At 42.4% G+C, this 288,358-nt stretch overlaps 12 protein-coding genes, 1 long non-coding RNA gene and 4 other non-coding genes across 27 annotated transcripts; 7 read left to right on the top strand and 10 right to left on the bottom strand.

Moving 5' to 3' along the window:
* Nucleotides 1-2,052: 2,052 nt before the first annotated feature.
* LOC117875623 (trace amine-associated receptor 9-like) lies at nucleotides 2,053-2,892 on the top strand. The gene has a single exon (XM_034766992.1). The coding sequence runs from the start codon at nucleotides 2,053-2,055 to the stop codon at nucleotides 2,890-2,892; it is 840 nt and encodes a 279-aa protein (XP_034622883.1).
* Nucleotides 2,893-8,282: 5,390 nt separating this feature from the next.
* TAAR5 (trace amine associated receptor 5) lies at nucleotides 8,283-9,314 on the bottom strand. Its single transcript, XM_034766990.1, has one exon. The coding sequence runs from the start codon at nucleotides 9,312-9,314 to the stop codon at nucleotides 8,283-8,285; it is 1,032 nt and encodes a 343-aa protein (XP_034622881.1).
* A 14,340-nt stretch (nucleotides 9,315-23,654) lies between these two features.
* LOC117875621 (trace amine-associated receptor 4-like) lies at nucleotides 23,655-24,701 on the bottom strand. The gene has a single exon (XM_034766989.1). It carries the CDS (start codon nucleotides 24,696-24,698, stop codon nucleotides 23,655-23,657), a length of 1,044 nt encoding a protein of 347 aa, XP_034622880.1. The 5' UTR covers nucleotides 24,699-24,701.
* Nucleotides 24,702-34,649: 9,948 nt separating this feature from the next.
* LOC117875620 (trace amine-associated receptor 4-like) lies at nucleotides 34,650-35,696 on the bottom strand. The gene has a single exon (XM_034766988.1). It carries the CDS (start codon nucleotides 35,691-35,693, stop codon nucleotides 34,650-34,652), a length of 1,044 nt encoding a protein of 347 aa, XP_034622879.1. The 5' UTR covers nucleotides 35,694-35,696.
* Nucleotides 35,697-42,346: 6,650 nt separating this feature from the next.
* On the bottom strand, nucleotides 42,347-43,626 carry LOC117875619 (trace amine-associated receptor 2-like). The gene is made up of 2 exons (XM_034766987.1): nucleotides 43,418-43,626; nucleotides 42,347-43,043 (listed from the first exon to the last, which is right to left on the bottom strand). Exons 1-2 carry the CDS (start codon nucleotides 43,624-43,626, stop codon nucleotides 42,347-42,349), a joined length of 906 nt encoding a protein of 301 aa, XP_034622878.1.
* An 11,550-nt stretch (nucleotides 43,627-55,176) lies between these two features.
* On the bottom strand, nucleotides 55,177-56,136 carry LOC117875618 (trace amine-associated receptor 2-like). Its single transcript, XM_034766986.1, has one exon. The coding sequence runs from the start codon at nucleotides 56,074-56,076 to the stop codon at nucleotides 55,177-55,179; it is 900 nt and encodes a 299-aa protein (XP_034622877.1). The 5' UTR covers nucleotides 56,077-56,136.
* A 13,515-nt stretch (nucleotides 56,137-69,651) lies between these two features.
* On the bottom strand, nucleotides 69,652-101,803 carry LOC117874926 (trace amine-associated receptor 1-like). Of its 2 annotated transcripts, XM_034765635.1 has the most exons (3): nucleotides 97,328-101,803; nucleotides 94,231-94,394; nucleotides 69,652-72,088 (listed from the first exon to the last, which is right to left on the bottom strand). In XM_034765635.1, the coding sequence occupies exon 3, from the start codon at nucleotides 71,981-71,983 to the stop codon at nucleotides 70,943-70,945; it is 1,041 nt and encodes a 346-aa protein (XP_034621526.1). In that variant the 5' UTR covers nucleotides 71,984-72,088; nucleotides 94,231-94,394; nucleotides 97,328-101,803; the 3' UTR covers nucleotides 69,652-70,942. The 2 variants fall into 2 exon arrangements, with proteins under 2 accessions (XP_034621526.1, XP_034621527.1); XM_034765636.1 differs by lacking the exon at nucleotides 94,231-94,394.
* Nucleotides 101,804-106,044: 4,241 nt separating this feature from the next.
* LOC117874922 (vascular non-inflammatory molecule 3-like) lies at nucleotides 106,045-150,684 on the bottom strand. Of its 9 annotated transcripts, none has more exons than XM_034765629.1 (9): nucleotides 150,540-150,683; nucleotides 149,610-149,765; nucleotides 149,403-149,533; nucleotides 144,523-144,715; nucleotides 141,994-142,285; nucleotides 140,248-140,621; nucleotides 139,149-139,319; nucleotides 138,806-138,879; nucleotides 106,045-106,580 (listed from the first exon to the last, which is right to left on the bottom strand). In XM_034765629.1, the coding sequence occupies exons 1-9, from the start codon at nucleotides 150,612-150,614 to the stop codon at nucleotides 106,559-106,561; spliced, it is 1,488 nt and encodes a 495-aa protein (XP_034621520.1). In that variant the 5' UTR covers nucleotides 150,615-150,683; the 3' UTR covers nucleotides 106,045-106,558. The 9 variants fall into 9 exon arrangements, 3 of the variants coding, with proteins under 3 accessions (XP_034621520.1, XP_034621521.1, XP_034621522.1); XM_034765630.1 differs by lacking the exon at nucleotides 106,045-106,580 and adding an exon at nucleotides 130,118-130,255; XR_004645113.1 differs by lacking the exon at nucleotides 106,045-106,580 and adding an exon at nucleotides 137,774-138,291 and having other exon boundaries at nucleotides 138,651-138,879; nucleotides 150,540-150,682.
* Nucleotides 119,760-130,153, bottom strand: LOC117874923 (pantetheinase-like). The gene is made up of 7 exons (XM_034765632.1): nucleotides 129,918-130,153; nucleotides 129,714-129,844; nucleotides 126,183-126,375; nucleotides 124,968-125,259; nucleotides 122,599-122,972; nucleotides 120,353-120,523; nucleotides 119,760-120,020 (listed from the first exon to the last, which is right to left on the bottom strand). Exons 1-7 carry the CDS (start codon nucleotides 130,128-130,130, stop codon nucleotides 119,922-119,924), a joined length of 1,473 nt encoding a protein of 490 aa, XP_034621523.1. The 5' UTR covers nucleotides 130,131-130,153; the 3' UTR covers nucleotides 119,760-119,921.
* Nucleotides 147,496-216,568, top strand: LOC117874927. Its single transcript, XR_004645119.1, has 3 exons — nucleotides 147,496-147,715; nucleotides 151,279-151,448; nucleotides 216,466-216,568. It is a non-coding gene; the product is annotated as an uncharacterized LOC117874927 (long non-coding RNA).
* LOC117874924 (MFS-type transporter SLC18B1-like) lies at nucleotides 154,326-191,474 on the bottom strand. 2 transcript variants are annotated; one of them, XM_034765633.1, is made up of 13 exons: nucleotides 191,308-191,474; nucleotides 189,680-189,825; nucleotides 188,257-188,352; nucleotides 185,488-185,561; nucleotides 166,721-166,868; nucleotides 164,316-164,472; nucleotides 162,482-162,618; nucleotides 160,845-160,946; nucleotides 159,316-159,407; nucleotides 157,883-157,978; nucleotides 156,917-156,991; nucleotides 155,226-155,477; nucleotides 154,326-154,938 (listed from the first exon to the last, which is right to left on the bottom strand). In XM_034765633.1, exons 1-12 carry the CDS (start codon nucleotides 191,357-191,359, stop codon nucleotides 155,330-155,332), a joined length of 1,323 nt encoding a protein of 440 aa, XP_034621524.1. In that variant the 5' UTR covers nucleotides 191,360-191,474; the 3' UTR covers nucleotides 154,326-154,938; nucleotides 155,226-155,329. The 2 variants fall into 2 exon arrangements, with proteins under 2 accessions (XP_034621524.1, XP_034621525.1); XM_034765634.1 differs by having other exon boundaries at nucleotides 191,314-191,474.
* Nucleotides 216,569-230,991: 14,423 nt separating the features above from the next.
* Nucleotides 230,992-264,725, bottom strand: LOC117874921 (MFS-type transporter SLC18B1-like). Its single transcript, XM_034765628.1, has 14 exons — nucleotides 264,600-264,725; nucleotides 262,996-263,141; nucleotides 261,453-261,548; nucleotides 258,217-258,290; nucleotides 254,555-254,702; nucleotides 251,910-252,066; nucleotides 250,024-250,160; nucleotides 243,486-243,587; nucleotides 241,924-242,015; nucleotides 240,460-240,555; nucleotides 239,447-239,521; nucleotides 232,326-232,419; nucleotides 232,171-232,220; nucleotides 230,992-231,913 (listed from the first exon to the last, which is right to left on the bottom strand). Exons 1-14 carry the CDS (start codon nucleotides 264,643-264,645, stop codon nucleotides 231,847-231,849), a joined length of 1,380 nt encoding a protein of 459 aa, XP_034621519.1. The 5' UTR covers nucleotides 264,646-264,725; the 3' UTR covers nucleotides 230,992-231,846.
* A 12,836-nt stretch (nucleotides 264,726-277,561) lies between these two features.
* Nucleotides 277,562-282,510, top strand: RPS12 (ribosomal protein S12). Its single transcript, XM_034765626.1, has 6 exons — nucleotides 277,562-277,673; nucleotides 277,800-277,845; nucleotides 278,262-278,378; nucleotides 280,649-280,751; nucleotides 280,964-281,065; nucleotides 282,421-282,510. The coding sequence occupies exons 2-6, from the start codon at nucleotides 277,832-277,834 to the stop codon at nucleotides 282,481-282,483; spliced, it is 399 nt and encodes a 132-aa protein (XP_034621517.1). The 5' UTR covers nucleotides 277,562-277,673; nucleotides 277,800-277,831; the 3' UTR covers nucleotides 282,484-282,510.
* LOC117875683 lies at nucleotides 279,162-279,236 on the top strand. Its single transcript, XR_004645322.1, has one exon. It is a non-coding gene; the product is annotated as a small nucleolar RNA SNORD101 (small nucleolar RNA).
* Nucleotides 280,810-280,898, top strand: LOC117875696. The gene has a single exon (XR_004645335.1). It is a non-coding gene; the product is annotated as a small nucleolar RNA SNORD100 (small nucleolar RNA).
* LOC117875695 lies at nucleotides 281,474-281,607 on the top strand. The gene has a single exon (XR_004645334.1). It is a non-coding gene; the product is annotated as a small nucleolar RNA SNORA33 (small nucleolar RNA).
* Nucleotides 282,511-282,720: 210 nt separating the features above from the next.
* LOC117875697 lies at nucleotides 282,721-282,805 on the top strand. The gene has a single exon (XR_004645336.1). It is a non-coding gene; the product is annotated as a small nucleolar RNA SNORD100 (small nucleolar RNA).
* The last annotated feature ends 5,553 nt before the right edge of the window (nucleotides 282,806-288,358 follow it).

Here is a 288,358-nt window from a genome sequence, read left to right as displayed (position 1 = left end):
GGGGAAACAATTAACCATCTATACTCCCTGTGGAGTTGATACTCTGTGTTCTGTTCCCATTTACTGAATCATCAGGTCCCTGGATCTACAGTAGTTTTCTCTGTCAATCTCACTCTGATTCTCAGACTCCCCGTCAGTAAGCAGTTTCTCATTCAGGAACAGCTTCGTCTTCTCCAGCTGTAGCTTCCTTCATTCCAGGTCCTACTAATTTGGGAAACATGGTCTGGATGGGACAGAATTACTCCCCCAGTTGTTACATACACTCCAAACATCTTCCTCCAGGTCATTGTCCTCAGGCTTTCCCCATCCTGCTAGTTCATTCTGGCCTCTGTTTTTCCTCAAACTCTCCTGGCAGACAGTGTCCTTCCCACAAGTTCACCCAGTTCTGAACCATGATTCCTTTTCCTGTACAAAAAGGTGGTCTAGTGGGACTCAAAGAAGATTTCAGTTCAAGTTCCTCACCGGCCACACAGACTTTCCAGGTAACCACTTAATCTGTGTATTTCAGTTCCTTGTCGGTAACAGGGGGATCATAATACTTCCCTACATCACTGGGATGTGGTAATAAATATGCTGAAACAAATGAAATCACCTGAGCATCATCTGATAATGAGTGTAGTGCTTTTCTTTCCGAATGAAAATGCATTCCTTAAAAATATGTAGACTGGAGAAGTTAAAGGAACATGGGAAAGTAAAAAAGAAAAAAAAAAAGCCTTGGCCTATGTGACCTGGGTCACTCTTGGGCTCAGGACAAACCACTACCAACACCTTGGTCAGGTGTAACAACACAAAGAGGGTTTATTTGGCTGTCACAGCCTTACCCCACAGTAACAAGCACAGCACTGACAGCCAAGAGTAATCTTCGTGGAGGCTCTGGCAGGTAGCAGTCTCTAAAGAAATTCCTGGCCCCTATCCAGGCCCCTCTCACAAGGTCAGCCACAACTGGTCTACATTCCCCAATTTCAAACCCTCCTTCCAAGCCTGACACTTACTGCAGGTGCAGCAGAGCAGGACTGACTGAGCCCACAGCTGCCTGTTAACCCTTTCCTCACCAGGGTGGATTTGCAAACCTCATCACAGGCTGTTAATGTATTTTGTAGAAGTACATGTGCAAAGACTCATAAGAATCAGTATCTGCAGAGTCAAAAGAGACAGGATCTGGCTAAAAAGTTCCATACCTTGCTTTTGATGTTACTTATGAAGATCTCAGGCCCTGATCCTCACTCCCTCATAACAATTTGACACCGTGAAATTACATGGCATAAAGCTGACATAAAAGAAAGGAGACGGTGGCCCTACATTTTATTACTGAAAAAAGCTGTATGATTTTCAGGTCTGACATGATGATACATCATATTTTGCAGCACAACTTAAAATGATTTTTACAGCTTATTGTCATCTCAGTTTTCCCACCCGTCACCACACAGACTTTATTTAGGAAAATCAGTGAATATGCCTCAATTTTTTTTTTCCTTCGGGAGAGGAGAGAACAGGCTTTGTCATTAACCTGAACATCAGAACTCAGGGGAGGCCACATTACTATAAATTGAAGTCTGATCCAACATTCTCTTCACATCTCAGTTCACATTGATTTGTGAAAGGGAATTTCTCAGATGGGTTAGGCATTGGAAGATTCAAAGGAAGTAAGAATGAATCCTTAACTCCAGATACAATACATTAAAATAATTTCTTTTTCCAGTTATTTCACTTCTTATTTTAAACCAGGGAAAAGTGGCTGCTACAGAAATCTTCCATTGTTGTAATTTTTTAAAGTTGTGAATTAATATTAATGTCTGTATTCAAGATCATATTGTGGAGTTATTATATTAACACCCATGTTTACTTTTCTTTCAGGAGAAGTTGGAAATAGGCGCATGTATTTCCTTTACTAGATCTTAACCATCAGTTCAGGAATTAAATTTTGAGGGAAATAACAAACTCAACCTTTTTTGATAAGGAAAATTTGCAGTACTGCTTTGAGAACATGAATGAATCTTGCTATAAAACACGATATTCTTCTGACTCCAAGTAACTTTGTAAATTGTGCTTGGTATGCTGACGATTTTTACAGAAGGTGGAAATCTAATGGTTTCCATTGCTTATTTTAAACAGCATCACTCACCTACAAATTTTTTGATTGCCTCCTTGGCATGTGCTGATTTTGCCTTGGATATGACTGTGCTACCCTTTAGCACTGTAAGATCTGTTGAAACTTGTTGGTATTTTGGGGAAATATTCTGTAGATTTCACTGTTGTTTAGATGTATCTTTCAGCCTAGCATCAGTATTTCACTTGTGTTTCATCTCAGTTGATCGATATGTTGCTGTCAATTATCCTTTAATTTATGCAGTTATCTTCACAGTGCCTGTTTCAGGCATATTCATAGCTGTTGCCTGGACATTTTCTTTAATGTACAGTTTTTCTGTAGTGTACACTGGGGCTCATGACGAAGGGCTACAGGAATTAGTGAGCACTCTGTCCTGTGAGGGGAGTTGTCAGATTTTTTTCAATAAAACATGGGTGGTTGTATCCTCTCTTCTTTATTTCATAACTTTCTCTGCAATGATAGCGCTTTACAGCAAGATCTTTGCTGTGGCTAAACGACAAGCTAGAATGATAGAGATTATGAGCAACAACACCCAATCATCTAATAATTACAGTGACAGAGTTGGCAAAAGAGAGAGGAAAGCTGCTAAAACCCTGGGTATACCTGTGATCGCTTTTTTGGAATTCTGGTCACCTTATTTGATAACTGTAATAATTGATATTTTCCTCAACTTTATAACTCCACACCTTGGCTTTGACATTGTAGCTTGGTTTGCTTATTCCTTTGATTTACTCTCTCCTTTATCCTTGGTTTCGAAAAGCAATGTAAGTGATTGTGAGCTGTAAAATCCTCTGTCTTGATTGCTCAACAATTAGTTTGTTTTCTGAATGAAAATGTATCTTGTAGTACTAAGTTCTGATTCCAGGTCACCGTCTTCCTCTGTCTGTTTTGTTGTTTTTCCTTTCAAATAATCTCCCAGGCTTTTATAGCTTTATACTTTGAATCCTAATGAAAATCATGTTGAGTTATTTTTAGTAAATCCATTTATTTTTTTTAAATGTTCTGATTCAAAGTGTAAGTGCGTATCTTTTTTTTAATGAGTCTGAATAAAAAAGAAAAATTTTGCTTAATTGACTCTTTTGTGTGTTATATAGCATTATTTTTGTTAAATATAACATTATTATATAGTATTTCTGACAAAATTACAATACATTGCACTATAAACACCAGGTATATTTAGCACTGATTGGATAATTTTATTTTGTATTTTTCTATAACAGACGAAACACAGAAAGGAAGAACCTTGTCTGGATGTGTTGGTGGGCTGAGAACACATCTGTACAGAGCCATGGGACAGACAGACAAGTTCTCCCACATACACTGCATACCAAGACCTGGAGCAGCCCCAGTTGGCAAGGTGCTAAGAACCCTAGGATGCATTGCACCCACACAGATCCCAATGTCAGACACATGTCTGTGCAGTGCCAGCGTGAATGTGGCTATATGGGCATGAGGTGTGCATCCCACTGCAGTGTAGATGTTAGCAAACATGCTTGGCAAGCACTGGTTCGCTGGTGCAGGTGCCTGGACATGGATACAAAATGCAGTGGAGACATACCCCAGGTGTTTACTGAAGGGAGGCTTAACTTGAGACATTCTTTTTCCTTCCTGCTTATTTTTCCAAACAGCTGCTTTCTTTCCTGCTTGTTTTACCCTGTATTAAACTAAACCAATACATTAATACACTAAACATTCCAATAGCCAAAAGTAATATAAATTATTCATAAATTATTACAGAATAGTTCTATATCTAGCCTAGTTGTTTCTATGGAAATTTACAAACACTGGAATTTTTCTTTTTTCAGAGTCTCCTTTGAAACTCTGGGTTATTTAGAACAGCGGGTGTTTTTATGGGTATTAGATGATTCAGGAGATTGGTAATAGGATCATGTCTATTTTGGATTTTTCTAATGTGCTGGCCATCATGGTATCTAGATTCCAAATGCACAAGCTATGTATTATTTCAAATTATGCAAAGTCTCCTCAATTCTAAAATGAGATAGTACAAAAAGACAATCCAGTAGTTAAGACACTCTAGTGGGACTCAAGAAGATTGGATTCAAGTTCTTCCTCTGTACACAGACTTCATTTCTACTGATTTCATTTCCCTGTCAGTAAATATGGGGATAACATTACTTCCAGGGCCGGTTCCAGGCATCAGCCTGGCAAGCAGGTGCTTGGGGCAGCCACTTCGGAGAGGGGGCGGCACGTCCAGGTATTCGGCGGCAATTTGGCAGACGGTCCCTCACTCCCGCTCGGAGCTAAGGACCTCCCACCGAATTGTTGCCGCAGATCGCGATCGCGGCTTTTTTTTTTTTTTTGCTGCTTGGGGTGGCCAAAACCCTGGAACCGGCCTTGATTACTTCCCTGTCTCTTTGGAACAAGGTAATAAATGTGCGTGTCCCAGGGGTCGCCAGAGTTGTGAGGCATCTCACTTCTATCAGTCTTTAACATGAGGTAGTCTTGTCTGTATCTGCTGTGGGCCCACTCCCTGACTCCAGCAGCCTCTGGCAATACAAGCACTACCTTGAATCCAGGCCTTTGCAGGCCTCACTCTCTCTACACAGGTTAGCAATAAACACACACCAACCCTATCCTTTGAGCATCTCTCTGGGGTGTCCAGTAGGGTTACCATACGTCTGGATTTTCCCGGACATGTCCGGCTTTATGGTCATCAAATCCCCGTCCGGGGGGAAATTCCAAAAAGCCGGACATGTCCGGGAAAATAGGGAGGGGTCATGGGGCTTGGATCCACGCTGGGGCCAGAGCCAGAGCCGCTGGGGCCAGTGGTGCTTGGCCGCCGGCCGGCCGGCACCGCTCGGCCGGTGCTGGGGCCGGGGCCGGACGGGCTGGTGACCTGGGGCCTGAGCCGAGCTGGAGTCACCGGGGCCGGAGATGCTCAGCTGGTGCCCTGGGCCGGAGCCGCTCGGCTGGGGCCGGTGCCCGTGCCCCGGGGCCCGAGTTGAGCTGGAGCCGCCAGGGCTGGGGCGGGCCGGAGCTGCTCGGCCGGAACCAGGGCCGGTGCCCCGGGGCCTGAGCCAAGCCGGGCTGGAGCCACCAGGGCCGGAGCCACTCGGCCGGGGCCGGTGCCTGTTTCCCGGGGCCCGAGCCAACCTGGAGCCACCGGGGCCGGGGCGGGCCAGGGCCGGTGCGCTCCGCCGGGGCTCTTTTGCAGCACATACAACTTAACAATGATTTTTACACCTTGTTGTCATCTTAGTGTCCCCATCCTTCACCACAGGGATTTTTTTTACTTAGGAACATCAGTGAGCCTGCTTCAGACCTTGGGCTTGTCTACACTAGAAACTTGAATAGGCGAAACTATACCAATGATAAAAACAGATTTTTTGTTCATAATGTTTCCCAGATGTACTTAAATTTGATTCAGTTCTATGCTTCATTTTGGCCCACTGTACACCGCTCCGGTCACTCGGACTTCGTGTCCAATGCGTTCTTTTGCTTATTTGATTGCTAAGTTTGATGCTCACACTATAGGCAATCTCCAGGTGTGTGATGGGGGTAATGTTTTTATTTTCTACTGATGGATGGAGTGGACAGGAGGATGAGGATAGAGTTTTTGATTTCTGTCCAAGGCAAGAGAAAGACTCAATCTAGCTTGGCAGCTTGCCTAATGTACTTGGGTTTGATATACTATCAGTACTTCTTCCGATGGAGAATTCAAAGAAGTTGATGTCACCTCCCAGATGACCCCATCATGTGATTTTTTTTCTCTCCCCTGTTGCTGTGGTAAAAGTGTAAGATTTATTCAATCCCCTCTCAAACCAGTTAACTGTGATTCTTGCTGGTTGGAGGCAGGACCGGCACCAGGGTTTTTGCCGCCCCAAGCGGTGGGAAAAAAAAAAGCCGCAATGACAATTGCGATCGGCGGCACTCCGGGCGGCAGCTCCACCGCGCTGCTTTCTTCTTCGGCAGGAATTCGGCAGCAGGTGCTTCCCTCCAAGAAGGACCCGCCGCTGAATTGCCGCCGAACAGCCCGACATGCCACCCCTTCCCCTTGGTCACCCCAAGCACCTGCTTGCTGGGCTGGTGCCTGGAGCCGGCCCTGGTTGGAGGAAATAATTCCTGCACTGTTAGTTTTTCTTTTTTTCCTGGAATTAGAGTGGCTTGTTACTTCAGCAGTTTCCAAAATAAAACTGAAGGAACAACAGATGGTGAATAAATGAAGTGAAGTTGAATGTCAGTGTCGATAGATGTAGTGAGTATCATAGATGCACTGATTGAGAAAAACACTTACACACATTCTTAAGTGCATCTCTATTCAGGACAGCCCATAAACATATGCTTTAGGGCTGTCTTGAATATGATTGTTTTCCTGAATTGGGGACAGATATTGTGGACTTCTTAGATTAATAAAAGTGGCATACATTGTGAAATATTCAGATGCTGGGAATGTACTTAGTGCTGTAGCCCAGTCACCTACCCCAGTTGTACCTTGGTTGGAAAGTTCATTAGGCAAACTGTATTCTTGTCATGGAAAAAGTTTACTAATATGAAACTCTGTTGGGGGCAAAATATTATGTTATTTGGCTTTGTTTTGTTAAAATGCTGATTATAGTATTCAAGCAACTAAGTAATTCAGTTCCTACTTTATACTGTTCTGATTTCATATGTAACGCTTACTAGTGTGAACCCCTTTTGTTGTATTTCTACATATAAGCCCTCATTTGTTAAGTCAATTAAAAGCTTCCTATTGACTTCAGTGTGTTTCGCATCTGGCTCACACTGATTATCTTACTGTTAGCTATATGCAGTCTGTTCTTTAACTGTAACTGTACAATCATACACCACACTTTGTACTTTACTTTGTTTGTGATGCAAAAACATATGTACAATCTGACTGACGTGCAGTGATTTTAAAAAAAACAACTATGCTACAGACCAGTTTTCATATCTAACAATACGTTTATATACAAATAAATAACCAGTAGAAAACACGTAGAAAAAATACTTAAGTAATTATTTAGTTACTCTTTTATTTTATAAAGAGATTTTACTATGTTTTTTTAAAAAGGACATTTTCTGGTAAGCACATTCATAGGAGCCTAGAGATGTGACAAGATAATTCCCATAGGTCTGGTTAGAAAGCTGTAATGCAGAACTTGCAGCAGACCAGATGTCTCAACTTTTTCTGACCCTTTTATTAACATTTACACTGTAAAAGCATATAATCATAGCCAGAAAAAAACTGAAAGTATAGACCGAAGCCACATTCAGCAAGATACTTAAGCATACACCTAACTTTAAGCAGGTAAACAGTCTCATTGACTTCTTTGGGACTAATCATGTGCTTAAAATTGGGAATGTGCTCAAGTACCTTGCTAAATCAGGGCCTAAAATTTTGCTTAAGAACATGACAATTATGTGTGATTACAAGGTAACCTATACACTATCATGGTTTTTTTTTTAAATATATTGCTGATTTTATATCACATGCCACACAGAAAAATGATGATTAACTTGGTGATGAGAGAAGAGGAAACAATTTACCTTTGCTTTTAATCAAACAGCATTTTTCTCATTCAGGAACATGGGGGAAGGAGGGATGCAAAAAACATTCTATTTCAGAACCAGATTGGTATCCTCACAGTAGGGTGGTTAGGTTATTCTGCACAAACTGACAATATTAGTGCTTTAAAAGTTTAATAACACCATAACAAAAACAAAAGGCATTGACAATTTATATGCAGATACGATCGTTCTGGAAGCTAAGTGACAAGTATGTCTAATATGTGAAACCCAAGTCAGAGTCTGCACGATCTAGCTGCTTTGAGAAAGATGGACACTGAGTTGAATAATGCCAGCTCATGGAATGTTCCAAAAACCATTATGAGAGCTGCTTTGATGATTTGTAGTTCACTATTTTTCTGTTGTTGTCTTTCAGGATTTCGGTTCAGATTTTCAAAGCTGCCTAAATAAAATTGACAGGAATTGGGCCTCCCAACTCTGTTGGTTGCTTTGAAAAGCTCATCTTTCCATTGGGCAGAAATAATCTGTCGGTATCCTATCCCAGAGTTTTTATTTCTTATCATGTTCTCAGTATTGTTTTTCATTACTTACCACTTTAATACATAACTAAAAGGAAAGGGTCTCCTCCTTGAGGCCATATTTATGGTTGTGAGCTATTTTCACATACAGCGTTATCTAAAAGTTCTGGTCATTCCTGGTACAAGTCTACGGTAGATGTCCCAGAACCAAACATGTTGCGAGTTAAAATTAGTTTCACTGCCTTCCTGAACCAACGGTAGGAAAACACATAAATCAAGGGATTGCAGGCTGAATTAAAGTAAGCAAACCAGATTAGGATATCAAAGAGAACCGGTGGGGTAATGAAATTTAGAAGACAGTCTACCAGAGTGTCTATAGTAAAGGGCAGCCAGCACAGGAGGTAGATTCCTACAGCTATACCGAGTGTTTTAGCTGCCTTTCTTTCCCTCTTTGATGCTCCTAAGTGTAGCCCAGATCCAGCACTCTTGTTCATGTTGCTTATCTGTCTAGCTTGTCTGTTTGCCACAATAAATATTTTCACATACAAAGTTATCATTATGAGGCAAGGGAAGAAAAAGAGAGGGAAGTTCAACCAGCCCCAAAGTTTGTTGAACAGCAGCTGACATCTACCAACACAGGGCATGTCTTGTAAGAAATGGCCCAACCCTTCTTCAATTGCATCGGTATAGAGCAAGACAAAAGTATAAATCACGGGTACCCCCCACCCTATCACTATATATATGCATGCCACTCTTATAGTAAACTTAGTGGGGTAGAGCAAAGGATCACAGATAGCATAGTGACGATCAATGGAAATAAAACACAGATGAAATATAGAGGTCAAACAAAAGACAGTGTCCAGAAAGGTATGCAGCCTACAAAAGTCATCTCCAAAATACCAGCAGCTCTCCACAGATCGGATAGTGCTGAAGGGCAGCACTGTTATCCCCAGGAGGAGATCTGCAAGGGCCAGGGAGAGTAGTAAGAAGTTGGTGGGGGTATGTAGGGTATTGAAGTGGGAGACTGCAATCACCACCATCAGGTTCCCCAGTACTGTGAGCAGCATGCCCATGGCACAGGCCATGTAGATGGCCAGCTGGACGCCAAAGGAATGAAGCGTTCTGGAGCAGGAACCATTCACTTCATAGCACAGTGGAGTGGACACCACTTCATTAGCACCGGGCTTCTGGACAGAGTTCATTTCTTCCTTACCAGCTGTCTACACCTTCTCCAGCTCTTCCACACTTCCAATAAATGACTCAGCTTTTAATGGGGATCCAGACACTTTATCTTCTATGTGAAAAAGAATAAAAAATAAGGTAGAAGGTAAAGAAAACCAGATGTTCATGAATACATTGGAGAGTTTCTATCTTTCAAATGAAAAAGGCCAGTTCTTTGATGAATTTTCCTATAACTTTTTAAGGCATAGTTTTTCATATATATTTTCCATTTACTTTCTCAGTCAAAAACATTTATTTATGCAACTGCTTGGAATAAATGAAGGAAATATAGCAAATTAAACCAAAAGGGAGATTGAGTAAACATTCTGTCATGGAAGTATATTGAGTACAATTCTCTGGAAGCTGGGGTGTGTGAAAAGGTCTTTATAGCTGACCCTATATAATAATGAATTAGTTCTTGTGAATTTCCACCAGCAGTGATGTTTTCCTTCAATTAATTTTTTGAGAAGTTTGCAATCAGTAATGAAAATAATTATTTTTATTGTGAGACTGACTAGAAACTGTGTTTGTTTCTTATGGACAAATTATCTTTTCTTACAAAAAGCCATGCCATATTGCAGATGGAAAATACAAAAGGGCAAATTGCTCATTTTTGTATACTTCCAGTTACAGAGATGAATCTAGAAAACCAGTATAAGACTGAAAATTCCACATTCAACTAACCAATTGTAATGACTAACAGACTTCCTAAAACACTATCGCTTCTTTTCTCCCATGTCGTTGCTATGTAACTCCTTATTCAACAGGAAAATTAACCATAATAAATATAGACGTACACATAAGAATTTTCAATGAGTATTTTTAACGAATCAAATAATTAACCAATATGATTTTAAACACATATTAATTATGTTCCTTGAAAGTTACATTTAGACAGATGTACTTAAGTATATATTTTCCTTTATTTTATTTCATTTTTTAATAATCACTAAGTTTGCAGCCAGAATTAGTGAAGGAAGTTAATTTCTGAACAAACACATACACAATGATGCTGGATCTCTCTTAACTGAAATAAAATATAATTATAAAACTATGCTTATAAATCAGTGGTACTTACAGTAAAATAGAATCACCTATTGTTGTCTCATGTGATCTATATTACAGTGAGTGGATCCCTCTTCTAATGATGTATCCATTGGCATACCTGGGAGAGGTGAGATTAATCAACTCTTTATATAATCCAGATGGAGAGATGGGTCCCTCAGATGAATAGCATGCCTGAGGGAATGCACAAAGCATTATTTGTACAACAGAACGTCACTTGTTTTAAAGAACAATGAGTCTTAAACACACTCATGCTCACTTGCCCATAGAATCTATCAACCCCTTTCAGAGGATGCCCATTAACCTCATTGCCTATGGCTTTCACTTGGAAGGGTTCTAGTAGCTCACGACCATGTCTTCTTGTAACATCTCTCCATCCCCACTCATTCCTGCAGATTCCAGCCCTCCTTTGACTTTTCCTCCACCACATGGTAATAGGCTCCCAATGTCCATCCCTTTTACCTCAAAAACCAAGCAAGAAATCACAACGCCCCATGATCTTCCATATTTCATTGTGAGAGCCTGTCCTGCCCCCAATCCCACAAGAAGTTCCTGACTAACTAAGATTTTCTCATCACCCAGAAAAGGTGATTATTACAACCTTCCCTCCCAATAGACTTGCTGTGAATTTTAAAACAGGCTCCTGGCTCCCAGATTAAACCCTTCATAGCCACAATTCCTTCCCTCCTTTTTTGATCTCCAATTCATGACCCTCTGACTACCCACAAATCTTTTACAGACTCCCTGAAAATATTCTTTCTCACCTGGACTCTCCTCACAATATCTGCTGCCTTGACCTGCAGCTCTAGGTTCTTTATGTGCTCCCTAAACAAGATCTTTGCCCTTTGCCACACTTCCTCCCTACTTCTGGTCCCCTCACTAACATGCCTTCAGTTGCCCATGGCCTTTCCTCCCCAGAATCCATTGTGACCAGCATCCCAGGGGAGCCAACTGAGGTCACTCAATTAGTCTGAAGTGCAAATAATGGGGCAGACAATCCCCAAAGCTGGTGGATATTCCAATACTTAGATTTACCAAGCCAGCACAAAACAGCCTCTATAATACCTCACTGATTACCCAGAAGCCAACAACACAGTTCCCTTAAAGCAACCCAGCCTCAGGCCTCCACCCAGACACCCAAGTCAAATATGATGAGGATCACTGAAAATCTTCATAAAAAAGTTCTATCAATCCCAAAGGATCGGACACATTACCTCCCAGGTTAAATGAATATTCCAGATTTTGCCCAAATACACGCTTACAGCCAATTCTTATGAACTAAACTAAAATTTATTAAAAAAGAAAAGAGCGTATTGGTTAAAAGATCAGTATATATACAGACATGAGTACAATTCTTGAGATTCAGATTCATAGCAGAGATGGTGAGCTTTGTAGATTCAGAGTTCTTTCAGAATTAGTTCATAGGTTATAGTCCAATGTTTATATTCAGGGTGGTCCAGTCAGGACTGGGATCTCAGACTTGTGGCTTAAGCTTCCCTTTCATGAAGCACCAAGCAGTCCTGAGATAAAAAGGATTGGGACCCAAACATCTTTATACAGTTTCAGGCCTTCTTGTGACAGTTCAGAGTTCTTCGTTGAACAATAGGCAATAATGGGGACTTTTGAAGTAGATTCATTTCCTAAGCGTTGCCAGTAATTAATTACATGGATTTACATAAGGCAATTTATCCATTAGGCAGTCTATCACAAACTTTAACTGGCATATAGACAATAACATTATTTCACCCAAGACTCATGTAAATGTTAATATTCCCTGTTGATCTCTGAATCAATAGCTATAGTGACAGACAGGAAGTGTCTGTTTATGACTAGCATTTAAGATATAAGTAAACACTCACAATTAGTATCACCTCTAATTCTCTAACAATACAGGTTTGCACTTCAAAGTTCTAGCCTATCTACCATGGAATGGCCCTAATTACCATTTCTAACATGTCTCTACAGGTTGATCCTGGGTCAGTTAGCCTGCAGGATGCTTAACCCTTTCTGGCCATGTGTCACACTTTGTATAAGATTCATTGCAATTATATAACAGTGGTAGCAATAATAATTTGCATGGTTATATTTTAATTAGACAACATCACACTCCCATTTCCCACTCCCTTGATGTTCCCTTGCCTCTCATTCCCTTGGCTTCTGCCAAGTGTTTTCCAAATGCAGCGTGTAGCAGAGCAAACAAAAATGTGAAAGAAAGTGTGGAGGTCCCACAGAGAGATTGCCATGGTAAAAGTGGGAGGCACACCTTTTATATGGATCTTTAAGAGGGGATTATGCTGAAGTTGGAGCCAGTTCTTATCTTTCTAAACTGGTACACACCCCATGGCAGATCTCAAGAATTGATACTAAGTCCTCTACCTTGAGTGGAAAAAAACTTCCCAAAATCTTTCTTCATACAGACTATAAGGGCAAGGCCTTGGACAATTTTTCCAATGGCATTTGAAGTTTTCCATTTGTGTTTTTGCAACATGAAAATTTCTGCCCTATATAAAAAAATTCATAATGAAAAAATGGTGATTTTTTTCATAGCTTACCAACTGCCAGAGAAAAAGGTTGCTGCCATGTCAATTCCAAACACTGGACATATATACAGAGAGAGAGAGAGAGAGAGAGAGAGAGAGAGAGATTATGTTTAGAATATCAAAGGTTTTTATGGGCATTGAATAGCTCATCAGATTACTAATATAGTATCTATCTGTCTTTGTTGTTTCATCATCTTCACATTCTTCTACGTTTTAATATAAAATGAATTCAAGGTCTCTTTCCAATTCCAAGTATTAATGTATCTACATCAGAATAATAATCCTCTCTATCTAAGTATATATCTATCTGTAGGGACAACGGCATGGGCAGTTATGTCTAATGGTTAGTCAGGCATCTGGCAACTTGATCGGAGTCAGATGCGAACCCAAAGGTCAGATCCAGAGATGGGTCAGGAGTCAAACCAAAGGTCAGAACTGGAGTCAGAGTGAGGAGTCAAGCCAGGGATTGAAGTCAGAGTCAGTGTCAGGGTAAGATGTAGAAGCAGGAATGGTGAGCAAGGCAGGAAAGAAAGAACCAGGAACAGATGGGGGAATGGGTTAAGAAGGGCAAGAACCATAGCCAGGGTGGACGGCAGGGCTTAGGAATCAGGCAAGTATACAGAGTCCATTGTAGCAGCCATCCAGGGATTCACCTAGTTTCTCAGACAACTTCCTGAGCCTATTTATGGTTTACATAGTGCGAGCCAGTCAATCAGTGGGGCTGGATGACTCCCCCAATAATGAGTTTTGTGGATAAGGCCTTTGTGAGCTAGAGCTTGGCCGGACTTCTTCTCCACTGGTTCAGATAAGCTGCAGGATGGCGGCCATGGTCTGAGCACCGGGGTTTGAGGCTTGCAAACTCTTACATCACCCCCCTCCTCTTCAAATATGTGGGTAGTGGTCTGGGCTTTCCAAAGTGTTTTTTGTGGAAAGCATTTATCAGGTGAGGAGCCTGGACATTCTTGCCTGTTCCCAGAAGCACTCTTCAGGACTGTAGCCTTCCCAATCTACCAGGCTGGTGGTTGGAAGTTGTGAGGGAATGTGGGGCTTCAGAAACAGGCAGGAAGGCAGGGCTTAGGAGTCAGGCAAGTAGGCAGTGTGCATAATATGAGCCAGCCAGGGAATCATCTAGTTGCTTAGACAGCTTCCTGTGCCTTTTTCTGCTTTAAGTATTGCTTCCCAGCCAATCAGAGGGGCTAGATGATTCCCCCAGTTTAGAAGCATTGTGGGTGGGGATTTTGTGAGCTAGAGCTTGGCTGGCCCTCTTCTCAACTGCTTTGGTAAGCTGGTAGGTGGTGACCATAATTTGCATACTGGCTGGGGGCCCATGGGCCTGGTTTTGTGGCTCTGCAATCCCTCACATTATCTATCTATGATATTTCTAAAGTTTTCATCACCATTGTATTTAGGTAGCAAATATCAAAACTATAGACAGGTCTTAACTGTCCAAAGCAACTTCAATTGTCCACTTCACCATTATACATTTGGGTTTTTCTCCCCCCCCCTTTTATTTCTTTCTCTTTCTGCTTCCCAGCCATGTGACAAGAAACCATCTAATCAATGAGAGACAGTGTCAGGGTTCCCTCCCCACTCTGAACTCTGGGCTACAGATTTGGGGACCCGCATGAAAGACCCCCTATGCCTGTTTCTACCAGCTTAGGTTAATACTTCCCCAAGGCACAATCCTTTCCTTGTTTTTGGACAATATTGCTGCCACCACCAAGTGATTTCAACAAAAATCCAGGAAAAGGGGCCACTTGGAGTCCCCATTTCCCCAAAATATTCTCCCAAGCTCCTTGACCCCCTTTCCTGGGGAGGCCTGAGAATAATATACTAACCAGTAGGTTACAAAGTGAGCACAGACAAAACCCCTTGGTTTTTAGGACACTGGAAATCAATCAGGTTCTTAAAAGAAGAATTTTATTAAAAAAAAAGTAAAAGAATCACACCTGCAAAATCAGAATGGAAGGTAACTTTAGAGGGTAAATAAAAAGATTTAAAACACAGAGGATTCCCCTCTAGGCTTAGCTTCAAAGTTACAAAAATAAACAAAACAAAACAGGAACAAAACTCCCTCTTAGCATAGAGAAAATTCATAAGCTAAACCAAAAGATAATCTAATGCATTTCCTTGCCTTTACTTACAATTTCTATAATTTTAGATATATCATTTCAGGTATCTTTTCAAGAGATGGTCTATCTGCTTGGTCTCTCTCTCTAGTCAGAGAAGGAACAAACAAAGAGAGCACAAACAAAACCTCTGCCCCCCCCCCCCCAGATTTGAAAGTATCTTTTTTCCTTATTGGCCCTTTTGGTCAGGTACCAACCAGGTTATTTGAGCTTCTTAACCCCTTACAGGTAAAGTGATTCTGTAACTCTGGCTAAGAGGGATTTTATGTTACTGCATTACATAAAGGTTGTTTCCCTTCCCTTTATATTTATGACAGAAGGTTTTCACAAAAAAAGCGGAGTTGCGCATTATGTTCTGGAAAAGGCGAGACGTGGTCTACACATTTCTTATATATATATCTTTTATTTGTTTGAGCAAACAGAGGCATCTGATTTCCAGTGCAGTCAATATGGCACATTTTGTGTCAGTTTTTCAAAGAGTGTCTCAGCTGCTGAGCCCACAAAAATCTGCACACATGCAAAATACCTAACCGAACATTACGCAGTTTTTGCAATATCATGCCCACGGATCTGCCGTCACCTGATGTATGCAAATACCCACTTAATTGAGCAAATGATGTTGGAGGGAGAGGTTGTGAGTGCGTTGCATCCACAGGCATTTTTGCTAGCACTTTCAATACATCCTATGCTGATGATTTAGTCGTGTATGTTTAAAGAGTGCTATTTTAAAAAACAATCTCCAAGCTGGGAGTGGAGGAGCTAGTAGTGCACTGGCTTTGCCTGTTAGGTGTGGATGCAACCAGCTCGACGAACACTGCAGAAATCTGACCAGCAGAGGAAATACAAAAGATACGGGAGAGAGATTGTCATGCAGTGTTCTCTTTCTTTTGCAGGCAATTCCTGGGACTCAAGACCTTACTGTATAATAAGAAAGTACACATTCTGTCCATTATCTGGGAGCCAAAATTTATCAAAGAGTTCTATGTGAAACAGTTTTAGTCAAAAAATTCTTAAGAAGAGTCACACTAACTATGAGTGTTTAAGATCATGTAAACTCTGCAAAAAAACTGTTTGCTAATGAGACACCCGTTATATCCTCTCCCCAGAGCTCACTCATTCCCTTTGCTGTTTTGCCGCATTTTGCGGCTGACTGAACATGAATCTCACATGGGAATCCTCAGACAAAAACAGCTTCTCTAGGTCTATTCCCTGAGCTCTGTCTGATGTCCTGCTCAGTGTTCAAGTTTATAAAAAACATTCTTTAAGCACCTGTGAAATCGCATTCCATAGCAAAACTAAATACTGAAATTATTTTAAAAAGTCACTTTTAAACTGGGAAAAAGAAGCCACTAACATGCTGAGAGGCATGGCACATTAAAATGGTAGACTTTCTGAATAACAAGGACTGAAAGATCAGATTCTCCAGTCTGCTTTGACTTCCATTAAGTGTAAGCAGCACAAAGTGGCCTTAAAGCCTCTGGAGGTGGCCAGCCTAGAGTTCCCTTTAAACAAGGAAATTTTGCATTGGCATAAATTTGGCAGGAGTAGCACAGCTGCCTCCTGCATCAACTGCTCCCACCCCAAAGTGCCCAGCATAAGGAGAGGGAAGGTCCAATGTGGGCTGGGATAATGATATTTTATGTCCAGTTCTCCACTGGCTTAATATCACTGTGCAGAAATAACTTGCACAGTAGCTAGGCAACTTCAGATCAGGGAGCTACAGCCAGTTCTCTGTGGCTCCAATCTCTAATCAAGCCCTTTATGTCTAAGTATTACTCCTGGGGGAATTCTGCACCACTGCGCACATGCAGAATTCGTGTCCCCCACAGATTTCTTTGCTTCCCTGCAGAAAAATTACTTTCTGATGGGGAAGCAAATGGAAGCCACAAGAGCGGTCATGTGCCCCTCCCCTAAGCATGGACACATGGTTTGGGGCACCTGGAGCAGCTGGTGGTGCAGCAAATCACTGTGGTGGAGAGTGGGCCAGGGGCTAGGTCAGACCCCCCCCGTCCACCAATCCCCCATGCATCCAGACCCCTACTGGTGTCTCCCCCACACACACCAGAATCCCCCCCACCAAGCCCTCTGCTGAGCCCCACACCTCCCACACCTGGCCTTTCCCAGCCACAGCCAGTGGCTCCTACTCTGCACTGGGCTCAGCTCCTATTCCCAGCTAGGCTGGGGGAGGGGGAGGAGTGCACTTCTCCTACACAGAACAGCCAGACCCAAGTCAAATCCAACTCCAGAAAACTGACCTGTCTCCAAACCCCTCTACCCTGCTTCCTGCCTCATCGCTCCTCAGCCACCAGGAGAGGGGTCACTGTACTGGGAGCTGCTCCCCCATCTGCCCAACCTGTCCCATTGCCCCTGCACTCAGACTCCCCACCATGAGCCCCTGTGCATCCAGATCCCCCCACATCTGGACTCCCCCACTGAGCTACCCACACCCAGATTACCCCACACCTTGATCCCCCCCACACTAAGCCCCTCCACACTTGAATCCTGCCTGTCTGCCTACACCTGGTATACCTAGCAGATAGGGACAGGGCCCTGGGGTGTTACAGTGGCAGGTCCAGCCAGTGCACTATTTCAGGGTCAGGTACAGCCTCACCATCAGGTCCATGTCCTGGGTGGAGGGCGGGGCTGAAGGGTGATCTCCCACTTCCATGTAGCCAGTGTCATGTGCTCCCCACTGCCATGCTGGAGTCTCCACATTATTTATTGACAAATAAAATTTGCAGAATTTTGCAGAATTTTAAAATATTGTGCGCAGAATTTTTAATTTTTTGGTGCAGAATTCCCTGGGGAGTAAAGTATACAAGGCCAGTATAACCAGGCTCACTTCACTCCTTCTCGGCTGCCTAGGATCAGGGGGCATGTTAGGAGGCAGCAGGGAAAAGAAAGGGATCTTCTGGAGAGAGGCTCTTCCAGGAGCCCTGCGGTGCAGGGAGCTGAAAGTGGAAGACCCAGCCAGCAGCCGCCGGGGACTGACAGGGAGAGCCCCAACTGTCAGCAGCCCAGGACTCCTGGAGTTTGACCAAATTGTAGGGGAAGCCTAATATTGCGGGATCTGCAATGTCTGCACTATTGCAAATTAAGTAGAGCATTATATACAAGACATTTTATTAGTTTTTTATTTATTCCCAGAGTCTAAACTTCATCTTATCATTGTTGTCTCTGGATGAACATAGTTTCATAAGCAGTACAAAATTAGTATGGTAAATATGAACTAGCGCTAGCCCTTCACCACAAAAGGTCTTCTTTGTCTTCTTTGCCCTGCTGACAGAAGCCAGCATAAAGAGGTGGAGTTTGGATTGGACCGTAAAAGAGAACAAATTTAGGCACCACCATCTGCCCTCTTTCAAAAATGCAGCCATACTGTGTCAGACCAATGATCCATCTAGTTCTGTATCTGGTCTTCCAAGAGTGGCCAATTTCAGGTGCTTCAGAGGGTATGAACAGAACAGATAATCATCAAGTGAGCCATCCCCTGTTGTCCACTCCCATCTTGTGGCAAACAGAGGCTAGGGACCCTCAGAGCAGAGTGTTGCATCCCTGCCCATCCTGGCTAATAGCCATTGATGGACCCAGACCCCTAAGAACATATCTAGTTCTTTTTATGAACCCAATTATACTTTTGGCCTTTCACAACATCCCCTGGTATCCTCTGAGCTCCAATATATTCATTGGGACTGCTAAGGTTCTCAGCTGATCTCAGTTACTTTGGTAATGCATAGAGACAGAGGTGATTTCTCAAGTGCAGCAGCTACAACCCAAACCGAACACTGAATCAACAAACATTCAGAACACTTTCCCGCTAGAGACTTAATTACTCATTGATTGGTGTGTATGAGACTGGCTTGTGTAGCTTGCATGTAGATAAAGATCAGTTATTCAGTCAGAGAAAACATTTTGGGCTTAGTTCTGTTACCCTTATACATGCTGAGAATTAGGGTATGTCTACACTACGAAATTACTCTGATTTTACAGAAGTCGATTTTTGGGAACAGATTGTATATAGAGTGCATGCATCCACACTAAGCACATTAATTCGGCGGTGTGTGTCCATAGTATCGTGGCAAGCGTCGACATTCCGAGCGGTGCACTGGGGTAGCTATCCCACAATTCCCGCAGTCCCCGCTGCCCATTGGAATTCTGGGTTGGGCTCCCAATGCTCCCAAAAATTTGTCCTGGGTGGTTATGGATAAATGTCATCAGTCAACCCTCCCTCCATGAAAGCAACGGCAGACAATCATTTCAGGCCCTTTTCCCTTGGTTGCTCGAGCAGACGCCATAGCATGGCAAGCATGGAGCCTGTTCAGCTCACCGCAGCAGTTATGAGCATTGTAAACACCTCATGCATTATCGTGCAGTTTATGCAGAACCAGAAGCTGAAAAACCAGGCCAGGAGGCGACGGCAGCACAGTGACGAGAATGATGAGGACATGGACACAGACTTCTCTCAAAGTGCGGGCAATGTGGACATCATGGTGTTAATGGGGCAGGTTCATGCCATGGAACGCTGATTCTGGGCCCAGGAAACAAACACAGACTGGTGGGATCGCATAGTGTTGCAGGTCTGGGATGATTCCCAGTGGCTCCGAAACTTTCGCATGGGTAAGGGCACTTTCATGGAACTTTGTGACTTGCTTTCCCCTGCCCTGAACCACAAGAATACCAAGATGAGAGCAGCTCTCACAGTTCACAAGCGAGTGGCGATAGCCCTCTGGAAGCTTGTAATGCCAGACAGCTACCGGTCAGTCGGGAATCAATTTGAAGTGGGCAAATCTACTGTGGGGGTTGCTATCATGTAAGTAGCCAACGCAATCACTGAGCTACTGCTATCAAAGGTAGTGACTCTGGGAAATGTGGAAGTCATAGTAGATGGCTTTGCTGCAATGGGATTCCCTAAATGTGGTGGGGCGATAGAAGGAACCCATATCCCTATCTTGGGACCGGACCACCAAGGCAGCCAGTAAACCGTAAGGGGTACTTTTCAATGGTGCTGCAAGCACTGGTGGATCACAAGGGACATTTCACCAAAATCAACTTGGGATGGCCAGGAAAGGTTCATGATGCTCGCGTCTTCAGGAACTCTGGTCTGTTTAAATGGCTGCAGGAAGGGATTTACTTCCCAGACCAGAAAATAACTGTTGGGGATGTTGAAATGCCAATAGTTATCCTTGGGGACCCAGCCTACCCCTTAATGCCCTGGCTCATGAAGCCATACACAGGCACTCTGGACAGTAGTAAGGAGCTGTTCAACTATAGGCTGAGCAAATGCAGAATGGTGGTAGAATGTGCATTTGGACGTTTGAAGGGTCGCTGGAGCAGTTTACTGACTCGCTCAGACCTCAGCGAAACCAATATCCCCATTGTTATTGCTGCTTGCTGTGTGCGCCACAATCTCTGTGAGAGTAAGGGGGATACGTTTATGGCAGGGTGGGAGGTTGAGGCAAATTGCCTGGCCGCTGATTACACACAGCCAGACACCAGGGCGATTAGAAGAGCACATCAGGAAGCACTGCGCATCAGAAAAGCTTTGAAAACCAGTTTCATGACTGGCCAGGATACCGTGTAACAGTTCTATTTGTTTCTCCTTGATGAAAATCTGCTTCCTTGGTTGAGTCTAATTCTCTGTAAGCCAACCTCCCTCCCCACTTTGATCACAGCTTGGAAATAAAGTCACTATCATTTAAAAACCATGTATTCTTTATTAATTGATTATAAAAATAGGGAGATAACTCACAAGGTAGCCTGGGTGGGGTGTGGGAGGAGGGGAGGAGGGAACGAAAAGGCCACTTCCATACTTGTTGAATGACAGCCTTCTGTCCTCTGGGGTGGAGTGTTGGGTGCCCGGAGCCTCCCCCGTCCCACGTTCTTGGGTGTCTGGGTGAGGAGGGGCTATGGAACTTGGGGAGGAGGGAGGGCGGTTAAACAGGGGCTGCAGTGGCAGTCTCTCCAGCTGACATTCCTGAACCTCAACCAGATGCCGGATCATGTCCATTTGTTCCAACAGTAGCCCCAGCATTGCATGCTGCCTCCTCTGATCTTCCTGCCACCACCTCTCCTCACGTTCACTGGCCGCTTTCTTGTCCTGTGCTATTCTGTCCCTCCACACTTTCTGCTGAGCTCTTTCAGTGTGGGACGCCTGTATGAGCTCAGAGAACATTTCATCGTGCATGCATTTTTTTGGCCACCTTATCTGAGATAGCCTTTGGGACGGAGGAGGGAGGCTTGAAACATTTCTAGCTGTGTGAGGAAAAAAAGGTAGAGAAGTATTTAAAAAGATACATTTTACAGAACAATGGGTATACTCTTTCACGGTGAACAACACTATTCACATTACATAGTACATGTGATTTCGGTACAAGGTCATTTTTTGCATCTTATATTGAGTGCCTGCGGCTTTGGTGTTAGAGATCAAACACGCCAGGCAACAGAATTCGGCTTGCAGACGGCCATGGTAAACCATAGTCTTTTGGCTTCTGCAACCTTCATAACAGCAGCACTCTCCTTTCCCATACCAAGCAAAGCCCGTTGAGTTGTCCATTTAGGGCTGCGGTTTTCGTGTTAACATGCAGCAGCAGAAACCAAACTAATACCCCCCGCCCGCATCTTTTCTCTGCGATGATCGCTTTAACCCTTTCCCAACCACATGGCTGGTATCAGGGAAGATCCCTGCTAGCCAAACGCGAACAGCTCAGCGCCAATGGCCCCCTCCCCCACCGCTTTGTTAACTGCGGGAAGGATTTCTTTTCACCCACAGGCAAACAGCCCAGTAGAAACAGCCACCTATGAAGGTCCCCTTAATTAAATTCCCGTATTTCAACCAAGTTACAATGAACGATATCACTCTCCTAAGGATAACACAGAGAGATAAAGAACGGATGTTGCTTGAATGCCAGCAAACACTGGGATCATATGCTGCCAGGCATGCAATGATACCAGATTACTTGCTACTAGCATGGCATGGTAAAGTGTCCTACTATGGAGGATGGAATAAGGCTGCTCTTCCCAGAAACCTTCTGCAAAGGCTTTTAGAGTACCTCCAGGAGAGCTTCATGAAGATATCCCTGGAGGATTTCCGCTCCATCCCCAGACACGTTAACAGACTTTTCCAGTAGCTGTACTGGCCACAAATGCATCCCAAGTCCTCAGGGCAAATTAATCATTAAAAAACACTTGCTTTTAAACCATGTTTTAGATTTACAAAGGTACACTCACCAGAGGTCCCTTCTACGGCTTCATGGTCTGGGATACCGCCTTGGGAGGGTATTTCAGTCAGGGTGAGAAAAAGATCCTGGCTGTCAGGGAGAACGGTGTGCTGTGTGCTATCCTCAACCTTGTCCTCCTCCTCCTCATCTTCCCCGGCCACAAAATCCTCAGGCATGGCGACTGAGAATACCCCTTCATTGGAGTCCATGGACAGGGGTGGGGTAGTGGTGGCGGCTTCCCCCTAGAATTGCCTGCAGCTCAGTGTAGAAGCAGCTTGTCTGCAGCTCTGTCCCGGAGCGTCCGTTTGATTCTTTGGCTTTCTGGTATGCTTGTCTCAGTTCCTTAAGTTTCACGCGGCACTATGTTGAGTCCCTGTTGTGGCCTCTGTCCATCATGGCCTTGGAGATTTTTTCAAATGTTTTGGCATTCCGTCTTTTGGAATGGAGTTTTGATAACACGGATTCATCACCCCATCCAGCAATCAGGTCCAGTACATCCCGTATGGTCCATGCTGGAGCTCTTTTTTGATTCTGGGATTACATGGTTACCTGTGCTGATGAGCTCTGCATGGTCACCTGTGCTGATCAGCTGTCCACACTAGACAAACAGGAAATGAAATTCACAAGTTCGCAGGGCTTTTCCTGTCTGCCTGGCCAATGCATCTGAGTTCAGATTGCTGTCCAGAGTGGTCACAATGGTGCACTGTGGGATAGCTCCCGGAGGCCAATACCGTCGAATTACATCCACACTAACCCTAATTCAAACCAGCAATGTCGATTTCAGCGCTACTCCCCTCATCGGGGAGGAGTACAGATATTGATTTTAAGAGCCCTTTATGTCAACAAAAATGGCTTCATTGTGTGGATGGGTGCAGGCTTAATTCGATTTAACGCTGCTAAATTGGACCTAAACTCGTAGTGTAGACCAGGCCTTAGAGAAAGATACTCTCAATTGGAGTAAGGGTGGAGTTAGTGGGCCCACAATGTTGGGGAGTCCATTTTTTAAAAGGGGCAACTAGATAACAAATTAGTGCTTAGATACAGGACTTGGAAAGAAATGACATTGTAGAGTAGTTGTCAAAATGATCACTGTGTATATAGGAACATAGCTGGACAGAATGTACTGTATAATTTCCCAGACTGTTCTCTCACTTCCTACTATCTAGACAGACAGGTCACTAAGATAGCATGCTAATCTTTAAACAATACCTATAGAGACACGCTACAAATGAGTTACCCCAAAAGCATGTGCAGATTCTTGTAAATGTTGTCAATATGTAGGGCACTATGTGAACTGTTCTAAAAGATCTCCAGAAACAGCATAGGCATCTATTCATACTAATCCATTCAGAAGAGCCCTACGTGGTTAATTAAGTATTTGTGGGAAACAAAGTAAGAGTAGAGGAATCTGATCTGAAGATTGTACCAGCCACAATCATTTTAAATGCTTTGCGAAACCAAGAATAAAATAAACCATAAATGATTGGATTACAAGTAGAATTGAAGTATCCCAGCCAGAGGAAGGCATTGTACAAGTCTTCAGGTGTTGAGAAGTTAATAAAAGGATCAGCTATCGTAAGAATAAAGAAAGGCAGCCAACAAAAAACAAACACCCCCATGACTATACTTAAAGTTTTAGTTGCTTTGTTCTCTTTTTTTGTGGACATTTTGTTTTTCAATTCAGAGACACATTTTATTGCACTGGGGATTTTAGCAATTTGTCTTGCATGTTTTCTTGCCACAGTAAATATGTGGACATAGATCCCCACCATCACTGTGCCTGGGAAAAAGAAGGCTATAAGAGAAACCATCACTCCCCAGAGCTTGTTAAATATGAGTGCACAGAAACCACTGCAGTCAATAGAAGTCACATATTCTTCAATGCCCTCAATATTCAACTCTAAGAAAACTAAGCCAAAGGCAAATAAGAATGGGACAGACCAGCTAATTAATAAAAATAATACTATCACAGGGATAGTTATTTTGGTGACATAATGTAGTGGGTCACATACTGCGTAGTAACGGTCAACAGAAATAAAACATAGATGGAAAATAGAGGTGGTACAGAGCATTATATCACAGCAAGTATGGAGTTTGCAGAAGAGGTCTCCAAAATACCAGCATGACTCAATAGACCTGATCATACTGTAGGGCATAACCATGAAACTAAGCAAAAAGTCAGTAGTTGCCATGGAGCAGATCAGGAAGTTGGTTGGAGAGTGAAGCTGTTTGAAATGAGCAATGGAAATGATCACAAGCATATTCCCACCCATTGTGAGCACTATTGCTCCCACCATGAAGATGTACATTGCCCAAAGACTGATTGTAGACCTTACATTTCTAGGACATGAATTGTTAACAAAGTCAAAGCAATACTCCACATTCTGTGGACTCCAGAGATTGGATGAATTCATGATTTGGGATTAACGACAGTAACTTTTTCAAAAGTTACAGCCAGTCCTGTGGAAAAATAAAATAAACAAAGTGATATGAACAGTAGCAGCATCTGCAGACCTGTGTTTCAGATTAGTTGATTAACACCTAAACTTAAAAATAATGGGCCTAATTCTACTCTCAGTTGCAATAACATCAATTCAGAATAATTCTCATTTACTTCAGAGAAGTTACTCCAGACTTACACCAGTATAAGCGATAGCGGAATTTGGCCCAATGCTAACAAAAAAAAAATGGGCTGAATCATTTCCTAAATTCTTTTGAATCTTAAGGTGCTCAAAAACTCTTAGTAATATTGGATATTTTTGCTATGGAGTTTGCATTCAACACTATAAGCACCTTCATAAGAGTTTTGTAAAATGAAAGCCTCAAATACATGACACTCACCTGATTTCCACAGTTCTACCCATCACATCATAGATCTCTGTTCCTGGAGGTACTGACCATACGTTCAGGAGAGACATTACAGCATCAGAAAACCTAAATTGGTTGATGCTATAAAGATTTTAACATGCAACACTTTGTGAAGCTGGCCAGACCTCAAGGTAAAAGTGACAAAACCTCAACGACAGCCTCCTCATTTTAGCATGCTTGCCAGTAGGCCACTGAGTGTATACTTGCAGACAAGTTTCTCTTTGTAATATTAGTCCATTTAGGAGCTTACCCTCAACACATACTTGGCTAGGATTAAGAGAAATATAATAGCATCGTGCTGAGGAGTCATTTGGGTGTGCTGAACAATCTGTGCCTCAAAGCATTGAAAGATTTGAAAAACAGGTTAAACAACACCAGTTTAATGAACTGTATTAATCCTTTATTATGGATAATTGTTATTTTAGACTCTGTTTTTATTTAACCAGTATTTACTATTACAGATATATATGTGTAAGAAGAAAAAAACCATATATGTCACCTTACAGTCTGCACACCCTTTTTTTTAATCTTTCTTTTTAGTAGGTTACATGTAACATAGTACTCTACTGTACAATATTTCCTTTTTTTGGGTCTCTGCTGCCTGATTATGTACTTCTAGTTCCAAACGAGGTGTGTGAGTTACTGGGCAGTTTGTAACTCTGATGTTCGTAACTCTGAGGTTCTACTGTAATAGAGTTAAAGTGATGGAGTTTGAAAGTGGCGACTATGTGTGACAGGGCCGCCCAGAGGATTCAGGGGGCCTGGGGCAAAACAACTTTGGGGGCCCCTTCCATAAAAAAAAACGTTGCAATACTATAGAATACTATATTCTCGTGGGGGCCCCTGTGGGGCCCAGGACTTGGGGCAAATTGCCCCACTTGCCCCCCCCCTCTGGGCGGCCCTGATGTGTGATAGTGTGTGCACACACATATATACATAAATGTACACGTTATCTATATGTTCTTAGAGTTCTGGAGTTTAATCAATATTGTTTCACAGTGGTAAAATAAGGAATTGTATTCTGCCAGTGTGACGAAGTGGGAATGTTCTTAATGTGTTCTTTGAATGCTGAGTGGGGAGTGTTGGCCTGGGAAGGTTGCAGGGGAGCTTTGCTGGGACTGTCTGCATGGGGGGATGGGAGACTTTCCTTGGGGGAAGATACCTGAACACGTAACATGAGAACCCAGGAAGGGGGTTGGAGGCCAGGTGACACCTCTGTCCAGGAAACTGGACAAAGGCTGGGGGAGGAGATGGGGGGAGGCTAAGTGAGATGGCTGGAGGGAGTTTCAGTTTGGAGCTGGCTGGGAAAATGGAGGGGAGCCTAGATGGGGCTCTGGCCTCCTTGCCCCCCCCCCTCCGAGGGACCTAACTGAGGGGGTCCTGTTGTCTGTACCTGCAAGACCTGTCTTGGACTGTGTTCCTGTTGTCTAAATAAACCTTCTGTGTTACTGGCTGGCTGAGAGTCATGGTGAATCGCAGGAAGCCGGGGGTGCAGGGCCTTGTCTCCCTCAGACTCCATGACAGCCAATAACGCCAACAAGAGTTCCTGGTGACATCATAAACCACAAGACTCAAGTTGTTGGGAGTTTCTCATGCTAGAAGGTCTCCAAATTTAGTTAGATGCTTAGATTATGTACACATCAGGGACTCATTCTTCAATAGAATACAGATTTTAATCAAACAAACTGCCCCATCTGCAAGTCCCATTTCTTCCTCCTTTCAATTCTATAGGTCCATATCCCTTCTCCTGTTTTATCTATCCCTTTATTTGTCCCTCACATATTCCTGCTTTTCTTTTATTTCTCCCAGCTTGTCAGGTTCATTAAGCTATTTCTGAACCAAAGAGTACATGAAAGCTTTTTGGCAAACTTTTCTAAAATCCATTGGAAACTCCATTGCATGATAAGAATATGAACATTTTCCATTATAAACATATTGCAGGTTTACATCAGGTATACCAGGCTGATACCAAAATGTAGCTTCATTATAATCTGTATTTTATATAAATAACCCTATAGTATGAATTCCCCCAAAAGACAATTATGCTGTGTGTATGCTTAACATTTTGTGATCTTTCTACTTTTTACACCAAAGATATAGAAAGTATAGTGTCTATTGAAGGCCAAATCCTTACCCCATTAAAGTCATTGAGAGTTTTAAAAATGACTTTGATGGAATTAATATTAGCCCTTATGTCTAATGAAGTTTATTCCTACAAGCATTTAAGCATGTGTATAACTTTACTCCAATGAACAGTACTACTGAAATCAATAGGTCTAGCCACATGTGAATAAGAGTGTTTACAGAAAAGGAGCTTAGTATATTATCTTCCTTTAGTACGTTGAAATGATATATGACATTAACATGCATAAGAAATATCACAATGTTTGCTCAGTAACAGATTTTGTAAAAGTAAACTCTCAGAGACTGCAAACACATGAAAAACAAACTTTCTAGCCCAGCCCTGCAGTCCTCACATTGGTAATTATCAGCTCACTAATACCATTTACAGATGTTTTAATCTGTCACTGGAATAGCATAATTATTGAAGATGATCCAGCTGTTCATCTCTAGACAGTTTCTCAATGATCTTGCCAAACATTTTCAGATTCAATTGATTTCTTTATTCTACATAGTGGTTCAAATTATTTTATGATACAGAGACAATCATGTCCTCTGAAAGAATCATTAGAAAACTCTTTGTCATACAGTCATTCCACTATTGTGACTGGAAAATCAAATAAATTGCAGTTCTTCTAGTACTTTACAAAATGCAGCTGGTTACATCATTACATGGGAGTAAAATATGGTTACCTGATCTCTCTCTATAATTCATCTTTTCATAGAAAACATTTTTGGCTGGGATTTTTGCTTTTGTTTCCAGTGTTTGATTTCAGTTAGAAAATCCTCTGATCCAAGTCAATGAACAGTTTTAGAGCTTATCTGTAAAATGTGCATAATTTTTTTCTTATTACCTTACAATGCTTGTTTGGTTGCTTTTTTCTCCATAAGACTCCTTTGTGGCAATTCTCAATGAAAATGCATTTGAAATTTTCCCTCTGTTCCGATCCGATTAACTGGGATGCTGCTAGTATATATACAACAAAGAAGACCTGTAGCTGTCTCTGGTGAGTTTACAAGTCTCCTATCGTGTCTTTACTTTGGCAGATTCACTCTATAATTCTTCATTCTGCTGCTGCAACTGAAAAAAATTATGCATAAACAACCTGGTGAGGAGATTATTTGATTTGGTTCACAGCCACATTGGAAATGGGAGGATGAATTTTACAACTACTTAAATATGTTGAATATAAAGCCATGGAAGGTCTTTTAAATGATAACTTATAAGATTTATGGAACGGGGCTGTCATTTACTCTGCTGAGTAGGGCTGATAGAAAATAATCTGTCAAAACTGCTTTTTGTTGGAAAACTGGGTTTTTGGCTAAAGACATATTTTTTGCAATAAGTGCCTGTTTTCAGTGGAAATTTTCAATTTCTCATCCAAAAATTTAATGGCCACAAGTGAAAATATTTCATCCCAAGTCCAAAATATTTCAGTTCTGAAGTGCTGCCACAGTGCCTCATGGGAATTGTAATTCCAGTACCTAACACTCCAATTCTCCTCTCTCCACACTCCATTCCAATTTCCACAGCCAGACTTCATCTCCCATAATGCACCGTGACCATGGCACTCTCATGCTATATAACCTCCACTCAGCCAGAGCGGAGACTGTGGTACACACATCACAGAAGATGTAGTCCAACAAGGGAGCGCAACCTATAGAGGAGAATGGGGCCTGAGGCACTTGAACTAGAGTGTCCAGGAGGCATTAGAGTAGCAAAGAACCCAAACATTTTCCAACCAAAATGAATGATTTTTCATTTTCATTGATATTTTCCATGAGGGAAAACCCTTATTTTCTAGTGTTGATGGGACCCTAATCTTTCTGAGAGGTTTCTATGTTCTATTGCAATGTAGATGTTAAATTATAATAATTAAGTCTCAATTGAAATAAATGAAAAAAGGAACTACTTTAATGACTTCTAAAACAGGGGAATGCCTCATAAGAGAAAGGGAATCTAAAGATGGTGATTTACATTTATGGATGGGCAAAATATGCTAGAAATTATAAGTGTCTCGTTCTCCTTTTTCCATTTTCACAGCTCAACCTTTGACCATTTCAACCCCCTAAACATTATGAAGGGTCTTGAATGATCGTGCTCACCATTGTAGGGATATAAAAGAAGGACTAACAGTGATTCCCCCAAGTGACAGTGACCCCCTCATAATTTGTCCCCCACACTTTAAAATCCAACAGTTTCACCAAGTACAAAAATCTCTTGGGTCTTCTGTTAAAACTTGTAAGCTACTGTCTGTAGAAACCATTGATTATATCTATCCTGTGAAAGATACTGTATTACTATGTAAAACTTACAAACAAGTTAATTGACTTTGTTCTTGAAGTAATTGATACAATGTAAACAAACACTATAAGCTGTTAAGTGACTTTCACTTCATTCAACGGCTCCTAGGACAGATCCCCACCCTCTGTGATTAAAGGGCCGGGAGTCTCAAATGAATTAGCACACACACTGAAAGTGGTGGAGACAGTAAATTAAAATATGGTTAAGATATGAAATGTATGTTGATGAATGCTTGATGCACATAAATGGTTAGGGAGGTGCCAGCCTAGAAAGGGAGTATCCATCGGCTGAAGAATGTGTCAAGTAGGACCACCAGACAACCCCCTGAGGGTAAACTGGGATCCACCCCATCACCTAGAAGGATGAGAAACACAAACTTTGGACAGTGTGGAGCCACCAGGAATGTGCCACTCTGAGTCAGCAACAGCAGGATGAAACAGTTCCCATAGACTAACATAGGAATTAATTCCGATAAGAATGGACTCTAAAGACTGATGACTTTGAGTCTCTGGTTCTGCTGCCAGCCTCCAGGAGCATCAGGTGCACCTGACACAGACTCGGCTCCATCCTCATGACCAAGATACCTGGCCAGTAACTTGGCATGAGCAACTTCTAGCCTGGTAACTATAACACCTAGACAGAACTTGAATGAATGATTGTGTGAATGAACCTCTCTCTCTCTATGTATATATATATATGTGTGTGTGTGTCTATAAGAAATAAGTAGTCAAACAATGTTGTTTACTTTTATCTTTTGCTTTATCAGTATATTTACAATAAATGTGGCATCTTTGCCTTATCCCTCTTAATAAGATCCTGCTGGTTTTTATTCTATTGGTATAAAACCATGTGTCTCTGCACGTCTAAATTCAAGCCACAACTAGACATACAAGTAGTGAAATACCACAAGGCAAACTGTTCTCACTGTATCCCTATCTCTATCCAAGGCCTCACTTCAGGAGACCATCCCTACTGAGCAAAGCACTAAAGCATGTTCTTCACTTTGAACACAAGGTTCGGTTCTACTGAGTTAAACAAACACTTAAGTTGTTCTGCTGAATTAGAACTCAAAACAGTAAGTAACACATAGGTGAAAAGAAAACTTGTTCTTGTGATATTTTCAGCCAGGGATTCATACCCCAGGTATTTAGATTGCTTGGGTGTTCTTTAATTTTCTTCTAGCCTGCATAGGTAGCAGTTGTGTATGTTTAAAGAGTACAGTTTTAAAAAACAATCTGCAAGCACGGAGTGGAGGAGGTAGCGGTCCACTCACAGGCTCCAACTCCATGTCCATGGAAAAAAATTAGCAGGTGCTTAGCATCCACTGGCAGCCAGCGCCCCTGGCTCCCTCCAGCACTTTTTGCTCGCTGGCGAGCCCGCTGATCAACTCCTCTGCTTCCCTCCCAGTGCTTCCCGCCCATCGCAATCAGCTGTTCCCCGGCAGGCAGGAGGCATTGGGAGGGTGTGGGATGAGTGTGGATGGGGCGTGCTTGGGGGAGGGGCGGAAAGAGGCGGGGAAGAGTCAGGGCGGGGGTGGAGCAGGGGTGGGAAGAGGCAGGGTGGGGACTTGGGGGAAAGGGGGAGTGAGGGAGGGCTTCGGGTGGTGGGAGGTAGAGAGGAAGTTGCTGCCTATGAGTGCACTGGCATTGCCTGTTAGCTTCCACATCAGCTATGGATGCAAGCAGCTAGACGAATACTACAGAAATCTGACCAGCAGAGGAAATACAAAAGATACGGGAGAGAGATTGTCATGCAGCATTCTCTTTCTTTTGCAGGCAATTCTTGGGACTCAAGGTCTTATTGTATAATAATAAAGTACTCATTCTGCCAGTTATTTGGGAGCCAGAATTTAACAGAGTTCTATGTGAAACAGCTTTAGTCAAAAAGTTCTTAAGAAAAGTCAGATTAATTATGGGTGTTTAAGATCATGAAAACTCTGCAAAAAGACTGTTTGTTAATGAGACACCCATTATATCCTCTCCCCAGAGCTCACTCATTCCCTTTGCTGTTTTGCTGCATTTTCCTGCTGAGGGAACATGAATCTCACATGTGAATCCTCAAAGAAAAACAGCTTCTATAGGTCTATTCCCTGAGCTCTGTCTGATGTCTTGAGCAGTGTTCAAGGTTTTTTAAAACATTGTTATACATCTGACAAATCACACTCCCTGTATAAACTAAACACTGAAATTATTTTAAAAAGTCACTTTGAATCTGGGAAAAAAGAAGATGCTAACATGCTTAGTGGCATGGCACATTAAGGGCAAAATGGTAGACTTCCTGAATAACAAGGACTAAAAGACCAGCTTCTCCAGTCTGCTTTGTCCTCCATAAGTGTAAGCAGCACAAAGTGGCCTTAAAGTCTCTGGAAATGGCCAGCCTAGAGTTCCCTTTAAACAAGGAAATTTTGCATTGGCACAAAGCTGGCAAGGGTAGCACAGCTGCCTCCTGCATCGACTGCCCCCTCCCCACAATGCCTGGCATAAGGAGAGGGAGGGTGCAGTGGGGGTGGGGGCAGAGCCCCATTATGTCCAATCCTCCAGTGGCTTAATATCTCTGTACAGAAATAACTTGCACTGGAGATGGGCAGCTCCAGATCGGGGAGCTACAACTAACTCTCTGCAGCTCCTATCTCTAATCAAGCCTTACATGTCTAAGTATACAAAGGCCAGTATAACCAGCCTCGCTGCATTCCTTCCTGGCTCCCCAGGGTCAGGAGCCATGTCAGGGGCAGCAGGGAAAAAAAGGGGATGTTCTGGAGAGGGGTTATACAGAAGCATTGCCATGCGCGGAGCTGACGACGGGAACCCTGGTCACCAGCCTCTGGGGGCTGACAGTGGGGCTATCAGCAGCCAGAGGCTCCCACTGTCAGCCCCCAGTGGCTGATAAAATTGCAGGGGAAGCCTAATATTGCAGGAGCTGCAATTTCTGCAATATCACAAATAAAGTAGGGCCTTAAATACAAGACATTTTATCCGTTTTTTAATTTTTTCCCAGTTTTTAAACTTTATCTTATCATTGTTGTCTCTGGATGAAGATACATAGTTTCATAATCAGTACAAAATTAGTATGACAGATATGAACTAGCACTACCCCTTCTCCACAAGACGTCTTCTTTGTCCTCTGGCAGGGGCTAGGTGGATTTTGGATTGGACGGTAAAAGAGAACAAACCTAGGCACCACCATCTGCCCTCCTTCAAAAATGCCCCACTTCAAAAAACAGCCATACTTGGTCAGACAAAAGGTCCATTTAGTCCAGTATCTGATCTTTCAACAGTAGCTAATTCCAGGTGCTTCAGAGAGAATGAACAGAACAGATAATCATCAAGTGATCCATCCCCTGTCGTCCATTCCTATCTTCTGGCAAACAGAGGCTAGGGACACTCAGAGCATTGGGTTGCATCCCTGCTCATCCTGGCTAATAGCCATTGATTGACCTATCCCCCCAGGAACATATCTAGTTCTTTTTTTGAACCCAGTGATAATTTTGGCCTTTCACAGCATCCCATGGCATCCACCGAGCCCCCACATGTTTTTTGGGACTCATAAGGTTCTCAGCTGATCTCAGCTACTTTGGTAATGCATGGAGAAGGAGGTGATTTCTCAGCAGCTACAACCCAAACAGAACACTGAATCAATGAATATTCAGAACACTTTCCCGCTAGAGACTTAGTTACTCTTTCACTGGTTGTATGGGACTAGCTTAGGTAGCTTCTATGTAGATAAAGATCAGTTTTTCAACCAGAGAAAATACTTTGGGCTTAGTCCTGTTACCCTTATTCATGCTGAGAACTAGAGAAAGATACTCTCAATTGGAGTAAGGGTGGCGTCCATTTTCAAACATGGGCAACTAGATAAATTAATGCTTAAATACTTTACTTGGAGGTTCAAACTGGTACTTGGACAGAAATTATATTGTGGTGTAGTTGTCAAAACGATCACTGTGTATACAGGAACATAGCTAGACAGAATGTACTGTATAGTTTGCCAGACGGTTCTCTCACTTCCTACTATCTAGACAGACAGCTCATTAAGATAGCATGCTAATCCTTAAACAATACCGATAGAGCAGTGGTGGACAACCTGCGGCCTGCAGGCCACATGCGGCCCAACAGGGTAAGCTGATTGTGGACCATGAGACATTTTGCGAGACATTTTGAGGATGTTGACCATCCGCAGGCACAGCCCCCGGCAGCTCCCCATGGCAGTGGTTCACCGTTCCCGGCCAATGGGAGCTGCGGGAAGCTGCAGCCAGCACGTAACTGTTTCTCCAAAAAGCATGAGAAGAGACTAGAGGAGCTTGGGTTGTTTAGTCTGACAAAGCGAAGGCTGAGGGGGGATATGATTGCTATCTTCAAATATATCAGAGGGATAAATACAAGGGAGGGAGAGGAATTATTCCAGCTTAGTACTAATGTGGACACGAGAACTGGCTGTGGGGAAGTTCAGGCTTGAAATTAGATGAAGGTTTCTGACCGTCAGAGGGGTGAAATATTGGAATGGCCTTCCGAGGGAAATGGTGGGGGCGACGGACATGTCTGGTTTTAAGATTAAGTTAGATAAGTTTATGGAGGGAATGGTTTAATGGTAAAACATAGTAGCCAAGGAAAACCAAGCAACGGTACGTAAATAGTATAATGGCCAACAGGGGTCAGGCTAGAGACTCTTGCCTACATGCTCGGGGTCTTACTGATCGCCATATTTGGGGTCAGGAAGGAATTTTCCTCCAGGGTAGATTGGCTGAGCCTCTGGAGGTCTTTTGCCTTCCTCCGCAGCATGGGGCAGGGATCACTAGCAGGAGGGTCTCTGCCGATTGAGGCCACTAAAACACAGGATTGGGGACTTCAACGGCAGAGTCCAGGGAAGGGTTTTGTGGCCTGCAGCATGCAGGGGGTCAGACCAGATGATCATAATGGTCCCTTCAGACCTTAAAGTCTATGAGTCTATGAGTCTATGTGCAGATTCTTGTAAATGTTGTCAATATATAGGGCCCTATGTGACCTATTCTAAAAGATCTCCAGAAATAGCATATGCTATTAATGCTAATCCATTCATAAAAGCCCTACCTGGCTAACTAAGTATTTGTGGGAAATAAAGTACGAGTAGAGGATTCCGGTCTGAAGATTGTACCAGTCACAATCATTTTAAATGCTTTGCGAAACCAAGAATAAAATAAAGCGTAAATGATTGGATTACAAGTAGAATTGAAGTATCCCAGCCAGAGGAAGGCATTGTACAAGTCTTCAGGTGTTGAGACGTTAATAAAAGGATCAACTATCGTAAGAATAAAGAAAGGCAGCCAACAAAAAACAAATACCCCCATGACTATACTTAAAGTCTTAGTTGCTTTGTTCTCTTTTTTTGTGGAGATTTTGTTTTTCATTTCAGAGACACATTTTATTGCCCTGGGGATTTTAGCAATTTGTCTAGCATGTTTTCTTGCCACAGTAAATATGTGGACATAGATCCCCACCATCACTGTGCCTGGGAAAAAGAAGGCTATAAGAGAAGCCATCACTCCCCAGAGCTTGTTAAGTATGAAGACACAGAAACCACTGCAGTCAATGGAAGCCACATATTCTTCAATGCCCTCAATATTCAGCTCTGAGAAAACTAGGCCAAAAGCCAATAAGAATGGGACAGTCCAGCTAATTAATAAAAATAATACTATCACAGGGATAGTTATTTTGGTGACATAATGCAGAGGGTCACAAACTGCATAGTAACGGTCAACAGAGATAAAACATAGATGGAAAATAGAGGTGGTACAGAGCATTATATCACAGCACGTATGGAGTTTGCAGAAGAGGTCTCCAAAATACCAGCATGACTCAATAGACCTGATCATACTGTAGGGCATAACCATGAAACTAAGCAAAAAGTCAGTAGCTGCCATGGAGCAGATCAGGAAGTTGGTTGGAGAGTGAAGCTGTTTGAAATGAGCAATGGAAATGATCACAAGCATATTCCCACCCATTGTGAGCACTATTGCTCCCACCATGAAGATGTACATTGCCCAAAGACTGATTGTAGACCTTACATTTCTAGGACATGAATTGTTAACAAAGTCAAAGCAATACTGCACGTTCTGTGGACTCCAGAGGTTGGATGAATTCATGATTTGGGATCATCGACAGTAACTTTTTCAAAAGTATTACAATGCAGCCAGTCCTGGGGGAAAAGAAAATTTAAACAAAGTGACATGAACATCTGCAGACCTGTGTTTCAGATTAGTTGATTAACACCTAACATTAAAAATAATGGGTCTAATTCTACTCTCAGTTGCAATAACATAAATTCAGAACAATCCCCATTTACTTCGGAGGAGTTAATCCAGATGTACACCAGTATAAGAGATAGCAGAATTTGGCCCAATGATAAAAAAAGAAAAAAGGGCCGAATCTTTTCCTAAATACTTTTGAATCTTAAGATTCTCAAAAATTCTAAGTAATATTGGATATTTGTGCTATGGAGTTTACATTCAACAGTTTAAGCACCTTGATAAGAGGTTTGCACAATGAAAACCTCAAACATATGACACTCCCCTGTATTGCAAACACAGGCGGATTCTGGTTTTGTGGGGCCCTGGGCTACAGTAAGTGGGGGCCCCTCTCCATGCCTTCCGCCTGCAGTCCCGCCCTTCGCACCTCCCCCACACTTCTGGGGTTTGGGGCGTGGGGAGGCTTGCCCTGTTCTGCCTGCCTGGTTCTCCTGCCGGGGAGCAGGGTCGAGGTGCAGAGGCTTCCCCTGCTCCCCAGCAGGAGCACTGGGCAGGCACTCAGAGCAGGGCAAGCCTCCACCCCACCATCCCCGCTTCCTGGCAGAAGCACCAGGGAGGCAGAGCGGGTCGGGGTGCGAGGGCACTCATTTTTCCAGAGCCTCCACAATTGGCCGGAGCCCCAGGGCATGGGCCTCATTGGCCCAGTGGCTAATCCACCACTGATTGCACAGTTCTACGCATCATCTCGGAGATCTTTGTTCCTTTAGGTACTGCCCATACTTCCAGGAGAGACATTACAGCATCAGGAAACCCAAACTGGTTGATGCTATAAAGATTTTAACATGCAACACTTTGTGAAGCTGGCCAGACCTCAAGGTAAAAGAGTGACACAAACTCATTGACACCATCCTCGTTTTAGCATGCTTGCCAGTAGGCCACTGAGTGTATACCTGCAGACATGTTTCTGATTGTAATATTAATCCACTGAGGTGCATACCCTCTACACATACTTGGCTAGGATTAAGAGAAATATAATAGCATCGTGCTGAGGAGTCCTGAGGTTTGCTGAACAATCTGTGCCTCAAAGCATTGAAAGATTTGAAAAACAGGTAAAACAACACCAGTTTAGTGAACTGTATTAATCCTTTATTATGGATAATTGTTATTTAATACTTCTGGGTTTTTTTTATTTAAACCAGTATTTATTATCATAAATATACATGTGTAAGAAAAAAAAAGATGTCACATTACAGTCTGCACACTCTCCTCTACATGCTATTCCTTATGCCAGCAAACTGGTGCACAGTTCTTGGTGTACAATAGAATGAAAGTGATGGAGTTTGGCCTGAGAAGGTACATCCCATATGCTAGTGTGTGCATGCATACGCACATATACATGAATGTAAACACATGCTATATATATGTTATTAGAGTTTGGGAGTTTAATTAACATTATTTCACGGTAGTAAACTAAGGAATTCTGTTCCCCAGTAATGCCAAGAAGAGTTTCTAGCAACATCATAAACCACAATACTCAAGTTTTGGGCATTTCTCATGCTACAAGGTCACCAAATTTAATTAGATACTTAGATTCTGTGCATGTCAGACACTCGTTCTTCAATAGAATACAGATTTTGATCAAATCAACTACCCCCTCTGCAAGCCCCATTTCTTCCTCCTTTCAATTCTATGGGTCCATATGCCTTCTCCTGTGTTATCTATCCCCTTTATTTGTCCCTCACCTATTCCTGCTTTTCTTTTCTTTCTCCCAGCATGTCAGGTTCATATAAGGCTATTTCTGTACCACAGAGTACATGAAAGCTTTCTGGCATACTTTTCTAAAATCCATTTGAAACTCCATTGTATGATAAGAATATGAACATTTGCAATTATAAACATATTGCAGGTTTACAACAGGTATGCCAGGCTGATATCAAAATATAGAGCCATTATAGTAGGGTTCTTTATTTTATATAAATAATCCTCTAATATGAATGCACCCAAAAGCCAATTATGCTGTGTGTATGCTTAACATTTTGTGATCGTTCACCTCTCTACCTCTTACATCAAAGATATAGAAAGTATCAGGTCTATTGTAATGCAAGTCCTTACCCCATTAAAGTCATCGAGAGTTTTAACACTGACTTTGATGGAATCAATATTAGATTTTATGTCTAATAAGGCTTATTCCTACAAGCATTTAAGCATGTGTATAACTTTACTCCTATGAGTAGCACCAGTGTTTACTGAGTTTACCCACAAGTGAATAAGAGTGCTTTCAGGAAAGGATTTTTGTATATTATCTTGCCTTAGTGCTTTAAAAGGACATATGACATTAACATGCATAAGAAATAGCACAGTGTGTATGCTCAGTAATAGATTGCAATCTCATGAAAAACAAAATTTCTAGCCCAGCCCTGCAGTCCTCACATTGGTAATTATCAGCTCATTAATACAATTTACAGATGTTCCATCTGTCACTGGCATAGCATAAGTTGTTGAAGATGATCCAGCTGTTCTTCTCTAGTCAGTTTCAAAATGATCTTGCCAAACATTTTCAGATTCAATGGCCTTCTTTATTTTACATAGTGGTTTAAATTATTTTTATGATATAGAGACAAACATATCCTCTGAAAGAATCATTAGAAAATTCTTTGTCATACAGTCATTCCACTATTGAGACTGGAAAATCAAATAAATTGCGGTTCTTCTAGTACTTTACAAAATGCAGTTGGTTACATCAGTACATTGGAGTAAAAATGTTTTACCTGATCTCTCTCCATACTTCATCTCTTCATTGAAAACATTTTTGGCTGGGATTTTTGCTTTTGTTTCTAATCTTTGATTTGACTTTGAAAATTTTCTGACTCAAATCAATGAACAGTTTTAGAACTTACCAGCAAAGTGTGTATAAATCTTCTTTTTCGTAATAACTCGCAAAGCTTGTTTGATTGCTTTTTTTCTCCATATGACTCCTTCTGGAAATGCTCAATGAAAATGCAGTTGAATTTTTTCCTCTTTTCTTATTAGATTAACTGGGTTGCTGCTAGTATATATACAGCAGAGAAGACCTGTAGTTGTCTCTGGTGAGTTCACTAGTCTCCTATCATCTCTTTCCTTTGGCAGATTTACTCTGTAACTCTTCATTCTGCTACCACAACTGAAAAAAATTATGCACAAACATCCCAGTGAGGAGATTATTTGATTTGATTCACAGTCATACTGGAAAATGGGAGGAAGAACTTTGCCTCTACTTAAATATGTTAAATAGAAAGCCATGAAAGGTCTTTTACATTATAAGATTTATGGGATGGGGCTGTCATTTACTCTGCTGAGTAGGGCCGGTTGAAAATGTTCTGTCAAAACTGTTTTTAGTTGGAAAACTGGGTTTTTGGCTACGCCTCCCCCCCCCCCCGTTTTTTCTTTTTTTTGCAATAAGTGTCTGTTTTCAATGGAAATTTACAATTTCTCATCAAAAAACTAAATGGCTATGCTTGTTTGGATGTTCTTTAATTTTCTTCTAGCATGGATATGTAGCAGAAAAGCTAAGATATGTTCTGCCCATTTTTGCTTGCGTTATCTGTTATATTCTCCAGAAGGTAACAAAACACCAGTCCATAACAGCTCCTACTGTGACACAAAGGATCATACAAACAGTACACAGGTATTTACAGATAAAGATTCTATATCCTTGCCAGAAGAAGGCATTGTATAAATCTACAGGGATTTGTGAGTTGCAACATCTCTTAGCTATAATATATCAGAATAAGGAAGGCTAACGAATAGAATACTTGTGTGAACAAAAATCACTGGATCTGCAGACAGCACCAGTCACTGCTTAGACAGGCAGAGCAGGAGTTAGACACTAACAAAAGTCCAGATAGACTCACTGAAGGTGGAAAAGAATGAGGGAAATGTCTTAATATCACCTTTGGTCCATTAAGATCAACAAGGTCTATGTCTTGATGTATAGGCTGACATGTAATTGAAAAGCCATTTTCCATATCACTGAATACCATGGAAAATGGGGCAGATCTGCAGTGTTTATATGCAGGAGAGAATAACACATTTGATTTAATTAAAAGTGCGTATTTTTCCCCCAACAGCAAAGATACTTCCATGCTACCATTCCACAAAAGCTATGTTCATCAGAAGCAGTGCATTGTTAAGATCTCCTGTGTCTCATATAGGACAAAGGCTGGTTGAGAAGAAACACTTCTACAGCCAAAAAAGAGTATGTTGCAATTTCTCCAATGTCAAAGTACTACCCTATCGAGAAAGTTCATAGCTAGAATTGAGGATTTGCAATCCAGAAGCAATGTTGTTATTGGAGTACATGCTATGTACTGACCGGGCCAACTAATGAGGAATTGTGCGGTATGTTGATGGCACACTCTGATCAATATTTAAAATAACTTAGGTACCTAAAGTTAGCTCCTGAATCCATATTTAGGCACCTAAAAAGGTACTATGAGTTTATGCAGGGTTTAAATATGGATTTTGGAACTGAACTTTAGGCCTCAGTGTGGCTACTGAATTAGTAAGAGGAAGCTATAAAACCATTTTGAAATAGAGTGGGGTGTGTGTGTGTGTGTGTGTGTGTGTGTGTGTGTGTGTGTGTGTGTGTGTGTGTGTGTGTGTGTGAATTCCCGAATCTGTTAAATCATTATATTAAACCAGAGTAATTCTGGCAGCGACTATAGTGAAGCCATTTAACATACAAACATCAGAAACATTTGTAGTTTGTTGCCTCCAAATCCTGATATTTTATCTAATGTATTGTTGCCCTTTGACTGAGAGTGGTGAATTTTCAGGCCTTGCAGCAGGTCATTTTCCATTGGTGGAGAGAACTTAACATCACAGAGTCAGATATCTTAAGTGCAATTTCTTTATTTACATGATGCATATACCCTTATCTATACTATTTACATACATGCCCTTTCAGTCTTAAATCACCACCTGCACCCACAACCATTCCCAGCTCTGCCATGCTTAGACCTCGCCAGGAACAGCTGCCTTTGTCACTTTGCTACAGATTTCCAGCCATCTCAGCTGCCAGGGAACCTTCCCTCTCCTGGCTGCTCTATCTGGTCAGGAGCCAGAAAAGCAGTAGCAGATTCACCCAGAGCTGTTTCATTACAGTGCCCTCTGCTGACTCCTTACTGCTCAGGAGATTTTCCATACTATTTATCCATGTAATTTTAGCACATGGGATCTGAGTGCCCCCCTTAAAGGGTTTCAGAGGCCATTGTTCATGACTGAAAATGTAGATGATGGCTTTTTTTCCTGCCATTTGTCCTCTCCAGATGCCAAATCTCTCTTTCCCTGAGCTCCATTCCCTGCTTTGGTATCTGGTCCGATGCCCACTGAATTCACTGCACATCTTTCTATTGATTTAAAGGGCACTGGATCAGGCCCTTGGTTTCCATACCTGCTCATGGGAGGTGGGACTTGTTCACACTCCAATCTCTAACTTTCATCAGTGGGTTGCAAGCAGCCAGCCTGTCAAATATCTCCTTCCTATTTCAGTCCCATCTGCTTTTGAGGAAGCAATTGACACTTTGGGTTTTAAGCCCACCCCTTCTGAGATCCAAATGGATATTATTCATGCCACCTGTGTTAAAAATTCAGCTAAGACATGTATTGGTACTGAAGCAATAAGAGAGCACTAAAAATATAACAAAACAGTAAATAAATAAGTAAGTACGCTTTAGTTTAGCAGTCAGAATGCAATGCATTTACAGTATATTAAATCGTTAATGTCAAATTTAAATCTAGATCTACAATACATGTTACCATGAATATAATGGGGGCTTCTATTAACTAAATATTAATATTGCATAACAACATATCTGAGTGGGTCATCTGTGAGGACTGAATACATGCCTCCTGGACCAGAAAGCATCAGCTTCAATTGTCTGAGCTAAAAGAACTGGGTTCAAATCCTGCCTCCAAAGAAGTCAACTGCAAAATTCCCATTGATATTAGTGGGGCCAGAGTTTCACACCAGATCTATTTGCTTGGCGGCAATAGCAGACTCAAACATCTACACATGGTCCAGCCACTAGAGGAGGACAGAGAGTTACACTGTTAGTATCAGTTATGTTTGCTCTAAGAAGCCACTTATAGTGTGCCTCGGAAAACAGATTAGCTGTACACATACAGGAATGTGGATTAAATATTTTACCTAATATTCAAATGATTTCTGGAACCATACGTTTAAAAAGACGTATTCAATATTCAATATTAAGAATTTAAATACTACCCTAGAAAAGGGGTATATGAAAAAAAGAATAAATTAAAATCATGATAAAACATAAGGTCTTTTTTTAACTAAAGTGTTTGGTGAAAGTGTTCGGTGAAAGTGTATATTGCATCTTTCAGACCATGTATACTGAACAATGAGTATCTAGTAATTCATAGGGAATTTTTTTTTTTTTTTGCTATTGGATTTTGTTTTCAAGTTCAGATATTCTATTGTGGTTGATTTTTAGCAAAAAGATTAGTTGTATGAGACTGTGGATTGAATATTTTACCTCTTAAGATATATTTCAATGCTTTCTGAAATCATGAATAAAAAAGTCATATATTAATGGATTGCAGGTAGAGTTGAAGTAACCAAACCAGTTTAAAGCATCAAACAGAACTAAAGTGGTAGTGAAATTTAAAAATGGGTCAATTAAGAATGTAAAGAAACATGGAAACCAGCATATTAGGAACATCCCCATAAATATACTCAAAGTCATAGCAGCCTCTCTGTCCTTTTTCTTGGAAAGTTGACTTCTAACATCATTGTTTGCATCATCAGGCATGTTGTTCACAACACGCGCATGCTTTTTGGATATTACAAAAAAAATTGCATATATCCCTATCATGACACAGCCGGGCGCAAACAAACCTACTGTAAACAAAACTGTACCCCATAATTTGTTGAACACAATAGGACACAAACTAGAGCATGCTACTAAAATCTTATAGCCTTGTATTCCAGAAGCATATGCTTCTGAAAAAACAATCCCGAAAGCAAAAGCAGCTGGCACTGTCCAACAAATTGCTAGCAATTGCCTTATCACAGGAAAAGTTATTTTGCTAGAATAATGCAGTGGGTAACAGATAGCATAAAGGTGATCAACAGCAATGGAACAAAGATGGAAGATGGAAACTAAACAGAGCATCAGATTAAAACTATAGTGGACTTTGCAGAAGGTGACCCCAAAATACCAGCAGTTCTCCACAGATATGATCATGCTGCAAGGCAGAGGTGGGCAAACTACGGCCCATGGGCCACATCTGGCCCACAGGACTGTCCTGCCCAGCCCTTGAGCTCCTAACCGAGGAGGCTAGCCCCCTGGCCCTCCCCTGCTGTCCTCCCTCCCCCTCAGCCATGCTGCGGGGGGTGGGGGTGGATAAGGGGAAGAAGGTCCCAGGGGGGCAGTCAGGGGACAGGAAGCAGGGGGGGTTGGATAGGGGGGTGGGATCCCGGGGGGACGATTTGGGTCAGGGGGTACTGGGTGGCGGCAGTCAGGGGATGAGAAGTGGGTGGGGGCGGGGCCCAGGCTGTTTGGGGAGGCACAGCCTTCCTACCCAGCCCTCCGATGTGGCCCTCGGGCCAAAAAGTTTGCCCATCCCTGCTGTAGGGCATAATGGTGAATCCCAAAAGAAAGTCTATAATAGCCATGGACAGAATCAAGAAGTTGGTTGGAGAGTGAAGCTGTTTGAAATAGGAGATTGAAGATTTCCAAGATAAGACAAGATTTCCAAGGACAGTGATGAAGATGACTCCAGTCATGAACAAATACATTGCACCTCGAACACCTGATGACCTGGACATTTCAGGACAAGATCCATTTTCAAATTCGGAGCAATCAATAAAGTTCTTGGTTGTATTAGAAGAAACCATAATCTTTTAGCTAATATGGTCAGACAATAATATTTGTATGTGACTTGTAATATTCGTAGCAATATAGCTCATATATTAGAATAAAACATACAGTTAGTTGACAGTAACTATTTAATGAGCTCAGCTGATGTAAAACAATATGATAAAATTAAACAAATTAAATAGTAAGCATTCAGGGAGGGAACGGAAGAGCAGTGAATTCAATATCATGTATTTTTCATCCCAATTTTATATTATTAGCTTTAATAAACTGATTAGTTATTTATTATTTGTATTACAGTAATGCCCTGAATCCCAAACAAGACCAGCTCCCTATGTGCCGTGTGAAGTGCTAACATAAAGGTCACCAGATTTTCACTGACAATATTAGATTAAAATATATCTTGTAATTTATCAGCCATTGGAAACATTCATGTTTCCACTACTAATACAGCTTGTGGTTTTTATTCTCATTACATATTTTAAACTGTGAACTATGAAGCAAAATTATTTTAAAAGTTGCTTGTGGTCTTTGCTGGTCCATCCTGATGTTTCAAGACAACTTCATGAACTATTTTTGTAAACCCGGGTTAGAGGGCAGCCAAGAGGTTGGGAGAACTTCAATCTATTTATTTTTACATTTATATTTATTGTGATACACCCAGACCAGTTGGGAACAGCAGAGTAGCAGAAGGGAGATATACTGGCCACTGGATAAGTAGTTTTCTGTTCCCTGAGTGACCAGAGCAGGGGCTGCTCCAGGCTAATAGGCCACCTGACTCCAATTAACCTGCTAAGAGTCAGGTGAGGCAGTTAAGCACCTGACTCTAATTAAGGCCCCTCTGATGCTATAAAAGGGCTCACTCCAGGGGAGAGGGGGTGGGTGGGTGTGTGTGTAAAAAACTGGGAGCAAGAGGAGTGCAAGAAGCTGAGAGTGAGTAGGCGTACTGCTGGAGGTCTGAGAAGTACAAGCGTTATCAGACATCAGGAGGAAGGTCCGGTGGTGAGGATGAAGAAGGTGTTGGGAGGAGGCCATGGGGAAGTAGCCCAGGGAGTTGTAGGTGTCGTGCAACTGTACTAGGAGGCACTCTAAACAGCTGCAGTCCACAGGGCCCTGGGCTGGAACCCGGAGTAGAGGGCGGGCTCGGGTTCCCCCCCATATCTCCCAACTCTTGATCAAACACAGGAGGAATTGACCTGGACTATAGCTTCTACCAGAGGGGAAGGTCTCTGGACTGTTTCGTGACCCACAGGGTGAATCTGTGAAGTGAGCAAATCTGCCAATAAGCGCAGGACCCACCAAGGTAGAGGAGGAACTTTGTCACATTATATAATCAGTTATTCTCCTCCCTGGGGGAACTTGACATCTGGGAAAGAACTGACTTTAATCTCATTTCCAACTGAATGAGGAAAGGATACTCAGTTTTAGCGTAGGCAGTGCAGAGAAGAGGCATCATAAATAAGCAGTAAAGAATAGCAAGGATTTCTTTTGGGTTCACAATTCACCTGGAATGCCCTCTGTTTGTAACCCTTGGTATGGCAGCATGCACAGTGTAAGTAGGATATGCCATCTGCCCACATAGTTCATATTTTACCTTAATCTTTTGTCAATGCATGTTATTTCTGAATTGCAGACACTCAGGTCTGGGGAGAGCACACAAGGGGTAGATTCTGTTTTCTCCCATGTAACAATGTCTCTAGGAGAAACTACTGACATCATTCTGCATTCCCTATTTGAAACTAGTGTTCTACATTAAAATAAGACCTAAAAGGAGAAGCTGATTTCACTTTCATGCCTAATTCAACTTTTCATATAAAGTAGCATTTAGAGCCTGATCCTGCACCACTGAGCTCAATGGGATCTCTGCCATTACAGGGCTGCCCGGGTGGGGGTCGGGGGGCGACAAGTGGGGCAATTTGCCCCAGGCCCCCTGAATCCTCTGGGCAGCCCTGTGCCATTAACTTCAATGAGAAAAGAAAAACTCTTAGGCTGTGGTCCTGGAAGTGGCTCCATGTGGGTAGACCCAGAGCCCCAGTAGAGCCGCATAGAAATCAGTGGAGCTCAGCAGGGGTTGGAGGTCTGCCAGTGTAGACGATTATGATTTCACTGAGTAGCTCACAGTCCTCTAATCTCTATTGCAGTAGCTCTTCTTAAAAGTAAAATACAAATATAGAAAATACAAGAGTCCAGTCATGCATTTCACACACACCTCATTTTCCCTCCCCTTATCTGCCCATGTCCAGGGAAAGGCTTGATAGATCACAAGCTGGTTTTAAAACAACTTGCTTATTGTTCCCCTTGTGCAAAAGGTCATATTGAATTTTAAGGGCAGATTTGCTCAGAGTGACTGCCTGGAATTACTAATGGATACAACACGCTGTGCTTTTATGGCTTTACAAACAGATCTCAGGAGATTTGGAACCAAATGGGGAAAAAACCCTAGAACTATTTGGCCTTTAGTAAGTAAATGAAGGAAAATCTCTTGGGGGTACTAATGTGATCTCCCCAGATCTCAACATTGGTTTTTGCTTCTTTGCCTCCTCCATATTTTTCTTTTACCTTCAGCAATTAAATGGCTCCAATCTTTTGATTAGAGGTGACTCTTAAGACAATACCATCATTTTGAAGCCATGATTTCTGTTAACGTAATTACAGAGCCCTGCTCTGGCTTTAAAATTATGGTGATTTTTCTATGAAATGTAATTACTGTCTTCTGGTCACAGTGCACAACAGACCTGCGGCAAAGGCAACTACTAAACAAGATTTGCTCCTAAACAAAAATACACAATGTTTGAATTTTGGTGCATTTGTGGTTAGTCAATTTAAATACCTTTCTAATCATTTTGAATGGCAGGAGATATTTATCATCTTTTCCTTTGTTTCCTACAGTATTGATAGTATGTTATGTCCTGCTTCTCACTATCCGACAGAATATTTCCAGAAACATTACCACTATGGAAATTTGACTCAGTAACAATTGTCCTTCATTCTTGTCCTATGCTCCAGTGTGTTGTATAAAAGTTAATAGCATGTTTCCGGTATTAGAACAGAAGACAGGTTGACAGGATTGCCTGAGTACTAATTCATACTCTTAACACTGACTTTTTCTGTACTTTGGATAAATCACTTACCCTCTTTGCCTTAGGGCTTGTCTACACTTAAAACGTTGCAGCAACACAGCTGTAGCCCTTCAGTGAGGACACAACCTATGCCAACAGATGGGGTTCTCTCATTCAGGGGCGGCTCTATGTATTTCGCTGCCCCAAGCATGGCAGTCAGGTGGCTTTCGGTGGCACGCCTGCGGGAGGTCCAGTGGTAGCATGGGTTCGGCGGCATGCCTGTGGGAGGTCCACCGGTCCCGCGCCTTCGGCGTCCCCGCCACCGAATTTCCACCAAAGCCTCAGGACTGGCGGACCTCCTGCAGGCATGCTGCTGAAGGCTGCCTGACTGCCACCGTCACAGGGACTGGCAGGCTGCCCCCCGCGACTTGCACCCCAGGCACATGCTTGGTGTGCTGGTGCCTGGAGCCGCCCCCTGCTCCCATTGGCATAGGTAATCCATCTCCCTGAAAGGTGATAGCTAGGTTGACAGGAGAATTCTCCCACCAACCTAATGCTGTCTACACTGGGGGTTACGTCGGTTTAACTGCGTCACTCTGGGGTGTGGATTTTTCACATCCCTGAGCCATGTAATTATACTGATCTAATTTCCTAGTGTAGACCAGCCCTTAGTTTCCCCCTCTGTAAAACAGGCATGTAAAACACTTACCTACATCACAAAAGGGTGTGAAGGTTGAGGTACGATAGTGAACTGCTCTGCAGCTAAAACACGCTCTTTGCACTAAGTGCTAGGTACAAAGACAAGCCTCTCTTTTTCTTTTAAAAATATTAAAGTGAATGTAATGCTAAAGATAATGAGGGTCAGATAAGAGCTCCTTAGAGTATAGGATCATGTATATCTGCATAATGTAGGACAAATCCTGTATTATTTAACCAAACAGGCTCAGATTCCCGAACGTATTTAGGCTTCCAACTTCTACTGAAATCAACTGACGTTAGGAACCAAAAATACCTCTGAGGATCTAGATATCAGTTAATGGTGAATGCTATAGGAGCACCCACAGGGAAAAATTAGTGGGTGGTAGCCAAGCTCCCCTCACCCCCCACCTCTGTCTCCTCCTCCTCCTCTCCCTCCCCTCAGTGCACCCCGTCCCCACTCCTCCGCCTACCTCCCAGTGCTTCCCGCCCAGCCACTGCCAAACAACTGTTTGGCAGTATTAGCATGCTCTGGGAGGGGGAAGGAGTGGGAACGTGGTGTGCTCAGAGGAGGAGGCAGGGGCGAGGATTTGGGAAAGGAGTTGGAATAGGGGAAGGGAGGAGGGCGGAGCTGGGGTGGGGACTTTGGGAAAGCGGTTGGGATGGGGGCAAGGCAGGGGTGGGAAGAGGCAGGGTAGGGGCGGGGCCTCATGGAAGGGGTGGAGTGGAACGGGGCTGGGGGCAGAGTGGGGACCACCCATGGGAAAGTCAGTGCCTATGGTGAATGAATTGGAGACACAATTTATCCCTACAGTATATTTCCCTACACTGTTCTTGCCAATCAACTTCAATCCTGACTTGTTACATTCTTTGATGTCCTCATCCCAGGCTTAAGTCTTTGTGATGAATAGTGCCAAGCCACGGGTTTTTTGCAGTCTTCCCAAAGGTGGGTGTGATGGGTTGGACCCCCCTATCCAGGTGCCACCAGATGTGCTGGGGTCCCACTGAGCCTGTCAGTCCTACCAGCCTGGGTTTCCCTTGCACTGGGTTGCTGTGCCAGCCCCTGTCAAGCCCCTTTCCAGCACACACCCAGGCAAGGCCACAACCAGCTGCAGACACAGACTGAAATCAACTCTGTGTAGGAGGATTCAGCTAATGGAATGGCTAGCACTCCAGTGCACACACCATCTGGAGTGTAAACCCCCAAATAATATTGTAGTGTGCTGTATAGAGAGATCTGTACAATGCAAGCTCATAAAAATCGCCTCCTCCCTCAATGTGGAGGGAGAGATGCACAGCTTTTTGCCCCCTTAGATATGAATTGCACAAACTGGGTTTTGAAATAAACAAGAAATAAGTTTATTAACTACAAAAGTTAAATTTTAAGTGATTATAAGGGTTAGCAAACAGAACAGAGCAGATTATTGAGCAAATAAAACAAAACACACAACCTAATCTTAATTCACTAAAGAAACGGGTAACAAAATGTAATTTCTCACCCAAAATGGTGTTTTAGGCAGGTTGCAGAGTTTCTGCAGCTTAGAGTTCCAGTTATTTCTCTTTACAGACTAGACCCCTGTCTCAGACTGGACTCAGCCCTTGCCTTTCCCCAGCTTAGTTCCTCTGTCTCTTCAGGTACTTTAAGCAGTCTTTTTTCTTGGGCAGGGAGGCAATGGAGAAAAGCCCTGATTGACTTACTTCCTAGCCTTAAGTAGGATTTACATAAGGTGGCAATCCTTTGTTTCCAGTGGAAAAATGCCAGCAGTGTCCAAGGTGGTACTTCGTACCAGGTGATATCAAAGCAACATCCCAGGCAGCTCCTCAAGAAGGTGGGAGATTAGTATCTTCAAAGTTCTATTGTCCTTCTTAAATGGCTCATTCAGGCTGATTGCCTACTGTCTGGTGAGCATTCCCCCAAGTACACACGCAGTTGTAATTGTTATATAGTCAATATTCCTAACTTCAGATACAGAAATGATACATGCATACAAATTGGATAAACATATTTTGTAGATCTTAACATTTTCAATGATACCTCACATGACCGATCTTACATAAAACATATCTTAGATATGCCATATTTATATCATAACAATATTTCTATGAAGAATGTGGGGTGTAATGTCACAGTGGGTAATCAAGGTCATTTTTAAATTAGGGTATCAATATACTTCCCTTTTAAAAGGTTGGATAGATCATGTCTTTATCAGCTTTCCAGAGATTTAAAAAAAAATAGAAAAGATTATAAATATTATCATACAATTATAAGTTATAGAATATATAAAGTATAGATTATATAAATATAATAGATTATGTAAATGTATATTATATTATATGATTATTTATAAATTATGAATTATAGATTATAAATACGATTATAAATATTGTAGCAAATCCTAGGATTTGCTACAATATACTTCTCTTTTAAAAAGTTGGATAGAGCATGAATTTCTCAGTTTTCCAGAGATACAGAAGTTTACAAAAAACATAGAAAAGATTATAAATACCAGGCTAAGGGACAGATTTAGGAGCCTAAAGATGCAGGTGGCCACATGCATGACCTTGGATAAATCGTTTAATCTAATCCATGCTTCAATTTCCCCATTTGTAAATAGCGTTTACTAACCTCACTGGTGTTTTGAGGATAAATCCACTAATGACTGGAAAGAGACAAAATAGTGTAATGATGAAAACCACACAAGTAGATAGACTCCAAAGCCTCATTAGCCTGGTGCATAGGTAATCAAAGCTCTTATCTTTTTCCACTTCTAGAATCAGGTTTTAAAACTCTCAATCAGCAGCTTAAAGCACAATGAAATATATAATATTAATACCATTGTACTGGTATCTTCACAATGGCTACATTATCCTCGTATTTAATTTTTCACTGGGGTGTGCTTTGTCACATTACACCTTTGTTAGGATGAGTCAAGCATTATATAGTAATGCTATGTGAAATATTTGCCTACAGCATTGAACCTACGGCAGATCAGGGTGGGTGTAGAGTCTAAGGTACTACATATAAACCAACTTTTGGCAGACTTTGCTAATAGTACTTACATGGATGTATTCTTTCTTTGTCCATTTCCCTGGGTATCCTTTCCATGTTTCCTGCCCAAGATCGCTCCTCCTTACTGTTTTAAATTATATTGTGAGATAGCACTTTTAATTGGCAGATTGCAATACTCTTTACAAAGGAGGTCAGTATCATTATCCCCATTTTACAGATGGGGAAACTGGTGCAGAGAGGCGATGGCCTGAATCCAAAAAGGAATTTAGGCATTTCAATGCCTAACTTCTAGGTGTCTTGAAAATCAGTGGAACAACAATGGGAGCCACAAAGTCAGAATTAGGTGCCTAGGCTGCCTATACAGTACCTGGGGAAAGACAGGGGCCAAAGAATGGGATCTACAAAATCCAAAACTAGATAGTGGAAGATGCCAATGAGAGGCATGTGTCCTAAGCCACACCCCTCACACAATATTTGGCACCTAAATCCAGCCTGCAGGAAGGTACCTATTGCTGCTTGTGACCCACAGCGAGGAATCCCTTTCCCAGAGCAGTTTAGACACCCAAGGCACTTGCTGTAAGAAGTACCAAGGAAATAGGGGGGGGGGGGGGGGCGGGAAAGGGGGTGGAGGAAGAGAAGAAGGCCCGGTGGTGACAGCATGAGCATCTAGATTATGGTATGTTCTGATGTGGGTCTTGCTCAGTCTCTCTTGTTGAAGCCATTCCTCTTTTATTAAATGTTAGTTGGGCTAGAGACAGAGTGATAATCACTCTGCAATCCAGTGCTTAGGGCACCCACCTCTTCAAATCCCTTCTCCTCATTAGACAGAAGGGAGAATTGTACCAGGATCTCCCACATACTGGTGAATACCCTAATCACTGGGCTAAAGGCTATAAGAGAGTTTACCACCTCTTCCCCTCACAGCCAATTTCTGTGGCGGTAGATGTGCTCTGAGCATGCCTAATGAATTGGGCCCCATGGAGAAAATAGACATTGCACCATCTCTCCATCTGCTTTGAGGATCACACTGGGGCTTAGTCATAAGACAGGCATCTGGATGCCTGCCTGTGGCAGCAGTACTCATGCTCAGAGGTACATGCCTAGGGGACCTTTTATAGCAAAAACGTTGGTGCTGAGTGAGTTTAGGCAGCTAGCAGGATAGGTGGCAGCCAAGCAGGGTTATGTGGATCACAATGATACTTAAAACTGGAAATGAGGTGACTAAATCCCTTTGTGGATCTGTCTGGGCCAAAGTGACTTGCCCAAGGTCACGCAGTAGGATAGCTGCAAATAGAACTCAAGTATCCTGAGTCCCCAGCTAATGCTTTATCTGTTAGACCTTGCTGCCTGCCCTGAAGATCATTGTTATTACTACTGCATGGTATTTTACAGAAATGTACCAAAGAGACCCCTGCCCAAGCCAGCCTCCAGTTTAAACAAGCAAAATACAGAAAACCAGAGCGGGAAAGCAGCAATATACAAGGAAGGAGAATTAATAGTTGTGTTTAGTGTGCTTCTTATGAGGTCCTAAGACTATTCTGTTCTGTGGGATTGAACTTCTCTCTCAAACATTTTTTTTTTAAGAAAAAAGAGAATCTTGTGCTGTGAGCTGTATTAAAGTATTGAAATGAGGCTTATTAGAGATAATCAAAAATGTTCAGTTAAAGTTTTTATGATGAAAAATGGCTTTTTTGACTACATGAACATTTTCATGAAAATGTTTATATTATTTGAAATTTTATTGGAACTAAAATTTTCATTTTGATTGAAAAACATTATTGTGTTGGGGTGGTGGTGGGTTTTTTGTTTTGTTTTGTTTTGTTTTCCCTTCTTTCTGTCCTTCCCTCTACCCTCTCCAGTCAAATAAAGGGGAAGTGAGAGAAAAAGGAAAAAAACAAACATGAAAACCATTTTAAAATGAAATTGAAACAAACCAAATTTTTAAATTGAATCAAAATGAAAGAAAAGTATTGCAATGCAATAAAAATGGTTTAATTTCTTTCAAAATGATGCGAGACAAGAGGGAAAGAATGTAGGTTGGTTAGGAGATTAAAGGGGGTGGAGTCAAGGGGACTAGCTGAGAGGTTCAGGATAGTGGGACCATGGGAGACCTCCACACCAGACAAGAGAGAAGGAAGCCACAGAGGTGGGAAGGGACTGGGAGGTGAGGAAGATGGACATATCACACACTTGCAAAATCCTGAGCAGAGAGGGAGAAGGTGCAGTCACTGCCTCCCACTGTGCGTTATTGTGTGACCCAGACACTCTGCCTATGCTTTAAAATGAAGATTATGAAATTCATTGCTTTTTTCCTTCTACCATCATCTTAATTTCAGAACTTAAAAAAAATAGTGAAATGCATGTACTGATTACACTGCATGTTGCAGGAGACTACATGGGTGAAACCCTTTTGAAGTCAATGGAAAAATTCCCCATATTTCCCCAGAATTTCACCCCGTATTTCCTACTATAGCTCCCAGCTGTACACTTGTATGGCATGTTAGACTAGAATGTAGATAGCTCACTTACTGAAGAAACAAAAGGAAAGAACAGAAATTAAGGAGATGAAGTCTGAGACAAGTAATATAAAGAGAAAATTGAATTACAATGCTGAACTAGAATTACAATAATAAAAGCGAGACAAGGTGGATGAGGTTACATCTTTTATTGGCTCAACTTCCGGTGGTGGAAAAGACAAGTTTTTAAACTCCACAGAGTTCTTTGACTCTGTGAGGCTTGAAAGCTTCTCCCTTCCACCAACAGAAGTTGGTCCAATAAAAGATATTACCTCACCCACCTTGTCTCTCTCATTTGCTGGGACTAATATGGCTACTACACACTGCAAACAATAATAAAAGACAAATACAGTTTGTAGTGGTTAAAATATTTATTTATATTTTGTCCACATCTACTCAATTGCTTGTTTGGGCCTGGATCCTGTGTGCTGACTTGTGGAGGTGGAGTCCTGTGCCTGTATGGAGCTCTATTGACTTCAGTAGTGTGACGGGGTAGACTCACCACTGCAGCGCCTCCTGCTGGCTGTTCTGGGGATTAGCTCTGTTCACCAGTGCGCCCTCTTCTGGTGATGTCTTGCCGCGATCAATTCTGCTCCTGGACCCAGGTCACTCCCAGGACTGCGGTGTCCTCTTCATGACACAGCCCTCCGACTGTGCTGCACTCTGTGCTTCCCCTTTTCCAGGGGACAGTATCACATTTTGCTGTCCAGCCACTTCTCTCAGTGGCTACTGCAGCCAATTGTCTGCTACTTCCTCAGTGGCGGGGAGAGACACAGGCCTGCCCACTACCCCAGGTCCTGGCCCAGGGACCCTGGAGATGGCCACTACTTGCTACGTCTCCTCCCACTCCTCAATAGATTTCTCTGGGCCACTTCCCTGTGGCCCTAGCACCCAAGGCCATCCTTACCCAAACACAAAGTATGCAGCCACAAAGTTGGGTCACCAAATTTCCTGATGCCCTGTACAGCTGCATGCTGCTCCAGCCCCTGCCCCGCCTCTTCCCCATGGCCCCCATCCCAGCCCCACCTTTTCTCCACCCAAGCCCCACCTCTTCCTGCCCCTGCCCTGCCCCAGCCCCGCCCCCACTCCCCTGAGGACTGAAGCAGAGCCAGGCTTGCACTCACCGGTGACAGGAAGTGCAGCAACCCGGCCCCAGCCGCACCGCTTGTGAACTGTTTCCCTCTTACCCCCAAGCCAACCCCCCCCCCACAGGGGGTCTGCGTAGGGCCTCAGAATAGCTAGGGATGGCCCTGCTAGCACCCTCTTTGTGCTGGCCTCAGCCTGCAGATCCTTCCAGCCTGCCAGGAGCTGCCTTTAAGCTCCCTGGGTCTCTGCCTGCAGCACTGCTCTGCCCAGGGTGCTTGCTGCCTTCAGCCTGCAAGACAGCCAGTTCTCCTCAAGCTCCAGGGAGTGACTGAAGCTGCTCTGCAGCCCTTCCTATATGGGCCAGCCTGGCCCTGATTGGCTGCTCCACACAGCCTCTCTCTAATTGGCTGCCTGCTGCGCAGCCTCCCTAGGGCTCTATTAATCATAAGTAGGGCTTTTGTTTTGGTAAGTCAGGTGATAGCTCTTTGTTACCAAGTCCACATCTATAAATCTGTTTCATGTAGAACTTAACATGAAATTTTCACCTTGTGCCAGCTTTGCTTAATCCATTCTTTTGTTGAAGGTGTTGCTCTGCTTCATCATTTTCTGGTTGCAAATGTTCATTTAGATTGATAATCCTTTGCAAATATATATATATACACACACCTCTACCCCGATACAACGCGACCTGATATAACACAAATTCTGATATAACGCGGTAAAGCAGTGCTCCAGGGTGGGGCTGTGCACTCCGGTGGATCAAAGCAAGTTTGATATAACGCGGTTTCACCTATAACGCGGTAAGATTTTTTGGCTCCCTAGGACAGCGTTATATCGAGGTAGAGGTGTATATATTACTGAATTATGAGAGACAGGTACTGACATTTTCTGCTAAGAGCTTACTTAAACATAATCATGCACTCTGTATTGCCACTCATACTGTTGGGAGATAATCAGTGAAAACTATTAGATGATAGCATGCTGTAATAATAATTATGAAAGATGAATAAGACATCTTTAATTTTACACTATAATATTCAACAAAACAATGCCCACTTTTTAACTGAAAATCACCACTGGATTCAATTGTTATAACCAGACACATTATTGATTTTCAGGAAACAGACTAGCTGTCTAGAAGTGTGTCTGGAATATTTTACCTAATATGTATCTCAGTGCTTTTCGAAACCATGGGTAGAAAAAACCATATATTAATGGATTACAGGTAGAATTAAAATAGCCACACCATGTTAAGGCATCAAACAACAGTGCAGGAGAAGAGAAATTTAAAAATGGCTCAATTAAAACTGTGAAGAAACATGGAAACCAGCATATTAGGAACACCCCCATGACTATACTCAGTGTCTTAGCAGCCTTCCTGTCTTTATTCTTGGAAAGTTGATTTGGCTTTTTGTGATTTGCATTTTCAGGCATGCTGCTTATAAGACGTGCATGCTTTTTGGATACTAAAAAAATTTTGACATAAATTCCTAGCATAATACAGCAAGGAGTAAAGAAGCCAACTGTGAACAAAACTGTTCCCCATAATTTATTAACTATAACTAGACAGGAACTAGAGCATGCATCTAAAATCTGATAGCCCTCTATTCCAGAAGCATATGCTTCCGGGAAAGACACCCCTAAAACAAAAGCAGCTGGTACTGACCAACAAACGGCTAGCATTCGCTTTATCACAGAGATGGTTACTTTGCTAGAATAATGCAGTGGGTAACAGATAGCATAAAAGCGATCAACAGCAATGGAACAAAGATGGAAGATAGAAGTTACACAGAGCATCACATCAAAACTATAGTGGACTTTGCAAAACGTGAGCCCAAAATACCAGCAGTTCTCCACAGATCTGACCATGCTGTAGGGCATAACGGTGAGTCCCAGAAGAAAGTCTGTGACAGCCATGGAGAGGATCAGGAAGTTGGTTGGAGAGCGAAGCTGTTTGAAATAGGAGATTGAAATGATTATGGCTAGATTCCCAAAGATGGTGATGAAGATCGCTCCAGTCATGAACAAATACATTGCACCTCGAATACCTGATGATCTGAACGTTCCAGGACAAGATCCATTTCCAAATTCAAAGCAATTAATCCAGTGCTTGGAGATATTAGGAAAAGCCATAATCTGTTATCAGATATTTTCCTGTTAAGATAGACAATGTTAATAATAAATAAAATAATAGGATATCTCCATTAATTTATTATCTCCTAGAACTGGAAGGGACCTTGAAAGATCATTGAGTCCAGCCCCCTGCCTTCACTAGCAGGACCAAGTACTGCTTTTGCCCCGATCCCTAAGTGGCCCCCTCAAGGATTGGGTTTAGCAGGCCAATGCTCAAACCACTGAGCTATCCCTCCCCCCTAATGTTTTTATGTGCAGTTTTAATGTTCAGGCGTTTTCAATGGACTACAACTCCTAACATAGAATACAATGTAAAGTTAATTGGAAGTAACCATTAAACATTGTTTAAAGTTATCAGGTGAAATCCTGGTCCCATGGAAGTGAAAGACAAAACTCTTATTGATTTCAGTAGGGCCAGGCTTTCATCCATCATTTCTGTGATAGATGCTGAAGTAATTTACATGGGTTGACACTGGAAATGATGATGAATATCATTTACAAAAATGTTTTTAAATAAAAATGTTAAAAGTACATACTTTTTTCACATCATTAATTTGACTATTAGTATCACATTTCTTTTCTGCAATCTATTACTTAAGTTCCACATTTTAAAAAGCTATTTATTTTCTACAGATGTCAAAATCAGCTCTTTTAACTAATGCCAAACATTCAAAAGGGAGGCGGGGAAGCAAAGAATTACAGTTATTATTGTGAGGTGGTGAGAAGGTTTGCACTTGGTCTGGAATTTTGACTTCTACTTAGCTGGGTCTCCAATTTTTTCATTCTATGGGCTACTTTGTAAAATGAATTCTCCCACATGGACTATTTCTTCTCCTTACCTCCTACTGCGTGGAACTGATCACTGCTTTTCCACAAACCACAGTTTGAGAGCTGCTATTTTTAACAAATTGACTACTTCAGAGCAAGCCTGTTCAGTAAGGGGAGTTTTGTGTCCAGCTCACACTTCCCTGGAGTCCTTTGAGAAGTCAGGTAATGAGTTACACTCCACAAACACTGATCTTACAAGTGTCACAAATTCAAAACTCTGCTCTCTGCCTTTTAGCCACTCCTGCTGGTGCTAAGCTCACATGCTATGGATGATAAAGTACCCACCAGGAACATTTGTAACTAAAATTGGTTGTAAAAACAAGAAATAAGAAACAAAAAAAGACAACAAATATCCCTACCTTTATTTTCTCCTCAAATACACCAGTTTTGCACTATTGTAACACTACTGATTGAAATGGAGTTACCCTTCATTTACACCAGTATAAGTGAGAGGCGAATCAAACCCTGTGTATTAGCCATTTCAGAACATTACTTTGAACAAAATGTATATAACAAGTTAACAATAAAGTCTGTATTCTCTCTTATCTGTACTATTTGTAAGCTTTCAGTTTTAGCCCTGAAGAAATCTGAAGGCTGTCAACCAAGTGAATGCTGAGGAGGATGTAAATACAATATCTTTCCACCATCTGCAAAGGGTTATTATCTTTGAGCTCTGGTCAAGTGAAAAATTCTCTAAGTCATATCAATCCTTTTTTCTAAAAACATGGCATGTTATTTTCTGCACTGCAGATTCTTGCTTATGCAGCAAGAGACGGCAAATTCTATTTTCTTCCCTGTTAGGGTCTGATCCCATTCCAATGGAAGTGAATGAAAAACTCCCATTGATTTCAACAAGAGGTGGATCAAGCCCTTAGTTTCTTTGTGAAAACACAGCCTCACCACTTTCTCCCCTTCTGCATACTCTGCTAGAGATCATCCTATATTATATAAAAAATAAAAGCAGAGAGAGATACCATATCTATGCCAAGTCAGCCTATATGTAAAGAAACATGTGATATGGGGAACAGCTCAGCCCCATTGTTTCTGTCCCAACAGATATTGTCTTAAAAGTAAGAAAAGATAAACACACAAGCAACACAAGATTTAAAATAAATACTATAGATTCATGCTTCTTTATCCTGCCCCTACCTGCATCAGGCTAGATAACACCATCAATATATTCTTGAAGGTTTATTTTTTTATTCTTGTCCAGCTTATGTGAAATATTAATGTTGAATTTGAAGGGTAGAGCCCGTTGGTGTCTTTGCCCAGAATAACCAGGAAATGCATGTTACTGCACTTTTATGACATTACAGTCAGGTCTCAAGAGAATTTAAGCCAAAAGAATCATTAGGGGGTTGCTGCTACAAGAGATAAATGAAGCCAGGTCCCCTGAAGGGATTGTTCTGTCCTCCATAACAGGATCCATATCTGTGCCTGCTTCATCTGCACTGACACACTCACCTGTGAGAGTTGTTCTGGTGATTTGGAATGGATGAAAGCCAGCATGGAAGGGGCTTCCTTCTTTCCTTCTAGAAAGGAGATGGAGTAAGGGTGGCAATACCATACCATGCAACCTTTACTTCTGCACTGCTGCTGGCGGCAGCTCTGCCTTCAGAGCTGGGCTCCCGGCCAGCAGCCGCTGCTCTTCAGCTGTCCAGCTCTGAAGGCAGGGCTGCCACCAGCAGCAGCACAGAAGTAAGGGTATAAGTACTGCAACACACCCTACAATAACCTTGCAACCCACCCACAACTCCTTTTGGGTCAGGACCCCTACAATTACAACACCATGAATTTCAGATTTAAATAGCTGAAATCATGACATTTAGTATTTTTTAAATCCGATGACTGTGAAATTGACCAAAATGGACTGTGTTTGAGTCTGGGGGGCATATAGATTCATAGACTCATAGATTCTAGGGCTGGAAGGGACCTCGAGAGGTCATCGAGTCCAGTCCCCTGCCCTCATGGCAGGACCAAATACTGTCTAGACCATCCCTGATAGACATTTATCTAACCTACTCTTAGATATCTCCAGAAATGGAGATTCTACAACTTCCCTAGGCAGTTTATTCCAGGGTTTAACCACCGTGACAGTTAGGAACTTTTTCCTAATGTCCTACCTAAACCTCCCTTGCTGCAGTTTAAGCCTATTGCTTCTTGTCCTATCCTTAGAGGCTAAGATGAACAAGTTTTCTCCCTCCTCCTTATGACACCCTTTTAGATACCTGAATACTGCTATCATGTTCCCTCTCAGTCTTCTCTTTTCCAAACTAAACAAACCCAATTTTTTCAGCCTTCCTTCATAGGTCATGTTCTCTAGACCTTTAATCATTCTTGTTGCTCTTCTCTGTATCCTCTCCAATTTCTCCACATTTTTCTTGAAATGCGGTGCCCAGAACTGGACACAATACTCCAGTTGAGACCCAACCAGCGCAGAGTAGAGCAGAAGAATGACTTCTCATGTCTTGCTCACAACACACCTGTTAATGCATCCCAGAATCACGTTTGGTTTTTTTGCAACAGCATCACACTGTTGACTAGTATTTAGCTTGTGGTCCACTATAACCCCTAGATCCCTTTCTGCCGTACTCCTTCCTAGACAGTCTCTTCCCATTCTGTATGTGTGAAACTGATTGTTCCTTCCTAAGTGGAGCACTTTGCATTTGTCTTTATTAAACTTCATCCTGTTTACCTCAGACCATTTCTCCAATTTGTCCAGATCAATTTGAATTATGACCCTATCCTCCAAAGCAGTTGCAATCCCTCCCAGTTTGGTATCATCTGCAAACTTATAAGCATACTTTCTATGCCAATATCTAAGTCATTGATAAAGATATTTAACAGAGCCGGTCCCAAAACAGACCCCTGCGGAACCCCACTTGTTATACCTTTCCAGCAGGATTGGGAACCATTAATAACTACTCTCTGAGTACGGTTATCCAGCCAGTTATGCACCCACCTTATAGTAGCCCCATCTAAGTTGTATTTGCCTAGTTTATTGATAAGAATATCATGCGAGACCATATCAAATGCCTTACTAAAGTCTGGATATACCATATCCACCGCTTCTCCCTTATCCACAAGACTCGTTATCCTATCAAAGAAAGCTATCAGATTGGTTTGACATGATTTGTTATTTATAAATCCATGCTGGCAATTCGCTATCACCTTACCACCTTCCAAGTGTTTGCAGATGATTTCCTTAATTACTTGCTCCATTATCTTCCCTGGCACAGAAGTTAAACTAACTGGTCTGTAGTTTCCTGGGTTGTTTTTATTTCCCTTTTTATAGATGGGCACTATATTTGCCCTTTTCCAGTCTTCTGGAATCTCTCCTGTCTTCCATGATTTTCCAAAGATAATAGCTAGAGGCTCAGATACCTCCTCTATTAGCTCCTTGAGTATTCTAGGATGCATTTCATCAGGTCCTGTTGACTTGCAGGCATCTAACTTTTCTAAGTGATTTTTAACTTCTTTTTTTATTTTATTTTCCAAACCTACCTCCTTCCCATTAGCATTCACTATGTTAGGCATTCCTTCAGACTTCTCGGTGAAGACCGAAATAAAGAAGTCATTGAGCATCTCTGCCATTTCCAAGTTTCCTGTTACTGTTTCTCCCTCCTCACTGAGCAGTGGGCCTACCCTATCCTTGGTCTTCCTCTTGCTTCTAATGGATTGATAAAAAGTCTTTTTGTTTCCCTTTATTCCTGTAGCTAGTTTGAGCTCATTTTGTGCCTTTGCCTTTCTAAACTTGCCCCTGCATTCCTGTGTTGTTTGCCTATATTCATCCTTTGTAATTTGTCCTAGTTTCCATTTTTTATATGACTCCTTTTTATTTTTTAGACCATGCAAGATCTCGTGGTTAAGCCAAACTGGTCTTTTGCCACATTTTCTATCTTTCCTTCCCCTGGTTCTTTGTGCTGAGAGGCTCTGGGGGGAAAGAACTTGTCTGTCCTTTCGAGGGAGGGGGGAGGATTGTGGGAAGGCATTTGAAGGACTATCAGCATTAGGCTCTAACCCACACACCCAAACCGAGTAAGCTACCACAGGCTTAGAGCACATCTAAGGTCAGAGGTTTTCTGGGTGCATGGTAGGGGTGGGCTAAAGCTGAAACCCAGGTAAGACCATGGGCTAACTGTTCAGTGTAGGCATACTAGGCTCACAGCTTATTCAGTTCTTGATATCTCTGCTGAATCTGCTAACAAGTGTGCCCATTGGAGGGGGGAGGGTGATTTTGTGATGTGGACAATTTCCTGCTAGGAATTGGACTGAGACCTCACATTCATTTTATGAAGACCACTGAACAGTTATGACCTACAAGTATTTTAGTAAATACTGACTTTGGCTAGATTTAAACTGGCAGGCTGGAGGTAAAAAACTCCAGTAAAAATCCCACTCAACCAAGGAAGTGTAAGCAAATCTACTTAATGCATTACTGAGAGTAGGATTTCAAGTATGTTAATTTCAGGATGTAGGTCTAGATCCGTAGAAGTATTTGGGCACCTAATTCCTCTGGAAATCAGTGCAAGTTAGGTGCCTAAATACCTTTGAGAACCTGGGCCTTAGGCTCTGATCCAGGGAAACAACCCTATTCAGGAAAGGAATTAAGCACATGCTTAAGTGCTTTCCTGAATCAGGGCCTTAGGCACCATAGTTATGAGCACTATAAAAAGCCTTAAAATAGACAGATAATTGCAAAAGCAAGGTTTGCTCCCAAGAAAGTAAACATAGCCATGTTTGCGTGCATTTCATGTTTTCTACTCCTGTTTTCCTTGTTATCAATCTGCTATTATTTGCTATTTATGTAAAGGATAAAATACGGTGTGATTTGTGGGTACCCTTACCTTTTGAAGTGTCCTAATTTCACAGCGATCAGTCCTGCATCTGGTTCTGTTCAATATCTTCATCAAGGATCTAGATAATGGCACAGAGTACACTTTTAAAGTTTGCAGACAATACTAAGCTGGGAGGGGTTGCAAGTGCTTTGGAGTATAGGATTAAAATTCAAAATGATCTGGACAAACTGGAGAAATGGTCTGAAGTAAACAGGATGAAACTCAATAAGAACAAATGCAAAGTATTCGACTTAGGAAGGAACAATCATTGCACACATACAAAATGGGAAATGACTGCCTAGAAAGGAATACTGCAGAAAGGGATCTGGGGGTCATAGTGGATTATAAGCTAAATAGGAGTCAACAGTGTAATACCCTGTTGCAAAAAAAGCAAACATCATTCTGGGATGTATTAGCAGAAGTGTTGTAAGCAAGACACAAGAAGTAATAATTCTGCTCTACTCCACACTGATTAGGCCTCAACCAGAGTATTGTGTCCAACTCTGGGCGCCACATTTTAGGAAAGATGTGGACAAACTGGAGAAAGTCCAGAGAAGGGCAACAAAAATGTTTAAAGGTCTAGAAAACATGACCTATGAGGAAAGATTGGAAAAATTGGATTTGTTTAGTCTGGAGAAGAGAAGACTGAGAGGGGACATGATAACAGTTTTCAAGTACATAAAAAGTTGTTACAAGGAGGAGGGGAAAAAATTGTTCTCCTTAACCTCTGAGGATAGGACAAGAAGCAATGGGCTTAAATTGCAGCAAGGGTGGTTTAGGTTGGACATTAGGAAAACCTTCCTAACTGTCACAGTGGTTAAGCACTGAAATAAATTGCCTAGGGAGGTTGTGAAATCTCCACCATTGGAGATTTTTGAGTGCAGGTTAGACAAACACCTGTCAGTCAGGACTAGGTAATACTTAGTCCTGCCATGAGTGCAGGGGACTGGACTAGATGACCTCTTGAGGTCCCTTTCAGTCCTATGACTCTATGATTCCATTTCCTCTTGCTATAGAGGCAGGGGATGTGTCTGGAAGCTACATGAGGTAATCCAGGTATATAGCAGGCCCTGGCCTAACAGGGAAGGCGCTTGGTTCCATGGAAAAGCAATCACTTGAGGCTCATGAAATCACTCATGTTTTTATAATAAGATTTCCCCCAGTTTCACTATTAATCAGAGATGGGCCCAAACCCATCCTTCCTAGGTCCCCACCTGGGAGCTGTATTTGGATCCAAGTTCATAGCTGCCGACTGCTGTGTATTAGACTAAGTCAATCCATAGACAAGTTCACCAGCTTGGAGAAGGCTGGGCTTGGATCTGGATTTCTAGTGCTTGCGTTCAGTGTGTCAAGGTCCAGGATTTGGGTTCACCCTATGACAGGGAGAAGCATCTCCATTTAGATCTCATGTTCTGATCGGGGAGGCCTGGTCCAGACTCAGGGAGAATTGGCTCAGTTTCTGCCATGGAGCCAGTTCCCACCGATACACCTAACATCGCTGTGTGTTCCAGCCATGCCTCTTGGGCAGGAACAGGACTCACCCGCTTTTCTTCTAGCCTCCTCTACTTGGTCTTGATATACTGCTAAACAGCTCAATATGTCAGTCATAATGTTGCACTGGTGCTGTTGTGTGCTTGTTTTTTAACGAAACTGTTTTAAATACTCCTGTGTTGGGATGTAAATCTGTCTCAGGGTTCTGGAAATGCATAAAGCACAAAATCAAAATTATAGACTTTGGGTCAATGGGACCTTTGCCTTTGACATTATTAGCAGCAAAATGAAGCTGGGGTGCTGGAACAATTTGTATAGTGGGGGTGCTGAGAACCATTGAACCAAACTGTAAACCCTGGATATGATGGAAACCACTTCAAGCCAGGGGGTACAGCAGCACCTATGAAATGGAAGCAATTGTACACAAAATGAACATACACATGTTTAACAAGAGAAAATGCTTTCTCAAGCCCAGAATAATTGCTAAAAGAAGTTTTCATAAAAGTTAAAACATGATCTCAGCCATTAGAGACACATTTGTTTTGAAAAAGGTAGTCATCTGGGAAGTGTTTAATAGGGTCAGTAACTAGATGTGTGGATAACAAATTTAACAATGCCCTTAGCACTTCATTTACAGGATGACACTTTGAAGGTGCACTTGCTTATATTCTGCTTGGTTGACCATAATTTATAATCCAATCTGACAAAAGCACAAAGCATTTTTCTCACTTCCAATTTACCAAATTGTTGGGTTCAAATAGAGACCATGGGGCCTCATTAACACACCTCTTTTGTTTGCTTTCGTCATCACGAGTAATAACTGGCAGTGATTAGGACTAATGAAAGTAAATAGTTCAGGACTTCATTAAAGTAGCTGTGCCTCCAGGGACCACAGCGTCTGTAAACAGAAGGCAACAAGGTGCTTTGGGAAACTATAAACTTTAGCTAATCAGACACAAGAGAAAGAAGTTATTTCTGAAACTTTTTCTCAATTGTGCCATGCGCAAAAACAGTTTGTGTTATAGCCATAAATTACTAAGAGCAAGAAAATCTGCCTTCTGAGTGTGGTGAGGCCCATATTCCAATTTGCTAGTAGTTTTTGTGTGAAGGCCTCTACTAGTGATTTCTGCAGAGAATTGACATACACAAACTGCTGTAGCTGTTACCAGAGCCAGCTGCTACTGTTGCAGCTACTGCTCTGTGGCTGGCCTAGTTGGTATGAAGGGTATTGCTCTGTCACAGGCACGGCTGGACGTTAATGCTGTTACTATCACTATCACATTAACATTGTCTGAGATGTTAGAGTCACAGCTTGTGATGATTTGGTACAACAAACTAGCAGGGTGGTTCTTTTGTTTTGGTTCATTTGCTACCCCACTGAGATGCTCCAGGACTGGCCTCAGTGCTTTGAGGAAGCCAGAATCCTGCACCACTACTCTCACCACCCTTCCACTCCCCACAAAAAAGCAAGTGGGGATATTCAGCTAAAACTCCAATACTGGGTTATACTTTCACCTCCTTGAATAATTGCCCAAACCTCAAACTTCAATGTGAGGGTCCTGTGTGTCAGTAGCTAATCCCTAGAGCACATCCTTAGTGCTAGCCCCAGACAATTGGTCTTAAAAGCCAACTGGCCTCTCACCATTGCTTCAACCTTCCCTCAGTTTATGTGAAACTTACAGATGCTCCTCACTCCCTAACTTAATGCTAGTGCTGCCTACTGCAAGTACTTCCTGGAGAAGGAAGTGTAAAGGGGAAAAAATTCTCTGCTGGAAAGAGGCCCAAAACAGCAGTGACATGGGCAAGTGGAAGCCTGGTAGAGAAGCGCTATTAGGACTGTAGTAATGGGTTTGGATGGCAGAAGAAAGACTAAGGATAAGAATGGAGGAGACAGAGTGGTGGTGAAGTGAATAGGTGTGGCAGATATAGGGGAGAGGAAAGATTAATGAATAAGAGGTTGTTGCAGTATGAGATATTGGAGGAGAGGGGGCAGAGGTTTTAAAGGAGTGGACAAACATGGGGAGAGGGAAATGTGTTTTAAGGAAACAGCTAGTATGTTCTAAAGGAAAAAACACAAAGAGATAATCAGATCTAGTGTCTGAAATTGCTCCCACTGAAGTCAGTGGCAAAACTCGTTGACTTTAGTGGGTTCAAAATCAGGCCCTTCAGAAAGGAAACACTTAATAGTGAATGAAATTAATGAACCCTTTTAACCTCATTTACTTTTATTGCAATCCAGTATTGTATGGGCTTCAATGAACATTTGTGTTGGTTTCAGGTCAGGTGGTTTGAAAGCCTTTGAGTGAGGCTTATTAGAACCCTTAAACTCAAATGAAACCAGACAGCTACATTCAGCTTTGTTCATTGCAATGGTTTTGAAAAGTTTAATAAGGCTTCTTGAGGGTTCAGAACCTAGCATATGAGCAAATGTCCCAAAACCAAACCAAACCTACACAACCCAATCCTGAAAAGTATGTATAGCGGTCAGGTGTGCAGGGAAGGAAGGAGTAGGGACACAGCACTGGCACCAGCTGAGAACATTACTCAGCTACCTGGATAGTGGCTCCCAGCAATTTAGACTGGCAAGTGGGCCATTTGGGAATTAATCTTATGAACTTGTGAAGTTCTGGATTTGTATATGCCATTACCAACCCAACTTACCTCCTGATATAGTATGTTATGCCACCCAGTAACCATAACCCCAAATGTGGTTAACCTTATTCAACATTTCAAGGAGGGGCATAGTTACCTTTTCCCCAGTGTAACCTAAATAATAATATTACATATTCCTTAGATAGTTCAATTAGATGTGCATGATGCCTCCTAAAATCAGATAAATACAGAGTTGCTGCCATGAAGAACTTCTAATACACATCAAATGGTTATAAAAGTATGGATGCATACAGCTGTCAGATCCTTATTGTTACTTTTATCTGTACTACGGTAGCACCCAATGCACTACATTAGTCAGGCTCAGGGACTCATTATTCTAGGTGCTGGTCAAAACATTGAGTAAAAGACATGATGAAACAGTGGATGTAATAATAATAAGAAGAAGGGATGAGGGCAGGAGAATCAGGGAAACAATAAGAGCATGGATTTACATAGGCCAGCTATGAGCTCAGCAAGATGATTTGTAGTCAGCTATTAATATTTAAACCAAATTCTTCCTTCATCAAATGGGATCCACTCTATGAATCCTCTCCCTTGAAAGTGGTTCCGTCCCATATCCTCCATCACACCACACGCTAACATGTCTTCCTTTATGACATTCCACCACTCCTTTTTGGGCCAGCCTCTGTCTTTTCCATTCAGTTCCTTATCTTCTGGACTCTCTTACCCAGATAGTTACCAGGACTGTGCTTTAGGTGACTGACGGGTTGGACCCCCCCTTCTGGGATGTTACCTGATGTACTGGGATTTCACTGAGCCCACCTGCTCCACTAGCCTGGGCTCTGTCTCCCTGTTTTGCTGAATCAGGCTCTCTGGCCTCTGGCAGCACACACACAGGTAAGGAGCACCAGCTGTAGAATCACACAGAGTCTGCAAACAGCTCTCTCTGAGATGGTTCAGCTAGGAAATTGCAGCTTCCCTCTGGAAAATACACCCAAGATAATATTCTCTTGCACTGTATAGAAAGATATGCATAGCACAAGCTCATAAAAATTTGCCTTCTCCTTCAATGTGAAGAGAGATATGCACAACTTCTTGCCCCCCTCCCCCAGTTATAAATTGCACAACCTGGGTTATGTTATAAACAAGAAATAAGTTTATTAACTATAAAAGATAAATATTAAGTGATTATAAGGACTACCAAACAGAACAAAGCAGATTCCATCCCTGATGGAAGGGATAGCTCAGTGGTTTGAGTATTGGCCTGCTAAACCCACGGTTGTGAGTTCAATCCTTGAGGGGGCCACTTGGGGATCTGGAGCAAAATCAGTACTTGGTCCTGCTAATGAAGGCAGGGGGCTGGACTCAATGACCTTTCAAGGTCTGTTCTAGGGGATGGGATATCTCCATTGGGGGGAGGGATAGCTCAGTGGTTTGAGTGTTGGCCTGCTAAACCCAGGGTTGTGAGTTCAATCCTTGAGGGGGCCATTTGGAGATTTAGTTGGGGATTGATCCTGCTTTGAGCAGGGGGTTGGACTAGATGATCTCCTGAGGTCCCTTCCAACCCTAATAATCTATGATTCTATGATTACTAAGAAAATAAAACAAAATACACATACTAAACTCAAGATCTTAAAAAGAGTTGTTTCAAGAAGTAATTTTCACCCTAAATGTTATTTTAGGCAAGTTGCAGAGTTTCTGTAGCTTAGAGTTCCAGTTATTTCTTCTTACAGACCCCTGTAGGAGTCTAGCTAAAAGTTGCTGAACTGAATTCACTTTGGGCCAATGGTGCACCAGCACTGGGGCTCCCCTACTACAAGCTGAAATCACTAAAAGAGCTAAAATTGCTGAGCTGAGATCAGTGAGTGCTGTGTTAACCTGTGGGGGAGCCTGAAGATATATTGCTAAGCAGCTGGCAGAGCCGAGTCATTTGTGGGACGGTTGGAGCGGCCCATGGAACAGCAAGCGGAGCGGCACGGAGCGGAGCTGAGCCATTTGTGGGGGCAGCTGGAGCGGTTCATGGGACAGCTGGTGGAGTGCAGAGGCTGGCAGAGCTGAGCAGTTTGTGGGACGGTTGGAGCGGCCCATGGAACGGGGAGCAGAGCGGAGCAGTTTGCGGGGATGGCTGGAGGAGCGGAGCGGAGTGACGGGTAGAGCGGAGCCATTTGTGGTAAAGGCTGCAGCAGAACTCCATGGAGAGGTGGGGCAGTCGGCCTCTGACCACGTAAGGTGCCCCTTAACATCCCATTTCTGCCCAGGCTGGGGGGTAAAACCCTGCAGATAAACTTTTGAACTCTGGGGCGGCACTGACCAGGGACAGAGACTTTGGGGTTGTTGGACTTTGGGGTGATTGAACTTAAGTCCCTGAGGGGAAAAGGACACTGCCAAACTTACTTGGAGGTGGGTCTTTTGCTCATGGTTTGTGTTATGAATCCTGTTTGTGGTGTTTCCACAATGTAAATACCTCATTGTTTCCCTCCTTTATTAAAAGGCTTTGCTACACTCAGACTCCGTGCTTGCGAGAGGGGAAGTATTGCCTCCTAGAGGCACCCGGGGGGGTGGTATGTAATTGTCCCAGGTCACTGGGTGAGGGCTCGAGCCGGTTTTGCATTGTGTTATTGAAACGGAACCCCTAGATACTGAACCCGGCCCTTGTTGCTGCCAACTCAGAGGGGCAGAAGGGTTACAGTTACATAGTCAATATTCCTAACATCAGATACAGAAATGATACATGCATATAAATTGGATAATCACATTCAGTAAATTATAACCTTTCCACTAATATCTTACAAGACCCATCTTGTATAAAAATATATCTTAGGCCATATTCAAATAACACTATTTCTATGAAGAATCTGGAGTGTCACGCCACAGTGACCAAACCGTCTGAGCCTGCAATCCCTCATTTGTTCATGTATGGGTGTTACTTAGACTTCATGGCTCTAACATACACACACATTCCTCGCATGGTCTTTCTTGCTTACACCACTCATCAATCTCAATATTCACATTTCTGTGTAATAGATCATTTCCTAAAGCAATTATAAGATACTTAACATATAAACCAAATAAATATCAGAAGCCTCTCCTGGCTACATCCCTAGCCTTTGTCAGTTGACTTTTCTGTGGGCTTCATCGTAGAAGTTGGTCTTGAGGAAGGATTTGAAGGATGCTAAGGTAGTGGTGACTTTATGTTCTAGTTCAGAGCAGATGACTTCATTGCTTGGTGATTGGCTGTAGATGATGTTTTTCAGGGAACTGTTACCAGAAGACCACCCTCAATCCTCTATATTTTGTAAAAGATTCCATTGAAGAACAATACTTCATAGTTTTTCCATTTTTTTCCCCAAGGCCAGATCATGACCCTTGCTGTGCACTTATGCAGGGAAGTATCATGACATAATGAGACCCCTTTCTTCCCTGCATTGGCTACCTATGTCTCAGGGCCAAGGGGGACATTCACTGCAGGATCCCTAAAATCCCTACTGTGCAGGTGAGAAAGAAACGAGTGGACAGGAGTAAGGAGGACCCACCCTGCCAGCCAGCTCTTTACTCTTTAATTATCAGTTAATTTATCTGTTATTAGTTACTCTTTAATTATCAGTTAATTTATCTGTTATTAGTTACTTTCTTAATAATTTATAAATGCATATAAAGCAATGAAATAATCATACTATCATTGGAGTTAAAAACACATTTGGCCAGCTGCAGTATAATCCAGTGATTGTTTATTTTAGTTAGTTTTGGGGGATACAGATTTACAAGATGTCAGCGTAACAATAATAGAATAAAAGAGACAACAGGGAGTATTCATAGTTTGGTCCGGTGAAAGGGAGCATTATTTTAATTTCCCAGTGAAACATTAATAGGCAACTTGCATTCTCCTTATGCTAGGTGTTGTACAAAACACAGATTAAGAGACAAGATGCAACAAATGGCACACACTTTTCCTATCCATATCAGCACAGGATTTGATACTGTAATAATTTATTACTGCGTATAGCTCTTACTATAGAGTCTCGCTCCACTGACTGCTCAGTAATGACTGTGCCCAGTAGTAAGTATTACTCCTTGCAGTGTTTGCAAGATCAGGCCTGAGATATTATTTCTGTTTCAGTTTGGGAGCATGATATTCATTTTAGCATAGCAATGTTATATTTTAAAAGTCAACAAAAAGTGTCAATCAACAATTTTTTGTTGTCATTTGTTAAAATAACAATACATCTTAGCTAAAACCTTTAGTCGCTACACATTTTACATTGTTCGTTTTACATAACAGAACAGTATCATCTACTTGCAACCAGTAGAGGACACTGGCCAATACAATTTGCAATGATTTTCAGATTCTAGCCCCTAGATGTTCAATGTTGCTTCTGAGTTCTGTTTGCTAAAGTTCACTTACCTTTGGTACTGTTTTGATACCATTTAACATTGGGATCTTAAAATTATCACTTAAGAAATATTAATATATACTGAAAGGAGAATAGCTTTATGATAAAAGCTATGTTCTTTCATCTTCGGGTCATCAGTGGAAATCCAAAAGGAAAGCCCTTTGTTGTTCTGCTTAGAGGGCTGCAGATTCATACAAACCTCAGTTCAGCAACGAAATCTGTTGAGTGCTTGCTTTATAAAAGTGTGAGACAGGCCTTCCAAAAGAAAACAGTGCTTAGTGTATCAGAATTACATGATTTCTCTGCACAAAGTGATTTAATGTTCTTTTAAACTGCAAGCTCCCTTTTGTATATTGTAGAGAGCTCAGCACATTGTAAGTGCTAAATAAATCATTAATCATAATAACCAAAGCACTAAGCCTAATTTGAGGCAAGTTCTAGTCTGTACTGAGACAAGGTTTAAGGTACCACAGTTTGCAACCTGAACCAGACTTCACAAATGGGTAAACAAACAGCTGTTGATTTTCGTCTCTTTTAGCTGTTATCTGTGTAAGTACAATCTCCAACCAATTGCTAAATGTAGTGAGTCCAAAAACTATAAGTATATTATTCTAAAAATAACTGAGTCCTGGAAGAGTCCGGTCTGAAAACTTTACCAAACAGAATCAGCTTTAGTGCTCTGCGAAACCACATGTAAAAAAATGCATACACTAATGGGTTAAATGTAGAATTCAGATAACCAAACCACACCAACGCATCAATAAGAATAGGTGGTGTTGAGTAATTTATAAAGGGGTCAGTGACAGTACAGAAGAAAAATGGAGACCAACATATGAGAAAAACACCCATCACTATGCCTAATGTCTTTGCAGCTTTCCTTTCTCTACTTGGTGAAATGTGGTGCTTCATTTCAAATCTGATCTGCGTTTGGATAGCTGCATCTCTAATGGATCTTGCCTGCCTCTTGGCTATCGCGTATATTTTCCCATAGATGCACAACATAACAAATCCAGGGATGTAGAAGGAAATCATTGAGGCCACCACACCTGAAGTTTCACTAAAGAAGACAAAGCAGCCTCCAACACAGTGGATATGATTATAGAAAATCTCTTCTGCTCCTTTTAAGTTTAGCTCCAGAAAGATCAACCCAAAGGCAAAAATGGCAGGGATGGTCCAACTTATGATGATCATCACCACTATGATGCAAGTATTTATCTTAGATTTGTATCTCAGTGGATCACACACGGCATAGTAGCGATCAACAGAAATGAAGGAAAGATGGAAAATGGAGGCTGTGCTTAGCATAATGTCTGTGCTAGTGTGGATTTTGCAGAAGAGTTCTCCAAAGTACCAGCAGTTCTCCACAGACCTCACCATGCTGTAAGGCATGATGAAGCACCCCAACAAAAAGTCAACAGTGGCCATGGAAAGGATCAAGAAATTTGTAGGCGTATGGAGCTGCTTGAAGTGTGTTATTGAGATGATAACTGTCAGATTTCCAGCCAACGTGGCCAGGATGACGCACACCATGAAGCTATACATGGGGATACGGATATTGCTTGACCAGCTGCTCTTTATGCAGGAGCCATTTACAGATTCACAGCAAAACTGCATCCTTCCTGAGATCTCAAACCCACTTAAGTACATTGTAGTCTCAGCCTCCTGGATGTTGCACAGGCAACTTTTGTCCTAATGCTGAAATACATTTAGAGTTATTTATTGTTTTCCTGGGTATTCATCCGGCCAAGGTAACTGCAGAGAGAAAAAAGAAAATAATAAACATATTAATCTACCAGAACTTTTAGGAAATTAATTTTCTTTAATTCATTAAGGTCTTGGAGGGTATTAAACTGGTTTTGAAACAGAATTACACTTTTATCATTAGATTTTTCTGAACTGAGACTCTCCTTGGGCTGAATCATGGCCCGGATAATGCAGCAGGACACCTGTTGGCCCCACTTATCCACCAGCTACTGTTTGTTTTACATTCTGCAGCCCACTTGGCTGCAGCTTCCTGGAGACATAAATCAAAGACATAGACGTCAAAGTGGACAGGCCAGACACACAGATGGTAACATCTGGAAAGAACAGAAGGTTTCCACTAAGTCAAGGAAGAGTCCATTCTGGCAACAAATACTCTGAGATCTGCAACTAGTAAATATCACTTACCTACAGTCACATCTTCCCTCTGTCCATCAATCCTGTTCTCCCTCCCAGACTGCCTGTCTCTGGATGCTTTGATTGGTTGTTATGCTGACAGTAGGTCCCAGGACTCTTCTCTTTCCTTCTGGCTATGATCAGTGTAGCCTAAAGGGCTAGCCTGCTTGCTTGCCTATATATCTTTTCTTATGGGTTTTCTATGTATAAGCGGACTGTTGCCCCCTTACTAACACTCAGTGGGGGTGTTTTGGTTGGCTAGCTCCCAGCACTAAAAGGGGAAGGGTCGGTGGCAAATCAGGAGCCTGAGACTGACAGTCCCCAGGAACAATGGGGAGAGGCCAATGCTCCAGATCAGCCTGATTGACAGGGGGGGCAGGCTAACCAGGGAGTCAGGAGGCCAGGGGGGATCCCGTCCTCCATGTGAACTGGAATGGCCTGAGTCAGACAGAGTGGGGCCGAGCTAAGGAGAGAGCAGGGGCCCAAGCTAAGTTGCTGGAAGCAGAGCTGCAGCCCCAAAGCCAAAGCACAGCCCAGAGAGAGCCAGAGGGGCCAGACAAGCCGCCAGGGAGCAGGTCAGAGCTGGGAGCAGAGTCACAGAAGCAGCTTGCCGAGCAGACCTGTCCTGGGGGCAGAGCTGCAGCAACCAGAGCCAGAGAAGCAGCCCAGGGAGCTGAAGGCAGAGCAGCAGCAGCAGCAGCCATGCTGAGGCCGAGTGGAGCTGGAGCTGGAGCTGGGGCCGGGGCTGGAGCAGTCCGGAGCTGGGTGCGGTGAGCAGCTGGGGAGAGTGAGGGGGACCCTGGGCAGTGGGCCCAGCGCAGGGAGATGCCTCAGCCAAGAGGCCTTGCAGGCCAGACTTGGAGCGGGACCGTAACCCCGACGGAGCAGGGGTGACACTGGGAAGAAGGGTCCTGCCACTTAGAGCCTGAGAGCGTGTGACCACTGCCAGAGCAAGTGTCCAACCTACAGCGTCTCTGCAGCACAGCCAGGACCTGAGAAGGAGCCTGGGACCTACAAGGAACAGCCTGTGAACTGCCCTGACGTTCCAGAGACACTGTTTGTGATGTTCCCTGCCACAGAGTGGGGTGATGTGTTTTCCTTTAACTTTTCCCATTTTTCCTTATTCTTTTTTTAAATTAACTGTTAATTAAACAACTTGTATTTGCTTTAAGTTGTATGAAATGATCAGTGGGTCAGGGAGGTGCCCAGTGCAGAGAGAGTACCCCGGAGTGGGGACACCCTAGCCCCTGTCCTGGGTGACCACAGCAGGGTTGGGGGTCGAGACCCCCAGGAATCCTGGGCCCAGCCTTGTCGGGGGTTACGAGGACTCTGCTAGACAGGAGAGTGGAAGGGGAGTCCTCAAGGGCAGGGAGGCCTCTGGGTAAAGGAAGTGGGAGCGAGGACTCAGATCCTTTCGCTAGCCCACTTCACCGGGGTAGTGGAGAAGCCAGGAAAGTTCCCCACAATAACAGGACCACTCCCCCGCTTACATATGGGTTTGATTATTTGTTTTATTATAATAGGTCTATAGATTTATATTAGAGTATTTTTGGCTATAACACAAGGGACCTACAGACCACACCCTGTATGTTGAATTTAGGCAAAGTTAGTGGATATATGTTCAGGATCTTTCACCTAGATATGTGGTGATGAACTAAAGCATAAGGTCCATATATGGTTGTGACCTTTAAATTTAACAGATACACCACAAAGAACATGAAAATAACAGGTTAGGCCAAAAATAACAGATTTAAAAATGAGCTAATGGTCATTAATATGTATGCATATGTCATCCGTACACACAAACATGCCATCCTGTAAAGTAAGTGTACTCTGATATTTTGTGGGTGAAAAATTAAGTTTAAACATAAAAGGAGGACGCAAGTGTCAAGCTCTATAAGTGTAACCCACCATGCCTCGGTAGCTTCTTTGTTCTTAGTTCTGGGTTCATCATTCTTTTATTAGTCTATTAATTGATAGTTCTTAATTCTTAAGTTTTAAGTCAGTTAGTTAAGTAAAACTCTCATGTCAGCTTTTCTAGTCTTTCTGTAGCTTTTAGCTCTCTAGTGTCTCATAAGCTCTGCACCTCCCACTCAAGAATTGAGGAACCTGGACCTCAACTCTCTTGGCCTGCCAGAGGTGAGGTTGGTCCTTTGTGTCTTACCACCAGGTTATCAAGAAAGTATATTAATCAAAAGCTTTATAGTATATAATACCACATGTGTCTCTAGAACAATATTATTGCCTTATAATTCTGATTCTTTTATCATTTAATTACTATTTGATTACTATTCAATTTATCTCAATAGAAGTCTTTAAGGCTATATTTGTCTGAATGTGAGTGTCCATGTCATACATCTCTGGGGTCCTTGCAAACTCTGTGTAGCCTAATTCTGGGACAAAAACCTTATTATCTTCTGATCAAATTAATTGGCAAGCCTATAACCCATATTATCTAAAATAATAATATTAGCCTCCTAAAATCAGGGAGCAGGGATGATAAATCATGGCTTATTTGATCTTGAAAGCAATGTGGACAGCTTTGGAGTCTATGGGTCTCTGCCCCAGCTCCCATTTCTTCTCAGAGTCTTTGGCCTCTCTGGAACAAGCCACTCAACACCATTGCCTTGCTTGTGGATGCACAGCTATACAACAGAGACTATCCATTTCTTAATTAGGGCTCTTTGCCTGCTTCAGCATCATTATAACTTAGGTGAGAGATCCTGGTACCGTCTTCTGTTTTTTTGAAATATTGCATTAGGCTGCATAAGTATTATGAAAAGCCCTTTGTCTGTATGTTTTTTTTATAGATTGCTAACTCCTAAGGGCTATCTTTCTTAAAGTGTCGGAATACAGCACCTGCTCAGTGAATAAATAAGAGTGTCTGTCTGTGTTTGTGGGGGATGATATAGTGTGGAAATGCTAATGTGGCCTAGTGAATAGAACACTTCCCAGCACTCCCACTGGACTGCTGAGGAACCCAGGATAAATCACGTCTCTCTGTGCCTCAGTTTTCCTAACTGTAAAATGGGGATGATCCTGACCTCCTTTGTAAAGTGCTTTGAGATCTATGGATGAAAAGCCATACATAAGAGCTAGGGCCTGTTATTAATGTATTCAGTGAAACTCCATGGAGGAGCAGGGATGTACCTATATGAAGCAGTGTGCAAACTCAGGGCCTACGTGAGGAAACAGAAGCTGTTTGTGGAGAGAATATTGTATGGGGCATGTAGGGCCTTATTCTGCTCTCAATTACACCAATGGAGATGCTTTGGATTTGACATGGGATAACTGAGAGCAGAATCAGGACCAAAGTATGCACATTTGTCCATTTTAAAAATTATTTTTTATTTGCAGCAGCACAGTGTGTTTTTTTTTATCTGGTTGACACCACAGATCAATACCATGGTACAGTTTAAGTACAGCAGTGATCAGTAAGTGCGAAGACTTAATTCAAAGACTTTAGAAGAAAAGGGATGCCACTGTCTACATTATTATCATTATTAATCCTAGATGTTAGAAGTATGCTTTTTTGAATATATTTGTAACAATATAGACATCTCTTTAATATAATACTATTAAAACACCCCTTGCTTTGACAATTTCAGTTCTTAGCAATTTTATAAACTAAACTAAATGCTTTCCTTTTTAATTTTGTTCTTTCCTTCTTATTTGGGCACAGGCGCAGTATCTATAAAAGTAGTGGAAACTGGTATGAATGAGTTTCTGTTGGGTTGCACTCAGTTACTGTACAGTGAAAACAAACACTAAATCATACACAGACAGCATGTTACTAGGAAAAAGATTCCCAGCATGTTTCACTGATATTTCAGTAAAGATAGCTTTCAGTTTTACCCAACATAACTTTGTTTTGTAAAGATTGTTTGTTTATAGTGAACATAGTGCTCGTGCACTCACACAGGTGCCGCATACACAAGTTGTTACCACTCAGAGCAACTGCTACGAGATGTAGCTTGCCATATCCTTCACTTTCATTGGTAGCCCAGGGTCCATATGGCAAAAGTTTGGCCACCTGTGTAAAAGGCTGAGCAAATAATTCAACAAACAATTTTGTATAATACTCAAAAAACACAGTGATAGAACATTGCTATAAGGACAGTCACTAGTGCTTTTAAAAATTTTAGACATAGCTATAATTGACAGACATTTTTCCTTCAATCCCAACAAACACAAATTCTAATTTTTCCTAAAGAAATCTCCATATATACTGTATCTATATCTGTAAAGTTCCCATTTATAATTGATCATTTTAATATTTGTTTATTATCTTGCATTTCCTCTTTCTAGTTCTCTTTTCTGATGGGTTTCTGAAATTCGAAGTATGTTCTTTATCTCTCCAAAACCAATAAACATTGGTAAATGGGTCTCTCTCTTGACAGATGATTAATCAAATCTGTTCTAAATGACAAGCCTCACTAGATTTTCATCACATTTACTTTTTAATAGTTAGTAGCAGTTCTCTGCACATCCTCCATTGTCCTTTCTGTGTAATACTGAGCAGCAGAGAAATGTGCTGGTTTCCTGTACTTAAACAAGAAATTTAGAATCCATATGACTGCAGGCAGTAAATACATGCCATGTCAATGGCTGCAAATCAAAATATCTAGGATAGAAATTCAATTGACAAAAATAAAATAATTAAGAGGCATTGATTTACTTCATGTATTTGATGAATAACTGAACTATTTGTGGAATCATTGACCAAGTGAAATGGACTGAAAATATTGATACTGCTTTTATTGTGCTTTTATTATTTGTATACTTACTGTAACCTCGTACCTCACACCTCTTCAGTTCTGCTGTATTCCATAAATTTGGACACATACCACACTCTTTTATACTGCTTGTGTAAGAAAATGAATTGAACTGTTAACAGTTCTGTTTATCTTCAATAAAATTAGTAATATCCAGGCATACTCAGAGGCTGGTTAAATCAGTTCTGCTCTCTGATCAGTTCCCCTGCCTTAGATTATAAAATTCCCACATGCTAGGATTCATTATTTTATTGATATGCAAACACATTTGGTTGCTGCCATATCATCATGACTGTGCTATTTTTGTAATAGGCTTATTATAATGTATCACTTTCTCTTTATAAAATCAAACTGATTTAAGACCACTGCAATATAAAGGGTATTATTAATAAGCATTTTTGTTTTTTAATAAAATGAACTTTGTAATTGCTACGTGCAAAATATTAGCCTTCAGTAACAGTAACAGTCACAGCAATACATTGTCTTTTCATAGAAAAAAAGATAAGGTCAGGGCCTCACCGTTGGTGTAAATCAGCTTAGCTCAATTGACTTCAACCAAGCTGTGACACAAAAGATGAACATTAAAGGAAGCTCTCCGACTAAGCAGTTCTAAAACTCTCTGGTGTTGCAACTGAGAATCTGGCCCACACACACACTGAATAGATTTAGGATAACATCTTAGGACCAAACTCTGGCTGGCCCAGTACAAGTGAACTTAAAGTAGGAAAAGACTCAAAGAGCCTTTTCCTGACTCTAGTGAACTTAATACAGGGATTAGACACCATTTGGCTGGCTTCATTAAGCATGGTAAAGGATGGGTGCAGGCTGGTATCATTGGAATCACTTACCAACCCAAAGAATATATGCTTGAATTGGGTACGGTCATGACTATGGCACTCCAGTCCCACCCTTTGCATTGGTAAGTACCAATAGTGGAGCACTGCAGCAAACACAAGTCGCACCTTTTTCAATGAGTAGAAAGAGCTGCATTGCACTAGGGTTTCCCCAGTGCCCTTGGAGACTCCACCAGTGCCAGAGTTCTAACACTGCTGCTCCTTACCAGAGTACTACAGAGGCTCACAGAACAATAGTAGGAAGCCAGGCATGGGTTAGTTTTGCCCACCCGGGACCCTGGGCACTTATGGTGCTGCTGTGAGTTCACTGCTATTGTTACTTGAGCTAGCTTTGACATACATACGCTGCTCGTGATCTACATGTCCTCATGTACTGCAGTCACACTTCCCAGTTGCAGCATAGACATACCTTTAGGGCTTGTCTACACTTTAAATGCTGTAGCAGTGCAGCAACACCAAATTAGCGCTTCAGTGAAGATGTTGACAGGAGGACTTCTCCCATATGCGTTGGTAGGCCACCTCCTTGAGAGGCAGTAGCTAGGTTGACGGGAAAATTCTCCCATTGACCTAGTGTTGTCTACACCAGGGGTTAGGTCAGTTTAACTGTGTCACTCAAGGGTGTGGATTTGTTATAGCCCTGAGCAACGGAGATATACCAACCTACTTTCCTAGTGTAAACCAGGCCTGAATGTCTTCTAAAAAAATGTTAAGTGTAGACAATCATCCCTCAGAATTCCTTCAGAAGTGATATTTATATAGCATCCCACTGCCTCTTCCATTACTTAAGAAAATAGGTGGTCCATAAAAGATTGGTTTCTACAGATCCATCTTGTACAGGTAATAAATGATAAACTGAAGAGTTTTAGAACTGCTTTACTCGCAGAGCTTCCTTTAATGTTAGTCTTTTGTGTCTGATTTTATTGTAGCTTTAGAGAATAGAATCACAGTTTAGCTCCCAATTACAGCTATGCCCGAGGAAGAAAGTAGCTTATTACCAGGTATTAAAATAAAGGGCATTCTTTTTTCTTAACAACAAAGCAAGGACCTACCCTAGTTCTAATGAGCATCTTGCCAAATGGTTATGTATAATCAGACTGAACTTCAGCCGTAAGTGTACTTAGAATTTTAGCAGCCTTTCTTCATTTTAGCAGGCATGTCTTGGACAAGTCCGGGACAGAGGCCTTATAAGGGTATTAGACAAAAACGTGTGTGTGTGTGTGTGTGTCTACAACAACATTGTAGACACCCATGCCAAGTTCTGGGCACCTGGCTATAATTTAATTTCACAATAGGTTCCCAACGACCTCCCCAGCTATAAAATAACTCCCACAATGGACAACAAATGTTCTTTGGTCTTCAACAGTCCCCATTCCAAATGCCTGGGAGGAAAGATGCAGTGTGCCCTAAAGATTAGCAGATCCAGACTCTGATCAGACCTTTCATTGAAACTGCCCTGCCAGCAGCCCTTCCTGTTCATGACAAGTGGCATGTAGCTTGTGTACATGCTCCAATATTAATTCTGACATTATATCATGGGGAGAGAGGTAACAAGTTCCTTAGGTAACTATTCATGGCTTTATAAGCTAAACCAACACATTGAATTCCAGCTGGAGAATCTGACTGCTCGCCTGTGCAGATTCAGATCACTGTGGAAAATGTATTTCTGATATGACACTCCGCTTAATAAATGGGCTGTCACATTCTGTGCTGATTTCAGTTTCCAAAGTGGTCTCAGTGTAAAGTCTAACCTTGAGGTGGCAAAAGCATGAGTATGTGTAGCAAGAGCTACATTAGATGGATGAGATCACACTCTTCTGATTAGGCACAGATGAAAAAAGTGCTCATGATCACAACCACTACCTGAACATCCAGATTAGCCCAGCATCCGGTATCACTTCTAAGCTGCAAACCCTATGTTACAAATGGCAGTCCCACACTGTCAATCAAGCATGCCAAGTTCCATCAGTTCTTCTGCTGCTTTCCTCAGCTCACCAAAATTATCTCCATTGTGCATGGCTTGAGACACAGCGCACCAATTCTTATCCAAGCCACAAGCTCATCTAGACACCAAGGTATTTATTCCACTACGCCAGTCATATCACAGAATCATATCATAGAAGTGTAAGACTGGAATGGACCTCAAAAGGTCATGTAGTCCAGTCCTCTGCACTCAAGGTAGGAATACATAGTAACTAGGTCATTTCTGACAAGTGTTTGTCTAAACTGTTCTTAAAAACCTCTAATGATGGAGATTCCACAACTTACTTAGGCAGTTTGTTCCAGTGCTTAACTATCCTGACAATTACAACATTTTTCTTAATGTCCAACCTAAACCACCCTTGCTGCAATTTAAGCCCATTGCTTCTTGTCCTAGCCTCAAAGGTTAAAGAAAACAGTTCTTCTCCCTCCTCCTTGTGACAACCTTTTATGTACTTGAAAACTGTTATCATGTCCTCCCTCTCAGTCTTCTCTTCTCCAAACTAAACAAACCCAATTTTTTCAGTCTTCCCTCATAGGTCATGTTTGCTAGACCTTTAATCATTTTTGTTGCTGTTCTCTGTACTTTCTCCAATTTGTCCACATCTTTCCTGAAATGTGTTGCCCAGAACTGGACACAATACTCGAGTTGAGGCCTAAATAGCATGGAGTAGAGCAGAAGAATTACTTCTCACGTCTTGTTCACAACACTCCTGTTAATACATCCCAGAATATTTGCTTTTTTTCACAACAGTGTTACATTTTGTTGACTTAAATTTAGCTCGTGATCCACTACGACTCCCAGATCTCTTTCTGCAATACTCCTTCCTTTGCAGTTATTTCCCATTTTGTATGTGTTCAACTGATTGTTCCTTCCTAAGTGGAGTATTTTGCATTTGTCCTTATTGAATTCCATCATGTTTACTTCAGAGCATTTCTCCAGTTTGTCCAGATCATTTTTAATTTTAATCCTATCCTCCCAGATTGGTATTGTCTGAGAACTTTGTAAGTGTACTTGCTATGGTATTATCTAAATCAGTTATGAAGATATTGAACAGAATAGGTCGCAGGACCAATCCCTTGTGGGACCCCACTTGATATGCCCTTCCAGCTAGACTGTCAACCACTGATAACAGCTCTCTGAGACCAGTTTTCCAACCAGTTATCCACCTGCCGTATAGTAGCTTAATCTAGGCTGTATTGCCCTAGTTTGTTTATGAGAAGGTCATGCAAGACAGCATCAAAAGCCTTACTAAATTCAAGATATACTACTCCTTCCTATCCCAAGGCGTGTTACCCCGCCAGAGAAAACTATTAGGTTGCTTTGACGCTATTTGTTCTTAACAAATCTATGATGACTGTTACTTATCACCTTATTACCTTCTAGACGTTTGCAAACTGATTGATGATTAATAGCTCCATTATCTTTCCGGGTACTGAAGTTAAGCTGACTGGTCTGTAATTCCCTGGGTTGTCCTTATTCCCCTTTTTATAGATTGGCACTATATTTGCCCTTTTCCAGGCATCTGGAATCAATCCTGTCTTCCATGAGTTTTCAAAGATAATCACTGATTGCTCAGATATCTCCTCAGTCAGCTCCTTGAGTATTCTAGGAGGCATTGCATCAGGTCCTGGCAACTTGAAGACATCTAACTTGTCTAAGTAATTTTTAGCTTCTTCTTTCCCTATTTTAGCTTCGGGTCCGACCTCATTTTCACTGGCGTTCACTATGTTAGATATCCAATCGCCACTAACCTTGTCAGACATGATATAGACATAAAGGTGGATGTTTCCAGAATACTGAATACATTGTAGCCCATATCCTCTCATTAGCCCTACCAATGATATACTCATTCAAAAGAATCTCCTGGGTACCCTGCATGACAGAAGCCTAGGACAGAGGTACAATTGCCCACCACTACTCAGAAATACAGCAGAAGAGCCATTAAAAGCAATTTCAGCCACTCCTGCTAGGGTCTGCAGATGCCTCAACAAAAAACTTGTGGTCAATGGTAACACAGGTGGCTGTTGGACCTACTAGAATCAGAACAGTCATACTTGGAAATATAAAGGACTTTTAAAGTGGATGTAGAGAGGCCCTAGTGTAGCAATATCATCTGTAGCTATGGGACTTATGACTTATGCAACCAGTGCAGATTCCACTCCCGAGCAAGCCCTATAATTCAACTGTCCAGGATAAAATAAAAATAAAAATAAATCAGCAGATATAAAAATACTGTCGGAGCTGACCTCGCAGGACTTTTCTAAATTACTTTTCCTTGCCTCTCCCCAGAAAATAAAAAAGGATGGATATTGGTAAATAGTTCCCAAGAAAGTCAGTGTCGAGAGTTTGTTTCTTGAAAGGAAACCTCACAATTGCTTCTTTAAGGATAGCTGGTGCCTTGACCCCACAGGGAAACATTGACAATCTTCCCCCAACTAAAACTAGTCAGACAACCTCATGGGTCTTTCACACTTGCAGCACCCGATCCCTAGTAGTTCTTTCACTCCCACAGATATGATACTAGGAAAGACCTAACATTAAAAATTAAGCTCTGTGAACTCTCACTGCCAAAATATAATGGAACAGCATTTTTTCTTAAGTATTAACTATAGTTTAAACAGCTGCCTTTTCTCACAATTTTTTCTTAATCTCAATGCCAGTGGCTCCTTTTTGTTATACAAAATTACTGTGTAAATACTGTATTCAACTAACGCGTACTCTAGCTTCCTTTATACTAACATTAACAAAGCACCCAAGCCCCAGAACATTACATTTAGAAGATGTTTATATTACCAATGAACCTTCCACAGTACATCTGATATTTGCTTTTGCTCATCATGCTGTTAAACCATTTAAATATTTTATTTCAGATGTTTAAAAAGAAGACACTTGCTTCAGGGTTTAATAGAAGTCTCTAACTTTAAAAACTGTAAATTAAAAAAAAGTCATTTTGAAGGCTCTAAAACATGAATTACAAGCAGTACTTATTCATGTATAGTTTATGCTTAATTTTTCCCCATCATCACTAGTAGGAGTTAAACCACACCTGCAATATTTAATAAAGTCCATCCATGGTACAGGAAGCAGCACACCAGTTTGAAGCTAGGTTTTGTGCTTTAGAGAAGATAAATCTGGGCTTTGATGACCGTAAAAATTGGCTTCCATCAAACAAATGAGGAAAGAGAGAAGAAATCTCTTTTATGTCCTCTGTTTTTTCAGAGGACAAACACAGTAGTTTATTAGCAAAAGCTATTTACATTTTCTTATCTTCTATATGATTGGAATAATAATTAAGGCAAGGATGGAGAATTCCTGTCCATAAATGACTAACAGGCAATGATTTTATGGCTTGAAATGTAACCTCAACCCACCCAGTAGTTCCAGTCAGTACTACCCATGAAATACCCTGTGTCAAAGTCATTGTAATTGTTTGCTGCACAGTTGTGTTCTTCTGGGATTTATACTTTTTAATGTTCCACTTTTGTGCATCTGACACCATTGCTGCCAATTTGCACCTGTTATTTATCCAATAGGGGAAATTAGAGGGTGCCTTGTTATTATGGTAAAGAAGACTGGATTGCTCAAGTCATTAAGATTAAGCAATTGGGTTTATTTTTGGTTGGTTGGTTAGTTTATCGGACAAACACTTCGGGCAAGATCCTGCTCCCATTGAAGTCAATGGGACTATTCATGGAAGTAAAACAAGCTGCTATAGTTATGGTTAAGACCAAATTCTGTTTAAAGCTTGATTATTCTCAGTGCTCTAAAATCCATACCATTGCTTGAGTTTTGGCATGACTCATGACGATGTGGAGTTCTGTTAGTGATCCAAATTTGGGACAATTTGATCACAGGGTTCCTGAGGAACAGCACCCAGAAAAAAAAAGTTTTTTTAAAGTTGACAGATTCTGGCAAATTATTTCTGTTCACAGATAGACATTAAACCAGGGCTCAGATCATCATTAAGGTTAAGATTCTGTCATGGGTATTTTTAGTGAAACTCAGGGACGGTTTGCGGGCACTAAACAAAAATTCATGGAAGCCAGTAACCTGTCCCTGACTTTTACTAAAAATACTCTGGGAGGGGGACAAAGAGTTCTGCTGGGGACTTGCAGCTGCTTCAGCCCTGCCACTGCTCCTGCGACAGGGCCTGACCACTGCTGCTCCAGCCCTGGGGCTGCTGCTCTAGTGGTCCTGGGCTGACAGGTGTTCCAGCTTTGCCCCAGAGGAAGCCCTGGGGTTCCTGGAAAGTCACAGAATCCTTGACCTCCATGACTGAATCCTATCCTTAATCATTATGCACCAGGGTCTCCAGTGCTGGAGGGATGCCCGAAAAGAGTGCCTGGCACCCACCAACTCTTGCAGGAAAATCAAATTAAAACGTTCCAAAAAGAGTTTGCTTCTCCAGCTAGGTGCTTGAGAAGGTCTGCATGCCTATTTGTGCACCTAATGGATTATACTGAGCATGTGCAGAGAGAGAGGCTAACTATCTGGAAAACTACCTCTACATTATAGGACCTTGGTGTATCTGACTATGTATAATAGTATTTGACTTTGAGCCCCACCGCAGCCACTGAGAGTTCAACTCCATTATAGGGCAGAAATCTGAATTTAAAAAAGCAGGCATATTGCTCCAATCTGCCTTTATCAAAGGGGAATCTTTATTTTGTGGAAATGTAATCTGAGTACAGGGGAATATTCAGAAAGCACTGAAATTAGTTTTTGAAAATAAAATAAAAAAATACACTAGCAAATGTTCACTGGGAGGGGAGAGCGATTAAACGTGGAAGAGTAGGCAAAAATAGAGAGGGATGGGCTGGCAGTCAGGTGATGGGGAGGGGATGGGAGCAGTGGGACACTGCGAAGAGGAATATAAGGGTGAGTGAAAAGGAGACTGGGGAGAATAGAGGCAGGTGTGCCCATCAGCCCCACATTTCCATCCTGCATGTCTGGGTGCCCACAACGCATCTACAGGGGTGACACACACCTCCTTTCCTGTCCTCCCTTATGTCAGCCAAGCTCTGGAGTGGATTTGCCTATTGGGGCAGGGTATCTGAGCCCTGCTCCCTGCCCTCCCCCGCCCGTGTGCCAGGATCTGGGGAGAGGCTGCCCATTTATGAGAATGTGATCGGTTGTAATAATTGGGCCCACAACTTTAACCGTAAGGACACCAATAAAAAGTGAGTTCAAATTTATAAAGTGTCACAATAAGCTAAACCAATACATGTTGATGGGAAACGGCACAAAAGGGAGATAAACAGACTAAATTAGTACAAACAAAAAGGCCTACTGATATAATTCAAGGACTATGTTAAGATCACACCTGATTAAAAAAAAAAAGAGAGACGTGTGAGACAGAAAATCAATGAACCAAAATTAGGTGTGTCAGAAATTAGGCCTAATTGGTGGACTTTGGATGGAGGCAAAGTGAAATGCAACAATGTCTGACTAAAAGAGGGGGAAGGAATGAGATGTACCATCATGGCTGCCTCCTGAGACCACCTGGGATGTGAATCTTTGTTGTGTTCCCCCCACACACACTTCCACCACCCCTGTGTTCTTTTCCTTCCCTACTTTATTTCTTCTATTTCTCATCTTTTTCCGTTTTCCTTCTCTCCAATAACAATCTGGCTTAGCTGGCCAAGATTGCATATTTTACAATACAGCTGTAAGCCTATGACCATAAAGGCAACTAAATGCAATACTCTAAACAGCCTGACTGCCTTGCTGGTGCAAGTTTGCCAGCTCTTGGAGTGGCTAATAAGACCCTGGGCAGAAATCTGAGAATGACTTGAAAACATTTGGGAAAAATCTGCCTCTTTCAAGGATCATTTTTCTTGATATAGATACATTTGGAGAAATGTAATCTGAGGAGAGGGAAGAGAGGATGGGGGGGTTAATGTAAGCAGGAGAGGGTGGAGAATAACAGGGATAGTAGAGGAAGTAGGTGGGTTTTCAGCCCCGAATTCTCCCTTTCTGTGTTTCTACTGGAAACTGGGGTGGGTGGTGGGGGGCACCTCTCTGCAGGGGTCTGAGCTGTGTGTTCTGGGCAAGCCTGTGACTCTTGAGGTATCTGAGACTGTCTTTCCTGTCCCTCCAATTACTTCACCTCTTGGTGCCTCCGTTTCCCATCTGTAAAATGGGGATAAGAGCCTCTGTTGAAAAGCACTACATAAAAGGTAGGTCTTTAGATTATTACCTAGCTGTAGTAGCATGTCGTCAACTGTAAACGTAAGTCCGAACTACAACTAAATGTACTACCTGCCAATGAACATTTCTCTTTCTGTTTAAAAAATTAGGAAATTAAATGGTAAATTGCTAATGCAGAGTTAAGGTTGCCTGGTGATAGTGCCTGCCCTTCGAGAACACAAAGCTCAAACTTCTGAAAGCAGGAAATACAGAGTTAAAGCAAATGCCCATGCAATCTTAACTCTGCCCTCTTTGAGCAATGCTCCAACACATCCATAACACACATACCCCCACTCTGCTTTTCACTGTAATGAACAGGTACTTCCTGCTCCTGCGCTACACTCAAACATGGAATCTGCTTCCTGACAGAATACCACACTTGTAAAACTTAACAACTTCATCCCTTTTTCATCCCCTTCACACTTACACATAGGACACCACCTAAACCTCTACTTTCCATTACCCAGCATTAAATCCACAGACTGCTCTCATATCCCACCTCGCTATTGACCATACCCATAGCAAGAAGTTCTCAGTGCCCTGCTACCTACACAATTCTGTATTGAAATGATGCAGACTGGAACCGCAAGGTACATATGCGTCTCTTTCCTTTTCTGACACACATGGGGGGACTCGGACCTTTTTCAGATGTTTGAGTTTTGCTGAACTTGACATTCTGGAGGACATAAGTTGTCACTGCACAACCTTACTCTGTGTTAATGAACTTTTTTGCATTCTACTGTATTTCAACTCTAACATTCAATGCATTTGTGATCCTTGCCACCTTTAATTTGCTATTAGAAAGCACTACTTACAGTTTTTGTCTTCTATATAATTAGAATAGTAATTTTGGAGAGGAAGGGGATTTCCTGCAGATAAATGATCATCATGTGATGATTTTATGCCCTGAAATACAACTTCAATTTTTTTTTAAGTATAGGCTCATTTTCCAAGGGTCAGAACCTCATTGCATATAAACTGGGGGTAAGACTATAGTCTGATTAAAATTTTCATTGGAATTGAACCCAGAAAAGATTCCACTCAGGATAAGACACATTTGACAGGAGCTAAAGAGGAAAATTTTCATGTAGCTGTGAAACCCAAATCCACAAAGTTCAAGGCAGTTCAGATCTGGGATTCTGATTCAGGCCCATCTTCAGATTTGACCTTTACTGATTACTAGAACTGGGTAAATAATTCAGAACAAGTAATTTACTAGACAAAAAATTACCTCATTTTCTGATCAAAAAGTGTCAGTGAAAGTATAGTGATTTTCTTGGATTTATTCATCATTTGCCATTATTCACTGAACCATTTCTGTGAATATTTTTTAGTCTGTACCTTGTTTGCAAACATTTAGTTGAAAACATTCAATACTTGAAATTCAAGCTATCTTGATTGGAGATAGGGGTCACATGTATTACCTCTATTTCCCGATTAGCTGAGTAACTCTTTTAAATCTGTTTTCTGATGTGGTTATACAAGATTACTAATTCAGAAGTCACTTTCTATTACTATTCTAAAACATTCACTTACCATTCACTGTTTCTGTGAATGTTAGGAAATTTATTTCCTAAAATATTTTCACAAGGCAAACGCAAAAGAGGAGCAAACAATGAAAAATAAACCAGACAAATATTCTCAAACATTTCCCAGTACTCATTCAGCTCCAGTGCTTTCCTGAGGACACAAATTTCATTCCTGGATTGCTGCTTCATATTTAAAAGTAACACTTGATTTCATTTGTGCCTGTTTTATAAGGGCATTTAATACATAACAACCCTTGAAAACTAGTTTTCATTTTTGTAAGGTATAGATATTTTTAATGTTCAGAAAAATATTACTGTAAAAAAATGAAAGTCACCTGTACATTTGTATTTAGATTTGGGGATTCTTTGGTAAATATAATTCCATTTGTTTTCTTCCTTATATAAAATATTATTAACCTTGATATTGCCTTTGAAAATGAAACTGGTTAGTCTAAACATCTGACCTACCATGAAAATGGTGCCATCTTGAAAAATCTTAGTGGGTCCTTCTTTTTAAAAATAGCAAAATCCATTCAAAATAGTAAAATGTAACAAATATCAGGCATGTGACTTTCTGCCAGAGCAACAACAAACAACCAAAGCACACAAGGGAGGGACCATAACAACTAAACAAGAGCTGCATATGGAAGATTTCAGCATGGAGAGCTGGAGCACATTTCTTATGTGATCACAGAAAGACATTTGGGCTCATGCAGCCTAAATTCTATGAGACTGAAAATATGGAATATATATTTTAAAGGCCTGGCTTCCTACCTTTCCCCCCACCTTCCAGGACTTGTGCTCTTGATCCTCATTTGCTGTCTGCTTGTTCTATCAACATTCTTTACTTTTAAAGACTGCCTCAAGAGACAGCCCAGCCTCCTCCTTGCTGTCATGACAGCTGTGGGGACCATAATTCTCAGGGAGTAGACCCTTGGCTACACAGCCAAAGAAGTACACAGAGGCCTTCGGGCTACTACTTGAGGACCCTATTTGTTAATGAATACAGCCCTCAGCCATTTCTAGGAAACCGTTGCTAACAGTAAAAGTGTTTCAAGCAAACCATTTATTTCATCAGCCCACTTAAGAATAGAAGTATGATTGTGACACATATTTGTTTAAAGGGTAATGTTTATAGATAAACTGAGTTCCTTTAAAGGAGGTTTACTTGTTTAATTAAACGTTATGGACATATTATGAGGAGCACAAGATTATCTAGGAGTGGAACAAAACCATGTATATAGTCACCCTTACCTAAGCTTCTAGAAAGGTAACAAAAAATATTTCCTTTAAAAGGCTCATTGTGTACAAAGACTGACACGATGTACATTTATCAGCCTAGCTCTGCTTACTCTACTGAACAAACAGATTGAATCCAGCAGCCTAATCAGCTACTATCTACTTGCTAAAAGCAGCTACTAGAAATGTGTTTAATGTAAATACCTAACCACCTACTACTGGAGGCATAACATCTACTGTTGAGAAGCAACAATTTCCTGCTTCCCAATAGAAATGTCACAGTATTCCTTTAAAATTGTGATGTTGCTGAACACCAGTGATATAGTATTAGGTTGAACATCACTGATATAACATATGGTGGCCATAAGCTGATTTTGTCAAATGCAAAGTGAAGTGTTTGTTCTTTCCAGGACAAACACAATTAGCTGCTCCTTCATTATTCTACTATTAGAGAAAGTATTGTTTGTAGCAAAATATCCCCCATGTTTATAGGTCACCTGACACATTACTTTGTATGCACAGGGGTCTAAACTAATGCCCAATAGCTCAGTCTCTTTTTAATAATCTTGGGGTGGGATTCACAAAGATACGTAGGTGGCTAACTCCCACTGAAATCTACGGGAGTTAGGTGCCTATGTAATTTTGTGAAAACCACCCTCGGTAACTTACCATATTGATTTATATATATTATATAAAGCTAGATTGTACAGATAATAGGGCAAATTCTGTGTTGACTTATGCCCGTTCAAACATATTGGTTACAAGGTAGTCTGAGAGTCAGTTCAGCATGCTGACTTAGTTACATGTCAGAGTTGTGCTCTCTCTCTCTCACACACACACACACACACACACACACACCTACTTTAATTTGTGTCAGGACTTGCCCAGGGCTGAGCCCTGGCACCTCTAGGCTTGGCAATTCATAGCCCCGGCATCTCTGAGCTTGCCGCGTCAGTTATGAAAGTAAAAAAATTTCTTGGGCCCCAGAACATAATTGCTTGAGCCTGGGCACCTCTTTTATTACAAATTAAGCAATGCAACACACACACACACACACACACACAAACTGCCTAGCTGCAGTGGCCTCTCCCATCTCCCTCTGGTCACCTGGCATGAGCTGAAGGGCCAAGGTTTCTTTATTGGCATATTTACTCTTCCATCCATGACCAAGACACTCCAACTTCCAGGTACTTATTTTTGTAGGCCTGGTTTTACATGAGTAAATGGACATTGGGAAGGCCTCATTTCTTGGGAGATATGATTAGAGAGGTAAATGGGTTGGTAAACTAAGAGACAGAATGTCTATACTAGCTTAGGTAAGAGGGGGAATACCCAGGGAACTATTTATGAAGAACAAGATAACAATGGCCAAAATAAGATGGGAACATAAAGGTGGGGTAAAGAATAGGTGGTACATAGATATAGCATGCTATACAAGAATTGATTCTTGCAAAGTAACCAAGCCAATCCCAAAATGTGTAATGCAATGTATGGTAAATACAACATAATGTGTAAATGTATATAAAAGAAGAGGTTTGCTGTGTAACTTTGGATATGTAGTATGCCCTGTACCCACCCTCTACATTTGAGCCTGATAGTTTGATTGTATGCCAATGAAGAAACCTCAGTGACAAGTTGGAGTTGAGCTGAGTTCTTGGGAATCAAGTAAATAAGGTCTCAGAGGCTACCCCAGCAATGTATAATGGACAAATCAACATAAGCACATGTACCCAATTCTAAACAGTTTACACTCCAAATGCACTCCACTTTTATGGTCAAAGTGCATAGCCAAAGGCACAATCTGTCATTGCTAATTATTGAGTATCCAATAAATTAGCAAAGAAATCCTGTGGGAAACAGGAAGATTGAGGACCAAATTCAGAAGTGATATAATTGAGTGGTGTAATCTAGATTTCTTTACAGTAACTTTATTCAGACTCACTCTGCTGATGTGTAATAAGTTTAACGCACATGCGAAGGCTTTCTCGGAAGGTGCAAGTTAAAGCAGGGCTGAGAAGGGTGTTTAACAGTGTATTTTGTGAAATGATTGTAAATTAACTCAACATCAAGTAAGGTGTGAATTAATGTTAAGCAGCACGTGGACACTTTAGCATCAAATTTTCAAGTTGCTTGGCCACCTTTGGGTCACCCCTATGATGCTAAATTGTCCTTAAACCAGTGTAACCAGCCAGTGTAGGATTCCCCTTACACAAGGAATCAGTGAGGGGCACAGAGCTTGTATAGTGGCAGTTGCATTATCTCCTTCCTGGCCACGAGTACAGTGGGTGTGACCAGGACATCATTATACGCCAGTAAACCCCAGATGGAATTGCCCCCTGGGGTAGTTGGCTGCTGTTGCAAATTAGAGCAGCCCTGAGGCTGCTCCAACTTGCATCAGGGACTGGACCAGCACCAGGAGCAGTAGGGCATAAAATGTTCCTTAAAGTCAGGTTTGAACACTCCCTTCCTGGAGCTGTGCCAAGCTCTTCCTTGCTGCAGAACAGCATCTGGGAAAAAGAATGCACTTTAGTGGTGATTTTTTTCCTACTGTGTCAAACAAAGAGGACTTCATCCTCTTAAGACTTTTTGTAAATGGTTCAATTTTTATTAACCTTTACAGTTTGTTTGACCGTATTTGTCATTCCTGAAGGGGTGATACCATTTCTTTGCCAGCTTAAGAATGTAAACAGCTTTGGTTTGAGAAAGGACCAAAAAATATATATCTGACTTTCCCACTGAGCTACCGGGCAACACAGGAGAATGTTCTCTACTGCTCCCTCTGGGTTCCCTGAGAGTCAGCTCAGTTCAATAATATTAGAGTGGCACTGGAAACACAGAGTGAGATTTAATTTCTACTAGTGGAAATAAAAAAGAAGAGTAAATTTTCATGCTGCTTTTGCAAGTTTAGATTCAAACTGATATGCTCACCATTAATATTTATAGTACTCATGAGAAGAATACTTAGCTTCTTTTATCAGAGGATCTCAAAGCACTCACATAGAGTAACTGTTCAACAGCTCTTTGAGGTAGGTCTCCTAAATCACAATCACACAACAGAACACTATTGTGTTTTTTTAAAAACTCAGAATAAAAGTGTATCTGAAGAGGTATTGCTGTTTCTTTCCTCTCTGTGAGACTTATACTTGTAATGCCGTGACTATTCAGTCTTCAGGTTTTTGGAAAGGAAATTAATTAGTAGAAAAAGACATAAATGCCTAGAGTATCTCAGGTCACATGAAACAATTAGGTTTTGCAAAAATAGACTTTTGAAAAATAAGGGATGATTTTAATGGAAAACAGCACAATTAGGAATGGGCAACCCTGTTTTGCCTAATTTCAAACTCACTGCAACATCGTGTTCAAAAATTCAGCTTGAAACCAAATTTGGGCTTCTGTCCTTCTTAGGAAAGACTGTGAAAAAGGATCAGGGAGGGGAGTGAGAAAAAGTCAAAAAGAAAAATAGAAGACAGGGCCAAACTGATCCCTGATGTAATACCATTGGCCGATAGGTCTACCATATACAGGGTATCACTTAAGTTAAGCTGCCTGTCTTAGGGTCAGGGATCTTTTATCCTTCATACAAAGCACTGGTTTCCCTTTACCTAGAATACATTCTTAAAATTGACTCCCCTCTGGAGAAAAAACTTATACCCTTTGCAAATTAATTTCGTAAATCTTGAGACACCTCCAAATAGGTTTACAAAACCTTAAACTTCATTAGGTTTACCCACCCATATCTACAACCCTCAGAAGAAAATGGAAGTGGACAAAAAACAAATGTACTCAGATTTTGACCTTGATTAATATGATTTAATGTAATTAATCATGTTAATTTTAATGTGTTGGGGCTTTGTAGGAGAATGAGCTAGATTTGTCATTTAAACACTGTTGCCCAAAGTAACAGTTTAATCACAAGGATAAAATGAGAAGAGGTTGTGCCAAATACTGCTCTAAAGTATATTGATGTAAATCTGGAGTAACTTCATTGAAGTTAATTTGGAGCGACTCCAGATTTACACCAGGGCAATTTAGAGCAGTAAGTGATTGACCTTTATATTTTTTTCCCACAGTATATTCTGTTACTCTAGTATAAATAGATATTTTTTCTCTCAAGCGTAAGACTTGGGAATAGCTATTTACAGGCAAAACTGGTATTTTGTATCGTTCTTTCTAGTTGTGCTGAGGGAAGTGATGATGTATCTTCCCCCCAAAATGAAAATTTAAGCCTCTTTAAATACACGATAAAATGAATTAATTTCAAATATAAAAAGAAAAAAAAGAGGTTTTATAGCAAAGCAAAACTCAGCTGTCCAAATCCACTAGCATAACGACACCATGAGCATAATGTCAAAACAGAGATTTCATTCTCAATATCACTGCCATGATAATTAATATCCATCATCTGTCACAGAATAGCACATTTTGTTACTCATCAGCAAGGAGCCACTCCTGATCCCACTAAAATCAATGCCAAGATTCCCAATGATTCTATGGGAGCAGGAGTAAGCTCCGTGGTGCTTTATAAACTCCACAGAATTATCAGAATCATAGCATTTGTCCTATTTGCATTGTGTGAAAGACTTGCTTTTACTCCCAACCACATCTGAAAGCAGAGCTCAATCATCCTCCATTTCTTGAGCCCTCAAACCTCTTACCGAGGTCAGTGGGAGCTTTGAGTGCTCAGGGACTGCAGGTCTGCATCCTGAGTTGACAAATATTCATTGCTGTCTCATACTTATTACAGCGGAACATCTCCCAAATCCGAAGAAAAACTGAAGGGAAAAAATCATAAGGAACAGCAATATATGATCCAAACCAAAGTACTGTAAAACCTTCGGCTAAATTCTGCTCTCGGTTACACCTTCTGCCTCTGGAGTAATTCTGCAGAAGGCAATGGATTTCTGTATCTGGAAGCAGAATTTTAACTATTAGCTGTGCTATCCTTTCAGCTGTTGTGACTGGCTTTTCTTACTGATCTTTTCCACTACTACAGAGGTCCTATTTCTATCAATGTGTCATTGTGTCAAACCCAATATTCATTGTAGAATAACTGATGTTATTAAGTCTTTAGCACAGAATACACAGCTTTGAAACAAAATTCTTCTCTCAGCTACCAGACTAGAAACTAATTCTGTTCAAAATTGAAGATACAGAAGCTTAAAGTACCTACCCAGTAGTTAGTTCCTCATCAAAAGTCACAGCAACCTGCAGTTCCAGTGCATTAGTGACCCATTCCACATTAATCCCACTAGTTCAGCTGTTGGACATTTGAGTCTGATTCTACTTTACAGGCTGTTGAAAAAATCTTCAGTAGCAGGATGACGTAAACATTAACTATTCAGAAACGATAAGCAAATAATAAATCTCTCCTCAGACAATCTACCAATACAGAGGAAGATAAATGCTTTTTTGTTAACGCCACACCAGGGTCATGGAAATAAGTATACTAAATAAAGACCAGTGTTTATTGTGATCTAATTACAGTATGGCTGGTAGCACTACTTATTATTAAGGTTGTCTGACATTTCCCATTATAAGTTCCTGTTTTCAGTTGCCCTTTGCCAAACTTTAGCCATTTGGCCTGAAATTATCCATGCTGAGTATGCCTCAGGCTGAACATTTTTGGAAATTTTTAGCTCAAACGGTTCAGCCATTTCTGGGAACAAGGCTAGGGAAAGTATGTTATTTTGCCCAGGTTAAAAAATTCTGTCAATCTTTTTCTTTGAAATGCTCTAGTGCCTCCAGGCTTTCTACTGGGGAGTTGAAATTGGGCAGGGATGGGCGGTCTTTGTGGCCAGGATGTGCCTTTTTCCAGGTCTATGAAAGTGTGCCCAAATTTGGCCAAGTTATAAGTCTTTGAAAAACTGCAGTTTCACATGCAGAGTAGAGACTTGCTAGAACATAACAGCTAAAATTTCTGAAGTTTTCATACTCTCTGAGCATTCTCCATCTCTTCACCCCTCCTACAGTGACCAGACTGCACAGGCACCATTTCCACAGAGTGGCTGAACATGCTCCAGCCCAGAGCTACAGGGACTCAGAAGGCCTATCCCTGTAATAGCTGCTCCAGGCTAGGCTGGGGACAGGCCCTGGAACTCTGTCTCTCCTATCATTTCAGTGATCATCCTGTGGCACTCAGGCAGCATGGAAGAGGAAACTGTCTGATTCAAATGTAGAGGAGGTAAAAGCTGGACCAAAGGGTGGGAAATGAGTAGACTAGAACAGGAAGTCCAGTGACACTGGGATTGCAGGGGATTACAAGAGAAAGAAACTGACTGGGAGGAGGGGGGAGGTAGACTGGACCTAGGGGAGACTGGAACTGGCTGGACAAGGAGACTGGGACTAGAAACCTATGTTGAGGAAACAAAGGAAAGAGAGACAGAGCTGACCAGGAGCTGGGTTGTGGAGAAATAACTCAGACTGGCTGGGCAAAAAGACTGGGACAAGGAGCTAGGGAGAGGGTGGGGGGAACTGAGATTGGATGAGGAGCCAGGGAAGAGACCACAGGGCTGGAAGTGCCTGGGCCTGCTCTGGGGACAAATCAGAGTTATGTAGTGAAGGAGGCTATTGTTTGTAGAACTCCTGCTTCATTTGTTGCAGAAGTTGGACGGGGTGTAGTGAACGAGACAGGGGGTTGCAGGAAGGGAATGGAGGGCCTCATTGTTAAGACAGTTGAATGCTGCCTGGAAAACTGAATTCCCATCCCTGTGTCTGCCACAGAGTTCCCTGTGTGATGCTGGCAAGTCACTTAAACCAAACTTGTCAGAGGTGTCACTAATTTTCCTCATTTTCTGAATACCTGACTTGAGACCCTGGGGAAGTGCAGAAGTGCTGAGCATTTACAACTGCCCCTGAAGTATAAGAAGTGCTATATAACAGTAAGTACTCTGAAAAAACAGGTTCTAGTCATCTCACATTGGAAATTCAAAGTTAGTTTGAATACTTTTGACTTTAATCTTTCTATGCCTCAACTCCCCATTGGCACAGTGGGAATAGCACCACCCCATATCTCACAGGGGTATTAGGATGATAAATTAGTTAACGTTTGAGACAAGGTGGGTGAGGTAATATCTTTTATTGGACCAACTTCTGTTGGTGACAGAAACAAGCTTTGGAGTGTGCACAGGGCTCTTCTGGGAAAGGTACTCAGTGTCACACAGATTTTACAATGATGAGCACCATAGCAAAGTCCATGAAGAAATTAATAATTCTGTCTTTGGAGCAGAGTTTGAATAGTGCGCAGTAAATAAGGTTGGGCTACACATTAAGTAATGAGAACAAAATAAAATATTGAATATTGAATAGCTACTCATGCAGTGAGCACCGTCCATCCTCCTGGAGAGCCTGAAGGAAGGGCCAATAAGAGCCTGTTGCGCTCCCAGGGTACATCTACAGTACAATTAAAAACCCGCAGCTGGCCTGTGTCAGCTGACGTGGGCTTGTGCTAAGGGGCTGTATAACTGCGGTGCAGATGTTTGGGCTCGAGCTGGAACCTGGGCTTTGGGACCCCACATCTTGATTGCAATTATACAGCCCTTTAGCCTGAGCCCAAGTCAACTGACTCAGGTGTTTAATTGCAGTGTAGACATACCCTAAGATGGGTCAGTGTCTGTCTCCAATATGAGGGGCAGTCCTCTTCTTCCTGACTGTTCCATGGGGTTGGGAGGGCAGCTCCATGAGATGGGAGGTCCCCTTCCTGACTGCTCTATGGGAGGGGGGAGGAACTCCATGGGGTGGGGACTCAGAAGGGGTTCCTCTTCCGGACTGCTCCATGGAGTGGAGGTGGGAGGGGGGGCTTCTCTTCAGAAAAAATGGCATGTTCATAAATATTCTGATAATAATAATGCCCCACTATCCCCTCCACTTCCCTCTGCTCCCCTCAGCCATGCTCCCATCAGCCCCTGCACCCTCTTATCAGTTCCCTTGCCCCATCAGCCCTCTGCTCCCCCTGACAGGAAGGGGCAGGGAGTCACAGAGGAAGGGCCCCACCTGTGCATTGATGCATGCATCAAATGACACCGTAGCAAGCGCCTCCGAATCTGGGAGCAGCAAGAGCCAACAGGCTGGAGTGAGGAGCTGGACCTAGCCCCATGGGACAGGTGCTACTGCTGTGGGCTGAGCTGAGGGCGGGCTTAGCCCCCTCAAAGAATATTTTCAGCAGCCACCTAGTGCTAAATAGGGAGTGGGGAGGAAAATGGAGTGAGACAAGTCTAAGATATGGAAGGCTGGACTGAGTCCACGGTGTTTTTAAAATGCAAGGAAGGTACCTGGAAGATCAGTTGTAACCCAGAAATTCATTTCAAAACTTTAGAGTGCAGGTCCTCAAATTGTGATCTATGGAACACTGGCTGGTGGTCTGCCGAGAACTAGTTGATCACATGGTGCTGTCTCCTCCACTTTATTTCCAGCTGCTAAATTAAATCAGAAGACAATTAAAAATACACCAACAAGAGCCTTTCCTAATATTTTTCTATAGAAGGAAATGATTCTAATAGTCACAGCGATGTTTTGTGTGATTGATGTGGACCACACCACTGGAAGTAGAAGAGGAGGTAGTCCACAAGAAAAGTTCGGAATGAAAAATATAAGCCCCATTGTATAAAATGACCCACATAAAGAGGTCTGACTGAGAACTCTTATTCCAGAAGTTCCATGCCTACTTCTTCCATAAAGCTAATGCAGAACTCAAAACATTCCTTGCAAATTAAGTTTTTCTTTTCAAAGAGTCTGGTAAAAATCTAACGTATTAGCATGGAATAATACAGTGTCTACTCTATTCATTTAAGCAGAGTTTCATAAAGTCTTAAGAAAATGACTGTTTGAGCGTTCTGCTATATCACAAAAAGAGAGAGACTAATTTTAGGCTTTTTCTTTACAATTCTTACCATTATACACAGTCACGTGATGCCCTGGCTCTTGAAACATCTCTGAATGACATCTGTTAGGTAATGCACTACTGCAAGTGTTTTTACTCACACCTGCCAGTACTTGATATTTTCCAGTCTAGCTACCAGAAAGGCTGGCCAATTTCCTCTACTGACCATGTTAAAAAACTAGCTCTTCCCTTCTTGTATTGAATGTATTTGATTTCTGCTTGGGCAAACAATTCCCTCTCCCTGCCCCCCAAACAATAGGTTTCTATGGATGAATTACTGGGTCGTTACTATGTGTTTTCATAGTTGTTTGCATTATGTATTACAAGGCAGTTCAGCATAAAAGCTATAGTAACAAAAGGAAGGAGGGAGATACTAAGCAGCGGGGGAGGAAACGAGCAATAAAATCTTGTATATTTTCAATCAGATTTCTGTGCAGCTTTGATTCTTTGGTCACCTACAAACCCAAATCCTATGTTGTACATATACATGTGTGTGTAAGTCAATGTACGTATACACACGCACATGCACACACACAGTGTCAGATTTTCACGTGATGAGAGAAAAAATCTCTTGAGAAACTAAATGTATGCAATCCACAGCCTATCTGGGACTGGGAGCTCTGCAGGGGCATCATGCTCAACTTCTGCCAAAGACTGGACACCTGTGGACCAGGAAGCACTATACCTATAGTATAGTACCTTTTTTCAGCTGATGCTCTGAGCAGTGTTACTGGCCTCCAGAATCAGCTAAATCCCATTTTCTTATGCCAAGCCAATGTGATTTGAGGTCTTTGATGGACTGAATATAGGGAAGAAATCCAGAGACCCTACGAATACATGACTAAATAGGGAACATCTCTGTCTATACAGCTGTGGGGTCATCTGGTGTAAATTGATGTAGCACCATTTACTTCAGTGGAGCTACACGAGTTTACATCAAATGCAAATCTGCCCCCCTTTGTTTTTATCAAAACCCATTTCAATGATCATTACGTTGGTGTCATAGGGCATGCCTACCCTGGAACACCCCCTGCTGAGTTAGCGTGGTGCTGCATGTACTCCTTGCCTCAGTTTCCCTTCTCAGAAAGCCAGTAACTCCACTTCAAGCAATCTTGATGTTTGATTCAATAGTACTCTCTTTGGGGCTCATTCATTATAGAACTTCATGCAAGAGGATCCATAACAAAAAGTCCCAAATAAACACAAGGTGTTTCTGGCTTAGAGGGTTCTGGTGACACTTGCCCTCTAAGCTCTTTTCCTAGTGTCCACTCAGTGCTGTCTCTGTGTCCTCTCCTTATGGCAGAAGCCCCAGACTTCCTCCTGGAGCTGGGTAATTCAAGTAATTATTATCCCTCTCCTTACCAGGAGTCCCCAGCTTTCCTCCTGGAGCTGGGTTGCAATTCAGCCCATTGTAGAGTCTTATCCAGCTTCTCTCTCAGCTGGCCCCACTTAGCCCCCAAGCTCTGAGGGTTTGGCAGCCTCCTCCTACTGGTGTCTGCCCTGCTATGAGGGAGGAGGAGTATTCAATCTAGTCCCCTTTTATCTCTTCATTCCCAATTGATTGGGTGAGAGGGGAGCCTCCTAGCTCCGCTCCCTTAAAGAAACAGTAACGAGATTTCCTCCCGAATACTTCTTACTCCCAGGCCGCTTCCTTTCTCCCAGATCCTTGTATCTATAATTGGACCCTTCAACTTTTTAAGAGCCCTGGCAGGGTTGATTGACAAGGTCAGTACTGCCTAATGAAGGGGCAGATACCTTGTCACAGTTGGGGTTCCTGATAACCTAGTGGAGAGGAAAGGGAGAAAGTAGAAGGAAATCTTCAGCTATTAGATAACAGAATTTAGATACCATAATAATAAATGCTAAACAAAAACACTTAGGTTAGAAAGGCCTCTGCTTATCTAGTTCCATGGAGTTTCAAATTCAGAATAAAATTTGGCCGAGCAAGTCCAAGCTGCCAAGAACTTCATAAGACAATTTGTGACCATAAAAGATAAAGCAAGATTCATCCATGGAAGGGACCAGTATTTCAGAGTTTCCTAGATTTATAAAGAAAATCTATTTTTGCTTTTGACTTTTCTACAAGACACTATAGGATGTATTACTTCCTTCCTCACGTGTGAGGACACTATAATCTTATGATAAGGTCTGATGAAAGAAGTACAGTATACCTGTCGAAATTGTCTCCTCCCTACAGTACTTTCCAACTCCTTGTTTTCTTTATATACACATAAAGAAAATATTTTTGTTACTAACAAAAATTTCATTTCAATTTCAAAATTTGAACAGTTCCAACCAATTTTATCAGAAACATTCTTTGAGAGTTATTTTCCTACATTTTTAACTGTTTAAAAGATATTAATTAAAATCCAAGGAAGAAAAGTATCTGCAGAGCTTTGATTTATTTTGTTTTTGTTACTTGTAAAATATATTTGTATGTGAAAAAAATCAAAGTTTTGCTTAACATTTTGTATAATGATTTTCAGAGCTCAATATAAGTAACATTGTGACAATATTTTTCAAGCCAAATTAAAATGCCTTTTTGAAAAAATAATGATGGGCATCCAGTTTGCATAAATTAAACTTATTGAGTCAAATCCTTGTACTATTAATGTTAGTGGCAAAACTTCCACAGACTTCAATGGGCTCAAATTTTGACCTGCAATTTAATAGCAGTCACCACAGGCTAATAAAATTTTTTATCACAAAACTTTTGTAGTCCACCTTCTGTTTCACATGACTATCAGTTTCTATTTTACTATGTATATTCCATATGAAGTCACCTTGGATAAAAATACATAAGAGGACATAGCAATAGAGTTTTGTTCTCTTTAAAACAAGCAAACAAACAAAAGAAACCTTAGCTATTATGATGCTTTACTAGTCTATTTTTGTTCAAGAGACTACAATAGCAAGCAGTTCTTGGATCTTGTATGATGCAGGCAATAAAAAGGCACTTGAAAGACATTATATTTTAGTCAGAGAGAAAAAATGTCACTACATTTACGACCAATCATAGCTAAGTCAACAATGTGTGGCATCCTATTTTTCAACACTATCATTTTTACAATTTCATTTGAACGTTTAGCTGTGGATCGATACCTTCTGTTAAGGACCTTTTCAAAAGTACTGCCTTCTTTCTGAGTGATCAGATATGCCATGGACAGGTGGATCTTGTTTGCCTTGGCAAGCATTCAGGATGTCAGGAAGGAATATTGACAAGTGAAGAGCAAACTATTCCAGCTCAGAAAAGACTATCATAAAATTTCCTCACCTTTGTGGTTCATTAGAATACCATCTGGAGCTGCTTTTAGAAACTAGACAAAGTAACCTGGATGTAGTTGAGTTTATTAAATTGTATATATTTTCATTTGATTCTTCAACCCCAGTACATCTGTTCAAGATAAGTAAATCCCAGTTCTTTCAGAAAATCTGTCTTCCTTTCTTCCCAGAGAAGGGGGTTTGGTTTGGGAATTGGTTTGTTTGTTATTTATTTTGTTTGGGTTTGGGGGTTTTTGGCCACAGAGTGAACTAAATGTTGCTTCTTCTCTGTTTTCTTTCTAGGATGTGAATGAACAGATGAATGACTTCCTTAAAGTTCAACAGCGACTGTTCTAAATAATAATCTGTGTTAGCCAGTCACATTTCCCTGATTCTCTCTCCCTGTCCTGGTCTCAGCACAAGTTAGAACATCCTGAAGGCTTCCCTAGCTTGCACCAATTGGCAATGTTCCCCTAGACACCATACACAAACTGACTGGAAATTGTCAGCGTGCATTGCACACCAGCCATCACTCATCTCAGTTACTACAGAAGTCTTATTTTTGTCAGTGCTTCTTACATAAAACCCAATATTCATTGCAGAATAACTGATCTATCCTAAGTCTTTAGCACAGAATACACAGCTTTGAAACAAAACTCCCTTCTCAGGTATCAGATTAGAAACAAATCTTTGTTCAAAATGTAAGATACGGAAGCTTACAGTACCTTCTCAATAGTTAGTTCCTCATACAAAGTCAGAGCACCCTGCAATTCCAGTACATTCCACATGAATTTCACTAGTTCAGCCATTGCACAATATGAGTCTGACTACTTTACAGTCTGTTGGAAAAATCTTAGCCAACAGGATGATGTAAACATTAACCATTCTGAAAAGATAAGCTGATAATAAAAATCTTTATTCAGACAGACTAACAATGCAGAGGAAAATAATTGACTTTTTGCTAAAATTCACTTCCAATTCAAAATTCTCTGGTTTACTGAAAAATACAATTACCAACTCTAGTGGAATCCCTGACTCCAGGAAGCTCTGCTAGATAGGATGCCCTCAGAGCCAGGGAACCTGGTGGGCTGCCCCGGAGCTGGAGACCCTAGGATTACTGACCCTGCAGCAGCTTGTATATGAATAGCTGCCCTGTAGCAAAGGAAGTCATAGAATTATAGAATATCAGGGATGGAAGAGACCTCAGGAGGTCATCTAGTCCAACCCCCTGCTCAAAGCAGGACCAATTCCCAACTAAATCATCCCAGTCAGGGCTTTGTCAAGCCTGACCTTAAAAACCTCTATGGAAGGAGATTCCACCATCTCCCTAGGTAACCCATTCCAACGTTTCACCACCCTCCTAGTGAAATAGTGTTTCCTAATATCCAACCTAAACCTCCCCCACTGCAACTTGAGACCATTACTCCTTGTTCTGTCATCTGCTACCACTGAGAACAGTCTAGATCCATCTTCTTTGGAACCCCCTTTCAGGTAGTTGAAAGCAGCTATCAAATCCCCCCTCATTCTTCTCTTCTGCAGACTAAACAATCCCAGTTCCCTCAGCCTCTCCTCATAAGGCATGTGCTCCAGCCCCCTAATCATTTTTGTTGCCCTCTGCTGGACTCTTTCCAAATCTTTTTTGTAGTGTGGGGCCCAAAACTGGACACAGTACTCCAGATGAGGCCTCACCAATGTTGAATAGAGGGGAATGATCACATCCCTTGACCTCCTGGCAATGCCCAAAATACCATTAGCTTTCTTGGCAACAAGGGTACACTGTTGACTCATAGCCAGCTTCTCATCCACTGTAACCCCTAGGTCCTTTTCTGCAGAACTACTGCCTAGCCATTCAGTCCCTAGTCTGTAGCAGTGCATGGGATTCTTCCGTCCTAAGTGCAGGACTCTGCACTTGTCCTTGTTGAACCTCATCAGGTTTCTTTTGGCCCAATCCTCTAATTTGTCTAGGTCCCTCTGTATCCTATCCCTACCCTGCAGCATATCTACCACTCCTCCCAGTTTAGTGTCATCTGCAAACTTGCTGAGAGTGCAGTCCATGCCATCCTCCCAATCATTAATGAAGATATTGAACAAAACCGGCCCCAGGACCAACCCTTGGGATACTTCGCTTGATACCGGCTGCCAACTAGACATGGAACTATTGATCAATTCCCGTTGAGCCCGTCAATCAAGCCAGCTTTCTATCCACCTTATAGTCCATTCATCCAGCCCATACTTCTTTAACTCAACAGCAAGAATATTGTGGGAGACCGTATCAAAAGCTTTGCTAAAGTCAAGGAATAACACATCCACTGCTTTCCCCTCATCCACAGAGCCAGTTATCTCCAATTAAGTTAGTCAGGCATGACTTGCTCTTGGTGAATCCATGCTGACTGTTCCTGATCACTTTCCTCTCCTCTAAGTGCTTCAGAATTGATTCCTTGAGGACCTGCTCCATGATTTTTCCAGGGACTGAGTCTGAGCAGCCAAGGAGTCACAAGCTTGGAAACTGGGGTTCCCAGGGCTTCCAGATTCTCCACTCCCTGTCAGGTGGAAGCCTGAAAAACTGTGCTGACAGGAAACCAGTCAGGTTTCAAAACTTGCCTGGCAGACAGAAACCTACCCTAGTCAGTCCTGGGAAAGAGTTACAAAGGGATCTCACAAAACTGGGTGACTGAGCAACAAAATGGCAGATGAAATTCAATGCTGATACATGCAAAGCCATGCACATTGGACAGCATAATCCCAACTATAAATACAAAATGATGGGATCTAAATTAGCTGCTACCATTCGAGAAAGAGATCATTGTGGATCGTTCTCTGGAAACGTCCACTCAATGTGCAGCAGCAGTCAAAAGCTAACAGAATGTTGGGAATCATTAGGAAAGGGATAGATAAGACAGAAAATGTCATAATGCCACTATGTAAATCCATGGTACGTCCACATCTGGAATACAGCAAGCAGTTCTAGTTACCCCATCTCAAAAAGATATATTAGAATTGGAAAAGGTACAGAGAAGGGCAACAAAACAGTTTCCATATGAGGAGAGATTGAAAAGACTTCTCAGCTCGGGAAAGAGAAGACCTAAGGGGTATATGACAGAGGTCTATAAAATCATAAATGGTGTGGAGAAAGTGAATAAAGAAATGGTATTTACTCCTTCATCTAACACAAGAACCAGGGGTCACCCAATGAAATTAATAGGCAGCAGGTTTAAAACAAAAAGAAGTACTTCTTTGCACAACGCAAACGTCAATCTGTGGAACTCATTCCCTGGGCATGTTGTGAAGGCCAAAACTATAATAGGGTTCAAAAAAGAATTCGTTCAGTTTCTGGAGGATAGGTCCATCAATGGCTATAAGCCAAGATGGTCAGGGATGAAACCCCATGCTTTGGGAGTCCATAAACCTCTGACTGCCAGAAGGTGGGAGTGGACGCGAGAGGATAAATCACTCAACAATTGCCTGCTCTGTTCATTCCCTCAGATGTACCTGGCATTGGCCACTGTTGGAAGACAGGATACTGGGCTAGATGGACCTTTGGTCAGACCCAGTATGGCCATTTTTATGTTCTTATGAATATATAGATTTTGACTAATCAGCAAATTCCAATGAAAAAATATTTCCTTTAAATTTTTTTGATCAGTTGCACCTATTGCTTCTGTTTGAGCTATAGCATATAGCTATATATTTGGATGTTTTTCTAAAAGGTCTGTTCTAGGAATTATTTTAGGGAAGTTTTATGGACTGTGTTATACAGGAAGTCAGACTAGATGATCACAACAGTACCTTCTGGCCTTGGAAGCTATATCTGTTAGAAAGTCATCCAGTCTTGGTTTAAAGACTTCAAATGGTGGAGAATCTACCACATCAGTAGGTAAAACTAAATGATGGATTTACCATCAGAACAAAATGTACACCTTGTTTCAAGCCTGAATCTGTCTAGCCTCAGCTTGCAAGCATTGGATCCATTTTTGGCTAACAGCCATCCACGATCAGAAATTTCTCCCCCATGAACGTACTTGTAGACAGTGATCAAGTCAATTTCTCTTACATAAACTAAATAGATTGAGCTTCTTAGTCTGTAACTCTAAGGCACGTTTTCCGCACCTTTAGTCATTCTCAAAGCTCTTTTCTGAACCCATCCCAAATTTTCAATATCCTCTTTGAAGTGTGGACACAGTATTCCAGTAGTGGTGTCACTAATGCCATATACAGTGGTACTACCACCTTCTTACTCCTACTTGATATTCCTCTCCTTGTACATCCAAGGATTGTTTGTTATCATAGCTACAGCATTACACTGGGATCTCACGTTCAATTAGTTATCTACCACAACCCCTTAGGGTATATCTACACTGCAATGAAACATTCACAACTGACCTGTGTGACCTAACTCAGGCTCATGGGGCTTGGGCTACAAACTGGAAAACTGCAGTGTAGAAGTTTGGGCTTGAACTGGAGTCCGTGCTCTGGGAGTCTCCCCCCTCATGGGGTCCCAGAGATTGGGCTCCAGCTCTGGGATCCTGTGAGGGGGGAGGGTCACAAGACTAGGATCCAACCAGAGCCCAAACAGCTACACTGCAATTTTACAGCTGCGCAAGCCCAAGCCCTGTGAGCCAGAGTCACCTAACACAGGCCAGCTGCAGGTGTTTAACTGCAGTAAAGATATACCCAAAGTCCTTTTCAGTGTCAATGCATTCCAGGATACAGTTCCCCCCTTTTTCAAGTGTGATGTACAGTCTTTGTGCCCCGATATCTAGCCTGCATTTGCCTACATTAAAACACATGCATCTCATGTGAACGCTCCACCATTTTCTGTATCATTTGCAAATTTTACAAAGCAATGAGTTTTTTACATTTTATTTTCTTCAGGGTCATTGATGAAGATATTGACTAGGGCTAAGAACAGATCCCTGAGGGACCTCACACTCACCATAAAAAGATCAAGTCAACAGGAAAGTGAGGCCCAAATTTATGTGTTACAGGAAAATTAGAAGAATTAATTAGCCAAGTGTAACTGCTATTTAAAAGTGATTAAGGAAGAAGTAGGCAGGTAGACACAAAATACCAGGACAGTCGACTTATTTCTCAGTAAGTGAAAGCAATTAAACTAAATTGATCTATATTTACTAAAGCAAAGCACGATTATAAGTTTGCATAACATGAAAGACAAACAGTAATTGCCATATTTCCAAGGAGATGATGCATTACAGGAAATTCTTATCTTGAAGTGATGGCAAATGTGTAAATTATCTACAGTAACATCATGGGGAGATATGGTGTGGGTGTGGTAGGTCCTTTTCCTACCACCTCTGGAGAAGTGTCACTGTTAAGACCAGTTTAGATGTACCACTCTTGCTTTTCAAAAGTCTTTCACTTTATACCTAGTTAAAGAAAGAATGAAAAATAAACCATTAATAAAGCAGTAATATTGTCGGACATATAAAAGGACATGAGTTTATAACTTAAATGTTAAATACTTTGATGCAGCAGTCTAACTAAAGGTAGTTTTAGGAACATGACACACATGACCTAAATCTCTCTGTCAAGTCAAAAACTGACTAGTCAGGATACATCTGTGGTTAAATCACTGGACTGGAGCTCAGATGATCTTGGCAGAGCTGTGAGAATAATGGATTTTCTAGTTTGTTGGAAATTTCAAAATGTTAAAAAAAAAGGTTCAAATCAAATGAAATGTTTCATTTTGACAAAATCAGAACATTTCATTTTAATTTTGACTATTTTTAATGTTAGGACTTTTAAAAAGTAAAAATAAAGGATATTTTTAATCAAAAACACATTTCAAACCCAACATTTGAAACATTTCATTTCAAAAGTGTCAATGCAAAATATTTCAATTTTTTTGATTTTTTTTTAAAAGAAAATAATCCCGTGAAACTAATAGAGATTTGTGAAGCATTTCAGTGTCACCAAATCTGCATTTCTCAATGAAAAAACATTTTGGCTGAAAATTTTCATCCAGCTCTCCCACAGACTTCCTGTATGTCCTTGGAGCAGGCCTTCAGCCTTTCTTTCTGACTTCCCACATCTGAAATAAGGATAATACCATCCATCTCATAGGTAGCAAGTTTACACGATAAATTCACCTCATATTTATGAGCTACTCCCATGGTGTAGTGATGCAGGCCGATAAATACCTAGATAGACTGTTACATTTACAAGTCTCCTAGGAGCTTCTGTTCAAAGTTATAAACACATTAAGAAAAAGGGAGTGGGAAAAAAATAGAATAAAAATCACAGTCATCATTTTAAAAACATTCCAGTGTGCTAATGAAGCCTCATTTTGATGTTGAAGCCTCTGAAGCTAATTCATCATGATGGAGACATACTACATTTGTGCAAACTGTTATGGCTAATAGCTACATCTCATGAGCCTCATTAAGTGAACAGTCACACATTTGTGATTGTTACGTCAATCCTGAAAGCACTTAGAGGCTCTTTCTAGACCTTGACAAAGTATGTTATTTAAGAGTCAACTGTGCTCAGGAATTGTACAAGACAGAACATACAGTCAGCCCTTGCCCAGACCAAGATTTTTCAGTAGCAACTAATTATTTTGTATGCCTCAAAATTTTCAGGTACTCATCTTGAGGACTTCCTCCTAAATTCAGGCCCCTTTTTAAAATGTCTCAATTTGGGCACCTAAAAACTGAGGCAAACAAAATCACTAATCACTTTTGAACAGTTAGGCTTTACTGTCCAGAACTGGACAGCAAGCAATAGTCCCATTCAAGACAACTGTACAAAATGAACAAGAGCATTTCTGTAAGGTAAACTTTCACCACAAACTCATTCCAGTTTATTTACTATGATTTCTCCTCAGAGCTAATTAACATTTCATTCAATCTCTTATGTAGAACTGGTCAAAAGTTTCTGAATAAAAACATTTTGTGGTAAAAATTTGTTGTTGTTTTTTTTTAAATGAAAATAAAAAATTCTGTTAAAATCATGAACATAAGAACAGCCATACTGGGTCAGACCAAAGGTCCATCTAGCCCCATACCCTGTCTTCCGACAGTGGCCAATGCCAGGTGCCCCAGAGAGAATGAACAGAACAGATAATCATCAAGTGAGCCATTCCTTGTCATCCATTCCCAGCTTCTGGCAAACAGAGGCTAGGAACATCATCCCTGCCCATCCTGGCTAATAGCCATTGAGAGACCTACCCTCCGTGAATTTATCTAGTTCTTTTTTGAACCCTGTTATAGTCTTGGCCTTCACAACATCCTTTGGCAAGGAGTTCCACAGGTTGACTGTGCATTGTGTGGAAAAAACAATTGAAATGAACCATTATAAAACAAAAAGTCAACATTTTTTAATTTTTTTATGCGTTCCACTAATGCATGATACTCATGGTACTTTTACTTTTCTATATGTACAACTACTTATCAGGTTAGATATGTCTCAGATTACTTGTTTTCCCTACCCCCTAAAGTATTAGCCCTGTACAGAAACATTAAAATAAAAATAAATTCCCTGAAAGCTTTTGTTTATGGACTCAGGCCCTGATTCAGGAATTCATCCTTGTTAAAGACAATACTTAAGCACACACTTAACTTTAACGCTTAAGGTCTATCCTGAATACAGTTGGCATTGAGTTTGTTTCAATTTAGCTGCCATATCTATTTCCTTTGCACCCCCAAGATCCATTCAAAATAGCTCAAGGGCATCCTCCTACTTGAAATTCTCCAGGGACCTGCTGAACCCATTGATCAAGACTGCCGGAAAGATATAACTAGTGCCAAACGTGCCATTGAAGGATAATGAGTCAAACCTGGCCTGAGCAGTAGCCAGTAGTTGCCCACAAGTTTTCAAGTCTGTGCTTTTACACTTCAATAATGTGCAGATCAAGGTGAGACGACAAGGACAGCATATTTACAAAACATTGTAGTGAACAAGAGCCAGGCATATATTAGAAGGAAAACTGTCTTTGTTCTTCTCAAAACAAGACCAAAATTATTTATCAATTTGATTCTTTAATCTCCAAATTGCCATAAGGAAAAGCTGTATTTTCATACACACCAAAAGAGACAAATCACCTGTCAATAATATTTGATGGTAGAACCAAGAAGCCCATCCAAAGCCCCCAGTACATACACCTCATCGTGTCACTTCTCTGCCATCCTATAGATCACATGGCAACAGATGCCTTTTTGGCAACGTGTATAATTTCCTTCTTTATCAATGAGTTCAGTGAAGGTGAATTTATCATGGCAAATGGCTCCCAAGAAAGTAGAGTCATCTGGTGAGAACAGGTTAACGCCTGTGATGGATGTGCTCCAGTTGACAGCAACAGGATAGGTGGGTGAAAGACAAGGGCATGATCTCAGTTCTGCAACCAGGAGGTGGCTGTTCCTCTGGTTGCACATCATGATGAAATGCTCTGGGCTCATTGGGTACATGGATACCACTCCCAGTGAGTGAGAGACAGGATGGTTTTCAACAGAGTGGGGTGGTTGTCAAGCTGTCTTGCAGTAACTCAAGAGTGTGAGTACCAGCCTCAGGACTGGCAGACTATTAAGAACCAGGACACAAGCTCCAAATTGGCTGTGAATGCTACACTTAGATGTCACCAACCAATTATCAAGTGTAAACTCCTCAAGCACTATAAAAGCCTAAACATGGAGTCAGAGACCGTCCCCTTGGTTACGCCGATCTATATGGTCACCTAGGCAAGCCTACCTTTGTGATTGATGGTCCCTTACACCACAAATCACAGCAATATTCAGGTTACTTCCAGTCCCAAAGGACCAGTTATTTACCCCAGGTCAATTGCACCTTAGATCTCACACCAAAGCCACCACTTGCAGCCAATTCTAAAATAAACTATATACAGATTTATTAATAGGAAAAGGAAATAAGAGTTATTTACAAGGTTAAAGCAGGTAAACATACATACACAAATGAGTTACAAACTTAAGTTTCAACAGATAATAGAAGGTTCAATAATAAGCAAGGTCTATGGGTATGTCTGCACTGCAACGTAAGCCCAGGGTTAGTGGGACTCAGGTCAGCTGATCGGAGCTAGAGAACCTGGGACTTAAGCATCTGCACTGATTTTTAACCCTACATTAAGAATTTTCTAACCCAGGCTGGTACCTGGGGCTCTGGCGTTCACACTGCAGCACACAGTTGATGCCCTCTACACAGACTGGTGCTTTTGGGTGCAAGGCCACAAGCAGAGACTAGTGGGAGCACATCATCATATGGACCTGGGGTGACCAGCAGTGGTCCAGAACCTCATGAAGAAAGCTACATTTCTGAAGCTTTGTGAGCAGCTTGCCTCCACCCTCCAGTATAAAGACACATGCATGAGGCTATCCTTGCCTGTCCAGAGGCGGGTTGGTATAGCTGTGTGGAAGCTGGCTACTCCAGACTGCTACAGATCTGTTGCCAACCAGTTTGGTGATGGAAAGTCAATTGGGGGTAAAGTGGTGGCAGAGGTTTCTGAGGCACTTAGGCATTTGGTTTACCCCCAAGTGGCAGACATAAAAGATATTCCTGAGGTAAGTGCTGGATATGAGAATGGAGTTTCCAAACCGAGCTGGAGCCATTGATGGTACTCATGTGCCCATAGTTTTCCCTCCTCAAGGAGCATGTGACTATATAAATTGCAAAAGATCCTATACTCCATTGTTATGCAGGCCCTCATGGACCACAGAGGTTGATCTATGAATGTCAGCGTGGGCTGCACTGGGAAAGTTCAGGATGCCAATTTTTTTCGTCAATCAGGAGTCTACATTCATGGATAGGCTGGGACACTATTCCCACCAAATGACATTGTCATAAACAGAATTACTATCCCTACCATTAATTTGGGGGACCCTAGCTACCCCCTTTTGCCTGGGTTTATGAAACCATACCCTGATTTCAGAGGCCCTGTGAAAAGACGGTTTACTTACACTATCAGCAAGTGCAGAATGATTGTTGAATGTGCTTTTGGAGAGGTCTACAGACCTATTTGGACACCAGTGTCATCAATACTGCCTCCTTTACTGTGGCTTGCTGTGCTCTTCACAATCTTTGCGAAGCCAGTGAGCCATTTCCCACCAAATGAACCCATGGCAGCAAGGGGATGCTGAACTGGTCCCCTCAGCCAGAAAGTGCAGCTACCACAGCTGGTGCTGGATGCACCCAGGTTACCAAAGTCAGGGATGCTTTGTGCTCCCACACCCTGGCCTTGCATTGCCCAGTGGAAGAGGGGGAATAGGACCTCTATGAATGTGCTTGGGAGGAGGGCTAATTGATTGCAGGGTGTGGGGGATTGATTGCTATGCAATGAAGTTATGAATGACATGACTTATGAAATGGGGGTGGAGGATGATTCACAGTGTGGATTCATATAACGGAAGTGATTGAAGTGTGGATTGTTGTACCTGATTGTACAGAGGAATAGTGTTTGCTTACTAATTCCTAATTGTTCCTGATCATGTATTTAGCTTTATCATTTCACATCATGATTGTATGATGAGATGCAGTGAGAGCAATAAGCTTTCTTGATTACATAAAAGGCTTTATGTATAAAAACGTACTGTTCTAACAACAGTCACCCATTGCTAGGCAGGCCAGCTGCCATTACAACACCCAAACACCAGTTACAAAAACACATTTCAGGAGGGGGAAAAAAAGTGCATGAACAAGTGCAAACATGGCCAAAAAAACCTACGACTGCATATCCCCAGGTTCCCTGTTCTCTTTTCCCTTCTTGCCCAATTTTCTTCACACTTGGCATTGGGGTGGAAGTGGAGGTATCCACAGGAAAAGGGGTCAAGACAGAGGACTGCATAAGGTTTTAGCTGCCCTGCCTAGCCGCTTATGGAGCCCAATTGCATGGGCCTCCCAGACATGAAGTTTTCCAAACTGTTTCTGAGAATATGTTGCAGGAGAATCAGGCCATGGTGTGGGAGAGGCAGCAGGAGTCAGTAATCTTGCAGCCATGACTGATATGATCCACTCAAAGAGCTCTCTCTCTGCTGAGCTCGGTCCTCTTCCCTTAGCTGCCATTGCTGGTCCAGAAACTGCGTAGCAAGTGCCTGCTCCTGCACTGAGACCCTGTCCTAAAGCTGTGCAGTCAGTCTCAGCCTTTCCTCCTGCCTTTCAGTATGCCATGTCTCCAGTCTTAAGTCCCTCTGATTCTGGTAATAAGATACATTTCCTCCTTGTTTGGGGTTTTTATTCCCTTCCTCCCTTCTGTCTTGAGCTGCAAACTCAGCTGATGGGAGGTATTAACTTGGGAGACTCATCTTCATTGGGGAAGGGGGCAAAAGAGTATAAACAAAGACTGTTGTTCTCTTTAATGTTCTACTCTAGTCCATCTGGTGTTGATGGGCCTTCCTTGTTGTGCAGGATGTAACACCTTCTTTTGGAGACCAGCATTTCACACTAGTTAATGTCTCTCTCCTGTTCGGTGATTTATACTGTTACAAAGGTTCACAATGCAACTGTTCCAATATTACCTTACAATATGGGATACAGATATAAGTGAGATTAGTGCATGCAGAGCTCACAAGCATTCACTAACGTCTAAAAACTAAACATATTCTTATAATTCTAGTACCTATTTTAACAATACTAACAGACAGGTGAGCCAGGCCAATTTCAGCTATGCATTTGTCAGTATTGCGTTGAGGCATGGGGACCTTGGCATGAATGGGCACCTGGCCTGCCAGTATCAGTGTCAACACACTGTATCTGAGAGAACAGAAGGCCAGTTCACAGCTATATAAACATTTTCATTTTTAAAGTAAAAATACTGAAAATTGGCAATTTAAAAATGTCTCTATTTATTTTAGATGGATTTAAAATTGGAGCCATTTAGAACACAAACAGCATAAACAATGCTGTAAATTAGGGTTACCATTCCCCCGGATTTCCCCGGACATGTCCGGCGTTTTGAGCTAAAAATAGTGTCCGGGGGGAATTTGTAAATATCCGGACTCCCCCCCCGCCCCCATGCAGAGCGCGCGGCTAACAGGACAGCCGGCCGGATGGTGCCACTTACATGAGGCTCCGACAGCCAGAAAACAAAGGTCTGAGCTGCATAAAAAAACAGCTGAACAGTGCAGTTGGGGTCTGGTTCCTGATCTAAAAGCTGACATGGACTGGCAACAATGGGGGAAAACCCAGTTGTGTGGTCTGAAAGACTAACACCTATCCGAGCCCTATGTTGGATCTGGGGATAAGCTCTGGTAAATTTTTACCATGTGTGGTAAGTTCTTTTATATGTTTTTCCTCTATAAAGCTTTTGCCTTAAGAGTAAATGCAGTTTGCTTTGTGAAGGCTGCTTGGGAACTGGGGCACACAGTTGTAGCCCCTGGAGAAAGAGTTCACCACAGGTGCTGCACCCCGGTCAGACCTGACTGGAGACATCACAGTGAGGTGCAGAGGGACTGCAAGCCTAAGCCCCCAGTCTGGAGGGAGAGAGATGCAAGTCTCCTCCCCAAGAAAAGTTATGGCTGGGAAGCCTAAAACCTTACATATGCATTCAGACGAGGAGGGGTCGGGGGTCAAAGGTGCACTTAACTTTTAAACCGTGACAAGGCTAACTGCAAAATTTAGCACATAAAATAAAAAGAAATGCAAATATGACCTCTCCTCACCAACTCAGGCAAAATGCTGAGGAAATAAATGGGTTTTCAATGAGGGACAGCTCAAGACATCCAAGTGAACCAAATTCTAGAGGTGAGAGCCCTTCACTAGTCTGTGGCTAAGCCTTCAACACTGCCAACCTATTACTAGCTTTAAGTTAATTCTAAAAAATATTTGAAAAGATGCCAGAATGGTGAAAAGGAATTGATTGCTTAACCAAATAAAAGCCATTTCTTACCTTGTGGTATTGTTCCATCAATCTTTGTTCTGAATCAAAATCAACATTTGTATCGCACTGATAGCGACCATCACTGAGGTTCTTAGGCTCACTGGAATTACATGGCTTCTTGTCCCCAGTGATTAAAACCACATAGATAGAACTGGTCCTTGCCAAAGAGCTGAGTCTTTCATGCATTGATGCAGGAGCAAATCTGTTATGTTCACAGCATACACACAGACAAGTTACATTAAACCATAACATACTCTTGCTCGAAGGTGCACCATGACTCTACTTTCCTTTTTGGAATTCAGAATAATAATACAAAAGAAACCAAAATCAGAAAGAGAGAAAGCAGGCTGCTCCCTAAAACAGAAACACAACTCACCCTACATTACTATAAGCAGGCTTCTGCAGACTGACACTGATAGCGTGCTTCCGTATAGAACCTCCTGTTTGTAATCAGGACCTAGAACCCCCCTGAGAATTTGAAGTAATAGATCACAATTTTAACACATCACCAAAATCTAGTTCATTTTTGGTTCATTTTGAACGAACAGGATCAAAGCAAAGTAAGATTCTGAATGAGGGATGAACAGGGCCGGTGTAACCACTAGGTGAACTGGCGGCCGCCTAGGGCACCAAGATTTGGGAGTGCCAAAAAGCGGTGCCCGGCGTCGTGGGAGTCAGCTGAGTGGGGCAGGGCGGGGAGCGAGGCCTCCATAACAAACCTGCCCCTGCAGTGAGGGACACTATGCAGGATGGTCAGTGGGTGCTTGCAGCAGAGCAAGGAGGAGACAGCCGGCTGGGCGCAGCGACCAGAGCGGCAGAGGGTTGGAACCGTTGGGGGAGGCAGAACACGGTCCTGAGCTCAGGTGAGCTTCACCCTCCAACGCACTGCACCTGGGGCCAGGTGCAGCCGCCTCCTGGGGCGAGGGAAAGTGAAACTAAACCCCGCAGTGTGACGGAGGGGAAAGGCCTGGCGCAGGTGCCGCTTCCAAACACCAACCCCCTCCTCTAGTGGCACTGTGCCAATGCAGGGAGCCAGCCCTAATCCCCAGGGAGATCCTCACCTGCTCCCTAGAAGAGCCTGGCTCTGCCCTCCTTGCCCCTGGGTCCCGCCCCTCCCCCCCCGGAGGGCAAAGTACTCAAAGCCTGGGAACGTTTAGAGACCCTGCAAGCTGGGGGCATTCTCAGCCTCCTCCTTGCTCATAGATTCCCCCGGGCCAGAAGGGACCATTGTGATCATCTCCTCCGACCCCCTTGTATTAATTCTAATGAACAATGCCACATTATGCAGTATTCATTTTTGAAAGTTTATAATAAGCAATGCTCCGGGTGGGAGGAGGGGAAAAGGGGAAGCGCAAGGTGGAAGTTTTGCCTCGGACACAAAATATCCTTGCACCGGGATGAAACAGACTCGGGGCTTGTCTTCACATACAGCACTAGAGCGGTGCAGTTGCATCGATGCAGCTGAGCTGAAGTGCTTTAGTAAAGATGCTATTATGCTGATGGGCGAGTTTCTTCCATCAGCATAGTGGAAGAATCCACCTCCTTGAGAGGTGATAGCTGTGTAGGTGGGAGAAACACTCCCATTGACATAGCGCTGTCTACACAGCTGGTAAAACTACGTTGCTCAGGGGAGTGGATTTTTCACATCTCTGAGTGACAGTTATACCGATATAGCTCTGTAATGTAAACCTGGCCTTAGAGTTAATATTTCAATCACTGAATTCCCTTTGGGTGGTGCGAATGGCATGAATCCACAGACTCTTTCATTTCCCCAAAACTTCTCTTTCTAGTTTAAACCTCATTATTGCTCTGCTCTTACCATAATTTAAAACCCTTGGTCTGTTTAAATAAAAAGGCAACCAAAAAACCTAGCTTCTAATTTCTTAACTTTTTTCTTTTCACAATACAGTATCTTTCCCCAGCTCCTTGCAACATGAATTAAGGTAGTTTTCTAGATTTGAATGGGAATATTGTACGTACTCTGAAGTGACAGACAGTCACAGAAGACAAGGTGTAGAATAAAACACACACACACACACACACACACACACACACACGAAACATGGTTACATGGAGAGGATTTCTTGTCCCTCTTAACAGCTCCTTACTCTTGTCCATATCAAACTGATTTCCCCATGGATAGGTGGTTCACTTGATGGACTGTGCTGCTGGCCCACTGGCAAACCCGAGCCCAAATCTATGTTCTTGTGCTGATGGTCAGCATCATCTGTGGCCATGTTTACTTGTCTTGCAGTTCCACATGCCCACAGCCAGCAAAGCTGATGAGATCATCAGAACCTTTTGGAAAGCAGAGTTGGAATCAAAGTTGGATTTTCTACTGCTAAATTAACTGAATCCGCATTGAGTTGTGCAATGGGTTGGAGGGGGAAAAACAGACAAATGTCACTGTGGCCAAATCTAATCAAAAACATAACTGTGTAAAATTATCATCAGGGTTAAAATAATTATCAGGTAGATCCCATCCTGGGGCCCTCTGAAAAGTTAAATTCCAGCCTTTTTAAGTATCTTCACTCCTTTAAGGCTGTGCACCTCCTGCTGTTCAAAGCCATCACATCACTCTAACAGAGTAAGCTTACAAGTGCAACAACACTTAGAAAAAAGTAGCCATAGCAAATTACACACCTGCTGAATCCTTGCTACATATAGCACTGAAATGACAGAGGAACACAAAACTTCCAAAGAACATGTAGTTCTGGTGCCACCTACTGACAAACCATTCAAAATGTCTCACGATAACTCATGGAAACATGTCAGTTAATTTGAGTTCTAAAAGGTATTTTAGGTTATATTTTGTGTCATTTGATTTGGAAATCTCCCATCCATATACTGTTAGGCCTGAAATCAGATGAGATAACCAAATGTAATATTGTTACAACCATCTTCATTGAACATTGTTGAGCCATAATAGTTTAAAGAATAAAACCCACTCATGACAAAAGGAAAAGGGAGAGAAAAAAAAAAAAACATGGCAAATCCTGCCTGAAGCCGCCCCACTTCGTTCCCTTTCTAACATTTAAGTGTTGAAATAATAGATTCACAGGGCTTGAAGGGACATCAACAGGTCAATTTGTAGGGTGACCAGATGTCCCGATTTTATAAAGACAGTCCCAATATTTGGGGCTTTGTCTTATATAGGCACTTATTACCACCACCATCACCGCCGCCCCTCCACACACACACACACACATCCTGTCCCAATTTTTCACACTTGCTATCTGGTCACCGTATCAATTCCTCCTTGCACTGAGGTAGGACCAATAAAACCTAGACCATCCCTGACAGGTGTTTGTCCATCCTGTTCTTGAAAACCTTCAGTGCTGGGGATTCCACAACCTCCCTTGGAAACCTATTCCAGAACTTAACTATCCTAATAGTTAGAAAGTTTCTCCTAATATCTAACCTAAATCTAGCTTGCTGCAGATTAAACCAATTACTTCTTATCCTATTTTCAGTAGATGTGGAAAACAATTGATTGACATCCTTTTTATAACAGCCTTCATCATATTTGAAGACTGTTCACAGGTCTCCCCTCAGCCTTCTTTTCTCAAGACTAAATGGGTTGAGGTTTTTTTAACCTTTGCATAGGTCAGGTTTTCTAAACCTTTTATCATTTTGGTTGCTCTCCTCTGGACTGTCTCCAATTTATCCTAAAGTCTGACACTCAAAATTGGACACTATACTCCATCTGAGCCCTCCCCAGTGCAGCGCAGAGTGGGACAATTACCTCCCATACCTTATATACCGACTCATTTTAATACTCATCAGAATAATACTCCTTTTTTGCAACTGCATCACATTTTTAACTGATATTCAGTTTGTGATCCGCTATAACCCCCAGCTCCTTTAAAGCAGTATTACCACCTAGCTCGTTATTCCTCATTTTTTTAGTTGTGCCTTTGATTTTTTCTCTCCTAAGTGTAGCACTTTACACCTGTCTTTAATGAATTTCATTTTGTTGATTTCAGACAAATTCTCCAATTTGTCAAGGTCATTTTTAAATTTTAATCCTATCCTTCAAAGTGCTTGCAACCCTTCTCAGCTTGGTGTCACGTGCACATTTTATAAACACGTTCTCCACTTCATTATCCAAGTAATTAATGAAAATAGTGTTAGACCCCAATGGATACGTCCCCATAGTTTGATAGCAAACCCTTAATAACTACTCTGAGTACAGTCTTTCAACCAGTTGTGCACTCACTTTATAGTAATTTAATTTAGACCACATTTCTCTAGTTTGTTTATGAGAATGTCATGTGGGACTGCATCAAAATCAAGATACAATGTGTCTACTGCTTCCCTCCTCCCCACCCCTCCCCAACCCCTCACTAGGCCAGTATCCCATCAAAGAAGGAAATTAGGTTGGTTTGGCATGATTTGTTGTCCAGCTGTACCGAAAGGACAGGCAACACTTGATATGGATTTAATCAGGCGGCAGCTTTATTATTAGATGTCTGGGATTACCTGGCAGATAAAAGTGTACAGTGTAGGCAGTGTCATGTTCATTTAAATAACTACCCAGGGCTTCCACCAGTCCCCCCCCCCACACTTTTATTTTTTTTCCATCCAGCTCCCCCAGCCAACCTGTGGCTTGGACCTTACCATCCACCCACCTCGTAGGAGGATTAAGGTGGGCTACAAGAAAGGTGGCATTGGTTGGCTCCCTGCCATACCAGTCACAGGAGCCCTGAACCTCTCCTTCCCCCCCCCCACCATTCCTTTAAGGAGCACCTCCTTTTTAAGTCCTTTACCAGGCCATTTTTCCAGTCACTGGCTGCCTTCCCTATGGAGTAGCTGCACTGGACATCTGCCCCACACTTACAAAATGAGTTGCGACGTATGGCCTAACTCCCATTCCTCCTCACCATCATAGGTCCTCCCTGAAACCCCCACTTCACCTAAGCCAATATGGTGGTGAGGGAAAAATTCCCTTCCAGCCCCACTAAAAAGGAGCGACTAGCGCAATGCCCACAGCAGGGGCTAACTAAACCTGATATTCGCCACCTCAAGGGAAGGGAGCGTGAGTGCTGTCTTCCTTGTTGTCTGGAGAAAGGTCTTCTAACACCCAGACTTACAACTTTTAAAACCTTCTGCCCTTATATTCCCAGGGGATGAGTCAGAGTCACCAAGCTGACTCCCACCCATCTCTCTTTCTGGAGAAGGTAGCTGAGTCCAGGGAGTTCTGGCACTTCCAAAATCTGCATTAAAATTGGTAAAAAAAAATGGCTTTTTTTTAAAACCCAGGGATTTTTCCATAAAAACTAGTTAAAACTGAAAACAAAGGGCCTTAAATATAGTGCAACAGTCCAGTGTGCCAAAGAGCATGAGGGTATGGCACACAGAAGGTCATGGAGAAACTGCAAAAGGAAGGGGCTGTGGTAAGCATGGCGAGTGTTGGACTCATAATAGGAAACACAGGAAGTGAACAGGCCACATATCCTTGGGCAGCATGCTGAGTAGGTTCTATTCCTTGCATTTGTGTGCCTTTCTATCTGGCATTTATTATGCAGGATCAGGCCTGTAGTTATTTTATTTATTAATCCCATAGTTATCTAAAATTATAAAATATGTAATAGTATTTTGATATGCAGTTAACGTCAGGTTCATAATGCTCAGTTTTTTGCATGCTAGAAAAAACAAATTCCAGAAGTCAGTGAGACAAAGGCAACTGCTATTCAACAGTGATAAAAGATAAGTAGTCATAAAATAGTAGTCACAGTTGATTTATTTCTCAATATGCGATAATAATGAAATAGGCTGCTGTATATTTACTAAACAAAGCACAATTATAACAGGAAACAACACATCGGTTATTGTTTAGGTGGATGATGTTTCAGATGTTATTCTGAAATAACAATATCTAGTGTGGTTATGGTGGGTCCTTCTCATACCACCTCCCAAAAAGCGTCACTGTTAAAACTGGTTTAGATGTACCATTCTGACTGATCAAACGTCCATCACTTAATACCTAGTTGAAGAAGAGGATAATAAAATGACACCATTAACAAAGCAGCAATATTCCATGGTGCACAAGTGACATGCATTTATAAGGTAAATGTTAAATAGTTTGAAGAAACAGTTTAATTAAGTAAAGTCTTGGAACCATAACATACAAAGCTAAATTGCTTTCTGAGGTCAATTGCTAAACCGAAAGGGCACCCAATACATGTCCCCTCTTCCCCCCCCCACTATTGAAAAGTTTGTCTTAGCTTTGTTTTGACTTTGTTGCAATATTTTGTTACTTTCCCCTATGAGCCCCCTGAGAAGCTACTTTGAAGCAGCTCAAAGACATTCTCCTACCTGAAATTCGCCAGGCGCCAGCTGAACCTCACTGAGCAAGACTTCTGGGAAGACGTAACTAGTGCCAAATGTGCCACTGAGAGAGAATGCTTCAAACCTGGTGTGAGCAGTGGCCACTGGCTCCCCACAGGTTTTCAAGTCTGTGCTTTTACACTTCAGTAGTGTGCATATCTATGGGAAAGAAAAAAGGAACACATTTAGGAGAATCATTTTACTAATGATAAAATTTGACTTTATTTTCCTCAAGACCAGATGGTACCAATTCAGCTCAATTCTTATGCCAACGATGCACTAAGTTAGTACATCAGAAACAACTGTTTGGATCAAAGAGTTTCCAACTCTCCAGCTCCTCTCCCCAGTATGGCTCTCCATACTGCTCTCCGCTCCCTCAAGTACTGCATACAAAGGCAGCAGTTTCTCTCTACCAGCTGGGTTTGGCCTTGTAGCCTTTCCAGATCCACCCACCCACTGGAAACCTCTGCTCCTACTTGAAACTTTGTCCCCCTTCCTTGTCCTATTCCACCCTAGACTGTTCCAGTTTTCTAGACCTTAGGCACTGACTCTATGGATGCTCCGGGGCTGGAGCACCCACGGAAAAAAATAGTGGGTGCTTTGTACCCACCAGCCACAGCTGTTTGGTGGCTGGGAGATGGGCTTGGGGAGGGTGGAGAGCAGTGGGCAGGGAAGGGTCCGGGGAGGGGGCAGAGCAGAGGTGGGAATAGGCAGAGTAAGGGCAGGAAGAGGCAAAGTGAGGGCCAGACCTCGGGGAAAGGGGTGGAGTGGGGGCCGGACCTTGGGGAAGAGGGAGGGTGGAGCACCCCAGGGAAAACTAAAAGTCAGCACCTTTGGCCTGGACCCTTTTTTATGTTCTCCCTAAGAGCCACCTCTAGAGTTTCCACTTGTTCTTCCCACTCCTCCATCGAAAAGTTGACTTTTTACCAATAAAACTAAGACAAGTTCTTTGATGGAAAGCTCAGGCAATCTTATACACATTATTAGCAACAAAATCACTTAGTGGCCTGACTGGTGGTCTATCAGAAGTTAATTTAGATGTCTCCATCCAATCCTTGGTGCATAGGTGTCTACATAATAAAGCCAGCACCTCAGAAGAGATGCCAAGGTTGGAATAGGTACAGAGACTGACTTAGCCTTTTATTCCCAGAGACAATCCCTCCAGGTTGGGGTTGATGTGTATCAGAGGGTAACGTGAGGCAGCATAAACTGCTGTAGCTTGTTTTATGGAGAAATAAAAGACTTGGTCCACAGCACTGGACATTCGGCAAGAACTAAAATAATTTTATCAGTGGACCAAACATCAAAGTGATTTTTTGAAAATGTATCAAAGGCTAAAACATCGAGACACATAATGGGATTATCATCTGTGACAACTGGTAAGGAAAGTGGTTGGTGATAGGTAGACTAAAGTAAATCTAAAAAGGACCTGTCAGTAATTAGCCAATGCAATAGATTTGCTCAAAAAACAAAGGACGGCCCGTATTATGTAATGTGACTAAACAAATTAATATTTCCAGCAAGATAGCATTTAATGGTCAATCACAGTCTTTCCCAAATGTTTGGTTAACAGAGCAAAACCTTGGACATTTCCAATAAAACTTTATGCTTTACATATACTTCATTGACATGACATGGCAAATAAGAAAAAACTCAATCTTTGTGAATTCAACTGAGTAAAATGTCTTGTACAGTTGAATGCAATCAACTGATATTTTAAAAATAATCATCAGATAAAGATCAACTCTGATGAAAGAGACAGAAAAAGATTGTTGCGTTCTAATTTTCAAAGTCTCTAACAGCATCTCAAAGACATCTTTCTGCTACTTACCATCCTGAAGTCTGTCTCTAAGACAACATAGTGAACAATGCAAATGGTGAAGTGAATGGGGGGTGGGGGAGGGAAGAGAGAGAAAGGGGTGGAGAATATAAAGATCCATTATATTGTGGAATAATTTATTACCATACAAGATCAATTCCCTCTTGTCACATGAACTCTGAGTTTGTACCCAGGGCCATTCCAAGACTTGCTACTTTTGGCATGAAGGGCAAGCAGACTCATTAGAAATTACAGGATCAACTCATCACTAGCAACCAAAGGGCTATGCAGGGGGAACATGAGAAAACACCATTGTCCCTTTTTTCCTCCCAGGAACCAAAAGCATCTCCCATGCAAAGATGTCTCATAAACATATATATGAAGTATTCCACATGTCCCCAAAAATAAGCTTTACCTGTAAATAGTATTCTCCTTCAACAACATGAAGGCCATCAAAAGCACCTAGCACATAAACTTCATCTTCTTGCTTCTCCACCATCCTGTAGCTCAAATGACAGCAAAGATCTTTCTGGCAAACTGTATGATTTCCTTCAGGCTTAGTGAGTTCAGTGAAGGTGAAGTTATCAAAGAAAATTACTCCACTGAAATTACGGTCATCTGGTGAGAATCGTTTGACACTTGTGGCATACGCGCTCCAGTTAACAGTAGAAGGGTAGGTGGGAGAAAGACGAGGTTGTGAATGCAGTTCCGCAACCAAGAGGTGACCGTTCTCTGTTTCCATATTGTAATGATATGCCCTGGGTCCTTCAGGTGCATAGATACCACTCCCTGTGAGTGACAGACAGAATTTTCAGTCCAAAAGGATTAGCTATTTGAATGATATTGTCCTTTTCATTTTTCCCAATGCTGTTTTGTTCTATTATGATGTTTAGAACATTACCAAAAATTAACCTCCCAAATTAAACCTTTAAGAACTCAAGTCTTTTCTTACAATTCCTAGAGAAGGGACAGGGTGCATTAGGGTGACCAGATAGCAAGTGTGAAAAATTGGGACAGGGTTAATAGGTGCCTATACAAGACAAAGCCCCAATATCGGGATTGTCCCTATAAAATTGGGACATCTGGTCATCCTAGGGTGCATGGTTTTCTTATTGAGGGAGGGGGCCAGATTCTCCACTGTGGCTGAGATCTCCTCAGCACAACAGAAGTGGGATGGGCATGGCAGCATGGAATGCTGTCTGGCTCTCTGATTCTATGCTCAGCTTGACCCCACTGCAGAACAAAGCAGCTTGAGGGCTGCTCTGACCTATGCTAGCTGACAACAGACCCCAAAGGGCCAACCACCAGCCTAGAACAGCCAGAGCCCAAAGCACTCACCCTGCAGCCCTACCCCAGGGCTGGTGGGGGGATGGCATAGGAGCTAGCTATGCTGGCTTTACCCCAGTTGAGAACTCCACATTAGGGGAATCTGGCTGACCAGATAAAGCCAAATCCAGGAGAGAAACTGGACCATTTCTTAGAGTATTGGATTCCATGCCACACCTATATACTTTCCTGAAGCTCTTCACCTCTGCCAATCAGAATGGATCATGAGGGACAAAATATCAGATGTTCTCAGCATGACACTCCAGTCAGCACTATGTAAGAGTTTCTATGCAAGGGATGAATCCTATGACAGGCATCCCATATTCATTCATTCATAGAATTTAAGACCAGAAGGCACTATTATTATCACCATCTAGTCTGAGGTCCTTCAAAGCATAGGCCTTAGGACTTCCATTCTTTAATTCCTGCTTCAAGTCCATCAGCTGGGGATGAAGAAGAGCATATCTTCTTGAAATCATCCAATCTTGATTTAAAGATTTCCAGTGATGGAGAATCCATCAGAATCCTTGGTAAATTGTTCCAATGGTTAATCACCCTCATGGTTAAAAAATTGTCCTCGTTCCTAGCCTGAATTTGTCAAGCTTCAACTTCCACCCATTGGATCTGGTTACCTTTATCTGCTAGATTGATAAGCCCTCATATCACAGATGAGGGCGAGACTGGGAGACATCCCTTCTATTTCAGACAATGTGAATATGATCAGTGACCCAACCCTGAAATCGTGCAAGCAGGAGATCTAATAGGTTTCAAAATGTAAACGTGGCCCTTGGCTAAAAGATCATATTCCATCTGCTTAGTTCTCAGTAAACACAAAGTCACATTGTTTTAAAAGAAGTGGGTGAAGAACAGTGCTCCTGTGACAGCCCTGACAACTTGGTTTGAAGGGTCTGAACATTACTGAATGGTGCTACAAACCTAGTCTTGCATTTGGTTAGTATAAATGGAATCTTGCATGCTGGTTTTCATTTATTACCCAGTGTTACGACTGTATTTTATAGTAATCCAGAATGAGTCTTGTTCTTTAGCTGTTGAAAACTTTGTATGAACTAGCTGAACTAGAGAGCATTTGAGGGTGATGTATTGAGAAAGGAGATTGAAGAGGACTGTTTATCAGCAAAAAGCAAGATTTAATAGTTCAGGGAAGCCAAGCAAAGAAGCTGCAAGATTTTGTTCATGCATAGCAAGTCAGTAAAAAGAACTAAGGAAGTTCCTGAGAAGCTAGGAAGGAGAGAAGAAAAAAAAAAAAAAAAAACACAGTGAGTTTTGCTGTGCCCTCATTTGGCATCAGGAATATTGAGGCTAGGAATAAGGCTACCACAGGGGTTTTTGGCTTCAGAAGAAATACATTGTGCAGCATAAAACAATCTCAAAGAAGAGATAGAGACTAAAGATCCAGTATTACAAAGATAATTTACCTTACCCCAAACAGCAAATTACCTGTCATAGCCAGGCTGGTGTTGTGTGTATCAGCCGCAAGGAAATTGACACCCATCCCCATAGCCCAGGCAGAGTGGAATTCAATAGCAGTCAAATGTGGTAGGACATTCATCCAAGCAGTGGGAAACAGCACAGTATCCACATGTAATTTGCTCACCAGAGTCACAGCTGGGTCATGAAAAAGTATGTCAAAGCAAGTGAAAATGCCAAACTTTCCAAAGGATGTGTTGAAAGTGACAATCTCTGGCTCCTTCGGGGAATCAAACTGAGTTTCTGACATAAAGAGATTATACTGACAAAACAAACCATAGGGAAAAAACTGTTAAAAGGCACCTAATGCAATAGCCTGGAAACATTTTATAAAACTGCTAAAGGCAACCTGCATTATTTAAAAAAAAAAAAAATCTAAAAGCCTTCATATTGAACATGTAAAAGTACATCTACACTGCAACAAAAAACCCATGGCACCAAGTCTCAGAGGCTGGGTCAGCTGGCTTGGGGTCACGGAGTTTGGGCTGTGGGACAAAAATGGCAGCATAGACGTTTGGGCCTGAAACCCCACAAGGGGGTGGATCTCTGAGCCTGATCTGAATGTCTGCAATATTTGGCCTCACAGCCCGAGTCCGAGTCAGCTGGTTTGGTCCAGCCCTGCGGCCGTGATGCAGGACAAGTTTCCAAGTCCATTCCAATAACTGGTTGAGTGAAGCCTGATCTAACATTCTACTCAATGGTATTTCTCTGTTATGCGATAACTTTTGAACACCACACTAGATCCACTCCAAAATTTCAGGGGATGTTCTAAGCATCAGTGGTCAGAACCCTATTGATTTTGCTAAAAATCAGGAAAATCAAAAGGGGGGTAAAGGGAGATATAGGGTTAGTAAAGCTAGCAGCTTTAACCACGTTTGCAATTGTTTGTAAATCAAAGAACTGGTTGATGACAGCCATTAACACCTTCCAGACTAGCAGCACTCTCCTGCCCCCATCCCATTTCAACTAATCCTCCCAATGCAGTTTAAAAATGAAGTAAAGTTTTTTTACCCACGAAAGTTTATGCCCAAATAAATCTGTTAGTTTTTAAGGTGCCACCGGACTCCTTGTTGTTTTTGTGGATATAGACTAACATGGCTACCCCCTGATATTTAAAAATGTTGACACCTTGCGAGATTTCCCTCCCAGACTGACAGAAAAGAACAGTGTCATGTTATTTCTTACCTTATGGTAGCGTGCCACCAATTTCCCTTCTGAGTCAAAGACAACATTAGTATTGTATTGGTAGTGTCCATTGCTGGGGCACTTGGGATCACTGGAATTACATGGCTTCTTGTCTCCAATATTGGCAACCACATAGATAGAGTTGTTTCTTGCCATGCAGCTGAGCCTTTCCTGCACTGCCGCCGGAGCAAATCTAGTTCATTTTTGGCAAAAGGAAAATACACAAAACAAAAAATAGACCAGGATCAAAACTAAATTCAAAGCTGAAAAAAATGAGAAAATAGACTTCAAAGTTATTTTAATGGAACACTGGCGTTTAGAGCAGCAGCTGTTACGGAGCAGCTGAGTACTAGGAGGCCTTTCGACAGATATTGCTTATTTTTTAATTCTGCAATTGAAGCTGTGCAGGTTTGCTATCAGAATTCAGGACAGCTCCTTGACCTCAGTGGACTTCTGCAGGGGTGGAAGGGTCTGCCCTCAACAATCCTATAACAGGATTGAGGCCTTAGAATGTCAGCTGCGTGGAACATGGTGTGCATCTCCCTAGGTATTTGTACAGATGGGGGCTATTACTGTACAGCTGAATGTAGCATGGATTTTTCAGGTCAATTTGAAACAAAATAAATTTTTTCCTAAATTTGTCATCAAATTGAAAAAACAAACCAGTTTTCAAATATTTTATGTTTTTGATTCATTTTGAGTGGACTCAAAATTTTTAGTTTTATATTTTGATTCAGACATGTTGGGGTGTTTTCATCGTGTATGCATGTATGTGTGTGTGTGCGCTTTAAATTGGCCAAATTTTAATTTATTTTGAAATGAAAAGTAGGAATGAAGCATTTTGCCTTTATCAAAAAAAAATTTGTTTTTCTTAGCTGTAACTATTTGTCAAGTTTGTGAATAGTTTCAGAGTACCAAAAAATGCATTTTTCAATGAAAAATCTACTTGTTGAAAAAATTTCTCTCAACTTTGTATTACAGTATAAATATTTAACACTAAGAAATGCATTTTGAATCCCTCTCCTTGACGTGCTTTTTGTTTAATGGGAAGGAATGGAGGAACAGGGCCGGCTTTATTTATTCTTCATGGCTCCCCCAGATAGTGCGTCTCTCTTCACATGTATGATCATAGGCTGGTTTTTACAATGATCTTCAAAACATCAGCAGCAAACTTTACCTGTCACTATAAATATAATGCATTATAAAAAAAACAATTAAAACTATAGCCAAGATGATGGCTCATGGGGCAGAGTTCAAGTGTGTCCAAAATATACTTCATCTCAAACTACTAAAATTGGTTCATCTGTCCCTTTAAATGAAAAAGAATGGAGAGAGACTTCTGTGGTGCTACTTACTAGCAAATTGTTAAACACACACAACATTTTCCCTTTAGAAATTCATGGAAATGTTCAATTACACATTCAAAATTCTAGATACAGATTCATGTGCTACTCTGTGTCAGCAGGGCCAGTAGGAGAGAGCTGTAGTAGTAGCATGAAGAGGCTGATCCTCAGCACAGATGCCCTAGAACTGTGCAAATGCTCTGAGAATTCCTCATGAATCTTGGGACACATGCAGGATTGAAATATCATACCCTTGCCCCTTCAGCAGGCTGACAACAGACTTGAGAGTTCAATATCTGGGAACACGATGATCTATTACTTGGTGTCACTCCAGAGCCTAGGGGATGGCAGAATCCCATATAACCCTCATCTTTAAAAGTCTCGTCTTTCACGCAATGAGGACAGAAATGCATGTAAAATTATACACAAGGGCTATACGGTGCTATAAGGAGCCTATATTTTACAAATTGGATTTAAGTGAGAGCCTATGTAAACTAATACAAACGTTAATCCTTTCACAAATATTCTAATCCATTTAGAGGCATGGCTTACATACCAAAAGGCATACTGTCTGCTCCTACAAACAAAAAAATTAGTTAAAAACCAATTAAAGATAGTTAAGCCCAATACCAGCCATGCAAAACCTTGGAAGCAATGAAAGCTCCAGCTAAGGTGTATTTAATATACTATACCCCCCCACCACACAGACAGGACATTCACTGGTAATGTCAATCAGCTGCCAGGGGTACAATCATACCCGACCCCGGCAACGTACGTGGATGGCTAGTATGAGCCACTGCCCATGCCACTGCGGCTACTCTGCTACTTTTAGATCATGAGCTCAAGCCGAGCTTTTGTACATACCTCTAAAGCTCTTCATAGCTTCCCTCCTCCCCAAGCTCCCTATCTGCACTTGTATCTTATGTTATTCCTTTGCCTCTTCTGTTCCACCAACAATGCCAATTTTGATAACCCAGGTTATCTACTTCTCCTACAAGCATTTTTCCATGCTGCCTCTAATGCCTAGTACCTTGGCTGAACTAGTTTGTAACGCCACTACCCTGTCTTCTTTGAAATCCCTCTTCAAGACCCTCTTCTACCAGAGTAAAGTGCCAAGAATACCTTTATAAACAAACAAACCCTGAAAATTGTACCTGCAGTTTGCCTATGCAGCCCTGTGTTCCCATCACAATTACAGTTATCCTTCCCCTCCTCCAATCCCTCAGCCTGTTACACACTTGTGCCTTGTCTTAACTTAGGGTGAAAAACCTGTTTGGGGCAGGGACAAGCTCTTACTAGGGGCCCTAATCTGATTGGTGCCTCTAGGTGCTATAAGTAATAATAAAGCTATCAACTCAACTTCCTGCAGCACTCTGATGTTCTTTAGACATCTCCCATCCAGCTACTCCCCACACCGCATCTCCATCATGTGGCAATCTCAGATAAACTCACATATAAATTGTGTTTGGAAAAATATACAAAAAGGAGATTAGAATGGGAATTGGCAAATTCTAGCAGCAGAATCTTCTCCAAACATAATAATGTTGTTATCTCATAACCTTTCACCCAGAGTTGTGCATTGCTGCTCAACTAAGGAGTTCATCTTGATAACTACCTGCATAGGTGCTGACTCTGTGGGTGTTCCATAGAAAAAAAATGGTGGGTGAAGCCCTCCATGATCAGCTCCTCCCTCAGCACCTCTTGCCAGCTGGCAGGCCCCACCAATCAGCTGCTTCCCACTCCCCGCCAGCGATCAGCTGTTCAGCGGCATGGAGGAAACACTGGGGGAGGGAGAGGACGAGGGCAGGGTGCACTCAGGGGAGGGGCAGAATAGGGCAGGAATTGGTGGGGTGATGGTGGAGCGGGGAAGGAAGAGGCGGAGTGGGGGGCTAGGGAAAGGGGTGGAGTGGGGGTGGGGCCTGGGGCGGAGTGGGGGTCGAGCACCTCGGGCAACTCAGAAAGATGGTGCCTCTGACTGCCTGGTTGATAAAGTGCTTATCATTAGCTGAATTGCCTGTTCAGTTAGTCAGGACATTTTAGACATTAGGTTATTTAACTGTTGTGTACAATAATGTTGGAGTCAAATTTAAAAGACCTCAAGTCTTTTGCATTTCTCATTAATCCACTCCTCTTCAGACCATTAACACAATATTTTAAAGCTATTTGGAAGACACTGCATAAGGCATACCTTTCAGGGTCAGTGCATGGAATCCAGTTCACCTGTGGATCTGGGATGTCTTCAAGATAGGGGAAAATGGTGTCTCTTTTGAAGACCCAGCCGTAAATGCCATCTTCAGGAGTCACAATGATGTGTGCACCCTGAAACAACAGCTAAATTAAGCACTTGCCACCAGGAACAAAACAAATAACTAAGAAAATCAAGAGTCAATACCTGTTGGGACGCTGCTTTGATGGCCCCTTCCAAAACATCCATATTTTTGTTCATTAGTGTCAAAGCATCCTCAGATGAAACAGGACTCCCAGTGACTTCTGGCAATATAACAGCGTGCTCATACACAGCTGCAATGTAGCTGTCCAAGGCAAAGGTCTGAAGGATTGAGAGTATAAAAACCGTAGCATATATGTAAGGCTGGAACATGATCATTGCTGAAGCTCAGTGGTAAATGGAAAACAGAGCAAGTTTCTGAAGGATAAAGGAGAAAAGAAGACAGGTGGCAAAGTCCAGCTTTCTTCTTAGTTTACTTTGGCAACAATTCTCTGTGAAATTATCTGGGAAAACACAGCATTGTGCAATAAGATTACCACAGCTAAAGAAACATATTGCAACAACAAACCATCTACACAGTTAAACAGGGAAGTGATATTCACTGAATCACTGACATGAGAATAACTGTGCCAAAGGAACACACTAAATGACATCTGTCTAGAAATAGTGGGCCAAATTTTGCTTTGCTATAACTTGCAATTCCATTGACTTCAGTAGACTTGTGCAGAGTAGAATTTGTACCAGGTTTGTACTTTGTGTCCAGTCCAACTCTCACTAAGGCTGATACTAGACAAACTTGTGCAATTCACACAGGTAGTAGTTTGAATTGTATATTGTCTTGTTTTTTGTAGCAGCTGCCCTCAGAATAATCATTAACACACAATTTTGTAAAGTGACAAGGAAGGCCACAGAATGTATCTCAGAACTGATCCAAGAACACAGAGCTGTCAGGAGCCCAAATTAACCAACATTTGAACAATAATTTATGCTGCTCTTTTAAACATAGCTGGGGAACTTAAATACATCTTGAACCAAATCCAGCTCACCTCGCTCACATTCTCAGTGAGCAAAATGAAGACAGTTTGTCCTCTTTAGTTTTGTTTACACTAGGGCAGCTAAACCTACAGAGAATGACTGCAGAGACCAAAGTTCAGCCTCTACTTTGGCTAGAGCGGGTCAACACATTTTCTGACAAATAGTTTTCCTTTGGAAAATGCTATTTCAACAAAATCCCACTGGAATGTGTTGATTCCACTGAAACTAGCAACAAAATCACTCAGGCAAACTGACTGACTAGCTTGCCCTGCCTGGTTCCTTGATAGCCTGCCTGCCAGCTGGCCAGGCGTCTAGCAGGCTGCTCAATTCCCAGCATCCCCCTTTAATGGGTTGTCTGGGTGGCGAACTCCCTGGCTGGTTTTCTCCCTTCCCAGAATTAAAAAAAAAAAAAAAAAAAAAAGCTGTTCTGTGCAGAAATTTTTATTTCCAACTTCTTGTTCCAATTCAAAATAATTTTTTTTTAGCAATGTGACCTTTCCCATGGAATTAAATAGCCAGTTCCTGCTCATATCCAATATTGGAAGGAAGGGTTCTGGACTGCAGAGAACAGAACAGACTGACTGGCTGAAGCTTACAGCAGACTCTCATTGCTGTGTCATGCCATGTTTAATTTATAATCATTTTTGTTGTTAAATATAAGCTCTCCGTACCTTATTCAGAACACTACAAAACCAGCATCGAACATGGTTTTAAAGCAGTGTCGAGCACAGTTTGTCTTTGGCTGTGCTTACAGTTAAAATGTTCAGCACTAATTTAGATACACTATTGTTAACAAGAGGTCTAGAGAAGGATGTCAGCTGTTCAGTTTTTGGCAGCAGATCTGATCCTTTAAAAAGGAAGCAAAAAGGAAGCAACTAATATTTCATGACGTTTTTGGTAACTTGGAAGCCTCCCTGAAACGAGTTCATTTTTTTCCATTGGCATGGAAAACTAAGAACCCCAGCTGTAGCTCCTCACACTTGGTCAGGTGACAGGGTGGCCCAGCCTTATGGCCACAGTAGGTGCGGGAAACCAAGCATCGGAACTAGGGACTAAGGGTGGAACCAGAGTCAGCAGTCAGAAACTAGAGCTGAAGGTCAAAGTGGAGGTGAGGAACTGAAACAAACAGTAACACAGGAGCAGTCACAGTGTTGGGCATGAGCACGGAGCAGGCAGCGAGGAGCTGCTGCTGCTGCTGGATTAAGAGCCAGCCTACTGGCCTCTCCAGCCAATCAGGCAGTCTGCTGCAGGCTGGCTGCACTGATGAGGCTGCCTGGAGACTAGCTGTGTTGTAGTGCCTGATTCCGGACACACATTCATATGTGGCCAAATATGAGTGTTTTAGTTGAACAAAAATAGACAGAATAAAAGGGTAAATTGCCAAATATTTATAGAAATGATCATACTTTTCAAACTACTTGGTTACGCATACTGTCATGTTCTGGGGTGCCGTTCAGAGCAGTCAGAAGTTGTGTCACTGCCTGCCCTGCAGCTTTGGGTGCCTCACAATGCTTTGCTGTTGTTGTTCCCAACCAGCCTATGAGCATGCAGGTCACACCCTGAGTTTCTGTCTGTGTGCTAGACAGCTCTGGTTCAGTGGCTCTGAACCAATCATCCTGTCTTCAGTCCCACTGCCCCACTCTGGCTTCTACCAGCCTTGGTTACTACTTGCAGGGTGACCCCAATACACTCCCAATCCTGGACTTCCCCAAAATTGCATGTTCTGCAATGTCCAGTCCTCTCCTGGACAGTTCAGAGAAATACAATAGTTCGTTTGTATTTCTAAAAACACAAGTATCAGAGGGGTAGCCGTGTTAGTCTGTATCCACAAAAACAACAAGGAATCCAGTTGCACCTTAAAGACTAACAGATATATTTGGGCATAAGCTTTCATGGGTAAAACACTCCTCACTTCTTCAGATGCAGGGAGCCATAACCCTCCCACTTTTTGAAAGTGGATGGGCCTGGCCCAGTCCACTTTTCACCAGGGCAGACCCTGCCCCCTTCCCCTCCTCTTCCGCCAAAGGCCCCACCCCCGGGCAGGTAGAGCGCTCGCTGCGGCTCCCCACAGCTTCCTGCCTGGCTCTTATCATGGCCGGGCTGCGGCTCTGAGGCCCCCTGGATGGAGCTGGGTTGGGGAGAGCTGCGTGGGCAGCTGTGGGGAGCCTGGGTCCTTCCACCTGCCCCAGGCAGGGGGCTGCCTTCACCTCCACCTTGGGTGGGGGCCCCTGGCCCTCCCCACTTTTGGGAGGGCTCCAGCATCTTGCCCTTGTCCAGCATCTTGCCCCTGCGCTGGGGCTAATGCGGGCCGGCCTACAGCCAGGGACTCCGGACAGCTGGGGGCCATGCTGCCTGCCCACCTAGCATGCTGGGGGCTGTGATCAGCTAGAGACTTCAACACACTTGCCTGCCCACCCATCTGCTGCTCCGGGCCACGCTGCCTGCCCATCTGGCACTCCAGGGCTGGGGGAGGGGTCTCTGGGCTCCGGCGGGGGGGAGGGGTGGAGCCTCAGGCAGAAGGGGCAGGCTGGTGGGAGCTAGCCTCCCCAAGCCCGTGGTTCACCCACTGCCCATGCCAGTAAGCCTTCAAAATGAATTATTCTGAAAATTAAAACCCAGACCACGCTTCTCTCTTCTGCTGGGTATACATGCCATGCTGTCTTCTCCCCCACTTGTTAATGTGAGGTTTACCTCCACCCCTTGTTAGCTTGATGAGTTTGTTTAATGCTTATATGTAAATTGAGGTAAACATTACTTTGTTTAGGATAGACCTGTTTAACAAGTCCCCCTGCCATACCTGGTTTACACACTCTTCAGGCATAATTCCAGCATATATTCATAACTCTTAATGCCCATCACATACATACATCACATGAATTAATGATCAGTGAGTTATTAGTTTTCAAATGATACTTCACAAGGCATATTTTGTACAAAGACCACCACAATAATGTCTAGGGTGTGAATACAGAAGTGCCTAGCATCACCCATACTTCAGAAGCAATACACAGCACATACTGCACTGAGAAGAGAAGGACTGTCTTGTCGTTAAGGGATTGGAGTGGGGCTCAAGGATTTTGGTTCAATTCCTTGCTCTCCCATAGATACCCTGCGTGATCTTGGGCAAGTCATTTAATATCTCTGCCCTCGGATGTGGAGATTATGACAGGTATCAGACAGTGCTTTTCCCAATTAAGAATGGTGCCTTAAAAGGTTGAGCAGCACATACAGTGCTGAGCTGAGCCCCTTCAAATCCTAGTAAGACAAAAGGGGCTCAGCACCCTGTATAAACTGGGCTTATGGAGTGATACGTTTGAAGATTTCTTCGGCATTGGCCTAAGAGCTTGACACTAATTTAGTTTGATTTAAAGTGAAGCAGGAAAACCTGATTAGTGTGGCATGCTAAGACCTGACTTGTCCTGGGGAAACAGAGGCTGTTGATAGTCTGGTGTCACAGAAAGAAACTGGGTTCAACTAGGCAAATTTCTCAGAGACAGAAGGAATCTTAGAATCCAGAATCACATGTCTTATTCAAGCCTTTCCTTACAGAGGAGGTTTCTTTGTCATGGTATGGGAAATCTCACCCTATCCTAAACTTGATGTTTTCCCCCCTCCCACTGATCCATATATCCTCCATTCTCCCTTTCTTCCTGTGATTTTTTCAAATCACTTATACTCCCATAGTGTGCAGTAACTGAGTTAAAAAGAGTTTTTCCCATTCTCTTTATTATAGCTGCCTTTGGGATTATGTAGGATGGTTGTATTTTAGTGACAACATACAGACTAAAATGTGATTCTATCTTATGATGTTTAACCTGGGTCACATGTGCAATAGTTGAATACCTGATTAAGTACATCTACAAAATAAAAACAGAAGTAAAAATTGCTGAAGACTACAATTTGAATGCAGGGTTTTTTAATCTTAAACAATTGTAGTTAATTATAATAAAAAAAATGGATACTGATATCTTAAATCACTTTGAAAAGTAACCAAATCAAAAACCAAACACCCCGTTTAAATCACTCCATAAAGAGGAAGTTCACATGTCCTACTTGCAGTAAAGTATAGGCCCCACTCATGTGAACACTTACACATATGAAGTTACACACATGAGTATACCGACTACAACAGAACAACTAAAACAAGTTAAGTATATGTAGGACCCTAAAAAACACAGAACATTCAGCAGAACACACCCAAATCCTTTTTATATTGCTATTTTGATAGTGATGGGTGCATTAGAAATACTGAGGGTACATAGACTTGCATGTACATTATTGCACATTTCCTGGCATTTTCAGGACTTTTTGCATGGGTACAGATCGCTGTTTGAAAACTATAGCACAACTACAGTATTGCCATTTTTAAAATAAGCATATTTACCACATACTTAAAATATGCTCAATGTACAATGCTCAGGGAAAATGCATTGTATATGGAAAACAGAATCATTTGAAACTATAATTTGGTGTGATGGGATAGTCTATTAAAAGGAATGTTTATTTGAAAATGTAACGACATTATCTAATTGAAGGATTTCAATTTTTTCTCTTTTTCAAAATAATTACACTGGTCTACAATTTTTGAGAAGTCATCTGCTTCAGAAATAAAATGTGCTATTTATTATGTATTTTGATGTGCTGAATTCAAATATGACAATTAAAAAACTGATTGGCTACTGTTTCTAAGATATTTAAGTTTTTACATTTTATGTCTATGTATATGGTGTAGATAGTAGAGTTTTAATCATAAATTGTAAACCTAGGTCTTTTCATGTGTTTATGGTTGCTTTACATTATAATATTTCACCTGTCCTGTTTATGTAACACTTTAAATATCAGCAAAAGGGTTATATAAATAAAATTTATTATGAAACAAAAGGCAAAAAACTATTATGTACATAGTTTAGTCCTATTCAGTGTCTACACGGCGCTTCTTGGCTTGTCTCTTGTATTCATTAAATGGAGCATCTCTTGTCACTGTCCAGCAATAGTCTGCAAGCATTGATGGGTTCCATTTGCCCTGATTGCAACAATGGAGAAATGCTATGTCCTGGTGAAATCGCTCGCCGTGCTTGTCACTCACTGCTCCGCAGTTCAGTGGAAAAAAATCTAGATGAGAGTGCAAAAAATGTATCTTTAGTGACATGTTGCAACCAAGGCTTTTGTATGCCTTGAGGAGGTTTTCCACCAACAACCTGTAGTTGTCTGCCTTCTTGTTTCCGAGAAAATTTATTGCCACTAACTGGAAGGCTTTCCATGCCATCTTTTCCTTGCAGTGCATGGTCAAATGCATCATCTCGAAGAAGTTCACGAATCTGAGGACCAACAAAGACACCTTCCTTTATCTTAGCTTCACTTAACCTTGGAAATTTTCCACGGAGGTACTTGAAAGCTGTTTGTGTTTTGTCAATGGCCTTGACAAAGTTCTTCATCAGACCCAGCTTGATGTGTAAGTGTGGTAACAAAATCTTCCTTGATTCAACAAGTGGTGGATGCTGAACACTTTTCCTCCCAGGCTCCAATGACTGTCGGAGTGGCCAATCTTTCTTGATGTAGTGGGAATCTCTTGCACGACTATCCCATTCGCAGAGAAAACAGTAGTACTTTGTGTATCCAGTCTGCAGACCAAGCAAGAGAGCAACAACCTTCAAATCTCCACAAAGCTGCCACTGATGTTGGTCATAGTTTATGCACCTCAAACGTTGTTTCATGTTGTCATAGGTTTCCTTCATATGGACTGCATGACCAACTGGAATTGATGGCAAAACATTGCCATTATGCAGTAAAACAGCTTTAAGACTCTTCTTCGATGAATCAATGAACAGTCTCCACTCATCTGGATCGTGAACGATGTTGAGGGCTGCCATCACACTATCGATGTTGTTGCAGGCTACAAGATCACCTTCCATGAAGAAGAATGGGACAAGATCCTTTTGACGGTCACGGAATATGGAAACCCTAACATCACCTGCCAGGTGATTCCACTGCTGTAGTCTGGAGCCCAACAGCTCTGCCTTACTCTTGGGTAGTTCCAAATCCCTGACAAGGTCATTCAGTTCACCTTGTGTTAGGAGGTGTGGTTCAGAGGAGGAGGATGGGAGAAAATGTGGGTCCTGTGACACTGATGGTTCAGGACCAGAAGTTTCATTCTCTTCCTCGTCTGACTCAAGTGAGAATGATTCTGGTGCATCAGGAACTGGCAGTCCTTCTCCGTGGGGTACTGGGAGTATAGCTGATGGAATGTTTGGATAATGCACAGTCCACTTTTTCTTCTTTGACACACCTTTCCCAACTGGAGTCACCATGCAGAAGTAAGAATTGCTGGTATGATCTGTTGGCTCTCTCCAAATCATTGGCACTGCAAAAGGCATAGATTTCCTTTTCCTGTTCAACCACTGGCGAAGATTTGTTGCACAAGTGTTGCAGCATATGTGTAGGGCCCACCTCTTGTCCTGAGCTCCAATTTTGCAGCCAAAATAAAGGTGATAGGCTTTCTTAACCATAGTGGTTATACTGCGCTTTTGTGATGCAAAAGTCACTTCACCACAAACATAGCAGAAGTTATCTGCACTGTTCACACAAGTACGAGGCATCTCTGCTCACTTTGGCTAAACAGAAATGTGTCCCCTTGCAAAATCAAACACTGGCAAATAAGAGAGCATGACACTGTATGATTTCTAGAGTTGATATAGGGCAATTTGTTCAGCAGAGTGATGTAAGCTTCGTTATGATTGCATCATCCATGACTTCTAGGAATAACATGATGCAATTCATATCATGTATGATGCAATACCAGCTTCAGATTGCATCATTCATTGTTTTGCCTAAAAAGCAAGTACTGTCCAAACCCAGTCATAGATTTATTCATAGATCCAGTCAAAGATGTATTTTAGTCATTTCTGGTTTAAATTGAGATCCCTTCCCTTTATAACTCACTTATCCTCCGCCATTCCCAAGTCAAGGGTCGTGTATACTGACCCAATAGCATATCTTGAAAACTAGAGCCAATCAACAATTTTAAGCATCATTTTCATTCTCAGTGACCCAGAATTAGTAAAGTTTGACTACATTTATTTCAGAAGCATTTTGGCTGTAGAGCAGTGTTACAGTACTCATGGAAGGTATTGGATTGACAACTCAGAAGAATGGATCTAATGAATAGTTTACATGAATCTCTGATTTATCAACAGTTTTGTTTAGATGTGGGCCTGAACAAAATCCCAGAGGTGACCTTTACCCCAACTCCTAAAGTAGAAGTTTTAAGGGGATAAAAATCCAGGTTCTAAAGTGAGTTTTGTTGCTCAGGCCAATATCTGCTGATAAAGAGCTGGATCCCGCCATATTAAAGTTAGTGGAAGTTTTTCTATGAGTTTGAATGGCAGCAAAATCAAGCCGGTAGCAAGCAGAGGCTAACAGTTAATAAAGATGCAGAGCTGCTGTCCAATTAATTGGTTTTGTAATGGAATCATGTCAATAATGTAACGTGCACTAACTAGACAGACTATATTTAAAAAGAAGAACAGGAGTACTTGTGGCACCTTAGAGACTAACAAATTTATTAGAGCATAAGCTTTCGTGGACTACAGCCCACTTCTTCGGATGCATATAGAATGGAACATATAATGAGGAGATATATATACACACATACAGAGAGCATAAACAGGTGGGAGTTGTCTTACCAACTCTGAGAGGCCAATTAACTCTCATTATATGTTCCATTCTATATGCATCCGAAGAAGTGGGCTGTAGTCCATGAAAGCTTATGCTCTAATAAATTTGTTAGTCTCTAAGGTGCCACAAGTACTCCTGTTCTTCTTTTTGCGGATACAGACTAACACGGCTGTTACTCTGAAACTAGACTATATTTAGATTGCAGAATATGAAAAATAAGATACTAGATAATGACTGTAGTTAACACAGATTAACATCACAGGACGTTCCTATTCTGAGAAAAGCATCAATAGCCACATCATGGGAAAGCCTGTTGTGGGTGTGGGGGGTCCTTTTCATACCACCTTCCAAAGAGTGTCACTGACAGGACTGCTTTAGAAGTGCCATTCTGGTTTATCAGACGTCCATCACTTAATACCTAGTTTGAGAGAAGAAAGATAAATAGTACTATTAACAGAGCAGTGTGTGGGCAACATTAATATGTTCAAGTATTTCAGTTTAGCTTGGAAAAGGCATGCAATGTACAACCCAATCTCTGATTCAAGCCAATTACCAAGAGCAGAAGGCCTCTGAACATACCCAAGTTGTCACAGTTGGACAATTTTTATGTTTAGCACTGGCCTTTGTCATCTTAGAATAGGATCCTTCGAAATGCAAGTCTGAAACAGCTCAAGGGCATCCTCTTACCTGAAATTCACCAGGCGCCAGTTGAACCCCAGTGAGCAAGACTTCTGGAAAGATGTAGCTAGTGCCAAATGTGCCACTGAGAGAGAATGTGTCAAAGCTGGTGTGAGCAGTGGCCACTGGCTGCCCACAAGTTTTCAAGTTTGTGCTTTTACACTTCAGTAGTGTGCATATCTATGGGGAAGAAACAGAGGGGATATATTTGGAGAGCTTACAGTAAACAAGAGCCAGGCTTAGACAGCAGGAAAAACCTCTGATTGTCAAGGCATTATAAAAATATTTACTCATATAATTAAGTCAGACCCATGGATGCTCTGATGCCTTGTAGTTCAACAGAATGCTTCACCTGTGCCACGTGTGTGTGTGTGTGTGTGTGTGTGTCCACTCAATTATAGCTCTGCAATTGACACGATTTGTGGCCTGAACAAATCATTAAGCTCTCTCAGTTTCGCAGTCAGTGAAATGGGGATATTTGCCTGTCCTACACAGAAGGATCCGTTTAGGCTTACACAATGCTGTAGAAATGATACTACACTGGAAATAAGAACAAACTCAAAAGCTGTGGGAAAAGAGTGGATTATATCCCTGTTTCTTAGATACATTAGCTTGCAATCCCAGTAATACATTAAAGAGTCCTATCAGCATGAGCATAGCTTCAACCTGATGCTAAATGTTCAAAGTTGAAACAAGCTGTTCCACAGGATAAAGCATCTCTGCTGAGTCAGCAAGTGCTGCAACAGGCTGTCTCCTAAAGTTAGTATTTCTAGGGAGGGCTGTGTGCCTTCCCTTCCAGGTACAGACACCAACTTCTCTGAACCCTTATAATCAAAGATAAACCCAGACCTTTGGCTGGGAAAAGACATCACAGACCTCTTATCATTTACATCACAGACAGAACAGGAAGCATCAAGATCCTAAACTGGGTAAAGAAGACCCGTGGGGTTAATAGCATCCTATTTCTCAAACATTTGTTTTAAGAAAGCACTTTGTGATGAAGTATCTAACTATCCCTTGGGGCAGATGTGAAGGGCTCCAAATGGAAAAGGGATGTTCCAGCCCTCCGCCACCCTACCCCATCAGAAATAAAGAGAAAAAGCTTTACCTGCAAATAGTATTCTCCTTCAACAACATGAAGGCCATCAAAAGCACCTAGCACATATACTTCATCTTCTTGCTTCTCCACCATCCTGTAGCTCAAATGACAGCAAAGGTCTTTCTGGCAAACTGTTCGATTTCCTTCAGGCTTAGTGAGTTCAGTGAAGGTGAACTTATCAAAGTAAATGACTCCGCTAAAATTACGGTCATCTGGTGAGAATCGTTTGATGCTTGTGGCATACGAGCTCCAGTTGACAGCAATAGGGTAAGTGGGAGAAAGACGAGGGTGTGAACTCAGCTCTGCAACCAGGAGGTGACCATTCTCTGTTTCTGTATTGTAATGAAATGCCCTGGGTCCATTTGGTGCATAGATGCCACTCCCTGTGAGTGACAGACAAGAGGGAGCTTTTAATCAGAAAGGAATTACCCATTTCATATTATGCACTTTATCATCACACGTTAAACATATGCAGAGTTTTATTCCATTATTGTCAGAACTATTTTAAAATCAAAATTAAAGCTTTTACACACTATAAGCCTGGTCTAATGCTCATTGATGTCAATGGGAACTAGGGCAAACGCAAAGGTTTCACAGCATGTAAGTGACATGTAATGGGAGATAAATCACATGTTAGTAAGTGTGACAAAATTGGTGTAAATTACAGTGATTGGGAAGGAAGGTAGAAATTACACTCTTTTATATTCCTTGTTGGATTTGGTCTTGTCTCTCTTATTCAGTTTTTATTTGGCAGAGTGGCTGGTAACACTGTAAAGCAAATAAAACGTTTTAGGGAAAACATGTGCCAAGAAATCCCTTACCTTTGCACCTCCATGTAGGTCTTAAATGTGTGGCTATCATTTTTATTTTACAATACCAAAAAACAACCCACCTCCCACAAAAAACAATCTCTGAGGAAAGAATAGGGCCATCTAACTTTAGCATAGCAATGACTCAAAATCAGTGGAGATGGCTGTGAAGATGCCTAAATAAAGGGGCCCAAGAAGCAAAAAGTTTAGTGCTAGCTATCAACTGGAATTGCTCCCCCACAGTAATACTAAGCTATAAATTGGACAAGTCTCATATATGAAAAAGGAATGACAAGTCTGTTCATTTGAAATTAATAGTTATGCAAGTGTTATACAATCTCATATATCTGTTAAGGATGGGCCTACTATGCTATTGCTCTGTCACAATGAACACATACACAACTATAATGTATGAATCCTAACAAGTCTGAAAAAAAAAATTCAAGGAACACAAGTCTATAAAGGAAGTTTGATATTATTTTATAAAGCAAACAGATATTGCATGAAAATCAGCCATCACAACTCAATTAAGTTGAGTTTCCTCAGTACTAAGTCTCTACCTAGTGGAGATACAAGTTTGTTGCATCCGATTAACAAACGATAGTTACATGGCATTGCTGAAAACCAAGGTCTGTGGTGAGACTACATTGAACCATAAAATCAAACTTCAGCAACTATTACTTAACAAGAAATTTAAGTTCTACAAGTTAACCTAAAAAAATAACTTGGTTCTGAATTTAACATTTTATTTCTACTCTATCTGTAAACATTCATTACTAAGACCCTGATCCTGCAAATACTTACACACACACATAAATTTAAGTATATGAGTAGCTCTACTGAAGTCAGCTGGACTATTCACATGCTGAACTTGAAGCATGTGCATAAGAGTTTGCAGGATCAGGGCCTAAGATACCAAATCAGTTAACCCAAGATTGTAAATGACCTGTCATATCTAAACTGGAGTTGCGTGTATTCGCTGAAAGAAAATTGATGCCCATTCCCATAGCCCATGCAGAGTGGAACTGACTAGCAGACAAAAGTGGTAGAGTATTCACCCAAGCTGTTGGGAACAGCACAGTATCCACTTGTAACTTGCTCACCAGGACCACAGCAGGATCATGGAAAAGTATGTCCGCACAAGTGAAAATGCCAAACTTTCCAAAGGATGTATTGAAAGTGACAAACTCTGGCTCCTTAGGGTAATCAAACTGAGTTTCTGTCACAAAGAGGTTGTACTGTTTATAGGAAAGAGAGAAAGGAAATATATTAGGCCATATAAATCGGAACTCAGTGCAGTTAGATTGTTTACATAAATACAGGGAATACAGAGTCTATGTTTCTGTTAAATTCTATTTTTTTTCACATCGAAAGAGGCTGGATTACAAAGACAAAAAGAGAAGTCAGACAAAGTATACAGGCTTCCCTTTTCTTTTCCATGAATGGTATTTGAATTTATTCATTGGTAGGAAGTTTATGAAATATTGGATTTTTCATACCCCCAGAGAATGTCCCTTCATATTTATAAATGGTACCAAATGGCCTTTTGGGAGCTTAAATTAAATTTCAACAATAGCAGAAAAAGTGATACCGCAAGTTAGGGCCTAGCATTTCTAGTGTCCTTGCTTTTAAACCATGATTTCAGTTACACATAAATTTAAGTTTGGGGAACTTACTGTAGTTTCACAGTTTGTTCTCATAATTCCTTACTAGAGGGTGACATAATTTGTTGCATCTGTAGGCTGAGCATTGCACACTGAGCCAAGAGGCTCTTTGCACTCCTCCTTGCACTCCTCCCCACCCAGCTCCTTCAGTACCATCTCCCTCCATTTCAGAGACACCCTAATGTCAGGGTTCTGTGTGTCCCCCATTCTCTCCTTTCCCCCCATACCAGGGGCTTTTGTGCACCCTCATGGCTCCTTATTTCCTCCTACCACCCTTCTTATTTTCATATTTTTCTTTCTTTTTCAGGGGATTAACACTTTAAACAACTGGGAGGATGGAGAGAGCTGAGATGGGGAAGCTGTTATGCTGGAAGGTGTTAATGGCTGCCATCAATTGGTTCTTTGTTCTACAGCCAATTACAAAAGTGGTTGCAGCTGCTGGCTCTGCCAATCAGATGCCTGGGGCTGCATGTGTCCCTCTTTATACCCTTCAGGTTTTCCCAGTTTTCACCAAAATCCATAGGGTTCTGTCCACTAGGGTTACCATATTTCAACACTAAAAAAAAGAGGACACTCCACGGGGGCCCCGGCCCCCCCAACTCCGCCCCTTCCTTTCCCTGCCCCCGGCCCAACTCCGCCCCTTCCCTGCCCCAATTCCGCCCCCTCCCCTGACCACTCCACGTTCCCCCTCCTACCTCCCACCCCCGGGCTCCAGCTGCTGCTGCACTGGGGAAGTTGCTTCGCCCCCGCCGTGGTGGAGAGCAGCGGGAGCTGGGAAAGTTGGAGCCCGGGGAGGAGGCGGCTGCGTGCTCGGATGCTGCCTGCTACCTCTGTGCCCCAGCAGATCGCGGGAGCTGTAAGTTTTGCTGCAGCCACTCGCACTCGGGGTCCCCTTACCATGCCTCCCTATTTTCCCAGACATGTTCGGCTTTTTGGAAATTCCTCCCAGACAGGGATTTGAGGACCAAAAAGCCAGACATGTCCGGGAAAATCCAGATGTACGGTAACCCTATGTCCACTGATGCCTAGAACATTCCCTGTAACTTTGAAATTGATTGGATGTGGCATTCAGAAGCTATCGCATTACACCCAAACAAAGAAATGCCATCAAATTGAATGTAAGGCCTCACAAGCTCAGCTGACTACTTAAGTCACTAGCTACCTAAGTGCTAGTCTACACTGGCAACACTAAAGTGCTGCTGCGGCAGCGCTTTAACATGATTTGTGTAGTCACGGCAGAGCGCTCTCTCCCAGCGCTGTAAAAAAAAACACTCCACAAGGGGCGTGGCTCCCAGTGCTGGTGCACTGTCTACACTGGCGCTTTACAGTGCTGAAACTTGCTGCGCTCAAGGGGGTGTTTTTTCACACCCCTAAGCGAAAAAGTTGCAGCGCTGTACAGTGCCAGTGTAGACAAGCCCTAAGAGAGACCAAGTAGGCATTGCCTGGAGTTCACCAGTGGCATTAATTTTCTGCCCTTCATAAGGTTTGTGAAAGAGCAGTCAATTGTGGCTGCCCATTGAAGCAAGAACTAGATTGGACTGGAACATTTAAGGTTAATGTTTTGACAAATTGGGGCTAAAGCTTCCTCAGCTAGGATTCTGCAGCTGTGGCTGGGAAAGCAAATTCCTCTAACTACAGACACTGAAAATGTGACCTCTCCTGCTTTAACATGGCATCACACTCCGATCCTCTGCATGGCACTAAACATATTCCACAATAATTTTAGTTATAGAATTTTGGAAAAAAAGGATAGATATGATTAAAATGAGTGAATTACTGCACTGAACTGTGCAAAGTTGTTTATTTCTTACCTTATGGTAGCGTGCCACCAATTTCCCTTCTGAATCAAAGACAACATCAGTATTATACTGATAGTGACCATCGCTGGGGCACTTGGGATCACTGGAATTACATGGCTTCTTGTCCCCAATATTGGCAACCACATAGATCACATTGCTCCTTGCCATGCAGCTGAGTCTTTCCTGCACTGGTGCAGGAGCAAATCTAATTGTCAGTGAGAAATTAAAAAAAAAATAAAAAATTCTAAGCTTAAGGCTTTGGAGCAGAAGAATGATGGATTTAAGTTAGAAGACTGCTATTGTAGGGTAACCAAATGAAAGTACAGAATAGACCATTGGTGAGTCTATAAAAGTGTTCAGAATAAAATCCAAAAGTCTCCCTTTGTGCCAGTATGGGTTATCCAAACTGGACAGAACAGTGTGATATTGGGCTTCCAGTCTCTCCCCACCCACTACACCTCATTTTCCTCCTAGACTAGATTCCTCTCACCTACCCAAACCCAATTCCTTGTTCCACTGAAAAAAACCCCACACACTTGTGCGTGTGTATTTATGTATATTCACACACACACACACACACACACACACACACACCAAGAAAAGAACACTATTATGGTTGCAAAGTCAAGCCCTCAAAAATTAGGAAATGCCAGAACTAAGTGCCAGAAATGAGATTTGGGAAAGAGGAAAAGTGAAACAACAACATTACAACAAACCCACAAATATCGGCGGTTTGGATGTATGGGTTTTGTTTGTTTGTTTATGCTTGAAATCCAAATGTTTAACTAGTTACTAAAACATAATATAAGGACAATGTCACAACTCACTCTTCAATTTGAGTTCAGGAACCATTGCACACATTGTGTGCTGTCTTATCTTTGAGCAGGTACCCCCTATCTTAATGCTGAACATTTCTTAGGCTCTGATCCTACAATAAGGTCCACACAAGCAGACCCTGGAACCTGCTTGGAGCTCATTGCAGAAGCAAGTTCTTATTCTGTACATGCACATCCCTTCATTCCTTTGCCCTGCCTCTATACCATGAGTGGGGAAAATGGGGTAAAACAACAACAACTTGTCCTTAAAAATCAATTTAATTTAATCTATGACCACAAACACTACAATGCCTTAGTCATAACTGTATGATTATTGAATGGCACCATTACAGGTCAAGAATTAATATTGTTTGAGTGCTTAAATTGTACATTTTCACACCTTAACAGGTTTGAATTGCTTTGAAACTCTTGAGTTTCCCTGAGTTTATAATTAGACATGGGCAAAATCAGCAGACTATAGGAGTTGTCCTCTGGCCCAATGAGTATTCAAGTATTTTATACAAAGTTGAACATCTTCAACAGGAAAGGCTGATAGAGACCCACCTTAAGTAACCAATACCATATCTGGTGAATAACCTAACCCTTGAACTACAGGTTATTGGGGGGAGGAATGTATACCAACATCACCAGCTTTCCTTCTCCCAAGCCCCAATTTTGTGAATCTAGCCCTTAAAATGCCCAGAAAAAAACCCTTCACGTCATGAAACATTTTGGTGAACTTGAAACAGACATTTTCCAGTAGTCAAAATTCCAAAAAAATTTGGAGTTTTACCTGAACTGAAGGGTTGGAGCTTTTTTGTTTTTGTTTTTTTAATTATTGCAAACTGCCAGCAAACCAACCAACCAAATAAACAAAAAATCAGTTATTTTCCCAGCTCTGTTTATAATGATAGGTTTGGGGATAATTGAAACACCCCTGTAATGTTTTTTACACTTAAGTTTTCACGTGGTTTCTATCTTAACTGAGTTTTTTGTCTAGGCACTGCACACACACACACACACACACACACACATCCTGCTACCTCATATGGGGTAAGTGAGTTTTTAACTTATTTTAAAATTTGGGGCTGTTCCATAATAGTTTGCAGAGATTAGTGTACATGGAGCTTTTTTTAAATTTAAATTATTGAAAGATGCTCCAAGATGTATTAAACATGTTCTCTAGGAACCCATAGCTGTGTTTAAGCCTTTAAACAAGGTCCACTTCAACCTAAATCTCCAGCTCGAAAATATCTGAGGTTTTTTTGTTTGTTTGTTTGTTTGTTTCTGCTCTGGATAGCAAATTCTTTGATGCAGGGAACTATGGGTGCAGGCGATGCTGCAGCACCCCCCGACTTGAAGTGGTTTCCATTATATACAGGATTTACAGTTTGGTTTAATGGCTCCCAGCACCCCCACTATATAAAATCTTGGCCCTCAGTGGAAATTTTTGCCATTGACTTCAATTGAGCCAGGACTGACTCCAAATCTCTACTTTCGTACAATATTGATTACCATGTCATTGCTGAAACAAGCACAACAATATTTTAAAGGTAAACACAGCGGAAATGCAAAGCCAGTATTTGCAGCATTTATAAATATTAGAATGGCTAAACTCTGGCTTTACTTAGCATCAAGTGATGGTGGAACCTTTGCATTCCAACAAGCTGGGGAAAAATCACCCTTGCATAGATGAAAAAACGAAGTGACATTCTTCTAGAGCCACCTAGTGGCAAAACATTAACAAATATTTCTATGACTATATATTATTAATCATTAATTGTAGCCGAGCACAACTGCTTATCATGTATTGACATTACTGTGACAGAATGTACTCATGTCCACACTCTGCGCGCTACTGTAATAGTCTTTGCACAAAGTATGCCTTGGGAGGTATCATTTAAAAATTCATTTGCTGATCAATAATACCATGGCAAAATTCACATAGCAGCGTTATGTGTGAAGTTATAAACATAAGCTGAGATCATAATTAAAAGTATGTTTTCCAGAAAAGTCTGGGGAGTGGTCAAACCAGTTCCTCAGAGTGCCTCAGCTAGGTGTAAACAAGGTCAGTAGGTTATTACCCGCTAAGTGGCCATTCTTTGGCAGGAAAGGGAGAAGGGGGGGGGGGGAATTTAAATCTTAGCAAAAAAAAAGTATGGGGTCCCCTCCATACAGACTGCCTGTCGCCATACTCCCAGCTGGGACTGCTCATCGAAGAGGGGACAGGATTATAAAAAGAAGGGGCAGACACCCCAGGGCATCCCACCTCCTTCCTCTTATTGTGTCCATTAATTCACTACATGAAAAGGGAAAAGGAAGCACCAATAACACAGAAGAAGGGGTCCTGGCCTAAGAAGTTTGGCCAGTAAGACTGCTGAGAACATGTGGTGAGAACAACTTTGCTTTGAATTTAACAGTTAAATTTAACAAGCACCAGTTGTATTTTATGTTTATTTTTCTTGTAACCATGTCTGATTTTTATGCCTCAATACTTGTAGTCACTTAAAATCTCTAATTTTTTAGTTTATAAACTTGTTTTATTGTTTTAATCTAATCCAGTGTGTTTAAATTGAAGAATCTGGGAAACTCCATTTGGGGTAACAAAGTGTGTGCATATTATTTCTATTCAAGAAATAGACTTTTTATGACTTTGTTTTGTCCAGGAGAGGGCTGGGCAGCACAGGACATACGTTTCTGGGTGGAAATATAGGAGAGGGTGTGTGTTCCAGGAGTCACCCTGGAATACCAATCAAGGTGTGGTTGGCAGGCTGCAGCACACACCCAGACATAGCTGGGAGTGACTTGATGTTGCTGTTTGTGAGCAGTCCAGATTATCTGGAGGCTACATCAACAAAGCAGTGTAAAAGGCACCTCAAGTTAGAGGGCGGGGGTGACACAGGTACTCATTAGTCTGGATTGTACCCTGATATGTCACAATTACATCACTGCCTTTTATTAGACAAACACCTCTCAGGAGTGGTCTAGATAATACTTAGTCCTGCCATGAGTGCAGGGGACTGGACTAGCAGATCTCTAGAGGTCCTTCCCATCCTATGATTAGCTATTGATTGAGGAGATTCCTGTAATCCTGCCATATTAAAATACTAAAGACAATGTGATGTGTCTTAAGCGCATTGAAAAATAAATAATTTTAAAAACTGCAATGTTATGACCTCAACTAATGTTACAGTTTACAAAAGGGGAAAAAAAAAAAGGTTGACAGCTTCCATTATTTTATAATCATTTCCCAATTCTGCTTAACTGGATACTCAGATACAGAGATAGCAATTGCTTAAAAACAAAGATTTTAAATTATTAGGGTCTGAAAGTCCTTCTTTGAAGTAATTCAAGTTGAATTTTTATTTTTGTTTGTTCAGTAGTGTTTTTCTTTACACTATTAACATGTTAGTACGAAAATGCATAAAGTTATTGGGATTATTTTCCTTTAAATGCACCCTAAAACCTACTAAAATAATGTTATTCCTTCATCTTAGAAATATTTCTATTTCATATTTGCTCTTCATAAATTATTGCACTGTGACATCATGGAATAGCTCTTAGGACCTGATAGCAAGGGTTACCAGTGAACATTGACTGGATTTTGACTTTTACTTAAATCACCAAAAATATGTTCAAGCACTAAAGAAAGATCACTATGTCATGTCTCATTGCTCAATTGGGGTTCAGATAAAAACACAGGATTATAGGATTTATTTTTTAAACCTTGGAGCAGGCTTCCCCCATTTCAGTAGTGAACATTACTTAGGCCCTGATCATGTCCCAGCACCAACATAGAGCTCATTGAAAAAGCAGAACCCTTATAAATTGCATTTCGTGTTTTTCTTTCAAAGAAGCATTGAACCCAACAAGTACATTAAATGAAACTGAGAAACTGTAATTAGATTATACTTTATGGGGAAAAAACAATCAATCAATCATGAAAAACTTGTCAGATAGTACGTTCTTGTGATTAGGCTACACAAGCCCCTATGAAGTCACTCATCGCCACCTCTGAATGGAGATTTTTGCCTCTCCCCTACCACCCACTGCCCCTTTTAGTAGCAAAGACAATACCTGTCAGGGTCAGTACATGGAATCCAGTTCACCTGTGGATCTGGGATGTCCTCAAGATAGGGGTAAATGGTTTCTCTTGTGAAAACCCAGCCATAAATACCATCTTCAGGAGTCACAATAATACGTGCACCCTGGCAAAACAGACTAAATTAAATAAGTCTCCACCTAAATAAATACATCTCAGTACAGAATAGCCAATGACAGTACCTGCAGGGCTGCTGCTTTGATGGCCCCTTCCAAAACATCCATATTTTTGTTCATCAGCATCAAAGCATCTTCAGGAGAAACAGGTATTTTGGTGTCCTCTGACAATATAACTGAGTGCTCATACACTGCTGCAATGTAGCTGTCCAAAGCACAGGCCTTAAGGACAGACAAAGCAAAAATTGTAGCGTAAACATGAGGCTGGGAATAGACCATGTTTGAAGCTTGTTAGTTGCTCAAATGACTGCAAGTCCAGGCAAGTCTAGAGGATTAAATCAGAAAACTGATTGCCTCACTTTGGAAACCTCCATCACCTATTTAATCAAGAGAATCTGTTACAGGAAGTCCACATTGTGCAACACAGTTACCACACCTAGAAAGTCTTATACCATAAAGGACATCTGAAGAAGTGGGTTTTTTACCCACGAAAGCTTATGCCCAAATAAATCTGTTAGTCTTTAAGGTGCCACCGGACTCCTTGTTGTTTTTGCCATAAAGGACAAAAGACCTGCAAAAGTAATGCTGTGCCATTTTAGTTACCGTTTAGTTGCCATAGAAGTCACTGTGAAAAAGCTGCAGAAAGACAGCACTGCTGATTTAGAAACACTGCATGTCTATGGCAGAGACGATGGTGTGAATTCAAGGCTAGCCAGCTCAGTAGAAAAACCAAGTAGGGTGAAATCACAGCAGGATCCAGTTACTTACACATGCTGGGCTAAACCCTTCTGCCTTAAATCACACAAATAATTTATTTAACTGCGTAGAACTGTTTGCACGAGTAAACCAAACAGGATTTCATGGGGGGGGTAAACGCTGAACAGCCCATTATGGCATTTTAATAAATAAAACTGATTTTAAAATTAACAGATCCAGTCAGACAACCTTGAGAATATTTTAGTAATGAGAACCAGTTAATAGCACACTGTCATTAACCTGTTCTGGTCCAGAGTCATTTTTAAAATGCCCAAGAACAGTCAGTTCCAAAGTTGGACAGCCAGCCAGAATCATACAAATAAGTGAGAATAACGTAGTACAAATGAACAACCCAGCCAAACTGAGCTTTAACTTGCCATTACAGGCAATAAATAGCTTTATTACTAAAACTGCCCAGATGCTCTGTTCTAAAGTGGCACAAAGGATGATACATGTAATATAACAGAGAGAACATACTATGAAAAAACAGTCCAAACTGACCTTTAGCTGCCTGTTCCAGGCAATAAAAAAGAGTTAATTATTAATATAACAGAATATTCAGTTCCAAAGTAGCACAGAGAACAAAAATATTGCATATAATACAACTAAGTGAGAATAACATAATACTGCTGGAAAAAACCCAACCGAACCAGTCTTTAACTACTCATTCTGGTTCATTATGGATTAAAAATATCCAGAACTGCATATTCCTGAAGTGAAGGGAGAATAAAAATAATGCTTAGGCCTATATAATGGTCATTACCAACTTTTAATACTATACAAACTTCTGTGCAATAAAACATTATGTTATTACTATTAGCCTATTTGTGTTGTTATTCTTGTTGTCAGTAGCAGATAGAGAGGAGTAGTGGTAGCCTCTTTTACTGCTGGAACCATTTTTGTAGGGAACAGGTTATGTGCTACAATCTAAATTGTTTTGTGGATTTTTTGTTTTTAATCAAAATAAATTTTCTAACAGGGCAGAGAATTGAACCTGGATCTCCAGAGTGCCAACCTAGCACCTTCGCACCTTAACCATTGGACCACCCTTCCTCTTTAATGCAGCTGTGTAGTCTAGATGAAATTAGTGGGACTACCTGGGTGCACAAAGTTAACATGATTAAGCTTCTGTTCTGAAGATTTTACAAGGTAAGGCCCTCATCCTGCAGAATGCTTGGATGGTCTATAACACCGCTCTAAGTCTGACTAGTAGATGTACCTATAAACATGAACTCCTGTTCCACACAAAATTCTGACGTTTCAGAAAAATTTTCTTTCTAAAATGGAACAAGTAAAATTCCAGTTTCCTGTTCTAAAAGAAACCTCAAGATGACATTTGTGGGAGAAAGACCTCAATATTGATACAAAATATGATATTAATAAAATTACTATAACTGTGATAGGGTGTCCATCCCACACAGGACTGGAAGGGGTTAAGGTTGACAGGCAGGCCTATTAACTCCATAAGCTGCATCTAGAAGAAGAGCCAGGGAGCAGGGAATTGATTGCAAGCAGGTTCCACTGTGTAGGAACAGTGGGCCTCTAAAGCCAGGAAGCTGGTAACAGATGAGCTGCTGCTGGGAAACGGCAGTCACTCCCTGGGAAGAGGGTCTGGAACTGGTACATTCAGGGCAAGGAGAAAAACCAGGAGTTGTAGGAAGCAGTCTAGGAAAGAAGCAGTAAGAGCTGTGAGAAGAAAGCCCAGAAATGCTTGGGTTGAGGGTCCCTGGACTGGAACTCAGAGTAGAGGGTGGCCCCAGGTTCCTGTACCCACCACTGGGGAAGTGGCACCATCAGGGCAGTGCTGGAGAAGACTGCCTGGGCCTTTTTGTGCAGAAGGACTTTGGGTAAAACCCTGGATGGCAGGGGGAACACTGAGTGATTTGGCTGGAGAGCTGAGTCATGAAGAGGCTGCAGCACCTCCTGGGGCAAGAGAGGGGCTGCAGACAAAGAGAGAGGTGGAGGGACAGCGAGCAACCGCAGGAAGGGGTGTTGAGCCAGTGAGGTATTCCCCAGAACCTCCAGGAGGAGTAACCCTATCTGCAGTGAGTAGAGCAAAGCCATCACAGTAACTTATTTTTAAAGTTATTTCAAACCTATTTGCACCTTTACTGAGTATTAAGATATAGCTACAAAAGTGTTATAGGAAGGATGCTCAGAAATATAATATACATATTTAGCTAATTATATTAAACAATGTTTAAAGCTAATCAAAGAAATTCCAGGTTTCTGCATCTATCAAGGAGATAAACCATGTTAAAGCTTGTAGGAATAAGCCTAACTGTGAAAGGAATGCAGGGTTGTGTTAGCAGAGCAATAAATCTAAAGCTAAAATGGGCCTATACATAGCACCCTGCAAATCTGTGGATATCCGCTTTATAGCTGTGGACAATGTTTGCGGATCGGACATGGATATAAATTTTATAGGTAGAGCCCTGCACGGATACACCAACCTCCTTCCCTCCCCCACCACCCAACCCCCCCCTTTTTTTTCTTCTTCTTTTCAAAGAAATGACCACAGTTGTGGTCAGCTGGTGCTTGAAATCCTCTTGATATACGGCAAAAATGCTGTTGGCAGGTCAAGCTCGAGTTTGGCACTGACTCCCCCCACTCCTACTTGCCTTCCAAGCCCCTCTGTTCCTCCAGGATTTAGGGAAGGCTACAGTATGGGTGGGATTTATCATTAGAATGCTGCTGGCTGCTCTGAAGGGGTGAGGCTGAATGGATGTTCTGGATTATAAACTCAGAGCTTTTTGAGATGGGAATCTTGTATGTACTTTTTATATACTGAAGAAATAAACTCTGCTATAGTTGCAGAGGTAAGTGGCCCAACTTGCACCTGTAGCCTGATCTATGAATTGTATATTAATTATATGGATTACTTAAGAATTCCCAATTCACACACTGAGGTTGAACCACTCTGAGGTTTGACAGGTTCTTGTCCCAAGATCAGGTCCAGTATTATTAAGATTATTGTTTAGTTGAGAACCCCGATGTGCAGAGTTGCAACACTCACACTTTAGGAACCCTTCTGTATTTACAATAGTTGAATACATTTAGCAAAGTCACAAATACTTTAACCCAGCAATGTAGACAGAGATAATACAGAATGTACATCTGAACAGATCTCTCTCCACCTGCCCACTGACTGGGATACTTTTATGTTAGCTGACACCACTATGTCTCATGCATATTCAGCAGAAGTTTCTCCCCTCTTCCTTATTTGTATCTCCTCACCCTACTAATGTTGGGCTGTCTTTCTCCTATAGGTTAGTATATTAATGATCTCAACCTATCATATACATCAATTCATTGCCATGGCACTCTTGTATTCAGACATCTGCAGATGTTCCCATCCTAAGATATCCACAAGCTGATAAAAGCAACAAAGGGTCCTGTGGCACCTTTAAGACTAACAGAAGTATTGGAGCGAAAGCTTATGCTCCAATACTTCTGTTAGTCTTAAAGGTGCCACAGGACCCTCTGTTGCTTTTAACAGATTCAGACTAACACGGCTACCCCTCTGATACTTGACCACAAGCTGATGTTAGCTCATGTTCCTGTGGTTGGTTGGTATTGTTGTGGACAAACTTCCCCCTTCTACACTATTCTCAGTTCCCCAAAACTTAGGGATGACCATTTGGCACAGATAAATGGCTTAAGTTCATAGACCTCAAGCCTTAAGTTAACTGCTGAAGCCAATGTCTTATAGGATACAGACCTGTAGATTCCTTCCATTACTACTGAATAAAATAAATACTAAAGCTAGCCTTATGGGCTACACATCCAGTAGAAATACAGACTCTAATTCTACCCAATTCCCTTTCCATCATGGGTCAAATTCAGTCCTTCTCTAAACAGGTGCAATGCTGTACTTACTGAATATAAATTCAGCTCTCCCATTCTCCAATATTTGCCTTTTCTTCCCACTCCTATGTTTAATAGGCGGACATGGGAGATGGCTGACTTCTTTTCCACCCTCACTTGTAATCTCATTTGGCTAAAGAAATTCACAGAATTTAGAAATAAGAAGTTACCTGGTTTTATTTAACAGAGTATTACACTCACTGTTTCACTATTTCAAATTCCCTTTGAACATCTAATGTTATCAGATATGATATTTTAACCATTCTTTTCCTTTTTTAAAAAGGAAAATGCACATTACAATAAAACACGGTAGTGACAGACAGTCTGGGATAGTCCCCAGCAGATTCAAGTACAAGAACAGAACATTCTGAAACAATTCTTTCACATTGTGCAAAATCTCTCTTCAGTGCACTGTACTGTGAACACAGATAAGTAGGCTGACATCTGATTTACCAGTTCAACCAATCCACAGCAGGAACATCCAAAAGAAAGGCATGCAGTATTTAAATAGGGCATCAGGACAGCAATGTGGCAATATGTTGCCATTACAAATAATCCACAATGTGTTATGCATTATGGGAAGTGGCTCCCCCAGCTCTAGAATTATGCAACACTGTTTGGATGTTAAGTCCACTCTTCTCATCACTAAGTTAACTAAAAAATCAAAAACAAAAAAGAAGAATGTTGATCCAGAAGTATTCCTGGCTATGTCTCACTAGCCAATAGGTGAGCTCTTTCTTCATTTGTGCCCAGAGGGATCTGCAAATTGGATCTGTTCGAGAAGGCAAGGAAGGAAAAAGGAAACAGTTTGATAGAGCTTCTGGATACTTTTGCATACATAATGCTAGCATTATTTAACAAAAACCAACAACAACAACAAAAACACCCCAAAACAGAAGAAAGTACATCTTTGCCCCCAGAAATGTTTCAAGTCTCTTTAATTACAAAGCTGATAATGTGAAAAAACAGAAGTATGGTTGAAAAAAAAATCTGTATTTTTCTTAATGAAAATCTTTAAAACCTGGTTTGAAATGGATGTAAATAAAAGTCTCACAGTACCTCCTTCTTCTTCGTAAAGCCTCTATGATATAGAATATTCCAATAGCTAGCCCCTTTAAAGAAACGGCCATCAATTATTACAGTTGTAATATTTGTGTAATATTTTACAGTTGCAGTCTGTAATAAAAGCAACAAGCAAGAATACTAGCTTTACTTACACTTAAGAACGCCCATCCTCCTTGTATGGCGGCAGCCCATTCAAACCCCAGCCTCTCATTTAGGTATCCACCTAATGTTGGTCCTACAAAAGCTCTAAATATATCAAAGAGAAGTAGTATGGGTACCTCAAAGAAGAGATTACAAAGGTCACAGATTTTTTATTACAATACTGTTGAGACAAGAGGTTTCAGATCTATAGCTAATGTACAGATGGCACAGGTTGCCCCGGTACAGGAGGTGACTGACACAGGGACTCTGTCACTGTAGTCCATGCACCAAACTCAGATTTAGTGGAGGGGGAAAAAAAGCCTCAAAATAAAAACAAGCCTGTTTTCAAACTTGGGGCCCATTGACTCCTGAGCTCATGCAGAGTCCCACCGATTTCAATGGGACCATGCACAGGCCTGTGCTAGAACTCAATGCAGGAGTGGGGCCTTGTGTTTAAAATTAGCCTACTTATACAGGTGTCCAGTTTTCTGGGGTGCTGAGCATCTTACAAGGGTCATTGACTTCAATGTGAATAGAACAGTACTGAAAGTACGGTGCAGTGTCATTCTCATGCAGTAGCACACATTCCTGTCTGTTTACAATTGACTTCACTTCTTGTGAAGTTAATGGAAAACAGAAAGGGAGGTAACTCCGTGTGGTTTCACTGTCCAAGATTGAGTCAACACATTAATATTTTTTATTATTTGTATTGATGTAGTGCCTAGAGGTCCAGGCCCACTGTGTTAGGCCCCCTTGACAGATGGTCTCTGCACCAAAGACTCAGGGGTGCTGGAACTAGGGGTGCTGGCAGCATGGCTGCACCTCTGAGCTTGAAATGGTTTCCATTATATACCGGGTTTAGAGTTTTGTTCAATGGCTCTCAACACCCCCACTGTACAAAGTGTTCCAATGCCACTGCCAACAGCTTAAAATGTAAATGTAAGCTGAGAGAACAGATAGATACAAACAGATGGGGGAAGTACACTGTAGCACTGAAACAGTTATCATTTGTGTAGCCAACACTAGTCACAAAACACCAGCAGCCTAGTTCTTGTCAGTGGTTTGTAACCCACCCATGCCGTGAGGCCCATAATAGAACTGTGAAGCAGAGACCATTTTAAAAAGCTGCTTCAATTTACACAACTTAAAGACGCATTTAGTAACAGGAGAGGACTGGTGTGAGTGACCTTGAACTGCACGTATTTGTACTACGTCCACCAGGCTGTTGATGAACTCCCAGCATTGTTCTCAACTGTCCAGCACTAAGCAGGAAAGCCAGCATTTCAGTCACTTAGAAGAGAGAATCCCATCAGCTGCCAATACTGACGATAAAGTGGGACAGACTCAAATCCTGGTAAATGCTGCCCAAATGTGGCATTCTGAAGGGGTCCTGAGAGCTGAGGAAACTGAGGCAGGATATTGGAGAGCCATATTTAGCCAGTAGAGGGCATTACAGAGCAAGCAGGCCCTTTTACACACTTAAGCAGCCCAGCAACTTTATGACCGAAATACAAGAAGTTTATAGACACTCACTGTGTACCTACCCAAGTGACCACATTGCACTGAAGAGCCCAGACACCAGTCCCAACACACTTAACCCCTCCTCGAATCCATTCTCACTGGAGAAAGACAGACAGGTTATTTCCACTAGGTACACAGCTTGCCTTTTAAAGTGCTCCCTGACTGGGAAATACATTAACGCGCACACAAGTGCATCCAGCACAGAGAAGCCTCTCTGCAAAGAGGATCCACAGCTTTCTGCCCCTTGTCTTGCCTATTAAGCCACCTGGCACCACCTCCCTGGGAGAAGGAAGAGAAGGACAATGCTAAGTGGAATTCCCAGCACTACAGTGTCATCACCATTGGCAGTGCGATAACTGGATTTCTCTGTCATACACAGTCAGTCTTGTGGGGCATAGGAGAAGGAAAGCTGACAGATGGGTCTGAAAAAGGATTCCAAGGAGAAATGCACTTTGGCTAAACATGGAACCAAGAGGATCTCAGCCCACTATGGCCAAGCAGCATGAGTGATGGGAAACTGTATTTAAAGTAATCCTGAATCCTGCTGATAGAACTGTTGCTGTAGGGTCTCCCAGAAAGCTAATTATATTTGCAGGATATTAACCTTTCCAGTGAGCTGAAATAAAGTCACTTTAATAGATATATACACATCAGTCTTGTGGCTTGCTATGCAAACCACCAAAACCAGCTGGACCTCATGACTTTAATGAGGTCATCAGACCCCCTTACCAATAAGTAAAATTCAGAAGTGCTTAGGTGATGTAGAAGCCCAGATCTCTCTTTAAAAAAAGAAAAAGAGAAGCAAAAAGAAAGAAAGGACACTTGAAAAAGTGACTTTGGCTCTTTTGAAAGTTTTACCCAACATTTCAGACTCAGATCAACAATTAATTACTCTCCCCCCATCAAAGAATGAAATAGTAGTTGAAAATTGTTTGACCAGCTTCTAAGTAGTAGTAGTAATTAAAGTTGTGATAGACAGGATTACTTACTAAGCACAATGCAGCATCTCAGGGAACAGTGGGATACCAGACATCCCAAGGGAAAAGCCAGTCAAAACCAGCATTAGGACAAACATCCAGAGTGTGCTGCAAAATAAGCATTTAAAGAAGTTTTACACCATTCCTTTCCAATAAAGCTTTATTTAGGACTGTTATACCGGCTCTCCATGATTCAGAGACTAGTTTTCCCTTCAAAGCATCATTAGCTGTAATATTCATTTTAAAATTACCTAGTAAATCATTCTACGTTTCGACAGAAGAGATTTTTTAATAGTGCAGCTCCAGTCTGAAAAATGGACTTTGTGAAAAAATAAAGAATTCTGTGATTCCATGTTCATTGCATCAAAGATTTCCTTATGCAAGGAAATATACAGAGAATGGTTTTACCAACTGCTGACCCTGCAAATTCATTCTGGGATTGTTAAGTTCAAGTTACACCAGTGTAGATATAGAAAAGGGAAAAAACCCTATGCGTGCAGGTCTACAGTACAGGGCTAAGTCAACCTAAGTTACGCAACTCCAGCTACATGAATAACATAGTTGGAATTGACATACCTTAAGTCGACTTATTGCGGTGTCTACACCACGCTGGGTCAACAGGAGAAACTCTTCCATTGACTTATGCTTCTCGTTCCGGTGGAGTACCGGAGTCGACGGGAGAGCAATTGGTTGTCGATTTAACCGGTCTTCACTAGACCCTCTAGATCAACAACCCGGTGGATCAATCGCCACACGTCAATCCCCCAGTAAGTGGCGACAAGCCCCAAGTTAGTTTCCTGAAGTTTTTCCTCCACCCACCCCTCCTCCCACAAATGTTTGAAAATGGTTATGTTCTTCTTCAAAAGTTAGAAAAAGAAGGTTCTATACCTTAGCAACCCTTGCCATCAGTGTCATTTCACAAATGTAACGGAGTATATCATTTGAAGAAAACAGGGGTAGGACAGGTGGCTTTACAAAAAGAATGCAGACTGTCTTCACATTTTTTGGCAATTATTTTCTATTGAGAGGCATTTCAATGTCATAAATATCCACAGAGAGACAGGCACTGTAGTTTTTTACCTCACCGTAGCTAGTTGAGGTAAACAGCAAACACAGGCTATAGCATTTACCTCACATAGCTACATTGAGATAAAAAAATACATTACCTGTCTCCCTTTGGATATTACATCAAGATGGCTCTCTCAATGGGATTCCCTCCCCCCACCCTGTGAAGACATAGCCGTAGTTAGTTCTTGGGATGCATAAGCCACAAAATAATTCACTTTGCTCTCCCACAGCTATGTTGGTCCTGGAGGACTTACCAGTAATAAGAAAACTAACCTTTATTATTCTCCACCCCACACACAGACTAAAGTAAGTAGATACAACTCTGAAAAGGCTCAGTTGACAAGTATTAGATAGAGATAAAAGGTGGTAAACTGTACCTTTCAATGTGCAAGATGGGAGCAGGTCCTAACAGGAAAAAGGACAGTGCGGTCAGTAAGCCCCCAAAGACCAACAACCATTTCCTTAGGTGCTGTGAAAGAGAAATCAATGGTCTGAAGAAATCCAAACTCAACCAAACTCTTATCTGTCAAACTAGCACAAACGCAAAAATAATGTGTTTAAGGTATTTCTGGACACCTCAAACCCACCAAGGAAAGGAAGATACTTGAGACTCATTCAGATGCATTTCCCTTCCTTCAGAAGCATCTCACACGGTGAAGTGGAGAGAGGGATTTAGAATAACTGTCTGGAGAAAGTTAATATTCTCTCCCCATCATATCACAGTACAGGTCATTAAACTCAACATTAGTTATGGTGTCACAGTATTGCCTATTCCAAGTGTAAAAAGATGCTGTAGTTATGACAAGTACCAGAGGTGAATTTAGAGTTTAGCTTGACTGCCTCAGATACCCTAAAATCAGCTGTTAGAAGTGGCCCCTGGGGAAAGCTGTTTTACATTATAACTGGGGCTCCACAGGACCTCTGCCAGAGGAGATGCATGGAGAAACAGTGATCAGTACACTTCCTAGGTCATGCCCACTCGGTGGCAACTGCTCCATACTATGCAGATAGTATCAGGAGGCTTTCAGGAGGCGAAGGCATCTCAAGCCACTGTGCCCCCATTCGAAGCAGATTCTGCTACCAGGGGCCCAAAGTTTGGGTTCCACTAGCAGAATGATCCAAGTCCTACTTTTCTGCAGCATAAACAAAACAAAACAAGTAAGAGTGTACATATGATTCTGATGTGAGATTAATGGCTCTCACTGCTGTTAAGGAAAGTTGACAATGCACCCTCATTTTGGACATACGCCTCTGCTTTTCCAATTTTCCTCAGCCAATTAGTGACAGCCAAAAGTAGTAGAAAAGTGATATGCACTACATCAAAAAAACAGTGGACACATTTTCACTTGTGATCACATAAGGCTTGGATAAGGATCTCCAAAGATAAAAAGCTGTGTCACCAAAATCTCCTACACCATCCACATATCCTGAGCTCATTTGAAATATATTCATATAGTTAGACTGTTACTAAGAATGTGAAGATACAATGGGCCAAAACATTTTTCTGATAGGAAAAAGACAACTTCATGATAGTTTGGTCACTGCCCCATAATCTCCTGCCACCAGCTCTACTTGAAGTAGTGAGTCAGAGGTATTTGCCCACCTAAAATCCTGCTCTATACCAGCAACATACATACATACATACAGTAAACATAATGAACAAGTGTGTGTATCTATTTATGGACTTATTGTAGCACCCAGTCCTTCAAAGGGATACATGCAGGTGGGCCCTTTTAGAGTTCTATTGACTTGAAGAAAATGGGACTTAGTGCAGGTGTAAGGGCCTGTGAAGAATGGGGGTCTGGGTCTATGACTTCAGAACAGAGACTTCTGTTTTTTTTACTTTGCATATTTAAATTAGCCATGAACATAGGACATTATACAAGCAATTAGAGATTGTACTTACTGGCATTTTATCACTTAGAAACCCAAGCAATGGTGAAGACAGGGAGTAGGAGAGTGCCAAACCTAGGAATACTAACCCCACATAACCAGCTGGTAATTTGAACTGTAAAATAAAATTTCACAAAAGCATGGAATTAGCAAAGTATTCCATTATCACTACATTTTAAGTTAAGTGGCTGAAGTCAATATTTTTTTTTCTTATTTTTGTGTGAAGTATATTTTTCAATACTTGGGATATCAGCTGTAGATTTTCAGTTCCCGCCCCTATCCCACATATCTTCAGTTCATCAAGTTCCATCACTCCACTGATATACACAGTTCAAGTCTAATCTCAAAAGGAAACAGATTTGCCCCCCAATCCAGAATGCTGAAACTTAATCTGGGGTGTTTGGTATTAAGTAACTCTTGTATTTACAGCTCCGATTTTTAGTTTTGTTAACAGTGAGTAGAATTCTATAGTATTTATAGCTTCCTATTTGGTGCATTTATTTTACAGCATAACTTGCCTTAAAAATACTTCTCCCCCGCCCCTCCCCCACCCCCGCAATTTAAAAGCCCAAGATTTGATTTTTCTAAACAGTCAGATGAAAAGATATTCAGCACAGTGAATGGAAAGAAGAGAGGAAAGGAGTCTCACTGCAGTTGAAACAGAATGAGAAGCATTCTGAGGGCAACAGAAATGATTAGGGGTATGGAACAGCTTCCATGTAAGGAGTGATTAATAAGATGAGGACTTTTCAGCTTGGAAAAGAGATGACTAAGGGGGGGGATATGATAGAGGTTTATAAAATCATGATTGGTATGGAGAAAGTAAATAAGGAAGTGTTATGAGAAGGAGTAAACAACACCAGAACTAGAGGTCACCAAATGAAATTAATAGGCAGCAGGTTTAAAAACAAACAAAAGGAAGTATTTCTTCACACAATGCACTGTCAACCTGTGGAACACTTTGCCAGAGGATGTTCTGAAGGCCAAGACTATGACAGAGTTCAAAAAAGAACTGGATAAACTCATGAAGGATAGGTCCATCAACATCTATTAGCCAGGATGGGCAGGGATGGTGTCCCTAGCCTCTGTTTGCCAGAAGCTGGGAATGGGCGACAGGGCATGGATCACTTGATGATTATCTGTTCTGTTCATTCCTTCTGGGGCACCTGGCATTGACCCCTGTCAGAAGACAGGATAGTGGACTAGATGGACTTTTGGTCTGACCCAATATGGCCATTCTTATGTAAGTTAGATTGTTGTAGCGTGAGCTTTGTTCACTTGCTATTTGACTTTCCCTAGTTTTATAGGCCAATGCTACAATGCCATCAACAATTCACAAATTTAGATTTAAAGAGCTCAGTTAATTCAAATATTCCAGACTGGCAGCTACTGCAAAGTCTGAAAATACTCTTCTTACCCAATGACATGCAAGTGAACCCCCTGACATGCACATGCATTATCTGTACATACCTAGCCAGAGACAGGAAATGGGTAAGAATCAGCAATACAATATCAGGCTCATATAACACGGACAATAAGCACATTTGATAGAATAAGATTTATTAGAACATTGATTTTAAAATATTTGGATTAAAGTACTCCATATTGCTGAAGTCATTAACCCATCTCTTGCACATTAAGATGACTCACCTTCTCTGAAACGAACAGTGACATAGTGGGATCCAGAAAGCCTAAACACGCACTTAGTGAAAATATAGTAAAACAGAGAAATACAACTTTTGGCAGAGTAATGAGCATCCAGAATGATTCCTTGGTAGCGACTGCATCTGTTTTAAAAAAAGAAAAGAAACTGTGTTCTTTGGTACATGGGTTGTGTTTAATCCAATACGCTTATAACCCACTTTCTTGCTTCCAAGATTCAGTGTTCTCTCTCTCCCACTGCTTTGAAGGTAGTCATCTCATACACAAATTGAAGCAAAATTTAGAATGTTACAGGTCATCCTTAGACATTGTTACAAGATCAGATTTATTTACTTTTAAGCCTCCAGCTTGGAAACTAGACAAATGAAGAAAGCAATTGGAACTTAAATTTTCCTACTTAATACCTTCAGTTTAGAACAAAGTAATTGGGCAAATGCTTATTGAGTGACTAAGATGATAGAATAGACAAATATAAGAAATATAACCACTTTTCAGGTGCCATTGTGATGTTTTACATTTCTAAATTATGCTCCATGGGCCTGATCCTGCACACACTTCAATAGGTGTATGGTCTCATTGTGCGTACAACGAGACTGCTATTTGCATGCAATTATCATCTACAAGATCAGAGCCTACAGCTCTTTGTACAATGGACTTCCACATTGCAGAATTCCAAAGCTGCATAATTCAGAGTATTTTCATCCAAGCTATAAACATCTTCCGAAGACAGACAAATGGTTAACCAGCATATCTCATCTAACAGTAGTAAGCAGGATACAGACTCATATATATAGGTGGTACTTCCTCTCCAATGATTTGTTATAATTGTCATCCTCTCCCTTTTGGGCTTCCTAAAAAGATTAGAGTCTTTAGCCATGCAGTTCCTCTCATCCTCCAATGTTAAATCACACCTGTACTCTTCTATTAGTTTCACCCTCCAGCAATATGACGACTATCTTTTAACAGAGGCTGTTTATGCTAGATCAACAGATACCTTTTTCTCCCCAAAACTGGGCCATCCAAACTTGATCTAATGAAATGCAATCACAACATGAGACTTCAAAGAACTGCATGCAGATGGATTCTCTTCCACATGTGAAATATATCTTGCATCGTGGAATGCAATACATAGGAATCCCTTTGTCCTCGGTACTGTAAGCCTCCAACTTGCTCAATAGCATGGTGAGACAAAAGGTATATCTACGCTGCAAAAAGACCCACAACGGCGAGTCTCAGAGACTGGGTCAGCTACTTGGACTCGTGCTACTTGGCTAAAAATAGCAGTGTAGACATTCCTGCTCAGGCAGGAGTGGGGGCTCTGAGACCCTTCAGAGCCAGTCTCCAGCCTAAGCGGGAACATCGACACTGCTATTTTTAGCCCAGTAGCGCAAGCCCAAGTCACAGTTGATCCAGGCTCTGAGACTCACTGCTGTCGGGTTTGTTTGTTTTTCTGTGTAGACGTACCCTAAGACAACTTATTGTTTAAAAGTCCCAAAGAGACACATCATGTAGAAAAATCTCACTTCATTTCAATGCAACAGAGAAAGCTAGTGTTTACAGGGATGGACACAAGAGATGAGATTCATTCCAAGCCACGTGCATGCATGATTTTTAGTTATGTTCAACAAGGACCTGATCCTGCACCATTAAAATCAATTGCAGTTTTGCCACAGACTTCTTGTGCTTGATCCAGCTCCAGGGATCTCATAAGGATAGCTACATACATGAGAAATTAAAGGGTTTTACTAGAGTGAGTATGTATCTATCCATCCATCTCAAATTTGAAATATTGAACAAAGGAAGTGGAAGGAAAGGAGCCTACCGTATTTTGGTAAGAGGTACATGTTCAGAGGCACCAGGATCAGCACTAAGCATCCTAGCACTATGAAAGGGACTTCATAGCCAAAGGACTGATACAAAAAGCCACCTATAGGTGGGCCCAGCACTAGTCCAAGCCCTGTAAAAATTTCAAGACTGCCCTAAGGGGGGAGGGAGCAAAGGGGGAGGAGGAGAGAAAGAGAACAAAGGTTAGTAGATCATTAGTAGGTCATTGATCAAGAGCTAGAACAAATCATAACCATAAACCAAAATCTTTACATGCAAGGACAGCAAAGGGAGACTGAAAAGTTGTCTGGTTAAAAGCTAAGTGAGCTTTTAAGAGGAAGACCTAATGTACTGCTTACTTTCTCAGTCTTAGCCACTCACATGATGCCTAATGTACTCAGTTCCTGGGGCAGAACATCTCCAATGCTGTTCCATATACCCAATACATCTGCAAAGAGGCCAGCAATGAAGTGACTACATTTCCCAAATACAAAATTACATTAGAACCTGAAGGGGAGAACTTAGTAAGCATATTGCAATGAATCATCATTAAGTCACCTCTTTGGGGCTTGGGTGAAAGATGCCTTAAATTAAATAACTTTTCTACCTACATACAATTGGTCAAGTTTAGCCCCTTCAACTATCTAATGAAGTCTATCAAGCTACAACAGAGATATGTTTGCCCCATTAAGTTTGGTTTCTTTTATCGGATGCAACCTCAAAGAACAGGATGAAGGGGGACCTACATGGACTTCATCTCCTCCTGTTATAGTACCATTAGTCCCCATTGCCAACATATGTTACATCATTTGATCAGCTTATATTTAGAGCATGGATTTTTCCTGAAAAAGAGTATTTAGCCATAATATCCACTGGGAAGTGATAGAACAGTGACAAGAAAGCTCACATAAGGGTATGTCTACACTAGAAAGATGTACTGCTTGCACTATACGGGCAGTGCTTTCACCAGTATAGTTATTCCTATGCAGGAAAGAGAATAACTACACTGGTAGAACTCACCTTTATACTAGTATACCTGTGTCCACATGAGGGCTTTTACTAGTATAACTATTTTTTGATGTAAAAAAGCTACTCATAATTAAAATACTGGTAAAACTTAAATGCATACCAGACTTAAGTCCCCCCCCTTGATCTCTTTTGAGTTAATTTGTTTAATGGGGGGGGTCTTTTGTTTTGTTTTTTATGTCACAATGCTATAATGTCTGTGTGGCAGTCTACTTCTGTGATTCTAGCTGCTAGCACAGGAAACGATGATTCTAGTTATTTTTCACAGACATCACATATGCCATTCTGTTATCTCTCATGGAGGAACAAGATTGACAGGTGCCAGAGACCCAAGTTCAACAAGTCCATCTTTAAGTACCTTCATGACCTGGGGCCTTGCATAGGGAAATGGAGGATTTGATCTTGTCAAAATGTTTTTCCCCCCCAATTAAACTTTTATTTAGCCCTCCATCCTCCCCTGCGCTTCAGCTCTCCCCCACTTCCCCAAACAAAACAAAAAATATTACTTCTATCTAATTAAACAGCAGCACCAGTTCCTACTCCAAGTCTCCAGCCATATCCACTTCTTAGATACCTCCTTCCATTGCTACTGGCTTGCTGTTTTTAAAGCTAGGGCACAGCATTAGTATCATGCAGAATTTGGTCAGCACTCCCTCCCTTCTGTCTATTCCTAGTGAAACCATCACCAATGCAGCTGGACACAACAGCATAGGGCACTTTGTAACAGTCCCACTAGAATTGATGAACCTTAGAAGAAAAAAGCCCAGCTGTGATGGTTTAACTCTTCACTGAAGTCTCTGGTTAAACAGATTGATTCTTAAGCAGAAAGCTGTATGACAAGCCAGGCCATTTCCCTTTGTCATGTTCTGTCATATGGCATATGCCATGTCATAATGGAATTCAATTTTCATGAAGACTAGATTAAGTGGTTGCATTTTTAAAAAGCTTTCAAGTTGTACATTGTCTGTCAGTATCCCACCCATGTTTCAAACAACACTAGCAAATGGATCACAACAAGAATATATTAAAAATCCCTCCTCAACTAATCCTCAGAAAGTCATAAAGACTTTTTATTTTCTTACACTCCTGCATAAGTTACTGACTGAGCTCAGTTTTACATCCTCATTCCTTCCATTGTCCCAGGACCTGCATAACTTTTGTTGCACCTGAATCATGTTTATTCCTTTAGGCATTTAGCATTTTAATTTAAATTAGAGATTTATTTATTTTTTTAAACTGGAGGAGCATATGGTAGACACTTGATGCCAGCTGTAGGGTTACAGTGGCTCTTTGGTACACAAAATGCATAAAGATGTACGAGAGTCATTAAAACACTTATTCTGGACATTTGGCTATAATGTGTAGTTCTGTACATACCATTACTGTAGCTATATTATTGGGAAAAGCCTTTGCAAGAATAGAAAATGAAGCTGTCACTGCTGCAGCAAAGCCTATGGCATCCATCGCTCTAACCAGAAAACACAAACCAATGAATACTGGTCCATCGGGTGCTTTGTCCAACAAACTGAAAGAACAAGGAAATAAATGAAATTTAACAAAATAAAAACCAAAATCCTTAAAATACAACTGTAAGGTAAACTCCTGACGTCTTCTAGAGACAGCATGGTCCAGTGGTCAAAGCACAGGGCAAGTCTCTTGCCTTCTGTGAAATGGGAATCTCTCTTACCTACCTATCACATATGTATAACATCATATAAAGAAAGAGTTTGACAAGTTTAGACACCTAGCAGCCAATGCTAAGAAGCTCACCACTTTTATTCCCAGTTGCTGTGAAAGGTGCTGTCTCTGGACCTTGCTTAGGGACTCCAGGTTTTTTGTATGTGCTTATGACTAGTATATATTTGATATATTAGAAGCTCCAATATCTCTGCGTATGTCTAACTGCATTATAAACCCAGTCTCAGACCCAGGCTTGAGTCCTTACTCCATTCTTCTGTACCATCCACACAAAAATATTCTGACTTGAGTCAGTAAGCTCTCAGGACCTGGGTTTTAGGACCCACCAAGGGGGGCGCTGTGTGTGGTGGGGTATACGAGTAAGCCCAAGCCCTGCTGTGACTCAGGTCCAAGCCTTGTCTTTTGGCAGCATGGATACAGCTCAATCCTGGTCCCCTAGCTTGTGACCAAAGAGTCTGTCACCACTATACCATTATCCTCTGGACCTGTTTCTCTCAGACCTTCACGTCTGAAACTACCCACTCAGTTCCCAGGCATTGGAAGCAATCCTTCCTTTCCATGCTGACCGTTGAACTGGGTTCAACTATCTCCTGTGTTCACTATGCCCAGCAACAAGAAGCAGCCGGTTGTATTAATATACATGGAATAAATGGGTCAAAGGTGTTAGCATAACACCGTCATTGTTTAACAATTAAATAGCATAAAACAAGGTTCGGGACTTGGGATACAAAGACTTTGCTATGGTTCTAAGGAGGCTAAACACATCATTAAATATCCTTTTAACCTTTTGTTAAAGATACAGAAAAGGAAAAACAGTTAAAGCATTTGAAATGTAAAGTATTAAATACAGCTTTCGTTTTAACAACATCCCTTGTCCCCTTTCCCTGCAGAGAGTTTTCAGAAGAAAAAACAAAAAAAACTACATGTTTGACAGTCTCTTTGATGGTATTAAAGACAGCAATAACTGTCCTTTTGGGGGAAAAGAGAAGAAGTTAGGAAATCTCCAGCCCTTCTTACCTAACTTCTTCTCTTTTCCCCCTAAAGGACAGTTATTGCTGTCTTTGATACCATTGACGAGACTGTCAAACAAGGGGTCTTTTTCTTCTAAAATTGGACTTCAAACAGCAGCAATGAGCTGATATGGGCTGGAGATTTCCTCATTGCTGCTGCTGAAGTCCAATTTTAGAAGAAAAAGACCCCTTGTTTGACAGTCTCGTCAATGGTATCAAAGATGGTATAAAAGTCATCCCAAGTGGCGTTTGGAATTCAGCTAGAGCTGGCAGGGATAGCAATGTCACCTGGATCCCCCTCTCTCAGGCCCATTCTAGTCAGGACACCTCTCAGGATCAGGAAGGCCAAGGGCTCTAGGAGATTATGGGGGGGCAGCTACGATGGTGAAGCTCACTGCAATAGCGTCTGTCTATTCTTTGTCTGTATTTTTGTTGTTTCAGACTTTCCCCCCACACACACACACACAAAAAAAAAAATTTAAGGACCCCAAAAAGAGTGATGGGTGGACTAGCCTCTACTCTTATTATTTTGTTCACCAATTAGGCCTAATATCTGAAATACCAATTTTGTTATATTAACTTCACATCTCCTGTTCATAAGCCAAGAATAATTTCAACAGTCTTTGAATTATATCAACGTGGCCTTTGTGGTTTAGGCTAATTGAGCTTGTCTGTCTGGTTCTCTTGCACTCGTTACATTTGTTAGAACAGGTTACCGTGACATCATATGAATTTACACTCACTTTTTACAGTTAAAACTCACAATTAGGGTAAATTTGTGGGCTCATTTATCACAGCAAGCCCCACACTATGTGCACTGCTAGGTGGCCATGGGAACACAGCCAGATTCTGGTTAATCTCTGGTGTGAGGCGAACAAGATACGGTTCCAGGCACCAGCCGAGCAAACAAGATGTCTACCTTCAGCAAGAGTACCAGAAATGATCACTTGTCCCAGGAAATGTTCAGAAGTGTGCGGCGTTGGGGATCCACCAGACGTCTGGTCAATGCAGAGAGAGACTCAATCAGCTCAAGACCAGCCACTGCAAAGTCAGAGATGACAGCCCACCTCTGGGAACTCCCTGCCTCTTCTACGAGGCCTTTGGCAGGGTAAAGGGTGCTGAGCTGACCACTGAGCCCATGGTGTTGCATGACAATCTACTTAACAGGGATGGCATCCTTATAACCCCCAACTCTCAGACAGCATCAAAGGAGAGCCAGCATCCACTGGATCAAGTTCAGGAAGTGACTCTCTGGTACTTACAATGGGTCCCTGAAGAGGCTTTGCTACCAGAGCAGACACAGCACATTCAGAGATGCCGTTTGAGGATAGCCCAGAGGAACACCCCGCAGCAGCAAAAGCAGAGAAGGTAGTAGTAGTGTCAGAGCCTGGTAAGTTTCTGACCCCATCTTTGTTATTAGTATATGGATGGGATAGATTTTCAGCTTATGCCCCAATGAAAATTATTACAACAAGCCAGGGGTAGCAGCATATATATATAATGGTGGAAGGCCTGCCAGAACCATTGTGTCACCCCACCACCTGGAATTCAAAATGAATACTGGGAAGCGAAGACAAACATTACACAAGCAGTTATGATTCAATTTTTACTTGATAATGATGCTGTCACAAAGATGTGTGGGTATGTTAAAATTAAAAGCCTTACACATAGACTTTTCTGGGGCTGCTAACGGGGTTTCGCAAGGGAGTTCTCCAGGTGAAGGAGGAGCAAATACAACACCCTTGGGGTAAATGGCAGTCTGTAGTGTGTGTTTGTTTGTGTTTGGGGGTTACTCGCTGTGTGCTGAGCTTGTGTTTTCCATGTGTTTGTTTGTTTGAAGGACCGTGTGCTGTGGCTGGCAGTTGGAAGCTGTGAGCTTCAAAGGAAGGTTTGAAAGCTAGAAGCCTCTGTTAATTGGCTGAGCCTTACTCAATGGGCGGGGCTATCAAGCAGGCCAGGGCTTTATAAAGCAGTGCGCAAGCGACCAGGGAGCTTTGCAAATGGGGGCTGCTAACAGGGAATTTCGCAAGGGAGTTTGGAAGAGGAGCGGGAAGGGGGCAAGGGCCCCTTGCTGTTGTTTTTGCTGTAAAACCTATAAATTAAACTACAATCCAAACTTCTTGCTTTAAACAACCCCTTCATTAACTAGAAGACAATGCAGGCAGACACCCAGCAGCAGAGTGGGGGCTATCCAGTTTATTGCACTGAGTGCGGCATGTATGATTACCTGCCCTGTGGGCTAGTGGCGTATGTGTGCAAGCGGTGCAAGGAGCTCCTGGCTCTCAGAGACTGTGTATGGGCTTTGGAGGCCAGGGTGGCAGAACTAGAGGAGCTAAGGGAGGCAGAGAGGTATGTTGATGAGGCTTTCCGGGACACTGTAGAATTGTCCCACCTCCAGTCAGACAGCCCCTGCGCTGTTGAGGAGGATGAAAGGCCCAGGGAAGCAGAGCAGTCTACGGGAGCAGAGGGAAACCTTCCCATAGTTGGGACCCTCCTTCCAGATGGTGTTGGGGTATCCTCTCGCACTGAGGTTACCTCTCTGGGGCAGGGAACTCCAGTTACTAGGAAAAGGTGGATGTTAGCAGCGCCGGCTCCAGGAACCAGCCGAGCAAGCTGGTGCTTGGGGCGGCAGCTTGTAGGAGATGGCATTCCACCTAATCCTAGGGCGGCATGGCCGCTCTTCCCTCCCCCCCCGTTCCGGCTGCCCTGTAGGGGGTGGCGGCGTGGAGGATGGGAGCGCCCTGCTGCAAGCCCGGCAGGGCAGCCCATGTCCTTCCCTCCCAGCCGACCAGAGCCCTCCCGGCAGAAGGCACGGTGGGAGGGGCCACGTGGCAGCGCCCCGCTGAAGCCCTGGCTGCCCCCCTTCTCTCTCTCCCTCCACTTCCCCCCCCGCTAGCCGGGGCACATCTGCAAGGCAGGGAATGCCCCTGCACCCTGGCTCTGGCCACATCAGAGGGTTTTTCCCCCCCTCCCTTTGCTTTGCTGTTCTGGCTGCTGCGGTTTTTGTTTGTTTGTTTTTGTTTGGGGCGGCCAGAAAGCCAGAGCTGGCCCTGGGTGTTAGTAATGGGAGATTTGATAATTAGAAACATAGATAGCTGGGTTTGTGATGACCGGGAGAACCGTATGGTGACTTGCCTGCCTGGTGCGAAGGTTGCAGATCTCTCGAGGCATCTAGACAGACTTATGTGTAGTGCTGGGGAGGAGTCGGTGGTCGTGGTACATGTAGGTACCAGTGACATAGGACAGGGTAGGAGATACATCCTGGAGACCAAATTTAGGCTGCTAGGGAAGAGACTGAAATCCAGGACCTCTATGGTGGCATTCTCAGAAATGCTCCCAGTTCCACATGTAGGGCCAGGAAGGCAGGCAGAGCTTCAGAGTCTCACTGCGTGGATGAGACGATGGTGTAGAGAGGAGGGGTTTAGATTCATTAAGAACTGGGGAAACTTTTGGGATGGGGGAGCCTATACAGGAGAGATGGGCTCCACCTAAACCAAAGTGGAACCAGACTGCTGGCACTAAACATTAAAAAGGTCGTAGAGCAGTTTTGAAACTAGGAGATGGGGGAAAGCCGACTGCTGCAGAGGAGCATGTGGATCGGACAGAGACTTCTCTTAGAGGAGAGTCTATTGATAGAGATTTTCTAGGTTATAGTCAGGAACAGAGGATGGAAGAGGATAATGTAAGGGCCAGATCAGACGAGAAACATTCACAAAGAATCTGACACATCAGAAAAGGGCAGACAAACAGTGACAAGTTTTTAAAGTGCTTATACACAAATGCTAGAAGTCTAAATAATAAGATGGGTGAACTAGAGTGCCTCGTGATAAAGGAGGATATTGATATAATAGGCATCACAAAAACCTGGTGGACTGAGGACAATCAATGGGACACAATCATTCCGGGGTACAAAAATATATCGGAAGGACAGAAAAGGTCGTGCGGGGGGTGAGGGAGGGGAGTGGCACTATATGTGAAAGAAAATGTAGAATCAAATGAAGTAAAAATCTTAAGTGAATCCACATGTTCCATAGAATCTCTATGGATAGTAATTTCATGCTCTAATAAGAATATAACATTAGGGATCTATTATTGACCACCTGACCAGGACAATCATAGTGATGATGAAATGCAAAGGGAAATTAGAGAGGCTATCAAAATAAAGAACCCAATAATAGTGGTGGATTTCAATTATCCCCATATTGACTGGGTACATGTCACCTCCGGATGAAATGCAGAGACAAAATTTCTTGATACTTTAAATGATTGCTTCTTGGAGCAGCTGGTATGGGAACCCACAAGGGAAGAGGCAACTCTAGATTTAGACCTGAGTGGAGCAAGGAGCTGGTCCAAGAGGTAATAATAACAGGACCGCTTGGAAATAGTGAGCATAAAATAATAACATTTAACATCCCTGTGGTAGGAAGAATATCTCAACAGCCCAACACTATGGCATTTAATTTCAGAAAGGGAAACTATGCAAAAATGAGGGGGTTAGTTAAACAGAAATTAAAAGGTACAGTGACTAAAGTGAAATCCCTGCAAGCTGCATGGGCGCTTTTTAAAGACACCATAATAGAGGCCCAACTTAAATGTATACTCCAAATTAAGAAACACAGTAAAAAAATAAAAAAAAGAGCCACCGTGGCTTAACAACCATGTAAAAGAAGCAGTAAGAGATAAAAAGACTTCCTTTAAAAAGTGGAAGTCAAATCCTAGTGAGGTAAATAGAAAGGAGCATAACCACTGCCAAATTAAGTATAAAAATGTAATCAGAAAAGCCAAAGAGGAGTTTGAAGAACATCTAGCCAAAAACTCGAAAGGTAATAGCAAAATGTTTTTTAAGTACATCCGAAGCAGGAAGCCTGCTAAACAACCAGTGGGGCCCCTCGATGATAGAGATAGAAAAGGAGCGCTTAAAGATGATAAAGTTATTACGGAGAAACTAAACGAATTCTTTGCTTCAGTCGTCACGGCTGAGGATGTTAGGGAGATTCCCAAACCTGAGCCGGCTTTTGTAGGTGACAAATCTGAGGAACTGTCACAGATTAAAGTGTCATGAGAGGAGGTTTTGGAATTAATTGATAAACTTAACAGTAACAAGTCACCGGGACCAGATGGCATCCACCCAAGATTTCTGAAAGAAATCAAATGTGAAATTGCAGAACTATTAACTAGTGTTTGTAACCTGTCCTTTAAATCGGCTTCTGTACCCAATGACTGGAAGATAGCTAATGTAACGCCAATATTTAAAAAGGGCTCTAGAGGTGATCCCAGCAATTACAGACCGGTACGTCTAACATCGGTACCGGGCAAATTAGTTGAAACAATAGTAAAGAATAAAATTGTCAGACACATAGAAGAACATAAATTGTTGGGCAAAAGTCAACATGGTTTTTCTAAAGGGAAATTGTGTCTTACTAATCTATTAGAGTTCTTTGAAGGGGTCAACAAACATGTGGAAAAGGGGGATCCAGTGGACATAGTGTACTTAGATTTCCAGAAAGCCTTTGACAAGGTCCCTCACCAAAGGCTCTTATGTATATTAAGTTGTCATGGGATAAGATGGAAGGTCCTTTCATGGATTGAGAACTGGTTAAAAGACAGGGAACAAAGGGTAGGAATAAATGGTAAATTCTCAGAATGGAGAGGGGTAACAAGTGGTGTCCCCCAAGGGTCAGTCCTAGGACCAATCCTATTCAACTTATTCATAAATGATCTGGAGAAAAGGGTAAAAAGTGAGGTGGCAAAGTTTGCAGATGATACTAAACTGCTTAAGATAGTTAAGACCAAAGCAGCCTGTGAAGAACTTCAAAAAGATCTCACAAAACTAAGTGATTGGGCAACAAAATGGCAAATGAAATTTAATGTGGCTAAATGTAAAGTAATGCACATTGGAAAAAATAACCCCAACTATACATACAATATGATGGGGGCTAATTTAGCTACGACAAATCTGGAAAAAGATCTTGGAGTCATCATGGATAGTTCTCTGAAGATGTCCACGCAGTGTGCAGAGGCGGTCAAAAAAGCAAACAGGATGTTAGGAATCATTAAAAAGGGGATAGAGAATAAGACAGAGAATATATTATTGCCCTTATATAAATCGATGGTACGCTCTCATCTTGAATATTGCGTACAGATGTGGTCTCCATCTCAAAAAAAGATATACGGACACTAGAAAAGGTTCAGAGAAGGGCAACTAAAATGATTAGGGGTTTGGAGAGGGTCCCATGTGAGGCTAGATTAAAGAGGCTAGGACTTTTCAGCTTGGAAAAGAGGAGACTAAGGGGGGATATGATAGAGGTATATACAATTATGAGTGATGTGGAGAAGGTAGATAAGGAAAAGTTATTTACTTATTCCCATAATACAAGAACTAGGGGTCACCAAATGAAATTAATAGGCAGCAGGTTTAAAACAAATAAAAGGAAGTTCTTCTTCACACAGTGCACAGTCAACTTGTGAAACTCCTTACCTGAGGAGGTTGTGAACGCTAGGACTATAACAGCATTTAAAAGAGAACTGGATAAATTCATGGAGGTTAAATCCATTAATGGCTATTAGCCACGATGGGTAAGGAATGGTGTCCCTAGACTCTGTTTGTCAGAGAGGGTGGAGATGGATGGCAGGAGAGAGATCACTTGATCATTACCTGTTAGGTTCACTCCCTCTGGGGCACCTGGCATTGGCAACTGTCGGTAGAAAGGATACTGGGCTAGATGGACCTTTGGTCTGACCCAGTACGGCCGTTCTTATGTTCACACCATACAAATCAGACCAGGATGAGCTGCGTATCCAATTACTATAATGGGGGTATATAATCCATTGGTGCCATATTAACAGTCTGAAATACACTGGGGGAAGTTGTATGTAGTCCATGGCTGCCATATTAGGAGTCCAGAAATGCGGTGGAGAGGGGGACACTTTGAAGTCCCATGTTACACAAGTATGATCCTAGGGGAACGGGGTGTGGGGGGGGTGTTATTTAGGTGATGTATATCCTATAATAAGTCTGGCCTGTCCCTGGGGTCTCTATACCCTCCATGGATGATGTATTAGGAGTCCAAGTTGTCCAGTATGTAGTCCATAGAGTCTGTATTGTAAGTCCAAGCTGCACCAGGGTCTCTGTCCAAACGCAGGGCACTTTCCAGGGGGGCTGCAATACACCTGCAGGATAACAGCATCCTGTTGATTTGCCCATGAATTTTCACCCAATCCCATTTGCTGAGGATTGCAAACTTTCCTGAAGCAGGAACTCCAAATGGGTGGTAACATTTCAGGGGAAAGGCTTATTAAATAGGGCTCCTCTGTAGATCACTAGACCCCTCCTCTTGTAGATTGCTGGTCAGTCACGATAAGCCTAAAAGCTCTTTAGCATACACAGCTGGCTTGCCCCCAGTACCTTGAAAGACAAGATAACACCTCTGGCAATTCCTGAATGTCAAAGGTATGTCCTATAGAAAGTGGACAGCCTAAGAGGATTATAAAACCAGGCAGAGTAAGCCATGGTAAACTGTCTCCTCCCCCACACCCCATAAGGGGAAAATGGTCTGTTAATTTTATAATTTAAATTGGACTTTGTCGTAATGTGACACTGCTTTCTACTCAGCTCTCAGCAGTGTCTGAGAACTGAATGTTATCCGACTATAATAAAGCCAGAGTATCATTTTTTGATCTTGAGATTCCAGATGAAGTCAAACTATTTTTTTAATTAGTCAGACAATAAGGTGTTCTTTCATTTGGCTTGGCATGCCCTTCCACCTCTGCAGGGCTACCATACCCAACCATGAGTCTTGTGGAGGGGGCACACACTCCTATCGGTCAATGAAACAAGTACATAAAGAATGATGGACATCCTGAATAAGGCCAGTCAGCAACTTCAATACCAATGGCCAGGTTCAGACAAAAAGACGCCGCACCGGAGTGAGGAGAGATTGTGTTCCAGAAATTGCACTGCCAAACTGCACTTGATAGAGAAAAATAGAAGTAACTGGTTGAGAGACTGCTTGTGTCCATGACGGTGAGACTGCAGCCTCCAACTCCAGCCCCTCCTGTTCCAGCCCCATTCCATGAGTCCCCTCCATGGTGCAGTGTTCCCATGCCAGAGAACTGCACAATTCTGTGGTTGGTGGCCCATGCCACAAGGAATAAACATTACGTGGAGAGGACAAGTGTACCCTGTTCACTCCTCCACTCTGGTGCAGCAGGGGCCAGTGCACGCAGCACATACTAGAAGGGCTAAAGAGCAGAGGGACACAGGCCACTCAGAATTAGTGAAAGAGAGCTTGGAGTGTTTTATATGTAGTCCATTATTAGATGCATGTCTAGAAATAAAGTGATTTTATTTCCATACAGATGTAGAGTCATGAGAACGGTTTATTATCTTTACTAAAGCTGACCTACGTGGCGATCCACAAACAGTTGGTTAAAACACATGCCTATTTTATACAATAAAGATAAAAAATGCACAACACTATATTCCACTGCATCCATAAGTTCAAATTCATAAGAACCACCACGTCTGGTGGGATGTGTGAATAGAACCCATCTCCCAACAGATAGTATTTCGCTCACTGTTTATATTGGGATGCACTTACATTCACACATGAGTTATTCACCCTCATCGTTGGGGCTGTGCAAGCCCACAATGTGGTCACAAAAAACCATCCCTGATTTCCATTGCATATAGGGATCCTGCTCCAGTTAGGACAGGTGCACTTTTGGGGTCTGTGTACCAGTCAAGGAATCCAGCAGGATCCTGAGTCCACTGCTGTTGGAATGGCTCAACTTAGTCCTCACAGACATTATGCAGAATGCAGCAGGTCACAATAATATTGATAACTTCGGCATTCATATGGTTCTGCAAAGAGCACCAACAGGATTTCAATCCACCAAACACATTCAACTACACAGTCTAAAGCTACTGAGAGTGTAATTAGCCTTCTTTTGCCAGACCCTCTGACATCAGGGTATGGTTTTAAATGTCATGGCAAAAGAGGATACAACACAGGGTCCCCCAGTGGGAACAGTTACCCATTTATAACATCACTTTGTGGGAAGAGTGTCCCAGACTGTCTATGAAGAAAAAGTCCCAATCTATGGAAAACCCTGGCATTACACACTTTGCCAGTACAGCCCATGTTAGAGTCCATCAATTGGTCATTGTGTTCAACCAGGTACTGCACAGTAACGGAGCAGAATTCTTTGTGGTTTGTGCGTTCAAAATGCTCCTTGAGGAGGGCTAATTAAAGGCACAAGTGCCATCTATGCCCACAGCACAGTTTTGAAAAGCCCATTTTCTCAACAGCAGCAATTATTTCAGGGACTTTGATTTATTCAAAGGTTAATGGGCATATAAACAGTTCTGATGGCAGCAGTTTGTGAGGCAAACACAAACACAAAACTGGATAGCTATAGACCTATAGCAGTCAGGGATAGCCAGCTACCAGATGGCTATAGGAACCTGCTTCTGGACTGGCATGGCCTCCCTCATGTATGCATCCGGACACTGCAGGGTCAAGACAAGCTGTTCACAAAGCTCCAGATACATCATCTGCTTCATGTGAAAGTTCTGGAGCCACTGCTGGGCATCCTAGGTCTGCATGATGATGTAATCCCACCAGTCTGATGCTTCTGGAGCAGGGCCATGAGCATAATCTACATATGGGGAAATCTGTGGCTATAGCAAGAGTCATGAGCAATGGTCACCAGTTGGGATCTGCTACATCTGTTTTTTATAAGTCCCTCTGGTAGGACAAAAATGGCTGCCAAGATGTCCACCAGTGTCTCATAGATGCTCTGCTCATGGTGTGAAAGTGCAAACTTGACAAGTTCTTCCAAAGGCGCTTCATTCATCTTGGTGGCTCCAGTTGCTAGGAGTGTGTAGACCCAAAGATGGCTCCACTGCGTGTGTTGGCAGGCTGAGACAACTTCTGGTCAAGTGCCATGGAATGGACAGTCAAGTTTTGATACTCCATGAACTAAGGCCTAGAGTGGCTACAACTAGTGTTTTCCCCAGGAATTGAAATGGGGGGGAAGGAGAGGAAGTGTTTGAATTTACAGGGTGGGTGAGGGCCGATGATGGTGGGTTGTATGGCATCATAGTAAAAATTGCAAAATATTTCGTGACCATTTTATTAGATTTAACTCATGTTTTAAAAAAAAAAAAAGTCAATTAAAAATTGGCTACTCAAACCTTGTATGAAGCACTACATCTACATCCTTCTTGATTTCTTGTTGTAAGTTTTCACAACTCTGTTAATGAATAAATGCAGTGCATTTGAGAAGTTCACCTTTGGTGGACTCTCACAGGTCCAGTCCTTCTGTTGATATGCTCATTAGTTCATTCACATGATCAGATAGAAGGCGACTTCTTTCAGAACACAAAATTTCTATTCAATGAAGGAAAAAAAATCATTCAACTGTAGCTGTTGTGACTGGGAGTAGCAAGAGATGAATTCCTACTTTTTTCATCCCAGGAAACATAGCACAAAGATTGGGTCAAGCCACTAGCGATGATAAAGAAGTTGAAGTTAAATCTTCATTCATTCATCTTATGATATTCCACTCTAGGTTCAAATTCTCTATTCTGTCCTGATCACATGGCAGCCCCATTTCTGGTAGTGCCCCACTCCATTCAACTGTCAGTGTTTTATAAGACAGGCATCTGTAAAAAGCTACGTAGAGGCTGAGGACAATCCAGAAGTAGCTGTTGTAGATTTGTAAGAATCAAGTCTGTATACTTTTTCAGCTGGTTTAAACACATCTTGTCCTCTTCACTTAAGGATTCAATACAAGTGCCTTCATTAGTCAACTTCTGGAATGAAGTCTTTGCTTCTTCCAGTATGTTATCAATGTATCACTCTTATTGATCCAAATGTAGCTTCTATTGCTGGACAAAGGTCTACTATTGTTGTAGCAGATGCCCAGATGGCATTATTTAATGACCCAAGTGATTTCAATAGTAGACTTACAAAAGAGAGAATGGCGATAGTCTTCTCTGAACATAGTAGCAAAAAGTAGTCCACCAGCCTCGCCATTTAGATCTGTCCTATCTTGCTAGATACTTTCCAAAGCCGGTAATAACCGTTGCAGTAATTTTAAGACAACAGCCAGAAGTCATTGATGAGAAAGCCAGCGGGTATTCCCCGATTGGACTAATTTGAATCTCAGTCCCAGTGTATTTATTTTTCCCAAGACAGTCAGTCTTTCTGGACTTTTAAAAAAAAAAAAAAAAAAAAACGCAAAAGTATAAAGAAGACATTAAATTTATGGCTTTTTAAATGTCTTTTGAAGATTCTACAACTGGTACTAGTGCTTGGAGTAGATGGCCTCTGTAGTGTGCATAGGAGAGATTAGGGTTATACTTTTCTCTAAGCAAAGCTTGTACTCCACTATGTCTCCAGAGAAGTTTGCAGCTCCATCAAATGCACAAGCAACCATCTGTTTGGGGTTCAATTTACAAGAATTTAACTCTAAGATGCAGATCGTCACAGATGCAGCTGATGTGTCTTCTATAACCTGAACATCTAGAAATGCATCTATTGACCTACCACTGACATCAACGTACACAATGACTTAATACTTAATGCCCATTTGCATCAGTGAATTCATCAGCCATGTACACAAGTTGTTTGAATGTAGTGAGAGAGTTCTTCATTTTTTAAACTCAGACTCAAAGTCAGAAGGGACCATTATGCTCATCTAGTCTGACTTCCTGCACAATGCAGGCCAGAGAATCTCACCCACCCACTCCTGTAACAAAACCCCTAACCTATGTCTGAGTTATTGAAGTCCTTAGTCTTTCACTTTTGAACCCCATGTGTCTAATCCAGAGGTGGGCAAACTACAGCCTGCGGGCTGCATCCGGCCAGTCAGAGCTTTGGATCCAGCCCGCGGGATTGCCACCCCCATGGCGCCACAGGCCCCGTGCCACTCCCAGAAGCGGCTGGCAACATGTCCCTGCAGCCCCTGGGGGAGGGAGGGAGGGAAGAGGGCTCCATGTGCTGCCCTTGCCTGCTGGCATCGTCCCCCACAACAGGGAACCGCAGCCAATGGGAGCTTCAGGGGAGGTATCCACAGGCTAGGGCAGCATGTAGAGCCCTCTGTCCCCCTGCCCCCAGGGGCTGCAGGGACATGGTGCCAGCCGCTTCCAGGAGCGGCACAGGGCCAGGGCAGGCAGGGAGCCAGTCTTAGCACCATTGCCACCCCAGAACTGCTCCAGGTTGGCCCAGCCTGCACCCTGAGCCCCAACCCCCTTCCCTGAGCCCCTGCTGCACCCTCCCACACTCCAACCCCCTGCCCTAAGCCTCTCCTGCACCCTCTCCTGCACCCCAACCCTTTGCCCTGAGCCCCTTCCTGCACACCACACCCCCAGCCCTACATTCGATTTCCCCACCCACATGTGGCCCTCAGGCCAAAAAAGTTTGCCCACCCCTGGTCTAACCAGTCAGTTGAATTTCTTGCAGAAAGATGGACTACAAGCTATCAGGAACAGTATCCCGGATAATGTCACAGCTAACCTGGTGGCTGAACTTAGTTGAGGGTGAGGACAAAGTCACAATTTCACATTTGGGGACAATATATACCTTCAAGTCAGCGGCACTGCTATGGGTACCCACATGGCCCCACAGTATGCCAACATTTTTATGGCTGACTTAGAACAACGCTTCCTTAGCTCTCGTCCCCTAACGCCCCTACTCTACTTGCGCTACATTGATGACATCTTCATCTGGACCCATGGAAAAGAAGCCCTTGAGGAATTCCACCATGATTTCAATAATTTCCATCCCACCATCAACCTCAGCCTAGATCAATCCACACAAGCAGTCCATTTCCTGGACACTACTGTGCTAATAAGTGATGGTCACATAAATACCACCCTATACCGGAAGCCTACTGACTGCTACACTTACCTACATGCCTCCAGCTTCCATCCAGGACACACCACACGATCCATTGTCTACAGCCAAGCTCTAAGATATAACCGCATTTGCTCCAATCCCTCGGATAGAGACAAGCACCTACAAGATCTCTATCAAGCATTCTTAAAACTACAATACCCACCTGCTGAAGTGAAAAAACAGATTGACAGAGCCAGAAGAGTACCCAGAAGTCACCTCCTACAGGACAGGCCCAACAAAGAAAATAACAGAACACCACTAGCTGTCACCTTCAGCCCCCAAACTAAAACCTCTCCAGCGCATCCTCAAAGATCTACAAGGTATCCTGAAAGATGATCCCTCACTCTCACAGATTATTGGGAGACAGATCTGTCCTCACTTACAGACAACCCCCCAACCTAAAGCAAATACTCACCAGCAACCACACATCACTGAACAAAAACACTGACCCAGGAACCTATCCTTGTAACAAAGCCCGATGCCAACTCTGTCCACACATCTATTCAAGTGACATCATCATAGGACCTAATCACATCAGTCATACCATCAGGGGCTTGTTCACCTGCACATCTACCAATGTGATATATGCCATCATGTGCCAGCAATGCCCCTCTGCCATGTACATTGGCCAAACCGGACAGTCTCTCCGCAAAAGAATTAATGGACACAAATCTGACATCAGGAATCAAAATACTCAAAAACCAGTGGGAGAACACTTTAACCTGTCTGGTCATTCCATGACAGACCTGCGGGTGGCTATCTTACAACAGAAAAACTTCAAAAACAGACTCCAACGAGAGACTGCTGAGCTGGAATTGATATGCAAACTAGATACAATCAACTCAGGATTGAATAAGGAATGGGAATGGCTGAGCCATTACAAACATTGAATCCATCTCCCCTTGTAAGTATTCTCACACTTCTTATCAAAGTGTCTGTACTGGGCTATCTTGATTATCACTTCAAAAGTTTTTTTCTCTTACTTAATTGGCCTCTCAGAGTTGGTAAGACAACTCCCACCTGTTCATGCTCTCTGTATGTGTGTATATACATCTCCTCTATATATGTTTCACTCTATATGCATCCGAAGAAGTGGGCTGTAGTCCACAAAAGCTTATGCTCTAATAAATTTGTTAGTCTCTAAGGTGCCACAAGTACTCCTGTTCCTTTTGCGGATACAGACTAACACGGCTGCTACTCTGAAACCTTGCAGAAAGATAGTAAGCATTTGCCAAATTTTTTTTGGAACCAAGAACCAGTATCCAACTTCAGGATTAAACTAGTGACAATGCACTTAACATTGGCCTCCAGTTTGTAGTGTGTGGTATCTCTTGCTTAAATAGAAGGTATGATGCAACAGCTATGTTTGTGTGCATAAACTGTTGTCTCTCCCACATTAACAGCCTCATCAAGTACTTCTAAAGTTGACTTTGACAGTGATAGCATTTGAAGGCTTTCTTCATGTCGATGCAGTCCAAGGACTTGGTGTGTTGTAGCCTTTTCATGTAGTTTGTCAGCATTGGCTTTGCTGATCAGCCTGGCAAAACAAGCTCCTCCACATTTACTATATAAATCCATGAGACACCCATGTCTTGAATACCATGGTGCAGATTTGGTCGCACCATCTCAAAGATATATTGGAATTAGAAAAGGTACATAGAAGGGCAACAAAAATGATTAGAGCTATGGAATAGCTTTCCATATGAAGAGCGATTAAAAAGATGGGGCTTTTCAGGTTGGAAAAGAGACGATTAAGGGGGGATATGATAGAGGCCCATAAAAATCTTGACTGGTGGGGAAAAAGGTGAATAAGGAAATGTTATTTACTCCATCACATAACACAAAATCCAGGGGTCACCCAATGAAATTAATAGTCAGCAGGTTTAAAACAAAAGAAGTACTTCCTCTCACAACACAGACAACCCATGGAACTTGTTGCCAGGGAATGTTGTGAAGGCCAAAACTATAACATGGCTCAAAAAAGAACTAGATAAGTTTATGGAGGATAGGTCCATCAATAGCTATTAGCCAGAATGGGCAGGAAGGCAACACTATGCTCTGAGTGTCCCTAGCCATTGTTCACCAGAAGTTGGGAGTGAACAAGGGATGGGTCACTTGATGATTACCTGTTCTGTTCATTCCATCTGAAGCACCTGGCATTGGCCACTGTCAGCAGATGGAGTACTGGGTTAGATGGACCATTGGTCTGGCCCAGTGTGGCCATTCTTATGTAAAAAAGTAAAAAATGTTTAACACAGAAACTCCAAGATAACGGCTTCTCCAGATAGAGACAATGGGAGGTAACAACTTTGGAAAATAATGCATTTTAAAAATCTTGGCTACTAGGAAACATATAGTTAAGTTTCCCAGTCACAAATCTAGCATTCTGGAGCAAAACATAGTGCAACAAAGAAATGTTCCTGTAATTTTCCCCTCCCTTCTCCCTCCACTGCACCTGATTCATAGTTGTCCTTGAATTCAGAGGTGCTTTCACGTGGCAGGAGAGGCACTCTCTCATTCCTCCAGCCTCTCACTCTGGGCACTGTTAGTTGTGCCACTGTTAACTCACCACTGGCCCTGCACTGTTACCTTCTGCTGCTATCTGCCACTGTGAGCTCTGCGAGTTGGTCTCTTGAAGTTCCACCAGCTCCTAGTGATTTCAGCTCTCAGTGGGGGAACCTCACTGCTAGTGCAGACTGGGCAGTCTCTTCCACATAAACACTGTCCTGCAGCAGGTCTAAGCACTTAGACCTGATTATCAGGGATTTCAACTCTAATGGTCATTAAAAAGAAAAAACCACATAACACACACCACGACTCTCTATCGTGGAGCCTAATCAACGCTATCTTTAAACTGGGGAGAGGGACAGGTCAAATAGTGCTTGTGACTCTTCGGCAGAGCCCACACCAAGCAAAACACCTATCCCCACCCTCTCTCTCTCTCGTCACTGGGGTCTAACATCCAAACCCCCTGCTTAGTGAGTGCAGTTCCTTGAGGGTGACCCCCCCACCCCACCAAATCAAGACAGGCTAAGTATAGTTTTGCTGACCTTTCCTCATACAATAAGGAGAACATTTCGTTACCCCCACATTCAATACTAAAAAGTGATTTGTAACCCAACATCAGCCAACACTGATCACTTGGGCAACACAGCCCTGTCTGCTGGATACCTAGGCAGAGTAGGTGTGTTCATGTAAATACAGGCTGGTTCTGAAGCCTTCTCCTCCTATCCCCAGCTCATCACTAGCTGTCAGGGAAGAGCTCATTGAGACCTTGCTTACAAGCCATACTTTTGTTTTGGGGATGTTAGCTAACCTAATAAATTCAATGTGCCGACATGATCATAAAAAAAAAAAAAAAAAAAAACACCCACCACCACACACAGCTGTGTGAGGAAGCTAGTCTTTGTTCATACTTTTCAAACCTATTATGCTTTTTTCAGGTACAAGTATTTTATCATATGCTGTATATGCTTTTAAAGGGTGTATTAATATTTCAATTTCAATTCAAATTTCCAACCAACAATTAAATTGGCAACACTGCATGTAACAAGTTGACCACTGGGGGGCAGGGGTGATGGGGAAATTCAGGGGGCGTAGGGAAATTCCTTCAGCTAGATAGTTCACTAAGAGGCCTGGTATATGCCCCCAGAATCAGAAGTTTTGACTTGGGTCTGTGTAGCGCAGTACAGCAGGATTGTGAGACCCAGGTCCAGAAATTGTAAGTCCATGTTCACTATGCAGTGTGTATGCAAAAGTACAGGCTCAGAAATACCAAGTCTGGAAACTTGGGTTCCACAGTCCCAGGCGGACAATGCAGTGTAGACATACCCCTACTGCCCGAAAGGGAAAAGGAGAGTTTTATCTTCTACAACCTATTGCTGGGAAGGAGGGAAACTGTCTCTAGCCCTCCTCCAGCTTCCCCTGTCCTTTGGAGGCAGGGGGGGAGACAGGTGGCTAGCACAGGGTCCTTCTCCCCTGTGAAGAACTCCAGTGCCTTCGTCTGTTGCTCCTCATAGTTTTGCCAAGAAGCATCCCAACAAAGCAGACTTGATTTCACAGCTGCCCAATGGGGACTAGACACTTTTTTAAAAATAAAACCTACATGTTGCACAAGTTAGTTCCTTAGCCCCTATGCTTGCCAGGCAAAGCTTCTGATTTCCAAGTGGATTTAAAACAATTAAAAATCCCATTTTGTGAGCTAGATTTTGTATGCACTTATTAACATACTTACTTGAGGTTTTTCCCCAATAACTATAATAGCAAATTACATTTATGGTATCTTCCAGCCAAGGATCTCAGAGTACTAAACAAACCTTATAGCTCCATGAGTTAGGCAAGTATTAGTCACACTTTACAGAGAAGGAAAACTAAGGCAAAGAGGTTAGGTCACCAACACAAGGTCAGAAACAGAGCTGAGGTCTTTTGACTCCTAGCTCTGAGTTTAAACAGCAAGACCATCTGTTTTTCATATGATTAGAACACAATGCAAATTGCACACTAGAAATAAGATGCAAGAAAACACACTCACCCAAACAGAATTGTAACACATCCCGAGACAAACATCCCAGCCACAAACATGAATTTGGCTCCAATTTGTACAAGCTGCAATTGGTGAAGAATAAATATTACATTTTAATTACTTCAAGTCTGCTTTTATGAAGGAAACTTATTTGGGGAGTTTTGTTATGAAATCAAAAACACTGTACGCACGCTCTAGGAAAAAAAAAAAAAAAAAAATTCACTAACAAAAAAAGGGAAGAAAATCAAAACCTCCCCCCCCCCCCCCCCGCCAGCTCGTAATCAAACCTAAAAATATTCTAAATGGTTAAGTGACTTAACCTACTTTTCCCAACGGTAAGTCACTGGTAGCGCTTACTCTCACTACCATTTGCTGTAGCCTCTGTACAGTGGCAGAATGCACCAGCATTCATAGATAGATTAGATGGAGTGACTTGCATACATCCAGCATTGCCTATAGCAGGCAATAATGGTGCTATTAAGGTAGCCGCTGGGGAGCTGACAAAAAAAAACAGAGGTTTCCATTTGCTCATCTATCTAACAGACTAGCAGCTAACTCAAGACAACAGGGTATGCAGCTCAGGGCATAAGTACCAGAAGGCAATAAACACAGGATCTGTGGAAGGCTAATTATTCAGGGAAAAGATCATTCTGTCATGGAAGCCAGTTTAAAAGAAACTTGTAACCATCTGAAGTAGGGAACGCGCTTCACTTCTCCCTATTCTCAGAAATGCCAGAGGCAAGATAGCATGGCCTGCTTTCACTTGACTCTACCAGCTAGGAAATGGATGACTGGGGGCACAGCCTATGGCGAGGTCACCTTCAACAGTAAGTCTGTGGGGCTTCTTATTGCATTCTACACCCTCCCTTAGCATGAGCACACATTTCAGTTTCTTTGGATTGTTCAGGGCTAGAGAAAGTCTCTGTACTGCAGCATGTTTTACTTAAGCCAGTGGTTTGTCCTGCTTTCAGTGAAACCCTGAGATGTCCAATCATTTCTATGGGCTACCTACTTGTCTATTGCATTAGTAATGAATTATGTGTTTCACACGGCAGCAACTCCAGTGGAGGCCTCAACTTCTCCACAGCTCCCACCTACTTCACAGGAGAAAGGTAAGCAGTCATATGTACTCCCGACTTCTGCCAAGATACACAAAAACTACAGCTCCAGCCACACGTAGCTCTGAGGCAGCCTCCTGGCTCAGCAGGAGGAATATCTTCAGTTCTGTGTTAACACACCAGGTGGAGTCTAACATGTGGGGGGGGGGGGGGCAGGTAGCGGAGAGAGAGAAAATATGAAACACAGGAAGAAAAGGGTGGTGGATGTAGACTGATGGAGGGGAGCAAGGAATAAGGTAAACTTAGGCCTGGTCTACACTGGGCGGGGGGGGGGGGGGTGTCGATGTAAGATACGCAACTTCAGCTACGGGAATAGCGTAGCTGAAGTAGACGTATCTTATTTCGACTTCCCTCCTGTCCTCATGGTGCGGGATCGATGGCTGCGGCTTCCCCCCCAATCGACTCCGCTTCCACCACTCGCCCTGGTGGAGTTCTGGAGTCAACGGGAGTGCGTTCGGGGATCGATAAATCACGTCTAGACGAGACGCAATATATCGATCCCCAATAGATCGATCGCTACCTGCCGATCCAGCGGGTAATCTGGACGTACCCTTAGAACTTGCCACAGTTTGAGCAGAAGGAGTTAACAAGTGCAATAAGGTAAATATGCTAGACAGGATATCAGTGGTAAGAAGACAGTAGGGTGTCCCCCTTTTCCGTCCCCTATATCAGTGGTCTGTTGTAAGAGTCCTTTTTTTGTGAAGGTCGGGAGATCTAGTTAGAGGGAACAGTTCCTTGGGAGATACTAGAGGTCTAACTCCACTTTCCTTGAAAAGACTAGAGGACTTTTCTTCGGATAAGTGAGGGGAGAAAAGTTAATCTTAAAATCCTAAAAAAGTCCAGATGTGGCCTTAAAGCTGTACACAGGCTTAAGAATTATATTTAATAGCCACATTTAGGGTAGGAATCTAGAAGATATTCTCTAGCCTTAAAATGTTTTCCTTGAATGATTTACCTCCATCTCCACTGGTAGGTCTGACTGCAGTCAATGCAGAGAGTGCCTAAGGAAGTGCCCCATTCATTCTTCCAAAATTGACATTTCTCAGAGCTTTAGGTACTATTAGCCAAAAGCCCGGCAAAAGTGCAATTTAAAAAAGGGTACTCCAAAAAGAATGGAAAGGAGAGCTTTGATCAGAGTGTGTTCTGGTTGAGTGTTTGACCCCTTCTTGCTGGAGCTCTGCCTGCAACATCCCATTATTTTAAAAAAAACAGCACACAACTTCTATTGCTTCAAAATCAACAGTCTGAATGTTCAGTCAGAGAGAAATGTGCCTTCTCTTAGAAAAGCAGTTTCTCCTGGGGTCTGTGGAGCACTTGCTGAAGGTCAGTAGAGCAACTCAATCTCACGCTGCTGGATGTCTTCTTTGTTTCTAGTTGAACTTACAGGTGTCCGGGCTCTTTGTTACCAAGAGGATGTTGGATGTTCGTAAAAGCAAATGAATTATAGGAAGACAACCTAACCACATTTACTAAAAGATGGAGTGAGTCTCAGAGTGCGTAAGTTAGCTTTCCCTAGCCACCATCTCTTTTCCTCTGCTTAAAAAAGCAAGCCTATGAGCACTAGAAGTCATAACCAGATTTGTCTGGAAGAGGCTCTAAGTGAGGTTGTTAGGTCCTATTCCATAATTAAGTCATTACTGAAAACTTTAAAGATACTTACATAATTGCCTAATATTAAAGAAGTCAAGAAATTGAATAAAGCAAAGCATCCAAAAATCAGTCCAACAACTGTATCACTGGCACCCTTTTTCTCTGCCTGTAAAAGGAAACACCAAGACAGCCAGATTTAGAACATGGACAAAACAAAAAACAACAAAACAAACCACCATACACCATGTTAGCATTAGGTTAAAATACTTTCTAATCAAGTCTTCCATCGTACTTGCCAGTATGGTCATAAAGCATTTTCTCTTTTAAAGAGGAGTGGGAGATTCAGCAGTAATTCTACAGCAATTTAAAATCACCGTGCACCACAATTCAGTATTTCTGTAGTCAGGAGCAGAAGCAGCATCTATTCCAAGTGGAAGCAGGTGTGAAGGATGGAAATTCTAAGTTGCTGTGTTGCACTACAGGTCAGCTAGTAGGACCTTACTCAAAGACAGAACGCATTCCCCAATCCGTATGCAGGTGGAACCTGGTGTGCACAGACCTCATCCCCCTGCAAGGAAGGGGCAAATGAAGGAATCTGTCTCCACAGCATGGTTCCTCTACCCCCGTACCCCAGGTTGCCACAGAGGACACCCTGCAAGTTTGGGATCCATGCAGGGGAGGGAGTGTGGACTGGGCAGGGGGAAAGATGACAACATCTCCCCACTGGCCTTCTAGAAATTACTTGGGAAGAGGTAATATGTTCGGTCACTGCAATTTTCCTTTCCACTGGAGCTGCACTGCCAGTGGAGCTCAGGGTGACTCCAGCATTGGAACAAGGCCTCTGTGCAAAGAGCGCTGGCCTCTCACAGATCCTGGTGACTATGCAGAATCTGGTGGCAAGCTTTGAAGATCACTCCATGTGGCAGGTGGGTAGAACGCTAGAATGTTCAAGGCCTCTCTCTCTCCCCCCTCTCCCCAATGGATTTGTTCTAAAAGGATTACTCTGAAGTGTCATGGGGCTCTACATGCATTTTTTCCTCATCTTATTCAATTTAATGTGACAGTAAAGATGGTTTTCCTATCTGCCAGCCTGGCAAATGTTTGCCTGGGAAAGGCTGAGGAGGAAGACATAAGTGGATGGGTTGGGGGTGGCAGGGGAGAAAAAAAAAAAAAAAAAAGAGTGATCTAGTGGATAGGGCACTGGAATAGAAGTCAAGAGACCTGGGTTTTATTCCTGGTTCTCCTACGGACCTGCTACATGAGGTTGGGCAAATCACTTCACCTCTCTCTACAGTTTGTCTGCCTCATCTAAAATAGGCTGCAAGTGCTTTGTGACAGGAACGGTCTCTTACAGCGCCTGGCACAATAGGAGCTTGAGCTCACATGTAGCCTCTAGGGGTGATGCCGCAATATAAATTATCGGTTTTTAAAAATTACTTCTCATTTTTTTTAAACATCTGAATAATAGTCTGCAGAGCTGTACATTAATTTACCTCTCTTGGAAAAAAGGGTCCCAGGATTGAATAGCAAATCATTGAACTGAAGTTCAAACAAGCTGTTGCTACCATTGCGAAGAGCTGATCTCTGGTAAACCTACTTGACTCTTCACGGGGAACTTCTGGTCTGCCATTTTCTAGAACTAAAAATATTTGTATTAAGCTCTGATAAACTGGGACACAATTTCAAGCTGTCTGTTTACAAGAGATGGGCCCTCCAGGAATTAGTAACCTAAACCTATGGTTCAGGAAAAGGTAATTGATGTTCTGCCATTAAGAGCCCTAAACTCATCATTTTCTCAATATATTACTGTACCATAAGTGAAGATCCCCCAACCCTGCAAGCTAATCTGTACAGATAGCCAGCCCCTTGCACCCAGAGTCCCTTTGATTTCTAAGAGTCCCAGTGTCTTTCCACACTGAGCAGCTTGCAGCATCAATGACAAAAGGATCTGACACTGTGGCCCTGACTCACACATAGCTCCATTGAAGTGAATTGGATTATTTGTGGGACTATGTACTACCCACCTGAGTACTAGGTGCCTGATCAGACCCCAGGGCACCTTTAAGTGAACTGACAGCTTCTAGCAAATAAAGTTGTAGTCTTTTGTCTACACAGTATTAATGATCATTAAATGTGCCATAAAAAGTCTGCACCTGACCCCTCACATACACTTTTTTTTTTAACAGCCCAGAGACCCAGAAACAATCAATCAGTTTACAAATAAAGATGTAAGAGACTTTAAAAATACAGGTGTAGGCCACCTGCCAGCTCTTTGTATCCTTCAAAGAAAATTTTGTAATAGATAGTATTTAAATTTACTGTTCTCTATTGCCATGGTCCCAGGGCACAAGGATTAAGACCTGAACGTTCCTGTTTGCTACATACTTGGTAAAGTAATTTTTATATAAAGACAAAGGAGTGGGCAGAGGGAGAGGTCTCCTGCTGCATTCCAGGGTGAGGTTGAGGCCAGAAATGGTTACCAGGGGAAAAAAATGTTCTTTAACCAAAGTGCATTAGGATGGTTACTTAACAGGTTTGGCTTCAGGCCCCACTAGTAAGACTTCCCATTATTTGGCTAGGGTCGCAATTAGCTTCAGAGAGTTTTTAAATAGCCAGCAAGAACCTTTTGATATTATCGTTGTATAAACCTTTACTAAACAAACCAAGTTTCCGTTGCGCTTCAGTTAGCTGTCCCATAAAAAGAAATAGCTAATTGAACGCATTACCCCAGAACAGAATGCTATGGGTTAATTTCCACAGCGAGAGGTTGACACGTGAACGGCAAGACGTGCCAGTGATCTTAGTACGATAGTTTTAAGTTCTTCTGATGTGCAATTTAGTGGCAGAACAATAACAGGAAAATAAAATATTCCGGGGGCCATCCTCTCCCTCCCAAGTTGCAGTGATCACGAAAACTCTTTCAACAGCAAACACAACCCCACAACTGAACGAACCAAAAAGGAGCCAGCCCGGAGTCTCGAAAGGATTTGGAGACTGCTTGGGTGAGCTAAGCGATTGCCAAATTGCCTTGGGGGCGGAGGGAAGCGGAGAAAACAACACCGCGGACACACTAAAGAAGGTTAAAGAGAGCAGAATCCGAAAGTACAAAAAAACCTCTTACTCCCACCTGGGGTTTGCAAAGCCTCCTGGGTCTCTGCTTCCTGGCTGCCCATAGCGAGGGGTCCTGGATACCGCAGCCTAATGTAGCTTCAGACTAGTACGTCCCTCTGTCTATCCCGGTATTTTCCATGGAGAGAGGAAAAAGATTGGAAGGAGGAGGAGCCTGGTTAGAGCAGCAGCTTCGGTTATTATTGAGCATGCTCCACTCACATTAAGCCCTCTCATTAGCCGCACGGGAGAAGCAGCTGATACTACCGTTCCCTCCCAGTTTTTCCATTGACAGACACATGCTGCTTCACCATAATTGTTTAATCCGCAAATCAAAGGCATTAGGACATATTGGTCCTTTTTCTACCCTGAGAATTTGTGAAGGGTTACAAAGAACAGCTGCGAAGTTAACGTCACAGCAACAGGGACATGACACCTGATCGCTGGAATCACATTGGTGTAAATGACAGGTTTCAGAGTAGTAGCCGTGTTAGTCTGTATCCACAAAAAGAACAGGAGTACTTGTGGCACCTTAGAGACTAAGGCTTGGTCTACACTAACCCCCCAAATCGAACTAAGGTACGCAACTTCAGCTACATGAATAACATAGCTGAAGTTCGAAGTACCTTAGTTCGATCTTACCTCGGTCCACACGCGGCAGGCAGGCTCCCCCGTCGACTCCGCGGTACTCCTCTCGTCCAGCTGGAGTACCGCAGTCGACGGCGAGCACTTCCGGGTTCGACTTATCACGTCCAGACAAGACGCGATAAGTCGAACCCAGAAGTTCGATTGCCAGCCGCCGAACTAGCGGCTGGGTATAGACGTACCTTAACAAATTTATTTGAGCATAAGCTTTCGTGGGCTACAGCCCACTTCATCGGATGCATAGAATGGAACACACAGAAAGAAGATATTTATACATACAGAGAACATGAAAAGGTGGGAGTAGCCATACCAACTGTAAGAGGCCAATCAATTGAGATGAGCTATCATCAGCAGGAGAGAGAGAAAAACCTTTGAACTGATAATCTAGATGACCCATAGAAGGTGTGAGGATATTTTAACATGGGGAAATAGATTCAATTAGTGTAATGACCCAACCATTCCCAGTCTCTGTTCAAATCTAAGTTAATTGTATCTAATTTGCATATTAATTCAAGTTCAGCAGTCTCTCTTTGGAGTCTGTTTTTGAAGTTTTTTTCTTGCAAAATTGCCACCTTCAAGTTTGTCACTGAGTGGTTAGAGAGGTTGAAGTGGTTCTCCCACTGGTTTTTGAATGTTATGATTCCTGAGGTCAGATTTGTGTCCATTTATTCTTTTGCATAGAGACTGTTGGGTTTGGCCAATGTATACGGCAGAGGGGCATTGCTGGCACATGATGGAATATATCACGTTGGTAGATGTGTAGGTGAACGAGCCCTTGATGGCGTGGCTGATGTGATTAGGTCCTATGATGGTGTTATTTGAATAGATATGTGGACAGAGTTGGCATCGGGCTTTGTTACAAGGATAGGTTCCTGGTTTAGTGTTTATGTTGTATGGTGTGCGGTTGCTGGTGAGTAAGTATTTGCTTCAGGTTGTGGGGCTGTCTGTAAGCGAGGACTGGCCTGTCTCCCAAGATCTGAGAGAGTGAGGGATCATCTTTCAGGATAGGTTGTAGATCTTTGAAGATGCGCTGGAGAGGTTTTAGTTGGGGGCTGAAGGTAACGGCTAGTGGTGTTCTGTTATTTTCTTTGTTGGGCCTGTCCTGTAGTAGGTGACTTCTGGGTACTCTTCTGACTCTGTCAATCTGTTTTTTCACTTCAGCAGGTGGGTATTGTAGTTTTAAGAATGCTTGATAGAGATCTTGTAGGTGTTTGTCTCTGTCTGAGGGATTGGAGCAAATGTGGTTGTATCTTAGAGCTTGGCTGTAGACAATGGATATTGTGATGTGTCCTGGATGGAAGCTGGAGGCATGTAGGTAAGTATAGCGATCAGTAGGTTTCTGGTATAGGGTGGTGTTTATGTGACCATCACTTATTAGCACAGTAGTGTCTAGGAAATGGACCACTTGTGTGGATTGGTCTAGGCTGAGGTTGATGGTGGGAGGGAAATTGTTAAAATCATGGTGGAATTCCTCGAGGGCTTCTTTTCCATGGGTCCAGATTCATAGACTCTAGGACTGGAAGGGACCTCGAGAGGTCATCGAGTCCAGTCCCCTGCCCTCATGGCAGGACCAAATACTGTCTAGACCATCCCTGATAGACATTTATCTAACCTACTCTTAAATATCTCCAGAGATGGAGATTCCACAACCTCCCTAGGCAATTTATTCCAGTGTTTAACCACCCTGACAGTTAGGAACTTTTTCCTAATGTCCAACCTCTCTTGCTGCAGTTTAAGCCCATTACTTCTTGTTCTATCCTTAGAGGCTAAGATGAACAAGTTTTCTCCCACCTCCTTATGACACCCTTTTGGATACCAGAAAACTGCTATCATGTCACCTCTCAGTCTTCTCTTTTCCAAACTAAACAAACCCAATTCTTTCAGCCTTCCTTCATAAGTCATGTTCTCTAGACCTTTAATCATTCTTGTTGCTCTCTCTGGACCCTCTCCAATTTCTCCACATCTTTCTTGAAATGCGGTGCCCAGAACTGGACACAATACTCCAGTTGAGGCCTAACCAGCGCAGAGTAGAGAGGAAGAATGACATCTCGTGTCTTGCTCACAACACACCTGTTAATGCATCCCAGAATCATGTTTGCTTTTTTTGCAACAGCATCACACTGTTAACTCATATTTAGCTTGTGGTCCACTATAACCCCTAGATCCCTTTCTGCCATACTTCTTCCTAGATGATGAAGATGTTAGTCTCCAAAGTGCCACAAGTTCTCCTGTTCTTTTATCAGTGTAAATGTTCTGTGGTTATTCTATCATTCAGTGCTCCAAGCTGACAGACAAACCTGTGGGAGCTGGGCTGGGGGTGCGCCTGCGCAGCATGTAAAAGTAGGAGTGACCATTACACAAGATTCATAGAGTTTATAACCTGAAGGACTATCATGATGGTCTGCTCTAACCTTCTGCATAACACAGGCCACAGAACTTCACCTGGTAATTTCTGCAGGACTTAAATTCAGCTGGAGCTGTCCAGAGCCAGCACCTGTAAATATGTTTAAGCCCCCTGCAGTTTTTATGGGAGGCCTCTGGGAAATAGTCTATAAGAATTGAAGCCCTAAATTTCTGCATCAAGACCATAACTTCCATTTGAGCTATAGCATATATTTTAGCAAGATATCCAATTCTGATTTAAAGACTAAGTGATGGAGATAAATAGTTATAATGGTTAATTACAATTTTTTTTTACCAGGGAAGGTATCTTCTCTAGTTTCAGCTTCCAGCCATTAGCTCTCATTATGCTTCCCCTGCCCCCTTTTTTCTCTTTAAGATTACAAAGAAGTATCCCAACACTAAGCCATACCCATATGCTGCTGCTGCCTGCCAGCCCCCTGAAAAATTCCTATAGCAAAAAGCCCTCTGGACCTGAGTTGCTGGTAGGAGATAATAATGGCAATACCTTTCAGCAGCAAGTCCTTTACTAGATGTATAATTCTCTCTCAGTAAAGTTTTTGAAGTCAAAACAGGAGTACATCAGGGGTGTGTCATGTTTGCAATCCTCTTCAACATTGCCATCAACTGGGTAATGCGGTGTACAACAGAAGACCTGCCAAGAGGCATTAAATGGACACTCTTCTCATCCCTTGAAGACCTGAACTTCGCAGATGATGTCATTCTATCTTATACCTAACACCATATAAAGAAAAAACAACTTGACTCAACAATTCAGCCAGCAAATTGGACTGAAAACCAACTGCAATAAGAGACATATTATGACCTTTAATATTGCCACACTATCACCAGTACGGATAGAGGATTATGTTCTCACCAATGTAGAAACATTCACAAACTGTACTTGAGCAGCACCATAAGCCAGGATGGTGGAACAAGCCAGGACATCCAGAACAAAATCAATAAAGCCAGGAACATCTGCAGGAGCTTAAATACAACACCAAAACCAAACTTAAGATTTATCAGAGCTGCATACTTTCAACACTACTTTATAGTGCAGAATGCTGGGGAATGAAAAAGTATGACATGTCCAAACTGTCTTCATTCCATACAGCCTGCCTCAGAAAAATCCTCCATATCTTTTGTCCCAGAACAATCTCAAACCAAGATCTATTGACACACTGCAGCCAGAGGATCTGAGCACCATCATTGCCAGGAGGCATTAGAGATGGATCAGTCACATGCTTCGGATGGAAACTGATTCCATCACCAGAGTAGCAATAAGATGGACACCTGAAGGCAAGCGAAAATGAGGCCACCCGAAAACAACATGGTGAAGAGCTATGAAGCCCAGCTGAAAAACCTGGGGATCCATTGAAAGACTTGTCAGAAACAAACAGGAGTGGAGGAGCTTAGTCACTGCCATAAACGCCAGAGGCGTAATAGGAACATGATGATGATGATGAAGAAAAGGCAAACCAGCAACAAACTTCAGCCTATGTTCACAAAAAGGTTCTCTGAGGTTTAGACATTTCAGTGAGCTGGAACTTAGGGTCATAATGGAAAAATATAACTGGTGATGCACTTAAAAAAGCTGCCTATAAGTCAAACTTTACCCACAGGTGTTAGAAGTAGGGGTGCTGCCACACTCCCTGGCTTGTAGTGGTTTCCATCATATACAGCAGTGGTTCTCAAAGCCGGTCCACCGCTTGTTCAGGGGAAGCCCCTGGCGGGCCGGGCCAGTTTGTTTACCTGCCATGTCCGCAGGCTTGGCCGATCGCGGCTCCCACTGGCCACGGTTCGCCACTCCAGGCCAATGGGGAAGGGCAGCCAGCACATCCCTCAGCCTGCGCCACTTCCCGCAGACCCCTTTGGCCTGGAGTGGCAAACCGCGGCCAGTGGGAGCCGCGATCGACTGAACCTGCAGACACGGCAGGTAAACAAACCGGCCTGGCCTGCCAGGGGCTTTCCCTGAACAAGCAGCGGACTGGTTTTGAGAACCACTGATATACAGGGTTTACAGTCTGGTTCAATGTCTCTTAGCACCCCTTCTATATATATTGTTCCAGAACCCTGGGTTTACCCATTCACAATGCTGAGAAAAAAATGTCATTTTCAGTAGACTGTGTATAGCTCCAAACTATGATTCTACCTCTTTTTTGCTGTATGCTTTAATCAGCAGTGAAGTGGTTAACATTGAAGTTAACATTGTCATCATTAGGTTTCAGAGTCAACTTCCCATTAAGATAAACAATAGCAGTTCATACTCTCTGGGCCAAGAATTGGGTAGAAGGTCTGGATTTTTCTTCTATGCGGTGGAATATAGAGCACCTTATGCCCAGTCTTGAACCCCTCTTCTGATCTACTGCTAAACAGAGGGGTCACACAGGCTGCCTAGTCTTCCAAAAGTTTCCAGCAGTATTTTGAAAAGCAGATCCTAAGTTATTCAGCTCACATGAAAACACAAATGAGGCAATAGGCCAGCTGGCTCCCTCTGCAAAAACAATGGCAGTGAGGAAGAATTTTAGAAGACATCCAAAGATGAGAGGAACCTGGGCATGTTGGGTGGGTACTGATGGATGCTGAGGTGTTACCTATGTAGCACTCCTATGCACCTGGTTACCTCCTTTAATGCCAATCTCCTTATGGATTTTGATAGACAGGCCTGGGTTTATCTGAATCCTGCCTCCAGCGCAGCAGGAGTTAACTTCCTTATTCTCTTCCCATATAACATTAATTGGCAGGGCCTCCACTCCCCTCTCTCCTTCCTGGCAAGATCAGCAAGGCAGCTTGGAAGGAAAAGTTACCCTGTGGTTAGAATTTGAGTTATTTGCCAAATAGTTGGATACTCCCAAGGAATAACAGACACACACAGTATAGTCAAAAGAGTAACTGTTAAACAGGAAGTAAATACGACATAACATGGTAAACCAATACTGTCAGAGTGACCAGTCTTATTTTTCCCTCTTATTTGTTCATTTGCGTTTGTGTGTAGATTTTTTTCTATCATTCACTGCACATTGTGATGGAAACTTTTTATGTATTGTGACTGACCCAGACCAGTGGGGTACAGGAGTCTGGTAGAGGGCAAATATACTGGTCACTGGAGGAGTAGTTTTTTGTTCCCTGAGTGACCAGAGCAGGGTCTGCACTAGAGTAATCAGGAACCTGCTAGAACCAGTTAAGGCAGGCTGGCTAATTAGGACACCTGGAGCCAATTAAGAAGAAGCTGCTAGAATCAATTAAGGCAGGCTAATCAGGGCACCTGGGTTTTAAAAAGGAGCTCACACCAGTTTGTGGTGTGAGTGTGAAGAGCTGGGAGCAAGAGATGCAAGGAGCTGCTGGAGGACTGAGGAGCACAAGCGTTATCAGACATGAAGAGGAAGGTCCTGTGGTGAGAATAAGAAAGGTGTTTGGAGGAGGCCATGGGGAAGTAGCCCAGGGAGTTGTAGCTGTCATGCAGCTGTTACAGGAGGCACTATAGACAGCTGCAGTCCACAGGGCCCTGGGCTGGAACCCAGAGTAGAGGGAGGGCCTGGGTTCCCCCCAAACCTCCCAATTGACCTGGACTGTGGGTTCTTCCAGAGGAGAAGGTCTCTGGGCTGTTCCCCAACTCACATGGTGAATCTCTGAAGCAAGAAAATCTGCCAAAAAGCACAGGACCCACCAAGATAGAGGAGGAACTTTGTCACAGTATGTATACAGGGGTAGATCACCCTATGCACTCCCTTGTAGCCAGGTGTGCTATTGCAGATGCACCTCACCCTACTTTCTTACCTTGGTATCAACAAGTGTGCTTGTTCAGATCAGACTAATGAAAAACCAAAACACTAACACAGGTCTGTCTCCCTCTTAATGAAGCCCCATGAATGGAGAAAGTAACATAAAAACATCCATACTGAGTCAGACCAATGGGCCATCCAACCCAGTATCCTGTCTTCCAACAGTGACCTGTGCCAGATGCTTCAGAGGTAATGAACAGAACAGGGCAATTTGGAGTGATCCATCCCCAGTTGTACAGGCCTAGTTTCTGGCAGTTGGAGGTTTAGGTAACTCCAGAGCATGGGGATGCACTCTGACCATCTTGGCTAATAGCCATTGATGGACCTATCCTCCATGAAATTACGTAATTCTTTTTTAACCCACTTATATGTTTGGTCTTTACAGCATCCCATGGCAACCAGTTCCACAGATTGACTGTGTGTTGTGTGAGGAAGTACTTCCTTATGGGTGTTTTAAACATCCTGCCTATTAATTTAATTAGGTGATCCCTGCTCAATAGAGTCCCATGTGTTATGTGAAAGGGTAAATAACACTTCCTTATTCACTTTCTCTACACAAGTCATGATTTTGTAGACCTCTATCATATCCCCACTTAGTCCTCTCTTTTCTAAAATGAGCCCCAGTCTTTTTAATTTCTCCTCATGTGGAAGCTGTTCCATACCCATAATTTTTGTTGCCCTTCTCTACAGCTTTTCCAATTCTAATATATCTTCTCTGAGATGGGGCAACCAGAACTGCACTCACCTAGAAAACTGGTTAAAGGCTCTTACCTCAGGACCCAGATTCAGAACTCCCAAAACTTAAAAGTCCAAAACAAAAGTCTATCTGGTCAGGGAGCCAGAGATAAAATAGTTCTTACTTCTTCCTGTGAAGATGGCTGCAGTCATAGATGGCGCAGCTGAAGGAGGCTTTTTCTTCCTCTTGTAGCCTTTTATTTTATTTAAAGTGAATTTGGTGATGTTGTATATTACACCACGTTGGGTTCAGCTCTGGTTGCTACAGTTTCAAGCTCAGAATGAAATTGCCTCTGATGCTTCTCTCAAATTTAATGGCTCCAGGAACACATGAAGTCCAAGGATAATGACTACAGACACAATCACAAGTACAAAGACTTATCTGTACTATAGGTGTTATTAAAGCAATAAGTAAGGCTAAGATTTTTGTATTGGTTATTTTTAGTAAAAGTCATGGACATGTCACAGGCAATAAACATAAATTCACTGAAACTGTAACTTTTGCTGCTGTGGCTCCATGGTTTCCCCCACCACTGTGGTGGCTTGGAGCTGTGGGGTTCCCCACTCCACCCACAGCAGCTGGGAGCTGCAGAGTGACCATATTTCATGAAGAGAAAACGGGACACCCCCAGCCGCTCAGCCTGTCCCCCTGTACCCTCCCCGCACAAGGCTGTTGCCCATCACTGGAATGCTAAGGAGGGCCCCCTCAGGAGTCGGTCACCTGTTGCTGGAACCTTGCAAGGAGCCCACCCATCACTTGTCACTACTATCACCTGTCACTGGAACTCTGCTAGGACCCTACTGGCTGCCAGCTCTAGAGTCCCGCAGCCCCTGGGGCTGAAGCAAAGAATGTCACAGAGGTCTCTGGATGTCAGAGTCCATGACTTCCATGACATAAATGTAATTTAGCAGTAAAGTGACAACTACCCATGCATATGGAAATCCTATAAAAATCTATGCAATAATTATAATTGTAGTCATACTCACATCCTCAGTGATATTCTAGCATCTGATGGACCTCTCAATAGATGATCATTGCCAGAGGGATGGTTCCTGCTAGGGTTTCCTGTGGGGTCATCCCTTGGATCTTCCCATTCTTACCCAGCCAGGGTAATTCTGTAATTGTAATTCTGACCACGCCTAACACCTTATGCATATGCATGAAGGTGTCAGCCTTCTGTCCCTTATCTGTACTTTCACAATGCATGAATCCCAGGGGTGCCCTGTTTTTCATAGGCTGTTCATAGTTCCTCTTATTCTCAATAGCATTTATGCATGCCTTGTATCTTGCAGTCAGGACAGACATTTTAAGAAGTTACAATCAGGTGTCTTGTGGTCTCAGACAATACATTTGCAGTTTTTGCAATGTATTTTTCTGTAACCTCACCTATTAGCACATCTTATGCAGTAAGCCTGTGACCTTACAGGCATGGGATTATTCCTATGTTACTCACTCATATTAAGCATTCTTAAATCTATGGCCTAGTATGGCTAAGCTAAAATCTTAAAGGTCTCCATCTGTAGGCATTGCATTTCATCCATGGGTTACTTATATACCTAACACACACTCATCACATAAGAACAGCCATACTGGGTAAGACCAAAGGTCCATCTAGCTCCGTATCCTGTATTCCAACAGTGGCCAATCCAGGTGCCCCAGAGGGAATGAACAGAATAGTAACCATGAAGTGATCCATGCCCTGTCGCCCATTCCCAGCTTCTGGCAAACATATAGCCATTGATGGACCTATTCCTCCATTAATTTATTTAGTTCTTCTTTGGACACTTATAATCTTGGCCTTCACAATATCCTCTGGCAAGGAGTTCCACAGGTTGCCTATGCGCATTGCATGAAGAAATGCTTCCTTTTGTTTGTTTTAAACCTGCTGCCTATTAATTTAATTTGGTATCCCCTAGTTCTTGTGTTATGAGAAGGAGTAAATAACACTTCCTTATTTACTTTCTTCACGCCAGTCATGATTTTATAGACCTCTCTCACATCCCCCTTTTGTGGCCTCTTTTCCAAGCTGAAAAGTCTGTCTTATTAATCTCTCTTCATACGGAAGCTGTTCCATAACCCTAATCATTTTTGTTGCCCTTTTCTGAAACTTTTTCCAATTCCAATATACCCTTTTTGAGATGGGGTGACCACATCTGCACACAGTATTCAAGATGTCGGTGTACAATGGATTTATATAGAGGCAATACGATATTTTGTCTTATCTATCCCTTTCTTAATGATGCCCAACATTGTGTTCGCTTTTTTGACTGCTGCTACACATTGAGTGGATGTTTTCAGAGAACTATCCACAATGACTCAAAGATCTTTCTTGAGTAGTAACAGCTAATTTAGACTCCATCATTTCATATGTATAGTTGGGATTATGTTTTCCAATGTGCATTACTTTGCATTTATCAACACTGAATTTCATACGTATCACTCCTATACTTCTATAATCCTACAACTTAAATCTATTTAGCATACACTGATTATATATGAAATAGCATATAAACTGACATATCACATAATACAATGATAAATGGATGATAAAGTTAACTAATTGGCTACACTCCCATAAGTTTTCTGGACATGATTCTGGAAGAGGCAGTTTGGAGACTGATGCAGAGGTTACTGTGCACAGACCAGTGAATCCTGTGATACTATCAGCTAATGTTATGAGCCATGTTCTTGAGGGGGGTGGAGGGCCTGGGCCAAAGGTGACCTGGGATCTGCAGTGCGGGGAGTGACGGGACAGGCAATAGGAGTTTATGTTCAAATGGAAAGAGAGCTTCCTTTGCAGCTCCATGCTGCTGGGAAGCAGCTGCCAAAAGGAGCCCTGGGTATGGGACTAGGTCCTCTTATTCAGGCAATAGTTTGCAGGGCATGACCTTGGAAAATGGGGTCTCAAGGAGGCCAGAGTACAGTGGAGCTTCGCCACAGTCAGGCTGCATCAGAAATGTAGAGCAAAAAGGCAGTTTAGCAGCCACACCTGAGGGTCCCCTTTCCCCTCTGATCTATAATCCTACAACTTGGATGGGGGTAGTACTGGGGTTGCTTCTGTTGGAGCTCCATTTGTGTTACCCTTAATAAGCTCTTGAGTAGAGTATGAGTGGACCAGAGGGGAAAGTGCTCCAAAAGAGGCATTTGTTTAAATTCTGAAGTGGGGTCTGTCACATTCCCAGGTGCAATCCAGACCAGGAAGGGGTTGTCACCTCCTGCCCCGCAATCTTGAGTGCCTCACAATGCTTTGCTGTCATAGCTCCCAACCTCACAAACAGCCTACCAGCATGCAGAATACACTCTGAGGCTAGGTCTACACTACCCGCCTGAATCGGCGGGTAGAAATCGACCTCTCAGGGATCGATTTATCGCGTCCCGTCAGGACGCGACAATCAATCCCCGAATCGACGCTCTTACTCCACCAGCGGAGGTGGGAGTAAGCGCCGTCGACAGAAAGCCGCAGAAGTCGATTTTGCCGCCGTCCTCACAGCGGGGTAAGTCGGCTGCGATATGTCGAATTCAGCTACGCTATTCACGTAGCTGAATTTGCGTATCTTAAATCGACTCCCCCCTGTAGTGTAGATGTACCCTGAGTGTCAGTGTATAGCTGCAACTCTGGTCGGGCAGCTCTGACCCCAGCAGCCTGCCAGCAACACACCAGTCTCCCACTGGCTTTCACCAGCTTTTGTTAAGATGATGTTAAAAAAAAAAAAGTGAACAGAGTTTGCGCATAGAAGTTTCTGGTTATCAGGGAATATTATTGAGGGTGCAAAGTTTGGTTTAAGATCGCATGGCATAAGGAATACATAATCTGCAATATCCCCGATTGGGGGTAAAAGGTTGATGGGTTAAAATACAGACATTGAGATATGAGGGTATGAAGTTCATAGAGTGGCTATGTTGCAGAGTGATCCCAACTCACTTCCAGTCCTGAATTTTGCCAAAAAGGTGTGTTCTACATTGCCCTCTCCTGGACAGTTCAGATATTAAAGGTTTGTTGCTCTACACAGAGGTAATAGTCAACTGTTTGATACCTTAATTGGCATTACCAAATGGTTCAATTTAAACAAAGCACTGGATTGGTTTAGATTAAAATATAAAACAAGTTTATTAACAAAATAAGATAGGGTTTTAAGTGAATTAAGGATAAGAAATGAAGTTGGAAATGGTTACAAGGCAAATAAGAGTGACAACATGCATCTAAAAGTCTAAAACTTAATCTAGCCAGTTTTGGTTCAAGGCTTTGTTTAAGATACCGATCTCAGTTTTCCAGCAAGATGTTGACTGACCTGAAAGGTATGATATCTGCCAGGCAGCAGAGAATCGATATCAGCATTTGCTTCAAGTTCTTTGGGAGCAGTTTAGAATTAGGAAGGGGACTAGAGATTGATATAGTATCTGTTTCTTTATGCCAATCTCACTGAAAGTGAGTGACTTGTGTGTGGAGATGGGTCACCATCCTTGCCAAAGATTCCACAATGCCACTTCAGCAGTATGAACTCAATGCAGGTTGTCAAATATAGCAGAGAAGGCTTGTAAGAAAGCATCCCAGTTGGTCAAAACAGGGCTGCCCTGCTCCAAGAGAGGGGAAGTGTTGGACTGGGCTTTACCCGAAAGTAGGCTTACCACCAGTACTACCTTCTCCTGGTCCACGGGATATGTGTGAAGATTAAGTAAGAAAAGCAAAAAACTGGTTCCAAAATTCCTGAAACTTCTGGTGATCACCGAAGTATTCAGGTAGGGAGACTGCAGGAACCAGCTCGGATGAGGAAGGTCCTCCAGGAGCCTGGAGCATGCCCACTTGTCTCGGGAAGAGAGCAAGTTGTTCAAGGAACGACTGCTACCACCTGAGTCACTTGGGTCATAATGCTAAAATTCTTGGTCCAGAGTTGATTAACTTGTTACTGTGATTCTAGTGCTAAGGGAAGACCATTAGAAAGTGGCAAGCCCACCTACTCCATTCCAATACTACATAGGGGGTATTGGTTCCACTTGGTTCCAAGTAACTTGTTAAGAACCAAGACTTAGGTGGTCTGGCCTGGTGGTCAGAGCAGCAGTCAGGTCTAGTGGGCAAAGCAGGCATCTGTATCAGTGAACAGAAGTGGGGGGGGTCAAACAGTCAGCTGCCAAATACCAGAGGTGGGGTACAGCCAGAGTCAGAACCAAGAATCAAAGCCAGGGTCAGATACCAAATGCCACAGCCAAGAATTGAGCCAGGGGCAGAAGTCAGAGCCAGGAATGGTAGGCAGTGGTCAGGAGCAAGGCCTAAGGGCAGGAACCAGAGGAGAGGCAAGGATCAGGCTTGAAGCAGAAGCACGGTGGGAGCGAGGAGTGAGGGCAGGGGCAAGGCAAGAACCAGGAGCACAGCAAGAATCAGAAACAGGGTTGGATGTGGATTGCAGTAGGCAGGCAAGAGCAGGGTCCAATGTGGCAGCAGCAGGTAGTCTGCACAGTTGCTTGGACAGCCCAGTGAGGTCACTTCCTGGCTTAAGCAGCAAAAGCAAGCCAATCAGGCAGCCGCAGGCCTTGGTTGTGCTGATAGGACTTCCTGTGGATTGGCAAGATTTTGCTGCGTTCGTCTCCCATGGGGGCAACAAAGGAATGTCAGAGATCCAGGGTGCCCTCAGGCTCAGGTTCTAGACCTGCACCTTTGGATCCTGGCACCAGAGATCAAGATCATGGGAGAACTAACAGACATTGTCCTCAAGCAATATCTGCTTATCCTCCCAGCTGTGATAGAAGCTTGGGTCTGGGAGGACAGACAGTATTGTCCTTAAGCAATACCAGTACATTAGTTCCTCATACTCTTGGTTTCTAATGCTTAATAGGCAGCAGGTTTAAAACAAATACAAGGAAGTTCTTCTTCACGCAGCGCACAGTCAACTTGTGGAACTCCTTACCTGAAGAGATTGTGAAGGGTAGGACTATAACAGCATTTAAAAGAGAACTGGATAAATTCATGGTGGTTGAGTCCATTAATGGCTATTAGCCAAGATGGGTAAGGAATGATGTCCCTAGCCTCTGTTTGTCAGAGGATGGAGATGGATGGCAGGAGAGAGATCACTTGATCATTGCCTGTTGGTCCACTCCCTCTGGGGCACCTGGCATTGGCCACTGTCAGTAGACATGATACTGGGCTAGATGGACCTTTGGTCTGACCCGGTACAGCCATTCTTATGTAGTCAATGAGAAGCCAGATCCTGGAGTCACTGGACTATCACACGTGGGTGGATATACATAGGAAAGGGTTCTGCCTGAAACCTCGGTCAATATGCTTCTCGGGAGAGGCCAACCTGGTCCATTACAGATGTCTTCAGTGCCTTATATGATTTGGTTTTATCCTGGAAGCTGCTTACATCTCACCATTGGTAGAGGGACCAGTAGCACTGCCCAGGAATTTCTCTCCCAGCTGATGGTAGTAGCAATCCACTCAAACACTGTCAAATAGGCCTCCGGGTCATCATAACTGGTCAAAATGGGTCTCTGGTAGATGTCATCCAGGCTGGTCCCTAATCCAGCAGTCCGCTGGATAAATAGGGCCATTTCTAGCTGGAGCTGTCGGTTCCACTCCTGCTCTGCCAGCTGTGCTTCTTGCAGGAGTTGAATGGTGCCTCCTGAACCTGGTGGTTTCCATCATTATCTGCTTGCTGTTGCTTCTAGGATGTCCTCCATGACCCGTCTTGACAGAAGGGGGCTCCCAAGGGAACAGTACTACGTCACCGTAGCAAGGTGAGCCACAGAATGCCTTGCCTCATGTCCAGGTGCGGTACTGCAGGTACACCTCATCCAACTTTATCCTACTTAGGTGCCAACAAGCGTGCTTGCTCAGAACACCCTAATTAACATAAGTATGTCCCCCTTTTAAATTAAGCCCCATGAAAGGAACACTTGGAAAACAGTTTAAAAGGCCCTTACCTCAGGATTAAGGTTCAGAACTCCCAAACCTTAAAAGCCCAAAACAAGAGTCTCCAGGTCTGATCAGACCAGCCCTCAGGAAGTTGGAGAGACATCAACACCTCTTCCTAGTAGTGCAACATCTAGTCTCTGCCCCCTGACTCAGGTTCCTCTTCCTGTTTAAATAGGTCACTAAGGCAGAACAGGGAATTTTCATTGCACTCAGACTACTCTTTCTATGAGCGCCAGACTGGTCCTTAAAGGGGCAGTACACGCCTTCACAGTATGTTTGTAATTTTGTGATTTGAAAAGGTGTTAACTTGGGGGACCGATTAAATATATTAAAATATAAATGTGATTGTTCCAACATTTGAATCATGTTTTTGATTATCCAGTATTTAATCAGTTGTAGTGAGCAATTGTTTCCAATAAATAAAGCTACAGTATTTGTATTAAATGCACACCAAAGTAGAGAATTTACCATACGGGAGATTCTGTGGTAAATTTGTGGTAACATTCTTATACATGATTCCTATGAAACTGACAGTAGGAAAAAAAATCTATTACGCCTACTGACTTGAAGGTGTGAAGCTGGGGGTTTGTCTACACAGCAATTTTGCTATGTTTATAACCAATTCATAGTCTGTTTTCAGCCAAACACACAGTTTAAACATGGCTTGCTTTCCACCATGTGTGGACAAACCCACTCAATCTTGTCAGAATAACTGAGCTAGCTGGTCATCCAACTCTTTGTTCTTCCTATGGGATGCAACTACTGAGTATGTACCACAAACTCTGCAACCGACTTCTCCCACATTCTTTGCTCCAGCCATTCGACAAGGCAATGTGGTCAGCATAAACAAAAAGTGCCAGGTTCATGTTGCCTGGTCTTAACTGCAGCCAGCCTGCCACCTCATTGTTAGCATCCATATTGTCCCTCATAATCAAATAGAAACTCTGCATTCATCTATGTCTGAGTAACTAAATCAATTTATAATTCATCCAGTTTTACCAGTGCAACCCCCTGGATTAAACCTTACTTACATTAAATTTAGAATGTCAGTAATTTATGGGGTTTGCACCAATAACTAAATCAGTGCTAAATCAGTTTAGTTACACTAGTGCAACTTTTCTCATATAGATAAGGCATTTGTGAGCTTGCAGGTGGTCAGATGTCATTTTATAATCTGAGATGAGGAGACCATCCAATCTGCTCTATATACTGCTAAATAGAACCAGTCTGCGTGCATAAACACATTTCTGCTATATTCTGGTGCTATTAACCAGTCAAATAAAGTGCATAAGAAAATAAACACATCACAGGTCCACTTTCAGGTCAATAATTGAAAGTCTGGCAGGATATTATCAACTCCTACAACAAGTTGTGTGTAATTCACTGTGCCATTCCAACATTCTCTGGTTGGTTAAGATCTTTTTTCCTACCACTTCCTGTAACAATATGGCACATCAGTGATGTGCATGTGTGATAAATGAAGGGGGAGGGGATAGTTCCCTTTTACAGACAGCCAGCCAGTTAGCTATAAAATCCCTCTTAGTTGCTGTTCTCTACTTGCTTTACCTGTAAATGGTTTAAAAATCTCATTGCTATGCATAGATAAAGGAAATGAGTGGGCACCTGACCAAAAGAGCCAATGGGAAGGCTAGAACTTTTTAAAATTGAGGAAAAATCTTCCCCTTTGTCTGTCTGTTGTGGTTCTCCTGGGGAGAGGGGGACAGGACAGCAGTTATGTTGTAAGAAGCTTGGGCCAGGTATGAAAAATCATTAGTATCATACCTAGAAACTACTCATTTGAAACCCCAGATATGAAAATAGATTTGGAAATGTCTAGGAAGACGCAATTAGGTTTCTCTCAATTCTTTATGGCTTGTGGATTCCTTTATGCTAACCCCAGGTGCTTTAGTTTTGTTTGTACCCTTTAAGATGGACCTCAAGAAGGCTATTCTTGGTGCTTAATCCTTGTATTTGCTCTTTAAAAATCTAGCAATATCCTGAGTTCTCAGATGTATTTTCTTTCTTTTATTTTTAATAAAATTTACCTTTAAGAACAGAATTGGATTTGTCTTAAGAGGTTTGTGCACTTTTTTAATTAGCTGATGGCAACAGCTGATTTCTTCCCTTCCCCCTCCCCCCCTTCTCAGCTCTTCCCTGGAAGGGGGATGAAAGAGCTTAAGGATACCCCACAGGAAGGAATTCCCAAGTGCGCCTTCCTGGTCTCTGAGGGGTTCTGCACTTGGGTGGTGGCAACATCTATCAATCCAAGGTCAGAGAAGCTGTAACCTTGGGAGTTTAATACAAGCCTGGAGTGGCAAGTATTAAATTTTAGAGTTCTTGCGGGCCCCCACCTTCTGCACTTGAAGTGCCAGAGTGGGGAATCAGCTCTGACATGGTGGCAGAGTGGTGGGATCATTTTGAACCAGAAGCACAGACCAAGATTTTAGAAGAACACATTTTTCCTTTTGGTAGCCTGCAAAGCTAGGGAGTTGGTTTCTCCCCCCCACTTTCTTTCTTTTCTTTGCTGCCTGAGGGGGAACAGGCACACAAAGAGTTCAGCCTGCAAAGCCAGGGAGTCCAACAAGTAAGGTTTTTTCAGTTTCTTTTCAAGCTATGTGGCAATGAAATAGCTAGGCTAGAGTAGGGCAGTCCTGTGCATGAGGTTGGTTGCTTTAGGGTTTTGGTGCCTGACCGCAGTCTTCCCAAAGCAGCACACCACGGAGAAGACAGACCCAGATCAAGCCCAGACATCCAGCTCCATGACAAATTCAGGGAGGGGTTGGGGGACCTGAGATTCCCCCAAAAGGAATGGACTTCGCTTAGAAGTGGAGATAGAGCTGAAACGCTTAGAGCTGGAAAGGGCTAAGCTGGGTCAATGAGGTAGCCCCAGTAGTCCTCCTCCAGGTACCGCTCCCCGTTCCAAGAAATTCCCCACATACAAGGGAGGTGATGATACAGAGGCCTTCTTAGAAAAATTTGAAAGGGCCTGCTTTGGGTACAACATCCCTACAGAGCAGTATATGGTGGCGCTGAGGCCACATCTCTTAAACGGTAGCTCTAAGCAACACCAGGACTAAAAGCATGAGCCGGGCATTGGCAGACATTTTTGCCAGGGTAGGTTGGCCCACCGACATCCTTACAGAGTCAGGAACTAACTTCCTGGCACTTTCCAGCCCCACTACCTTTTTGGCCTTTTAGCAAGGCCTGCAGCCTGGGGTTTTACCAGGCTAGAGCTCCCTAACTCCCTCTGCTCTTCCCCAGCACTGCTCCACCTCAGGTACCCTTCTCAACTCCCAGCCAGCCCAGTCCTCCTCTCTCAGAAGCTGGAAAGAATCTGTGTTTGAGCTCCTGGCTCACAGCCCTTTTGTAGGGCCAGCTGTGGCCTGATTGGGGCATGGCCCCAGATGTGGCTCCTCCCCCAATCATCCTAGCCTTTCCCTGCTGCAGCCCTCTCCAGGGTTGCCTTTTAACCCCTCTTCTGTGGGAGTGGATTCAGCTGCCCCACTACAGGGCCATTATAGTTGGTGAAGCAGCAATGGGAAGGAGTTACATCTTCTCTAGGAACTAACATTTTGGACTTTGTAACCAATTTGCAAAATACCCTCAGACTCTCTAGCCCTTGCTCTAGAAAACCTACAGGATGCTTAAGAAGAGCAAGAGGCCTGGGAACCGCGGTAAGCGCCACTGGGACCCGGCACCCCAATCCCCAGCCCTGAGCCCCCACCTTCACTCCAAATCCCCATCCTCAACCCAGAGCCCACCCCCCACACACACACTCCAAATCCCTTGGCCCCAGCCCAGAGCCCCACCTGCACTCTAAACCCCTCATCCCCAGCCCCACCCCCAGCCAGAGTCTTCACCCCCCACACCGTAACTCCCTGCCCCAGCCCGGAGCCCTCTCCCACATCCCAAACCCTTCATCCCTGGCCCCACCCCAGAGCTTACATCCCAATCCCCTGCCCAGCCCGGTGAAAGTGAGTGAGGGTGAGATTTCAAGCAAGAACATCCACTTGCCACAATAAATATTAAATAGATAAGAACCTAAGAACAACCAGACTGGGTCAGACTTATGGTCCATCTAGCCCAGTATCCTGTCTTCTGACAGTGCCAATGCCAGGTGCCCCAGAGGGAATGAATAGAACAAGTAATAGTCAAGTGAGCCATCCTGTCGCCCATTCCCAGCTTCTGGCAAACAGAGCGCAGGGACAGCATTCCTGCCCATCCTAGCCAATAGCCATTGATAGACCTATCCCCCATGAGCTTATCTAGTTTTTTTTTTTAACCCTATTATAGTCTTGGCCTTCACAATATCCTCTGGCAAGGAGTTCCACTGGTTGACTGTGCATTGTGTGAAGAAATACTTCCTTTTGTTTTAAACTTGTTGCCTATTAATTTCATTTGCTGACCCCTAGTTCTTGTGTTATGAGAAGGAGTAAATAACACTTCCTTATTTACTCTCTCCACACAAGTCATGATTTTATAGCCCTCTAGCATATTCCCCCCCCCCCCAGTCGTCTCTTTACCAAGCTGAAAAGTCCCAGTGTTATTAATTTTTCCTCATATGGAAGGTGTTCCATACCCCAATCATTTTTGTTGGGCTTTTCTGAACCATTTCCAATATATCTTTGAGATGGGGTGACCACATCTTCACCCAGTATTCAAAATGTGGGCGTACCATGGATTTATATAGAGGCATTATGATATTTTCTGTCTTCTTATCTATCCCTTTCCCTTTGTCCCAAAATTCTGTTCGCTTTTTTAACTGCCACTGCACATTGAGTAGATGTTTTCAGAGAACTATCCAATGTCTCCAAGATCATAGAATATCATGGCTGGAAGGGACCTCAGGAGGTCATCTAATTCAACCCCCTGTTCAAAGCAGGACCAATCCCCAACTAAATCATTCCAGCCAGGGTTTTGTCAAGCCTGACTTTAAAAACCTCTATGGAAGGAGATTCCACCACCTCCCTACGTAACCCATTCCAGTGCTTCACCACCCTCCTAGTGAAATAATGTTTCCTAATATCCAACCTAAGCCTCCCCCACTGCAACTTGAGACCATTACTCCTTGCTCTGTCATCTGCTACCACTGAGAACAGTCTAGATCCATCTTCTTTGGAACCCCCTTTCAGGTAGTTGAAAGCAGCTATCAAATCCCCCCTCATTCTTCTCTTCTGCAGACTAAATAATCCCTGTTCCCTCAGCCTCTCCTCATAAATCATGTGCTCCAGCCCGCTAATCATTTTTGTTACCCTCCAATGGACTCATTAAAATTTTTCCACATCCTCCTTGTAGTGTGGGGCCCAAAACTGGACACAGTACTCCAGATGAGGCCTCACCAATGCCGAACGGGGGGAATGATCACGTCCCTCGATCTGCTGGCAATGCTCCTACTTATACAGCTCAAAATGCTTTTAGGCTTCTTGGCAACAAGGGCACACTGACTCATATCCAGCTTCTTGTCCACTGTAACCCCTAGGTCCTTTTCTGCAGAACTGCTGCCTAGCCACTCAGTTCCTGGTCTGTAGCAGTGCATGGGATTCTTCTGTCCTAAGTGCAGGACTCTGCACTTGTGCATGTTGAATCTCAGATTTCTTCTTGCCCAATCCTTTAATTTGTCTAGGTCCCTCTGTATGCTATTCCTATCCTCCAGCATATCTACCACTCATCCCAGTTTAGTGTCATCTGCAAACTTGCTGAGGGTGGTGTTACCACTCAAGATCTTTCTTGCATGGTAAGAGCTAATTTAGACCCCATCATTTTATATGTATAGTTGGGATTATGTTTTCCAATGTGCATTACTTTGCATTTATCAACACTGAATTTCATCTGCCATTATTTTGCCCAGTCACCCAGTTTTGTGAGATCCCTTTGTAGCTCTTCACAGTCTGCCTGGGACTTAACTATCTTGAGTAGTTTTGTATCCTCTGCAAATTTTGTCACCTCACTGGGAAGAGCAAGGTGACAGAGGGAGGGGGGATGGAGCAAGCAGGTGCATGGTCTCAGAGAAGAGGCAGGGAAGGGGTGTTCAGTTTTGTGCAATTAGAAAGTTGGCAACCTTAACATCATATGACAGAATAGAATGATTTTCTTATAGTGAGATTAAGAAACTTTAAAATCCTTTCCTAGTCAAAGAACAAAAAAGTCAACATCCTCCCTGCAGCTATGTATTTGGATAGCCTATCACATGCCGCACACCGTGACTGAGCAGTGATATTATTTTCCCCTGATCGCATTCCTCCTACAGAATTGGAGCAGCCTAAAACTGAGTTTAGAAGGTTCCTCTGCATATCTGCCTCCAGCAAAGCAAAATACAAGAACAAAAACTCTGTTGCTGAAGCTGCCCCTCCAACAACCACATGACAACAACATGGGAAGAGGCAGTGATGGTGATCCTCAGTTCAGCAGAGGGACAAGGATAGAATGTTGTTGTAGGTGAAGCAAGAGGCACAAATAAGGAAAAGCTGCACAGAGACGGATTAGAGCTGTGAAAGGAAGAAACAGTAAACCAAGCCTCCATTTTTAAGGCAGAGAGGAACAATCAAAACAATCTGTTCAGGGAGATGAACACTTTCTATAAACCATCACTGCCACCCTTATAGCTGTAGCTTCCTTACATCAAAAGGCCCTTCATGACTACAATTCAGCCCTCTTCCCATTTCTTGCCCACCTCAGTCTAGTGATCTTTCTCAGACAACAGCTTCTTTGCATCCATCCTCCACTTTTAGGACCTGATTCTCTTCTCACTTTTTCTGAGAAATCAGGATTAATTCCCCTGAAGCCCATGGAGTTACTCACGTAAAACCAGCATAGGTCAGAGAAGAATCGAACCTGCAGTTCCTAGAAACTACCCTGAGCACTACCCACACAGGGTTTGTAGGCAGCTCACAAGAGTCAACCATCTGCTCCCATTATGGACCCTTTTTAGTAATTCTAAAAAGTCAGTCAGCTGGTAGAATTGGCTATGAACTTTCTATGCTGATATATAACTTTAAGAAGTTAAGCATGTACTGTTATAGAAAATATGGATTCACTACACTAGCATGTGGACTCTATCATTAAAAAGGAAAATGATCAAAACTGTTACAAATATTTATAAATTGTATTTTGGGATTGGCACTTGACACTGACATGTGACAAGATGAATAACCACAATCTTTTATTCCCTTTCAGGCCTAAACAGGGGCGGGGTGGGGGTGGGAGGGCAGAAGAGACCACAAAGGGGCTTTCTTGCTTTTATTATGCCCACAGCAACTTTTCAAAAGTCACCCTCTGGTTCAGGATCCAAATCACATGGTATGTCAAACTCATGCCTTGATGCCCCAGGCTCTTTATAAATACTGTCACTCCTTTTAACCTTAGCGGCTAGCCAAAAATTAGTAAATTGTTTGTTAGGAGGAAAAATTGGTGATAGGGATTTTTTTTTTATGCAGTTTTGTTCATTTACAAAGATGTACACATCTGTATCTCTCTGAACGCAGAAAGAATCAAATAGCAGGAAACAGCGTCTTTCACTCATGGCTCTTTTCAGCCTGTCTCCCAACCCAAAAACTTTTCTAAGTTTTCTTCCAGGGCCCTACACTATGCTTCCAGTTGCTTGTTCAGGTTCTCTGTGTGGCTTTGACCTCTCTTTTCTGCCTACACCCAGGCACCTTTATTTAATCAATACTCAGCAAAGCCTCTCCTACCACTAAGCCCAAAACTCCCAGGCAGGTTCACAACCCCTTTTGGCTTGTGATTAACTTATCCTTACTCTAATTGAAGGGTACATTCATATCCAGTCTCAAAGGTTTGTGATTCAGGCAGTCACCATATCTCTCAGTATAACCATGCCCTCTGTTAGAACGCCACCCATCAGCCTGATGGTGTTTAAAATGGTGACACTTTATATGACCCAAACAGAAAGAAAAACAATTTAACAAATGAAAAATTATATTGGGTTAACTATCTACAAGTATGTACAGCGTGTTTCTGTCAGGCTTGTTTCACATCCCCCACTCAAAAGAATTTTATTCCCACCCAAATCTCTTGGGACTTTTCTCTACCTGGACTTCCTTACAGAATGTTCTTAAGGTGTGTTATTTGTTTCTGTGGAACTGGCTGGCTAGGACAGCCCCCTCACAACTTTCTCAACCTCAACTTCTACACATACATTCTCAGTTTCAGGGGGCAGTCATGCTGATATCCTGTCCCCCGATACCTCTTTAGATGGTTTTTATGGATAACTTTGGGTTTCATCCTGGGACACAACTGTTCCTTTACACTACTTTGTGTGTAGGACACTACTGTACAGGGTCCCTCCCACTGTTTATCCAGTTTAGGGCTCCTACCCTTGGCTCTTGTAGGATTATGGAACAAGACCAGGTTCCATCTTAAAAGTTTCCCCACATGACCTTACATCATAGAACCTTTCCATTTTGTCAGAGGCGATCTTCAAATTTTTCCTAGCAAAAGTGATTATTTTTTTCAGTTTGGGATTGTAGGGTTTCTACATAGTCCAGATCTTTGTTCCTCTTCAGGAACTCCATACAAGAGGTTTGCTGGGTCCTTAGCTCATACCCAACCATGAGTGCTACACACTTTGAACTCATTGACAGCTGTTCGATAAGCAGCCCAAAGGAATGGGATACCCTGGTCCCAATTCCTTTGATTCTGTTCCACAAAGTAGCCAACTGAACTCCCGAAGTCCTAGTGAACCTTTCTACCATCCCATCAGACTTTGGGTCTGTTAGGATGGTGAGTTTTATGGATCCCTAGAAGCTCACAGACCTGTTGAAGCACTTTGGATTCAAAGTATCTCCTTTAACTCACCCAGGGCTCCAAATAGAGTGAAGGATTCATTCACGAGGGCCCCTGCTACTGTCTCGGCCATTTTGTGAAGTTGTCCATAGCTACTAGCAATTATTGATTGCTAGTCTCTGAATCAGGCAAGAGCCCAAAAATGGCAATGGCAATGCTCACTATTGCTGCCCTCACAAGATACTGCTGCAAAGGGGCTCTCCCAGTTTTAGGGGGACCCTTCTTTGCAATACAAGCATCACATTTCCTGCACCAATTTTCTATAACCTGCCTGCATTTTACCCAATAGAAGTTCTCCCTTAGCTTGGGTAAGATATTTGCAACCCCAGATGTCCAGCAGTTTTAAGATCATAACTAGTATTCCGTGTTTTCAGATTTTATTTTTCAGGTGGTTTTTTTTGGAAAACTAACACCAGGATGAAAGAAAGAAAGGACTTTCAGAATATACACCATATTTTACTATAGTATAATTGAAACTTTTTAAATTTACAAAGGTATCTGTGTCTTTCACAGTTGTTTTTCCAGAAATTCTGGTTTGTGTATACTCATGTAATTTTCTTCAGGGTGTCCTCACTCATGTTGAGCTTGCGGTCTTGAAGGTAGTCCAACTTTGAAAATAAATGTTCTGCAGCAATAGATACAGGGTGCTTTCTTTTCCACTTGGCTGAAGTTGAGAAGTATGTCTTGATGACTGTTCCAAAAAGCCAACACATCCAGTTTCACATTGTCAGGGTTAGGTATATTTGTAAGTAGTAAATTCCCCTTTCAGATTTGGAATTTCATCTTTAGGGGCAAACGGTTGAAACACTCTGGCATAATAGTAGAAGTCTGCTGCAAAAAATTCACCTTGAGAAAGTGGTGCTACGCCTGGATGACATTCCAAACAGCAACAAACACTTTGGTGTTCAGATTACAGGTCACAGTCATCTCCCATTTCTTGCAGAGCATTGTGTTGAAGGTTTTGAACACTTTTTTTGGCTTTTCTCGTGTTCCAGAGTCCGAAGGATTTTCGGATACAGCAGGTTCTCTCGCTGTATGTTTCTTCTTCAGCTTTTGTACTCAATTCAACTGAGATTTTGGTTGTCAGGATCCGGTAAATGTCAGTATTGGAAAACCTGTTGGCAGTAGTCAGAGAAAACTCAAGTGTTTTCTGGGTGTCACACAGTGATTCCAAGTTTTCAACAATGAACATTACCTTGGTGAACAAAATCTAGCAGTCATTTTGGTTATTGGCCAGTCTATTCAGAGTTTCTGCTTTAGAACTAAACAACTCTGGGTGATCTAGAATATGCATTAGCACCACCCACACATCATTTACATGACGGACAGCGAAGGGCAAGCTCATCCACCCATGTAGAACTACTAGGCTAGGTAATCAGCAGTCAGCTCTACACTTGTCTTGCACTGTGTAAAACAAAGCCTTCAGCTTGTTCGCATGCTTGAAAATGGCCCCCAATCCAGTGATGTAAGATTTCACGTCTTTCATTTCTTTTGTAGCAGTAGCTGCTGACAACACAACATTTGTTAGATGAGCAAGACAGGTAATATGTAGCAACTCTGGTTTCTGATGGAGTTTAATCTCCTGTGCAAACTTAGCCATGTAGGAAGCAGAATCTGTTAGTTGTGGCCACATTTTCCCAAATTACATGGTACATTTCAAACATAGCCATTTTGTCAATGCAGCAATAATTGACATCAGCAGAGGGGGGGGGGGTGAACATCACATCAACACAAAACAATGCAGGTTTATTCTCTTTGAAATAATAAAAAAAGGCCAAGAGTCAGACAGTCCAAAGCATCAGGAGACTAGTCAAAAAAAAAAAAAAAAAAAAAACTAAACGTCACAGTTCTATCAATTCATTCCATCTGTTTAGATACTAAAACATCTTTTTTTTTTTTCAGATACTTACGAGTGAAGTTGTCTGCATTAGGAAGGGTTTTTGCTGCTGGACAGTATTGCCACACAACGTCGTCAATAGGTCCCTCTGTAATTAACAGCGGTTGTCCAGTGAAATAAAGAGCAAGCACAAATTCATTTAAACAATCGTGTTGTGTCCTCTTTTTCAGTAAAGTCTTAGTGAAAGCTCCTGATATTAACTGTTTATTCCAAAGCTCACTTTCTTCTTTACATTTCTTGTATCCTTTGTGCAGTGGTTTCTCCCACCTCCTATATAATATTTCAACTTTAAACCTCTTTGATGTGTAGCAAAATCAGAGCTGGGTCACTGTGACATACAGGCTCATTTGGGATTCACTACTCTGTCTCAGCAATTCTTGTCAGGCCTGACATACTCACTACACCTCACACACTGGTGTCATGATATTTATCTAAAAGGTGACAGGTAGTATATCATTTGAAAGCTAACCCCACACTTGTCATCAATGTTACTGAAATGTTTAACTCTGTAGATGAAGAGCAACAGAGGGTCCTGTGGCACCTTTAAGACTAACAGAAGTATTGGGAGCATAAGCCCTTACCCACGAAAGCTTATGCTCCCAATACTTCTGTTAGTCTTAAAGGTGCCACAGGACCCTCTGTTGCTCTTTATCTACAGAGTTAAACATTTCAGTAANTTTAGATACAGATTATATAACCACACTGAATTAAGGTACACTGAATTGGTCAAGCCAGCTAAAACTCATTACTTGATACCAATGAACCTCTGGCTCTAGGTTTCTCTTAGGGTCACATCTTCCCCCTTACAAAGCTGCAGGAGAATTAGCCAATGACTGAACTGGAAGCAGCAGGTCAGAACTGTCTTACCTGATCAGGGCATCTGCTACCATATTTTTTCACCTTTATATAGAAGAAACCTATTTTTGTCACCTTTTGTCAGTTTACAGTCTCCAGGACATAATATCAGACAATCTATAATTTCATCTACAGATATCAGAGGGGTAGCTGTGTTGGTCTGAATCTGTAAAGAGCAACAGAGGGTCCTGTGGCACCTTTAAGACTAACAGAAGTATTGGGAGCATAAGCCCTTACCCACGAAAGCTTATGCTCCCAATACTTCTGTTAGTCTTAAAGGTGCCACAGGACCCTCTGTTGCTCTTTACAGATTCAGACCAACACAGCTACCCCTCTGATATCTGTAGATGAAATTATAGATTGTCTGATATTATGTCCTGGAGACTGTAAACTGACAAAAGGTGACAAAAATAGGTTTCTTCTATATAAAGGTGAAAAAATATGGTAGCAGATGCCCTGATCAGGTAAGACAGTTCTGACCTGCTGCTTCCAGTTCAGTCATTGGCTAATTCTCCTGCAGCTTTGTAAGGGGGAAGATGTGACCCTAAGAGAAACCTAGAGCCAGAGGTTCATTGGTATCAAGTAATGAGTTTTAGCTGGCTTGACCAATTCAGTGTACCTTAATTCAGTGTGGTTATATAATCTGTATCTAAAAGGTATCATGTAATAGGTCACTGGAAAACTAATAACTCACTGATCATTAATATTCTTGCATTATGTATATACGTGGTACGTATTAAGCGTTTTGGTTTTTATGAGAATGACGACTAAAATGTGTTTAAACCACTCAGGTCAGGGGGAGTTGGTAGACAGGTCTGCCCTAGACAAAGGAATGAGCATTTCCTCTTCTGACCAACCCAGTCATCAGGCAGAGACAATGAAGGACCATTTACATAAGGTAAGGTAATCAAATCAATCTAACAAGTGGGGGAAGAGACAGCATGGGATCCACATCCCAGCAGGATAGAGAAGCTTGGTCTGGGTTTTGCTTTTCAAAAAATACATTTCAAAGATTTACTGGCCTATAAAATGCAGGTGGGGTGGGGTGGGGGAGAAGAGAGAACTGAACTCAAGTGATAATCAGCTGATTGTATACTATATTAGTGTATTATAAAAGTATTGGAATGAGGCTTTATGGAAGCCTATGGCACACTAGTGATTAATAGCATTGTAAAATGGATGTATTAACTCTATTGGGAATCATGAATATTCATTAATTTTAGATGTTACAGTCTGTGTCTAAACAGAGGGAGACAGGTCTCTCCCAGACAGCAGGGAACATTAGTTATTTACCTGTCATATGTAAATTATGCATGGTGGAATTAAAACAATGGAAGCCTTATTTACATACAGGAGGATGGGAAGCCTATAGGAAGGGAAGAACAATGAGACCATCCTGTCTCTTGAAATAAAGTCATTGAACTTAGAGAGATAAGAACATCAGAACAACCACACTGGGTCAGACCAAAGGTCCATGTAGCCCAGTATGCTGTCTTTCAACAGCAACCAATGCCAGGTGCCCCAGAGGGAATGAACAGAACAGGTAATCACTGAAATGATCAATCCCCTGTTGCCTATTCCCGGCTTCTGGCAAACAAAAGCTAGGGACACCATCCCTGCCAATAGCCATTGATGCACCTATCCTCCATGATATTATCTAGTTAAAAAAAAACCCCTTTTATAGTCTTACCTTCACAACATCCTCTGGCAAGGAGTTCCACTGGTTGACTGTGCATTGTGTCAAGAAATACTTCCTTTTGTTTTAAACTTGCTGCCTATTAATTTTGTTTGCTGACCCCTAGTTCTTGTGTTATGTGAAGAAGTAAATAACACATCCTTATTTAATTTCTCCACACCAGTCATGATTTTATAGACCTCAATCATACCCCTCCTTAGACGTCTCTTTTCCAAGCTGAAAAGTCCCAGTCTAATTAATCTCTCCTTGGATAGAAGCGGTTTCATACCCCAATCATTGTTGTTGCTCTTTTCTGAACCTTTTCCAATTCCAATATATCTTTTTTGAGATAGGATGACCACATCTGCACACAGTATTCAAGATGTGGGCATACTATGGATTTATATAGGGGCAATATATTTTCTGTCGTATTAGCTATCCCTTTCTTAATGATTCCCAACATTCTGTTAGCAAAGACAGAGCCATTTATGCATCCATCACTAGACAAACTTAACAGGCCAGAGCTCTTGCAAGCTGAGAAAGATGGGTACTTCAACCCCCTCGCTGGTTGAAGTCTCCGGAAACTGAATGTAGGTGAGAAATCTGCTCAGTCAAAGATCTTCCACCTAGGGAAGGGAAGCCAGCAGCTTGTACTGCTGTGCAAGGTCCTGAGGGGAAAAAAAAAGCCATCTTGAACAAGGTTTGCACCTCGCTAGATTAAGTTTTAGATTTTAAGATGCATGTTTTCACTTTTATTTGCTTATAACCATCTCCACTTTTATATCTTTTACTTGGCATCACTTAACTTATGTCCTATCGTTAATCAATGTGTTTTATGGTTATTATAAACCAACTCAGTACTGTGGTTGTAGGGAAGGGCATATTTACACCAGTTATTTAATAAGCTGCAACATGCTTTTGTCGCTTTAAACAAGCAAAGAAACTTATTTCTCTGAGTAGTCCAAATGAGGAGTGGATGCTTCAGGGCACACAGCTTGGGGAAATTTGGGACTAGGAGTGTGTGGAGGTCATTTTGCTAGTTGTAAGCAAGGCTGGTGGAAGCCAGAGTGGGGCAGTGGGGTTGTAGACAGGCTACTGAAGTCGGAGCTGCTAAACCAGGGCTGTCTAGCACCCAGACACTTAGGATATCTACATCCTTGAAGGCTAGTTGTGAGCATGCTTGTGTTGTTGTGAGCATCCCAGGCTGGGAGCTACAGCAGCAGGGTGTTACAGGTCAGATGGTGATACAACCCTTCCTTGGTCTGGCTTGCATTCAAGAATGCCATGACAGGTCACCTAAGTTGGCTGCTCGTAATCCCCCTTTCAGTCCCTTCCAGCCATCAATTTGAGCTACAATGTCTAATTGAGCCAAATAAGCCTCCCAGGAGTTCTTCCCTCAGAGATAGCTCTTGCCTTATTCAAGCTGACACAACCCAATCTCTCCCCTCTGGGCCTTTGTGGGTTACAAATGGGGTAAAAAGCTATTGTAAGGATCAAGTCTTGAGCCAGCCAAAGGAGTTGAATAAGTCCTCATCCTGGTGGCTGCCTTCCCCTGTGGTCTGTGATCCTTTGATTTCCTTCAGGATCTAAATTTTCAGCTCCTTAAGTCCTTGCTTCAACTCTTCTAGGTTAGCAGGTTCCAAATTGGCTAAAGCCTGGTTTGGTCACCACTATTTCTTGGTAAAAACTTCTTGTTGGTGGCCATCCATTCTACTATTCCAGCCTGAGTGTGTTGCAGTTGTGTTTCCCAGTCTGTCCAAGCACTTTAATTGCTGCTCCAACAGGGATTTCAGCTCAGCCCGCAAGTCCCTCTGAGGCTTTTCTGGGAAACCTCCAGATCTTGTTTTAGGTCTTGCTTTAATTCATTTTGGCCATCTTTAATTTCTGTGAGTGCTGCCATCATTTGCTTCAACTTGGTTCAACAGTTATACTAGTTCACAATCTCACTCCTTGGAAACTGGATCCCACTCTGAACCTATTTTGATTCAAACAGCTAGCCAAAAAATTAGGGTCTAGTGGATGATTCTGGTTAGGAGTAGAAATTGGAGATAGTCAGGTGTTTCTTTGATACAGTTTTGATAATTTCCAAAGAAAGTCCAAAGTCCTGTGTCTCTGAACACAGAAGGAATCAAACAGGAAACCGCTTCTTTGCTCACAGCATCAAAACAAACCATACTTTTCAACCTTCTCCCTGACCCACAAACTTCTTCCAAGATCAGACACCAGACTTGCAGCAGCTCCTTCTGGCTGTTCATGTGGCTTGCACCGATCCTCTGTTCTGCCAATTTCTTTCTCTCTCTCACTCACACACACACACACTTCTGCAAAAGCTCCTGGGCAGGTTCAAATATTCCTTTTGTTTTAGGTGGGGGCTTTTCCTTACAGTTACGTTAACTGAAGGGTGCCTTCACACCAATCAAATCTTAAATGAGGCTTTAGCTTAACCCATAACAAGATTTCACTCAGATTATAATATTGAAAAAAGTCTGCATACGTTTAATTTTCATGTCCGCTAACATGAAAACACAACAAACACCAACAATTTGCTCTAAGTATATATAATCTCATGGACAAAACACCCTGGGAATACTCATTCCTCACTGTACATTTTTACAAGCATGTGAAATATTTTTGGCCCTTCCTTCAAGAGACATTACTGTTTCCTGTCCATTGTGATCACATCTCTTTGAACAGGGCCAGCCCAAAGATTTTAGAAACATTTTTACACAACATGATGCTTTGGTGGGCCTCCAAATGACTCATTTTATGATCCAAGGCAGAGGCGAATCTTCCACTTGTGCTGGGATCGGTGTAGTTATCAACGTTTAAAAATGTTTTCAAGAGTCATTTGTCAAAATAAGCTGGGAATTTGGGAGTCAATGGATTGCCAAGTTGTTAGAGGTTTTGGGTGCATTTTGGTGAATGTTAGCACTTTATAAGCCAAAATTAATCATTTCTACACTGCTGTGATGTAGCATTATCTTCCTCATTTTACAGATGGTATAGTAGACATAGGAAACTAAGGCTAAGTTTCACTGATGTACTGCCAACATTTGTAGATCCCTTGGATGTATGCATGCTTGGCTGCTTGCAATGGCCCTGCAAATACCAACCAAGAGCAGCAGTGGCTATGGAAAAAGTGGTGCACTATAGAGAGGTATCCCAGTGTGTCCTGTGTCACCATTTGGTGCAATGCCTTATGCGACATTTTCACAATGCTTTGTGGGATACTAATGATTCGCCCATAGATTCCTAGGAACTAGGAGTCAAGTTCACAAGCCTCTTTACCTTCCTAGGTTACTCAGGAGCAGGCAACTCACACCTGTTGCCTGGGTGCCTTATGTCATTAAGGATAATGGAGATTCAAGGGGGGTCCCAGCTGAGATGGGGAATTGGGTGGAAATCCTCTAATCACCCCTCTGCAGAAGTCCTCTTACTCATATGAATATTTATAGTTGGTGGTGCCTCCAGAGAAACACATACTGTACACCCCTACAGATATGCCTCAGTTGTCTCCAGGAACAAAAAGAATAAATATTTATACAGGCAATAAACACCCAAAATAGAAAATTTTATTTAAAAGTTATCAGAGCAACATACAATGGCAAATGCAGTAGATTAAAGCAGGATTAATTATTTTAACTTTAAGAGGTCAGGCGGTAGCACTTCTATAGTTTAGCTAATGGCTGCAGATTTCAACAGCAACATAAACCTAACCAACAAACATCTTAGCATTATACACAGATCCACCCCATTCCTGAGTGCAGAGTCTCCCTTAAGTTTATAGTCCTGGGCTCTCTTTCGTGCATTGGCGTGCTGGAGTTCAGGCCAGTGCTCTGTAAATCTGGCAAAGGCGATCCAGTTGAAATAAAGGAGTGAGGTGATTTTGAACTGTGATCAGTTTAGATTGCACAGTAATAGCTAGTAATATAGATGGTTGTATCAGAGCAATAGCCTGTGAATCTGATCATACAATGAATCCCTCCCTCTTTTCTTCTTAGACTTAAATGTAGCCACATAGCCTTAACACTGCATCTTCAACACAGAGCATGGCCTCAGGGCAACTCACTCTTTCCTCAAATCATCTGAGCGTCAAATTTAGTTCTTCTATGCAACCAACAATCTCCAGCTTCTGCTCTTAATGCCTAGCTGGGAAGAAAGTCTGTGAGCTGGGGCCCAGTACTAGCATGTTGTCAACAGTAGCTCAGTCTTAACCCTGGTCGCGTATCTTTAACCCCTGCAATTCAACAAAAGGGCTCCATCACAGCTTTTCTTTGCCTAAACCCCAAAAAGGAGCAGCAACTCTCAGTTTGAGGCGGGAAGCCCAGTCCAGTTCCAGAGGACCCCCACCATGGGATCTATAGTCCTTGAAAGTCAGTGTCTAGTACATAGAGGTCCATCTAAGCAGAATGCCTCTGATAAGAGTTCAGTGGCTCCTCAAATAGCGGCCTACACCATTTCCTCCATCCCATAATGCTTGTTCCATCCCATAATTTTTGCGTTGTTTTTATAACTCCCATAGTCCTGTGCTCTGCTTTTTAGTCTCCGCCATATCTCTGGAAGAAGCATGGATCTTGCAGAGCTCAATGCAGTTCTAGTGACCATTTCCAATACAGAACGCACAATTCTCATGTGTTTGTGGGACTTCAAGTGCTATAATAACAAAACAATTTGACAGCTTCCTTTTCTTTATCATCCTTTCCCAATTCTAGTAACCTGTGCAATGGGACAAAGACAGGAATGGCTTAAAAAGCAAGGATTTGAAATTAGAAGGTGTGAAAGTCCTCCTTTGAAGTCTTTCAAGTTCAACTTTGATATTTTTTCTTATGGGTTTGTTTGTTCAGTAGTTTTTTTTTAAACGGTTATTGTTTTAACACTAAGGCTTGGTCTACACTACCCGCCCCAATTCGAACTAAGGTACGCAACTTCAGCTACGTGAATAACGTAGCTGAAGTCGAAGTACCTTAGTTCGAACTTACCTTGGTCCACACGCGGCAGGCAGGCTCCCCCGTCGACTCCGCGGTACTCCTCTCGCCGAGCTGGAGTACCGCAGTCGACGGCAAGCACTTCCGGGTTCGACTTATCGCGTCCAGACTAGACGCGATAAGTCGAACCCAGAACTTCGATTTCCAGCCGTCGAACTAGCTGGTAAGTGTAGCCAAGGCCTAAGATTTATAAAGTTATTGGAACTATTTCCCCTTAAATGCAACCTAATATCTATTAGAATGAAGCTACTCCCTCATCTTAAATATTTCTATTTCATATTTGCACTACATAAATTACACTGTGACATCACAGAATCTGTTACAACCTGATAACAAGGAATGCCAGTTTACACTTATTGGACTTTTGACTTTTACCTAGTTACCAAAAATGTATTACTAGCACTGAATAAAGATGATTATTGTAATAACTCACTCAATTAGAGTTCAAATAAAAACAAATGATAAATTAATAATAATCCTATTTATTTTACCCTTTGAGCAGGTTTCCTGCATTGTAATAGTGAATATTTCTTAGGCCCTGGTTTTGCCATAGAACCTACATAGAACTCATTGAAAAAGCAGAGCCCTTATATTTTGTTTCAAATAAGCTTCGGACCAACAAGTACATTAGTTACTCCATTTTATTTAATTAGACTATACTTTGTTTGATTTTCCCCCCCACACGTAATCATGAAAGCAACTAGTCACAAGAGACTTAAAATATTACATGTTCATTATTAGCCTAAACTTTTTAGAGCAATACAACCACTATGAAGTTATTGGTCTTCACTGCCAAATAGAGATTTTTTTTACCCCTTTCCCACCAGACCATTGCCCCTTTTAGTAGCAAAGACTATCTTTCAGGGTCTCTACGTGGAATCCAGTTCACCTGTGGATCTGGGATGTCTTCAAGATAGGAGTAAACTGTTTCCCTCATGAAGACCCAGCTGTAAATACCATCTTCAGGAGGCACAATGATACATGCACCCTGACAAGACAGGCTAAAACAAAAAAAGTCTCCACCTAAATAAATACATCTAAGTACAGAATAGCCAATGACAGTACCTGCAGGGCTGCTGTTCTGATGGCCCCTTTCAACACAGCCATATTTTTATTCATCAGCATCAAAGCATCTTCAGGAGAAACAGATATTTTGGGGTCCTCTGACAATATAATCAAGTGCTTGTATACTGCTGCAATGTAGCTGTCCAAGGCACAGGCCTTAAGGACAGACAGAATAAAAGCTGCAGTGTAAACATAAGGCTGGGAATAGACCATGTTTGAAGCTTGGGAGTTGCTCAAAATGACCGCAAGAGCAGGCAAGGCTAGGGGACTAAATCAGAAAACTGATTGCCTCACTTTGGAAACCTCCATTACCTATTTAATCAAGGGATTCTGTTACAGGAAGTCCACATTGTGCAACACAGTTACCACATCTAGAAAGTCTTACACCATAGGGTTACCATACGTCCGGATTTTCCTAGACATGTCTGGCTTTTTGGGCCTCAAATCCCCGTCCAGGTGGGGAAATCCCAAAAAGCCGAACAGGTCAGGGAAAATAGGGAGGTGCTCGGCCGGGGGCTGGCCTGGGGGTGCGGGGCCGGCAGTGCTGGGCGGGGCCGGGGGTGCTGGGCCGGCACCCCAGGGCCCGAGCCGAGCCGGGCTGGGGCCAGCCGCCGGAGGGAGCCGCTCGGTTGGGGGGGGAGGGGGGAGAGAAGGGGAGCAGACTGGGCCGCACCTCCTCCCCCACCCCCCCAGCTTACCTACTGCCTGCTTCAGGCTTCCCACGAATCAAATGTTTGCGGGAAGCAGGGGAGGGGGCAGAGACTTTTGGGAAGGGGTGGAGTTGGGGCATGGGCGGGGTTGGGGGCAGGCCCAGGGCCCTGTGGAGTGTCCTCTTTTTGGACACTCAAAATATGGTAACCCTATACACCATAAAGGACAAAAGGCCTGCACAAGTAATGTTGTGCCATTTTAATTACCTTTTTGTTGACATAGAAGTCACTGGGCAAAAGCTGCAGAAACACTGCAGTGCTGATTTAGAAACAGCAAGTCTATGGCAGAGCCAATAGTGTGAATTCACTCACAGCTAGCTAGCCATCCCAGTAGAAAAACAAGTAGGGGGAAATTATAGCAGGATCTAGTTACTCTTTACCTTGTTACTTTACTTTACTTGTTACTTTATACTAAATTCTTCTGCCTTAGATCAGTGTATTTAAGGAAGTAGGATCGTTTGCATGAGTAAACCAAATAGGATTTAACGGCAGGAGATAAAAGCTGAAAGCTGGAACACCTAGGAACAACATTTTAATAAATAAAACCGATTTTAAAAATATTGTAGCTAATACAGTTAGACAGCCTTGAGAACAATATTTCAGTAAAGAGATCTGGTTAACCTGTTTGGGCCCAGAACCATTTTAAGACCAAAAAAAGCCCCAGAACATTAGGTTCTAAAGTTGGACAGATGACCAAAATTATACAAAATAGGTGAGAATCTAATACTAATGAAAAACCCATGCAAACCGAGCTTTCACTGGCCATTCCAGATAATAAATAGCTTTATTACTAAAACCACCCAGAAAACACTGCTCCAAAGTAGTACAGAGAATGAAAAGGATACATACACTACAGCTAACTGAGAGCAACATAATACTTATGAAAAAAACAGGCCAAACTAACCTTTAGCTGCCCATTCTGGGCAACAAAGTAGTTTTGTATTAATAAAGCCACTAGGGCTGTTGATTAATCATAGTTCACTCATGTGATTAATAACGTTAATTAGTATTCTATTGTTTAACAGTGCAATTAAAACTGATTAATTGCGATTAATTTTGTTTTAGTTAAATATTTTGGATGTTTTTCTACATTTTATACACACACACACAATTCTATGTTGTAATTTAAATCAAAGTATATATTACAAATATTTGCTCTGTAAAAATGATATAGTATTTTTCAATTCACCTCATACAAGTACTATAGTGCAACCTCTGTTGTGAAACTAACTTACAAAGTCGATGTTTGTGTTATATAACTGCACTCAAAAGGCAATGTAAAACTTCAGAGCCTACACGTCCCCACAGTCCTACTTCTTGTTCAGCCAATCGCTAAGACAAGCAAGTTTGTTTACATTTACAGGAGCTAATGCTGCCCTCTTCTTTACCATGTCACTAGAAAGCGAGAACAGGTATTTGCATGGCACTTTTGTAGTCAGCATTGCAAGGTATTCATATGCCAGATATGCTCAATGTTCATATGCCCCTTCATGCTTTGGCCACCGTTCTAGAGGACATGCTTCCATGCTAATGACGCTTGTTAAAAACACCTACCCACCCACACACCCCATTAGTAAAATTTGTGACTGAACTCCTTGGGGGAGAATTGTATGTCCCCTGCTCTGTTTTACCTACATTCTGCCATATATTTAATGTTATAGCAGTCTCGGATGCTGACCCAGCACATGTTCATTTTAAGAACACTTTCACTGCAGATTTGACAAAACACAAAGAAGGTACGAATGTGAGATTTCTAAAGATAGCTACAGCTACACTATTGGTCCCAAGGTTTAAGAATCTTAAGTGCCTTCCAAAAATCTGAGGGATGAGGTGCAGAGCATGCTTTCAGACGTTTTAAAAGAGCAACACTTCAATGTGGAAACTACAGAACCCGAACCACCAAAAAAGAAAATCAACTTTGTGCTGGTAGCATCCGACTCAGATAATGAAAATAAACATTTGTCGGTCTGCACTGCTTTGGATTCTTATCGAGCAGAACCTGTCATCAGCATGGATGCATGTCCCCTGGAATGGTGGTTGAACCATGAAGGGACAGATGAATCTTTAGCGCATGTGGCATGTAAATATCTTGCAATTCTGGCAATATCTTGAAAACGCCTGTTCACACAGTCAAGTGATATTGGAAACAAGAACCGGGCAGTATTATCTCCTGCAAATGTAAACAAACTTGTTTGTCTGAGCGATTGGCTTAACAAGAAGTAGGTCTGAGTGGACTTGCAGGCTCTAAAATTTTAGATTGTTTTGTTTTTGAATGCAGTTTTTTTGTACATAATTCTACATTTGTAAGTTCAACTTTCATGATAAAGAGATTGCACTACATTACTAGTATTAGGTTAATTGAAAAATACTATTTCTATTTTTTTTTACAGTGCAAATACTTGTAATCAAAAATATAAAGTGAGCACTGTACACTTTGTATTCTGTGTTGTAATTGAAATCAATATATTTGAAAATGTAGAAAACATCCAAAAAAGTTTAAATAAATGGGATTCTATTGTTGTTTAATCTTGCAGTTAATTTTTTTTAATCTCTTGACAGCTCTAAAAGCCACCAAAAATACTCAGTTTCAACATTCAAACTAATCTTCAGTTTTCCATTCCAGTCAGTATATCAGGGTATCCAGAACTGCATATTGTCATCAGAGCAATAAAGCTAAAGTGGGCCTATACCAAGAAAAAGAATTCTAGAAGTGGCCCTATACCTACACAAAGAATTCTAGAAGTATCTTTACTGAAATTTATTTCTTTGTAAGTATACTAAAATCTTCATTCTTTAAACTTGGAGAACTTTTATGGTGGGAAATATTTTAAAGATGATACTGGTTACTTCCAATCTATGTTTTACACCCAAAGGTGTAAACCCTTTGTTGTTTCTCAAATCCTTAAGATAGTTTAAGCTTCTTCCATACATTTGCAAATATTTTGTACCTAAATGCAAGGCTTCATATAACCACTGCCTGATATAGTTTTATGAATAGCAAGATATTTTATGTACAAATATTGCAACACAAGGTAATTTGATGTTAGACCTGGTGAAGTGAAGGAACAGACTGACAGAGCCAGAAGGGTACTGAGAAGTCACCTATTACAAGACAAGCCCAACAAAGAAAGTAACAGAACACCACTAGCCATCATCTACAGCCCCCAACTAAAACCTCTCCAGTGCATCATCAAGGATCTACAACCTATCCTGAAGGACAATCCCTCACTCTCATAGATCTTGGGAGACAGGCCAGTCCTCACTTATAGACAGCCCCCCAACTTGAAGCAAATACTCACCAGCAGCTACACACCACACAACAAAAACACCAACCCGAGAACCAAACCCTGCAGCCAACTCTGTCCACATATCTATTCAAAGGAAACAATCATAGTACCTAACCACATCAGCCACACCATCAGAGGCTTGTTCACCTGCACATCTACCAATGTGATATATGCCATGTGCCAGCAATGCCCCTCTGCCATGTACATTGGCCAAGCTTTACTGCCTAGGGGAAGCAAAGATGAAAATTACAAATCTCAAAAATCCAACATCCTTTCAGCCAAGCTTCTCAGTGTACTGTGAAGAGCTGTCTCGTGCAAGCATATCTGGGCTGGAAAATTAAGTCAAGTTTTGGAAGCAACTGGTGGGTTTTAAAATTATACCCACAGCCTCTACAAAAATTTCTGTGTACAGATATGAGTTGTCCTGCACCAAAGTGTTTCATTCAGAACATTTAGGTTGAAAAATCATTGTTTGCGATGGGCACCTAGAAACAGGAAGAGCTATATGATGCCAAGATGGAGAAAGAGACCTGATGGCCTATCAAACAGGGTTATCACGGGCAAGTGGTCAGAGAAGGGCGTGAGAGAGAGTATGCTTAAGCAGCCAGAGCAATGGTGAACAAAAACATCCTAATTTTCTGTGGTGATCCAGTAGATAATACTGAAAACAAGGTATCACTGGTTTCATTATAATGAGCCAGCTGACCAACCTGCCACTGGCCCCACAATCCACCATCCTACAATCATCTTCTAGCATTTAGATTCAACTTGGGATTCAGCTTCTGCTGACTTCAATCTTGGTACCTCCCCCTCAAATTCTTGCAAAGACATGCAAGGGATTTGAGCTACCCCAGATCCCAAACTACATAAACCAGAGATTTGGTGTGATTCATAGTCTGGCATGCACAATGGGGACAGGGCCGGCTCCAGGGTTTTGGCCGCCCCAAGCAGCCAAAAAACAAACAAAACAAAAAAAAGCCGCTATCATGATCTGCGGCGGCAATTCGGCTGGAGGTCCTTTGCTCCGAGCAGGAGTGAGGGACCATCCGCCGAATTGCCGCCGAACAGCTGGACGTGCCGCCTCTCTCCGAAGTGGCCGCTCCAAGCACCTGCTTGGTAAGCTGGTGCCTGGAGCCAGCTCTGAATGGGGAATCACTGCAAGTGTGCCTTTGAAGGGAGGCAGAGAGCACTGCATTGGAGCAGATGGAGAGAGCTCCCCCACCCTTCCCATAGGGAGAGTAAGGCATAAATAGGAACTACGTGGGAAGAAGCAAAGCTGGTCAAACTTGGAATTTCTGTTCCATAGAATATTACAACATATTGGAAAAAATTCATTCTGTTGAAAAGCTCTAGTGAGAGGTTCCTTACCAAGAAACAAGATAATACAAGTAGCTATTTGGCACCCTCTCGACTACAAAGCAATATTCAAACCAAGATGAAAAATGCTTTAGTTATTGCTGCATGTTGATAGTACAGCTTGGGACAGGGAGTCTAAGGCTACAAAGGTGCCACTCCAGAGATCATGTGTGTCCACGTCACTAGAAGTCCTCAGGGTAGAAGCTAGAGAACCACCAAAACCACTCTTCTCAAGTAAGTGTGCCAAAATCTCTCCTAAAGAGACAGGAAACCTCCACAGCTTCTATAATACCAAAATCCTTAGCCAAGAGAAAGGGCCACCTGTCCCAGTTCAATATTGCAACAGTTGTGATCAGCCAAAGTGCTTAAAATCCTCTTGGTATACAAAATGCAAAAATGCTGCTGGCAGGTCAATCTTAACAGCAGCCCCTTGAGTTTGGGGCTCCCTCTCCTCTCACCCCTAATTGCCTTCAGAGCCTGTTTCTCCAAGACTTTGCGGAAGAGTGTGGTAGGGGTGGGGTTTATCATGAGAGCAGCCAGCAGCACTCTAAAGAGGTGAGGCTCACTGGGTGCTCCTGATACAAGCTATGGTGCTTTACCGTGATGGCAGAGTGCTCAGAGCTTTTTGAGATGGGAATCTTTCATGTATTTTTTATATATTGAAGAAATAAACTCTGCTATAATTGAAGAGGTAAGTGGCCCAACTGGCATCCACTAATAATACAGACCCTAAGTCCACCCAACTCCATCAGGAGCCAAATTCAGTCCTGGTCTAAACAGGCCCAACTCCTGCGTTTATTAGGATGACAAGGGAGATTGTGGACTTCCTTTCCACCCTCACTTTTAATCTCATTTGGCTAAAGAAATTCACAGAATTTAAAAAGAAGTTAATTGGTTTTATTTAACAAAGCATTACGCTCACTGCTTCACTATTTCAAAATTCCCTTTGAACATCTTATATTATCAGTTATTATATTTTTAACCACTAACTTCCCTTTAAAAAAGGAAAATACAACCATATTTTTTTTCTAATGTGTAACAGACTGACTATCTGGAATAGTCTCCAGCAGATACAAGTACAAAAAGGAGAACATTCTGAAATAAAATTCTTTCACATTGGGCAAAACCGCTCTTCAGAACGCTGTACAGTGAACACAGATAAGCCGGCTGACATCTGATATTTACCAGTTCAACTAATGCACGGCAGGAACATCCAAAAGAAAGGCATTCGACATTTAATATCCAAGTATCAGAACAGCCCTGGAGAATTATATTGCAGTTACAAATAAACCACAATTCATTGTGCATTATGGGAAGATTTCCCCCACCCCCAGCTCTAGAATTATGCAGTATTGCGCGTGTGTGTGTGTGTGTGTGTGTGTGTGTGTGGTCCACTCTTCTCGTCACTAAGTTAACTATAAAAAAATGAACAGTGATCCAAAAATATTTCTGGCTACGTCTCACTAGCCAAAAGGTGAACTCTTTCTTCATTTGTGCCTGGAGGAATCTGTAGGCTGGATCTGTGAGTGGAGGGGAAGGGAAAGGAAAAGAAGGAAAGGAAATGTGTGTGACAGAACTTCTGGATACTTTTTGAATACATAATGTTAGCATTATTTAACAAAAAACAAACAAAAAACCCAAACAAATGCAGGTGTAGTCTGTGCCCCCAGAAGTGTTTAAAGTCTCTTTCATTACTAAGCTGATTTTGTGTTTTCCTTAATGAAAACCTTTTAAATCTGGTTGGAAATGGATGTAAAGAATTAAAGTCCCACATTACCTTCTTCTTCGTGAGGCCTCTAGGATATAGAATATTCCAATAGCTAGTCCCTTTAAAGAAACGGCCACCAATTATTATAGTTGTAATAGTTGTGTAATATTTTACAGTCGCAGTCTGCAATAAAAGCAACAAGCAAGAATACTAGCTTTACTTACACTTAATAACGCCCATCCTCCTTGTATGGCGGCAGCCCATTCAAACCCCAGCCTCTCATTTAGGAATCCACCTAATGTTGGTCCTACAAAACCTCTAAAAATATCAAAGAGAAGTAGTATGGGTACCTCAAAGAGAAGAGATTACAACATCCACAGCTAAGAGATTCTTTATCGCAATACGTGGAGACAAGAGTAGGGTGATCAGATGTCCCAATTTTATAGGGACAGTCCTGATATTTGGGGCTTTTTCTTATATAGGTGCCTATTACCCCCCACCCACGTCCCGATTTTTCACACTTGCCATCTGGTCACCCTAGACAAGAGGTTTCAGATCTATAACTTATGTACAGATGGCACATCAGCTGGCAGACATCTATGGAGTAGTCCCATGCTAGAGCGGTTTGACACAGGGTCTGTCAGTGTAGTCCATGCACCAAACTGAGGTTTTGTGAAGTGGGGTGTGAGGGGAGAAGCTACGCAGAATATAAACTAACTTACGTTTTCAGACTTGTGTCCTGTTGACTTCTGTGCCCATGCATAGTCCCACTGATTCAAATGGGACCGTGCCCAGGTCTGTGCTAGAATTCAATGCAGGAGTGGGGCCTTGTGTTCAAAGTTAGACTACTTATATAGGGGCCTGGTTTTCTGAGGTGTTGAACACCTTGAAAGCTCCATTGATTTCCATGTGAATAGTGCATGCTCAGCTTTTTTGAAAAGCACAGTACAGCATCATTCTCATGCAGTAGCACAACATTATTGTTTGTTCACAATTCATTTTGTGTAAACTGAAGTAGCTTTTTACAAGATCTAAAGACGGATTTAGTAACAGGAGAGGACTGTACATATCTCTTTACTACATCCACCAGGCTGCTGTCATATACCCAGCACTGCTCTCAACTGTCCTGCACTAGGCAGGACAGCCAGCATTTCAGTCACTCAGTGGAGAGCATCCCACTCTTGTTCCATTAAATCCCATCAGCTGCCAATATGGATGATAAAGCAGGCCAGACTAACATCCTGGAAAATGCTGCCCAAAGCTATGGTTTGTGCTGCTGTTGCCTGTGTGCTGCTATCAACACAAGCAGGGTGGGCAGAGCACTGGCTGTGGCATACCTCATGTCCTCAACTTCCACTCACTTGGTGGCAGCAACTGGGTGAGAAACTCTGGAACCCCTCCCTTCTATCCAAATAGACGCAGGGCCAGATTCAGGGGCAGGTAACCTAGGCAACCACTTGAGGTGCTGGACTTGGGACACTGGGCTCAGGGTCCTGTTTTTCTTGTTAGTGGCAAAAAGGGAAAATAGAATGTTTGAAGTAAAGTGTTTCAGGTATTCCACATGTGGATTCATTTTTCACTAACCTTTGAGAATGTTCTGGACCTTTCTAGAATTTTGTGGAACCCTCCAGACTTTGAGAGCTACATTTCCTTTGAACCGCCTAGAATGTTGTCAGCCATGCCCTCATGGATATGTAAGGATATGTGTCACCAGTCAGTCAGTGAGGTATAAAAACGAAGTGACGTGAGAATCCATCTGCGATATTGTGAAGCTTGTTTTATTGTGCAATTGTGAAAGTGTATTTGTGTTTTAAGACTTGAAGAGTGTAAGTAGTGACTAATAAAGGATATATTTAATGAGACCAGTGATATCTATCAAACCCCTATCTAAGCAACAATATAAAAGAAATACTGTTACTTCTTTTGCCATGCTTAACACATAATGTTTGATGACTTTCTAAGACTGCAGAACAGACTTTTGCTCTCCCCAATGCTGTCTGTTTTCCCCCATAGAAAGTAAAAGATGCTCCCAAAAGAAGCCTTCAGAAGCTCAGTATAGGAAGCAAAAAGCTCAATTGCAATCTAGTTTGCATCAAGGTGTAAATTTGATGGAAAAATATCTGAAACTGATCGATATAGACCAGGCTTTAGGTAGTAGCGATCGTCCCAGTGCAAATAAAATTGAGGAGCAAAGTGTAAATGATGGAAGTCCTATTACTAAGGAATTAACAGATTTACCTGAAGATAAGAAATGGAAATGTGAGGAAAGTGATGGAGAATCACCCAGTTTTCCTTGTGGTATAAAAGAGAGCAAAGAAGAAGAATGTGGCTCACATGAAAAGGAGCGTAATGTGAAAGAAAGAAAAAAAAACTGGTTTACATGAAAAGGAGAGAAATGATGAAGAATCAGCCTTGCACGATGACAAACAGCAGTGAGAAAAATTGCACACCACAAATGGTTACATCAGATCCTGTTTTATGACCAGCAATCCTAAACTCTGCCATTATTGATCGTACAATTTTGAACGGGCCAGGCAAAACTGAGGATATGAGGTTTCCAGTAAATGGGCAGAAGTGACACATCATCTCAAAGTCACACTGCGAAAGAGTGCTCGAGAATGGTGAGAAACTGAATTGGCATTGTCAGTTGTGTTTGAGTAAACTAGCCAAAGTATTCTATTTTTGTTGCAAAATATTTGACAAAGCCAAATCATTGCTTCTGCTTTCCAGGTACAATTACCAGTATAATTTAGCTGATGCTCTGAAGCAACATAAGTCTCCCGGCCATTTCACAGCCTACTCCAAATGGTTGGAGGTCAAGGCCAGACTCAAGCTGAATAAATGCAGACACAGAGAAAACTAATGCATTATTAAATGTAGAAACCCAGCATTGGAGGAAAGTGCACAAGCATCTGATCTCAAATTACTTGCAAAGAATAATTTGGCTTTCTGGGGCTTGTCCGATATGTTCAGTGAACAACTTAACAGTAATTTCCTCAGTTTGGTAGAGCTCCAATGATGTCGTCATGAGTGAGCACCTACATCGAGTAGTTCGTAAAGAAGCTATGGACCATTACGGCAGCCTTATGGCTTGGAAGGGACTTGATAACATATTGATGTGGCTTGACAAAGCGAAGTACTATGCTGTAATAATGGACTGCACTCTGGACATTTGTCACAATGAAAAGATGTCATTTATAGTAAGATTTGTTAATGATGAAGGCGGCTGTATCCGAGTAAAGAAACATTATCTGTTTCCAGTCTGTGGATGACTCAACTGGAAAAAGCCTAACAGAACTGTTTATGAAAGTTTTGAATGAGAATAAAATAAAGTTTCAGGATTGCCATGGCCAAGGCTACGACAACAGCATGAACATGAAGGGAAGAAACAGTGGCATCCAGGCAAGGATCCTGGCACTGAATCCAAGAGCTTTCTGATGGCATGGCAGCCACAAGCCATGAAATCTGGCTCTGTCAGAGGCAGCATCATCATCTTTAGAATCAGTATCTCTCTTCAGAGTATTGCAAAGGATATACATCCTGTTTTCAGCATCAACTATCAGGTGGAAGATTCTCATGGATAACGACAAATCTGACCATGAAGCCACTAGGTGACACTCACTGGGAGAGCCACATTGACAGCATAAGGCCAGTGAGCTACCAAGTGACGGAGGTTTATGATGCCCTGATGGAACTGGAGCTGTCAAGTAAAGCCGAGGCCAGAATCCAACGTGAGGCGCAAAGCCTGGCCAACCAGATCATGGACTTCAAATTTCTGATCTCAATTTTGCTTTGACACGATATCCTGTTCCCAAGTAAATGTTGTAAGCAAAGCATTAAAAACTCAGTCAATGGACATCGCAACTGCTGCTACTTTGACTAGAAGCTGCCTTGATTTCATTGCGGCCTACAGAGACAACGGATTTGAAGGTGTCATCACTGCTGCCAAAGAAATGGCAGAAAACTTAGGAGTTGAGCCTTTCTTCAAGGAAACTCATATTCATTGGAAGAAGACAGAGTTTGGTTACAAGGGGAGAGATGAGTGATGGGAAGCTCGGAAGAAAAATTCAGGAGGGAGTTTTTTTGCTCACTCGCTGCTGCTCAAGTGTCCATCGAAGAAAGGTTTGGACAAATGAAGTACCATGAAAAGACCTGGGGTTTTTTTGTATGCCCTTAGTAAGCTGCTGGTGGACAGGAAAATACTTGAACAATTGTACAGACCTTCACTGGAAGCTGACACATGGAGAATATCGTTGACATCTGAACAAAGACCTCTATGTTGAATTGGACAACATCCATCACATTTTGCAACATGGGAAGCACTCTCCACTCCAAGTTCTCCAATTCATTCGTGATGCAAAGCTGAAGGATACTTTTCCTAATGTGTGGATAGCTTGGAGGATTCTGCTCACGCTGCCAATCACAGTCTCAAGTAGTAAGAGCACCTTTTTGAAGCTCAGGCTCATTAAAACGTATATCTGATCAATGATGGCTAAGGCTGTGATTTTTGTCATGGAGGTTGCAGAAGTCACAAATTCCGTGACTTTCCGTGACCTCAGTGACTTTCGCAGCTGCAGTGGCTGGTGCAGCTGATCCCGGGGCCAGCTTGTAGCAGGATGGCCACCAACTCCTGCCCGGAAGGGCTTAAAACAGCCCTTTGAGATGGCTGTGGCAGGGGAAACAGCCCAGGCTGAGTGGGAGGCAGGCTTAGCTGAGGCCACACCCCAAATCAGGGCCCAGCTGGCCCTATAAAGGCTTGAGCCTGGAGCTCAAGCAAACACACACTCTCTGCCTTTAGAGGGAGAAGGGCCTGGCTGCTAGGGAATGTACCTGGGTACCTAAGGTGGAGCAGGACTGGGGGAAGGCAAGAGGAGCTGGGGAGCTCCAGCCTGAAAATCCCCAGGCTGCAGGCCTAGGGTAAGGCCAACTGAGTACTGGGGGTGCAAAGGGGCAGCCCACAGGTAGGCAGAGGCAGCAGGTCCAAACCCCTTTGCCTGTGATGAGTGGCTGATTCACTGCAGTCTGCCCCAGTGAATGGGGGCTAAGTGATGACTGGCAGTAGCCAAGACTGAGGTGAAGTGGGGATAGTGGGTGGGGGTTCCCCTGGGCGGGGGGAGACCCAGAACTGTGGGGTTACTGCCAGGCAGCAGCACCCCAGATAACAGGGCACCAGGTCCTGGGAGGAACACAGGGGCCAGATTGAGGTAAGGTGGATCACCAGCTTGCAGAGGGTGCTCCGGAGCCTGTGACAAGTTAATTCCCACAGACAACCAGCAGGGAGGTGCCATGGGGGGTGTCCACTCCCTTACACAGCTGCTCGGGTGTCCTGCAGCCAGCAGCACTTGGTGCCGCTGGAGCGGCCTGGGAGCCAGCCGCACAGGCCACTGCTCAGGCAGTTCCAGGGTGGCTGGCCCCGGGGAGTGCCCAAGCAGTGGTCCCCAGGAGAGGCCCCGGGGAGTGTTTGAACAGTGGTCCCCAGGGACTCTGAGCAGGGGTGGCTGGCGGAAGTCAGCCCCCACAGCCAATGCAGAGGCTAGCCATCCGTCCCCAGACCCCGACAGCAGTGGTGTCCTGGTGGCCCCCAGAGCCGCAGCACCCGGAGCCTCAGGAACTGTTAAGTTTTATTCAGGGGTATTTATATAATAAAAAGTCCTGGACCATAAATTTTTATTTATTGCCTGTCACCTGTCCATGACTTTTACTAAAAATACCCATGACTAAATCTTAGCCTTAATGATGGCCAATGAGAGACTGACATCGCTTGCTGTTTCATTGCTTGAAGATGCCATTGTCTTTGGATCTCTGACACTGTGCTTCAGCTTACGAGGGCAAAGGCAAGAAAAGCGACCTTTTGAACTAAAGGACTAGGGTTAACATTCTAAGGCTGTTACCTACTGTGACACTAATTAATACAGCTCCACCCAATGTCGGTGTACAGTTCAATTTTGTGATGTTAGAACAAGTCAGTTATTCTTAATTTTAAGACATTTCTATAAGCTTAGAGGGATTTTTTTTATTTTCTTATATATGGTATGAATAAATGCAGATTACTGCTCCTAGCATGCAAATTGATAGTCTTGTATGACGGATAAATCATGCATGCAAATCGTGCATTAAAGTCATGAAATGGGCTACAACTGCAAAAAAAAAAAAAAAAAAAAAAAAAAAAAAAAAATTGTTCAAAGTTTAACAAATGGGGGTGGGGGGAAGGAGTACCAAAGGCACTCCTTGCCTGGGGTGCCATTTGATCTAGAGCTAGCCCTGAACACACACTCACCCCTACCTCAAAATGCCAAATTATCCACACATCAAACTGCCCAGACAATGAAGGGGGAAAGGTGGCGATTGGCAGGAAAGCGGAGGGGGAGACAGAGGGTAGAAACTGGGACTAGTGATGGGAACGTCACTATATCCTTCATCTCAGGCACAAGCGTCCCTCCTTGTACTATTGGGAGGTTCAGTGTCACTGTCTTTAAGCTAGCACACGCCAAGAGTTTTGATAGCCAGAAGTAACCACACACAGGGGAACTGCAGGCTCACCCAGACTTAGTCACCAACAATGATTTCTTGATGTGAAAGACACCACCATCTCAAGGAAGATTAGTTCAGATTCCATCCTGCTATCCCTTTCCTGCCCATTTTGAATCACTGCAGAACATACCCACCTGGCAGCAGTTTAGTAATGAGTCTTTGGTCCAAGGTTAACACAATGACAGAGGTAAAAGTTAAGAGATTTTTCATTATCAATTTGTCATTGGGAGACTGGCCCCTTTAAGAGGGAGCAGGGTCCAGTGCACCTGTGACTGACTACCTGTTGCCCAACCAGGCTTAAGAAGAGATACCTGGGAAACAGGAGATGGGGAAGGGCTTCCCATGGATCTCTCTTTCAACACAGGGAAAGAAGGGAGAAAATTACACAGGGAGCAGGTGAAAGGGTCCCTGAAGGAAGCTACTGGGAGTCTGGAAGTACAGACTCCCTCCCCAAGAAAGAGGGCTATGCAACCCCTGAACCTGAGGGGACAGAGACTGCAGGCCAAGGAGGCTTTATTTTGAATCTGGGCAAAAGAGACTTTATTTCAAAAAAATCTTTGGACTTCATAAAGTAGAACCCCAGCAGGGGAATTTCATGTTATACCTTTGGACTGTGTGGCATTCTTAAGGGGTCCTGAGAGCACAGACTATTGAGGTAGGACACTGAAGAGCCATACTTGGCCAGTGGGGGAGCGGGGAAGAGGGGGGGCGCTAAAGGGCAAGCCAGCTTTTCTACATACTTAAGCAGCCCAGCAACATTATAGTAACAGAGCAACCAAAACACCAGAAGTTTAGAGCATGACTGTGTACCTACCCAAGTGACCACATTGCACCACAGAGCCCAGACACCAGTCCTAATGCACTTAACCCCTGCTCGAATCCATTCTCACTGGAGAAAGACAGATAGGTTATTTCCACTAAGCACATTTTTCTTTTTAAAGTGCTCTATTCCTGTGGGAGGTGGGGAATGTCCCCCACCCCCAGGGAAATATGAACTACATAAAAATACACACAAGTGCATCTACTATAGCACAGAGAAGTTTGTCTGTACAGAGGATCTACAACTTTCTGCCCCTTGTCTTGTCTATTAAGCCACCTGGCACCACCTCCCTAGGAGAAGGAAGATAAGGACAATGTTAAGTAGGATTCCTATCACTACAGCATAATCACCTTTGAGACTGCGATAACTGGATATGCATGTCATACACAGTCAGTCTTGTGATGGGGCATAGGAGAAGGAAAGCTGAGAGATGGGTCTGAAAAAGGGGGAAGCCTTTGGTTCCAAGGAGAAATACACGTTGGCTAAACATGCAACCAAGAGGACCTCAGCCCACTATGGGCAAGCAGCATGGAAGATGGGAAACTGCTTTTAAAGTAATCCTGACTCCTGCCGATAGAATTGTTACTGTAGCGTCTCCCAGAGAGACAGCAGTATTTGCTGGATATTAACCCTTCCAATGACCTGAAATAAAAGTCCCCTTAAAAATATATACATTAGTCTTATGGCTTGCTATGCAAACTACCAAAACCAGCTGGACCACATGACCATATTGAGGTTGTCACATCCCCTGAACAATAGATACAATTCAGAAGTGCTTAAGTGATGTAGAAGCCCAGCTCACTTTAAAATAAATAAAATAAAAATAAAAAGCAAGAAAGGCTCTTGTCAAGTGGCTAAGTCACCTTTTCAAAAGATTCACTCAACACCTCAGATCAATAATTAATTAGGTCCCCCACCCCTCCCTCTCAGAGAATGAAAAGGTGGCTGGAAATTGTTTGCAGAGCTTCCAAGTATTAGTAATAATATAAACAGACGGAATTACTTACTAAGCACAACTGAGCATCTCAGGAAACAGTGGGACACCAGTCATCCCAAAGGAAAAGCCATATAAAACCAGCATTAGGACAAACATCCAGAGTTTGCTGCAAAATGAGCATTGAAAGGAATGGTGTAAAACTTCTTTAAAATAAACTTTATTTTCGTTAATTAGGATTGTAACACCAGTTCTCCATGGTTCAGAGATTAGTTTTCCCTTCAAACCATCATTAGCTATAATATTCATTTTAAACCATCCAGTAAATAGCCCTGCATGTTTTGACAGAAGAGATTTAATAGTGCAGCTCCAATTTGAAAAATGGACTTTGTGAAAAATAAAAAAAATCTGTGATTCCATGTCTGTTGCGTCAATGATTTCCTTATGCAGGGAGCTTAGTTTATAAACAGAGAATGGTTTTACCAACTGCTGACCCTGAAAATTTATCCTGGGGTTGTTAAATCCAAGATATGGTCTTTGTTTCATAACACTAAATATTCTGCAGTCCACAGTTACATCGGTGTAGAGATAGAGGTGTGAAAAAACCCTACAAACTAATTCCCGAAGTTTCTCCTCCACTCACTCCTCCTCCCAAAATGTTTGAAATTGGTTATGTTCTTCTTCAAAAGTTAGGAAAAAAATGTAACCAGCTCTACACCTTAGCAACCCTTGCCATCAGGGTCATTTCACAGGTGTAACAGAGTATGTCATTGGAAGACAATGGGGGTAGCACAGGTGGCTTGACAAATGGAACACAGACTTTCTTCACTTTTTTTAGGGGGGGGGCACAAGGGACACGCAATGATTTTCCATTGAGAGGCATTTCAATGTCATAAATATAAGGAGAGACCGGCAACGTAGTTTTTTTATTTCAGTGTAATTAGTTGAGGTAAATACCAAATGCGGGCTATAGCGTTTACCTCACCTACCTACATTGAGGTAAAAAACACCACACCACACAGTACCCGTCTCCCCTTGGATACGACATCAAAATGGCTCTCAGTGGGTTCCCTCCTCCTCCCCCCTCTACCCACACCCATGAAGACATAGCTGTAGTTGCTTATGCATCCCAAGAACTAACAAAATAAATCACTTTGCTCTCCCACAGCCATGTTGGTCCTGGAGGACCTACCAGTAATAACAAAACTAACCTTTATTATTCTCCACCCCACACACAGACTAAAGTGAGTAGGTACAACTCTGAAGAGGCAAAGGCTGCAGGACAGTATAGATGAGTTATTTTTTCTAGTCGTCATTTTTTAATTATAACCGTATGTAAGTATTCTGATGCTCCCATCTGGAGGTACATTTGTGTTCTGCTGCTTGAGCAAGGAAAACAGTATCTCTTTTCAAAAGCTCAGCAGATAAACTCCTCTTGCATTGAATGACTACATAAAGTGGTAATAATTAGACAGAATGCCAATTAATGGGGAAAGCTCACTCGATAGTGTTGGAGATAAAAGGTGGTAAACTGTACCTTTCAATGTGCAAGATGGGAGCAGGTCCTAACAGGAAAAAGGACAATGCTGTCAGTAAACCTCCAAAGACCAACAACCATTTCCTTAGGTGCTGTGAAAGAGAAATCAAAGGTCTGAAGAAATTCAAACTCAACTAAACTCTTATCTGCCAAACTAGCACATACGCAAAAATAATTTGGTTAAGGTATTTCTGAACACTTCAAACCCACCAGGGAAAAGGAAGATACTTGTGACTCATTCAGATGCATTTCCCGTCCTTCAGAAGCAGCTCAAACCTCTTGGGGGTGAAAGCAGGAAGTGGGATGTAGAACAATAATTTTCTAGAGAAAGTTAATATTCTCTCCCCATCACAACAGAGTACGAGTCCTTACACTTAACATTTGCCACTCAGCATTAGTTATGGCACCACAGTATCTCCTACTCCCAGTGTAAGAAGATGCTGCAGATATGACTGGTAACAGAGGCAAATTTAAGAGTTTGACTGGATGACCTCAACCCCCAATGAAGCTTTTAAAAGTGGCCCCTGCGGAAAACTCCTTTACATTCTGACTGAGGCTCCATAGGTGGATGTATGGGAGAGGCACTGATCAGTACATTTCCTATCTCATGCCCACTCCCTGGCAAGTACTGCCTACTGTGGGGATTGTATCTGGAAGCTTTCAGCTGACAAATCAGGAGATGAGGGTATTTCAAGTCACTGTGACCCTATTGCAAGCAGACTCTGCTACCAGGTGCCCAAAGCTTGGTTTTCACCAGTAGGATGATTCAGGACTTAAAAAAAGAAAAAAAAAATACTGCTGAAATGTAAGTTTGCACATGATGCTGATGTGACATTAACGGCTCCCACTACTGTCAAGTGCTTGCTGCCATACAGAGTTGACCATGAACATAATTTTGGATATTCAATATCTCTGCTTTTCCTATTGTCTTTTTGCTACATAATTGGTGGTCACTGGTAAATGGCAAAAGTGACACATACTATGTCAAAATAAATAGACATTTGCCCTTGTGATCAGATAAGACTTGAACAAAGATCTCCAAAGGTAAAAGGCTGTGTCACCAAAGCCTCCTAGCCCACACATATACCAAGCTTATTTGAAATATATTCCTATAGTGAGCTTTTCATTAAGAGTGTGAAGGTACGGCTGGCCAGTACATTTGTCCTGAAGGGGGGGGGGGAGGGATATCCTGACAGCTTGTTCACCACCCCACACCCTCTCTCCCCCCCAATTCCAGCTCTACCTGGAGCAGTGATTCTTTACATCTAAGAGGCCGACCATGCATTTAGCCCATCTAAAAATCCAGCTGTATATCAGCTATAATGTACGTAGAAACAGTAAAGATAATGAACAAGTGCATTTGTGATATTAATGTAACCTCAGATCCTTTGAAGAAAATGGGACTCAGTGCAGGTGTAAAGGCCTGGGCAGATGGACCCCTTTGCAGAATTGGGGTCTTGATCTAAGACTTCAGAAAAGAGACTTCTCTGCTTTTTTACTTTGCATATTTAAGCTAGTCATGTACATATGACACTATACAAGCAACAAGAGATTTTACTCACTGGCATTTTATCACTTAGAAGCCCAAGTAATGGTGAAGACAAGGAGTAGGAGAGTGCCAACGCTAGAAATACTAAACCCACATAACCAGCCGGTAATTTGAACTGTAAAATAAAGTTAAAAAAAAAAAAAAAAGAAAAGAAAGTTTAAAAAATTCTATAAGAATCACATTTTAGGCTAAGTGGCTGAAGCCAATAATTTTAACTTCCTTATGAAATATATTTTTCAATACTTGCGTATCAGTAGAAGTTTTGGGGTTACCCCTTACCCCAAATCTCTTCAATTCATCAGGTTCCAATACTCCACAGACATGCATGGTTCAAATCTAATCTCAAAAATTGACAGATTTGTCCCCAATCCAAAAGGCTTCATTTTAACAGCTCAGAATCTGGGGTGTTTGAAATCTAGATCTCAGAGTACAGTACAAGTGGCTCTAGTATTTACATCTCCTCCAATTTTTAGTTATGTTAATAGTAGAATACTATAGCATTTGTATCTTCCTACTAGGTTAATTTATTTTACAGCAGGATTTCCCTTTAAGATGGCTTTTAAACTGGAAAAAATTAATGATTTTTTTTTTAAACAAATAAAAAGTCACAAAAAACCCCTCTGTTGTTTGCAGTGTTGTTGCAGCCATGTTGGTTCCAAGATATGAGAGACACAAGGTGGGTGAGGTAATATCTTTTATTGAATCAACTTCTGTTGATGAAAAAGACAAGCTTTTGAGCTATACAGAGCTCTTTTACTGGTCTTGGAAGGGTTCTCAAATTGTCATAGCTAAATACAAGATGTGGAACAGATTGTTTAGCATAAGTAGTTAGCATATATGCTAAGGGTCCATTTAAGGTGAAGTGGCTCATTAACACCCTGCTCATAGGACAAAAAAGGTGGGGTAGTGGGTTACAGATTGTTGTAATAAACCATAAATCCTATACTTTATTAAAACCATGATTTTAGTGTCTAGCAAAGTTATGAATTTAAGCTCCCAGGCTTGTGTTTTGAAAGTGTTGTGCCGTTTTCTTTTGAGGAGGACGACTGAGGTCAGATATGAAGTGACTGTTTCATGAAAAGTGTTCAAACACCAGTGAGATGGTGTTTTTGTCTTTCATCATTTTTCTTTGTGAGTTATCTGAGAGAATAATAACGGTCTGGTTATTAGTTATTTATTGGAGAATATAGTGCACTCGATGAGGTACACCACATGTGATAGGCATGTGTAGGACCCATGGATCTTGAAGGGTGCGTTGTGGGGGGTATTGATCATTGTAGCTATAGTGATGTGTCTTCAGGTTTTGCTTCTGCTATGGCAGGAGCTGGCGGGTTCTGGTCTGTGGGGAGCTTACTTCTGATGATTAATTTGGAGAAGTAAGGGGTTGTTTCAAGGCCAAAAGAGGGGATTCAGGAAAGCTTTCTTTCAGGACAGGGTCCCCACAGAGTATGGGTTGTAATTATTTAATGATACCCTGTATGGGTTCCAGTATGGGATGATAGGTGACAACTAGGTTTGTGCAGTCAGAGACAGTTTTATTTCCATATTGAAGAAAGTTATTTCAGGGTGTTTGGGTGGCCCGTTCCCTGATGCAATCTATGTAACGTCTCTGGTGCAGTGTCCTTGTTTGATGAAGGCAGTTTTAAGTGCAGTAAGATATGTATCCCGGACTTTCTCCTCAAAGCATATTCTGTGGTATCTGATTGCCTGGCATGGTGTGTTTGGGAAAGTTACTGGATCTGTGAAGTCAAGTGTGGTGATCTGTGAGTTGTACACAGTTTTCTGTAGGGATCCATTGTTGAAGCTGATAGTGGTCTCCAGGAAGTTGATGGTGGTGAGGGAGTGTTCTATAGAGAGTTTAGTAGATGGGTGGTGGTTTGTTGAAGTTGTGGTGGAAATCTGAGGGAGTTTAGGTCATCTGTCGAGAAGATGAAAAGGTCATGGTGCATTTGTCCAGAAATTCTTCCTCAAGGTGGCCTATGAAGAGGTTCGCATATTGGGGAGCCATCCTAATACCCATGACTGTTTCCATGCTTTGAACAAACTGTTTGTTATTGAATGTGAAATTGTTATGGGTGAGGATGAAATGGAGGAGTTTGGTGATGTGTTTGGGGTGGATATCTGAGTATTGATCATTGTCTTGTAGATATTTGAGGTAGGAAGTGATGCGGTCATTGTGAAGAATGTTGGTATAGCGGAGTGACATTCACGATGGCAAGGATGGTGTTTGAGGGAGTTTCTTAATATTGCAGAGTTTCTGCAGGAAGTTTCATGTGTCCTGGATAAAGCGGACCTTTTGCGTGGTGAGTGGTTTGAGGATAGTTTCTATGAGTCCAGATATTCCTTCAGTAAGAGTGCCATGGCTAGGTATGATGGGTCTGCCGGGGTTCCATTGTTTGTATATCTCAAGAAGCATGTAGAAGATCCCTGGGGTAGTTTTGTGCAGGATGAAGTTGTAGAGTTTCTCTTGGAGTTGTTTGAGGAAGGATTTGATAGTATCTTTAAAATTCCTGGGTGGATTGTAGTGTGGGGTCTTCTTTAAGTTCATTATTGTGTTGGAAAGTTGTCAGCTGACCTCATGGTTGTAGTCATCATGGTTGAGAATTACAATACTCCCTTTGTCTGCAGGTTTGATCATTATCTAGTGGTTGGATTTCAGGGACTGTACAGCTGTCCTCTTGGCAGGGGAAAGATTGTCGTGGATATGCTGTTTGTTAAGGATTTCACAGTCTATTTTTTTTCCTGAAGCAATCAAATGTGTGGTTTTGTCCACTCTGGGGTGTCCAGCAGCGTGCCCTCTAATTTTCTCCACACGTGTGGAATGAATTTTGTTATGTGCATCATCACCTCCATATTGTGCACATAACAAAATTCATGTGGCGGGGATGGGGCCGAGGGGTTTGGAGTGTGGGAGGGGGCTCAGGACTGGGGTTTGGATGCGGGGGTTCGGGGATCTGGCTGGAGGTGTGGGGACTGCGATAAGGGACTCAGGACTGGGACAAAGGGTTGGGATGCAAGGGGTGAGGGATCTGGCTGGGGGGGTGGGTTCTGGGGTGAGGTCAGGGACGAGGGGTTTGGGGTGCAGGCTGCCCCAGGACTACAGCAGGGAGAGAGGACTCCCCCGCCCAGTGCGCGTGCGCACTTTCTCTCTTTCTCCCTAGGCTGGGGGGGGGAGGGTGAGAAGAAGAGAAGAGAGAAAGAGGGGTCTCTCCTTGCTGTGGCAGCTCCGGGGCTGGCACCACAGGATAGGCATCTCGCCCCCTCCCCCCTGGCCACAGCAGGTCTGGGACTGGGCTGGGTTGGGGCCGGGGCACCTCTTCCCCATTCGCAGCAGGTCCAGGGCAGGGCTAGGCTGGGGCCAGCAGGGAGAGGTGCCTCTCCCCACCGCAGCAGGTCCAGGGCTGGGAGAGAAGTATGTCTTCCCCGCCACAGCCCTGAATACCTGCACGACACTTAATGTGACCACACAGCTTAGAGGAAACAGATGTCCAGTCAGATGATTTTTTTTTTCTTATGACTGTGGGAGGGGACATGGTAGTTGTGGGAGGTGTTGTCATTGTTGTGAAAGAATACTTGAGGAAGAGTCCGTGAAAGTTATTCTAATTTTCTACATGATAGTATGGTATCAGGGTCTGTGGTGGGGCAGAATTTCGGTCCCTTGTAAAGTACAGATAATTCAACTGCAATTAGGGGTACTCTTGATAAATTGATGATGTTGAGTTGTCATGCAGCATTCATGTGGCGGGTCCTATTGCCATGGTTCATCTCAGAGGCAAAGTTCTGTGGGTTGTGGAGTTGTAGTTGGTTCCGACGGTGGTTAGTTTTTGTTTTTAAAAAGTTATTTGAGGTTTTTTGCATGATCTCCAGGTAGGTTTCTTGATTTTTTTCTTTCCATCATATGGGGGTACATGATAATTTCTTGTATGAGGTGATTTCTTCTGGAGTATGGGAGATGCAAGAGATGGTTTCTTAGTTTTTCTGAAGTCCTTCTGCAGAGCTGCACACCATATTTGGGGTTGTAGGTCTCTTTCTCCAAACAAAAGTTGGTCCAGTAAAAGCTATTACTTCTTCCACTATGTCTCTCTAATATCCTGGGAACAAGTCAAACAACAATGGAAGATACTGAATTTTGCCACTGAAATGGAAATTCCTCAACACAACCACACTTAAACAGCGACATTTACTTCCTGAGTAAATGCAAGAAACAAAACATCATCCCCAGAGGGCTCATCATCTATAGCCCTCTGACCAATATATACAACTTCAAATATGCTAAATAATTCTGCAAAAGGACTTCAGAAAAACTGAAGAACCATCTCTTGCCCCTCACATATTCCAGAAGAAACCTGACAGACTGCTATATGCAACAAACCTGTTGATCACCATACCTACCTACCCAGGTCCAGTAACTACCCCAGATACACCAAGAAATCGGTTACCTACAGCCAGGCCATCAGATTCCCCTCAAAGCATATTCTGTGGTAAGTCAGAGATACATACCTTAACACACTTAAAACCACCTTCACTAAATAAGGACAGTCCACCAGAGGAGTGGATTATATCACAGAACAGGCCTCCCTAATAGCCTGAGAGAGCTTGCTCCATTACAGAAAAACAAAAATTCTGATTGCATATCCCCACTTGTCAGTTATCACACCACACTGGAACCCTTATAGGGCATCATTAAACAATTACAACCCATGCTCAATGGGGACCACATCCCGAAAAAAATATTTCCTGAACCCTCTCTTCTGGCCTTGAAACAATCCCCTCCCCCACAACCTCACTAAGCTCCTCATCAGAAGCAAGCTCCCCACAGACTAGGGCCCACCAACTCAAAATGGCACCAGACCCTGCCAGAACAACAGAAGGAACAACATACACCTTTCAAGATCCAGGGGTCCTACACATGCCTATTGCAATGTGTGGTTTGCCTCATCCAGTGCACTCAATGCCCCAACAACCAGACAATCACTATGAAACCAGACAATCACTATGCTGTCAAATAAACTTGCACAGAAAAGTGATAAGACAAAAACACTATCACATATGGGTGAAAACTTTTCACAAAATCATCACTCCATATCTGACCTCTCAGACCTCCTCCTCAAAGGAAACATGCACAACACCTTCAAAAGATGAGCCTGGAGCTTAAATTCATAATGCTGCTAGACACTACAATCAAGGTCTTAATAAAGGACACTGGATTTATGGCTTATTACAACCATCTGTAACCCACTAACTCCACTTTTTTGTCCTATGACTGCAGGGATGTTAATGGGCCACTTCACCTTGAATGTTCCCTTACAATATGTATTAACTTCTTATGCTAAACAACCTGTTCCACTTTGTATTTAGCTATGACACTCTGAATACACTTCCCAGACCTGGAGAAGAGCTTTGTGTAATTCAAAAGCTTCTCTCTCCTCCCCCACCCTCCCCCAAACAAAAGTTGGTCCCATAAAAGGTCATCTCACCCACTTTGTCTCTGTGATATAAAGAGGGATTCAGAACAGGGTATGGGAGGTAGAGGAAAGGGGTCTCACTGATGCAAAAACAATAGAATGAGAAGTTAGAATATTGTAGAGTAGGCTTTGTTCACTTGCCATTTGCCTTTCCCTAGTTTTATAGCCCAATGGCATCAACAATTCACAATTCTAGATTTGAAGAGCTCAGTCAATTCAAATATTCCAAGATTGCAGCTATTTCCATTGAAACCTTTAAGTCTGTAAATACTCATCTTACCCAATCACATGAACATGAACCCTCCTGCCATTCACACATGCATTATCTGTTCATACTTATCCAGAGACAGTAAGTAGGTAAGAATCAGGAAAAAAATTGGCACTTGGCAAAGGTGCAATTAAGCTTGGTTTTCAAGTTCCCTGATGGGGAAACACAATGACAACATTAATACATACCTAATGATTTTGTTAGTATGCACTTTATTTCAGCATGTCATGCAAGCATACAAATAAGTGTCACTTATCCATCTTAATGGATAAGTGACAAGGCCAAGATAGTGTCTTCAGAATAGACTATTGAAACAGTTTAAGTGTTTTGTGTTGTTACAAGCAGAGGTGGAGCCAAAACAGCTTAACCCCGAAATAAGATGCTTTTGCTTAGGACAATGTTCTGTCACAGTGACTATTATCCCACAGACAAAGCATTTACTCATTTTATCTGATAGACGGGGTGCATGAAAGGGAGAGTTGCAGTCACCATTTGAATACCTTAGGGAAGGATCTTATGCAACTGGAAAATGGGGGGAAAAAAACATTTTTAAAAGAGAGCATGGGATGGATTTTCATAGCTGTTGAGTTCCCATAATTCCAAATGAAGTTAATAGGAGCTACTAGTGCCCAGCACTGCGGAAATCAAATTACTCTGAATGGCAAGTCAACAATACAGTATTAAGCTTGGCTAATGCTGATGACAAGCACATTTGATAAAATAAAATTTATTAGGACATTAATTTTAAAATATTTGGATTAAAGTACTCCATATTGCTGAAGTCATTAACCCATCTCTTGCACATTAAGATGACTCACCTTCTCTGAAACAAACAGTGACATAGTGGGATCCAGAAAGCCTAAACATGCACTTAGTGAAAATCTAGTAAAACAGAGAAATACAACTTTTGGCAGAGTAATGAGCATCCAGAATGATTCCTTGGTAGCGACTGCATCTGTTTTAAGAGAAGAAAAGAAACTGTGTTCTTTTGGTAGCATGGATTGTGTTTAATTTGATATGCTCATAACCTACTCTTATTTCCAAGATTCAGTATTCTCTCACAACCATCTTCAAAGCAGTGGGAATCTCAAACAAATTGAAGCAAAATTTAGAGTGTTACAGCTCATGGTTGGACATTGTTATAAGATCAGTTTTTTTTTTTAAAAAGCCTCCAAAATTGGAAGCTAGACAAATGACAGAGGGAAAAAAAAAATGAAGAAAGCAGAACTTAAAATTTTCCTACTTAATGCCTTCATCTTAAATTAAAGTAATTGGGCTATTGTCTATTAAGTGACTAGGCAAAAATATGAAATACAGCCATCTCTCTACAGTACATCATCTGCCATTACAGAAGATCAAACTAGATAGTTATTTTCTTTTAATGGCCAGAAAAAAAGTTAACACATTGTACATCATAAAACCACATGTGGAAGTTCTCCCTTTTCATGGTATTCCTAGTTCAGACACGTGCTACCAAAACAAAAAAAGATTGTCAATTGTCAAACCAAATCAATTAGCATGTGCATGCAGTTACCTGATCAGGCTTCCTGCACCTTGGATATGCACTCATCACAATGGCATTTGAAATGTGTCTTGTCTAGTCTTTTCATTTTTAAGTTATATTCCATTGCCTCGTTCCTGAACACACTTCAATATGGGCACAATCTCAGTGTGTGTACTATGAGACTGCTACTGATATGCGTTATCTACAAGATCAAAACCTAGGACTATTGTAGAATGATTTCCACATAGCAGAATTCCAAAGCTGCATAATTCAGAGTATTTATATCCAAGCTATAAACATCTTTTGAAGACAGACAAATGGTTAACCAGCATATCCCATGTAGTGGTAACAAGCAGGATACACACTTATTATATATGCGGTGCTTCCTCTCCTGTGATTTTTTAAACTTTACCATCTCCTCCCTTGTGGGCTTTCTATAAAGCTTCAAATATTTAGCTATGCAGTCCTTATCCTCCAAAGTTATCACATCTGAACTGTTCCATTAGTTTTATCCTCCAGCAATCTGGTGATGACTACCTTCTAACATTAGGCTGTTCATATTATATGGACAAAGAACAGGATTACTTGTCTCTAAGGTGCCACAAGTACTCCTGTTCTTTTTGCGGATACAGACTAACATGGCTGCTACTCTGAAACCTGTCATTATATGGACAGTTACTTTCTAGCTACCTTTTCTCCCCAAAATGCATCAGAGTTCAAAAGTACTGCATGCAGCTGGATTCTCTTCCATGTGTTAATTAGATCTTGCACTGTGTGGAATACAATACATAGGAATCCCTTTGTCCTTGGTACTATAAGACTCCAACTAGCCTCAAAATGCTACTAAGTAAAGACAACTGATCATTTCCAGTCCCAAAACTAAGACACATGTAGAAAAGTCTCACTGCATTTCAATGCAACAGAGGAAGCTAGCATTTACAGGGATGGACAGAAGATATTTGCTTCATTCCAAGCCATGTGCATCCATGATTTTTAGTTATGTTCAGCAAGGACCTGATCCTGCAACATTAAAATCCGTTGCAATTTTGCCATAAGATTTCTTATGCCTGATCCAGCTCTGGAATCTCATACAGATAGTTACACACATGAAGAATTAAAATATTTTACTGGAGTATGTATCTATCCATCCATCTCAAATTTGAAATATTAATCAAAGGAAGTGGAAGAAAAAGAGCCTACCGTATTTTGGTAAGAGGTACATGTTCAGCGGCACCAGGATCAGCACTATGCATCCTAGTACTCTGAAAGGGACTTCATAGCCAAAGGACTGATACAAAAAGCCACCTATAGGTGGGCCCAGCACCAGTCCAAGCCCTGTAAATGTTTCAAGACTACCCTAAAGAGGAGAGAGAGAGAGAACAAACATCAATTTTTGGGTGCATCCGAATTCTTCAGCAACAGTCTGGAGACAAACCACTTCCTATGAGGAGCATCCAGTGTGAGGAGGTTGGCTAGATAGAAGCAAGGCTCGGTCATTGATCAAGAGCTAGAACAAATCAGATTCATCAACAACCACTTTCACATGCAAGGACAGCAAACGGAGTCTGGAAAGTTGTCTAGGTAAAAGCAATTTGATCCTCTTATTTCAGCACAGAGAGGACAGGACCAAGTATAGTTCTTATATTTTGGTATTAGCTACTCAAGTACTGCCTAACATACCTAGTTTCTGGGGCAAAACACTTCCATTCCTGTTCCATATACCCAGTACATCTGCAGAGAGGCCAGCAATGAAGTGACTACATTTCCCAAATACTAAGTTCTCCCCTTCAGGTTTGAATGCAATTTTGTAAACATATTGCAGATGATCATCATCAAGTCACTTCTTTGGGGCTTGGGTGAAAAATGCCTCAAGTTGAAGCACTTTTTTACCTATATACAATTGGTCAAGTTCAGCCCCTGCATCTATCTAATGAAGTCCATCAAGTCACAAAATGGGTATGTTTGACCCACTAAGTTTGGTTTCTTTTATCAGAGGCTACCTCAAAAAATAGGATGAAGGGGACCTATGTGGACTTAGTCTCCTCTTACAATACTATTAGTCCCCATCAGGGGTAGTCAATAGGTGGACTGCGGATCACACCCAGGCCATCAGATGCTTTTGAATGGACCTCAAAAATCTATTTATCTATCATATTTTTATTATTTATTTTCTTCTCTGGAGTCTGGACCATGACTATACCTTAACCCCCCCCCCAAAAAAAAAATGGACTTTGACAAAAATAATTGACTACCCTTCAGTTACATTGTTGGATCAATCTATACTTAGACTAAAAAAATTTTCTTCCTCTCTCTCTCTTCAGGAAAAAGTAGTTAGCCATAATATCCACTGGGAAGTAATAGAACAGTGACAAGAAAGCTCACATAAGGGTATGTTTACACTAGAAAGATGTACTGCTTACACTATATGGGTAGTGCTTTCACCAGCATCATTATTCCTATGCAGGAAGGAGAAAAACTGCACTGATAGAAATCACCTTTATACTGTATTACTGTTTACACAAAGGCTTTTGCCAGTATAACTATTTTGGTTAAAAAAATGCCACCCATAATTAAAATATGGGTAAAACTTAAATGTATATCAGACTTGTGTCTCTACTCGGTCTCCTTTGAGTTAATTTGCTTGGGGAAGGGGGGGGGGCAGGGCAGTTTTTGTTTTTTATGTCACAATGCTGTAGTGTCTGTGTGGTAGTCTACTTCTGAGATTTTTGCTGTGTTAACAGCAAACTATGACTAGTTATTTTCACAGATTTCGGAGATAAGTCTGCCCTTCAGTGTTATCTCTCATGGAGAAACAAGACTGACAGGTGACAGGGGCCCCAGTTCAGCAAGTCCACCTTTAAAGTACCTTTGTGAACTGGAGCCTGGTATAAGGAGATGGAGGGTTTAAGATTTAAAGTAAACTTTTATTTAGTTCTCCCACACGCACTCCACCCCCCACAAAAAATTATGATTACTTCTATCTAATTGAACAGCAGCACCAATTCCTTCTCCAAGTCTCCAGCCATATCCACTTCTTTGATCCCTCCTCCTCTTGCTACTGACTTGCTGTTTTTAAAGCAAGGGCACAGCATTAGTATCATGCAAAGCTGGGTCAGCATGCCCTCCCTTGGGTCTACTCCTAGTGAAGCCATCACCAATGCAGCTAGACACAACAGCATAGGGCACTTTGCAACAGTCCCCACTAGAATGGAGGAACCTTAGAATAAAAAAAATCCCAGATGTAATGGTTTAACTCCTTGTTGAAGCGCCTAGTTAAAGCAGATTGATCCTGAAGCAGAAAGCTATATGATAAGCCAAGACATTTCCCTTTGTTGTGTTATGTCATACGGAATTCAGTTTCCATGAAGACTAGATTAAGTGGTTGCATTTTTAAAATGCTTTCAAGTTGTACATTGTCTGTCAATATCCTACCCATGTTTCAAACAAGGCTGGTAAACGGATCACAACAACAATATAATTAAAAAAAATAATAATAATCTCTCCTCAACTAATCCTCAGAAAGACATCAAGGTTTTTATTATTTTAACAGTCCTGTATGTGTTACTGAATTAGCTCAGTTTTACATCTTTATTCCTTCCATTGTTCCAGGACCTGCATAACTTTTTTTGCACCTGAATCATTTATTCAATCCAGGCATATATCGTTTTTTAATTCAAATTAGAGATTTTTGTCAGGCTTTTTAAATTGGAGGAGCTTATATTAGACACCTGACATGAGCTGTAGGGTTACAGTGGCTGTCTGGTACACAAAAATGCATAAAGATATGAGAGTCATTAAAACACTTATTCTGGACATTTGGCTATAATGTATAGTTCTGTACATACCATTACTGTAGCTATATTATTGGGAAAAGCCTTTGCTAGAATAGAAAATGATGCTGTCACTGCTGCAGCAAAGCCTATGGCATCCATCGCTCTAACCAGAAAACACAAACCAATGAATACTGGTCCATCAGGTGCTCTATCCAACATACTGAAAGAACAAAGAAACAAAAACAAAATGAAACAAACCAAACCAAAATGATAATTTTAAACAATATGGTCTAGCGGTCAAAGCACAGGGCAAGTCACTTGCCCTTTGTTAAATGGGGAATAACTCTTACCTGCCTATCACATAAAGAAAGAGTTTGAAAAGTTTAGACACCTAGCAGCCAATGCAGGCTCTCCCCCCTCCATCAGAGTCCAGGGACAGTGTCCTGATGAGAAGCTCAGTTCCACTTTCACTCTCAGGTGCTGTGGAAGGAGCTGTCCCAGGACCTGCTTGGGTGCTCCAGCTTTTGCATGTATTTGATATATAAGAATCTCCAGTATCTCTAGGGTATGTCTACACTGCATTGTAAACCCATCTTCTCATGCTAATTACTCACCTCCCCCCAAAAATCAACCTGGCTTTTCCTGGTGACTTACATGCAGATATTGTTCCCATTGTGTTTTGGCTCTCACAGTGCTTAATTTTACATCAGATATGTAGGCACATCGGTACGTCAATATTCCTTTATCTGGGAGAAACTAGTTTATCAACCCTGTCTAGTAACATTTTAAAACAGAATAGTTACATATTTTATACATACAACTTCTTGAGAATAATATCTGCAGATGCATCTCACAATGCGTAGAATGACCAGTACGGTATAAGCTGTTATTTGACATCTCACACAATCTTCTTTAAAAAGACAAATACTATGACAGCAACCTGTAAGGTGTAGTGACTTGGACAGGTCTGATAAGAGTCACTGACACAAAGCAGTGAGCCACCAATGAGTGTCACAATTGTTCATTTTTTTGGCAGTGATTTAATGAGCACCACGCACGGTTTTTTGCAATTCCTCCCCCGGTATTGGGAGTTTGATGGCAGCTGGGCTGGCTAGTAGTTTAATATTGTCTGTTTTTATTAAAACCATGTCTAGAATTAAAGTGTTGTGTTTGCACAAAAATGTGGCATCATGATAGCTGTTTATTACCTTCACTAAATAAGAACTACATAACAGCAATCCAAAAAACAGTGGGCTGAGGCACATGCCCATTTTATACAGTAAAGAACACCATATATTCCATTGCATCCATACATTTAAATTCATTGAGAATCCCTCAGTGGTAATGGAAGTGTGAAGGGATCCATCACACCACAGATGATATTTCACATTACTATTTGCATATATTCACACACTTACTATTCCCCTCAACCATGGTGTGAGGCAAGCCCATATTGTGGCTGCACAAAGCATCCCTGATTTCCATGGTGCATGTGGATCCTGATTCCATTATGATAGGTGTACTGGTCTAGCAATCCAGTAAAAGCCTGAGTGCACACCTGAAGAAATGGCTCAGCTCGCAGATGTTGTGAAGAGCACAGCAAGCCACAATAACGTGGACAGCATAACACTAGCATCCAAATGAGCCAGTAAACAGCCATAGCAGGATTTCAATCTGCCAAACGTACACTGAACCACCATTCTACAGCTACTGAAGGTGTAATTAACTTTCTTTTGCCAGGCCTTCTGAGATCAGGGTACTGTTTCAAAAACCATAAGGGATACATAGAGTTCCCTAGAACAACAGTGAGGACAGTTACTCTATTTAGGACCACCTCATTCAGTGGGAATAGTGTCCCAGCCTGTCCATTAAGGTAAAGTCCTGTTCTGCAGAAAACCTTGGCACCATGCACTTTGCTAGAACAGCCCACATTGGCATCCATGAATTAGCCTCTGTGGTCAACCAGGGCTTCCATAATGATCAAGTTGTATCACTTGTCATTTATGCACTCGTGCTCCTTGAGGAGAGAAAACTAAGGACACAAGTCCCATCCATGCCCCAGTGCAGTTTGGAAAGTCCGTTCTCTCAAAATTATTTCAGGGACTTTGTTTATGCCCACTAACCTTTGGGTAAATCTCAGTTCCAATTGCCACACAAACATCCACCAGCACAGCTCCTACCATTGATTTGCCAACACCAAACTGGTTAGCCATGGATCTGTAGCAGACAGGGATAGAGCTTCTTTCAGATGGCTATAGCAACCTTGTGAGGGAGCCAGGCTGGTCCAGAGCATGTGTCCTGATGCTGAAGAGTCAGGGCAAGCTGCTGACAAAGCTCCAGAAACATCTGCTTCTTCATGTGAAAGTTCTGGAGACACTGCTGGGCATCCCAAGTCCACATGATCTGATCCCATTAGTCTGTTCTCATGGCCCTGCTCCAGAAGCACCAGTCAACATATGGGGAAAATCTGCAGCTATAGCAAGAATCATTAACAGCACCCACCAGCTGGACTTTGCTACATCTGTATTCCCCTCTGAGAGGTGCCTCCAGTAGGACCCCCCCCCCCCCCCCCCCCAAAAAAAAAAAAAAAAAAAACCCACCACACAAACCAAACACACACTCTATCGAAATATCCACCAGCGTCTCATGGACACTCTACCATTTCCTGACATGGGAGGGAAAGTGCAAGCTAGACCAGTTCTTCCCATGGTGCTTCACCCATGTTTGTGGCTCTGGTTCTTGGGGGGTGTAGACCCAAAGATGGCTCAGCTGGATGTGTTGGCAGGCTGAGACAACTTCCAGTCAAGTGCCGTAGGATGGACAGTCAAGTTTTCCCACAATACACAGTGAAATAAGGCCTAGAATGGCTACAGCTAGAGGCTGCACTAGGAAGCCTGGAATATGCCCCAAGAATAATGTTGGGCTGGGATCAGTGTAGCACAGTATGGATGTGTCAGCATGATTGCAAGACCCAGGTCCAGAAATTGTAAGCCTAGGTTCACTATGCAGTGTGGATGCAAAAGACAGAGTCTGCAGTCTCAGATCCTATAGACTCAGGCTGACAATGCAGTGTAGACATACCCCTAGTGCCTGAATGGGAAAAGGCGAGTTCTATCATCTCCCACCTGCTTCTGGGAAGGGGTGGGAAAATCTCTAGCCCTCCTCCAACTCCCCCACCCCCTTTGGGGGCAGAGGGCCAAACACAGCATCCTTCTCCCCTGTGAAGAACTCCAGTGCCTTCCTCTGTTGCTCTTCATAGTTTTGCCAAGCAGCATCCCCACAAAGCTGAACTTGATTTCACAGCATTGTGAAATAGACACTTTTAAAAAATAAAGCCTACATGTTGCACAAATTGGTGCCTTAGAACCTACAGTTGCCAGGCAAAGTTTCCAATTTCCAAATTGATTTAAAACAATTAAAAATCCCATTTTGTGAGGTAGATTGTTTATGTACTTATTACCATACTTACTTGAGGTTTTTCCAATAACTAAATAGCGAATTGCATTTATGGCATCTTCCAGCCGAGGGTCTCAGCCCCCGGAGTTAGGTAAGTATTATTCCCACTTTACAGAGAAGGAAAACTAAGACAAAGAAGTTAAGTCATCGGCCCAATGTCAGAAACAGAGCTGAGATCTTTTGACTTCTAGCCCTGAGTTTGAACAGCAAGACCATCTGTTTTTCCATATGATTAGAACACAATGCAAATTGCACACTAGAAACAAGAAAACACTCACCCAAACAGAATTGTAACACATCCTGAGACAAACATCCCAGCCACAAACATGAATTTGGCTCCAATTTGTACAAGCTGCAATTGGTGAAGAATAAATGTTACATTTTAATTACTTCCAGTCCAATTTTAATCAAGGAAATTTATTTGGGGAGTTTTGTTATGAAATCAAAACACTGTGTGCACGCTCTAGAAAAGTCATTGACAGAACAAAGGCAGAGAATCAGACTCCCCCCACATTTAGCTTGTAACCAAACCTAAAAATATTCTAAATGGTTAAGTGACTTAACCTACTTTTCCCCAACAGTAAGTCACTGGTAGAGCTAACTCTCTCACTGCCATTTGCTGTAGCCTCTGTACAGTGGCAGAATGCACCAGCATTCTTATATTGATTAGATAGAGTGACTCACATACATCCAGCATTGCCTATAGCAGGCAGTAATGGTGCTATTAAGGTAGGCAATGGGGAGCTGATTAAAATGGCTGTTTCCATTTGCTCATCTATCTAACATACTAGCAGCTAACCCAAGACAACAGGGTATGCAGCTCAGGGCATGTAAGCTCCAGAAGGCAGTAAACACAGGATCTGTGAAAGGCTAATTATTCAGGGAAAAGATCATTCTGTCATGGGCAAAAAGGGCAGCACTTTAAGCAGGGTCCTTTGCTGTGGCACCACTTTAAAAAGTCAGGTGTATGGGCCATTATTGGCAGCCACTTTTTACCGGTAAGGGCTTTTATTCTTTTTCTTGTAAATTGAAGGGACTTCCCATTGGAAACACTAGATGTCTAATGCCACTCTCATTGAAAAGTACTATTCCTCCTCCTCCCCCCCCCAAAAAAAAAAGGGGGGGCAAAAGACAATATACTCTTAACACACTTAAAAAAAAAAGTGTAGCTAGTACTAGTCTTTGAGTACTAGTCACAAAAAGACAGGCAAAATTGAAATTAAAAGAAGATACTCCAAAAAGAGATTGATTACAGCATATTCTGGCCACAGTTTTGACTAGGGCTGTCCACTAACTGCAGTTAACTCAAATTAATTGAGATTAAAAAATAATGGCAATTAATCACACTTTTAATTGCACTGTTAAACAATAGAAGACCAATTGAAATGTATTAAATATATGGGATGTTTATATATGTTGTATTCTGTGCTGCAATTGAAATTAAAGTGTATATTATTTATTACAAATATTTACACTGTAAAAATGATAAAGAAATAGTATTTTTCAATTCACCTCATACAAGTACTGTAGTGTGATCTGTCGTGAAAGTGCAACTTACAAATGTAGATTTTGTTACATAACTGCACTCAAACAAAAAAAGTCCACTCGGTCCCACTTCTTGTTCAGCCAATCACTCAGACAAACAAGCTTGTTTACATTTATGGGAGATAATGCTGCCCTATTTACAAGGTCACCGAAAGTGAAAACAGTTATGTGCATGGCACTTTTGTAGCTGGCATTACAAAGTATTTTCATGCCAGATATGCTAAACATTCATATGCCCCTTCATACTTCGGCCACCATTCCAGAGGACATGCTTCCATACTGATGACACTTGTAAAAAAAAAAAAAAAACACAACACGCACCACATTAATTATATTTGTGACTGAACTCCTTGAGGGAGGATTGTATGTCCCCTGCTCTGTTTTCTGCCACATACTTAATGTTAAAGCAGTCTCGGGTGACGACTCAGCACATTTTGTTCATTTTAAGAACACTTTCGTTAAGTTTTGTCAAATCTGCAGTGAGGGTACCAATGTGAGATTTCTAAAGATAGCTACAGCACTTGACCCAAGGATTAAGAATATGAAGTGCCTTCTAAAATCTGAGAGGGATGAGGTGTGGCGCATGCTTACAGAAGTCTTAGAAGAGCAACATTCTTATGTGGAAACTACAGAACCTGAACCACCAAAAAAGAAATTAACCTTCTGCTGGTGGCATCGGACTCAGATAATGAAAATGAACATGCGTTAGTCCACACTGCTTTGGATTGTTATCGAGCAGAACCCATCATCAGCATGGATACTTGTCCCCTGGAATAGTGATTGAAGCATAAAGGGACATATCAATCTTTAGTGCATCTGGCACATAAATATCTTGCAACGCTGGCTACAACAGTGCCGTGAGAACCCCTGTTCTCACTGTCAGGTGACATTGTAAATAAGAAGAGGGCAGCATTATCTCCTGCAAATGTAAACAAACTTGTTTGTCTGAGCGATTGGCTGAACAAGAAGGTGGACTGAGAGGACTTGCAAGCTCTAAAATTTTACATTGTTTTGTTTTTGCATGCATTTTTTTGTACATAATTCTACATTTGTAAGTTCAACTTTTGTGATAAAGAAATTGCACTATAGTACTTGTATTAGGTGAATTGAAAAATATGATTTGATTTTTACAGTGCAAATATTTGTAATCCAAAATATAAAGTGAGCACTGTACACTTGGTATTCTGTGTTGTAATTGAAATCAATATACTTGAAAATGTAGAAAACATCCAAAAATATTTAAATGGTATTCTATTGTTGTTTAATAGTGTGATTAATTGTGCTATTAATCACGATTAATTTTTTTAATCACTTGACAGTCCTAGTTTTGACCTCTTCTCCCAGGAGGTCTGCCTCTGAGAACTCAGGGCTGTAAAAACAGCGCACAGACTATTGCTCCTAACCCAGCTGGCTGAATGTGCAGTCAGAGAAAACCTGCCTTCTTTTAAAAAAAAAGAGCAGCTTCTCTACTGTGATCTGTAGAGTACTTGCTGATGGTAAGCAGAGCAACTTAGTCTCATTCTGCTGAACATCTTCCTTGTTTCTAGCTGAATTTACAGGTGTCCAGGCTTTTCATTAAAGGAAGAGCATGGATGTCTGTAAAAGCAATTGGAAGATAGGAAGACAACATAAATACATTTACTAGAGTATGGAGTGAGTCTCAGAGTGCACATAATTAGTTTTTCCTGACCACTAAACACCCGGGAATGGGCAACAGCAGATGGATCACTTGATGATTACCTGTTCTGTTCATTCCCTCTGAAGCACCTGGCATTGACCACTGTTGGAAGACAGGATACTGGGCTAGATGGACCTTTGGTCTGACCCAATATGTATCTTTTCACTTGCTTAAAAGAGCAAACTTATATATGTCAGCAGTCAAATTGGTTTAACTGGACCACACTCTGCGTAAGGTTGTTAGGTCCTATTCCATAATTACGTCAGTACTGAAAACTGTAAACATACTTACATAATTGCCTAATATTAAAGAAGTCAAGAAATTAGATAAAGCAAAGCATCCAAAAATCAGTCCGACAACCGTATCACTGGCACCCTTTTTCTCTGCCTGTAAAAGGAAACATCATGACAGCCAGACTTTTTTTTTTTGTCCATAAAAGACCTCAGTACACAAAGGAAAATGATAGCATTAGGTAAAATACTTTTATTCAAGTCTTACATCTTTATCCTTCTTTCATTGTACCTGCCAGTACAGTCAAAGCATTAAAAAAAAAAAAAGGAGTGGGAGATTCAGCAGTAACTCTACAGCAATTTAAAATCACCTGGCACCACAATTCAGTATTTCTGTAGTCGGGAGCAGAAGCGGCATCTATTCCAAGTGGAAGCAGGTGTAAAGGATGGAAATTCTAAGTTGCTGTTTTGCACTACAGGTCAGATAGTAGGACCTTACCCAGGGACAGAACGCATTCCCCAAGTTCATACGCAGGTGGAACCTGATGTGCAGAGACCTCATCCCCTCTGCAAGAAAGGGGCAAATGAAGGAATCTGCTGTCTCCACAGCATGGTTCCCCTACCCACATATCCCAGGATGCCACAGAGGACACCCTGCGAATTTGGGATCCATGCAGAGGATGAGGTGTGGACTGGGCAGGGGGAAGACAACAACATCTCCCCTCTGGCCTTATAGAAATTACCTGGGAAGAGGTAATATGTTCAGTCACTTTACTTTTCCTTTCCACTGGAGCTACACAGCCAGAGGGGAAGAGAACCACGGTGACTCCAGCACTGGAACAGAGGTACAAGGCCTCTGCACAGAGAGCACTAGCCTCTCACAGATCCTGGTGACTATGCAGCATCTGGGGGCAAGCTTTGAAGATCACTCCATGCAGCAGGTGGGTGGAACACTGGAATGTTTCAGGAGAAAACCCTTAGCCCTCTCTTGTAGGCATTGCCCCAGGTGGGGATGATCTGTCCAACTGACCAGGGCCTGCCCCTCTCTCTCTCTGAGCAATGGATTTGCTCTAAAATGATTACTCTGAAGTTTCATGGGGCTCTACATACATTTATTTTTCTCTCTCAACTTGCACATCAAGTTTGCTCAATTTAATATGACAGTAAAGGTGGTTTTCCTATCTGCCAGCCTGGCAAACTTTAACCTGGGAAAGACTGAGGGGGAAGTCATAAGTGGATGGGGGAGGGGAGGGAAGAGAGTGATCCAGAAGATAAGGCATTGGAATGGAGTCAAGAGACCTGGGTTTTATTCCTGGTTTTCCTACTGACCAGCTACAAGACCTTGGGCAAATCACTTCACCTCTCTCTACAGTTTGTCTGCCTCATCTAAAATAGGCTGCAAGTGTTTTGGGACAGGAACGGTCTCTTACAGTGCCTGGCACAATAGGGGCCTGAGCTCATATGTAGCCTCTAAGGGTGATGCTGCAATAGAAATGATCTGATTACTTTTTTTATAAAGTTATTTCTGATTTTTTTTTTTTTTAAGTTCTACAAAATACACAGGTAATTTGAATAATAGTCTGCAGAGCTGTACATTGATTTACCTCTCTTGGAAAAAAGGGCCCCAGGATTGAATAGCAAATCATTGAACTGAAGTTTAAACAAGCTGTTGCTGCCATTGTGAAGAGCTGATCTCTGGTAAATCTGCTTGACTCTTCACTGGGAACTTCTGGTCTGCCATTTTCTAGAACTAAAGACATTTGTATTAGGCACAACTTCAAGCTGTCTGTTTACAAAAGATGTGCCCTCCAGGAATTCGGAATTAGTAACCTAAACCTATGGGTCAGGAAAAGGTAATTGATGTTCTGCCATTAAAAGTAATAAAACCCACCATTTTACAAGGCTATGTCTACACTGCACAGCTTACAAGCCTCGGTGCTGCTGTAAGGTAAGCAGTGTAGCCACTCTTCTTGACAAAATAAAACCACCCCCCAACGAGGTTTTTTTCCCCCTCTGAGAGACAAAAGTTTTAATGAGGAAAGTGCAGTGTAGACATAGCCTAAGTGAAACCCTCCCCACAACCCTATCTGTATAGCCTCTTGCACCCAGAGTCCCTTTGACTTCTGAGAGTCTCCCAGTGTTTTTCCACAGTGAGCAGCTTGCAGCATCAATGACAAAAGAATCTGCCACTGCGACTCACACATAGCCCCACAGAAGTGAATTGGATTACTTGTGGGAGTGAGAACTGACCATCTAAGTAGAGGCTGCCTGATCAGACAGCTAACATATAACGTTGCAGTGTTTTATCTACGCAGTATTAATGTACTATAAAAAGTCTGCACCTCATCCCTCACATACACTTTGTTTTACAGCCCAGAAACAATCAGCTTACAAATAAAGATGTAAGAAACATTCAAGATACAGGTGTAGGTCATCTGCCAGCTCTTTGTATCCTTCAAGGAAAGTTTGCAATAGATACTATTTAAATTTACTTGCTTTCTTTCTCTCCACTCCTCCAGGTGTATATTTTAAGTGTTCCTGATATTTTGCACTCCAGAATGAGGTTGAGGCCAGAAGAGAGTTCCCAGAAAAATCAGATACCCTTTTGCTCCTTTTCCAAGGTGCAGTAAGATAGTTATTTAACATGTCTGGCTTCAGGCTCCACTAGCCAGGCTTTCCATTATTTAGATGGGGTCGCAATTAGGGTCAGAGTTTTTAAATAGCCAGCAAGAAACTTTCAAGTTCATCCCTTCATAGCCTTTATAAACAGACAAAAAGCTCCTGCTGAGCTTCAGCTAGACTTCACATAAAGACAAAAAGCCAATTGAACACATTACCCCAGAATAGAAGAGGAAATGGGTCAATTTCAACAGTGAGATGTAAACATGAAAGGCAAGAAGTGCCAGAGGGTGATCTGCAGAGCTTAGTTACAAAAATAACAAAAGGGAAAAAAAGTGCAGACAAAACGGGTCCTCTGCCCCCAAAGTTGCAGTTAGTCAGAAAAATCAGGTCCCACCTTAAGCAAACGCAAACCACTAATCTAAACAAAAGAAGTCAGCCGGGGTTTCAGAAGCGTTCGGACAATGCTTGGGTGAAGTAGTCACCCTATTTCCTGGGCGGGAGGGAAGGGTGGAGTAGTAGGGAAGACATCCGCAACCCAAAAGGTTAAAGAGAGCAGGATCTGAAAGAAAAACTCTACTACTCCCACCTGGGGTTTGCAAAGTCTCCTGGGTCTCTGCTTCCTGGCTGCCCATAGCGAGGGGTCCTGAATAGCGCAACCCAATGTAGCTTTACCAGAGAACCAACGTCCCTCTGTCTATCCCGGTTTTGCACAAGAAAGAGATCCTGACCGCAGCGGAGAGCAGATTTAAGGCAGCAGCTTCAGATGTTGTTAGTGAATATACTCAGCCCACCCTAAACCCAATCATTAGCCGCACGGGAGAAGCTGCTGATACTACCGTTCCCTCCCAGTTTTTCATTGACAGGCACATGCTGCTTCACTATATTTGCTTAATCCGCAAATCAGCGGCTTTAGTACATATTTGTCCTTTTTTCTACCCTGAGAATTTGTGAAGGGTTACAAAGAACAGCTGCGAATTTAACGTCACAGCAACAGGGACATGACACCTGATCACTGGAATCACATCAGTGTAAATGTTCTTTGTTTATTCTATCATTCAGTGTTCCAAGCCGACAGACAAACCTGTGGGAGCAGCACAGGGGTGTGTGTGTGTGCAGCATGTAGCAAAGTACATTTATAGAATTTAGGACGAAGACTATAATGATCATCTAGTCTGACTTCCTGCATAATACAGGCCACAGAACCTTATCCAGTAATTGCTACATCAAGACCATAACTTCTGTTTGAGCTATGTTTTAGAAAGATATCCAGTTTTGATATAAAGTCTCTGAGTGATGGAGAATTCACTGCATCCCTAGATAAATTGTTCCAAATGATTAATTACCCTCACTGTTAAAAAGTTGCACCCTCTCTTGCTTCGTGTTCCAGTCATTGGATCTCATTATGGTGGTACACCTACAGGAACTGTCTATAACTCAAGCTTCAATCATTCATGGTGCCAAAAAGAGATGTCATTTCCAGTAGAATGTGTAGATCTTTTTTTGCTTATGCTTTGATCAGCAGTTAAATAGTTAGCATTGAGATTTACAACATCATCATTAGGGTCAACATCTCCTGCAGATGAACAGGAGCAATTCATACTTTTCTGGGCTAAGGTTCAGACAGAAGCTTTGGATTTTTCTTCCATGTGGTGTAGACTGGGGCATTTCATCCCATCTTGAGGCCCTCTCCTGATGTGCTGCTGAACAGAGGGTCCACACAGACTGCCCATTCTTCCAAAGGTTTCCAGGTGTATATTGGGAAGCAGATCTAACTTATTCTGCTCATGTGAAGACACAAATAGGGCAGCAGGCCAGCTGTCCCACTTTGCAGGAACAATGGAGGTGAGGAACAATTTTGGAAGACATCCAAAGAAGACAGGAATCTGGGCATGGTGGGTGGGTAGGGATGGATGTTACCTGTTTTAGGTTTTCAATAAAAAAAAACAGCGAGTAGTCTAATGTGTATTTCTGACCTGCTGAAATTTAGTGGTTTCAGCCTAGGTTGGTTCTCTTTTAACTCAAAAGGAAACTGCTATAGGACGCAAATTGAAAACTTTAAATTTCACAAAGCTTCAAGATAGTCTCATTTTTTCCTCTTGTTCATTTGTGTACTTTTTTGTTATTGATATTCATTGCACATTGTAATGGACACTTTTCATGTACAGGGGTGGGCCACCAAATGCCCTCCCTCATGGCCAGATGTGGTACTGCAGGTACACCTCACCCTACATTATCCTACCCGGGTGTCAACAAGTGTGCTTACACAGATCAGGGCAATGAGAAACCAAGCACACTAATTAACATAAGTATGTCTCCCTTTTAATTAAGCTCCATGAAAGGAGCAGTTGGAAATCTATTTAAAGGCCCTTACCTCAGGACTATGGTTCAGAATTCCCAAATCTTAAAAGTCCAAAACAAAAGTCTCTCTGTTCTCAGTCTTTCTGAGCTACAGAAAGAGAGAGGGAGAGTTCTTACGCCCTCTTTCTGCCAAGATGACTGCAGTCTCAGATAATGGGGCTGAAAGGAGGCTTTGTCCTACCCACAAGTTCTCTGCAGAAGCGGATTTACCATGGAGTCAATGGCTCCATGGAGCCGGGCCCACACTCCAGGGAGGCCCCGACCAGGCCCACTCTTCTCCACCGCCGCTCTCTCCTGCGGGGGGCAGAAGCTTGGTGCTCCTGGCACTGAGGCTCCTGCTGCAGTAGGGCCACCAAGCTCCCCCTTCCCTGCCTCTTCTCACAGCTTGCTTCCTTCCCACCCTCCCCCTCCCTGCTGATCAGCTGTTTGCCGGCAGGAGGGTGGGGGGTGAGCACAGCTGCAGCATGCTCACCTGGGGAGAGGAGGCAGAGAAGAGGCAGGGGTGGGACCTTGGGGAGGAGGGTGGAACGAGCATACCAACTCTGTGACTGCAGCGCTGCACAGCCAGGCTGAAAAAAGAAGGTACTGCTCAGCTCCCCGGACTTTGCAGCTGGACACCACCTTCTGGGTCCTAGTGCTGGTTGAGCTCCATTCTGTGTGCTGGGAGCCATCCTTCACCTTGTACAACAGTGAGTGCCCATGGTGGGGCAGGCAGGGCAGGGGGACAGAGGCAGTGGGGAAGGAAGGGACATGGGATGGGGAAGAGAAGGGGATAGGGCAGGGATCGGCAACCTTCAGCCCGCGGCCTGCCCGGGTAAGCCCCCTGGTGGGCCAGGCCAGTTTGTTTACCTGATGCATCTGCAGGTTCGGCCGATCGCGGCTCTACGCAAATGGGGGGCTGCAGGATGAGGGATGTGCTGGCCGTGGCTTCTCGCAGCCCCCATTGGTTTGGAGCGGCAAACCACGGCCAGTGGGAGCTGCAATCGGCCGAACCTGCAGACGCGGCAAGTAAACAAACCAGCCCAGCCCACCAGGGGGCTTTCCCTGGTGGGCTACATGCCAAAGGTTACTGATCCCTGGGATAGGGGAAACGGGGGCCCAGCATGCGGATCCCCTTGGAAGTTAAGGGGAGCAACTAGCTGGTAACAACAACAAGATGGAGTGTGTTTGTGTGTGTGTATGTGAGTGCATGAGTGTAATATAGATCATATGCATATGATACAGTGTTGATTGATGCATGTATTACAATGAATGTGGTGTTTGCCTTATTCCCCTGAAACATCCTGTGCAATACTTTAAGCACAACAACCCCACCTCCCCTGCACCTCCCCCACTGAGCACCAACCACTTTCACTTGGTTCCCCCTGCAGACTCCCATTGCCCCTGCACCTGGCACCTCCCTGTGCATCCAGATCCCCCACTGAGCTGCCTGCACCCAGACTTCCCCCCCACACTACCCCCATCTGGATACCTCCACACTAAGTCCCTCTGCACTTGGATCCTGCTGCAGGGCTGAGCCTCCCTGCTCATATCTGGTGTGCCTGGTACAAAAGGGGCAGGGCTCCAGGGTGTTTCTGTGGCAGGCATGGCCCTTGTGCTGTGTCAGGGTCAGGTTCAGTCTCATTGCCAAGTCCCTATCCCAGGGGAGGGGGAAGGCTGCAGGGTATTTTCTCACCTCCATGCAGCCAGTGGCCTATGCTCCCCATTGCCATGGTGGAGCTTCCACATGTATTTATTATAAAAAAAAATAGAATTTTAAAATATTATGCCCAGAATTTGATGCAGAATTCCCTCAGGAATATGGGGCGCTGTGATGGTGGGACTGGGAAGGGGGTGCTGGACAATCGTGGATCTGTGGGACGGGGGAGCTGGGCAGGGGGTATGGTGTGCAGGGTGCTGTGTAGTTGTGGTGGGATGTCAGCGGGAGGGGTCTCTAGGCAGGGGGCGCTGGGCATAGGGAGCTGTGGGAGAAGTCTCTGGGTGAGGGGGTACTGGCATAAGGGCAGGGCACTGGGCAGGGGGGCAGTGTGGAAGGGGCAGGCTGGCAGCGCAGGGCTGGGCAGGCCAGTGTGCATCTAGCAGTTTGGGGTTTGTAAATAGTGCCCTTGTGCTGGGTTGAGTGGGGCCACTCCTGCTGCGCTGAGTCTCATTGCCCCCAACCGGCCCCTCACTCTGCGGACCACCCCCCCATCACATGCCCTATTTCCCCAATGGGGTACCACAAATATGTTTGGCGCCGGGCCCACAAAAAGTTAATCCGGCCCTGGTTCTCTGATGGGATGGCATAAACGTCTGTGTGTGTGGAGACTGATGCAGAAATCACTGTGAACAGATCAGTGGATCTATGTGGTGCTATCAGCTGATGTTATAAGCCAGGGCTTGGCAAGCTCTGGCACGCGGCTCGCCAGGGTAAGACCCTGGCGGGCCAGGCTAGTTTGTTTACCTGCCACGTCCACAGATTCGGCTGAGCACAGCTCCCACTGGCTACGGTTCCCCACTCCTGGCCAATGGGGATGCCGGGAAGTGGCGGCCAGCACATTCTTTGTCCCGTGCTGCTTCCCACAGCCCCCATTGGCCTGGGACGGTGAACCGCGTCCAGTGGGAGCTGAGATTGGCTGAACCAGCAGACACGGTAGGTAAACAAACTGGCCCAGCCCGCCAGGGTGCTTACCCTGGCGAGCCATGTGCCAGAGGTTGCCGACCCCTGTTATAAGCCTTATTCCTGTGGTGCCTGTGGTGCCTGTGTCCCCAGGCCAAAGGTACATGTAGCTGGGGAAACTGACTTGGATCTGCACAGAGGGGGAGGATGAAGAGACTGGCAATAGGAGTATATGTTCAAATGGAAAGAGAGCTTGCTTTGAAGCTCCTTGCTGTTGGGGATCAGCTGCCAGAAGGAGCTTTGGCTATGGATGGTGTGGATTAGGTCCCCTTACTCTTGCAGATGGTTTGCAGGGCGTGACCGCCATTTTAAATTCTGCATGGGATTTAGAGAAGGGGCAGGGATACAGTGGAACTTTAACACAGTCAGGCTGATCAGAAATGTAGAGGTAAAGGGCAGTTTAGCAGCCACACATGTGGCTTCCTCTTCCCCTGTGAGTGGAGATGGGGGTAGTGTTGGGGTCTCCTCTGTTGCAGGAGCTCCATTTGCTTTACTCCACTCAGGAGATTATTAAGGCTATGAGTGGACGAGAGGGAAAAGTGCTCCAAAAGAGGCATTTTTTTAGAATCTGAAGTGGTGGTTTTTTGTTTTGCTTGACCGTGAGGATCCCAGCAACACAAAGGGAAACCCCAGAGCTAATGAGAGAACACAGGGATGAGAGAACACAAAAACCTGTTGGGAGTTAGAAACTGAGGAATGGTGACAATAAGGAAGGATCTGAGGTGTCTGTTTCCAGCCATGGGTCTTCTTAGGGGCCACCTAGGAAGAAATCCTAGCAGCAGTCATAGCTGGCTGGATTGATCTTCTGGGCAAGATTCCTCATAATGGAAAAATTATCTTAGGATGCCTCAGCAGAGATAGATGATTTGACCGCTGTATACAGGGGACAGGGACAAATGTCCAATTAGAAATGTTATTGTTGGGACTCCTGTTCAAAGAGTTAGGATTGCCTCTTGCACAGCTGAAAGCTGTGCTACATCTGCCGGGCAGCAGAGAATTCTGTTTCAGCTTTTACTCTTATAGTCTAGTGGATTTTTCTGGGAGCAGTTTGGAATGAGGAGGGGGATTAGGGATTGGGAGTAACTGTTTTGTTATCCCAACCTTGATTAAACCTGTGACTACTTTCTTCCACAATGAAAATATCCATGAAGCAGATCTTCTGCTCTGGATTCCATGTTACATTAAAGTGGCACAGCCTCCAGTTAAAGCTGATGATTGATTTAGGGTTTGAATGGTGAATTATAGGCCCCCGTCAAGGCTGATTCCCCCTATGGCACTGCAAGTGTAGAAGATGTGGGGGCATGCAAGGATTCTAAAAATTAATACTGGCCACTCTAGGCTTGTATTAAACTTCCAAGGTTACAGCTTCTCTCTCTGACCTTGGATGGGTAGATGCTGCCACCACGCAAATGCGAAAAAACAAAACAAATCAAAAAACAACCCTTTGAACCCAGGAAGGAGCACTTGGGAATTCCTTCCTGTGGGGTACCCTCAAGCCCTTTCACCCCCCTCTGGGGAAGAGCTGAGAAAGAAAACAAAGGAAATTAAACAACATATGCACAAACCTCTTAGGACACAAAATCCAATCTTGTTCTTAAAAAAGGTAAATTTTATTAAAAACAAAAAAGAAAGAAAATACATCTAAAAACTCAGACTATTGCTAGATTTTAAAAAGAACCATTTTAAGGATTAAGCATCAAAATAACTTATTTGAGGTCCATCTTAAAGGTTACAAGCAAAACAAAAGCACCTGGGGTTAGCATAGAGGAGTCCACAAGCCTTACAGAAATAAAAGAAAGAAACTTAATTGCATCTTCCTAGACATTTCCTGATCTACTTACATATCTGGGGTTTCAAATGAGTAGTTTCTAGGTATGATTTGATGATTTTTTCATACCTGGCGCATGCTTCTTACAGCATTGCTGCTCTGTGTCTTCTCTCCAGAGAGAACAACCACAGACAGACAAAAGGAGAGTCTTGTTTTGATTATAAAAAATTCTAGCCTTCCCATTGACTCTTTTGGCCAGGTGCCCACTCACTTCCTTTTACCTATGCATGTAGTCAGACTTTATAACCCTTTACAGATAAAGCAAGTAGAGAACAGCTACCAAGAGGGATTTTAACTGGCTGGCTGGGTGTCCATAAAAGGGAGCTACTCCTCTCCCCCCCCCTTAATTTATCACAGCCCCATCGAACTTTTCCAGGGTTGCAACATCTCCACAGTATATTTTATTTAAGTTCTGAGCTGTAGGTATCCCAGGCAGCCATGCACTTGTTTTACCTGTGGCTCTACAGAGCATTTTTGTGTGGGCTGTGGGGTGAGGAAGTGCACATGCAGTGGTTCTAATGCACCCAAGATTGAGACCACAAGGATTGCATTAGATGCAATATATGTAGGAAAAGTGGACATGTTTGAAGGCAGTGCCCAGAGGTCTGGAACAGTAGGGAAAGATGTCATTCCCAGCTTTTCAAAGACCCTTCCTCCTTCCCTGAGCCAGGGGGGTTAGAGTTCTGAGCAATCCTGCAGGATTGATGAAAGCCCCATTTTGAATGAAAGCCTCTCTACTTTTGAGGGAAGGACTGACTTGGTCCTTTATTGATACATGATTGGGAAGGGGTCAAGGTGAGGAAGCGGGAGCCATTGATAGCCAGGAGTCGGACAATACAGATGGGGACATGAGCACTGGTAATGTGGGGGAGACTATTAAAAATGGGGAGTAGGAAAAAGAGAAACTGGAAAAGGAACATTTGTTATATAGGAATTTTATATAGGAATCCCAGTGTGATGGTGCTTGAGGTATCCAGAACAGTGAGTCACTTCATTACCCTCTTGCCTCAAGCGTGAGAGAGGCACTTGCTTGTGCTTAGCCAGGTGTCAGCTCCTTGACACCACCAGTCTGTTAGCCATCCAAGCCTCTCTGCTGAGCATTACTATCCCTTACTTTGTTTGCAAGTTAACAATAGATGCACCCCAGAACCAAGCCCCTTGGAAGGGTTCCCTGGTAGTGTCCAGCCCCTCATCCACTGAACACTCACAGAAATACCAGGTCTGCTGTCCCCAGGGTTACAGTGTACTCACCAACTTGTATTATTCAACTCAGAATCATCATCTTGCTTATTAGCACAATACTTAGATAATTTTTAGTGAAATCAAGGACAAGTTTATTATCAAAGATATGAGAGATAGTGAGTAAGACAATGGAAACAAAAGATTACATATAAAAGAAAATCATAACATGCTTTCTAGAAATTAAACTTACCAGGATAACCTCCTGTCTAAAGTAGTTTACCTCACCCCTAATGTCCTCTGCAGTATTTCAACCACGGCTAGTTGTGATCTCATTTTCACAAATATAAACACAATGTCCATTTACTCCCTAAGTACAGGATGACAGGGTGTCTTCTTTATTCCCCAAACATAGTCCACCAAACCTTTGAAGTGTTTCTCAAGATAAGGTTTTCTTTCCCCACTGGATTTCCCTACCTGTTAATTCCTTTCTGAAATTCTTACAATCTTTCATCAGCATTCAGTTTAGATGTGTGAGGGGTGACCCACTGTGAATGAGACAATACTTAACTTATATTTCAACAGCCAAATAGATGACTACACATCTCTTTGTTTGACAGAAACCTGTTTGTCAATCTACCTTGATACTGACCGTAAAATATATTTCCAGTATATATACATAACTCCTTACATAGTGTCTGGACATATATCTCCCAAGAATACTAATGACCCGTATGACAATGGCTTTCATTTAAGACTCGCATACCATTCTGTGGTAAGCTGTAATGTACAGTCCATAACAGGTATATTCCCATAACCCCCTCAGCAGTTGGGTTCTTTGGTTACACCCAATCAGCCAGGATGGGTAGGCAGCTTCTGCATACAACAGACTCATTAGTTGAGGAGCAGGTTTAGATGTGGTCATCTTCAGGAACAGAAGAGATTCTTGAAATCAGACAGAGAAGGAGAGGATCCAAAATCCAAAGAGAATACTGAGGTATAGTAAGTGAGGATGACCTACAGTTGTCCAAACCACACAGAATTTTCACAGTTCAGACAGTAACAGGTTTTCTGTATTTTCTGTGCCCAGGAAACAAGAACTGTATTCTAGGGGTGATGTTTTGGGTGCTCAGAAGACTGGAAGAGGAGACCATCTTTTTGGTCCACAGGCTCTGATATTTAGTATGGAGTAGGGGTACTGTCTTATACTTAAGCACTATTGGTGTAGAGGGTGGTAGCACTACAGATGCAAAGGGGGTTATTAATGGATTTCTGTCATTCGTGTGTGAGGTATCATGTCACCATCTGTGACCCACAGTATCAGAAGCTGAATGGTACATTATGCTGAAATCTGCAGCAAGCATCTTCCAACCTAAACCCAGAGCTTCCTTCCCCCCATCACTCCCTGAGCCTGTGTCATGCTGGCTGGTTTGAGCATTAGCCTGCTAAACCCAGGGTTGTGAGTTCAATCCTTGAGGGGGCCATTTAGGGATCTGGGGCAAAATCAGTACTTGGTCCTGCTAGTGAAGGTGGGGGGCTGCCCCCCTCCCTCCATCACTTGCTCTCCTACACCCTCTTTCAAGTGCTCATTTTCACAGAAAGGCCCAAACAGGCAAATTTATTGTTTTGACAAATGTATTATGCTAAGTTCAGGTTTTATTTGTTACAGGACACTAGAGCTGGCAGCAAATTAGTCAAAAAGGGTAATTTAAAAAAATGAAATTTCACAAAGGTTTTCATGATTCTTTCCCTCCCCTCTTCCCATTTTTCGTAACCAGCTTCATGTTTTTTGCTCACTAAAGTTATTGTAATTTTATGTGTGGAATTAGGACCACATATTATCACAGCTGCAATGGGTCCATTAAAGGCCCACTCTTGAAGCCCAAATACAAATCCATAGAGCACAACCACAGAAATGCACACCTGTCCAGATACCTATAAAAATAAATCTGTAGAAACTGATTCCCACACCTACATGCAGATACACACGTATATTTATGTGTACACATCTAGCATGCAATAACACATATACTTCCACATTATTTATTATTACAATTGTTGTTTAGAGCCTAGAGACTCCAACTAAGATCAGGGCTCCAGGATGGTAGGTGCTGGACATACACATAAGAAGAGAGAGTCTGCAACAAAGAGTTTATAATGTAGCTAGATGAAGGTGGGGAGAAATGTATAATACATTGGCTCTTCTATTATTTTCATTGTTTGATCTAATACATACCTTTTTGGCTGATTTCAGAGTAACAACCGTGTTAGTCTGTATCCGCAAAAAGAAGAACAGGAGTACTTGTGGCACCTTAGAGACTAACAAATTTATTAGAGCATAAGCTTTCGTGGACTACAGCCCACTTCTTCGGATGCATATAGAATGGAACATATATTGAGGAGATATATATATACACACATACAGAGAGCATAAACAGGTGGGAGTTGTCTTACCAACTCTGAGAGGCCAATTAATTAAGAGAAAAAAAAAAAACTTTTGAAGTGATAATCAAGCTAGGCCAGTACAGACAGTTTGATAATAGATGTGAGAGTACTTACAAGGGGAGATAGAGTCAATGTTTGTAATGGCTCAGCCATTCCCAGTCCTTATTCAAACAGGAGTCAATGTTTGTAATGGCTCAGCCATTCCCAGTCCTTATTCAAACCGGAGTTGATTGTGTCTAGTTTGCATATCAATTCTAGCTCTGCAGTCTCTCTTTGGAGTCTGTTTTTGAAGTTTTTCTGTTGTAATATAGCCACCCGCAGGTCTGTCACTGAATGACCAGACAGGTTAAAGTGTTCTCCCACTGGTTTTTGAGTATTTTGATTCCTGATGTCAGATTTGTGTCCATTAATTCTTTTGCGTAGAGACTGTCCGGTTTGGCCAATGTACATGGCAGAGGGGCATTGCTGGCACATGATGGCATATATCACATTGGTAGATGTGCAGGTGAACGAGCCCCTGATGGTATGGCTGATGTGATTAGGTCCTATGATGATGTCACTTGAATAGATATGTGGACAGAGTTGGCATCGGGGTTTGTTACAAGAATAGGTTCCTGGGTTAATGGTTTTGTTCAGTGATGTGTGGTTGCTGGTGAGTATTTGCTTTAGGTTGGGGGGTTGTCTGTAAGTGAGGACAGGTCTGTCTCCCAAGATCTGTGAGAGTAAAGGATCATCTTTCAGGATAGGTTGTAGATCTCTGATGATGCGCTGGAGAGGTTTTAGTTGGGGGCTGAAGGTGACAGCTAGTGGTGTTCTGTTATTTTCTTTGTTGGGCCTGTCTTGTAGGAGGTGACTTCTGGGTACTCGTTTGGCTCTGTCAATCTGTTTTTTCACTTCAGCAGGTGGGTATTGTAGTTTTAAGAATGCTTGATAGAGATCTTGTAGGTGCTTGTCTCTATCCGAGGGATTGGAGCAAATGCGGTTATATCTTAGAGCTTGGCTGTAGACAATGGATCGTGTGGTGTGTCCTGGATGGAAGCTGGAGGCATGTAGGTAAGTGTAGCGGTCAGTAGGTTTCCGGTATAGGGTGGTATTGATGTGACCATCGCTTATTAGCACAGTAGTGTACAGGAAATGGACCACTTGTGTGGATTGATCTAGGCTGAGGTTGATGGTGGGATGGAAATTATTGAAATCATGGTGAAATTCCTCAAGGGCTTCTTTTCCATGGGTCCAGATGATGAAGATGTCATCAATGTAGCGCAAGTAGAGTAGGGGCGTTAGGGGACGAGAGCTAAGGAAGCGTTGTTCTAAGTCAGCCATAAAAATGTTGGCATATTGTGGGGCCATGCGGGTACCCATAGCAGTGCCGCTGACTTGAAGGTGTATATTGTCCCCAAATGTGAAATAGTTGTGGGTGAGGACAAAATCACAAAGTTCAGCCACCAGGTTAGCTGTGACATTATCAGGGATACTGTTCCTGATAGCTTGTAGTCCATCTTTGTGTGGAATATTGGTGTAGAGGGCTTCTACGTCCATAGTGGCCAGGATGGTGTTTTCTGGAAGATCACCGATGGATTGTAGTTTCCTCAGGAAGTCAGTGGTGTCTCGAAGATAGCTGGGAGTGCTGGTAGCGTAGGGTCTTAGGACAGAGTCTACATAACCAGACAAGCCTGATGTTAGGGTGCCAATGCCTGAGATGATGGGGCGTCCAGGATATCCAGATACTGGATAGAATATATATTGCATATGTCATTCTATAGTTCCCTGTACAGAGGTGTAAGAAACCTCATGGTCCACTATTGGTTGCCTCCCATGATAACCTGGATGGAAAGGAGTGGGCTAAAATGCCACCAATGATGTGGGTACTAGCAAGGTGATAGAGGGAAACATTGCAGAAAAAGGACGGAGCATTCTAATTTTGGTTTCTTTAGTTACAAAGCTGTTGCTACCAGCTTTTGTTACCTCCCCCACCCCCCAAACATCTGTTTTTTGGATTTGTTTCTGTGCTTTTTCATTCTCAGAATTTCCCAGTGTGTGTATTTTACTTTGACTCTTTTCTGAACACATTCATAGACTTCAGAAATCTTTTCAGACACAGTGGAGAAGAATATATATACATGCTGAATACTGATACGTAACATTCACAAGGTGTGGGATGTTTCCGGTTTAAATGCATCTTGTTAACAATTCCTTTAATGTGGGAATATCTGAAATTCTTATAGTAGGTCCTAGGTAGTTGTCATGTTTTTGAAATGTATCCGGTTTCTGACATACAAATGTGTATTTAAGAATTGTTGCTAAATCTCCAAAGGGGGAGAAGTTGAGCTGTGTGAATCACTGATCTTCTTCCAGTTTGCTGGCCCATGGGAGAACTGACAAACTGCAGGGCTTTGTGCAGAAGGAAAGGGGAAGTCTGAGCGCTGGGCCCACAGGAGATCCCAGAAGCAGACATGCCAAACCCGTTGAAAAAAAACACAGAAATTGGGCATGGTTTTGGCTTAATTGGCTTGAGTTGCTTTTGCCTAGTTTTTGGCTTTTAGCTTGTTGGGGTTTTTTTTTTTTGTTTTTTTTATCAGCTCCCAGCAAGCAGGGGAGAGAATCAGGGGTGTGCACAGCGGTTCCAACACAGTCCCAGCCTGCACGCTGGGGGATCCAGTCACAGCGTGTGTTGGACTTCCTAGGGACTGGCTTGTTTTGAAAGGGGATTAGCTTCATTTCTGGCTTATTGTGAAAGTCGGGGGCTTATTTACCGCGTTAAAACTGGCAACTGCGCTCCCACGAGGGAAGCAGGAGAGCAAAGGCAGAGCGGCGCTGAATCCAGCAGGGCTGGGGGGAACCCTCGGACGGGCCGGGCTCATCTTCTCCGAGGCGGGTTCCCGCCACCGGCGGGGTTTGGCCTGGCTCCGCCAGAGGCTCCCACCCGCCCCGGCATGTTCCTGTGGCAAAAAGTTCTGTCCGAAACACGTCACTCGGCTCTGTGGGGGGAGGGGTCACAGCCACAGGAGACGGGGGCGGGTTTTTTTCGTCAGCAACGCTTGTGAACGGGAGTCGGTGACAGACAGCGGATCAGGCAGTTCCGAAGACACTTCTTCCGGGAGCGCGCGGCAGCGCCGGGGTCCTCGCGCCCTTAAGAAGGCGCCGCCGGGGCCCCGCCCCCTCTTTCGCTGGTGACTCGTAGAGGCTGCGGGGTAAGTGGGAACCGGGCCGCGGCGCGAATTTAACCCCCGTCCCGGGGGCATCTGCGGGGGGTTGCGGGGGGCGGGGCTGCGTCCGCCACCGCCACTAACCTTCTCGTTCTGCCGCTTGTGTTTCAGCAAATCCCGGGCGGGAGCGACCCCCACCGACCATGGCCGAGGAAGGGTGAGAGCCGGGGCCGGGGCCGGGGGCGCAGACTGGGGGTGGGGGGAAGGGCGCCGGGTCCCAGTAGCTCCGCTCGGGCGCCCTGGGAGGGGGGCGCGTGGCCGATGCCGGGCCCCGCGCGCCACGTGCTTCCGCCTGTGGCTCCGCCGGGCGCTGAGCGCTCGTGGCCCGGCCCAGGCCTGCGCGGCCTCCCCTCGTGTTCGGAGCCGGGTGGGAGGAATGGGCGGCGGGATCTCCGGGTCGGGGGCTTCACCTGCAGCGGGGGGAGCCGGGCTGGGCTGCAGCAGGGTTGTGTGGACCTGTGCACCCCACCTCCGGTGTGTTATTGCCCCGGTGTTTGCAGGGAAAGTCTCCGGGGTCCTAAGGCGGGAGACTGGCAGGTGAGCGCGGAGTTATGTCTGTGTTCAATTGTTTAGCATTGCTGCTGGAGGTGTAATGGATGTTAACACCGCTCTGCAAGAAGTGCTGAAGACCGCACTCATCCACGATGGCTTAGCTCGTGGTATTCGTGAAGCTGCCAAAGCCTTGGACAAGTAAGTCTTATTTCGGGGCTATGTATTGTAATGTGCAAATCTGTTTAAATATTTGTTAATGTAGGTGCAGTACCAGATTTGTATAGGTATTTGGATATATATTAGCATGAAAAGGTTTCCACTTGAAATCTGGTCCCACTAATGAGGAGACTGTCAGTCCTTCCGTCATATGTAAAATTGTAAATCCTCAAATTACAGGTTATGGTCCCAAGATGCTGGGTTTCCTGTGCTTGTGTTATGTAGTTGCATCATGTAACTGAGTGCACCCAAGCAAAAATTGCTTTCATGAATAGTTGTGGGATAGCACACGCAACATGATTGGAGTTTAGGAAATCTTAGTCTGCATGTAGTTTGCTTGAGTCTCTACTTTAAATGTAGTTTGACTAGTATGGCCCTTGTTTTGGAGAGCTGATAGAGTTGTTTATAGACCGTATGAGCTTTGGGGTCTACTAAACTTAATAGTGTGCCTTTAACTGGGGATAAAAATCTTCTCAAGATCTCATTGAGAATAGGTCTATTTGGGAAAACTTGTCTTCAGTTTTTTGGTAACCTTTAATTTATTTTCTGGTTTCATTCGACGAACTTCTGTATAATATATTGCAAATAAAATCTTATAAAACAGAACATAAAGCTGAAACTTATTATGTATCTGTTACCAAATGTGGTATGTGAGTTGGTCTCAGAGCACACACTTAGTGGCAAAGTAAGATAGAGATGCATATGTGAATAACCTTTTTAGGTTTAGGTATATAATAACTTTCAAAACTCCAATAAAACTACAGTGTTTGAATGATGACTCTCAAAAATGTCGGATACCCCTTCACTCTTTTTATGAGTGATAAAAGTAGTCTGACAAACCTGTAAGTTTAAGGAAATAGACTGAAATATAATATAAAAACAGGGGTGAGAAAGGAAAAAGACCTAGACTATGTACAGTCAACTGCCTGAAACATACTTTAGGAAATACAATTATATTGCCTAAAGAGACATTGCTTTTTGAGCTGCCTATATGTAAAACTTTATTTGTTGTAGGCTGGGTGGGGGATGGAGAGGTATTAGCACAGGACCACGGTTAGTAGTGATATTTAATAGGTGGATTATTTTAAAGTGTGTTAAGTACAATACTAAGAGCCTGTTTTTAGCTGCATTCATCTCTTCAGATAATCAGATGTGTGGTGCTGGATGGAATAGATGAAGTAGCATCATGGTTGTAATCAGGTCTGGGCGTAATGACTGATGCCCCTGATTCCAATTCTTGCACGAGGGGGATCAGGAGAGATCAGAGTCAGAGCCAAACCCATGCCCATGATTCAGGTGGATCCTCAGTCAGATCCCATTCTCTTTCAGTGGTGCCCTCCCCCACCTTTATCCAATATGTTGTTCATAGAACTTTTACTTGAGAGATTGTGAACAACTACAATAACTCCATTCCAGTTGCCCTGGGTGGGAGGGGGGGTAAAATTGCATACAAAGTTCAAACAACTCTAGTCATCTTAATGGTCAAAATGCATAAAGTAAAGATATAAAATTCATGGCTTGTGCCACTGTTTTTTTTGTTTTGTTTTTTTTTTGTTTTTTTTCCTTGCCTGGGCTCCTGTAACTGCCTTCTTTCAGGTCTCCCTTACTCTCATCTTCCTCTTCAATCTATCCAAAAAAGTATGTATAGCAATAGTGTACAGAGGCCCTAATTAAACTTGAGGTCCTGTCATGATAGCTGCTGTGCAAACAGGCAGACAAGATCCCTGCCTTGAAGAGTTTATAATTTAAATGCCAAATATAACTAGTGGACATACATTTTTACTTCACAATCCTAGTTGTGCTAATGGATTACTGTCATTTGAACTACACAGTGAAGGCCTCACTCTTGCAGTTGACTGCTTGCTGTAATATGGAGGTGTGCCTATATGCAGTCATTTGCAGATACTGGGATCTAACTACACTACACTACATTAAATCAAGGGCAGCGGTTCCATGTAATCAATGGTTTTTGAGATTGTTTTCAAAACTGAAGTGGATTCCTGTCAGTTAAACCATGAACTCTGATATTGATGCAGTAAAACCTTCTAAAGCTTGATTAAAAGTTGTTTATTCTCTTGTAAACTGAATCTCAACATATTGGTGGGATCAGATAGGTTTTACAAAAAGTGGTTTATTGCAGGCAAATAGACATTGAATATTGTATTTTAGTTCATGGCTTAATTACTAATGAAAATCTATTGACTTTGGAATAACTTGTTGTGTAACTTGTGTATAAATGTTCTTTATATTAGACGCCAAGCCCACCTTTGTGTTCTTGCTTCAAACTGCGACGAACCCATGTATGTAAAGTTGGTTGAAGCCCTTTGTGCAGAACACCAGATCAACTTGATAAAAGTGAGTATTGAAACTTCAGTTACAAATTTAGAGCTGTATTCTTCAGAATCCTGTTAGAGCTGTACAATGATGATAGTTTGGCTCCCTCTACTGATATTTGTGAGGAAAGCAGCCACAAACGTTACCCAATGTTTCTGAGTCTACAGCAGCTTTGATCTTATTCTGATTGCACCAAGGAAAGTGCAGTTCTAACATACTAATGTCTTTAACAGGTTGATGACAACAAGAAACTGGGTGAGTGGGTAGGTCTCTGCAAAATCGACAGAGAAGGAAAACCCCGCAAAGTAGTGGGCTGCAGTTGTGTGGTTGTCAAAGTAAGATGACAAGTTTTTTCCATTTGTTTCCTCAGTTTCCAAAAAAAAGTAATAAACCTAGAATATGATTTTAAATAGAAAAATATTTTCACTTTGTAAATTCAGTGCCAATTCTCTGTTCCAGAAAAAAAATTGCTTCCTGTATTGAAAAAAATAGGCATACATGAGTTAACATTCAAGCGTAGTACCTGTTCTTATCAGTTTAACTTTAGTGGTATTTTTAGCAACAAATAGTTTTACCAGTCCAGCTCAGTCTAACATTTTTTGTTTTGTTGCTGATTATTTTATAATGCATAACTAGAAATTTGAGTACAGGATTGATAGAAAACATTAATGTGTTAGCCTTAAAACAAATTTAATATTACCCTTTATTGGAAGAGGTCTGGTTCTGTTTTAACACATAACTAAATGCCAGTAAATTATGTCTGCTTAACTTGAAAATGTTCTGCAGAAATCATTAGGATGGTGCTGGCAATAACAAAGCCATGGTACGAGCCTTAAAGACTTGCTAGTCCTTGAGGTCCCTGAAAATGGCAACATATCTTCCATAGTGGACAACACTAATGGTTACTCAGATTATTTTCATATTTCTGTCATTGTTCTGGATTTTAATAAATGGGTTTCCTATGACTGTTAAAGCTTTCCCACAGATTCCATGTTATCACAACAATTAGGTATGCTTGCCTACATTTTACCATTAGGTTCCCTTAAGTCTCCGGGCACTCAGATACATTGCAGGGACATTGAAGGGTATTTTGGAAGAGTAGCAGAGTATCTGGGAAAGTGCAGTCCACTTGTGGTTGCTCAAGGAGCGCAACAAAGAGATGGTAGAAGCACACTGCTTTTGAACACACCATTGTTTTTGTCAAAGTACAGGGGATTATTGGTGTGTTTGAGGGGAGTCAAGGATGGGAACAGTCTTTCAAAAATACTGTGGTGTATATAAGGAAGAATCTAGCAGTTAGTATACATGTTTATCACTGGATACCTTTTATCCCAACTTCTGCACAGCTTAGTTTCTTCAAACAGTGGGAAGTAGATGAGGTGTGTGCAACTTATTAGCATATTAAGGAGGCTAAAGTGAACACCAAGAGTTTCTGGTTGTTACTGCTGACATGAGGGTGTGTACATGAACAAGTATATACATACATGTACATCATACTTGAAGAATAAAGTTTGTGTGCCCGTATTTCTAACTGCTGAATCTATTTGAATATCTTCCACTAAAGTTTACCCCAGCGTAGCCAAACAAAAATATATTGTAATTAATTTAGCCTGTAGCTTACTCTGAACAAAGATATATTAATTTCCAAAGATGTCTGTAGTCCATTAATTTACTCTTTTTTGTATTATAGGACTATGGCAAAGAATCTCAGGCCAAAGATGTAATCGAAGAATACTTCAAGTGCAAGAAATGAATGAAAAATAAATTTTGTCAAGCCTGACTAAGTTGTCTGTTTTTGATGGGTGGCATCTATCATGATCTTTCAAGCTCAAAAAGTACATTTCTAACCCCTCTTTTCATCTTAGGTCTTTTGAGGGTAATTTATCATTCATTCAACTATATCCACTTAATTAAGCAAACTCTTGCTATCGATTGTAGAGAGCCTAATTTCATTTTGGGGGGGGATTGAGAACCTCTATTGCAGTATTGCGGCATCTGTGATGAAAATGTGGCTCCCTCTACTGAAACAAGTGAGGAAAGATGCCTGAATTGTTACCCAAATCTTCTGAGATGCAGCAAAAATTCTTTAAAACTAGTTTTTTTGATACTTTTTAATTAACACTGGATACATTTTAAGTGTTTTCCTATCTTTTGAAAACTTAACTACACAGTCCTAAAGGAAATTCAGGTTTGAATTAGAGATTCAGCTCAAATATGTTTTTATAATGGGCTGAATATAAGTAAATTTCACCCCAACCTTTGGGAGCTCTGGATTTTGCTTTCTTATGTTTAGATATGTTCTGATGAGTTCTGGCTTTGACTTCACTCTGAACCAAAACAAGTAAGCCTTGTAAGGTTCCATTATAATAAGTGAAATGCTCAAATTATTTTGACCTCTTGACCATACTTCTTCTCTACTTTGTGTACTGGCTGTGGCTTATGCCTGTGAAAAGTAAATGTTAAACTGCCACTGTTCTAATTAGATTGCATTTTTGTTAGTGTGGGGAATGCACTGACTGACTTGTGAGGGAATTTATAGGAACCAAGCTGATACCTTCATGCTAATTAATTGTGAGGTGGATTTCCTTTATATAATACTGTGAAAATGTCTCCTATTGGAGTTACAATTTTCAAATTTGGCAACTAGATATTGTGATTAAAACTTGTGACAAAAGCTGGACAGCTGCAAGAGAGGATGTTAGCCTTAGAATGATAAAGGTCCCTTTTCCTGTAAGCTGAGGAGGAGTTGCCTCAGGTCAATTAGGCACACCTGAATCCAATTAAGGGCTGCCTGAAACCTAAAAATCCCTCCTCTGGTGAGGAGGAAAGACAGGTATCTCTAGGATGAGAGGCTGCTCTCCTCCCTACAACGGAAACAACCAAAACTGAATACTTGTTTAGAGGAAGGACTGACACCTTGGGTGCATAACAGGATGATGCCCCTGAGGTGGGGGAGGGAAAGGTATCCCCCTTTATTTTGTTTGTGAATATTTTTTGTTTGGAGGAGGAGTACTTCAAGGCCTAACTTGAAAATAGTGATAAAGAAACAGTGGGAAGACCTACTGTCCAGAGTGGGGATTTACTGCAGGCCCTCCCACCACCAGATGGGGAAGTGCCTTAGTTTGTGGCTTGTTTAGAGTTGATAGAAAATATTTGCATTCCAAATAGGACATTTTATCAAATGAGAAACGTGCAAGCCAAAGAGTATAAATCTGGTTGTTAATATTTGTCCATACCTTCTCAGGCCCATTTATCTCTAACTTTTTGCAATAGTTTTTTTTCAATTTTAGTTCAGGTTGGTTAAGTATTCTGAATCAAAATCACTTGCATACTCCTACCACGTGCACACCACTGCTTGGAGTTGTGGTCTGAAAATAAATCTATAAGCTTGATTATGTAGGAGACATGCACTCTAACTATTTTAGTATTTATTACTGTGCAAAACTGTAGAGAAGAAAGAGCCTTGGTCAAGTGTCAAAAATTTTATCAGCAACAAAGTTGGTTTTACTCTTTCCTAATCAATGAAGCCTGCTGTCTTTTGACTACTGATGGGAATAGATATATCAAGGTTCTCAGGCATCTGTAAGGGCTAGTATAACAACCTAAATAGAATTACATACACAACTACAGTTGCAAAGCTGAGCATTCAAAAGTTGGGAAATGCCAGAAAAATGGTTGCCTGTACAACCATAATTCTGCTGCCTTTGCATATCCAGTTTTCTTCACAGGATTTAGGCCTTCTTGCACAGAATGGATATTGCATTTTGAATGAGCAGCTCTTTTAATTCTGTTATGTGATTGCTGGATATTGCACTATGCCTTTCATACCAAATACCATTCAAACCCTGCTCTGATTACAGAATTATTTCCGAATAGTTTTTTTCTGTGGGACTCTGCTGTTAGGAGTGCTTCACAAACCTAAATTAATCTTCACACCACACACACACCCCTGGTGGATATGTCTACACTCATAAAAGACCTGTAGCATGGCTGCTGCTGGCCCAGGTCAACTGACTGCTTGTGGGGCTATAAAATTGCGATATTGATTGGACTGACCCATGTGGGAGGGAGGGACTAAGAGTCCAGGCTAAGCCTGAACTTCTACACTGCAATTTTTAGCCCTGCAACCCAACTCAGCTGACCCAGGCTCTGAGACTTAGTGCTGTGGGTTTTTTGCACTGTAGATGTACCCTCTGAGGTGAGCTGGTATTCCTATTTTATAGATGGGGAATTTAAGCATAGAAACCTAGATCCATAAGAGGATAGGTGCTACTCTGATCCTGAAACCCCTCTCTGCTCCTGCCTAATCAGAAAAAGGTGCCTAAAATCCCATGGGATTCCATAGTTAAAATCTAAGCCTCTGCATGTGTGCATACATTCTGTTGCCTCAGTCTAGATCGGTGGTTCTCAACCTATTGTGGGCTGCATATGCAGCTCTGTGTTATGTGAGTTGCATCCACACACTATATGTACTATCTGTATGGTCCTGAGGATGTAAAATGGGCTGCAGCTGTGTGCTGATAGACCAGTGGTTCACAACCCATAGCCCAAGGTGCACATCATTGCCTAAGTAGGCTCCCCAAACTAGGTTGTCTCCTACCTATCTTTGCAGAGCCTGAGCCAGTAGGTGTGCTCAAAACATGTTTAAACCTGCACAAAATGGATGCAGGGGTGTGAGGCTGGCTTCCCTTTAGCTCAGTGGTTAGGCACCTTGCCTGTGGTGTGGGTGAACCCAAGTTCATTTTCCCCTTCTATGTGATGTGGAGCAGAGATTTGAACTTGGGCTTCCTACCTTCCAGAAGTGACAGCCATTGAGCAATGGGGTATTCTAGCATTGGGAGGAGGGCCTCTCTTGTGAAGCTGTGTATGATGAATTATTAAAGATGGGTTGAGCCAGGGTGAGAATGATTATAGTGCAGTGATTAGAAATGTCACCTGAGGAGGGAGACCCAGGTTCAAATCCCTGTTCTGCATCAGAGAACAGTACATAACTGGACCCAGCTCTCCCACATCTTAAATGAGTATCCTGATAGTATAGGCTCCTAACTCCAGGAAAGGGTTCACTGCTAAGAATCCCAACCAGAGATAGGTGCCTTCCTCTGCCCCAGAGATTGTGCAGGCTTCCACAGAGGGGTAGAGCTTGTGCCCAACCTTTCTCAGGATTTCTGATTGGCTGGTTTAAATGACTCCATGCTCAGTACTGGCTTTTGTGGATCCTATTCTTAGATGCCTATGCAATGTATAGAACAGTGATTCTCAACCTATTTACCATTGTGGGCTGCACATGTGAGCTGCATCCAATACTACCTGTATGGCCCTGAGGATGTCACATGGGCTGCAGCTGCGTGCTGTTTGTGCTGCAGGTTGAGAACCACTGGTATAGAATGTCTGGCACCTAACTTGGGCTGTGAGTTCCACTAAGTGGTAAAGTGCCTGAAAGGTGGTGCAATGCTGAGAGTTGCAATATCTAAATCTGTGATTCTAGGCCAGAAAGAGTTAAGATCAAAAGTGACCACTAATTTTGGGTGCGCAATTGGAGATCCCACTGACCTCTTTTTCCAGAGTACTTAGCATTGTATATGTTCAAAGCACACCTCATTCATTTCAATAGCAGTAATGTGTTTTCAGCACTTCTGCAAATCAGCTCAGGGTCTCAAGTCAGACATCCACAGAATGATGATCTCATAATGAGTGATAACCCATAAAATGTTTGGCTTACGTGACTTTCCAAACATCACATGAGAACGCTGTGGCAGAGGTAGGAAAGAAACCAGTTCTTCAGGGTAGTCATTTAGCTATTAACCAAGAGACCATCCTTCCCCTCCCCATGATCCTATGCTTTGTTCACTACACCATTCTGATTCATTCTCAGAGCACCATCCTGTGTTCCTGCTGAGCCATGGTTCTTCAGAAAAAAAAATATGTAAGACTACATAATGCATATTCCCAATGGATGCATTTCCTAACTTTTGAGTGCTTGACTTTGCAACCTTAATTTTCTTTTTTAACATTTCTGTGATTTCTCAACTTTTTAAAAAACAATGCGAAGAATAAATACCATCATATAGAAACCTAGCGATAGCAACATGGGTAATCAGTGTTGGAACCTTTACATGTTCAGCACAAACATTGGCCACTCATGCTAATGGACTGACACTCTGCTGTCATCCTCTGCATGGACCTGCATTAGAGGGAGATGAGCTGCGCTTTGCCAATGGATTTCACAGCTATTTGCTGACAACAGAGGAATGTTGAGACTCAGAAATCTTAGGCTGTGTCTACACTATGGAAGCTATAGCATAGCAGTCTACAGTGATGGAAGGGGTTTTTCCATTGGTGGAGGAACACCCTGAACAAAGTTGTGCAGGCAGAAATATTCTCTTGCTGACAAACTGCATCTACACTGTGGATTAGGGCAGCATAGCTACATGGTCAGGATAGTGGGGGTTTTTTTTCTGTTTTTTTTTTTTTTTTTTTTTTTCAAACACTGACCAGCAGAGCTATGTCAATCTAACAAATGTAGATCAAACCTGAGGTTCTGAAGAAGAGTGTGCTGTAGTGGTCACAGATGCTTGTGTCCATATTTGTGCTTCAAGGAAAGCCTGACCTGCTTCCTCTCCAATCTGCCTGTAGAACAGTCCTATCTCTTGTCCTCTCTCCCTGGCTTCTCCCAGTTTTTCCTATGAGACTCTTTACCTCAGTTTTCCTGCTGTCATGATCTGTCTTGTTCTCTCTCTGTTACAGTCAGGCAGCTTCCTCCTTCATGCTGCCTCAGCATCAGCAGTGGGAGCATTGAGAGCACAGGAGAAACATATTCCTTGCTCAGTTTGTACCATAGTAGCTCACAACAGCTGGGAGCAACAGTGGCAGGGGAAGTTCTGCTCAGTCCCTGCAGCTCCAGGTTGGAGCATGTGCAGTCATTCTCTGGGAATAGTGCATGTGCAATCTAGGCAGCATGTGCCAGCTGTCATGGGATGCAGTATGCTCAGGGCAGAATGGAATCTTCAGAGCATTTAGCTGCCAAATTCTAAGAAGTCTCTACTGAGCATGTGCTTCAGAGTCTCATAATGTGGCCAAATTTGGGCATTTTTTCATGGGAACTGCAAAAGACACATCCCAGAAACCAGGGTGACTTAAGTCAAATTTGAAGTCTCTGCTCCAAAACATGGTCGTGCTGGAGCATCTCAACAAAATGGTCACAATTTTTTAAGAAGGTGTGGCAGGGCTGGGGTAAAACCTCTTGAATGCCCTACCAAAATGCTGGCCAAGCCCTGCGTTCTGGTAGGGAAACCAGCAGAGAGCTCAGCTGCAGGCCCTAATGAGGGCTGGCTCATAGTAATGACTTGAGCTAAGTAGAGACAGCTGGGCTGAGGAAGGAGAGGGCTATAAAAGCCCTGGAGAAAGCTGAGTCAGGAGGCTAGCCTGGGATGGACTAGGAGGCTTACCTCTTTGTTGCCTCACCAAAAGCAGGGAACCTCATGGTGATTAGACCCTGGGATGGGTCTGAATGGGGATAGCTGTTGGGGGAATAAGGGGGACTACATGGTTGCACTGTAAATAAAGACAAGGGTGAAGCACCAAGAAGGCATGGGGACTCTTTATTGAACCAGCCAATGTAGGGCACAGGC

Source organism: Trachemys scripta, chromosome 3 (assembly GCF_013100865.1).
Source record: "Trachemys scripta elegans isolate TJP31775 chromosome 3, CAS_Tse_1.0, whole genome shotgun sequence".
Lineage (NCBI taxonomy): Eukaryota > Metazoa > Chordata > Testudines > Emydidae > Trachemys > Trachemys scripta.
This window is presented reverse-complemented; position numbering and strand designations above follow the sequence as displayed.

Coding starts and splice junctions, on each gene's coding strand:
- LOC117875623 (XM_034766992.1), top strand. CDS start 2,053: ATGCTGACGATTTTTACAGAAGGTGGAAATCTAATGGTTTCCATTGCT.
- TAAR5 (XM_034766990.1), bottom strand. CDS start 9,314: ATGAACTCTGTCCAGAAGCCCGGTGCTAATGAAGTGGTGTCCACTCCA.
- LOC117875621 (XM_034766989.1), bottom strand. CDS start 24,698: ATGAATTCATCCAATCTCTGGAGTCCACAGAATGTGGAGTATTGCTTT.
- LOC117875620 (XM_034766988.1), bottom strand. CDS start 35,693: ATGAATTCATCCAACCTCTGGAGTCCACAGAACGTGCAGTATTGCTTT.
- LOC117875619 (XM_034766987.1), bottom strand. CDS start 43,626: ATGTCCAGGTCATCAGGTGTTCGAGGTGCAATGTATTTGTTCATGACT. Junction 43,044..43,417: donor ATGCCCTACAGCAGGGATGG/GCAAACTTTTTG, acceptor TCTGCCTTGCAG/CATGATCATATCTGTGGAGA.
- LOC117875618 (XM_034766986.1), bottom strand. CDS start 56,076: ATGTATTTGTTCATGACTGGAGCGATCTTCATCACCATCTTTGGGAAT.
- LOC117874926 (XM_034765635.1), bottom strand. CDS start 71,983: ATGTACTTAAGTGGGTTTGAGATCTCAGGAAGGATGCAGTTTTGCTGT.
- LOC117874923 (XM_034765632.1), bottom strand. CDS start 130,130: ATGATCATGTTCCAGCCTTACATATATGCTACGGTTTTTATACTCTCA. Junction 129,845..129,917: donor TCAAAGCAGCGTCCCAACAG/GTATTGACTCTT, acceptor CTGTTGTTTCAG/GGTGCACACATCATTGTGAC. Junction 122,973..124,967: donor CACCAGCCTGGCTATGACAG/GTAATTTGCTGT, acceptor TGTCACTCACAG/GGAGTGGTATCTATGCACCT.
- LOC117874922 (XM_034765629.1), bottom strand. CDS start 150,614: ATGATTCTGGCTGGCTGTCCAACTTTGGAACTGACTGTTCTTGGGCAT. Junction 142,286..144,522: donor TGGTGGCACGCTACCATAAG/GTAAGAAATAAA, acceptor TCCTATAAACAG/TACAACCTCTTTGTGACAGA. Junction 138,880..139,148: donor TGGCGCCTGGTGAATTTCAG/GTAAGAGGATGC, acceptor CTCTCAAACTAG/GTATTAAGTGATGGACGTCT.
- LOC117874924 (XM_034765633.1), bottom strand. CDS start 191,359: ATGGGCAGCCAGGAAGCAGAGACCCAGGAGGCTTTGCAAACCCCAGGT. Junction 166,869..185,487: donor TGTGTTACAATTCTGTTTGG/GTGAGTGTGTTT, acceptor TTGTTCTTTCAG/TTTGTTGGACAAAGCACCCG. Junction 164,473..166,720: donor ATAATATAGCTACAGTAATG/GTATGTACAGAA, acceptor CTCCCCCCTTAG/GGCAGTCTTGAAATTTTTAC.
- LOC117874921 (XM_034765628.1), bottom strand. CDS start 264,645: ATGGGCAGCCAGGAAGCAGAGACCCAGGAGACTTTGCAAACCCCAG. Junction 242,016..243,485: donor TTCTAAGTGATAAAATGCCA/GTGAGTAAAATC, acceptor TCTCTTTCACAG/CACCTAAGGAAATGGTTGTT. Junction 232,420..239,446: donor GGTGCAATGTGGTCACTTGG/GTAGGTACACAG, acceptor TGATATTTTTAG/AGGTTTTGTAGGACCAACAT.
- RPS12 (XM_034765626.1), top strand. Junction 278,379..280,648: donor GCTGCCAAAGCCTTGGACAA/GTAAGTCTTATT, acceptor TCTTTATATTAG/ACGCCAAGCCCACCTTTGTG. Junction 281,066..282,420: donor GCAGTTGTGTGGTTGTCAAA/GTAAGATGACAA, acceptor TTTGTATTATAG/GACTATGGCAAAGAATCTCA.